General features: G+C 47.6%; 3 protein-coding genes across 9 annotated transcripts; 1 reads left to right on the top strand and 2 right to left on the bottom strand.

The window, feature by feature from the left end:
* Positions 1-45,841: 45,841 nt before the first annotated feature.
* On the bottom strand, positions 45,842-63,011 carry LOC101045331 (signal-regulatory protein beta-1). Of its 3 annotated transcripts, XM_039479812.2 has the most exons (6): positions 62,860-63,011; positions 61,211-61,564; positions 56,073-56,390; positions 55,154-55,486; positions 50,184-50,298; positions 45,842-49,552 (listed from the first exon to the last, which is right to left on the bottom strand). In XM_039479812.2, exons 1-5 carry the CDS (start codon positions 62,930-62,932, stop codon positions 50,186-50,188), a joined length of 1,191 nt encoding a protein of 396 aa, XP_039335746.2. In that variant the 5' UTR covers positions 62,933-63,011; the 3' UTR covers positions 45,842-49,552; positions 50,184-50,185. The 3 variants fall into 3 exon arrangements, with proteins under 3 accessions (XP_039335746.2, XP_074262441.1, XP_074262442.1); XM_074406340.1 differs by lacking the exon at positions 45,842-49,552 and having other exon boundaries at positions 49,595-50,298; XM_074406341.1 differs by lacking the exon at positions 45,842-49,552 and having other exon boundaries at positions 50,217-53,957; positions 62,860-63,010.
* Positions 63,012-97,152: 34,141 nt separating this feature from the next.
* On the bottom strand, positions 97,153-198,695 carry LOC101045654 (tyrosine-protein phosphatase non-receptor type substrate 1-like). Its single transcript, XM_074406339.1, has 8 exons — positions 197,787-198,695; positions 134,380-135,738; positions 110,243-110,566; positions 109,124-109,444; positions 103,750-104,064; positions 99,472-99,798; positions 98,312-98,421; positions 97,153-97,687 (listed from the first exon to the last, which is right to left on the bottom strand). The coding sequence occupies exons 2-7, from the start codon at positions 134,627-134,629 to the stop codon at positions 98,324-98,326; spliced, it is 1,635 nt and encodes a 544-aa protein (XP_074262440.1). The 5' UTR covers positions 134,630-135,738; positions 197,787-198,695; the 3' UTR covers positions 97,153-97,687; positions 98,312-98,323.
* An 18,322-nt stretch (positions 198,696-217,017) lies between these two features.
* LOC101046281 (tyrosine-protein phosphatase non-receptor type substrate 1) lies at positions 217,018-261,010 on the top strand. 5 transcript variants are annotated; one of them, XM_039479410.2, is made up of 9 exons: positions 217,018-217,099; positions 218,085-218,172; positions 237,801-238,154; positions 244,030-244,347; positions 244,951-245,283; positions 247,214-247,327; positions 250,346-250,370; positions 255,882-255,933; positions 258,477-261,010. In XM_039479410.2, the coding sequence occupies exons 2-9, from the start codon at positions 218,094-218,096 to the stop codon at positions 258,729-258,731; spliced, it is 1,530 nt and encodes a 509-aa protein (XP_039335344.1). In that variant the 5' UTR covers positions 217,018-217,099; positions 218,085-218,093; the 3' UTR covers positions 258,732-261,010. The 5 variants fall into 5 exon arrangements, with proteins under 5 accessions (XP_039335344.1, XP_039335345.1, XP_039335346.1 ...); XM_039479411.2 differs by lacking the exon at positions 217,018-217,099 and adding an exon at positions 217,524-217,583; XM_039479412.2 differs by lacking the exon at positions 217,018-217,099 and adding an exon at positions 217,596-217,679.
* Positions 261,011-267,493: the final 6,483 nt, after the last annotated feature.

The following is a 267,493-nucleotide window of genomic DNA, read 5'->3' as shown; positions in this document are numbered from 1 at the left end:
CCTCAGATAAGTTTTGGTGAGATTATAAGAAATAATATGTGCAAGGGCACAGAACGGTGTAAATGCTAAACGTGTTAACTATCATTATTCATGATGTGTAGAACATAGAGGAAGTAACATTCCTTCAGAAGAAGGATTTATCATAAAGCAAGCCCCATGGGGGCCTCCTTCTGGCACTGCATGGAGGGCACAAGACTAATTCCTAAAGGTATAATCATGGGCAGCTCTCTCAGCCTCCCTTTCCTGGGGTCCACGTGAAACATACTCAGATTGTGCAAACGTTTGTGTCTGTGGCATCTTTGTTTCCCGTAACTGATCTGAACTTCCTCAGGAGCCTCCTGGTGCTGCCTATCAAGAAGGAAAAGATTAACCTTGCCGATTAATGCAATCCAGGCAGTCTCTTCAGCCACACTGTTTGGGTTCAAAACTTGGCTTCACTCAGTATGGCTGTGTGACCTTAGGTCAATCATGTGAGCAATTTGTGCCTCAGTTTCCTGATCTGTGAAACAGGAATATGGTACCGTGTATGGGGTGGAGTCAGCACTCTATAGGTTTTCACTATTGTCTTTTAGCTTAACTCAGTCTTTTCCAGGCAAAAGTACAGGAACAACTCAGCCTTTTGGTGTTTCACTTCCTCCCTCATGGTTCAGAAGGTCATGGGTGCAGAGGAAGCTGAAGATTCTCCCTGCAGTAGGGTGGCAGGCCTTGGATCTGAGTGTGTCCCCTGGGTCCCAGGAACCTAGTGTCTACCATGAGGGGGGTTAGTCTGGCCTGGTCCCCAAGGACATTGCACTGGGTCTGTGACTGGTCTTTTCAAGCCTTGCACTGATACCCCTGCTCAATTCCGTTACTCCCTCTACTTGTTCTCTCGTCAATTAGACCCATACATTGAAGGTTCTTTGAAAGGGCCACAAGCCTAGATGACTCCACCAGACCCTCAGTACCTCCCTGTCATTCTTACCTGGGAACTTCTGCATCATCTGCTCAGTTATGCAGATTTCTTTCTCAGCTACTTGCTTTTATTTCCTAAAGTTTTATTTACAAATAATTTTATTTATTTTAATAGGCAAGGCATTGTATTGGTTAGCTATTGCTGCATAACAAACCACCCCAAAATCTAGAAGCTTAAAAACTAACCATTGAGTTAATTCATGATTCTGTGGCTTGACAATTCAGTCTAAGCTCAGTTTGGTGGTTGGTTCCTCTCATCGCAGCTGATATTGGCTGGGAGTGTTCATGCACGTGAGGTCAGCTGCAGGTTGTCTAGGTGGCTTTGTTACTGGAGTTGGCTGATTGTTAACCCAGGTACCTCAGGTCTCTTCTATGTGGTCTCTCTTCCTCCAGGACACAAGCTTAGGCTTGTTCACATGAAAGGAGAAGTTTTGAGAGACAGTGCAAGGTACAAGGTAACTTCTGCCATATTCTTTTGGCCAGAGCAAGTTACAAGACCAGACAAGATTCAAGGAATGGAGAATAGACTTTGCCTCTTGTTAGGAGGAGCTGCAAAGTCTTATTGTAAAAGGTGTGGATACAAAGAAGGGGTATAGAATCGTGGATATTTTTGTCAATTATCTGCCATGGGCATCCACAGAGTACAACATTCAGAGGATTCAGTGTCTCCTTTATAGGCATTACTTTCCTTAGGGTTAACCACAATCACCAGTTTTTGAAGACATTCAATTCCTCTACTGTTTCTGATCTAGTGCTCAGGAGCCGGGTTGGACATGGTTTCTTTGTGATGCTGTGACCTGTGAACACCCTGGGAAGCCAGGCTAAGGTCCCTTATGCTGCAGGAATCCCTAAATTCCATTCTCACCCCACCCCAGCATTTGAACCTCGGGAGTGTGGGGTTGGCAGGACTCTAGCATCTCAACCGCTGCCTTCTCCTTCTTTTTCTTACTACCTCACCTAGTCACAAGGGGAGGGGTTCCCCTTCTTTTCCTTCTGGTCGGGACTTTCCTAACTGCAGTCCTCTTCCTAACAGCTGCTTGTCTTTGCTTTAGCTGGAGTCCCTCCTGCTCCTTCCTCAAGACAACAAGTCTCACAATCCAGCTTTAGAATTGGAAAAAGAGCTTCCACAGAAGGAATTAAACTGCTGTGGGGTGACAAATACCAAAGGAAATACTTAAAAACATTATATCTGTCACATCATCTATAAAACTAATGAAATGTGATTGCGCATGAAGCACTGGCTCACGGTAATTGCTCGGTAACTAGAAACAATGATATTCCCTGTGGTCAGTGTGCTTGGGTATCACACGAACTGTAGTGTCTATTGCTGGCCTGAGTTCAGTTATCCTCAACAAGGGCACCCGAGGTATATATATATAGAACAGAAGTCTACACGTAAAGCTTTTTTCCTTCCACTACAAAAATGGAACTTTGCTAAAACAACAGCTTTTTCATTGTTTACCATAAAATGGAAAACATACTAAGCAAGCACTGGGAAAATGTTCAGCCTTAGCAGCAATCAAGTAAATACCAATTCTAAAAAGAGCAACGAGTGCCTTTGTAATCAGCTATCTTTCCCCACTTCTTTCTCTGCTCTCTTCTTTCTTGGAGGTCCTAAAAGCCTGGGAACATTTTCTGTAACTCCTTGACATTGTTATTCTAGAGTAAGTTCTATCAAGGAGAGGTGCTTGCTTAGATTTGGAAGGTAAAAGTAGAAGCATGCTTGCCTCTCTAGCCATGAAGAGGAGGCAGATACATGTGCATTGGTGGATTTAATTTATTCAAATGGAAGGTTTTGCAGTGCTCCCTGTCTTCTATAAATCACCTCTAAAGCACAGGCAGCTGGGATCATTAGTAGCAGTGTCTGTGAGTCTCTCAGGCTCCTGATTTTCTAAGAACTACCAGCAAACTTGGGAGATAAAGCAGTGAGAATTTCCAATGGTCTGTAAGCACCAAATGCCACAAGTCCTATGAGAACAAAGCATGGCTTTTTATGACTGAACCTTGGAAGTCATCCAGCCTCATTTCTTCCCTTCTTTTCATTTAGGAGGAAGTGTTTGGTGTCTCAATACTGAAGCCTCTAAGGTCGTTGAACTTGATTTTCTGTTATCGGCCATTTGTCTTGCCTTGCGGCTTAGTTTGCCTTTCTTGCTCCCTTTTCCTATTTCATGTCAAATCCCATGACGTGCTTTTTGGAGTTTTTGTTTTAAATTTTTACTGAGGTCTGACTTACGCTCAGAAAAAGGCACAAAATCTACCTTTACCTGGTAGATTTATACTTTTGGATGGCTTTGTGTTGCTGTTCATCATCTTTTCACTTCAACTTGAAGGACTCCTTTCAGCATTTCTTTCAGGGCAGGTCTAATGGTGATGAATGCCCTCAGCTTTGTTTATCTGAGAAAGCCTTCATTTCTTCTTCATTTTGAAGACAGTTTAGGTCTATATAGTGTTCTTTATTGGTAGTTTTTTTCTCCTCATTTCCCACTCCTTCAAGCCTACAAGGGTACTTTAGCCGATGATTTAATAGGAGCTCCTTTGCATGTGACAAGCTGCTTTTCTCTTGGTGCTTTCAAGATTCTCTCTGTCACTTTTTTTTTTGAAACAAAGTTTCCCTCTGTTACCCAGGCTGGAGTGCAGTGGTGTGATCACACCTTGCTGTAACCACAAATTCCTGGGCTCAAGTGATCCTCCCACTTCAGCCTCTTTTTCATTTTTGACAGTTTAATTGTGTCTTGGTGTAAATGCTTTTAGATTTATCCTAGCTGGAGTTTGTTGAGCTTTTTGAATTTATATGTCTATTTTTCCCCCCCCAGATTTGGAAAGTTTCCAACTGTTATATTTTTGAATCGGCTCTGTGGTGCCTTGCCATTTTCTCATCTTTCTTAGATTCCGATAGTGTGTTTGTTGTTCCATAATGTTCCACATAGTGTCCCTAAGTTTCTTATGCTCTGTTTACTTTTCTTAGTCCCTTTTTTTTCTTCTCTGTCTCAGTAATGTCATAAGTCTTGCCTTTGAATTTGTTATTCTTTCTTCTTCTTGGTAACGTCGGTTGTTCAGTCCCTCTAGTGGATTTTCAATTTACTTATTGTAGTCTTCAGTTCCAGAATTTCTGTGTGGTTCTTCTTCATAGTTTCTATCTCTTTTTGGATGTTTTCCTTTTGTTCATTCAGTGTTTTCCTGATTTTATTTAGTTGTCTGTCTGTACTCTCTTTTAATTCATTGGACATTCTTTTGACCATTCTTTTGCATTTTTTTTTTTTTTTTTTTTTTTTTTTTTGCCAGATAATTCATATATTTCTTTGGGGGCAGTTTCTAGAGTTGTGATGTGTTTCTTTGAATAGGCCATGCTTTCCTGTTCCTTTATATGTCCTCTTATCTCCTCTTGGTACTTTGGCATTTGAAAACTCAGCTACCCCTCCCAGTCTTTGTGGTCTGGTTTTCTACAGGGAGGACTTTCTCCAATCAGCCAGGCTAGAGAATCTGGAGACCTGGCAGGCCTTTTCTGGGAATGTACCCTTTAGGTGTGTACTCAGCTGACTTTTTTTCTATCCAGGAGCTCCCTCTAGTGTCTGCCTCTGATGCCGCGGGCTGGCTGGTGCTGCGGTAAGCCACGGTGCTGAAGTTCCACCTAGTTTGTCTGTGATGCTGCAGACTGGTGCTAGACCAAACCAATAGCGCCACCTAGTGTTCATCTGTAATACTGCATATTCTGGTGCTGGACCAAGCCATGCTGATTATCTTCGTTTTCAGTGGCTCAAACCCGGCCCTCATTCCCGTCAGCATTTAGATTCAGGCCAGATGGAAACCAGTCCTTGGGCAGCACCCCACAAAGTCAAAACATTGGATCCATGTTCCACTCCTTTTTCTTCCCAAGGAGAAGTCAGGAGTTGGGGTTTCTTCCCAATCTGCATGATTATTATTGATATTGAACACCTTATAATATTTACCATAGTATTTTTTCCCCGACAACATAGTGCACTTTCTCAGGGCTATGCTGGGTACTTTTATTAAATGAATACTTCACTTCTTACCTCACTACTCAACGTGGCTGAGCAGTTCCCAGCTGCTCAGCACAGTGACACAGATTTCCCTTGTCAGGACTAGGAATGGGAGCTAGATCCCTCTGTCTTGCTCCATGGACCTGTCTCCCACCCCAAGTCTTACATAGCCTGGCTCCTCTGGGAGTTAGACTTTTTTCAGTCACCCTGGTTGTATCCCTTGGTCAAGGTTGGCCTTAGTCTTAGGTCTCTTATCAGTAAGGAAGCAAGTCCTCTTCTGTCCAATTTTCCACGTGACGTTATTGACTTGAGCTGTGTTGTTTCATGGGCATTGATCTGGTAGTCTCCCATCATCCCGGGAAGCAACACTTCTCCAAAGCGCCCTGAACACCTGGATTCCAACTACTTCTTTTTTGTCTGTTATAGAGCTCGGCTAGCCAGAGGAAATATTTTTAGCCTTCCCTTTGACATGCCCGTGTATGCAATGCTTTTGTTCTCGCCAAATATTCAGGCATCATTATTTTGGCAGCAGAATATCTAGCTAGGAAGGACCTAAATACCCACCCACCCTGTGTGTGTGTGTGTGTGTGTGTGTGTGTGTGTGTGTGTGCGTGTGTGCGAGAGAGAGAGAGAGAGAGAGAGAGAGAGAGAGAGAGAGAGAGAGAAGTGTGTTATGGTGAGAGGGCAAAAGTGATAAGCGTGTTATAGCTGTGGTGGAGCAGAAAGACCTCTGCTTCTGGTCAGGTGGATCTGGGCTTAAATCCTGTCCTTGGCCTCATGAGGTAGCAAGAATGTGGGCAAGTCATCAGTTACCCCAGGCTGAGTCCTTAGTTTCCCCTTTCCTCTGCTCCAGAGGTGGCAGTGAGAGAAGGGGAGAATGGGAGAGCAAGGTGGAAAATGGCCAAGAAGCCCACCATCACTTACATTGAATGAGAGATTGCAATTTTTATTACCTGAATAATAGGTACCCTTACTGCCTCTTAGGAAAAATAACTCAACAGATTTGAAAGGGCAGTGTTGAAGAATGAAGCAGCTTTCTTCTGCCTGAACCCTAGGGGTCCAGCATGTTCAGTAAACTGGCTACAGACACAGGAACACACACGGAGACTGTTCCATAGGATTGGGTAAATTTGTCTAGAAACTGGGGGAGATTGTACTCTTTTGTGTAGGCTTTTCCTTTCTCCCTCTTGTCGTGGTCTGCCGTGTTAGTGGCCTTTGGGTTGAGCCTCCCAGCACCTAATTCTGTGTGCTTTAGCCTACACACAGGAGGGTTCCAAGAGTAAGATCGGCAGTGGAGGCGGCCAGGGGCCACTGAGGTGGGTGGACTGGATGTGGCCAGTCGTGGTGTCTGGGGCTCTAATAACTGGATTTATCCTAAGACTCTAATAACTGGATTTATCCTAAGAAGGGAGGGGCAGGGCAGGAGAGTGCTTGGAGCCAGAGAGAAGACAGAGAATTTCAACCCTATTCCTCAGAACAGGTGAAGCAAAGGGCTACTCTTTCTTCACGTTCCCTCCCTGAAACCTGGTGATGGCATGTGACAACGCCCCACATCAGAGAATGCATCTTTCAGGAGTTAGGGAAATGACAAACATTGATTAGCCCTGGGTTTGAGGTCAGAACAATCACACAACTCCTCCTTACTATCCAGTATCCATCGCTAACTTCCCAAAGAATGATTTTCATAAATACTGTCATAACTTCTAGCCACAGATCATGGGAGCAGCCATTAGAGCTGGCAGGACTAAGGAGTTTTCCCTGCAGCCCTCGACCTAGGGGCTCTCTCTTCTTCCTTCCCCTCTGTCTCCTGCTCTCCATTCATCCTTCTCTTCATTTCCTCTCTCACCCCAATATGAGAGATTGTAGGGTGTAGTCATTCATTCATTCAACAAATATTGAGCACGCACTATGTACCAGAACTGTTCTTGGTGCTTAGGATACAACAGTGAATAAGACAGACAAAACTCACTGTCCTTGTTCACTGAAGTATACATGCCAGTGGGGGAGGCAGGTAATACACAATAATAAATAAAGCAAATGGGTAAATGATATAGTATCTTAGAAAGCGATAAGGCCTATGGAAAAAAAACATAGAGCAGGGAAAGAGGGTTGGGGTAAAAAGGTGGTGAGGAGCTGTGGGGGCCAAGGTAGAGACTCTGGCTTTTATTCTCAGTGAGATGAGCAGCTAGAGCGAGGTTTTTAGAAGAGGAGGCATACGATTTGGACTTTGTTTGAAAGGATTCCTCTGCTGGCTATAGGGAGACCAGTGAGGGGCTAACTGCAGCAATCCAGGAGCGAGAGGACTCGGGGTGAATTTTGGCAATGGGGATGGTGAAAAGTAGTCAGATTTTGAATATATATTTAAAGCTAACATTATTTCCTGACATAAAGGGTGTGGGATGAGAGAAGAGAGGAATCAAGGATGCCTCCTAGGTTTTCAGCTTTATCAGCTGGAGAGATGGAATTCCTATGAACCGAAATGGGGGAGTCTGTGGGCGAAGCAGATTTTTGGGGCACAAGCAGAAGGCCAGATTTTGGGATATAACCTTTGAGATATTATTGGGCAGACAAATGGAGCTATTGAGTAGACAGATGGACATGAAATTTATGAGGGAGGTCCCAGGTGGAGAAATAATTTAGGTCCTTGAGCTATATTTCAATGGTATATAAGGCTATTGAACTGGGCAAAATCAGAAGAGAGTGTGTGGTAGTTAGGAACAAGGGAGTTTGAACTAGACTGCCTGGGTTCAAACCCCAGCCAAGCACTTGGGAGCTGTGCAACCTTGGACAAGTCAACAAAATTTTGTGTCTCATTTTTCTCATTTGCAAAATTAAGGTAATTATAGGTTATACCTCCTCTGGTTGTTATGAAAGTAAAGCAGTTTATAACATGGCAAGTACTCAGAACAGTCTGGCACATAGCAAGCTTTCAGTGTGTGTTAGCTGTCTATCTGCTTTGCAACAGATATGAATTGCTCCATAATACCTGAATATTACTTAATTAAAATTTTTTGAAACAATCTCCATGTTATAGAAAAGTTACAAGTGTGGGATAAAAAACTTCTTTTCAGAAACATCTGTGAATAAATTGCTGACATATTGTTTTATTGTCCCTTGTTATGGCTTGGATGTTGGTATCTCCCCAAATCCATCTGTTAGCACCTAATATCCAATGTGATGGTATTAAGAGGTAGGGCCTTTGGGAAGTGATACGTCATGAGGACCCCACCTCATGAATGGGATTAGTACCCTTATAAAAGAGGCTCAAGAGAGCTCCTTGGCCATCTTTGGCCATGCAAGGACATAGCGTTTATCTCCTCTGCCATGTGAGGAAACAGAGCAAGGTGGTATCTTAGAAGAGAGAGCAAACCCTCACCAGACAGCGAACCTGCTGGTGCCTTGATCTCAGACTTCCCTGCCTCCAGAAATGTGAGAATGTGCTTTTGTTATTTATAAATTACCCAGCCAATGGCATTTTGTTATCATAGCCCAAAAGGACTAAGACACCCCTGAATATCTCAGTGCATGTTTTCTACAAATAAGGACATTTTCCTGCATGACCACCAGACCATCAAAATCAGAAACTTACATAGATACAATATTATCATCTTATCTTCAGATTCCCTACAAGTTTTGCTACTTGTCTCAATAACGTGCTTCTATAGAGAAAGGATCCAGTTCCATTTATCTGTCATATCTCTCTCGTTTTCTTTCATATAGAAAAAAAAATCTCCTTTATTTTATGACTCTAACACTTTTAAAAAGTATAGGCCAGTTATTCTGCAAAATGTCCTCATTTTGAATTTTTCTGACACTTCCTCATGATGAGAGTCAGGTTTTGGCAACTTCGGCAGGAATATCTCTGCAAGTGATGCTGTGTTCTCATTGCTTCCAATCAGGAGGTACACAATCGGTCCCATTACTAATCATGTTCACTTTGATTACCTAGTGATGCCTTCCAGGCATTTCCAATGTATTCTTTTTTCCTTTGTAATAAGTATGTAATGTTAAAATTTTTGCTTTTTTTCTTTCTTTCTTTCTTTCTTTTTTTTGAGATTGAGATTCACTCTCTCCTCCAGGCTGGTGTACAGTGGCACTATCTCCACTCACTGCAACCTCTGCCTCCCGGGTTCAAGCTATTCTGCCTCAGCCTCCTGAGTAACTGGGACTACAGGTACACACCACTATGCCCGGCTAATTTTTGTATTTTCAGTAGAGATGGAGTTTCACTATGTTGGTCAAGATGGTCTTGAACTCCCGACCTCAGGCGATCCACCTGTCTTGGCTTCCCAAAGTGCTGCGATTACAGATATGAGCCACCATGCCTGGCCAAGATTTTTTTCTTAATCTTATTAAATCCAATTTGAGCATGTGCCCCTACCACGGTTAGAGAGAAAGTGAATGGTAGCTATTTTCCATAGCTCCCCAGTCCACTCTTGGGTTGATCAGGGCACCGGGGCTGTTGCCTTTCAAGATAAATGGGATGACTTCTGGTTCTCAGTGTTTATGGGTCACTATGGCCATTGCTCTTTGTCCAGCCCTAACTGGGCCATTTGACGTTGGCCGGTTCTGCTGCCTGCTCTGGTCTCTCTATGACAAGCTCTTTCTTGGGAATATTTGATGAGGCTCCCAAAGCTCTGGTTCCTGAAGCCAAAACTTCTCTGGCATGAATTCAGCACCTTGCAAGCCTGGAAATGTCTAGGGCTTTGCATCCTAGCAGGTTAGAATTTTCCATAGCTCACTGAATTCACCACCCACTGTGGAAGATACCCTTGTCTGGGCCTCTGCACAGCCAAATGCACCTCCTGCCTTGCTAACGGAATAGCCATTCTACCCAGCAACGGTTTCAGGGAAACCTAGGCCCACCCTTAGCGCCAGGAGATGAATCTTCATTGGTCCAAGCCAGTTATGGCAACCAGTACCCTGGCCAGTGATTGGTTGCGGCTGTGACACATCTTGAGATTCTGGGCAATCAGATGTGTAGGGAATTTGGCAGGAGGCTTCTGGAGAAAAAAAAATCCGCTAGCTCACACTCTGTGCACAGAGAATGAATGTGGTAAAACAAACAAAAATAAACAAAAAACCCTTGTATATGGATGAGTCCAATACTACCTTTAATAAAGCATCATAGAAACTACAAGCTGAGATTTTGAGCTTGAGGTTCTGAGAATCAGGTAAGTAAATAATAAATAAGTCTGAACTTTGCCTCTGTATGACATTTTTTGGTTTTTCTTGCCAAGTCTGAGAGCAATTCCATCACGGACTCTGGGAAAAAAATGAGGGTTCCAAATGGTTTTCATGAAACTCATTCTTTTATCTCATCCTACATTTTACTAATGGAAGAGTATTAGAAATTTATAGGGATAAGTCACACAGGGAATTGGTGTGTTTTGTGTGGTTAATGCAAACGTCTTTTTTCTTTTCTAAGTTTGTTAAGTATAACTCATGTATATAAAATGTGTAGTTTGAAGACTTAAGTATATCCACAGGGTTGAGAGTCACTCGATTTTAGTGTGCAGAGGCTTCTGATGCATCGCTGTAAAACATGCCTGCTGGTGTCACTGCAGAGCTCTGCCAGTGCAGTTTTCACCAATGCCTTTCCTTCAGTGTTGTATGTTTTACAGTGACCAAATTAGGCAGCAGAAAAATGTGACGCATCTGCCTCATGGGAGGCTGTCACTGCAGGAACAGAGAGCAAATGCACCTTGAAGTTTCAAAAGCTGAGATCCAGATGAAAGATGCAAACGTTTGGAAAAAGATGAGCTCTGCACAGCCAGCCCCTTCCTCACCACTTAGCCCTGACCCAAGCTCCATCTTGGTTACTTGAGGGGACATTGACCAGTTTGGGGAAGAGGGGAGGAGTGCTTGAGAGAACCAATACCAGTGGACCCCTGACAAGAGTCCTACAACTTGCTCCCCCAAACCCCAGGTCAAATTTGGAGGAACTGGCAAGTTAGGAGGACTTGCACCTTCCTTCCTGATGACACGGTTTCTGGAGTTCCTGCCCCAACCTGGCCTGGCAGCTGAAGAACAGAATGGGCTCCTTGCTCAGCTTAGGGGGAGAGGACCTGAGGCCATCCTGCAGAATTTTCTGAGGATGCCAGTATAGCCAGATTTTCCAGTGTCCTTAAGAAGATTATGGGTGGAACCGAAATCCAGCGGTGTGGAGAAGCTCTGGGATCAGAAAGAAGTTATTGTTAGAAGTGCCTATGTGGATCTAGTGCCAAGAGCTTCACAGGGGGACGGAGAGCTTAGCAGATACCTGCGTGGACTGATGTCACCAAGGCACCTTAGATACCACTGGGGATGCGGAGGCTAGGGGACCCCGTTTTGATAGAGGAGATCCTAAATTGACCAGGATTAAGCTCATGGGTAGGGCGCTTAAAATAGAAATTATGTTAGATTATGGAGAAATTTAAAGGAGTAATACTTTTGCACACCTGGTCTTGTGGCCTGAGAGTTGTGTTGTTTTATTTTGATCATTTCACCTAATACCTTTAGGACACAACTTCCCCATTTGTGAACTAGGATGGGGGAGAAGAGGTTGTACAAAGTGGTACCACAGCTTTACTAGCTCAGATTGACTATGGTGCGAAAGGTGCAGCGACTCCCAATTTCCGTTAAAGCTACTGAAGATCACTAAGATAGACTAGGGTGACAGGGACAGGGGGGCATTCCCAGCCCCTGCAGATATCAGATCCTTTTTACCACTAGTTCAGACCATATTATTATTATTATTATTATTATTATTATTATTATTATTATCGAGTTGGAATCTTATTCTGTTGCCCAGGCTAGATAGAGTACAGCAGCGCGATCTTGGCTCACTGCAACCTCTGCCTCCCAGGTTCAAGCGCTTCTCCTTCTTCAGCCTCCAGAGTTGCTGGGATTACAGGTGCCCTGCATCACGCCTGGCTAATTTTTGTATTTTTAGTAGAGATGGAGTTGGCCGTATTGGCTAGGCAGGTCTCAAACTCCTGATCATGTGATCTGCCCGCCTTGGTCTCCCAAAGTGCTGGGATTTCAGGTGTGAGAGACCGTGCCCAGCCTATTTTATTATTTTTAAAGTGATTTGTTGAAGAAATATGTCAACAACTCTCAATAGATATGAACACAGAAAGGAAAAATATACCTATAATCATGCAATCTTGACAAATAAAAGCCTTTTGTCTTTCTCTTTCCCCTACCAATCCATGCCTGCGTAAGTATTCATACTTGTTTTGCACCAGAGCATGAAGACTGCATTGTATTGAAGGGCTTTTTGGAGGCTAGAAGCATGGAAATGGAAAATCTAGATATTTTAGCTCTGCTGATTGGCTGCCCTGGCAACAGACCAAATGACTCCGAAAATATCTCCCCAGCTCCGACCCCTCTCCTGAACTTCAGATGCATCTGTCCTGTGCCTACTTAACAGCTCCACTTTGATGACGAACCAACATTATATTTAACATGTTTAAAATGGAACTGTTAATTCAGTTCTATTCCACCACCACTCATGCCTCCACCTGTCTTCCTCATCTCACCCGTTGCTCAACCTTGTCATGAAGCCATCCGCAGTCCTCCCTCTCCGTTGCTGTTCACATTCAGTCCCCAGGCAAGTCCTGTGACTTCCAATTTTAGGCTCACCTCCCATTAGTCAATTTCTCTCCATCTCTGCTGGCACCACCTAGCTCAGATCACCCTATTGCCTCTGGATTTACTGCAGTAACTTCACATCTGAAGTTTCTGATTTTTTTTTACTTTCTCCTTATCTACTTGCTCCACAGAAGTCATGGTGATTTCTAAAAATGTAAATCTTGCAATTTGCTTGGTATAACTTGCAAGGTGGAGAGTGAGACATCTGAGAGTCTCTACCGCTGCAACGTCATCCCATTGTTTAAATAAAATCCAAAAGTCTCCACTGTGACCGGTATCCCTGTGTAATCTGGCTCCTGCTCATCCCTGCAGCATTGTTCTATGTCCTTCCAAGATCCTTCATACCTTGAAGTCTGACATGATAGGTTCCCTCTAACAAGAAGGTATTTCCCAGGCTCTTTGAAACTTCCAGATATCAGCTCCAATGTTCCGTTTTCATGCTAGCTTACCATTCTGACTGGCTAGCAGCACTTAATTCTTGACTCCTGTGAAGATCTCCATCATTGCAATCCCCATTACTTTGTGCACACTTTTATTTTCTTCAGAGCACTCATCACATTTGAAATTATTTCTTTCTCCCTCCCTCCATCTTTCCCTCCCTCCCTCCCTCCCCTGTATCTCTCCTACCCTTCTTTCCTTTCCATCTGTCCTCATCAGACTATAAGCCCCACAAGGGTTGGGACCACTTTTACTGCTGACGAATGTTTGCTCAGTGTCCACACAGTGCTTGAAATATAGTGTGTGCTCAGGAATATGTGTGGAATAAGCAAAGGCATAGCCTTCATTGCAGTGAACAAATATTCATCTGGCAACTTGGGCCTGGGCTTGTCAAGAACATGGGTGGTTTTCTTAAAGGAATAAGCAATCTTTATGTTCAAGCTGGGACTTTTCTGGCAGCTTCATTTTTCCTCTGACTTCAAGGTACCACCTGGGACATCCTCTATGTCCTTCTTGAAGCATGATTTGGGGAATTAGAAACTAGCTAAAGTTTTTGAGAAAATGTTATATATACATTATACACACACACACACACACACACACACATTTTTGAGACAGGGTCTTGCTCTGTCACCTAGGCTGGAGTGCAATGGTGCCATTACAGCTCACTGTAACCTCTTTCTCCTGGGCTCAAGTGATCCTCACATTTCAGCCTCCTAAGTAGTTAACAGGCATGTGTTACCACACCCAGCAAATTTTGAATTTTTTTGTAGAGACCCAAAGTCTCATTACGTTGCCCAGGCTGATCTTGAATTCTTGTTCTCAAGTGGTCTTTCTGCCTTGGTCCCCCCAAATGTTGGGGTTACATGTGTGAGCCGCTGGACTCCCAAGAAAATGTTTTAAAAGGCCATTTTAATGTAATAGATGGATGTAAGGCTCCAGAGCAAGACAAGGGAGGAGGCTGATCCAGGTAAGTACTGACAAGGGTCTGGCTGACCATGCAGATAAACAAGTTAGCCTTCTGTAAAAGGCTTTTCTGGACTACACCGTCTTTCCAGGTCTTCACAGCACCACTTTGGTGCTGGACCCTAGATCTACTCCAGGACCATGTTTCAAACCTGGGAAAGGCGACACATGTGTTCTTCCCTTCCCCTCTCCACCCATAGGCATCAAGTGGGCTTTACTGTAGGACAGTTGGCCTGAGAGCCCAGGAAGCAATAGATTGAGGATGGGTGAAGATCACCTCATCTTCGTCTAGAATGCTGGGCAATGTGGCTCCTTGGAAAGTAGTGACAAGAGTTGGGTTTAAATCTGGATTTCTTGGTTCTACCACTTGCTATCTAAGTGACATTGGACAGGTCCCCTCACATGCAAAATGGAGCATGGAACTCACTTTGTAACACTGGTATGAGGATGAAATGAGATCCAATTGCACATGGAGTCCCAGGCCCATAGCAGCACCCAGGAACTCTTTTTCTTCCTTGTATGGAACAGTAGAATGTCACAATAGGAAGGGAACTTGGGGTTCTCCAGATAATGTCCCTCTGTTTATTTTTTTCCTTTGAATCTTAAGTACACAGAATTGTATCTATCATCATTCATGCTCATGATACTCTCATTACTGACCATGCATGATCCTTTTTGTTAATCTGTTTACCTACCCCTTCATCTATATAGCTGTCCATTGGTCATTTGTCTATCCATCTGTCTGCCCATCCACCTATCCCATCCATCTCTCATCCATCCATCCATCCATCCATCCATCCATCCATCCATCCTCCTTGATTCCCTCTCTCCCTTCCAATCAACCATGCATCTATCTACTCACATACCTATATCAATTTTATGCTGTTAATCTGTCCATTTAAAAAAATCTTAAGAGAGAGATCCAAGATGGCTGATCACTAGCAGCTCGGGATTGTAGCTCCCAGTGAAAGTGCAGAGAACGAGAAGACGCCAGCTGGAGTCCCACCCCTGGGAGCCTGATCCCATCTCAGGTCCCCCCTTACCTGAAAGAAGGGCTTCTCCTAAATACATAGATTGTAGAAAGTTCTAGCCAAGGAGCAGGAGGGAGTTGCACACAGGGGTACCTGGAGATAGAACAATGTGGGGATTATAACACGCACTTCAGAATGTTTTTGTATCAAATCAGGGCACCCAAGCAAAGTGCCTAATAGGTGCTCAGTAATTATTGAATCTGAATGGCTTTTGGAGGATGGGTGGGAATTGGGAAAAGATATTTCATATTAGCTTAGTTATTAAAAGGAGTATCTGGTAAAATGAGTGGGTGGTCAAGATCCAGCTGGTGAAATCAGCACTTACTGCAATTTGGTACTGAAGACATAACGCTCTGAGGAGGTTGCCATAATAGCTGTCCCATTTCACAGCTGACACTGAAAGAAGTGAAGGGACTTTTCCAAGGTCACACATGGTGAGCACAGCAAAGCCTGCATTTGAATCTGGCCTGTCTGTCCCTAGATCTGGGCCTTTACCTGCTTGGTTATTCCGCTCCTACCCACCCAGGCTCACTTGCTCTTCTTCGAGCTGCTCAGCTGCCTGCTGCCCTGGACCAGAGCCTATTCTGCCACACTTGGCAGATGAACTGCTTTTTACCCTCCCACTCTGAAGTGTTGACCAGGATATGATTGGCTGAATATGCCATCTGGGATCTTGGTGGGCCTCACAGTTCATAAACGCTGGTATGGCTTCTACCTAACTCTTTCTTTCCTCGGACACACCCTTAAGACACAGCCACCAAGCTATAACTAGCCTGTATGGAAATGTTAGGGAAGCAGGAGTCTAGATGAGCCAGACTGATGCTACTTTAAGTTCAACTCTGTCTTGGGACTAACAAGGCACATTCCTTGCTGGTCACAACCCACAATTATAAGATATTTACAACTGAGGAAAAAGCCTAAAGATTCCTACAAAGACACATTTCTACAACAGTGGAAAGTCCAGATGTCACAATACCCATAACAATGTATGTTTTCAAGAACATTGTAGTTATTCTTTGATGTACTTACATTCTAGAATGTCGAGGATAGTTTTCTATATTCTCACAATTTCTTTGTTCTAAATATACTTTGATGTAACAGAGGCATTCCATATTTAACAAAATTATGGTTAATGTTGCATATATTTTACTGTCCTTTTTTAAAAAATCTATTTGTGCCTTTATTTTTGAAGACGATTTTCTGCAGGCAGCAAATAGTGGGTCCTACTTTAAAAAAATCTAACACCGAAAATTACTTTAATTAGGGTGCTTAAACCATTTACATTTAATATGATTATTTATATGACTAGATCTAAATCTATAATCTTGCTACTAGCCTCATATCTTCTTTGTTCCAGTGTACCTCATTTTCTGTCTTATTTTGGATTGGTTTTTAAGTTTCTGATTTATCTCTTTTGCCAGTTTGTTAACTATTACTCTTTGTTGTGTGATTTTACTGGCTGTTTTAGGATTTATGGCTCACATTATTAACTCATCATTGTTCAACATGAGTGATAATATATCACTTTACATATAGCATAAAATTCTTACAGTAATATGTTTCTATTTCTCTCTTACTGATATTTGTGCTATCTTTCTCACACATTTTACTTCCGTGTAGGTTATAATCTGCCAAATATATGATTATTGTATTTGCTTTGAACAGTTGACTATGTTTTAAGTACATTTAAGTATGTTTTAAAAAATATTTTCTCACGTGGTTACTATTTCTCTTGCTCTTAATTTCTTTGTGTAAATTCAGGTGTCATTTTACTACTGCCAGAAGGACTTCTTTTTAACATTTCTTGTAGTGCAGATCTGTTGATGCTGAATTCTTTTGGCTTTTGTATGACTGATAAAGTCTTTATTTTAACTTCATTTTTAAAATGTTGGTAAAGTACACATAAGATCTACCATCTTAACCATGTTTTAGTGTACAGTTCAGTGACATTGAGCACATCCACGCTATTGTGCAGCCATCACTACACTGCATCTCTAGAATGCTTTCCATCTAGCCAAACTGAGAAAACATATGGAATGCATCACAAATTTGCATTCCATCCGTGTACATAGGCCATATTCATCTTTGTATCATTTCGCTCCTAGTATTTGTGTCGCCAAAGTGAGTGCTTAACTCCAGCCTGGCTGACAAAGCAAGATTGGCTCAAAAATAGATAAATAAATAAAATATTTTATTACAAGATATTTTTGCTGGGCAAAAATTCTAGGATAACCTTTTAATTATTATTATTATTATTATTATTTAATGCTTTAAGTGGCCTGGCATGGTGGCTCACATGTGTGATCCCAGCAATTGGGAGGCTGAGGTAGGTACATCACTTGAGATCAGGAGATCAAGACCAGCCTGGCCAACATGGTGAAACCCCGTCTCTCCTGAACAAACAAACAAACAAACAAACAAAAAAACAAAAAAAGTCTGGGTGTGGTGGCTCACTTCTGTAATCCCAGCACTTTGGGAGGCTGAGGCAGGCAGATCACCTGAGGTCAGGAGTTCAAGAGCAGCCTGGCCCAAATGGTGAAACCCCGTCTCTACTAAAAATACAAAAAAATTAGCTGGGTGTGGTGGCAGGTGCCTGTAATTACAGCTACTCGGGAGTCTGAGGCATGAGAATCACTTGACCCCAGGAGGCGGAGGTTGCAGTGAGCCGAGATCACACCACTGTACTCCAGCCTGGGCGACAAGAGTGAAATTCCGTCTCAAAAAACAAAAAAACAAAAAACAAAAAAATTAGCTAGGAACGATGGCACATGCCTCTTATCCCAGCTACTCAGGAGGCTGAGGCACGAGAATCACATAATCACATGAACCTGGGAGGCAGAGGTTGCAATGAGCTGGGATTATGCCACTGCACTCCAGCCTGGGCAACAGAGAGAGAGAGATCTTGTCTAAAATAAATAAATAAAAATCAATTAAAAAAATAAGAATTAAGGTCACATAGCATGTAAATGGCAGAACAAGAAGTTGATCCCAGGCCATCTGGCTCTGTAGTCTACTTTTACCCAATGGGCTTTGTAGGCCTTTGGAAGCCGTAAGATTCTGAAGAGTTAGGAGTCTATTGGTAGATGGCTTTGAGGGTACATTTCTCTCTGCTCCTTCACTGTGACCTCTCAACATCCTCATCTTCTATTCTTAATCTTGGCACAAGAGCCAACAAAGGGGAGCCTCGGGCTAGGCTCCCAGGGACTGTAATTTGTTTTAGAACAATGGCTGGATTTCTAGGGAGCTGTACTCACCATGCACAAACATCTGGATGCCTGGTCCAGACTTAATCTCCATGTCAGGGCTCCCTTTCTGGAATTTCACACAGTAGTAGTAGGTGCCGGCATCTGCTGGCGTTATGCTGCTGATGCAGATGGAATAGTTCATGTTGTTTCTCTTTGTGCGGTCTGAAACAGTTCTTATCCAGGGGAAGTGACCTCCTTTTCAACTGTAGATTAATTCTGGGCCTGGTCCAGCTCCTCTGAGCCACTGGATGGGCCCCACGGGGATCAGGAAGGTCACAGTGCCATACAGAGTGGCCGTCTCTCCTGCTGTCTCCTGACACAGACTCCTCAGGCTGAATCACCTGCAGCTCCTCCTCACCTGCCACTCCTGGAGGAGGGCAAATCAGCTCCAAGCTCCAGCTGGGGCTGAGGCTGTGGTCCAGGTGCCTGGGTTCAGATCGCATTTGAATCCCCATTAATTCTTTCTTTCCGTAACATGTATTAGCTTTTCGAATAGGCAAATTGCTTAACTGGGTATCAACAGAGACATCGAGACAAGACAGACAGACAGCCCTTGCAAAGGACAGTCAGGAAGTCACAAGAGAAGAAACACATTTAGAAAAGATGTTGAACAACCCAGTAATTCAGTGAAATGCATAGTTAAACCAGAAACAAATTGCTAACATCCATGACAGACTAGCTGGAAAATTAAAAAAAAAAATGTACACGGGTTTCAGCATATGAAAGAGCACATTTTCGGGCTGCCATTAATAATAGAGGCAGGTTGGTACCAAGGCAAGCAGAGAGGTCAATAAAACAGAAGAGAAAGCCTAGAATTGGAAGCAAAGAAATAGATAGATTTATTGTATGATCAAATTGGCATTTTATGTTAGTGGAAGAAAGCTCTCTTGAAGAAGGCAAACAAAAAACAGTAGCTGTCTCCAGGGAGCCAGCTGAGTATATGGACTTTTGTCATGTACTTGTACATTTCTTCCCTGTTTGAATTATTTTGACAGCAAACCTGAAGTATAATAAAAATAAAATAAAATAAACATTTCTTCTTCCTACAAGCTAAGAGCAGACACAATTTTTAGAGTATTAGCTTAGCAAATGTGAAAAAGTTGCCAATTTTCTGCACTGCTAAGGGTGTGGTGAGGCAGGCACTCCCAATACTGCTGATGGGAATAAAAATTGACACAGCCTTTCTAAACGGCAATACGGCAGTATAGTCATGATCTTGTGATCTGTGTACACGTGACAAACACATATTTAAACAAGTAAAGAGGAAATACTTTAACCAAATCTGTTTTGGTCACAAAAGTTCAAAATACCCACCCCGCCCAACAACCGCCCCGTTCATTGCTGCTGCTTCAGTGCTGTGTGTGGTGAGATAACGTATTACTCATACTGAGACACTCACGTTTTATTGGGAAGTTGCTTCTGAAACCAAAAAACACTTTTGAAATGCAATTTCCCAGTAAATTCCTTTGACTTAGTAATTCCTCTTCTAGGGTCTTATTCAAAAGAAACAATCAGACAAGGGTGAATATGCTTTTTAAAGGAAAGGCATTTTCTGTATTTACAATATAGAAAAGTTTGATGTGAGGCCATGTCCAAGAACACGAGTGAGTTAGATAGATGATGGTGCAACCACAAAATGGAAAACTGTGTAGCTATTGAGATGATAATGTTGGTGTATATATTAGGGAATGTATTGATGACATTGCAGACACATCTACGTTTACATAGAAAATGGTTCCCAATTTATCATTGAGTAAAAGAGCAAATAAATCATATTTTGTGTAATCCTATTTTTGTGAAAAGTTCAATGGATATAGAAGCAGCGCAGTGAAGAGGTCAAAGTTAAGAGCTAGTGGAATCCCATTGACTCAGGTTTCAATGCCTCCTCTATTGCTTACTTGATTGCCACAGTTTAAATGTTTGTTCACCCTAAAATTCATGTTGGAATTCAATCCTTAATGTGCAGTATTTAGAGGTAGGGTCTTTAAGGGGTGATTGGGTCATAAAGACTCTGCATTAGTTCATAAATTAATGGATTAGTGGGTTATTATGGGAGGGGAACTGTTAGCTTTATAAGAAGAGGGAGAGACCCAAGCATAGTACGCTAGCATGCTCAGTCCTCACCATGTGATACCCTGTGCGGTCTCAGCACTCTTTAGAGAGTCCTTACCAGCAAGAAGTCTCTCACCCAGTGTGGCCCCTTGACCTTGAACATCTCAGCCTTTATAAGTATAAGAAACAAATTCTTTTCCTTTATAAACTATCCAGTTGCATGTATTCTATTCTAAGCAACAGAAAATGGACTGACATTTATGTTTTACCTTGAGAAAATAACCTCCCTGAGCCTCTGTTTTCTTATCTACGTAATCTATACCATGTGGAAAGTAAAACTTCTCTGGCAATTTTGCTGTGAGACTGAAACCTGAAACACTCAGGACTGTGCTCCTAGAAGGACTTCTGCAAAATGGGCTTTTAACCACAAGTGCAGTAGGCCAGGCTCCAACCCTGACAACCTGGTGATTCTAGGAAGCGCACATCTTTCCTTGGCTTTCAGTTCTTTTTTTCTAATAGTTCTACATTGCATGTGTATTACTTGTTGTTATCTATCTGTCATCTGTCTATCTACCTAGCTGTCTATTGAATCTATTAATTACCTACCCATCTATCTGTATTCATCTTAATGACAGCATCCTTGCCTCCCTCCTGGGGACCAAGGAGCCAAATACTGCACCTCTGCTTCTTCCCTCAGGATGGCATCAGGTCCTGCAGGTCAGGCCTAGGGGGCTGTGGAAACTTCACAGGAAATCAGGGGTGTGGAAAGTGAGAGGGACTGGGTACCCCTGTCACGGGGAAATGCTTGGATAGGAGAGAAAGCAACCCCTCCAAGCAATAAGAATTCTGGAGGGATTTTGTTTGGGAGACACTAGTTATAAATCAAACTGTTTAGGAACGTGTCTTAAAGACGAAAGGGCAGCAAAGAAATAGGCCCTAGAACAACAGAGATTCATCCACCCCACTGCAGATGGTGAAATGGTACTGCTGTCAAACTCAGGAGAGCATCCCTGCACCTGAGGGTGGGGGCATTCACTTGTGAGTCGCAGCAGCCAGAGGCAGCAGCAGGGATGATGGGGCAGGCAGGACTGAGAGGCAGGGATGGGCATCATGGTGGGCCCTGGAAGCTGCTCTGTCTGAAGGTCTGTTCTGGGGAGGTCCTGGACTCTGCTATGCTGAGAGAGGCAAAACTGTATCTCCCATGAAATAAGAGGAAATGACCATGATGGGAGGAAAGGGATGTGGGATTATGGCAGTTCCAGTTTCTAGACTATGAAATAGAAATCAGACACAAGTAAGAACTTACTGATATAAGGGTCCCAAGGTGCTTGGAGGGGTCCTGGCAGACACCCTTAGTGCCTAGGCTCTGCCCTTTGGGCCCCTTATTTTGTGTCAGGTGTGACCCTTCCTCATCCAGGAACCCAGGAACAGGGTCTGCCATAGAGAAGGGTATGTCCAGCCTCCAGGGATAGTCCAAAACCTGGGCTCAGATAAGCTGTGCAGCCAGTCAGGAGGAGGGCTCCTGGGGATGGGGCTTCGCAGGTGTGGGTCCCTGTTTTCCCCATTCCAGAGATGTCAGTTGTAAAAATGAGCCTGAAGCCACATCTGATGGGAGGCCTTGGCTCTTCAAAATACACTTACAGAGGAAGTGGCTTTGAGTGAGTAAGGAGTTAGATCCTGGGAGGAGAAGGATAGTTTCTGTTTTAGAGGAAAGGGGAAGAAACCTGCGTGTGTTGAGGGGCAGAGTGCAGGGCCTTAGGGTGCTCATCCTGCAGGAACAGTGACATGCGCAAACACAGCTGGGGGGAGGAGGGGTGTCTCTTTTGTCTGTCCCCAGTCTGGGGCTACCTCTTGGGAGAAGGGAGTAGAGGAGCTGGAGAAATGCTCACACCAGGAATGCACCTCCTTTCTTCCTTCTTAGCAGCAGCCACCTGCACATAAAATCACACCCAGAGGCACTAGCCATGAGCTCATCGCTTCTGTGGGCCCACTGCCTTCCATGATTCAGTTTCCCTGCTGCTCCCAACCCCTGCCTCCTTACCAGTGGCTGACTGGATGTTGGTGATGAGAAGGGGCAGAATAAAAGGGGCCAATCAGCGATGGGATTTGATCGCCCTGTAGCATGACAAGTGTTCCTCTTGATACCTTATTCTAGCTTGTTAAACATTTTTTCCAAGAGGGAATTCCTTGACAAGGAACTGGCCAGTGTTCCCTTTAGCACTCACTGTTCTAACTCTAATCCCTCTCTTCACTGATGACAGATTCTATTTTCCAGAGCCGATTGCAACAAGGTCCTTCTTTTCTCATGCTCTTCGACCCTCCTTCCGTGGAGTCGTAGGCATACGGTCCCTCCCCTGAGTTTGGGCAGGCCTGTAACTGCAACAGAAGCGATATGATGTGACTTCTGAGACTAGACTATAATAATTTCCTGTACTTCTACCTGGCTGTCTTGGGATGCTCATTTTTGGAACCTTGCCACCATGCTATGAGGAAGCCCAACTAGCATGCATGAAGAAATCACATCGCAGGGACACATGTAAGGGTTCTAGCTGACATCCCAGCTAAGATGCAACCAATATCCAGTATCAATCATCAGACATGTAAAAGAAGCAGCTTTCAGATGACCCAGGAGTTAAGTCATCCCCAGGTGAGTTTGAGACCCCAGGCAACATAGAACAGAGAAAGTCATTCTTGTGTCCTCGCTGAATTTCTTACCCATAGTGTCACTGATCATAATAAAATGGTTGTTTTTCATCCTTATGTTTTGGGGTGTTTTGCTATGCAGCAATAGTAATTAGACAGCACCCCCTTGGCAATATTTTCCCTACCCCCACTGGTTAGATTCTGCCTCCTTCCCTGGATTTGCTGTTCCTCATTGGCAAGAATCACTGAATATAGAGATTAAAAAGCAGGCTTCGGGGATAGAAGAAAGAATGGGTCAGATTCTTGGACTTAGGTGGTACTTGCCGGGCAGTGGGCAAACTGTCCACATGCCTATGCCCTGTTGCCTGTTAAGCATCTACAGAGCATGCTCATCACTCACCTCCCATCAGCTCTTTTTTTCTGTGTCTTCGTCTTAGTGTATGATACCCCCATCCTCCCAGTTAGTTAAGCTAGAAAACCTTGGTGTCACGTTTGATTTTGATAACTCCTCCCATCCCCCCATATCCTTTCATCTGAATACGTTTTTGTCTGTTGGACTGCTATAACTAGAATACCATAGACTGGGTGGCCTATAAGCAACAGAAATTTATGTCTCACGTTATCTGAAGCCTGGCAAGTCTAAGATCCAGAAGCTGCAGATTTGGTGTTCGGTGAGGGCCCACTTCCGGTTCATAGACAGCTTCTCACTGTGTTCTCACATGGTGGATGGGGCAGGAGTGCTCTCTGGGGCCTCTTTTATAAGGACACTAATCCTATTCATGACTCTACCCTGATGACCGAATCACCTCCCAATAGCCTTCCTCCTAATGGCCACACATGAATTTGGAGGGGACAAAAACCTTCCATGCGTAGTGATCTTAAATCATCCCGCATCTCTCTCTCCACTGTCATCTCTGGCTTGGACAGGCTACCAATTTGCCCCCTTACTCTTTCTCTATTTCAGTCTTTTCCTTACACTGTAGCCAGAGTGTACTTTTAGAAATTTAGAGAAATATGACCATGTTCTCTCTGGTAGTGCTTCCCACTGTTCTGAGGGAAAATAAAAGATTTTTCTCTTGTTCCTGACTGATCCAGCCTCAGCTGCCAGCCCTGTCACTTCCAAGATGCTGCTCTATTTTCCCCTGAACTGCAGATAAACACTCCCTTCTCCTCCTTGTTGTAGATAAACTGAGAGTGCCCTTAGTACCTTGTTAGAATTCGTAATCAGATGTTTATGTTGGTTGTCTGCCTTACTTGCTAGAGCACACACCTCAATGAGAACAGAAGTTGGCTCAGCTCTGTATCCCACTGAGAATGCTCAACAGGTATTTTGCACCCAAGAGGAAATGGGCAGTGGGTTCATGGCAAGTGCTCCCAGTGACCCCAGGTGTTTGGCCTCTGATCTAGCTCTCCCCAGAAGCATTAATGCCACAGGATCCCTGCTCTTCTGGGATCCCACAGTTGCCCTTTCTTTTTTCCCCTTTTTGGGGCTCCCCCATCCCTGGAAACCCTAGGAGCCTGACACTGATTAAGCCGCAGTAGTAGGCTCACAGCTACCTCATCCTTGATCCCCATTTGGTCAGAACTGGCTTCTACCCTTAATGCTGGATGCTCCCTTGGATGGATGTTGCTGGGGGACAAAGAGGTGATATCCAGCCCTGTGAGATGAGAGTTGCCTCCTCCTCCCTGGGTCCTCTAATCCCTTCTCTTTTGCTGAAGACCTCTTTTGCAAACACTTGATCAAGCCCCTCTTCCCCCATGACCACATCCAAGATGGAGCCTCTCAGTGTATTCCAGGAAATTCCTGGGGAAGTAAGAGTGATATGCCCCTATCTTGCCTCCAGATGAACCTAGGCACCATGTGTCCTTGTGGGCCCTTCGTGGAATTGCTTCTTTCCTAACCTTAGCCTGCTCCCAGACCAGGCTGTGGCCACCAGGCAGGCTTGTCCTGCCTCCTTGAACTTCCCCTCAATTTACAGTTAGGCTGTCTTCCTACAGAATGGAGGATGGAGACTCTATCACCAAAAACATCTTGTGGCCTAGGAGGAGGGTCACAAAAGGAAGGGTGGGCAACAAGTGTCATCAGAGGGCATAAGGGAATCCATCCTCCAGGGCCTTCACTTTCCCATCTGAGGCTCCCAGGGCCCGTCTTAGACAATGGTTCCCATTGCACTGTGCCTTGCCGGCACAGATACCTGAGGCAGGAGCCCTGATGAGCACATTGCATCTCACACTGCTGGGCTGGGCCTTATCTGGGAAAAAGGAGGCAGCTCCAACCATTTAACCACCTTGTATTACCTTGTTAGCTCTCAACAGAGTCCTATGAAATGGGTATTATTATTTTTATGTTGCCGAGAAAATCAAGGCTCAGAGATTTTAGGAACTTTCCAGGGTCACAAGGTAGTGACAAGAAAGGGCAGGAGATCCAGACACCCGGGACGCCCAGAGCCTGGAGACTAGGACAACACCACCACTTCAGGGCACAGAGGGATGTGTCTCTACTGGGAGTAGGTGGAATGCAGATGTGTTCCTATTGGGAGAGTTTCAAGGCTGTTCTGCTCAGCACCAGGAAGGATCTGGGTTCCATCAGGAAATAAAGAAAACACTAAAAAATCTCTTGGCAAGAAACCATTAAGGTAATTCACAGAAGCATAGACTTGGCTTGGCAGGAGTTTCAGATGTTATCTAGTCCGCCTATGACCTTATACCTTAAAATTCTAGTGCCTGGAATCCTGTTTGTAAATAGATGAGACCTTAAAAGAAAGTGCAGCACCTCATATATGCTAACTTTCTAGGAAACTGCAGTGGACGTACTTGATTCCTAATAGATATTTAGGAATTTGGGATTTTTGTGTGTGTGTGTGCATGTACTTGTGTGTATGAGAGAGAAGGAGACAGTGAGAGTGTGTGAATCAGCAAAAGAATGAGAAAGAACGTGGACTTTGCTTTCATAATTTAAACCTTTATAAATCTAACAAAGAACGTTTTATGGAAAGATGAAGGAGCCCCCTTAGGTCATGAAGGCCTTGCTATTGGCTACATCTGAGAACTATTCAGGTGAGCAGAGCCCCAAGATGTCATTTCTGCAGTGATCTTCTGCCATCCATCTTGTTCCACCTGGCAGGTGAGGATAGTGTCCCCCTTACGGTCAGTGTTTTTCATCAGGATGGAGCTCTGCATGCTGTACAGTCCGTCTTTGCCCTTGGTGGGAGTCAGGGTCTCATTTCGCTGGGAGACACTTCCATCCTTCAGCCAGGTCAGTTCCATGTCCTGGGGATAGAACTTCTCTGCCTGGCAGGTGACATTCATCTTGTTATTTGAGGCAGGGTGTTGAAGAATGGACACCTTGGGTGGAACTGAGATAGCACAGAACACATGCTCAGACTTCATGAAACAATCAGATCCATCTGCTTATTGCTTTGTGGCCATGTACTTAGCACCTACCTAGCATGTGGCTGTCCCTAGCACACAGTAGATATTCAGTAGCTGAAATGACTTGTTATTATTTAAGCCTATTCCCTGGAGCAAATTTGGGAAGAACTATGCTCCAAATCATGTGAAAGCCTGGCACATGCGGTGTTACCTACCTATTATGGTCTCAGACAAATCAGCCTTCCCACGAAGAGGGTAATGCAAACTTCGGTGGTACACACTGCATGTAATATGAGAGTTTAGGTCGTCTAGAGCTAGGACTACCTCCATGGTACTGACAATTTTGTAGGCATTGCTGTTCATTAACCGAATCACATGGGTCTGGAGAGGTGAGAGTTTCTTCTCATTTTTGAACCACTTCAGGGTGATATTTTTGGGATAGAAGCCGTAGGATATGCAGCTAAAGTTCACAGTCTGTCCAATCAAGGCCCTTTCCAAGGGGCCTATTATCAGAGGGAGAGAGGGTGGAGCTGCAAGAAGGAAGAACAAATAATTAGTGTTGGTAAGCCATACAGTATTCCATGTGCTTTATATAATTTTAATTCTGACAATTCCGTGATTAGGTATGATAATGTCCATTTTATAGATAAAGAAATTGAAGCTGGTAGAGATAAAATAAAAAATACTAGCAATTTGCAGAGCCTGGACTGGGACACAGGTTTCTCTGATCACACAGCCTGTGATCTTGACTCAATCCCTGTATCTTTCTCACTCTGGGTATTGATTACTCCTACTTACCCATTTTCACTTAATAAGGGTTAGACAAGGAATAGAAGGAAATGTTCTTAGCCTGATGCCTATCTACCAAAAATCCTGTAACAAAATATTTTTAGTGTAACTTTACAAGAATGTCCTTTAGAATCAGCAACAACAGGATACCTACTTTCATTGTATCTATTCAATGATGTACTGGAGATTATGGCCTAAGTAATGAAATAAAAAGTCATGAATAAATAATAATTGAGAAGAAAAAAATATAATGAAAACTTACAGAGAAAACTTAAGTGAATCTGCTCACCAAAAAACTGATGGATTGGAAAACCCACATATGCATGGGAATTTGGAGATCAGTGAAAAAAGTGAGCTAGTCAACTAGAGACAACTGTATTTTTTATGAATAAACATTTTAAAATTATTATATTTGACTGAACACAGAAATAAATTCCAAACAGACCATTCTTAAATCTAAAATTTAATGAAACTATAAGAAGAAAAAAATAAGGGAATATCTATGTGTCTTTGAAGTGGGCAAGGACTTCAAGGCAAAATCCTAAAACCACAACTTCTTGAGATTTGTAAAGTTGACTTTAAGGATTTATAAAGGTAACTACAATGAGGATAAAATTATATATGATGAGAAACATAAACAAAATGTAAAAGCAAGCAGTAAACAGGAGAGGAAAGAAAATAATACATATAAGATAACATAAATGAAACAAAAAGCAAGCATAAAATATAGAGGATCAACAAAACAAAAATGGTTTCTTTGAAAATATATAATCCTCTGGTGAAAATGAAAAGAGAGGAAATAAAATAATAAGAGAGAGAAATAGAGAGAGAGGTACAATCACAGGTGTGCAAAAGGGACATTACCATAAATCTTGCAGACATTAAAATGATAAAAATTGGATATCCTGAACAGCTTTTGCCAATATAAAATATAAAGTTTAGAAAAAGTAAAAAACTGTCTGGAAAAATGTAACTTATTAAAAGTGAATAAGAAGAAATAAGAAACCTGAGCACTATCAAAATTATTAAAGAAACTGAATCAGTAATTTAAAAAATGTTCTTATAACAAAAATTCTAGATCTAAATGACTTCACTGGAAAGATCTAACAAACTTTTATGTAATAAATAAATTTTATCTTATGTAATCTTTTCTAAAAAATTGAAAAAGAGGATACATTTCCCAACTCATTTTTTTGAAGCTAGCATAACTTTAACAACAAAATTCCAACAAGGATAATATAAAGAAAAAACATCATAGATTATTATCTTCTGAATAAATGTTCAAAAATTCCAGACAAACTCTAGCAAATTGAATAATACACTATCACCAGAATGGTTTCATTTCAGGAATAAAAAGTTGAGTTAATATTAGAAAATTAGCCTGGGCAACATGGCAAAACCACATCTCTACAAAAAATTCAAAAATTAGCCAGGTGTGGTGGCATGGGCCTGTAGTTCAGCTATTGGGGAGACCAAGGTGAGAGGATCACTTGATCTCCAGAGGTGAAGGCTGCAGTGAGCTGAGATTGTACCACCACACTTAGGCCTGGGTGAAAAAGCAAGACACCATCTCAAAAAATAAAAAAGAAAAAAGAATATCAAATAATGTGAAAGGCAAAACCATGAAGCTTAACTATAAGTTATGTAAGGGTATGTCTTCAGGATTCAAGGGGTTAAGGATAGATTTCTTAAGCACTGAAAGCTATAACCATGAAGGAAAAGGTTGAAATTTTGACCACACTAAAACTAAAACCTTTGTAATTCTTCTATTTAATTATTGTAATGGATGCTTCTATTACTGGGCTTCAATCATTTTTATTTTCCTAATACAGAGATTTAAGGCTATAAATTCCAAGTACAGCAGTAACTACATGCCTCAAATTTAATGTACAGTTTATTATTTAGTTCAAAGTATTTTCTAGTATGTTGTAATTGCTTTTTTGATAAATAGGTTATTTAGATTATTTCCCAAATTCATAACATATGGGGATTTTCTAATTATCTTTTGGTAAATATTTATAGTTTAATTCCATTATGATCAGAAAACATACTTATATAAATTTCAATATTTCAAAATTTGTTGAGGCTTGCTTCTTGACCGAGAACATGATTAATTTTAGTTAACATTTCACATAGGCTTGAAAAGGATATGTGTTTTTCAGTTGCTGGGTGCAGTGCTCTATATATGCCAATTACATCAACTTTGTTAATCACATTGATCAAATCTTTTGTATCCTTGCTGACATTTTGTCTGCTTGTCCTCCTAGTTACTGAGAGAGGTGCTGTGGTAGGTAGCCTTTAAGATGATCTCCACCTCCTGGCATTCATACCACTATGTAATCCCCTCCCCTGGATTTAGTGACTCACTTCTAATAAAAAAGTAAAAGTAACAGGATGTCACTTCTGAAATGAGCTTATAAAGAGACTGTGTCTTGTATCTTCTTCTTCCCCTCTCTCCTGCTTCTTGAGGAGAAGCAGCTGCCATGTTGTGAGCTGTACTATGGAGAAGCCAATGTCAAAGATAGCTGATGTCTTCAGCCAGTTGCCAGTAAGGATCTGAGGCCTGCCAATAGCCATGGGAGTGAGCTTGAAGTGGATTCTTCTCCAGTTGAGACTTTGGATTATCGCATTCTTGGCAGACACCTTGATTGCAGCCCTGTAAAAGACCTTAAACCAAGCTTCACCAACCTGAGCCTTGTCTAGAATTCTGACCCACAGACACTGTGAGACAATAAGTGTTTGTTGTTTGAAATCACTAAGTTTTAGATAATTTGTTATGCAGCATCAATGACTAATACAGGTTTGTTAAGAAGCTGGTAGCATAACTATGAATTTCTCTATTTTTTTATTTGTGTCATTTCGCATATTTTGAGGATTTATTAGTAAATGGATGCACATTAGGATTGTTATAACTTCCTGATGAGTTAAACCTCTTATTCTTATGAAATGCTGCATTTTAAATTTGTATAATAATTTTTGCCTTAATGTCTATGTTTTCTGGTGTCAATATAACAACCTGAGCTTTCTTTTGCATGTTGTACCTTTTCTGGTTTATTATATTATACTGTTTTCTGAAGGTACTTGAAGTATGCATAAATTATGTTTTATTTTGTCTAGTCTGACAATCTTTATATTTTAATGAGAGCGTGTTTCCACTTGCATTTACTAGAAGTACAAAGATATTTAGGCTTAACATTATTTTGCTTGTATTTGATTTCTATTTACAATGGCCATTCTTTATCCCTCTTTCTCTCCTTTCTTGCCCTCTGCCAAAGTTTTAAAATTACTAAAGTTCTTATTTTTTTTTATTTCAATAGGTTTTGAGGGAACAGGTGGTGTTTGGTTACATGAAGAAGTTCTTTAGTGATGATTTCTGAGATATGAGTATACCCATCACCTGAGCAGTTACACTGTACCCAATGTGTGCAGTCTTTTATCCCCGCCACCCCCCATCCTTTCCCCCAAGTTCCCAAGGGCCAGTGTATCATTTTTATGCCTTTGCATCCTCATAGCTAAGCTCCCACATAAGCTCACTCTCACATGAGTGAGAACATATGATGTCTGGTTTTCCATTCTTGAGTTATTTCACTTAGAATAATAGTCTCCAATTCCATCCAGGTTGCTGTGAATGCCATTATTTCATTCCTTTTTGTGACTGAGTAATATATATATGCATACACACACACACACACACACACACACACACACACACACACACGCACACACCCATAAAAGCCTGATCTCTTGCTTCTCTGTCCACTTATTTGTTTTGTAATTTTCCTTTGTGAGATTATTAGAACCTACCTATGATCACTGGAGCTTATTTAACAGCAGATATCCCACCGGTGGAGAAAGGCAAGGGAATGTCTCTCCGTGAGGGAACTGGGATGTAAAGGTAGGCAGGCAATTATTTCTTATAAAGTTACCTGGAGATAACCTCTTCATGTCTCCTTTTCCTGTACTGTTTGTGTTTTAAGGGCAGAAAAACTCTGCCACCCACTTGGCTCCTTCTGCACTTTTGGGAATAAGGAATCATGTGGTCCTTTTCCCATGGGTCTACATTTTACCAAAAGCTAAGTTCCCTTACTTACCTATATGCCACATTTCAGGGTAGCCACCTTAATTTGATATTGTTTACAATTTCCCCCTAAACCATGGGGAAGAAAGTCCAATAGGAGATCTTCATGCTGGGAACCCCAAGATAATCTTTTCACTTTAACTCATTTGCATTTAGGTCCCAGCAGCTATTGTGTTCATGAGAGGCCAATATCTCAAGAGTATCAATTTAGAAGGATAGAAGCCCTTACTTAGATTTTTTTTTTCTTATCGTTAGGCTATAAATGGCCCCACATACCCAAAGATGAAAGATCGCATTCTTGGAATCTGTGAATGTCACAAGGCAGTTTTTGCAGATGTGATTAAAGAGCTGGAAATGGTGAGGTTGTTCTGGATTATCAGGGTGGGCCCTAAGTGCAATCACATATATTCTTATAAGAGAGACATTTCACACACAGAGGTGATAAGGCAATGTGAATATGGAACACAAAGAGATTTAAAGATGCTCGCCTTGAAGATTTAAGCAATGCTGCTGGCCAGGGGTGCTGGCAGCAACCAGAAGCCAAAAGAGAAAGGGAATGTGCTTTTTCCTAGAACCTCCAGAAGGAGCAGTTCTGCTGATGCTTCAATTTGAGTCAAGAGATACTAATTTCAGACTTCCGGCCTCTAGAACTGTGAGAGAATAAATTTGGTTTTTAAACAACTTTATTGAGATATAATTCACATACCATACAATTCACACATTTAAAATGTATAATTCAATATTTGCAGATATTTATTTGTAGATATGTGCAACCACCACCACAATCATTTTGAACATTTTCATCATCTCAAAAAAAAAAAAAAAACAAAACACTCCATGCCATTCATCTAATAACCTCCATTTTCCCCATCTTCCTCCATTCCCCAAATCATAAGAAAGGTTCTGTCTCTAATCTACTTTCTGTCTCTATAGATTTGCCTATTCCGGGTATGTCATATAAATGGAATTTTTTTAAAAAGCAATTTTTAAAAATTATACTTTAAGTTTTGGGATACATGTGCAGAATGTGCAAGTTTGCTACATACTTACATATGTTTTATGGTGGCTTGGTGCACCCATCAACTCATCATCTACATTAGGTATTTCTCCTAATGCTGTCCCTCCCTTAGCCCCCCATCTCTTGACAGGCCCCAGTATTGATGTTTCCCTCCCTGTGTCCAACTATTCTCATTTTTCAACTCCCACTTATGAGTGAGAACACGCGGTGTTTGGTTTTCTGTTCCTGTGTTAGTTTGCGGAGAATGATGGTTTCCAGCTTCATCCATGTCCCTGCAAAGGACATGAACTCATTCTTTTTTATGGTTGTATGGTATTCCATGGTGTGATATGTGCCACATTTTCTTTATCCAGTCTATCATTGATGGGCATTTGGGTTGGTTCCAAATCTTTGCTATTGTGAATAGTGTTGTAATAAACAACATGTGTGCATGTGTCTTTATAGTAGAATGATTTATAATCCTTTGGGTATATACCCAGTAATGGGATTGCTAAGTCAAATGGTATTTCTGGTTCTAGATCCTTAAGGAATTGCCACACCATCTTCCACAATGATTGAACTAATTTACTCTCCCACGAACAGTGTAAAAGCGTTCCTATTTCTCCACATCCTCTCCAGCATCTGTTGTTTCCAGACTTTTTAATGATTGCTATTCTGACTGGCATGAGATGGTATCTCACTGTGGTTTTGATTTGCATTTCTCTGATAACCAGTGATGATGAACTTTTTTCATATGCTTGTTGGCTGCATAAACGTCTTCTTTTGAGAAGTGTCTGTTCATATCTTTTGCCCACTTTTTGATGGGCAAATAATATTAATAATACATGTATGTAGTATGCTTAATGATCTACATTTCTCTGAGGTTCTGTTCATTTTTTAAATGTTATTGTCATTTTATTTTTCTCTGTTCTTCAGATTGTCTAATTTATATTATTCTATTTTTAAATTTGCCAAATCTTCTTCAAAATCTTCTGTTAATCTCTGTAGGACAATTTTTCTTTCAATTGTTATACTTATGAGTGAAAAAATTTCCATTTGGTTCTTTTAAATCATTTATATCTCTTTATTGATATGCTCTATTTGATGCAACATTATCATCTTACTTTCATGTACTTATTTGATGGTGGTTTAATTATGTTTCTTTGAACATATTTGTGATGGTTACATCAAAGGCATTGCCTATTAAGTTTGACATCTGGTGATCATAACAGGTAGTTTCTGATACCTTTTTGTTTGGGTTTGTTTTTGGTATATGTTTCTTACTTTTCTGTTCTATTGCATGTCTCACTTTTTTTTGAAACTGGACATTGTAGATAATATATTGTAGAAACTCTGGATATTGGTCTCCCTCACAACCACCAAGGCTTGTTATTGTCATCTTCTTGCTCAGTTGTTGAGTGACTGGATGGATTATTTTGGTGCAGTTGATTCCTCTTCTTTGCCATGGGGTATAGCCTTGGACAGGGAAAAGGGGTGGTTTGGTTCAAATATCAGACTTTTACTTTTCCCCCCAGTTTTAGTAGTTTAAAAATTAGTTTTTCATTTATGATATGCCCTTACTACTCTTTGCAGATAGTCTAAATATTTTTTAAAATAATTTTCACCAGTTTCCATGGAGTGGACCCTTGGAACTCCTTGTACTGTTAGGTCACCCATAATGGTCTCTTTCTGTTGTTTCAAGCCAGAAAATTTGTGTCCATTAGTTACACAAACTACGAGAAACTAATATATAGTTCAGTATTTAAAAAATTTATGTATCTATTTTTGTTTATTTGGAAACGGCACAAATTTGGTACATCTCTGGCTCAGAACATTTGAATGTTAATAAGAATATTGAACTCCTCTGCAGTATTCTCTCTCTAAAGAGCTGTCATGCATTCCTACACCTCCGCTCTAACTAGAGACTTCTTATTAAGAAAGAGGCAAAACCATAAACCCAAAGAATTCTGAGAAGAGTCTCTCTGAGTTCCAGTATCCATAACCTGGAAGACAAGCCCATTAACCTCTCAGAGGCTCAGCCTCCTCATCTGATAAGGTAGGGTGTGGACCATGTGGTAGATGAACATATTTTGTTTTCAACCTGCTTAGCATTTGTTCCATTGGGTTGATTGCTATCTCCTATAGCACCTCCTCTTCCTAGCAATAATGAATAAAATGTTGAAAACATGGAATAGGAAAGGCTAATGTGGCTAGTTCCCTAGAATTCATTTGTGAAAATTGGTAGGAAGAAGCTCTGTTTCAATCTTGGTTGCTAAGATGGGGAATGAATATCAACACTTTCTGCATTTGTCTTCCCTACCATATAGTGAAGGTCTATATGCAGCAGGAAAGAACAAAGCCATGAAAAGTTGAGAGAATTTCAGTGAGTGACAGTCTTGGTAACACTAAGCCCTAATCCAATTCTTTAATCTCTGGTTCCTAAAGTTCTGTCTTGAATACTGTGAGGAATCCAGAATCCTCTGTAGCTACAGAATCAATCAACTCATATTTTTGGTTTAAATTAATTCATTTGATCTTGTCTCTTGTGAGTAAATGTTCTTCACTAATATAAAGCATACTGGACTGTGCCTAGACAAGCCTTACCCCTCTATTCCGTGCTATGTAGATTTCCAACTCCTGAATCTCCCTGAGCTAGTTTCCTCATCTGTACAGTGAGTACAAGCATCCAGCAATTCAAATGCTGCTGTGTAGATAGTATAGATAAAATGTTTGGAATATAGTAGATGCCCGATAAATGTTAGCCTTATTGTATCACAAATTTAATAATTTCTCAGGCTGGACATTGCTCAAAGTTCTTAGGGCACCACAAGAAGCAGAACACCAAGAAAAAGGCTTTGGATGCAGAAAACATTGATTTGTACTTGCAATTCAACACATCGTTTAATGTGTGACCTTTATCATTCTGGTAGCTCTTAGGACATTGTTGACTTAAGGAAATTGGCTTAGCAAGGAGACGTTTTCTTTCACATTACTGGAAGTCCAGAGGTGAGACTACAAAGAGGAGCAGTATGGTTGTGCATATTGTCAACCCACACTTGTTACATATCTGCACTCATGTGGACTTTTTCTAGTCTTGGTTCCACTCATAGTCGTAAGATGTTTGCCTAAAGCACCTGAAGATTCACAATTGCCTATCGTTTTCAGCCAAGAAGAGGAAGAATTACTTTAGACACCCAGATTTCTCTGCAAGCCTGTCTTTTTCTCTTATAGACCCAAACTGGCCAAGTTCAGCCCATATTTGACTAAACTTCTAGCAGGAGACATGGAATTATCCTAGTTGGCTTAGGTTAGTCATTGAGGGTGTATTAAATATTGAGAAATCAACCAACATAGTTTCATCACTCAACCCTTTTGAGATTTTTCTGCCTGTAAAATATCTAATGCATAGCTTGCTGAGAGAATTAAAAAGATCAAATGTATGTTGTACCTTCGATAATATTTGGCATATAGCAATTATTGAATGAAAAGAAGACATAACTGCTGAGATGATTTCATACACCAGGGGGCATGGGGTATAGGAGACATACTCACCAGTAACGAACACCTGAGTGCCCTGACCTGATTGGTACTCCTTGATAGGTTTCCCTTTTATGAACTTCACGCAGTAATAGATGCCAGCATCTGCAAGAGAGATTTCATGGATGCGGATGGAAAAGTCTGTGTTGCCAGGCCTGGTGGTGTCTCCAATCTCGTTTACTCTGGGAAAGTGACCTTGTTTGAAATTGTAGATTAATTTCCGGTCTGGCCCTGTTCCCTTGAACCACAAGACAGGTCCATCTGGTAAGGTTTCTGGTACACTGCAACTCAAGGTGATTGACTCCCCAGTTAATGCAGTCTGTGATATCTCAGCTTGTTGCACATGGAACACACGTGTGGCTCCTGGAAAGAAATGAAAATCATTTCTGATTTCCCCTGCTGTGGCTTAGGCATGGGTACAGGTCATGGTTGGGGTTCATTCATTAATTCTTTTAATGGCATGTACAAACGCCCATTCACTGAGTAAAGAGAGGCCTTTGCATATGGAGGCAGCTTCTCCCCAGAGTGCTGAAAGAGGGGAGTCAGTCCAGAAGACCAGATGTATTCCTTCTCAGTTCCATTTCTCAGCCCTCAACCATGGTAAGAGGACAGGGAAGGAGAAGGTGGGAATTATCAATGGGTAATGTTCATGGAGAAAGACTAGTCCCCCATCCGTCTAATTGCCTGGAGTCACTTGATACATTTGGAACTGGGTTCCAGTCCTCTCCTCCCACCCTACATCTGAGTTTGGGATTGGCCTTCCTCTCTCCTCTGAAGGGTGATCACCCTGTGATTTTGTGGAGAAATTCATGCTGAGGGATGTGGAGAAGTAGAAGAGATAAAACAATTAAAGAATGAGGTGGTCATGGCAACAGCATATGGTTCCACTGCTTATCTCTTCAAGAGGAGAGAGAGAAGGGAGAGTTTCCTCTCCTCAACAAAAAGAGATTAGAACTTCAAGGACCCTCTACAATTTTGGAGAGCCTCACTGAACCCCCTTTACTCTCCTACACAGTCATCATTCCCACCCTACAATGTGTCAGGTCCTGGTAATAATCTTTCCTGTTAAGCTTGGTCGTCAAAACCACAGACTGCCTAAAGAGCAGGTTAGAGAGAAGGGGAACTCCTGGCTGGCAAGGCCAGAAGGTAGTGGTAGGAAGGCAGCTTGCACTGACATTATGTAACTTAAGGGAAACCTGTGGATTTCCCATAGCCATTTGGGCACTATGGAATGTGTCTGGATTCAAAGGAAACATTACTGGGAAGGTCAGTTCTCTGGGAAGAACAGGAGGGACACCTAATATCACTGTATTTCATGAAGTTAATTCAGAGCATGGTGAGGAGAATAAAACACTGGTTGTCCTGGGAACAAAAATACTGGGAATAAAAGAACAGTGGGGCTGGGTGTGGAAGTCTCAGGGCAGACCTGGGAAAGCTCAAGTGCCAGGGAATGACTCCACCCCCCTGGGAAGGCTTTCTGCAAACAAGGATTTGGAGAGAGTGATACATAAGATCCCTCCTTGTGGTCTCAGAATTTCCCAACAGCAGTGCCAGGCCATGGTAGGAAATCACATCCACTCACTGATTCGTGTGGGGAATGGGAATGTGATCTCAGACTGTACTGTGGTGACCACTTAGGTACTTGCTATCAGGCCCCAATCACATTCCAGTTGGTAATGGGAGGGTGAGGGGGATCATGGAGGCATGTAGAGATTCTGCCTGCCTGAGGAGCCCTTTGATTTGGCCCAGGAGCTACTGGGCATTCAGGGGCAAACATCACCTATGTTGAGATTCTGTCAGAAGCTAAGATGTGGCTGCAAGCATCTGTGACTGGAAGGTTAGGGTCATGAAATAAGTCATGATATACACAATGCTTGTACCTGGGCCCGGGTTTCTTCCTAAAAATTTAGAAGTCAGTCGTCAGCCTTCTAGGGCCGTTTTCTTACCATTTGGACCATACAGTGCACACATGTAGTTGCACCTTGCATACTCAGTATCTTTTTATTTGTGTCTCCTATGTCATTGGGTTCTGGTGGGGTTGGCATCAGAGAAGGATGTGGCTTGTCAACATAGCTTGATTGAATATTTGGCACAGGTTTTAAAGATTCATCTTCACAAACCCAGGGAATAAAGTGCGTCTGGTTGTGCTTACCATTCACATACACGATGGTGCCTGGGCCAGAGAAAAACTCCATGTCAGGGTGTCCTATCCTTAACTTCACACAGTAGTAGGTGCCAGCATCCTCCGGCAACACGTCACTGATGCGAATGGAATAGTCAGTTTGATCCACTGTTGTGTTTTCCACTGGCGTTACTCTGGGGAATTGGCTTCCATTGAAACTATAGATTAATTGTTGTTCTGGCCCAGTGCTCTTGAACCACAAGACAGGCCCTGATGGGGACAGAGCAGACATGTTGCAGGCCAGAGTTAGGACATCTCCAGGGTTGACTGACACTAAAGTCTGAGGCTGGTTCACCTGGAACTCTTCATCTGAAGTTCCTGGAAAGAAACTTGGAATCATCTCTCATGTTCTCCGTCTGACTCAAGATGCTCTCAGGGTCTGGTTGTAGGTTAAGGTGGGATCTCAGTATGATAGCTTAATTTCAGCATCATGTGATGGCACCAGTCATATAAAAATTACAGTGCTGGGTGCCATGTGAGATGAAGGGAAAGGGACCAGAGCACAAATAGAGAATGGCACTTTCCTTCTGTATCGGGATATGAGGATGGCCTGCAATATATGAGGCACTATATAAACATATTTTAAATGAATCTATGAATATATTTTTATTAATTGAGAAAATGCAAAATAGAACTTAAGTCATCTTTTTTTAATTGTCTCAGTATCAGGGATACAACCCCAAGTGAAGGACAGTGTGTTGATAACCAACATACTAAGTTCAGAGAGTGACTTGCATATGGAGGCAGGCAGCCCCCTCCCATACCAGGCCTTCTATTGTGTGAAAGGCCACTCATTCAACTCTCCAGAGTAAACACTGAGGCCTGCATGCTCAATGAAGTGGCTATTTTCCGTAAAAGGTGACAATTGCTTTTTGGAGTGTAGGGATATCTTAGCTATTACAATGGTTTGTTTGTCAATGATCAATCCTTTCCAACAAAATCTTATTCCTTAGTACTTAATTGCTCTTGTCATGTGTCCTTGGGTATCACACAAACTGCACTGACATTGAGTTCATGGCAGATACACAAACTGTCTACAAGATAAGTTCTCCAAAATTGCAGTGTATTCATGATAGCCAAAATAGAGAAACGACAGAAGTGTCCATCAATGTATAAATTAACAAAACTGTGATTACACACACACACACACACACACACACACACACACACACACACACGAATACTACTTAGCCTTTAAAAAGCAGAAAATTCTGTCATTTATGATGCCCTGAATATTATGGTGTGAAATAAGCCAGGCACAGAAAGACAAATACTGCAAATTATATGTGGAATCCAAAACAGTTGAACTCCAGGAAGTAAGGAATAGAATGTGGTTACAAGGGTCTGGGGTGGTGTGGAGTTGGACAAGGAAATGGGAGATGCTGGTCAAAGCCTATAACGTTGTAGCTAGACACAAGGGATAGGTTCTGGTGATCTATTACACAGAATGGTGACTATAGTTCATGTACAGTTCAAAATTGCTAAAAGAGTAGATTTTAAATGTTCTTACCACAAATGGGATAAGTATGTGAGATGATAGATATATTAATTAGCCTGATTAAAAAACAAGTGAAAAGTATGTGAGGTGATGGATATATTAATTAGCCTGATCATTTCACTGTATATACATGTATAAGGATATCACATTATACCACATAAATACATACAATTATTATTTGTCAATTAAAACTAAAATAAAATGTGAAAAAAACATCAAGTTGTGCACCTTATAAACAATTAAGTTCTACAAAACAATGGAGGACTTTATTTTGAATGGTTTTGCAATCTTACTCAGTGTATTCATTTTCTATCACTGAATAACAAATCACCACAAACTTGGTGGCTGAAAACAACACATATTAATTATTTCACAGTTTCTGTCAATCTGTACTTCAGATATAGCTTAGCTGAGTTCTCTGCTTCAGGGTCTCACCAAGCTCCACTCAAGGTGCCAGCTAGACTGTGTTCTTATCTGGGGGTTTGGCTGGAGAAGTGTTTATTCTAAGTTCACTCAGGTTGTTGGCAGAATTCAGGTCTTTGTGGTTGTAGGACTAAGGTCCTCAACTTCTAGGGGCTTCCCTCAGTTCCTTGCCATGTGGACCTTCTCACAGGCAGTGTGCAACATGGCTCCTTGCTTCTTTAAGGACAGAAGCAAGAAAGACTCTAGCATGATGGATCTTATACAACTTAACACACTTGAGGTGATAACTGCGCATCACTTTGGCCATATTCTATCAGACAGAAGCATGTCACACACAGCTGAGTTACATAGGGTGGGCTAGTTGGGAGTCATCTTACTGTCTGTATACCACACCCAATAAGTACAGTTAAAAATCCAAGTGATTTTGACTAGCTTTAAGTGTCTTAAGTTAGCTTTTACCTAAGTGTTTTTATTTAGTCATCCTTAACTCTGCACTGAATAAAAAGAACAAGTTTTATACATACCCTTCCTATGTATAAAGTGCAGACAGATATAAATGCAGTACATAAACCAGCATAGAATGTATCTAAGTTATTAACAATTTCATGTAGAGGCTATCATGAGTTGAATTCTGTCTCCGAAATATATGTTGAAGTCTTAACCCCAAGTAGCTCAGAATGTGACCTGATTTGGAAATAGAGTTGCTACCGACAAAATCAACTTAAAATGAGGTCACTGAGGTGGGTGCTAATCCAATATGATGTTTGTTTTTATAGGGAGCGGAAATTTGAACACAGAGACAGACATACACAGGGATAAGATGATGTGAGGATACAGGGAGGATGCCACCTGCCATCCGACAAATGTTTGAGGCGACCACTGCCAGAAGCTCAGAGAGAGACATGGAACAGACTCAGCCTCATGGTCCTCAGAAGGAACTAACCCTGCCCACACCTTGATTTTGAATGTCTAGTCTCCAGACCTGTGAGAAAATTAACTTCTGTCATTTGAACCACCCGCTTTGCAGTACTTTTTAAGAATAGCCACAGGAATCTACACAGAGGAAACAGAGAAATAAGAAATTGAGTTTCATAGAAAGTGTAAAAACTGCCAGGGGCCAGGCACAGTGGCTCGTGCCTATAATCCCAGCACTTTGGAGGCTAAGGCAGGTAGAACTCTTGAGCTTAGGGGTTTGAGACTAGCCTGGGCAGCATAGTGAAACCCACCTCTACAACAAAGACAAAAATTAGCCAGGCATGGTGGCGTATGCCTGTAGTCCCAGGTGTTTGGGAGGCAGAGGCACGAGAATCACTTGAGCCCAGGAGGCGGAGGTTGCAGTGAGCCAAGATTGCGCCACTATACTCCAGTCTGGGTGACAGAGTGAGACTCTATCTGAAAAAAAATATGTAAATAAAAACAAAGTAAAACAAATGACAGATCCTTTGATTCCAGATGCTGGAGGGTGAGAGCCGTGATGGGCGTCGTGCCCAGCGCTGTGACAATGAACAAAGAGATGTGCAACAGACGTGGCCACTAGGAGATTTTTTCAGAATTGGGGGACATCCCAGTGTAGTCTTCTGAATTCTGCCTGCTCTGGGATAAGATGCAGAAAACTCTCCCAAAAGAAATTCTATGGGAACAGGTGAGGGAGAGCTACACTAAGCAGGTAGAGAGGAGACCCGACTATACACACACCTCTGAGTTACTGCTGGAACTCACCACTCCCACTCACCTGCCAGTTTGAGCAGCAGGGACAGCAGTAAGGAAGGCAGAGGGGAGTGGAGTAGGGAGGAAGGGATGGGCATTACGGAGAAACCTGGAGCTTGCTCTGCCTGAATTTGTCCTGGAGAGGCCCTGGACTCAGTACTCTGTGCAGAGAGGACAGTTCTTGCCTCTGTGATGTCAGAGGAAGGGGATTGTGATGAGAAGAAGGGCCAGGGGACTGGGACACTTTTTCCTTTGTGATTATAAGATTGAACAGACAAGCTTGCTTCAAGCTAAGAAGTTACTGCTGGAAATGTTTAGCACTTCTGGGGTTGGGGGGCTTGACACCCACAGGCTTGTACTCCTTCCTGAGTTTCATCCCATCTCACAGGTTCTCTCCAACTTAAAGAACTTTGCCTATCTAGGAGCCTTAGACACCTGCATAGGCTGGACCAAGCCCACAACCTCATGACCAGCAGATGTGGGTCTAGCTCCTGCACGAGCTCAATGTCTGGGCCTCTCTGAGCTGCACAGCTTAACAAAGAGGCAAGAGGTCTCTAGCCTCACCCTCTTGATGATGAGAGTCGGACTTTACAATGGACGCCCTTTCTTCCACTCCAGAGTTGTTAGAGGTAAAAAGCAAGCCCCGATGCAATATCGGCTGTCTGTGCTGAGCTTTTCTGTGGGTCCCTCCATACAATACTAGGAACGGCTTCCTTTTTCCTTTCTGCAGAGGAATCAGGTGTGGCTGAAGAAAATATTCGAATTGTGGAGGTGGTGCTGATTTGTGCTTTAGAGGATGGAGGGGGCCTGCAGGAAAGGCAGAGCTGTGAGGAACACTTTCCAGGAGGGAGAGTAACATGCCTACGGACACCTGGGAAGGTGAGGGCTGCCTCTCCTGCTTGGGCTGGACCTGGGACCAGCTCTCGGGGATGGGATTGAAGGGGCAGAAGAAATGCTCCCAGAAAGAGGGAGGAAGCAACATGTTGGTATCATTCTCTCTCAGCTCTGGAATGGGTTCTCCCTAAGCACAGAGGTTATGTTTAGAGACTCTCAGCCCACACTCAGCTGGTGACCCTTTAATGTCCGAGCGTCCATAGGCAGGCACTGGCTACCATGGTTATTTCTCCAGTTCCTCCTCATGACTTGTGCCTTCTCCACAGGGAACGCCTAGACGTCAGAGCCAGGAGAGGTGTTAGACCCCCTAGGAAAAGAAAGCAGAACCAGGCTGGCACATTCTCTCTGAGATGTCAAGACTCCCTGTCTTCTTGTGATGTCATTATCCTATGCCATTGTTCTGAAATGATGAATTCCACAAAGGAATTCCCATCCATAGCCCTGCTTGGAACTAGACAGGAACATTCCTCCAGCTTCCATCATCCTCCCCATCCCCTACTTTGGGGAATCTTTTTACTTTTCATTAGACTGTAAGTTCCTTGGAGAGTCTTGTACTCATGGGTCAATGCCCAAGAGTGCCAGCTTTGACACCAGATATAATCTAGGTTAAAATCCTGAATCCACCTCTTAGGAGCTGAGTAATCCTGGGCTCACGAGGCAGATCTGTATATCCTGCAATCATCTTGACATCTTCATTTGTATACTTTTTAAATTTTCTTTTTTGAGATGGAGTTTTGCTCTTGTTGCCCAGGCTGGAGTGCAATGGCATGACCTCAGCTCACTGCAACCTCTGCCTCTGGAGTCAAGCAATTCTCCTGCCTTAGCCTCCTGAGTAGCTGGGACTACAGGTGTCCACCACCATGCCAAGCTAATTTTTGCATTTTTAGTAGAGACAGGGTTTCACCATGTTGATAAGATTGGTCTCAGACTCCTGACCTTAGGTGATCCACTCACCTCCCAAAGTGTTGAGATTACAGGTGTGAGCCCCTGTGCCCGGCCCATTAGTGTACCTTAAATATTAAAGTTTGAATTACAGATCTGCACTCATAAACCTTATCTTCTCCCACACCATGCCTGGGATGATGGTTATTTGGTACCATCGTCTTCGCATTTGTCAAACCAGGAAGGGACTCATATTCTTTACCCTCACTTAATCACTTGTTACTGAGTAAAAGGGGCTCGCTGCCTGATGTGCTAGGAGCCAACACTGTGACACCAGGCATTTGAGAAAAGAAAAGCTTTTTTATTGCAAGTTGACTAACAGCAAGACAGGAGTCCAGCTCAAATCTAGCTGGCTTCAAGGGGGCAGTTTTATTAGAAAATGTTTAGGGTGTGGATTCTGGGATTAGCACGTTATTGGTGGAGGGAAAGAGGAGGCCTAGAAAGTCCCTGGGCATTTACAGCTATCTCTCCATGTCTCTTCATGGCTCCCATGTGCACAACTCTGGGATGTTCTTATGAAATTTGTGCTAGAAAGTCGGGCTGTGACCTCGGCAAGCTGAGTCTGAACAATCTCCAGTTGGCCATATTGGTTCCAATGGATTTTAGTCAGTTTGGTCATCTTACAAGTGGAAGAAGTTTCAGCATTTTAGCAAGGTGTTTTTTTTTTTTTTTTTCTTATGTGCTATCCTGTAAACTCAAAAATTTCTGTTAGTAACTGGTTTCTTTAACTATTTGGGGACATAGTTTCACACTCATATCTTGCCCTAGCAGCCCCTATTGGATTTACCTCCTAAATCCCTTCTGAATTAATCTCTTTCTTCTTCTCTATCATCATCTCTTGCCTGAATAAAAACAATTGCCTTCTTACTAGGCTACCCTCATTTTATTTGCCCCCTGTAGTCTCTTTTCCCTTCTTCAGCCAGACTGGGCTTTTTACAACATTGATTTAATTATATCCCTCTCCTGAATAAACATTTTTGTGGATTCTCATTAATCTGGAAGTAATATAAACAAGGCCTTCTTCCATGACTGACTTGCTCCTTTAGAGACAAAGGGATCCCCACCTTTCCGATATGTAGCACAGCCTCGTTGTCCCAGGTTGGGTTCCCTGGGAGACAGACTCTGGGGTGAAGATGAACCAGCAGGTTATTTTTCAGGGAGCACTTTTAGGATCAACACTTGTAGAAGGGAGGAGAGAGAAGCAGGATTGGGTAGAAGAAGAAGTTGGGCTGCAATGAAGTCCCGGTGAAGACCTCAGCTGACCTTGCATGGAGCCTTGTACTAGGATGTTTCTCTAGAGTTGCTCTAAGTTAGGATGAGAGAGCTGGGCCTTTATACCATCAGGTTGATGAGTCCAGTGAGATGTGGTCTGTTTCCAGACATGACCTAAGCAAGGGCATTCCCTTCAGCTGAGACAATCCCAAATAGGGCTGATGCTGAGGACCATCTTCACAACCAAGTGCCTCTCGGCATCCATTACCCTCCTCCTGGGAACAGCTTGTTCCTGTAAAGCCTTGGGCTCAGGATATTATTCACTCACTCATAGTCAGATCCTGAAAGCTAGCCCAGCTCACCCACATAACCCAAAGCTCTCTGATTCCACAGTTTTAGATTTACAGAAAAATTGAAGACAATACAGAAAGGATGGATATATTTGTACACTGATTCCCCTATCACTGGCATCTTACATCAGTTTAATACATTATTATAATCAATGAACCAATATTGATACATTATGATTAACCAAAGTTCATAGTTTATTTATATCTTTTCTTTTTACCTAATGTCCTTTTTCTGTTCCAGCATCCTGTCCAGCATACCTGTTACATTTACTTGTCATATCTCCTCAGGCCTCTCTTGGCTGTGACAGGTTTTTAGACTTTTCTTGATTTTGATGACCTTGACAATTTTGAGGAGTACTGGGCCCGATATTGCAGGACGCCTCTTCATGGAAATTTGATGTTTTTCTCATGATTAGATTGGGGTTGGTTGTGAGTTTTTGGGGGAAGGTAGCAGAGGAAAAGTGTCATTCTCATCACATCGTATTAAAGGTACATATCAGTGACATGATTTATTTTACTGATGTTGATTTACAATTGTTGATGAACCCTTTTTTTTGTTTTGTTTTGTTTTGTTTTGTTTTGAGGAGGAGTTTCGCTCTTGTTGCCCAGGCTGGAGTGCAATGGCGCGATCTCGGCTCACTGCAACCTCCGCCTCCTGGGTTCAGGCAATTCTCCTGCCTCAGCCTCCTGCGTAGCTGGGATTACAGGCACGCACCACCACGCCCAGCTAATTTTTTGTATTTTTAGTAGAGACGGGGTTTCACCATGTTGACCAGGATGGTCTCGATCTCTTGACCTCATGATCCACCCGCCTCGGCCTCCCAAAGTGCTGGGATTACAGGCGTGAGCCACCGCGCCCGGCCCGTTGATGAACTCTTGATCCCTGGTTGACGTGGTATTTGTCAGGTTTTTCCGCTGTGAAGTTATTTTTTCTCCTTTTTTCCCTGCTGCACTCTTTGAAAAGAAGTCGCTCTGCACAGCCCACACTTCAGGAGTGGAATTTAGGTTCCACCTCCTTTAGGATGGGGTGTATAAATAAATTATCTGGGACTCTTCTGCACTGGGGAGTCTTCTCTTCTCTCCCACTAATTTATTCAATTATTTATTCATATCAGTATGGACTCAGATATTTATTTTATACTTTGGATTATAACTCATTACTACTTTACTTATTTTTTTTTTGCTGAAATTGTTCCAGCATTAGCCTTTGGGAGCTCTTTTAGTTGGTTCCTGCACTCCTTTGATGGACTTCAGTCACTGTGGGTTTTGGTTTTGGGGTTGACTTTTTTTTTTCTTTTTAGCATTTTCTTACTTTCTAGAGGATGTTGAATCTTTGATGGAATGTTTTAAACAGAAAGGAGAGAGAGTAGTTTTTAAAGAAAGAGCTTGAGAATACAGCACACAAGCCAAGAGATCAAATGAAGAAAGTTTTCTTTTGAAATCTAACACCTAGTAGAAACCAATGGCCTCAATGATGTATTCACTCATTTAAAAACATTGACAGCCTATCATATGGCAAACACGGATTTGGCAACTGAGGATACAGATAATCTCCCTGACCCCCTGATAGAACTGACATTCTATTTGAGTAAGACAGACAAATACAGGCAGTTCTCACTTTGGTGCTGACATGCATGCATTTAACTTACCACAGTTTAGTTGAGTAATATCAGTCGCACAACACAAATCTCAAAATTTAGGTGCCATAGTAAATTTACTGTAATTTGCATAGAGTACAAACTTCTGGGCGAGCTCTTCAGTCCACAAATCACCATGGAAATAACAAAAGCTCATCATCATCAGTAACCAGTCATGTTGCTTCTTTCAAAGTCTGTTGTTGATTGGTTCCTATGAATCTCCTACTCAAACAGCAAAGCCGTAGTTGGGTTGCCTTCTTGTCTCCCAGTGACATGAGCCCACGTGACATTTTACAGTAATTAATAATTGAAAGAGGAATTTGACAACCAAGATGAAGGTGCCGTGAGGAAATGAGAAGTGCAAATGCTGCCTGTGAAGTTCAAATTAAATGTGAGTGGAATTCTAGAAGTACAAATAGTTGACCACGGCAATGTAGATCACGACACAGGAACTTCCAAGAGGCAGCCAGAGGGATGTAGTAAAGGCAAACTGCCACAAATGGGAGAGGGGTGGGAATAAAAGGGCTGAAGATGTCCGAAAGGTTGAAACACCAGCAAAAAACTTCACATGAGAGGGTCTTCTGGAGTGATTTCGTAACATTAAAAGTGCAAGAGATAAGATGTTGGAAGCTAGTTCAAACTTAGAAAGATGGCAGAACACCAAAGTATAACAGAAATGGTGCTTGATGGCTGGACGCGGTGGCTCACACCTGCAATTCCAGCACTTTGGGAGGCTGAGGCAGGCAGATCACTTGAGGGTGGGAGTTCGAGACCAGCCTGACCAACATGGTGAAACCTCGTTGCTACTAAAAATACAAAATTAGCTGTGCATGGTGGTGCATGCCTGTAATCCCAGCTACTCGGGAGGTGGAGGCAGGAGAATCACTTGAACCTGGGAGGTGGAGTTTGCAGGGAGACAAGATTGTGACATTGCACTCCAGCCTGGGCAACAAGAGCAAAACCCTATCTAAAAAAAAAAAAAAAAAAAAAAAAAAAAAAAAGGAAATGATGCTTGCTTCACGTATTAGCCCATTCTCACATTGCTATGAAGAACTACCTGAGACTGCATAATTTATGAAGAGAAGAGGTTTAATTGACTCACAGTTCCACAGGCTTAACAGGAAACATGACTGGGAGGCCTCAGGAAACTGACAATTATGATGGAAGGAGAAAAGGAAACAGGGACTTTTTTCACATTGTGGTAGGAGAGAGAGAAAGAGAGAGAGAATGAAGGGGGAAATGCCACACGCTTTCAAAAAACCAGATCTCGTGAGAACTCACTATCACAAGAACAGCAAGGGGGAAGTCCATCCCCATGATTCAATCACCTCCTACCAGGCCCCTTCCCCCAACATGTGCAGATTACAATTTGAGATGAGCTTTGGGTGGGGACACAGAGCCAAACCATATCATTCCATATCAGAAATACACAAAAAGAAGGCAAGCACTCTTTCAACTACTCTTGATACATTTTTACTAAGAAACAACGCTCGAACTCTCAGTGTTTCTAATAGTTTGAATTACAGTGCACAAATAAATATTTATTTCTTTATATTTTCATTGCCCTCTACATTTGTAACTGAGAGTGTAAGATTTTCTAATATTTTGACAAAAAAAGTTAAAGGTCTCAGAATGATCACTTTTTTGATTGAATATGAAGATTGCTTTCCTGGGTTTCAGGTTGCACAGTTGTTTTTGCAATACTGCACTGCCATGAAAAGCGAGGGCTGCCCGTATTCGGTTAATACTTATGGAAATAAGGGCGAAAGAAAAATTAACTAGGATAAGAGAAATTAGAATGCTGGGATAGAGAAAAGAAATAATATTTTATACAGGGTAGTTTACAGAAGGTGCCTTTAATAAAGTGACATTGAGCAGAGACCTGAAGGAGGGAGAGAGGGAGCCGTGCAGCTGCGTTGGGGAAGAAGCAAAGAAGTGATATGATTTGACTTTTCCAAAGAATTGCTATGGCTGAAAAATGAAAGCCAGAGGAGTGGTCCCAAAAGAGATGATGCTGGCTGAGACAGGGAGGGGTGGCGGAAGTGAGAAGTGGCAGATTATGGCTGTAACTCAGGAGGTCCTGCAGCAGGCTTGGACTGGCCCCGGAAAACCATTGTTGAATTACAGGAATTCTGCAATCTGGTTGTTTGACGTTTGGTAGCTTGAAACTGGCCATGTTGGGAGTTATTACACTACAGAGATTGGCAAGCATGACAAAACAGCTTTTGATTTTTCCCTTTCAGAAAGTCTACTGTTAAACATTTACCATCTCACATAGGTGGATATAAACATTTTGGAGGCAGAATTGAATACGGGATGTAAAGGGAAGTCAAGGAGGACTCCAGGATGTTGGACTGTGGCAGCATTTCTACCATGAGCAGCAGGGCTTGGAAGGCTGCAGGATGCTAGGAGAACTAGTGTCCCCATCACAGAGAGGGAAGGGAGAGCTGCTTTCTTTTTGCGTGTGAGGGGTAGGACACTTGGACAAAGAGGAAGGAGAATCATTTTTTCTTAAAATTGTTACAGGGGTTCATGTGTATGCAGGAGGCAACAGAGAACCTCAACAAGGCTGGGGAGTTGGGGTAGGCAGTAATCCAGAAGACAACGTAACTCTTGAGAGCCTGGAGAGAGTCTGTGGTATAAAGTCAGTCCCAAGGCGATGGATGGGAGGAGTCCTGATGTGTTCAGATTTGGCGTGTTTCTCACATTCTAGGGAGGTGCCATGAGTCAGTGCCTCCAGCCCAATCCCATGTCCCCTGCTCAGGACCAAGAACAAAGACCCTGCTCTGGAGCATCAAGGCCTTGTGAAGGAGCGACAGGAGTCTGTGGGCAGGCAGATGTCCTGGGAAGGGAGGCATTTGGAGCTCAGTCTGAGGAGTCTTCTCACCAGCTCCTTCTCTCAGGCTGAGCCTCTAGAGGAAGGAGGGAGGCAGCAGAGACCGAGGATCTCACACGGCAGGGAAGGAGTGAAGGAACTGTGGGAAAACACGTCCACATTTAGTCATCTGCCCATCATTCAAGAAATGTTTCCTGAGAGCCTGATATGTCCCTGGTGCTAGTCTCCTCTTGGGATGCCTGTTCCTCAGGCAGGCCTGAGATAGGACTCTGCCAGCGCAGCCCTCCTCCCAAGTCCTGATGCCCCTGCCTCCCTCCCTTCCACTCAGGCACACAAGGGGTCAGAATAGGAACAGCCCTCAGAGCAGCCCAACTGGGGATTCTCAACATTACTCTACAGTGGGGATTCCTTTGACCCCATGGAGTCCCAGCAGCGGCCTGCAGGGGACCACCCACTCAGTTGTCGCTCATTTCGCCCCCTCTGTCCACCTCTTCCATGGGACTCCTAGGGCACTGGGGATACCTTTGAACCTCCTTGAAGCATCCCACCTCCTGTAACACCCTTGAGGCACCTCACCTTCTGCACACTTCCTGGGGGTTGAGAGTCTCAGGGTCTCAGGGTTCCCTGAGACTCCTGAATATCCCGAGGGAGCCCTGTCACCTTCTGTAAACTCCACTGACCCTGAAGCTGCACGGCATGTGAGCTGGGCCCTCCTGCTGGCCTTGTCCGTCTGGGGCAGCCTTGGTCAGTTCTCCCTCTCCCACACTTACAGTCAGGCCTTCTGTTTCCAGCAGATGTAGATGGCAAAGACACCAACCACCAGTAGTACCTTGGGGACCAGGAGGAGAGCTACAAGGAGTGGAGCAGTAGGAGCCAGTGCTGGGCCTGGAAATCAGGGAAGAAGAGGAGCCATGGGAGGGGCCACCTGGGGCCTCCGCTTACCCCATCTGAGGCTGCCTGCGCACATCAGTGCTCCGAAGCTTTTGAGCTTGCATCCTGCCCTGGCTTCCCTGACTCCAGCCAAAAGCAAAGGCTAGGGAAAGCGGCTCCTCATTGTCACTCATCCTGTCCCAGGCTGCCAGCTTATCCTCCTGGAGGGAAAAGGTGGGGAAGGCGTGTACTCAGGTATTCATATGTGTGGCAACTGGGTTCCTCACTTGATCCACACAAGCCTGTGGGGCAGGGATTATTATTCCATTCTGATGGGGAAACTGAGGCCAGAGAGTTTAGGGAGCATCAGGTGATTAGTAAGATCCAAACCTAGGGAAGCCCATCACTATGTCCCCAAGGGTGACTCCTGAGTCCAAGACAAGTCCAACCCCCCTGGGTCATAGGAATGATTAGGAAGGGTAGGCAGGTGGTGTGAGAATGGATTCAGAGAGACAGAATCGCATGCTGATCATGAGAATGCAATATTCTTCACCCCATAGTCTCATGATCTCAGGGAGCCCTCCAGCGATAAGACCTACTGAAACTTGTACCTTGGTGAGTCAGGGAATGGGCCTCATGGCCAGAAAGGCCTCAGGCATCATCTATCACACCTCAACCCCAGTGCAGATGTCATCTGAATTCCTTCTGTTGGATGCAGGGAGTCAGATCTACAGAAGCACATGTTTGGACTCTGCATTTTTTAAATAAGGGGTTTGGGATATTAAAAGTAACAAAAGTATTAATTTTTTAAAATAAATAAAATGGTGTTGGTGGGTTCTTAAGGAAGGAATGGAGACCTCAGCATCTGTGGCTACTGGTGTGTGGGAGGCCAGCAGTTCTCAGCCGGGTGGCTTTCTGGGGCTTTCTCTCCCTTGAGGAGAGCTGCGCTGCCCAAGCTTACTCCTTCTAGGGGGCAGCCCACGTGAAAGATTGAGTGCATTGGGAGTATGAAAGGCCAGCCCCTCCCCTTAATTTAAAACAACTCTGCAGGACCCTACAGCCCTTGGCCTCTCTGCAGGAGCAGCAGGTGTTTGTGCTGCCTGCACTGTGGCTCAGCACCTCCCTCCTTCTACAGTCCTGCCTCCTCATTTGCTGAGGCCTGTTGACCCTGATGGCATTCTAGGATGCTTCCTGCATTCCTGTATCCATCCCCAGTTGGCCTCCCAGAGAAACTGACCTTGAAAAGTGGTCTGGAAAGCAAACTCTAAAATATGAGTTTGGGATTTGATTCCTCATCAGCTGGCAATGAGGCCCCCAGGGTGGTGGTGAGTGAAGCTGGACAAGCCCTGACTTGCTGTTGTGGTGCAACTGGTAAAACTTTCACTGGCAGTAAACTGGGATAGTGTAACCACAGGAAGAAAATTCCTTGGCATCAGGCTTTTGAAAACGGGTTGGGAAACGGTGGTCATAAGAACTAAGGTTTTAGCAGTTGCTGGGCATCAACCCTTGGGAGAAAGACAATGAGAAGCTAAGAATGATGGATCATGAGTTAAGGTTCAGTGAGAAGCTAAGAGTGGTTGAGGATGAGTTAAGGTTCAGTGTGGAAGCCAGAGGACTTCTTGGCAGCACTGTAGATTCTTCTTTCTTGGAGCCACAAGGCAGAAAGAATAGAGGATTGGTTCCTAGGCATCATAGAAGAGTAGCAGAATCACAGAGGAGAATGAATCTGAGTTTCAGTGGCTGCTACGCTGGGATACGACCCTGACGGGGAAGCTGTGGGACCCTGAGATGTGGGAGAAGACACTTGGGTCAAAGCACTCAAAGATTGTCAGTTGACTTTGGAATTGCTGGGGACAATTGCAGTAGCACAGCTACTTGTCTCTATAAATATCCTCCCCAAACCAAAAGAAGGAACAAAAGAGGAAAAGTAAATTCTATACAATCCAGGCTCTAAAACTCCTTGAAGAGAGAATGCCAAACTGCAAAATGACTATGAGTCGAAAAGGAACGCTCACCTAACCCTAGTGCTCAGTCTCTCCCTAGGCTCCCACACCACTGATGCAACACATCACAGAAGACGACCTACAACGCATTTCCAGACTTAGCACGTGAGCCAGGATGCGACGTCAGGCACACTGAAAGCACCCCAAAATGGCAGCCCTGGTCTGAGCCCCAGTGGGTGGATGGAAGTCTAAAAAGCAAATGCAACTTCAGACAGATGGTACAGATTCATCTCTTCCCGCTCCTCCTTGAGAAATACAACTAAGAACTCTAGAAATATCGCGAGAAGCAGGCATAGGAGGACTTCCAAGGTGAAAAAGGAAGGCAGACTGACCAGAGACCTGAGGACTCAGGAACAGCCCTGAGGCCAGGCACCTGGGATCCCACCCCCACCCCCAATATGAGCTCCCAGCCATAGAATGTGACAAAAAAAATAAAAAAGATACAGAAAAAAGAAAAAGTCTGAATTCAATAATATAAACCCCCACTGACAGGAATTTTAAAAAAAGAGAAGAGAGTAGAAATAAATAACATTAAAACATAAAAAAACCACAAAAAGCATTTGAAACAGTTGTTCCTTTGAAAGGAACAATAAAATGGAAAAAAATTATAGCAAGTCTGATGAAGAAGAAAGCAGAAATGGCACATTTTAAATATCAGGATGAAACAAGGGCTATCACTACAGACCCTGCAGACACCAAAAGGGTTAGAAGGGATATCATGAACAACTCCACACACAGAAATACGACAACATAGATAAATGAACCAAAACCTCTTTGAAAAGCACAGGTTACCAGAAATCACCTAATATGAAATGAATAATGTGAATAGCCCTAAACTGTTGAGGAAAATAAATTCATAATTTTTTTTTTTTTTTTTTTTTGAGATAGAGTCTCACTCTGTTGCCCAGGCTGGAGTGCAACGGCACGATCTTGGCTTATTGCAACCTCCGCCTTCCAGGTTCAAGCAATTCTACGTCAGCCTCCCTAGTACCTGGGATTACAGGTGCCCACAAATGTGCCTGGCTAATTTTTCTATTTTTAGTAGAGATGGGGTTTCACCATGCTGGCCAGGCTGGTCTCGAACTCCTGACTTCATGATCCAGCCGGCTTGGCCTCCCAAAGTGCTGAGATTACAGGCGTGAGCTACCATACCTGGCTGTCAATTCATAATTTTAATACACCCCAAAATATTCTTGAAGTATAGATGTTTCATAGGAAAATACTACCAAACATTTAGAGATAAATTAAAACCAAATTTGGTGCACAGAATAACGGTTACAAAAGGAATTTGAGGAAATTGGAAGGTATGCTCTGTTTTAGATGATGTAAAATATAAAAATATAAAATATAAAAATTTTAGATGTTATTAAGTTTATAATGATATTGGTTTTATAAAAAATGTCCTCAATTATCAGATCACCCCACTGTGGACTCCTCTTGCAACTGCATGTGCAGGCATGACTGAGTGAGCAATGGACGGGACCATGCACCTTCTGTTCATCTCTGATGACAGGGGACCTTATTTGTCTTCCACTTCCTGTCTTCCCTCTTCAGCAGGCAGAGACATGGACAAATCATGATCCAGCATGGACCCAGCAGATAAAGCCTATGCCACAGGGCATGTGGGAAGGAACCGGGGCCTTCTAAAAGTCTTCTGGAATAGAGAATCCCCTGGTGTTACATGAGAGAAAAATAAGATATATTTTGCTCCTATTGGGGGGAACCCTGGTCAAATTCACGTCCTCAGTACAATGCCCAGCAGAAAGAGAACATTTCCCAGATTAGCATGAATTCGCGATATAGACTGGTAGTGACCCTGTCCTCAGGACCTCAGACTTACCTTGATTAGATTAGACCAGCCATCTGGTCTAATGCCTTCACCTAATTGTCTTCAACAATATCCCCCATTGCTTCCCATGTCCTGGTTTCCCCTTCTGCAAAACTCCAGACACACTGGGGGGTTGAAGCAGGAAAGGAGATCATAGAAGAACAGAAATTTGCACAAAATAGACCTGCAGAGAGCCGTTGTGATTGTTATTGGTCAAAGATCACCATCAGGACTCAAAGGAGGCCCATGCTTTGACCACTCATGGTCACCTGGGGGCCTGGTCTAGGCTTAAACTCCACTTGTCTTTCTGGAATTCATACAGTAGCTGCCAGAATCTGCTGGGGGCAGGTCACAGATATTAATGGAAAAGTTTAGGAAGGAACAGATAAGGCAGAGGTCAGAAGGAGTAGGGAGGAGGCAGGGTGGGCTGATGAGAAATGGGGGTGTAACAACTGTCAGAGGAAAAAAGCCAGAAGCAGGATGCGATGAACAGATGATACCCTTGCCTCCTTCCTTCCTCATTTGATATATATTTATGTCAAATAATCTGTCAGATTGTACCTCAAACTCTTGCTAGTGATGATTCTTGGAGTGTGAGATTTGGGAGAATGATGCTGACTTTAAAATTTTACTTTATGGCCGGGCGCGGTGGCTCAAGCCTGTAATCCCAGCACTTTGGGAGGCCGAGGCGGGTGGATCACGAGATCAAGAGATCGAGACCATCCTGGTCAACATGGTGAAACCCCGTCTCTACTAAAAATACAAAAAATTAGCTGGGCATGGTGGCGCCTGCCTGTAATCCCAGCTACTCAGGAGGCTGAGGCAGAAGAATTGCCTGAACCCAGGAGGCGGAGGTTGCGGTGAGCCGAGATCGCGCCATTGCACTCCAGCCTGGGTAACAAGAGCGAAACTCCATCTCAAAAAAAAAAAAAAAAATTACTTTATATTTATAGAGTTCTAGCTTAATTTATGATAAGCATGAATATTGCTTTTAACATCAAAGAAAAAGATAAAATTTAAAAATGGTAAGTAACCACACCATGGGTGACATCTGAGCCCTGCTCCTTCCTGCGGGCTGAGGCCTCCAGGCGAAGGCTTCTGCTGACCGCCGGCTGCCCGTCATGCTCCACCTGGCAGGTGAGCACCACACCATCCCTGTGGGCAGATGAGTTCACCAGGAGCCAGCTTGCCCAGCTGTAGGTGCCATCCTTGTTCTCTATGAGAGTTGAGGCTGTTTCTGTCCGGGACACGTTTCCGTTCTCCAGCCAGGTCAGCTGTAGGCTCTGGGGGTAGAACTTCTTCACCTGGCAGGTGACGTTCACCTGGTTCTCTGCCCTCATGGGCTGATGAGTAACCTCCAAGGTGGGTGGAACTGAAACAGCACAGGGCAGAAACTCTGACCTTGTGGCACAGGCAGGTCACAGGGAGGGCTCCATAACTTAGCTCCCAGCACCACGGTGAGGGCGTCCCCAGGACAGTGCTAGGCAGGCAGCAGGTGCTCAGGCATTGAGAGTGCTCTCTGCATATGAGTGAAATTACTAAGCACAATGCCTCGTACACAGCAGGTGCCCAAGGACTGATAGCTCCTACTAGACTAAGAATGAGTGAAATTTACAAGCACAACCCCTGGCATACAGTTAGAATGTAAGAACTGTAGCAAAATCAGTGAAATTACCAAGCACATAGGGATTTGGCTTCTAGGAGGTGCTCACTAACTGTAGTTGCTCTTGGTGAAATAAATGAAACTCTAGCACAGAGCTTAGCACACGGTTGCTGGTCCCCGGACAGCTGCCATTAAAATGATGATAAGTGACCGGCACACCTAGGTGCATGGGACGGGGGCAGCACAGTTAGGGATTAGATTCTAGGTGATTCAAGCTCTGGAGCAATGGCCTGGGGAGTGGGCAGTGGGCTTGGCAGCCCGGTGTGGGCCTGGGCTGGGAGTGAGGGTCCTCTACCTCGGATGGCCTCAGACAAGTTGGCAGTCCCACGAAGATGGTCCCCCTGCAAGGTGACGTGGGCCACCTCGCAGATGACCTGAGAGCGAACGTCCCCACGGGTCAGTCCCACCCTGGCTGTGCTGCGGATGCTGTAGGACACGCTCTCTCCTGCGGGGTCCACGGTGGTCTGGAGGGCTGGGAGCTCATTCATGTTTTTGAACCATTTCAGGGTGACGTCTCTGGGGGAGAAGCCGTGGGACTCGCAGGTGAAGCTCACTGTGTCCTCAGGTGTGACCCTCGTCGCAGGGCCTGACACCACGGGGGCGGAGGGTTTGGCTACAAAAAGGAGCATCAATAAACAGCGACATGACCGAGATGACCACCACTGACGATGCGTGTGTGACACGCTAAGAACCTTCATGGACATTACTTTTAATCCTTCTAATAATGTGGAGAGGATGGCGTTCTTTGATTCTCATTTTACAGAGCAGGATGCAAAGGTTGGAAGAGGACCAGCCCCAGGTCAGACCGTGAGTAGGGGCAGGCCCAGAGGGAAGCCCAGGCCTGAGTTCAAAGTCATCTCCACACAGGGTGATTTCCACCAATTTGGGCATAGGAACAAAATTAATGATTAGTGTCCCTCCGTGTTATTAACTGGCTCTAGCTGGCCTTCGCCAAAATCTCAGCAACCTCAGAGAGGGCGTTTCTAGAAGCCAATGCGGAGAATAATAGCAAAGTGGTATTACCTCGAGAGCTGTAACCAGGCTGCTCAGCCCAGGAGAGGCGTGGCCTGGCATACCCAGCTCCTCACCTGTAAAACAGGAGGACAGCGTTTCTACTTGCTGGGATGTCGCCAGGATTAAGTGTGGGCAATGGAAGCAGTTTGCTCTGGATCAAACACTAGAACATGCTTCTCAAAAATAAACACAGATCTATCTTTAACCCAGCCTTTACAAATACAGAGGTCTCTCTTTGGTTATTACAAGAATGTGAATTATTCCTTATTTTTATTCTTTTCACAAATATTTCAGTCTGTCAAAAAGGCATTAACTAAGGCTAAAGCTCTAACACGGAGCCAAGCGTTTGTAAGAGCATAGCACTCACAGCTGCTAGAGGTCAAGCCACAGGATGCTGCTCTAGACCTGGATAACAAGTGAAGCCAAGGTCTGCGGGTGTTGACCTCTCTCTCATCCTGGAGTACTTTAATTAAATAACCAATGAGAACGGGTTTACAGATTAGGTTTTTTGACCAGCCAATGAACTGTTTCCAAAAACAACCTCTGTGAAAGTCCCCTGTAAGAAACCTTTCCTGCATCGCCACATGGGACACTATTCAGGGTTTCACCGACTCAGTGCTTCCAAATTGCAACTCTTTATTTTTCAAATAAATGCTATTTCCTTTGGCCTTTCTAACAATCGTGTTTTTAGTTAGCAGGCCTAATCTCCTGCAAGGCCTAATTTGAAAAGAGGACTTTTTTTTTTGGAATCTGGATCTTCAGTTAGGTCAAGACTGGGTCAAAACCAACCATCACGGAGTACTAAGAAAGCCATAGGTGGTTAATTTTTTCATCGTTAATTCATGACAAGAGACAAAGACCCAGGCCACCTCAACAGGCAGAAACATATTCTGGGTCCTGAAAGCAAACAAATTGGAGAATCAGAGCACTGAGGGTGGTTTCTCCCTGTAGATGAGCTTTAAGGATGTCTGCAAACTGCTAACTGCTACCTTGAACCTTCTGCTGTCGTTCCAGAAAGCACGTATTACACGTTTACCTTTGCAAATATTAACTTGCTTTCTAACATGGGTGAAATATTTTGAGGGCACAGTAAGGAGGGTGTCACTTGAGATGTCAAGTCTTTGAGACACCAGCAGCATGGGTGTCCCTAGAGGGCCGAGATGCTGTTTTCAGTTCCGATTTATTGAGGGCTTCTTGGCAGCCAGACACCGGCTGCTCTCTCTGTACCTCTCAGCTCTTTAATCCTCCTTCTAATTCTTAGAGGGGGTCCTCGTGTGAGCCCTTTTGTAGGGTGACACTCTGAAAGGATGCTTGCTGGCCAAGGTCCAAAAGTAGATCAAAACCCCACCCTGGTAAGACGAGTGAGGGTAAGTTCAAGTGCATAGCCTGGCATGTAGTAGGTGCTTAATAAATAACCCCTGCAACGGTAATGATGAGGTTTGGTCATCGCTGCTTCTGAAGCTTCATAGCTATTCTTTAGGCAACAGAACAAAGAGGAGCAGAAACACCAAGGAAGGGCTCCAACCCTGCTCACTGAAACCAGAAAAAAACCCCAAATGATAAAAGGAGCAGCAACCACCACCTTTGGTGATTTGGCTTTCGAATAAGATCACAAGTGAAGCTGGAAGCATTTTGGAAGACGGAGGGAAAAGATATGTCAGTGACATCTGGGAGTGCTGAGGCAGGGAGGCTTCTGGGACTGAGGAGTGAGGATTTGCTGGGACTCCAGCACACGATTAGATACAAACATTTTCAAGACAGAAGGTTCCCCAGCACTGAGGCTGGATCTGAGCGAAGCTTTGTCCAAGTCTCCTGTCTTGGGTCCCGAGGCCAGTAGCACGGGAAGGGTCCTGTCCAGGCTTGTGGGGCCTCCTGATATGTTCCCAGCATGTCTGTTTTGAAGGACCCATGCCCCCAAAAGCTATTCTCAAAGCCCCCAAGCCTGGGGCTCCACTTTTGCTAGGTGGCTCTGTATGAGTATCTTCTGGAGTCATTAAGAACTTTAGATGCCCAGGCCCATGTTAGACCAATTAAACTGGCATTTTAGGGGGGAATCCTGGGTCCAGGTTTGTAAACTTTTTGTTTTGCAAGTTTCCCCAGTGATTCTAATGAGCAGCTAAGGTTGAAGGCCACTGGACCCCCAACCCTAACCCCATTTATACCCGGGGCCTAGAGATGCACAGACCTATCTGAGGTCACATGGCTTCACCCTAACACAGCTCACATTTACTGAGCATTTACTGGGTGCTAGGTGATGCCCTAAGTATTTTACATGATTTAACTCCTTCAGACTCTGCCCACTCTGTGAGGTCAGTGTTACCATCAACAGGTGAGGACATCGAGGCCTATGGTGGTGAAGTACCTTGTCCCAGGTCACAGAGCCAGGAAGTGGCAGAGCCCAGAAGTGGCCAGGCAGCTGGTATCCTGCCCGTGCTCTCCTAACCACCATTCTGCAGAAGCTCAGTCATGAGCCGAAAAACCACAGCTGAGTGTTGCAGGGACAAGGGCTGTGAGTCAGGCAGGGGTTCAAGCCTTGGCTCTGACCTGCTCCCAAATCAGGTCTCCTCTCTGAGTCTGTGTCCTCATCTTTAAAGGAGGTAGCGAACGGCTCCTCCCTCATAGCACAGGATATAAGGAGACTCTGGCACAGCTGCTGCTCCCCACCTACCTCTTTTCTCACCTGGCTCATCATTTAGGCTGAGAGCATGGCAAAGAGGAGTGAGCACTTTACTAGGAGTCAGCAGATCTGAGTCACACCTGAGCCACCACTGGCTGTGACTGCCTGGGCCGGGGAGGCACATTCCGGAAACTTCAGTGTTTTTGCCTGTATGATCTGCACAGTCAGGGTAAAGCCACCCTCCCTCCCTGTCTAAGTTCAAGTGTTGTGGGGAGCCCTCATTGCCACATCATCTAGGATGCAAATTAGGCAACATTCTCAAATATTAAAACACACTATGCTCTGACCTAGTAATGCCAGTTCCAGTGGGCATCTCCCACCAGAGTAGGCTCACACAGGTACAACGTCATCCACTGCAGGATTGTTTTAGTAACTCAAGGTTGGGAGTAACTTACATATCCATCAACAGAAGGCTGTGAAATAAATTTTGATATTTCCATCAATGGGAGGTTTTTTCAGCTGTTAAAAAAAAAAAATGGAGCAGCTCTCTATGTCCTGATGTGGAATCGTGATACAGAATGACAGGACTTCCATGTGGGAGAAGTTTTTCAATCACCAGCGGGCTTTCGTGTCTGAATGTGAGGAGCATTCCAAACCTTTGAGAAACTGATGAAAAAGAGACATGCTGGCTCTCTGACCCGTGGTTCTGTTTGGGGAGCTTTGATTTAGCACCTACGATGCACCAGGCCCTTCTATGGTGATGGTGTCTAACAAACACTAGAGAAGGAAGGAGACTGCCTAGATTCAGATACGGACGCTGGTTCCAATTCTGCCAATAACTGTCCCTGTGACCATGGACAAGGACCCTGTCATCTCTTTGCTTCAGTCTCCCATGTGTGAAGATGGTTGGGCTGGATGGTCTGAAGGTCCTTCCTGTGCCGACGTTCCAGGATTCAGGAGTTAGGACGAGGCTCTTGGGCCTCTGGCAGGAAACCCCAAATAAACATCATTGCTGCCTTATATGGGGAACCTCTAAGTCACCCACATGTGGAACGTCTTTCCTGAGGGGAGGGACATTCTGAGATGACACAGCTCTGCTCAGAGCCCATGGGGACTGTGTGACTCAGTCCCCGAATCACACAAGGGTTTCCCAAGTGGACCCACAGCAAATGCCAAACTTATGGGCATCTATTCCCACCAGCCCATCAGATTAAACAGTGAATGTTCCCGTGTGATGTTTCTGAAGATTAAATAAAGAAAACATGATTTACCCTCTCCATGCCCCGGATGGATTTCCCCTCTTTACAAGAGAAGAGGATGTAAGCTTGGTGGGGGAAGAGCTATTGGCGGTTTCATTCACTGCTGAGTGCACAGCACCCAGGCAGATCCTGCTCACAGTGGGTCCGCAGTGAGTGCCTGGTGCATAAAGAGGGGACTTGGCCACCTTGAGGGGCAAGCACTCCCCGGAGGCAGAGGGCAAGGTCCAGCCTGTGCCTGGGCAAGTCACTCAGCTTGTCAGTTCCCTCATCTGTGGAACCAAAGGGCGGGGCCAGGTTTGGAAAGACAAAGAGCTGTAGAGTCACAGACTAGGGACACAGTCATTCCCATCATTTACAAGACAGGGAGCCTCAAGCGACTACCATGACATCTCCAAGCCTCAACTCATGTGGTCTGTAGATGGGACTGACATCAGATCATAAAAATGAGCACCCACCACCTGATTGTTGTTCTAAGAATGGATAATGTAATTATTGACTTATTGTCACACACCAGAGGACAAAAGAGGCCCACACTGTACTCACCCCGCACAGACAGCTCAGTGCCTGGTCCAGACTTCAACTCCGTATTAGGGCTCCCTTTCCGGAACTTCACACAGTAGTAGGTGCCGGCATCTGCTGGGGTGATGTTACTGATGCGGATGGAATGGTCCAAGCTGTTTCCCTTTGTATGGTCTGCAACAGTTGTTACCCGGGGGAAGTGGCCTTCTTTTTGATTGTAGATTAATTCCCGGCCGGGTCCAGTTCCTCTGAACCACTGGATGGGCCCCACAGGGACCAGGGAGGTCACAGTGCAGTGCAGAGTGGCCGTCTCTCCAGCTGCGACGGACACGGACTTCTGAGGCTGCATCACCTGCACATTCTCCTCACCTGCCACTCCTGAAAGGAGCACAAAGCAGTCGTGTATTTATCCTGACTTGATCTTGTATGTTTCCCCATGTTTATCAAAGGCTTTAATTGACTGGGTGCACATAAGGAGCAGTCTTGAGCTCAGCACACTACATGTATTATCTAATTTAATTCTCCCAACCTGGCCTGTAACATAAGATTGTATTTTTTTAAAATTATACTTTAATTTCTGGGGTACATGGGTAGATCATGCAGGTTTGTTTCATAGGTATACACATGCCATGATGGTTTGCTGCATCCATCCCCCTGTCATCTACATTAGGTATTTCTCCTAATGTTATCCCTCCCCAGTCTCCACACCCCCTGCTATCCCTCCCCTACCCCTGCCAACAGGCCCCAGTGTGTGATATTCCCCTCCCTGTGTCCATGTGTTCTCACTGTTCAACATCCACTTATGAGTGAGAACACGGGGTGTTTGGTTTTCTGTTCTTGTGTCAGTTTGCTGAGAATGATGGTTTCCCGCTTCATCTATGGCCCTGCAAAGGACATGAACTCATCCTTTTTTATGGCTGTGTAGTATTCCGTGGTGTAAATGTGCCACATTTTCTTTATCCAGTCTATTATCGATGGGCATTTGGCTTGAGTCCAAGTCTTTGCTATTGTTAACAGTGCTGTAGCTTTCACCTCCCAGCCTGCAACACTGTTATGGAAGCCCTCAGAAAGGAATATGGACCCAGTAGGCAGCAAATGCGGCACTGCTTAAAGAGGAGGAGGCCACAGAGAAATGGGTGGTAAGAATCAGGTACAGGGGAGAGAGGAGGACCAAGGGATACAGGACAAAGTAAGGAGCACCCTTAAGGAGGACAGTGGCTAAACATCCCCAGGAAACACTGCACCCCTGCCCTACTCAGGCAGGCACCATTTCAGACTTCACTTCCTCTGGGTGGTGGTTACAGAAGGCTGGGCCTGGAGCCACACAGCTCTCAGCCTGTCTCTGAGCTCACTCTGTCCTTGGGTAGGTTGTTTGGCCCCAGAGTCTCAAGACTGGTAAAGATTTAAGTAATGATTGTCCTGTGTTTGTCAAATGAAATATTATCAAAACGTAAGTAATTGTGGTGGTGATTCAATCATCCTGTGATCCATGCCTCTGGTAGCCGGCTGCTGACCCACAGAGAAAGTGCTCAGCTCCCTGGTTTCCTGCTCTTAGGCCCCATCTTGGGTCTTCCTTGGCAGCACTTGTGGTTGTTTGGAATTCCCGGAAGTCCAGGGGCAGGGCATGGCCCTGCAGGCCAAGGGAAAGGGTTCTAGCTCAAGGCAATGCTCACCTGTGAGTCCCAGCAGTAAAGTCAGCAGCAGGAGGGGACCAGGAGGGTGGGGCCAGGAGGCCGGGTTAGGCATCCTGGAGACCTCAGGAGCCTGCTCTGTTCAACGTCTGTGCTGGGGAGATGCCAGGCTCCGCTCTGAAGAGAGAAGACAAGACCTTCCTCCTTGATTCAAGAGGAAGTGGCTATGATGGTGGGGGATGTCACAGTCTTGCTTCTAGATTGTGACATACAAATCGGGCACAGCAGGCAGCTACAAAACACGGTTACTCATGCTCCATTTGCAGGAGACTTAGCTTATCTGAAATAATGCTTCCTCCTCAGCTGAGGCCTGAGTTATCTCCACAGGGTCTTCTTGGTGATTTGCCAGTCGGGGGTCTTGTGCCAAGAAGATCTGTGTTTGTGAGCTGTGCCCTAAACACTCCATCTCAAGACCCTAGGATGTGGTTGGCTTGTGGCTTTGTTCTATGCCAGCCTCAACCAAGTGCTACTCAGCAGGGGGCAGGAGGGGGGATCACAGGACCCTCTTGATGTTGAAGAGGAAACGAGCCTGCTCTTGAAATGAGTCCTTATTCTAACCTTTTATTGATATGACTGGTGAAACGTAGCCCAAATTCAGTCTAATCTGGACTTCGGCACTTTCATGTGCCAGCATCCGGCAGACGGAATCATTTCCCGAATTCTTCCAGGAGAGGGAGTAGTTTTAGTTTAGTGAGCATGCATTTCGTGGGGTGAATGGAGTGAAGTGAGGAATGTGGTTTTTAAAAACAGGGTAGGTCTATGATTCGGGAGAATACGGCGGACAGGTTTCTGAGGCCATCATATCAACTTTAATACTCTTTGTTCTGCACGGAGGACGTACTTCATTCACTGTGTTCAGACGGGAAACGGGGGGAGAGGAAGTATAAATGCCCTGACCAAGAGGGTGTGCTGAGGAGTTGGGGAAGTCACTGGAGCCATGTGTGCTCAGTGTTCTCTAAACTGGGGATTATAATTGTTTCATTGCACTGTTATCGTGGAGATTAGATACAATAATGACTGTACCACGCCTGAAACCCAGTGGGTCATTACTGAAACTCATGGTGCCAGGTGAAGACGGGAAACTCAAAGCCTGGCATGGCTTTCTCCCAGCAACCCAGGCCCCCTGAGACCCAGATTATATGGTGTACTTGGACTACCCCTGCCACACGGAGATCAATTGCTTTCACTTGGATTCTCTGCATCCTGCTCCATATAATCCATAGATTAATTTGTTCTCTCACAATTTACAGCTGTGTGACTTTCAAGAAGACACTTGACTTCTCTGAGTTTTATTTTGATTGAGTGTAAATAGAGGTTATAACATGCACCAACATACACCTTGTAGAGATGTGGTGGAAACAATGTAAACCTTAATGAATGCTTGACTCATAATTAATTCTAACCAAAAAATGTGACAATCTTTTTTTTATTTTTATTTTTTATGGGAAGCGTTCCCTGCTTTCCTGCCACAGTTGTGCTTTAGAACAGCCACCTTGTTAGGAGAAATGGTCTCTCTTGCATCATCTATGACTAAGAAAGACCTGTCTGGAAGCCTCTCTGTCACATGCTGGGTTTTAGATCCTTCATCTGATATGAGTAATTGTCAAATGAAATTGTAAAGGTTATCATATTTTCATTCAAAGTTCTGTTCAATGTGGCAAATGTGCACAGGGTGAAATCTTCCCCTCCTACTTCACACCCACAAAAATGAAAATGGAAAAGTATAAAATTATGTTAATCCATGTCGAAGTACACTTAAAACAAGACAATAGTCTCCATGTGACATGAAGGAATAGTAGCACCTATCATTTATTGGAGATAAATGTGCCCCAGATATGGTGTCAAGCGTTTTATGTCAGTTATCTCATTAACTCATCACTCTCACTCCAGCTGGTAAGCACTGCCACTAACCTACCTCCTTTTACAGGTAAGAGAACCTGAGTGTCACAGAGAGCAATGGATTTGCTCGAGATCACTCAGCTTTTAGAACTAGAGCAGAGGTTGCCACACTCCACAGACTTTACTTTCAATGTTTGCACTATGAAATTTCTCACAGGAAAAAAGAGACATCCCTTAGGAAGAAGCAGAAAAGAAGCCATAGCCTCAATTAGGAAGAGACCCCACAGTGAAGCTGTGGCAGGTGCCATGCTCCGTGAAGTCCTGACAACACATGATCGCGTGGGGTGGGGCATTATTCCTGGCAAGACGGCAGTGCAAACAGGAATAGCTAAAGATCTGGGGAACAGCAGATCCATGAGACATATCTAACCAATCCAAGAACAACAATATGTCAAAAAACAGCAATCAAAAAAACTTCACAACTGACGACATGTGACAAAATAAAATACAAAAAGGTCTTTAAAATTAGTATATGTAGTAACTTTGTAAAGATAGCAAAAGGGAAGTAAATCCATAAAAATACGTCAGGGATGTATGAAACAGCTGTGGGTACCATCCATATTTAATCATCTGCTCATCATTTAAGAAACATTTCCTGGGAGCCTGGTATATTCGCAGTGGTGGTCTCCTCCTGGGATGCCTGTTGCAAGCGGACAGGCAGCTCTGAGATAGGACTCTGCCAGCTCAGCCCTCCTTCTGAGTCCCGATGCCCCTTCCCTCATTGTTTCCACTCAGGCACACAGAGGATCAGAATGGGTACAGCCCTAGGAGCTGCCCATCTGTGGTTTCTCAACATGACTCTATAGTGGGGATTCCTTTGGGTCCATGGAGCTCAGCATCAAATAATCTAGAGATGGCCTTCAAGGGACCACCCACTCAGTTGTCCACGATTCAGGCCCCTCGTCCTGCCTCCTCATGGAACCCCTGGGGTGCTGTAAAAACCTGTGAACACCCTTGCTATAGCTCACCTCCTTAAGCACTCACACACTTCCTGGGGGTTGGGTCCTTCTTAGAGGATTCTCTGAGACTCCTGAGGATGCCGAGGGAGCTCTGTCACCTTCTCTAAACCCCACTGACCCTGATGCTGCATAGGTTGGCTGGGTTCTTCTTTTGGTCTTGCCCTTCCAGGACAGCCCTTGCTCAGGCCTGCACCCCCCGTCCCCGACCACTTACAGTCAGGCCTTCTGCTTCCAGTGGGCATAGATGACAGAGAACAAACCACCAACAGCACCTTGGGGCCCAGAAGGAGCACTATGAGGAGTGGAGCAGGAGGAGCCAGTGCCAGGCCTGGAAATCAGGAGACAGGAAAAGTTACAAGGGGGCTACCCAGGACGCCATTTCATAGAATCCCACTTACCCCATCTGAGGCTACCTGGGACTGTCAATGCTCTAAAGCTTTTGTAACTGCATCCTGCCCGGGTTGCCCTAGCTCCCACCCAAGACAGAAGCCAGGGAAAGAGGTTCCTCCTTCCCTTACCCTGTCCCAGGCTGCCAGGCTGTCCTCCTGGAGGGAAGAGATGGAGAGAATATGTACTCAGGTATTTATACGGGTGGCACCTGTGTTCCTCCCTTAATCCTCACACGGCAGTGGGGCAGGGATTATTATTCCATTCTGAAGGGGAAATTGAGGCTCAGAGAATTTAGGGAGGGTCACAAGCTTACTAGTATCCAAACCTAGGGAAGCCCATCATTATGTCCGTTAGGATGATTCCTGAGACTGTATCCTTTTGAACAAGACAAGTCCATCCTCCCAGGGTCATAGGAACAATTATGGCAGGGCAAGCAGGTGGCGAGACAGTAACTGAGCACCCCCAGCTTGCTGAGAGGCAGGTGATTTTCTCTTTTCTTTCTTTCTCCTTCCCCTCTGCTCCTGGTTTCCTACTTAGCCCTTCAGAAATGCAAATACAACTTTCACCTTTCCCTCACCAGACATTCCCTGCAGGGCAACTTTTTCTGTGTGCTCCGAGACAGACCTCTCCTGGAGGGGTGACACACTGGAAATGTCACCTCTGCCGGTATCCTCCAGACTCTGATCCACCAGGAGGGCATATGGAAAGCATGACCGCTTGGCCACTTTTACAACTTACTTCTGCACAGGATGGTGCCAACTCAGCAGTCTGGTAGCTAAGTCACCCGGCTAGCAGAGGGCCGCCTTCCCTTGCCCCCGTCCCCAGCACCTTATAAAAGCATCTGCTCTCTGCTTCAAAGGGGACGTGGCACATTTAAAGGCAGGATACTTTGTGCCCCTTCCCCAGGCAGGCTTCGGAATAAATTCACTTTCTTTGTATCAGACCTGGTTCCCAATGATTGGATTCTACATGCAGCAAGCAGCTAACATTATTTTCAGTTACTTGAGGATAGCTTCAGAACAGTTGCAGGCCACCCTGCTTAACCCCAGGGCTGGGGGATAACCCCATGTTCTCAAGACCTGGGGAAGCCCTAGAGGGGCGGGACCTAACGAACTGTGCTGGCTAGAACACCCTGGCATGACTCTCATGCTTGGGAGGGCCTCAGACATCAAGCTCACCTCAACCCCAGAGCACGTGCCATCTGAAATCTCTCTGTTGAACAGACAGTCCGATCTGAGGAAGCACACATTTGGATTCTCTGCATTTTTACTATGAGAAATTTTTTTTTTCTGTTTAAAGCAAACAAATGAAGATATGTTTACTTTTGTTTTCCTATATGTTTTCTGGGAAATAAAATGGTGCTGGTGGGTCCTTAAGGAAGGTATGGAGATCTCAGCATCTGTGGCTGGAATGGTGGAGGCCAGCAGTTCCCAGCTGGGTGGCTCTCTGGGACTTGGTCTCCCTTCAGGAGAGTTGCATTCTCCAAGTTCACTCCTCCTTCTAGGGGGCAGACCATAAGAAAGACTGGCTGAATTGAAAATAGAAAGGCCATGCGTCTCTCCTCAATTAAAAAAAAAAAACTCTAAAGGAGCCTCTTAGCCCTTGGCTTCCGTGGAGAAGCAGCTGGGTCTTTGTCTTGTCTGCACTGTGGCTCAGCACATCTGTCGTCCTGCGTTTGTGCCTCCCTCTCTCAGGCATGTCGACCCTGACACCACTCTGGGGTGCTCCCTGCATTTCTGTATCCACCTCCAGTTGTCCTCCTAGCAAAACTGACAATGGAAATGGTCGGAAAAGCAGACTCTAAAATGCAAGTTTGGAACATGACCACTCACTTATCAGCTGACAATGAAGACCCCAGGGCTGGTAGTGAGTGGAGCTGGGGAGGCCCTGAGTTGCAGCTATGGTGCCACTAGGAAAACGTTCACTAGCAATGAAATGGGAAGGAAATTCTTCAGCATCAGGCATTTGAAACTGAATTGGGAAACAGTTGTTATGAGGACTGAGGTGTTTGATGGTTGTTGCTGGGCATTGGTTCTTTGGGGAAAGACAACGAGAAGCTAAGAGTAAGTGATCATGAGTTAAGGCTCACTGTGAAAACCAGAGGACTTCTTGGCAGCAGTATAGATTGTCACCTCAAGGAGCCAGAGGGCAGAAGAATAGAAGACTGGGCTAGGGATCAGTCTAAGAGAAGCAGAAACACAGAGGTGGATGAATCTCAGCTTCAAAGGACTGCCATGCTAGGCTAGGTCCCTGATGGGGAAGTTGTGGGACCCTGAGATGTGGGAGGGAACGTTTGGGTCAAAGCAGTTACAAATCATCAGCCATATTCTGGGTTTCTGGGGACAGCTGCAGCAGCATAGCTGATTATCTCTATAACTAACCTCCCAAACCAAAAGACAAAGTAAAAAAGAGAAAGTAAATTTTGCACAAACTTGGCCAAATGACTGTGGGTCAAATGACAAAAATCACCACACCCTGGTGCGTAGTCTCACTAGGCTGCCACGCTGCTGCTGCAGCACATCACATAAGGCGTCTTGCACGTTGCCTACCAGCCTAGACAACCTAAATTGCATCTCCAGCCATAGCACATGAGCAAGTATGTTACGTCCAGCACACTGGAAGCACCCAAAAATGGCAGCCCTGGTTGGAGCTCCAGTGGGTGGATGAAAGTCTAAAAAGCAAATGCAACTTCAGACAGATGGTGCAGATTCATCTCTTCCTGTTCCTCCTTGAGAAATACAACTAGGAACTCTAGAAATATCATGAGAAGCAGGCATAGGAGGACTTCCAAGGTGAAAAAGGAGGGCAGACTGACTAGGGACCTGAGGACTCAGGAACAGCCCTGAGGCCAGGCACCTGGGACACCCACCCCCTAATATGAGCTCCCAGCCATAGAATGTGACCCAAAAAAATGACACAGAAAAGAGAAAAGTCTCAAATCAATAATAAAAATGCTCACTTCAAGAAACTACAAGAAGTAGAGCAAAATAAACCTGAAGCAAGCTGGAGATCAGAATTAGTAAAAAAGAGAAGACAGCGGAGAATAAATGAAATTAAAACATAAAAACAATAGAACGGAAACAGTTGATCCTTTGAAAGGAAAGAAAGTGGGAAAAATTATAGCAGGACTGATGAAGAAGAAAAAAGAAATGGCACATTTTTAAATATCAGGATGAAACAAAGGCAATCACTATAGACCCTGCAGACACCAAGAGGGTTGTAAGAGATATTGTGAACAACTCCACACGTGACAACACAGAGAAAATGGACCAAAAACTCTTTGAAAAGCACAAGTTACCAGAACTCACCCAATATGAAAAGAATAAAGTGAATATCCCTAAACTATTTGAGGACAGTGAATTCATAATTTTAAAACACCCAAAAGTTTTCTCGAGGTACAGATGTGTCTTAGAAAAATATTATCAAACATTTAGAGATAAATTAAAACCAAATTTGGTACACAGAAAAACGGTTTTAGAGGAATTTGGGGGAATTCGAATGTACGCTCCATTTTAGATGATGTGAGAGAATTATTTTAACAGTTTTATGAAATCTAATGGTATAAAAATTTTAAATTTCATTAAGTTTATGATGATACTGGTTTTGTAAAAAATGTCTTCAATTATCAGATCACCCAACTGTGGACTCCTCTTGCAACTGCATGCGCAGTCATGACTGAGTGGGCAGTGGACGGGACCATGCACCTTCTGTTCATCTCTGATGACAGGGGACCTTGTTTGTCCTCAGGGCCATCCCAGGGAGAGGCTGCTGCCTAGAGGTCACATCGTCTTCCTTCTTTTCCTCTTATCAACAAGAGAAGAAACTGAAGACATAGATAGCTCCCAGAGGCAATATCCCAAAATAGGGAAAAAAAGGAAGAAAGGAGAGATGTGCTGATTTAGGCACCCACAAAGCTCAGATGGAAATGAAAAGGTACGTTAACACTTATGTACTGAGCAGGTGTTAGGTTTAGAGACCATAGTGCTATCCTTAGATTACAGCAGGAAAAACCAACAGGTAATTAAATAAATTCTGGGTACATATGTATTGTAATATAAATTGCACAAAAACCTTTTTAATCTGAGGAATGCGATGCTCCTTTCAATGACCAGGCCCAGAGAGCCACTGGCATGAGAAAGCAGTCATGTCGCCCTTCCCTCCTTCAGTGAAGTAATCATCTCTTGAGGCTGCTTGCCATGTGGACTCTGGACAGATTGATGCCCCAAGTAGCAACAAATTAATGTAACAATGCCATATGTGGACACCATAAGTCATACGCTATAGCTAAATAATATATAAAGGTTACTCAACAATGTTATTTTTGTAAAGCAATGAGAATTCCTGACAAAAACTTTTGTAGTCATCCCCTGCCCTGGTTTGTCCTTTTTCCTTAAAAGCTGAAGTACGCTCTTTATTCTCTAAAGTGACTTGGAGGTGTTTCCTAGGTTACAGTCTTCAAATTTGGCCCAAATAGACCCTATACTTATATTAATTTTACCTAGGTTTCTTCTTTTAGGTAGACATATGTTACAGTCAGCAGGATTCAGAGAGGCCTCCCAACCCTGAACACGCTGCCTTCCCTCTTGGGCTCAGCATGAATGCACTGTGTTCCTCAGACTCCAGAGGTTTCACAGGGTTCAAAAGGGTGAGTCCTGAATTCAGCTCTCCCTTTCCTTTTTGCCTTTATTTGGGCTGTTCTCTCCAACCATCTGTTTTTAGAATGGAGATATGCCTAACCTACTGAATGGAGATTTTGATTCTGGTTTCAAGAATAAAACAAAAGGTAACTGTCTCTAACTGTGACCACCTATTTCACAGCAGGTGGTCCAGGTCACAGCATTGGCAGTCTTGCATAAGTAGTTTCTTCTTCTTCTTCTTTTTTTTTTTTTGCATAAAATTACATAACATGCTGTTAAAATTGCAGCTGCTTCCCACTGCATGTAATTCAGACTTGTACTTTCATTTGTGACCAACTCCTGTTTGCTCAGTACCAAAAAGAACATGAGAATGAGTTCAATCCTGCCAAAGAAAATTGCATGAACAGTTGTTACATGCAAGAGAGGGATTCACGACTCACTGATGACACTTTGTGGATTGATGCTCACAAAGCAACACATTTTGATCTGAAATTCTAAAATTTGGGAAACTGCTGGACAAAACTGAGCTTTCCTTTAAGGGGCAACTATCCTTAGAAAGACCAGCTAATTATGTATAATATATATTGTATTAGTCTGTTCTCATACTGCTATAAAAAAATACCTGAGACTGGAAAATTTACAAAAAAAAAAAAAAAAAGAGGTTTAGTCAGCCGGGGGTGGTGGCTCACATCTGTGATCCCAGCACTTTGGGAGGCTGAGGCAGGTGGATCACCTGAGATCAGGAGTTCCAGACCAGCCTGACCAACATGGTGAAACCTTGTCTCTACTAAAAATACAAAATTAGCTGGGTGTGCTGTGGTGGCAAGCGCCTGCAATCCCAGGTACGTGGGAGGCTGAGGCAGGAGAATTTCTTGAACCTGAGAGGTGGAGGTTGCAGTGAGCTAAGATTGTGCCATTGCACTCCAGCCTGGGTGAAAAGAGCAAAGTTAAAAAAGAAGAAGAAAGAGAAAAAGAAAGAAAGGAAGACAGAAAGAAAGAAAAAGAAGAAAGGAAAGAAAGGAAGAAAGGAAGAAGGAAAAGGAAGAAATATTTGAAATAATAACGAGTAATAAAATAATAATGGATAAGAAGTTTTCCCCAAGTTATTGTCAGACACCAAACCACAGATCCAGGAAGCTCAGAGAACACAAAGCAGGATAAATACCAAACACACACACACACACACACACACACACACACGCACACACACATTGTGGCCGGGCACGGTGGCTCACGCCTGTAATCCCAGCACTTTGGGAGGCCGAGGAGGGCGGATCACGAGGTCAAGAGATCAAGACCATCCTGACCAACATGGTGAAACCCCTTCTCTACCAAAAACACAAAAATTACCAGGGCTTGGTGACACACACCTGTGGTCCCAGCTACTCGGTAGGCTGAGGTGGAAGAATCGCTTGAACCCAGGAGGCAGAGGTTGCAGTGAGCCAAGATTGCCCCACAGCACTCCAGCGACAGAGCAAGACTTCGTCTCAAAAAAAAAAAAAAAAGTGCATTGTAGTCAAACTTCAGAAAATTTAAGCTAAAGAAAAAAAAATCTTCAAAGGTAAGAATTTCATATCATATCTTCTCAGAAACCATGCAAACAAAAAGAGAATGATGTGAAATGGTGTGAAAGAAAAAAGCCATTGGCCTCAAGTTCTGTATCTCAGAAAATTATCCTTAAAAAGTGAAGGAGAAATAAAGACTTTCTCAGAAAATGAGGGAATTGTCAGTAAACCTGCCTTGCAAGAAATGTTTAAAGAAGTTCTTGGGGGAGAGAGATCCAAGATGGCTGATCACTAGCAGCTCGGGATTGTAGCTCCCAGTGAAAGCGCAAAGAAGGAGAGGACGCCACACCTTCACATGAATTCTTGTTGCTCACGCACCAGGAGATTCCCAGCGGAGGAGCCCCACGGGTCGCCAGCGCGACTCTTGTGACCGGCGAGGCGGTTTTGCCGGCGCCTCGGAGCGTCGGTTCTCGGTGCAGAGTCGGAAAAGCACCCTCAATCTTAACGCCGCTGATTTAGTCGGTGCAGTGGGTTGCTCAGATTTCGGCGCTGAGAATCAGTAAGTTGGACGTCCACTCAGAAACCCAATTACAAAGACGGTAATTATAAAGACCACAGATGGATAAATCTACAACGAAGGGAAGAAAACGGTCAAAAAAGGCTGAGAATACCCAAGATCAGAACGCCTCTTCCTCAGCAGGGGATCACAGTTCCTCATCAGCAATGAAACAAGGCTTGATGGAGAACGAGTGTGTTCCAATTACAGAAGCAGGCTTCAAAACGTGGATAATAAGAAACTTCTGTGAATTAAAAGAACTTGTTATAACACAATCTAAAGAAACTAAGAACTTTGAAAAAAGGTTTGACGAAATGTCAACAAGAATACAAAATTTAGAGAGGAAAATAAGTGAATTGATGGAGCTGAAAAACACAATACGAGAACTACGTGAAGTATGCACAAGTTTTAACAGCCGAATTGATCAAGCAGAAGAAAGGATATCAGAGGTCGAAGATCAACTCAATGAAATAAAACAAGAAGACAAGACGAGAGAAAAAAGGATAAAAAGGAACGAGCAAAGTCTCCAAGAAATATGGGACTATGTGAAAAGACCTAATCTACGCTTGATAGGTGTACCTGAATGTGACGAAGAGAATGAATCCAAGCTGGAAAATACGCTTCAGGACATTATTCAGGAAAATTTTCCCAGCCTAGTAAGTCAGGATAATATTCAACTCCAGGTAATACAGAGAACACCACAGAGATATTCCTCAAGAAGAGCAACTCCAAGGCACATAATCGTCAGATTCACCAGGGTTGAAATGAGGGAGAAAATACTAAGGGCAGCCAGAGAGAAAGGTCAGGTTACCCACAAAGGGAAGCCTATCAGACTTACAGCAGATCTCTCAGCAGAAACCCTACAAGCCAGAAGAGAGTGGGGGCCAATATTCAACATCCTTAAAGAAAAGAACTTTCAACCCAGAATTTCACATCCAGCCAAGCTAAGCTTCACATGTGAAGGAAAAATAAAGTTTTTTGTGAATAAGCAAGCACTCAGAGATTTCATCACCACCAGGCCTGCTTTGCAAGAGCTTCTGAAAGAACCACTACACATATGAAAGGAACAAACAGTATCAGCCTTTCTAAAAAAATTATCAAAAAGAGCATCAATATAATGAAGAATTTACATCAACTAATGGACAAAATAGCCAGCTAATGACAGTATTAAACTCACATATATTATTATTAATTCTAAATTTAAATTGACTAAATCCCCCAATCCAAAGACAGGCAATTTGAATGAATAAAAAACTAAAACCCATCAGTATGCTGCATCCAGATCCATCTTACATTCAAGGATACACAAAGACTCTAAACAAGGGATGAAGAAAGATTTACCAACCAAACAGAGAGCTAAAATAAATAAATAAAAAGCAGAAGTTACAATTAAGCAACAAAGATCAAAAGAAGCAAAGAAGGACATTATATAATGATAAAAGGATCAATGCAACAACAAGAAGAGCTAAAGATCCTAAATATATACGCACCCAATACAGGAATACCTAGACATACAGGACTTATAAAGAGACTTAGACTCCCACATAATAATAGTGGGAGACTTCAATATTAATATTAGACAGATCAATGAGACAGAAAATTAACAACGATATTCAGGTCTTGAACTCAGATCTGGAACAAGTACATGTAATTAACATTTATAGAACTCTCCACTTTAAATATACAAAATATACACTCTTATCAGTACCACATCATATCAATTTAGAAGTTTAAATGAAATCTTGGTTGGCTCCTTGTTTGTTGTTCTCTTCCCTCATTTTCTTTCATGTCTCCATTATTAAGGACAATTATAGGCATACCCATATTTAGACTGCATTCTAGCCTGGGCAATAAAGCAATACCCCCATCCTCTCTCCCTCTTCCTCTTTCTCTTTCTTCCTCTTCTTTAAAAAAAAAAAAAAAAAAAAAAAAAAAAAAAAAAGATCATGAGTGAAGATTCTGCCATCATGAATGGATTAATACCTTTATCAGGGGAGTGGATTCCTGATAGAAGGATGAGTTTACCTTATGCCTTGTGTGCATTCTCTTGCCCTTCTGCCTTCTGCCATGGCAGGGACATACCAATAGGCCTTTGCCAGATGCTACTGCCATGCTTTTGGACTTCCTGGACTCCAGAATTGTGATAAATAAACTTAACTCCTTTTCTGGCTAAAAAATAAAAAAAAAAAAAAAAAAAAAAAGAAGTTCTTTAGTCTGGGGATGGTACTCATGCTGGTAATCCCAGTGCTTTGGAAGGTCAAGGTAGTAGAATTGCTTGAGGTTGGAGGCCAGGAATTTATACCAACCTGGGCAATATAGCAAGACTCCATTCTCTACAAAAATAAAGTAAAAAATAAAATAGCTGTGGTGGTGGCAGATGCCTGTAGTAGCTACTCAATAGGCTGAGGAGGGAGCTTGAGCCCAGGAGTTTGAAGTTATAGTGAGCTATGATCTGCACTCCAGCCTGCATGACAGAGTGAGACTTTGTCTCTAAGGAATGCAAGTTAAGAAAAGAAGAAGTCTCATTTTCCAGCAGATTTTCTGAAGAAGCAGACTGATAATGCTAAAAATAAAATAAAATAATAAAATAAAATAAAAGAGGAAGTACGGGATTTGGACATCCTCTCGCGAGATTTGGTTCTTAGTTCCTAAGTCGGTGCTCACCAAGGAGAAAGCCATGTTCAGTTCGAGCTCCAGGATCGTGAAGCCCAGTGGCAAGAAGCCAGGCGATTTCGAGTCCGGCATCTCCCAGGCTCTTCTGGAGCTGGAGATGAATTCGGACCTCAAGGCCCAGCTCAGGAAGCTGAATATTAAGGCAGCCAAGGAAATTGAAGTTGGTGGTGGCCGGAAAGCTATCATAATCTTTGTTCCTGTTCCTCAACTAAAAGCTTTCCAGAAAATCCAAGTCTGGCTAGTACACGAATTGGAAAAAAAGTTCAGTGCGAAGCATGTTGTCTTTATCACTCAGAGGAGAATTCTGCCTAAGCCAACTTGAAAAAGCGTCCCAGGAGCCGTGCACTGACAGCTGTGCATCTATAGAGTCAGCACAATCCCAGTCCAAATTCAAGGAGGTTATTTTGTGGATATCACTATGTGATTTCAACGTATAGGTGAACAGGCAAAAGGCACAGAATGGTCAACTCGATAATGAAGGAGAAGAAAAAGGATTGACACTACCAACTTCAAGACTTACTGTAAAACAACAGTAATTAAGACAGTGTGGTATTAGTGAAGAAATAGACAAATAGATCAAGGGAACAGAATGGATAGCCCAGAAATAGACCCACATAAATATAGTCAGCTGATCTTTGACAGGGAAGCAAAGGCAATACATGGGAGAAAAGGCTGACTTTTCAAAAATGATGATGGGGTCACTGAATATTCACATGCAAAAAAAAATGAATTTAGATACAGATACTTCACTAAAGTGGATCATATTCCTAACTATAACACACGAAACTATAAAATTCCTAGAAGATAGCATTCACGAAAACCTAGATGACCCTAAGTGTGGCAATGACTTTTTAGATACAATACCAAAGGCACAATCCATGAAAGTAAAACTTAATAAGATAAATTTATTACAATTAAAGACTGTACTGCAAAAGATAATGTCAAGATAATGAAAAGATAAGCCACAGACTGGGAGGAAATATTTGCAAAAGACATATATAATTTAAAAAACTGTTTTTCTAAAATATACAAAAATCTCTTTAAAAAAAAAAACCTCTAAAAATATATGAAAACCAACAACCTGATTGAAAAATGGGCAAAAGATCTGAAGAGACACCTTACCAGAGAAGAAAGTATGCAGGATGGCAAGTAAGCACATAAAAAGATGTTCAATATCGTAAGTCACTGGGGAACTGCAAGTTAAAACAACGGTAAGATACCACTACACATCTATCAGAATGGCCGAAGTTCAAAACGTTGACAACAGCAAATGCTGGTGAGGATGTGGAGCACTAGGAATTCTCATTCATTGCTCATGGGAATGCAAAATGGAACATCCACTTTGAAAGGTAGTTTGGCAGTTTCTTACAAAACCAAACACACTGTAACCGTACAGTCCAGCAGTTGTGTTCCTTGCTATTTATCCAGATGAGTTGTAGGCTTATTTCTACATAAAAACCTTCACATGGATGTTTATAGCAGCTTTACTCATCATTTCCAAAACTTGGAAGCAATCAAGATGTCCTCCAGTAGATGAGTGGATAAACGTGCTTCATCCAGACAACGGAATGTTATACAGCACTAAAAAATGAGCTATCCAGACATGGAAAGACATAGAGGAAGCTTAAATGCATGTTACTGAATTAAAGAAGCCTATCTGAAAAGGCTAAATACTGTATGATTTCAACTATATGACATTCTAGGAAAGGCACACATATGGAGACAGGAAAAAGGTGAATTGTTGCCAAGGGTTGGAAGAAAAGAGGCTGGACTAGGTGGAGCACGGGGATTTTTAGGACGGTGAAACTATTCTGTCCAATACTGCAGTGATGGATGCATGTCATTATACATCCGTAGAGTATACAACACCAGGGGATATATGGGAACTCCCTGTACTTTCTGTTCAATTTTATTGTGAACCTAAAACTTCTCTAAAAAGCACTTTAGTAGTTTTGTTTCTTTTTTTAAGTCCTTCTAGTAACCAGGCATGATGGCATGCACCTGTAGTCCCAGCTACCAGGGAGGCTGAGGTGGGAGGATCACTTGAGCTCAGGAGTTCAAGGACAGCATGGGCAATACAGCGAGACATTTGAAAAAACAAAATCTCAGCACTTCCAGAGCCCGCTGTCGCCCGCCACAAGAGGTGAGTGTTGGGTGGGGAGACTTCTGTTTGGCGTCCTGGTCCCACGATGTCGCCCACTCGGGAGGAGGTGGCTTCTTGGTTTCTCAAGTCCCCTGGGAGTCCGAGCCTGGGCCGGAGGCTGGCAGCGGCATGGGGATCCGGAGGGCAGGGGTGGTCTTCGGGGCAGTCCTGGTACTCCCTGCCTCCCTCGCTGTGGCTGCTCTGGGATGTGGGAACCAGGGATGTGGGCCGCTCTTGGGAGATGTGGCCCTGTGTGGTCCATCTGACCATAGAAGAAAGGCTAGACCCAGGCTGTTACCCTATTGAGCACCTATTACATGCAATGCTATTCTGGGTTCCTGGGATGCCACTGAGTGAGACAGACGCACAAACTCTCATCCCAGGGGGGAGAAGTCAATATTAATCAGGTCTGATCCTTCCTCTGCCAGGCGTCTAATAACCTCATTGTTTCCAGATGAAAGATCAACAACGTTCTTCCCATGCAGGAGGCCTGGCATGGCCTGGCACCTTGCAGCACACTCCCCTCGGCCCTGCTACAGCCTCTTTGGCTTTTACTTCTCCAATGTGTGGCTTCTTGGGTAAAGATGCCCTCTTTGGCCTGGTTAATTCCTCTCCTTATGATTTATTCGATTAGGGCAATCCTTGCTGGTTTCCGTGGTACGATTTACCTCTCCATGGGTTTTTTGGACTACCACATACTCGCTCCTAGCACTTAGCATGGGTGTAACCTTACAGCTATTTGAATGCAAATTACATGAGAATGAAGACTTTCCCCTCAATTTCTAGTACCAACCACACTGGTTGGCATAGAGTATGGTTCCATAAACATTTGCTGGCTGAGAGGCAAATGTGTCTGTAATTATCATGTGAGATACCTGATGGAAGAAAAGGGAATAGCTACCTGGCAGATGTGACTTAATTTGCATCCTCCAGGCTGTGGCTTTTAAGATGTCAGTCTTCAGGGTGAGTAGAGCAGAAGGATCCCTTGAAGCCAGGAGCTCAAGCCAGGTCTAGGCAAAAGAGTGAGACTCGGTTTCTCCAAAAACATAGAAAGTTTAGCAGGGCGTGCTGGCATGCACCTGTAGTCCCAGCTACTTGGGAGGCTGAGATGGGAGGATCCTTGAGCCTACGAATGTGAGGCTTTAGTGAGCTATGATCGTGCCACTGCATTCCAGCCTGGAAGACAGAATGAGACCTGATCATATATGTGTACATATATGATTTTTATGCAATTGGAGACTGAAATATAATCTGTAATTAGTTTTTCATTTACTGCATTTGAATATTTGCCTTTGTTGCAAAATATTCCACAATATAGTTCTTAATGTTTAGCTTATTTTTTTCCAATGTATACCAAATGTTGGATATAAAGTTTGCATCTTTTTGATATTAGAAATAACTCTGTAGTGAATGTTTATGAGCTGAAATCTCAGATACACTCAAGTTGAGACTTTTAAAAATTGGTTTTAAAATTTGGATACTTAAACAGTATATATGTACATGATAAGAAAAAGAATTACCTAAAATTGTATGGTTAAAAAAAAAAAATCTCCCTTGGCTGGGTGCAGTGGCTCACGCCTGTAGTCCTAACACTTTGGGAGGTCGAGGCAGTCAGGAGTTTGAGACAAGCCTGGCCAATATGGTGAAACCCCGTCTCTACTAAAAATGCAAAAATTAGCTGGGCATGGTGGCACAGACTTGTAATCCCAGCTTCTCGAGAGGCTGAGGCAGGAGAATTGCTTGAACCCGGGAGGTGGAGTCTGCAGTGAGCCAAGATCACATCACTACACTGCAGCCTGGGCAACAGTGAGACTTCATCTCAAAAAAATAAAATAAAGAAAATCTTTCTCTCTACTTAGACCCTCAGCCCCAGTCTCCAGAGGTGACCACTGGTAAGTTTTCCAAGTGAGAGCAAATCATATGTGCTATTCTGAACCTGGCATCTGATACTTAATAGTACAGATAGAAACATTCTTGGTCAGGTATTTTCCTGAAGGAAAAGTTGCAGCAGTTGACACTCCCACCAGCAGGTGATGGGAATCTGGTTCCCTGTACTTCTCCTGCTTGAGGAATGATCACTTTTTAAGTTCTCAATTTGATGGGTAGAAAATTAGATTTTATTGTTTTAATTTGCCATTATTTACTAGAGCCTAAGAAGCTTTTTATATGCTTATTGGTTCTTGATGGGCGAATTGATTACTTGCTATGGTTTGGTGTCCACTACAAACCTCATGTTGAAATTTGATCCGTGATATGGTTTGGCTGTGTCCCCACCCAAATCTCACCTCGAATTGTAATAACCCCCACATGTCGAGGGTGGGGCCAGGTGAAGATAATTGAATCATAAGGCCAGTTTTCACGTACTGTTCTTGTGGTAGTGAAGAAGTCTCATGAGATCTGATTGTTTTATAAATGAGAGTTCCCCATGCACAGCTCTTGCCTGCCGCCCTGTAAGGCATGATTTTGTGCCTCCTTTGCCTTCTGCCATCATTGTGAGGCCTCTCCACTCATGAGGAACTGTGAGTCCATTAAACCTCCTTTCCTTTATAAATTTCCCAGTCTCGGGTATGTCTGTATTAGCACTGTGAGAACAGACTAATACAATCCCCAATATTGGAGATAGAGCCTAACAGAAGGTGTTTGGATCATGAAGGCAGAACCCTCATGAATAGATTAATACTGGGTGGACATAGTGAGTGATTTCTTATTCTTTCAGCTCCTAAGAGAGCTGGTGGTTAAAAATAGCCTGGCATCTCCCCTGTTCTCTCTCTTGCTTCCTCTCTTGCCATGTGATCTCTGCACACACCAGCTCCCCTTCACCTCCAGCCATGAGTGGAAGCAGCCTGGGGCCCTCACCAGATGCGGATGCCTAGCCTTGAACTTTCCAGCCATCAGTCATGAGCAAAATAAGCATTTTATTCTTTTTAAGTTGAAAAAAAAAAAAGAAAAAACAAAGCATCTCTAGTGATATAAAGTGACAAAACATAAAATTGAATCAAATGCAAAGTGTGTTGTGGACCCCTGATGTTTTTGCCAGTAGAGGAAATGGGTTTAGTTAAACAAGGATGTGGTTTTGAAGGGGTCATTTGGAAAAGGAGGAGAAATGATGGGAGGAGAAAACGATGATCAGATCTCTGTAGGAGGGACAGTCACACAGATTTTAACGCCTTTAACATGGGAGGTCGCCATTCCCATCTACTCCTGATGTAGGTAGAGAAGTGGGGAGAGGCAGAGGAGAGATGCCCGGAACAGGAGGGAGTGGCCAGGAGTTGCGCAAGTCAGTTGGCCCCTCCTGGGCTCAGTTCTATCCCCTGTAAACCAGAAGTAGCAATATTAAATAAGATAAAGTGTTTGTCATGCAGTGATACTGAATAAATAGTACTAATTGTCATACCTGATGCTTGGCAAACAACGGGAAATTGCTAAGTGCTGAATGAATCTCACTTTATGTTGTCAGTCGCTGACCTCTCTCTGGCTTTTCCACGTGCTGTGGACCTACTGACACTTTTTCTTTTCTGGTTTTGTAGAACTTCTCTTGCCTCTCCAAGGCCAACCCCTCCCTCTGGGATTCCTCTGGTCCCTCCCACTTGTCAGTCCACAGAGCTGGCATCCTTATCATCAGCTATGGATAAGCCTACGCCTTGGTTTCACTGGTACAGTCTCAGGTTGTACCTGTTGTCCTCACGTTTTGTTTGTTTGGGTATTTGTCCTTTGTGTTGTTGTTTTAACAAAGCGTTATTGTCAGTAGCTGCGTTAAACCAAGCTGGCATGGATGTGATGAACCTCCGCTTGGTCCCTGCGGCTCCTGTCGTGTTCTCACCTTACAGGTTGTCAGATGTATACGTAGTGAGCAAAGTACTTCGTTTAGCACTTGATCACAGTGTAACTAACCCCTCCTTTTCGAGAACAGCATGAGGAGCACTCAGTGATAAAGCGCAGTCTCATGCCGGCAGCCTAGAAAAAGCTTGATTAGATGGAAATCAGAAGACACAGATTGCCAATCACAAGAAGCATCAGCATCTACTTCAAAAGTTAATAGCTACATTAGGAAGATGGTGCTAAAAGATAATTATTAAAATGAGGGCTACAAAAGGTGAGCCTACATATTACTCTATGAAGCATGACTTCATTTAGATCAAAAGACTGTTCTTCTAAGTTAATTATACTCATTACTTTCTCCAAGTTTTTTTAATGCACACACGAAAAGTGAAACAATGATTGGTAATGTGTTGGCTGCATTACGAGAAGTCAACAGTTAAATGATGCCATCACAAAATTCAAATAGAAAATCATGATTTAATTTTTTCCATTTAATTCATGAAATCGAAAGTCTTTTGGAAATTCACTCATTTGTAGTTGAAGCATTTGACATTATTGTGATTAATATTGAATTCAGTTGACAAGGGCAACGCTGAAGGTAAAGTTACTTATGTCGGTAAAAATAATGTTCTTACTAAATTAAGAAATCTGTGACTAGAAACACACTTGGTCATGGTTGTTGTGTGTGCCTAATTCGTAACTGCATCCACATAAGATACACCACTCCACCATTTGAAATAGTGCAGTTGTCATAACTTACAAAGATTTTATACGGATAGATTAACCGACCTGAAAAAGTTTATGACAAAGCGGAACACAAAAGGATATTTCCTAAAGACAAACATGTTCTTTGTCCCCTTTTCCAATTACAAAACAACTTCACATTTTATGTTGCAAAATATAGTCATTTGCTGAAAATGTTAAGCCTAAGGTATTTTGATACAAACTCTGAACAAAACGTCACCCTGCTACTTCCCTGCACAATGATTATATTTAATGAACAGCTTATCATCCTGTACACAAGGTTTTTATTCATGAGAACTGATGCTGCTTAAAAACACTGATTACTTCCAAATTCCCCAGAAGAGGTCTTACATATAGGCAATGTATAGGATACTTATTAAATTGGTGAAGTATACACTTAAAATTACATCCAAGAAAAGTTTGAGAAAGAGAAATTAAAATGCGCTTGCGCGTTTTTTTTTCTTGCAACTAGTGTTAAATTCATCTTTCTTTACCGATAGAATGCAAAACAAGACACCCAAGAAGAACCCCACTGCTGTTAAGTTACAAATTGCTGCATGTAAGAAACCATTTCTCTGAAGGAAAATGCACTTAGTTTTAACTTAGTGTCACACCGTGTATAACCTAAAGTTAGACACGTCACTTATGTAAAGGCACAATTCTGTTCAGAAATATATACATGTAGAAATCAAAATCATATACCAGATCTCACCTGGCAAGAAAAAATGAGTTCACTGGTCTATGCTGTGGTTCCAGAGCCTCTGTCACAGTCACAGCCAGGCCTCCATGAGCAGTGTCCAGTTCTACGGGACAGAATGTTCTATTTCTGTCTTTCCTCTTGCTTTCTCTTTCTCTCTTCTTTCTTTGTCTTTCTCTTTCCTTTTCTTCTCTCTTTCCTTCTTTCTTTTTCCCTCCCTCCCTTCCTTCCTTTTTCTTTCTTTCTTTTTCTTCCCTCCCTCCCTTCCTTCCTTCCTTCCTCTCTCCCTCCCTCCCTTTCTTTTTCTTCCTTTCTTTTCTTTCTTTTTCTTTTTCTTTCCCTTCTTTTCTTCCTACCTTCTTTCTCTCCTACCTTCCTTCCTTCCTTCCCTTCTTCCTTCCTTTCTTTCCTCCCTTTCTCCCTCCCTCCCTTCCTTTCTTCCTTCCCTCCTGTTATATTCACCGTGGGAAAACATTCTGCAGCCTCCTCAGGGCTTTCTTCATTTTATCTGAAAGGGCAGATGAGTTCCCTTTCTAGAGTAGCATCAGCACCCACTCTTTTGTGGTAGGAGAAACAGGATTCGAAGACCCAGCAGAAGGCAGAAGTCAGCTGCTACAGACGGCCTTGACATAGCTTAAGCTAAAGGCTTTGAACAAGAATGAAACAAAACCCATAAGCCCTCCAACATGTCAGAAGGAGATAGATTTCTAAAAAAAAAAAAAATAAGGGCAACTTTCCTTTCATCTGCTTAAGGAAAAAAAAAAAAAAAAGAGTATGTGGGGGCAGTGACTGGCTTCCTCAAGCCAGTAAAAGACAAGGAAGGTACATAAAATACTCCATGGTATTACTTTACTTCAAAATCGTAGTTTTCCTCGGGCCACTGAAAAATGTTTGATAGTAATCTATAAATTTATACATTTTTTTAAAAGTCTAGGTTTAAGATAATTACTAATCTCTGAGTGTGTGCCTATAAAGAGAAACAATTATTATGACAAAAGAAGATGCTAGAGAAGGAAACTGGAAAAATTCTTTGAGTGGAAATGTACACGCAACTGCTCCCCATTCTGGTCTCATGCTTCTAAGCAGCCTTTTCCCTGAAAGCCTTCCAGATTAGTTTTGCTTGGGCTAGAGATATGTCTCCTAAATTTTTTTTTCTTTTATCAATCATCAAGAACATAATGTTGAGTTGAAATGATAATCCAACCTGGAATCTGATTCTCTTTTATTCCATTCTTACTTGCAAAAATCATGAACTAAGCTTTATTTTCCTCTTCACTGGGATATTTGTAACGACATGGATCGGACTCCTTGAAGTGACTGGGATGTAGCCAGACTTCATAGAAAGTTGTGTTGGCTGATGGAGACTGTCCGTATTTATAGGAAGGTCGTGTGCAATGAGATAGAGCTACAAATGAATTGTCTCACCACTGGAAGAAGTGCGGCCACCCCCAGTGCAGCCCTGCCTCTTTCTTTGCTCTGCTGCCTTTAGCCATCGGAGCTACAGCTTTGAGTACAAGCCCTTCTGCCCTCCCAAATGCTTGGCATAAGTGTCAAGATCTCTGAAGTGTTGTCTGAACGTTCTCTTGCTTGGCCTCAGGTGCTTCCCCCTCACTCCTGACCCTGAGGATGGGGGTGGGGTGAATTGCTACAGCCCCTCACGACTCCTTCCAAAGATCTTTCCCTTCCCTGCTTCTCTGTACTTTTCAACTACTTATGCAGGTTGGAGGTGAGTGGTTGCTAACACAGGCATGACTTGGTTTTGCAGCCTCTTCCCGTGTTCTGCTTAGGTGGTCTAGGGTCCTGGAGGTAATTGCCATGGGCTCTACTGTCCTTGACCTTCTCAACGTGTGGAGATGATAGAAATACTTTCATCTAACAACATTTCATTATTCACATAGAAATTTACCTTCTTGGGCCGGGCGCGGTGGCTCAAGCCTGTAATCCCAGCACTTTGGGAGGCCGAGGCGGGTGGATCACAAGGTTGAGAGATCGAGACCATCCTGGTCGACAGGGTGAAACCCCGTCTCTACTAAAAATACAAAAAATTAGCTGGGCATGGTGGCACGTGCCTGTAATCTCAGCTACTCAGGAGGCTGAGGCAGGAGAATTGCCTGAACCCAGGAGGCGGAGGTTGCGGTGAGCCGAGATCGCGCCATTGCTCTCCAGCCTGGGTAACAAGAGCGAAACTCCGTCTCAAAAAAAAAAAAAAAAAAGAAAGAAATTTACCTTCTTGAGGAAATATTCAAGAAACCAGACTCCTGTCCTTAGAAATATGTGTGCCACCTTCATGTATGCGTGTCTGAAGGTCCTCAGTATTCTTACCTCTTGAGATGGGGAAGACCTTTATTGTTCATTCACAATCCTGTGGGAAGTGCAGGGAGCCCTTCCTTTAGAAAATATGCTGTTTATCTAAAGGTGGAGGTTTGAAGAACAGAGATTTTTAAGCATCACACTCAGAAATGTAAGTGTTATGAGAGACAACAGAGTTTCCAATTACAGCCCTAAAACTCAACATATTCAAAATTAAACTTCTGATCTCCCCATCCACAGGTGCTCCATGTGCTGATTTTTCTAACACACTTGATGGCAACGTATTATTCCAGTCTCTTAGGCCCCAAATCTTGAAGACATCCATGACTTTCTCTCTCTCTCTCTCTCTCTCTCTCTCTCTCTCTCCAGATTAGCAAATCCTATGAGCTCTATATTAAAAATATATCTGGGGAAATTCAGCTTCTGCTTAGGATGATAAAATTCAGAAAGAGTGTCATCTTCACTCTGACTACAAAAATGGATATACAAGAATATACACGGAACTCAAACAAATTAACAACCAAAAACAAATAACCCAGTTTTAAAGTGGGCAAATGGTCCAATTAGACATTTCTCAAAAGAAGATATACAAATAAATGGCCAACAAATATATGGAAAAACATTCAACATCACTAATCAAAATACAGTGAGACATCTCATCCCAGTTGAGATTGGCTATTATCAAAAAGACAAAAAAAAAAAAAAAATTCTGGCAAGGATGTGAAGAAAGGGAAATTCTTATACAGTGTTAGTGGGAATGTAAACTAGTACAGCCATTATTTAAAGCAGTATAAAGATTTCTCTAAAAACTAAAAAGAGAACTACCATACAATTCTACTACCAGCAATTCTACTACTGGGTATTTATCTGAAGGAAAAGAAATCACAATCTTCAAAGGGACGCTTATGTTTATTGCAGCACTATTCACTATTGTAAAGGTATGGAATCAGCATAAATATTCATCAACAGGTGAATGAATAAAGAAAATATGGTATATATGCACAATAGAATACTACTCAGCCATTTAAAAAAAAATAATGAATTCCTGTCATTTTCAGCAACATGGATGAGACTGAAGGACATTGTTAAGTAAAATAAGTCAGGCACAGAAAGACAAATACGACATGTTCTTATTTATAGTGGGAACCATAAAAAAAAATGTAGCCCATAGAAGTAGAGAGTTATACGGTTATCATAGGCTGGGAAGGGTAGCGGGTAGGAAGGATACCGAGAAGTTGGTGAACGGATACAAATTTCAGCTAGATATGAGAAATGAGTTCTGATGTTTCACAGCACTGTAGGGTGCATATGGTAAACTATAAGTTACTGCATTTTTTAAAAAGCTAGAGGAAAGAATTTTGAATGTTCGCAGCGCAAGGAAATGATAAATGTTTGAAGTGCTGGATATCCTAATTACCCTGATTTGATCATTATACTTTGCATGCATGTTTCAAAATATCACTCTGTGCACCATAAATATGTATAATTATTATGTGTCAACTAAAAACAACAAAAAAGAACATCTACAAAAACCGAATACTACAGCTAACATTCTTAATGGTGAAAGATTCAAGTCTTTCTCTCATGATAGGGATAGAGACAAGAATGTTTCTTCTCACCACTCTTTTTTAAAAAGCAGGAATAAACAAAAAGTTGATGGTTGTTTAAAGGATAATACTTAACTATTCAGAAAGTTAAAATTAAAAATATCTTGACTAGGGTTTTCTACGTAGTATATCACCATGATGACTCTGATTTTCCCTTTCCTCGAGCAGTTGCTCAGAAGGAAGTTTGAACAACTGATAACAGGCTCTGGAGCTTGCCTTCCCTTCTCAGGCCAGTAGTCCCCTGGCAGATCAAAGCACTGAAATGAAGCAGCAGCATCCTCTCCTCAGCCCTCTCTCTTGCCCTTTTTCTTTTTACTTTGAGTATTCCTGAATAATAAATGCAAAATTAGGTTTGAATATATACCAAGAGCCAGATGACCACCCCAATTCAAGACTGCATTTCATTCAAGGAGACTTAGCACAGAAAGGATTACCCTTCATCTCAGGGATACAGTGATAGAAGTCACAGATCACACATAAATGTCATTTGCAGTCTCTGAGCAAAGACAAAGCTAGTATAAATTCATCTGTAAAATGAGGAGATTTGGACCAGGTGGTCCCACCTAGCCAGGCAAGCCAGAGCGAAAGCTCAGATCTTTCACCCTAAAAGGACTTGCTCTCTCTGCTAACGTGGATGCAGAAAGGAAAGACCATCATACTGCGGCACTAACCTTCTAATATAAAGAAAGAATTGTGTTGGGGTTAAACTATATCAACAGAGTACAAATTTTTATCATACTTACAGGATAAATTAATTCTTGATATTTTAAAATTTATGTACGTTGCAAAACTGTGGCAAACTACAAGTCTTAAACATGGACACCAAAGACTTTCCAGGGAGTATATAAAATCTGAGTAAGCCAAGTGAATTACTTTAAATCCTGAGAGTCCATACATAATCTTCTCTATCGATTATACCTCTCTATTATGCATTCTCTTCCAGGTCCCTTCAACAAGGGTGTTTCGTATCTCAGAGGTTCTAAAATGTCTTTAAAAAAAAAAAAAAGCTTCCAGAAATTATGATTCAAGGATTTGAAGCCCTAATGTTACAGGCAAAATCTCATTTTTATAAAATGTAAAGTGCTGTGTTTCTTTCATTCCTAATAGCTCATCAACAGAAGTCACTACTAAATGGCATTTCTACGGCCTTTCCAGGTAGTGGGATACTGCGTATTTGAGCTCCATCCAACACCCACCAGGAGTGAGGAGTTTCATGTCTTGCAATTCTGCCACTCCATTTATTCCAGGGTTGGAGCGATCTCCAATTTGACACCAGGATGATCATTCTGTTATGCCTTCATTATTTGGAGCGTTGCTGTAACCTGTTCCTCTGCTTGCTTGCTTGTTTTTGGAGAAACACAAGATCTTCCAGATTCCATCTTCTTGGCCAGCTCTTCTGCTGATGTCATATCAGTCTTAGCAACTAAAAAGCCAGAGGTAATTCCTCCCATGGTTTTGTTTGGGTCTTGCAAAAATTAGAAACAACTTCCCGCAGCATGGCCCTTTCACAGAGCCCAATGGCATCGCAGGTACCTTTGCTCGCTAACAACTTTGCTTTGTAGAACCAGACTTTAGCAGTTCTTCAGCCTCAGGAATACTGGGCAATACGGCAGGTATTTCATTAAAAGCCACACCCCTTTCAATGAGCCGCAGCCATTCTGTCGGAGTGTTATTGGTTTGCCTGAGCAGTTGAAGCTGTCCTTTCTTTTCTTCCTCTTCTTTTTCAACGCTCTTCCAGAATATTTATTTTCTCTATTATTTTTCTTTTGTTTTGTGTGTCATAGGAGGCCACTTACAGATTTTCCCCTTAGGTTTCTGCCATTCTCCCAGTTATTTCCTTTGATCCTCTGCTATTGTCTTCTTTTCCATGTTTGTATTCATTGCGTTCCTTTTGAGACTCCTTTTCCATTCATGATTGTGTCACCAGCTTGAGTTTTGGGAGCTATCTTGTTGAGAAACTGGAAGAGCCTTTTTCAACTTGGAGTCCAATGCCTGTGCTTTGTGTTGTAAGCGGTTGTGGCATTTGTCCCCATTAGTTCCATTTGCTCTTATGCCAGGGATGCTGGGAACAACTGAATTTAAGCTGCCAACTGTCAAACTAGGCGTCTGGCTTACGGCTTTTGATTTTTGCAGGGCACACGACCACGGCCCGAAACAAGGTTGCATGGACTGCTGATCCTGCTTAATGTTTAGATGTCTGCTATTATATCCTCCCTGAAACAAAGTGGAGTATGTCCTGGTTTTGGTATGTTTACTTTCTGTTCACTAACTTATACATGCTCTTTAGCAATTAACCTTATTAACTGTTACACCCTCGACCACTAATTTTTATTTGTTGCTTGAGTCCCACTAAGGGTCTGAACAAAGAGAGAGAGAGGGACTGTCTTGGGGGCTTTTCTCCCGGTCTTGCAAGATCCCCTTGAGAGAGTTGCTATGACTTGACTGATAGACGCTTGACTGTGTTTCTCTAACAAATTGTTTATTAACTCTGTCTTTCAGGGCAGCATTAGTCACTGAATATCTGCCCAAGGCTTATTTAGGAACCAAATTGCTCTTAGTTCAATTATGAGAGTTATTCTTTAACTTCTTTATGGTACATTATTGAGAATCCGGCTTTCTTTCAGGATCTGACAAGGTTTGAGGCAAATTCTCTTCATTAATCTGTTTTAGAAAGCTAACCAAAGATTAATTTTCAACACGAGTATTTCCTACGGAGTCTGTACACTTAGCTTCCTTGATGTGTTTGTTAACTGCTGCTTTGTAGTCTTCAAATCCTGTGCATTAAGTGACCCCCTGGGTTTTCTTGACAGTTCTCCCATGGTAAATGATCCAGCTTTATGCTCCTGTCAGCTACAGCTGGAGGCTTACAGTTTGGGTTAGAAAAACACTTCCTGAAATCAGCTTTTGTCCAGTTTTGGTAACTTCAACTTTGGCTTCGAGGACCAAATCTGGTCTGGCCTGGAGTTTAATGCTGCTGGGCTTTATGCCTTTATCAGGCAAAACAGCATGATTGATAACATTCTGTTGGGTAGATCCGGGCAATTATTTTTGGCTTTTAGATAAGGCTCAGTGTTTGGCACTTGAGGTTCCTTTTGACTTCTAGGCGCTCCTGGAACTTTTTCCTCTGTTGTTCTGTGGCAGCCGTGGGAGTGACAGGTCCTGGCCTCACCGTGACTTCTCAGTGACCGTGTTTCTTCCTCTCTCACCATTTCTCTTCACGATAGTGCTGGAAGTCCTAACCAGGGCAATAAGGCTAGGAAAGGAAATAAAAGGCATACATCTCAGAAAGAAAGAAAGAAAACTGTCTCTCTTTGTAGATGACATAATAGTCTTTGTGGGAAGTTCTACAGAATCTACAGAAGAGACTCTTAGAACTGACATGTGAGTTCAGAATGGTGACTGCATGATCACCGTGCAAAAAGTTATCTTTAATTCTGTAGATTAGCAATAAAGTCATGAAAACCAAAATTTAAAATATAATATTATTTAAGTTGCTCAGAAATCAAGTAGGTATAATTTAACAAAACATATATAAGACGGGTATGCTGAAAATTGCAAACACTGATGAAAGAAATCAAAGAAGATTCAAATAAAGAGGAGACTATTAACATCTCCAGAGAAACAGAACCAACAGGATATGTATATATCAATAGAAGGATGAGATGAAATTTACTATGGAAATTGACTCGTGATCATGGAGGCTGAGAAGTCCCATGATATGCTGTCTGTAAGCTGGAGAACCAGAGAAGCTGGTGGAGTGGCTCAGTCCACATTTGAAGGCCTGAGAACCAGCAGGGGCTGCTGGCATATCTGTCAGTCAGAGGCTAAAGGCCTAAGACCCTGGAGAGGTAGAGTTGGGGACTAGGGAATCTCATAGCATCGGTATAAGTCTTGGAGTCCAGTGGCCAGATAACCTGGAGTTCTGATATCCAAGGGTGGGAGAAACTGGTGTCCCAACTCCAGAAGAAAGAGCGAATGCACTTTTCCTCTGCCTTTTTGTTCTGTCCCGGCTAACTGATTGAATGGTGCTCATCCTCATTAGATGAGGACAGATCATCCTACTCAGTCCACCAATTCAAATGCCTATCTCTTCCAGAAACACTCTCAGAAACACACCCAGATATAATGTTTTGCCAGCTATCTGGCTATCCCTTAACCCAGTCAAGTTGACACCTAAAATTAACCATCACAGGGAGACATGCTGTATCCATGGACTGGGAACCTCAGCATAATAAAAATGTCAATTCTATCCAAACTGATGTGGAGGTTTAACACAACTTCAATCAGAATTCTAGACATATTTTTGTAAATATACATAAGACCATTTTAAAATTTATATAGACAAAGGAAAAAAGAGAACTAAAAGAGTCAAAACAATAAAGTGGAAGGAGCCAATAGGCCTGATTTTAAGATACGATAAAGATGCAGTAATCAAAGCTTTGTGACATTGGCAGAGGAATGTAGACACGTAGATCAATGGTACAAAATAGAAAAACTGGAAACAGCCCCATACAAGTACAGACAGTTGATTTTTCAAAGTGGCAAAAGCGATTCAATAAAGGAAGGATTGATTCCTTAAATGAAAATATCTTTTCAACAAAAGTTGCTGGATATCCATAAACAAAAGTGAACTTAAACCTCAAGCCATACCTTTACAAAAATTATCTCAAAATAGATTATAGGTTCACAGATAAAATATAAAACTATAAAACGTTTAGGAGAAAATCTTCAGGCTCTAGGGCTTGATGACGGATTCTTAGACCTTACATCAAAAATGATCAATTTTAAAAATTGATAAATTAGATTTCATTAAAATTTAAAACTTTTGCTCTTCAAAATACCATGTTAAGGATTGAAAACAAAGCTACTGACTGGAAGGAAATATTTGCAAACCACACATCTGACAAATGGTTCGAAACTAGAACATCTCTCTCAAAATGCAACAGTTAGAAACAACAAAACAAGATGAAAAATTCCATTACAAGTGGGTAAATGTGGGAAAACTCAAACTGTTTTTCCTCTGCACTCATAACAGCAATAATCAACACAGAAGACTTCTGTGACAAAATGTTGGAGATTTCTTCCCATCAACAAGCAAGCAATCAATTCTGCAGCAGACACTCAGCTGGGTATCCTCAAGTCAATTCTAATCTGATGCTGTCTATTCTGAAGGTAACAGATACCACAGGAGTGAGCACTGAGTCCCATGAGACTTCTCCCCACTTCCAATGCCAATTGCAAGGAATATGTTTCTGACTGACTGACTATAAATCACAGATCTCATGGCTTCCTCCTTGGGTTTAATTAATCTGCTAGAGCAGTCCACAGAACTCTGGGAAACACTTGCTACGTTTACCAGTTTATTATAAAGGATATAGATGAAGAGATGCATAGGGAGAGGCATGGGGAAGGGACCCTGAGCTTCCATGACCTCCGCAGGTGCAGCACTTTTCAGGAACTTCCATGAGTTCAGCTACCCAGAAGCTCTCTGAACCCAGTTATTTTGGATTTTTACAGAAGCGTCATTATGTAGGTATGATTGATTAAATCATTCAATCAACTTAATCTTCAGGTCCCCTGATTGTCTTGGTCTTTCTGGTGACCAGTCCCTATCCCAAAGCTACGTAGGGGTTCCCAACCATCAGTCAATTCATTAGGATACAAAAAGACATCTCTTTGGAGAGTCTAAGGACTTTAGGAGTTGTTTGGCAGGAAACAGAGTTGAAGACCAAATATATATACACAATATCATAATGGGTAAAAGACATAAAGAGACATTTTACCAACAAGGATATATAAGTAGCAAATAAACACATGAAATGATGCTTTCCATCAGGAAAATGCAAATTAAGATCCCAGATATTGTTACTATGTACCTAACAGAACAGTTAGAGTAAAACATAATGACAATACCAAATGCTGGCCAGGATGTGGAGAAACTGCATATCTAATACATTGCAAATGGGAATGTAAAATAATAGAGCCACTCTACAGAATAGGTTGGCAACTTCTTTAAAAGAACTAAGTATACGCTTACTATACTACATGATCCAGCAATTGCACTTCCATGCATTTGTCCCAGAGAAATGAAAACTTATGTACACACAAACACCTGTGCACAAATATTTATAGCGATTTATTTGTAACAGCAAAACACTGGAAACAACCGATGTAAGACAAACTTGTCTTACAAGTGAATGGTTAAACAAACCATGTGCATTTACACAAGGAACTACCACTCAGTGATGAAATAAATTTTTTATATATGCAACGACTTGTAAGGTTCTCAAAGGCATTATGTTGAGTGAAAAAGTCAAACCCAAATGTTACATACTGTATGATTCTATTTATATAACATTGTCAAAATTACGGCGATATAGAAGAGATGAGCATTTGACAGAGACTTAGTACGGTGAGGGTGTGTGTCAGTATAAAGAGGTAGCACTAGGGAGACGTTTATGATTATGGAATTGTCTGTATTTTGACTTATAGTGGTGATTACACAAACATACACAGGAGAGGCTCAACAAGGCAAAAGCTGGGAATATCACCAGACTCCAATGGAAATAATGTTCAGCCGGAAACAGTGGTTCATGTCTGTAATCCTAGCACTTTGGGAGGCAGAAGTGGGTGGATCACTTGAGGTCAGGAGTTTGAGACCAAACTGGCCAACATGGTGAAACCCCATCTCTACTAAAAACACAAAAATTAACCAGGCATGGTGGCGCACACCTGTAATCCCAGCTACTCGGGAGGCTGAGGCAGGAGAATTGCTTGAATTCAGGGGGTGGAGGTTGCAGTGAGCCAAGATCATGCCATTGCACTCCAGCCTGTGCGACAGAGTGAGGCTCCATCTCAAAAAAAAAAAAAAAAAAAAAAGAAAGAAAAGAAAGAAATGATATTCAAACACTCATTACAATATAGACATTCATTCTTAATTTGTCCCAAATTATAATATAATCATATTGAGGTGATGGGGAATAAAAAGTGTTCATGTGTGGCATTAAGTCAGCAATGACAGAGCGTTATATTCCCATCTGCAATCGTGGGAAGTCAAAAATAATGCCTAATACCGAAAAAGGAAGAAGTGGCGATATAAAGCATGTTATATGAGATATGGCAGTAAGATCTAAGATCATCCATTAAAAGTTGAAAATAGTTGCTTCTGGGAGGTAGAATATGGTTGGATGTTAGGGAGACTCCAGTTTTCATATGTAGAACTTATTTAACCATTTGACTTAAATAATGTGTACATGTAACTTTGATAAACACTAATTTAGATCATTAGATGAATATTATAAGAGTTACACATAAAGGCCAGGTTCAGTGGCTCACATCTGTAATCCCAGCACTTTGGGAGGCCGAGGAGGGTGGATCACTGAAGGTCAGGAGTTTGAGACTGTCAAACATGGTGGAACTCTGTCTCTACAAAAAATACAGAAATTAGCCGGCCCTGGTGGCATGCACCTGTAATCCCAGCTACTCAGAGGCTGAGACAGGAGAATCGCTTGAACTCTGGAGGCAGGAGTTGCAGTGAGCTGAGATCATGCCACTGCACTCCAGCCTGGGTGACAGAGCAAGACTCTGCCTCAAAAAAAAAAAAAAAAAAAAAAAAAAGAGTTATACATAAAAGGAATATCCATACTGTTAGCACTAGTAAAAGAATTTCATAAGCTTTCCAGCTGTAAGATTGATGTTCAAAATTCAATCGCAATCCTATTCAGTAGTCAAAAACCACTGAAAAAAATAATAAATTTTTAAGATTCCATAAACTAGAAAACATTAAGGGCAGCTCTAACTGACGATGCATCCAACCATTATGGAGAAAAAAAACCCTGCAAAATTGTAAGCTGAACTTCATAAAATAAAACCTAAATAAATAGAGGTATACTACATCCATAAATGGAAGACTCAATACTGAAAAAAAGTCAATTTCTCCAAAATAATATATGAATTCCATGGAATCAAATAATAAATCTAAAAGTATTTTTCATGAAACTTGACAAAGTGAGTCTAACATTCATTTGGGTCAAGAATTGTTAACAACAATTTTGGATAAGGAACGGTGAGATGATTTGCCCGAAAGATGTCAAAACATACGGCACAGCTATGCTAAGACAGGTACCAGCATACCTCGGTGGTATTGCAGGGCAATGTGGTGGCTAGCCTGATCATCTATTGAGAGCTCTGCTCCATATCAGCAATAAGACTGTGTTGCTTTCTTACCATTCATGTGCTCACTGGAGTAGTATTTTTAATTTCCTTCAAAAACTTTTCCTTTGCATTCACAACTGGCTGAGTGTTTGGTGCAAGAGGGCTAGCTTTCAGCCTGTCTCAGCTTTGGGCAAATCTTTTTTTACCAAGCTTCATGTTCTAGATGTGATTTAAAGTGAGAAATTTGCAACTTTCGCTTTCACTTGAGCACTAAGAGGCCATTGCAGGGTTATTAACTGGCCTAATTTCAGGCCAATGTGTCTTCCTGTCTGTCTCAGGGAAAATATGGGGGCCTGAGGAGAGGGCGCAATATGGGCGAACGGCCAGTAGGTGGGGCAGTCAGAACACGCAAGACGTTTTTCCAAGTGTGCTGTTTCATGTGGGCATGGTTCATGGATCCCCAAAACCAATACAATAATATCATCAGAGTTCACTAATCACGGATCACCGTAACAGATATAGAATTTGAAATATTGCAAGAATTATCAAAATGTGACAGATACACGGAGTGGGCATAGCTATTGGGAACGGGGCACCAACAGACTTGCTTCACGCAGGGTTGCCACAAACCGTCAATTTGTGAAAAACGCAGTATCTGTGAGGTGCAGCAAAGGGAAGCACAGTTTAATTTGCCTGTATTGACAGAGAGCTAGACAAGCAGATCAGCGGAACAAAGAGCTCATCAAAGCAACCACAGATTTATAGACACTCGCTATACGGCAAAGGTGGCGTGCACATCAGGGAGTGCTGGATAATTGACCCTTCCAGAAAAAAGATAAGATTCCCCCCACCTATTTAAAGAAAGAAAACATAAGATTCCTACCATCTATAATGCATACACACACGTGCGCACACACACCACCAGGAAAATATAGTGAGATGTGGTGGTGAGCACCTGTCATCCCAGCTCCTTGCGAGACGAGGGAGGAGAATTGCTGGAACCCAGGAGGCGGAGGTTGCAGTGCGCCAAGATCGCATCACTGCACTCTAGCCTGCGCGATGGAGTGAGACTCTGCCTTGGAAGAGCTTTTTCCAAGTTTTCTTCTTTTTATAGTTCCAAATCTTACATTTAAGTCTTAAAAAGATAAATTTGATAAAAATGCACAAGGTTTATAAAGCTGTTTGTAAATGACATAAAAGACAACATGAAAAAAATATAAAAGTATACAGCGATCCTGAAAAAGCCAACGTGTGAACACTCCGGTAGCGTACATCCAATTCCCTCTCCCAACCTTGGTGCCGTTGTTCCACGTATTGTATGATATTGATGCATTATTATCATAACACCCACATTGCATTATTATTTTTAGCTTTAAACATTCACTTACCATTTACAGCGTTTCGTTTAAACGTCTTTTAAATTTATGCATCTATTTACTTTTTCTGTTCTTTATTCTTTTGTATGGATCCAGATTTACACCTGGTGTCACTTTCTTTGTGCCTGAAGGGTGTCTGCTAATATTTCTTATCATTCAAGTCTGCTGGTGATGCTTTTTATTTTGTTTGATTTTAAAATATGTTAATATTGGAATAGAAGGAAGGAAAACTCCTTAACTCTCTAACTTACTAAAAGGTAACGATTTAAAAAATGCAATAAACATTCAAAAAATTATATATAGAGATAGATAGTGAGATGAAAGGCATAAATGGAAAAAGTTAAACTTGAGCAATAATTAGAAACTTGTTCTTACATAACAAAAGCTTCCAAATCGTACCAGTACTGTGGCTTTGTGCGCCAAGCTAGAGGAACAAGATGAAGTCTCCCACACACGCCCAAGGAAACAAATATAAGAATGTTTGTGCAAAGTTGTACGAGCAAAACACTGAATGAAGCTTCAACATCGTGAGAAGAATCGATAAACTGTAGCATAGGCTTACAATAGAAGACCACAGAACAGTGGGAAATTAATAAAATGTGACTTCATATATCAACAGGAATAAACCTCGCAAACTATGTTAAGCATAAAAAATAAAGTTCTAGAATGCTGTGTACAGTATCATAGCATTTATATAATGTTAAAAATATGAAAACTAATCCTATACATTGCTTAAGGATTTACACATATGTTTTAAAGGTATAAAATCATGCTTGAGAATGATAAACACCAAATTCAGAACAGTGTTGTTTTTTTTTTTAAAGAAAAGAACTGAAGAACATGATGGCAAAATGTTAATATTTTAGAAAGTAGGTCCATGCGTATTGTTTGTATTCTTTTGTACATTTCAGAAGAGAAAAATGCTTATGCAACTTACCAGTGATTTCAAAATACATGTGTGTTCAAATGAAATCATACTTTCAAAAGCCCTGCTCAAAAGTAAAAACTGCTCTGAAAATTAAGGATTGTTCATGACCAGGGGCAGAATGGAAACTTCTTTTCTTTATCAGTTTGATTCTCTTGGGTAGAAGCAGGGCCAATCTGAAGCTCAGTACATCAGAATCAAGACATCCCTGGAGTCCTCATGATGAAAATCTGTCCCTGACTCAGCTCCAAAGGTCTGAGGAAAGGAACACCGGGAGGGTGTACAGAAGGGAGCGTGTCCATGAGGGGGTGGCAGGGATGAACTGAAGCGTCTTTAGTCACCTGTAAGTCCCTGCAGCTTCTCCCCACTTGAAGCCCTTGGAGAGGGCTGGAGGTTAATGTTTCTGCATGCAGGAGCTGTAGAGAAAAATAATCGTTCATTCACATTTGTTTATTCATGTATTAATTTCATAAATATTTATTGAGCACCTACTATATGGCAGGTATTCTGCTTGGTCTGGATTCTTGGCACAGATCAGAAATAAAGCCCCTACTCATTACACCCCAACACCACTTTTTGGGTTCTAAACTCTCTCCCATAACCACATTCATCTTTGCCACTAGTCAGAACCTCCAAGTCCCGTGAATAGGTTCTATTAATTGATTTTAGCAATACTTTCCTTATGCGTCCCCAAAATATATCCTATGAAAAAGGAAACATGTAACAGTGTATTAGGGGACTCTGGAATTTGGGTCTCAACAGTCATACCACTCCTACACCTTGGATTCCCCTGCCTCCATCTCCAGGGCCCCAGAAAATGGAATTTGAAACCCTTCCACCTCCAGGGTACTACACAATGCACAGAGTTGAAAGACTCTGGGAATTCCACAAAACATTTGGAGAAAACAAAAGGTGTCCCCAACCTTCCCTTGAAGCTTGAGGGCACCCTTGAGGGCACCTGTGACTTTGTGGGCTTGCCCTATAGGCCTCTTGCCAACCTGTCACCCAGTCCCAAAGATTAAGGCCCATCCTGTGTTCACCTGTCACAGATTCTACCTCCTGCAGATGTAGGTCACTGTGAAACTCATCACCAGCAGCACCTTGGGGCCCAGGAGGAAAACCGCAAAGATCAGGGCAGGCATCTCTGTACCTAAATGCCAAGGGGTAGAAGGAGCGATCACATGGGGGCTCTGTGAGTTTAAATGCCCTCTCTGAGGTCATGTAGCCAAGAAGTTCCAGAGCCTTCAGGTTGCATTTGATTCTGATTCGAAATCCCTGTCTTTTATCTACATTTAGTTCTGTCTTGGAAATAAGAGATGACCTTGATCTGAAAGGCTCACCTTGAATTTGGCTCAACAAATGCTGATTTGAATATCTGACACATACTAGCCACTGTACAAAGCTTTAGAGGTACAAACCCAAGTATCATATAATCACCTCCATGTCCCAAAGGCCTGTGGTCATTCAACATAACTTTGCCGCAATCTTCAGAGTTTGGTATCATTAGCACCATTTTCTAGATGAGTAAACTGAGGTTATGGGAAGATAATTAACTCAGCTGCCTAAGTTTACAAAGCCATAACTACTGGAAACTAAATTTTACAATAATCTTACCTGAATTCAAATAGTAGTATCAATAGTTGACATTTATTATAGACCATATGTAAAGTTTACATGTGTTAATTCATTTAATCTTCATAAAGACTATGAATTAGGAAACTTTATTAGATGCTGTCCACAGATGAACAGACTGAAGCACACAGAGGTGCACTGTTTGTGCAAGAATCAAGTGGAAGAGCCTATTCTATCGCTGGAACAGACATCATGCAAGTAAGTTTTGTGTACAGGCAAGCTCACCTCCATATAACTGAAACAAATATTTTAAACAAGAGAGCCTTGCTGACAGCCATCTCAGAAGCACCAGTAGTAAGTGAGTGCACTAAGCTGAACTCTCTCTTGGGAATTTTGAAGGAGATTGAGCCAGGCAATCACTCTTTCCATAGAAATTAAAGCAAGTTTAGGATGGGCAGATTTAAAGGAATCCACTGGCCAGAAACCATTCTGGTTATTTAAGGAATCGCAGACTCTCAGGGGGGATAAGATCTCATTGATTATCAAGCTCCCCCTCCTTCCAGTACCTTCTGAAATCCACTCAGGATACAGAAGTGACCCCAGGAACTCTCAGAAGAGGTGAACTTACCTGTGCTCCCAATGAGCTTATATGTGGTGTGGGCTGCCGTGGACAGGATGAGGTTGGCCCGTTTGGGAAGCTGTCCGTCGTGTTCCACCATGCAGGTGATCACCCGCTCAAGCCCCTGCACTGATGCATTCACCAGCAGCACGTTTTCCAGGGTGTAGGACCCATCATCATTCTTCTTGGATGTGGGCTGATCAGTGCCTTTGCGTGTACGGCAGTCCTCTAGCCAGGTGAGGTGCACGTTTTGTGGATAGAATCTCTGCACGAGGCAAGTAACAGCCACCAAGCTGGAGGAGGTGGAAGACTGGGACACTGTCACTGCAGGGGGAACTGAAAGCCCAGAGAAAGCAAACGATTATTGTGGGAAGCCCTCTGTAAGTGCCTGGGAGCTCCTTCATGATGGAGTCATCTGCCTCGGGCATAACCAGAGCCTGCCACAGAGGAATACTAAGGTATTAGTTAACAAATGCACACATAAAGAAATGCATGATTGAATGACAGTGCAAATTCATGAGCGAATGCATGCTTGGATGGATGGATGGATGGGGTTGATGAAAGCCACCTAATCTTTTTCTTTTTCACTTTGGCCATTAAAGATGGAAAGATGAGGTATGAATGCCAGTGAAGAAGCGACAAATCATTTAACTCACTCTATGACTAGATAATTTCAAGATCTGAAGATTCATAGACTCTAAGTCTTAGAATCCAAGATACTAAGATTTTTCATAGGAAGGAACTTCAGATTAGAGAGGTCAAGTAACTTGCCCAAGGTCATAAGTAGCAAAGTTGGGATTACAGCAGAGACAGTAGGCTTTACCTTTATGCTATTCTAAGACCCAAACTATAAGGCTATAAGCATTTATGATTCTAGGCTTCCAAAATTATGATCTAATGACTTCTAGAATATTTTTCAGCCAGATATTAAGCTATGCAATAGAATGTATTCACAATAAGGAAAATTGGACAAATTTGAAATCCTACAAAACACTAAATTATTTAGTAGACTTCTTATGAACACACAACATGGTGCAGCTCTAACACTAAACCGAGGGCTGGGAGATCTGGATTCTGGTCCTTGCTCTGATACCACAGCCAACTGCAAGATCTGATGCTAGTCACTTTCCCTCTGTTTCTAAGACTCTAAAACTATGAAAGTCTCTGAGGTCAGATCAGCTCTCATGGGTCTAGTTAAGAGAGATTTCAGCTCTTGGTCTAGGGTAGAGGAAGCAACTCTTTCAGTAGCGCAATGTGAAGGAGTTACAAGAATCCAATTCCCACATAATCTTTTCTCACCCTCAACCTGCCCAGACTTATAAAATTCCATCAATGATGTTGCTAATGGCAGCTGAGGCTGACACCCTCCATGAGCTTATTGCCTCACTTAGTCTTTCTTCGTCAGCACACAGGGAGAGCACAGGGATCTCACCATGCAAAGAGCAAGGCCTGGTGTTGAAGACTCCAGGTGTTGAAGGCCTGGCAGCTGGGGGGTGCCCATGGAGAACAAGGCAGGGTAAGGGGCCCCCAAGCAATTGTCATGGGTTCTAGGTGGCAAGGACAAGAAATAACAAATAAAAAGGATAAGAGGCTGAGATGGCCCATTTCAACCCCCAGTGAGTTTTCCTGGCTATGCGGCATCAGGGCCAGTGCTGGGAGGACAAAGGTCTGAGCACAGCTACTGACAACTGCTCCCATCCACCGAATGTCAATGTTTGAGGCGGTGTGCATGCGTTTTCTCATTTAATTCCCACAAAACAAAATAAGGTGAATGCTGAAGCTTCTTGGTATCAAAAAAAAAAAAAAAAAAAAAAAAAAGTACCGCTTAGAAGGAGCCCATACAAAATCAGCCCTCAATTTCATAGAGATTGTAAAAATGAATTGGTTGGAACTTCATCTTGAAAAGCATTTATATTTAAAAAATAATGTTACTTAATTTATATTTGTATATAAATATAGAATATAATTGCAGAGAGGCACCAACTCTTAGAAGAGTAAGTTTTGGGAGGGGACGGAAGCTGGCATCATTTTTTCCTGAGAATTTATGCTATCATACCAACAAATTCTTCATTTCAAATCTCACATTTACAGCACATTCATTAAAACATAATTTTGAAAAATTATTTGAAATTATTTGAGTGTTCTATCAATTTTCATAGGGGCCTCTTTTAACCAATGTGCTCTCTTTTGAAGTGCCCACAGTATTATTATCATCATGAATTTTTTCTTATTATTATGATTCCATTTTTAACACTCAAAGGCTTTGCCTGTGATCCCTGCAGCTCCCCAATATCAGTGGGCTCAACTTCCTGTAATATAACTTTTTGCAAGATCTCAGATTGTACTTTGCAATGGATGTGGATGCTATTTGCACAAGATGGTGTGAGGTTGGCCACACTTCAACCAAGGCAAGACCAACCTCCTATAGCAGAGGGTCTCTGGGCTCCACCCCTCCTTGCCCAGCTGCCTGACCTCAGGGCAGTGGTGCAAGACAGTACCACTCACACCGAATCCCACTTTGGGCTTCCAAAACCCTTTCCTCTTCTCCGCCTCAGATTTCTCTATAAACATGGAATGCTACCTGCCCACTGCAGGCATATCCCCACCTCTCCTCCTTCATGAGACAATTCTCAGACTTAGTCTACCCAGTCCTTCAGAGAGTCTCCAGTGATATTGGGTGCCAGTTGTCCACAGGGACACCCAGCTCCGTAACTCACTCTCTCGGTTGCCCTCCTGCAGGGCTAGTGTCTTTCTCCCTCTTCCCCATCCCAGCCTCTCAGCATCACCCCCAAACCACCTGCCTCCAAGTCCTGGATTCAGGCTCTGCTTTCAGGGAAACCCAAATAAAGACACTCACAACGATGTTTCCATGAGAGGAGGCACAGTCCTGACATGCACGCAGTGTTGAGTAGGGAGGGGCTTGGAGTGGGAGCTAATTTTACATGTAATCAATCTGTTTTTGAAAAATTGTATCTCCTATGACTTTTTCTTCTCAACACAGTGGTCCTACCTCCAGAGAATGACGTAATAAATACTCAGAGAAGGAAGATTCCCTGCGCTATCATTTCCCTATTTTACAGACAAAGATACTGAGGACAGGAGAACATAAAGATACTGTTGCAGGAGACCCCACAACTGGTAAATAGAGCAGGGTCAGGAGCTGGAATTCATGCCAAAGTTTCCTGCTCGCCCACTTTACAGTCTTAAGCAGCCTTCACTTCTTGGAGCCTCAGCTTCCTACTGTAAGCCACAGACAGAACAAACAGTATAGGGCAGTTCTACACATCCAAGTCCATTCATGTGAGAGTGCTGTACCGTCTGTGTGCTGTAAATGTTCAAAACATTACTACCAATAGTTTCCTCCATGTAACATGATGTGTTTACTTCCGTGATAATAGCACACTTCTCTCTCTATTTTGTGGATGAGAAAATGAAGAGAGACATATTCCGTAGATTCTAAAGTCTAAAATACATTCAAGGAATTAATGTTACTGCTGTGCAACCTTGGACCACTCACTTGCCTTCTCTGGCTTTTACTGCTGTCAGAACAATGGGATGGTCAGTAAGATTCCTTCTCGGCATGACATGATTTCTTCTAGGCATGACCTCATGGAACTCACAGATCTGCCAAGCACTGGTTCAACCCATCTAAAGACATCATAGGCCCTAGAATTTAGTTTCCCAAGCCCTTCAATCTTCTCAATATATAATAATAATAAAATTGAATTCCCAGAAGATATCCTGTCTCCAGAGATATATGCGCGTGTATGTATCTTTGTAATAGAATGATTTCTATTTCTTTGGGTATACACCCAGTAATGGGATTGCTGAATCAAATGGTATTTCTGGTTCTAGATTCTTGAAGAATGGCAACACTGTCTTCCACAAGGGTTGAACTAATTTACACTCCCACCAACAGTGTAAAAGCGTTCCTATTTCTGCACAGGATCACTAGCATCTGTCATCAATCTGGAAGATGTCCAGATTCCAGGAAGGTATCTGTCACCGGTCTACAGATGAAAGAAGTGAGTTCTGAGAAGTGTTGTGAATAATAATAATAATAATTAACAACAGTGGCCACTTCTGAGCAGTTAGTATGAGCAAGGCACTGTGTTAAGTAAGCACTTCACAGGTGTTATTTCACTACATTCTTGCCTAAGTCGAATGAGGGATGTGCTTGCTTATCATTGGGGGTTCTTCCTCATTTCTCATTGAGGAAACTGAGGCTCAGTGAAGTCCCCACCCCAACTCTGTACTACCTCAGCTTAGCAGAGAGAAAGATCTTACCCCGGAGGTACTGGTCCAGGCCAATGGTTTTCTGGAAAAACGGCATCAACTTGTGCTCGACATAGCAAACGACATGGGAGAGCACATCATCATCTGTCAGCAGGACGAGCACACTGCTGGTCACATTGTAGGTGTGTCCACTGCGGCGGACGCTGGTCTGGGGCTTCGGGAGCTCGTGTTTGTTTTTAAGCCAGGTCACAGTAACCTGGTTTGTCGAGAAGCCAGAGGATGTGTAGGTCAATCGGATCCTGGTGCCAGGTTCAGATCGCTGAAGGGGGCCTTGCAACTTGTGAGGCTGAGGCTGGGCACTCCTGCCTGCAAGGATAGACCCCTCCCATGAGAGAGCACAGAGGTGCCTGAATCCCAGCATAAACAAATCCACAGCATCTGCCAAGAAGCCTATTGCTTCCTCTTTTATAAGATTGAAAGGTTTTGTTCTGATAGGAACCAGTTTCTGAATCTGATATCAGAGGCCAGACAATGACCCTGTAGCAATGGGCAACAGCAGTTTCGACTCCTATGGACACTGCATAGTGAACACCCACATGGCACTCACCCTGCCTACAGACTCTTCCCTAATTCACGGAGTTCTCACAGCAGCCCTCAGAAGTGGGAGCTGTTACTATCCCCATTTCACAGATGAGGAAACAGAGGCCCAGGCAGGACAAATAATTTGTCGAAGATCCACTAGTCAGTGGCAGAGCTAGGGATCTTACAGGCAGTCAGTCTCCACGGTCTGTGCCCCTGACTGTCACCTAGCCCTACCCTCAGTGTTTGAAAATGGAAGAGAACCTCCCTTCTCAGAGGCCGGGCCATGGAGAAGAGGTTAGAACCATAGAGAAGAGATTAGGAGCATAGACTTTGGGATCTCACTCAACCCAAGTTTACATTTCCAACTCTCCACTGGAGCTCAAGCAACTTAACTCTCTAAGCCTCAGTTTCCTCATCTGTAAAATGGGAATGATTTTTTTAAATAGAAAAATGGTTTAAATTGTATAATTGTTCATCCCATTTTTATATCTGGAGCATTATTAAATTCAGACTTCCCTTTTTTATTTAGCCATTAGGTTTGATGAAGTACATTTTTCTTTTCTTTTTTACTTTAAGTTCTGGGATACGCTCGCAGAATGTGCAGGTTTGTGGCATAGGTAAACGTGTGCCATACTGGTTTGCTGCACCTGTCAGACCGTCACCTAGGTAGTAAGCCCCGCATGCATTCCTATTGGTCCCGATGCTCTCGTTCCCCTCGCACACTGCAACAGGCCTTGGTGTGTGTTGTCCTCCTCCCTGCGTCCCTGTGTCCTTCCTGTGCGGCTCCCACTGATGAGTGAGAACAGGTTTCATTTTCTCTTCCTGCATTAGCTGCTGAGGATAATGGCTTCCAGCTTTATCCATGTCCCTGCAAAGCACACCACCTCATTCCTTTTTATGGCTGCATAGTATTCCACGGTGTATATGTACCACATTTTATTTATCCAGTATATTCATGATGGGCATTTGTGTTGATTCCGTGTCAAGGAATTAATTTTACTGCTTTGCTATTGAGAGTAGTGCTGCAATGAACATACCCATGTCTGTATCTTTGTAATAGAATGATTTACATTCCTTTGGGTATGTATCAAGTAATGGGATTGCTGGGTCAAATGATAGTTTTGGTTCCAGCTCCTTGAGGAACTGCCACGCTGTTTTCCACAATGGTTGAACGAATTTACATTCCCACCAGCAATGTAAAAGCATTCCTGTTTCTCCACAGCCTTGCCAGCCTCTTTAATTTCTTGACTTTTTAATACTCGCCATTCTGACTGGTGTGAGGTGGTATCTCACTGTGGTTTTGATTTGCATTTCTTTCAGAGTTAATTAATAAATTAAGGGATGTCACTAGTGTAGATATGTGGTACACAGTAATCACCATCTAAATGGTAACTATCAGCCTCACAGGCTCACAGTGACCTTCCAGGGAATTATTCTTAATCATATTTTAAATATTAACAGATTTTTTTTAAAAAGGCTCAGAGAGGGTTACTGACTCATCCAAGGGCCTCACAGTGAACAGAACTGACATCGTGACCCAGGGGTTCCGACTCCAAGTCAAGGCCTTTTTCTGTCACATCACAGCTGTCTCTCCTTCGGCACAGTCGGCTCTATATTCATCAATGACCTTCAATATTGTCCTACTTGCAGCTCAGCTCTGACTAGACACTATGGCGACTGCATGCAGTCACTGCACAGAACTTGCACTGTCCAGATGCCAGGCAGGAGCCCAGGAAAGGAATCCTAAGCAGGGCTCTTTGAGGTGAGTGTAACAATCGTCATTGCACCGATGGGGAAGTTGACCCAGAAAAAGAGTTGCAGTTGGGCACAGTGGCTCATGTCTGTAATCCCAGCACTATGGGAAGCTGAGGCAAGTGGATCACCTGAAGTCAGGAGTTAGAGACCAGACAGACCAACATGGTGAAAACCCGTCTCTACTAAAAATACAAAATTAGCCGGGAGTGGTGGTACACGCCTGTAATCCCAGCTACTTGGGAGGTTGAGGCAGGAGAATCACTTGAACCTGGGCGGCAGAGATTGCAGTGGGCTGAAATCACACCACTGCACTCCAGCCTGGGCAACAAGAGCAAAACTCCATCTCAAAAAAAGAAAAGGAGTTGTTTTGTCTTAGGTCACAGGGCTGGGGACACTGATCTGTTTGACTCCAAAGTTTGGCCACCTTGAAACATAAGAGCCAGTCCCTGCTTCAAGGATGTGAGTGTCTAATTGTGGAAGACTGCTGTAAACAGAATAAAACCCCAGGTCGGAGGATTCTCAGAATGCCCTTGTGGTTTAAGTACCAGTTGTGAGAACTAAATGGTATGGCCAGATAAGACTATGCAATCCAGGAAGAAATAAATATCAAGAATAGAGCATTTAAAATTGAGATTTGAGCAGAGACTTGAGATAACACTAAGCTTTGCATTCTCAGGCAGGAGAGGAAAGAAAAATGCAGAAAAACACATGGAATTTTTGAACAGACGTGCCTGCATTTTAACCCCAGCTCTGCTGTTTGGGACCTCTGAGAGCGGGCTCCCTGTGCTAGCTCTGGGCTCTGTTGTAGGATCAGATAACATATTGGAGGATGCCTAGTGTGCAGTATATGCTCAGTGGGTGTCAGCCGGTAGGAACGGAGACGTAGCGTGGGGAGAACATAAGAGCTGGAGTTGCTGATGAAGGCTTTTACGGGCCAGGTTAGGGAAGGACAGCTGAACCGCTTCGTTAACACCAAACAGAAAGGAGCCTAAATGCCAGAAAAGGAAGGGGCTGCCCTTCCCCCTGCAGATAGGGGAGCTGTATAATCAAAGGGATGCTCCCAGGGGGTTAACCTTGCAGCAGTGGGCCAGATATACAGCATGCAGGCAAAAGAGGACAGTAAGAGAAGGTGGCTCACGCCTGTAATCCCAGCACTTTGGGAGGTCGAGGCGGGTGGATCACGAGGTCAAGAGATCGAGACCATCCTGGTCAACATGGTGAAACCCCGACTCTGCTAAAAATACAAAAAAGTAGCTGGGCATGGTGGCACGTGCCTGTAATCCCAGCTACTCAGGAGGCTGAGGCAGGAGAATTGCCTGAACCCAGGAGGCAGAGGTTGCAGTGAGCCAAGATCGCGCCATTGCACTCCAGCCTGGGTAACAAGAGCGAAACTCCGTCTCAAAAAAAAAAAAAAAGAAAAAAGAAAATCTCAGCACGAGTCAATAAAGAAATACTGTAACTTGTTTCTGATCAGAAAGGACCACTTTGGAGGTTTTCAACTGAACGTGTACATCCTGCTAGGTGAGTGTTTTTCTTATTTCTACTGGATAACAAAAATACAAAAAAAAAAAAAAAAAAAAAAAGCATGGAGAAATTGAAAGTTGAGTGGGATCATTCCCCTTGGGAATGAGAATTCTTACAGCAGCCAGATAGAGGCCAGTTGTGTCAGGGAGAGAGAGAACAGGGGCTGGAGCACCCTGATGTGACTGCAGATGGGTATTGTTGGGGGTCCGGCACCTGTGTACCTTGCACCCTTGCTCTGGCAGGGGCCTGCGTGTAACACTCCTGCACAAAGGCATACACCCTCAGTGCCCGCACGGGACTGTCCTTCCCCGCTTCACGTGGATCTGGAGAGCTGTGAGTCTATATGCTGACTTACTCCTAGCTTGCCAGGCCTGGCCAATTCTAGGTACCCCCACCCACCCTCTCGGACCCTGTCCGTCCCCACCACCCGGCCGGCCCCCTCTGGGCCAGTAACTCATTCTCCCAAGCTGATCCAAGTTGGACCAAAGGAAAGCAGACCACGCTCTTTGGGGCTGAACTGCCGGTAGACAGACAGCTCCCTCTTGTGGAGAAAATCCTGTGAGGACACACACACACACACACACACACACACACACACACACACAGACAGAGAGAGAGAGAGAGAGAGAGAGAGAGAGAGAGAGAGAGATTCCAGAAGGCAAGGCCAGCCAAAGACACTCTCAGCAAAGCCAACCCACAGACAACCCACGAAATGGGAGAAAATCTTCGCAAACTATGCATCCGACAAAGGGCTAAGATCCAGAATCTGTAAGGAACTTGAATAAATTAACAAGCAAAAAAACCAAACAACACCATAAATGAGTACCCTCCCACACCAGCCAGAACAGCCATTGTTAAAAAGTCAAAAAATAACAGAGGTGGCACACCAAACTCCCCCAAAACACAATTAGCCCGTATGGAAATGTGCACATGGACCCCCGAACCTAAATCAAGTCATAAAAAAGATAATATAAAAACACTCAAAAAGGGGAGAAAGTGAAGAGGACGAGGAAAAGGAAGAGGAGGGAAGGAGAAGAAAAGCAAGGAGGAAAAGGAAGGGCGGAGGAGGAGAAGGAGCTGCCTTGACTCCATGGAAGAGCCTGCATTGACCCTAGGGAAGAGCCTCTCTGACCCCTTGTAAGCGCCTGTCCAGACCTCACGGAAGGCCTGGCATGGACTCTTTTCCAGCTGAGTCCAGAATTCTGGCCTCTCTTTAAAGCCGCCATCCAGAAACTTCCAACTGCACCAGTCTTGATTAATAGCCCTTCTAGAAGGGACTTTGGTGCTCAACAGTCCTTAATCTTTGCCGTTTCTTGCAGTCAAGTGTTAAGGTGGAGAACCTTCAACATCAAAATGCAGGGAATTAGGGAAGGGGAGAGCCACCCCTTCTTTTTGGGAAGGGTGTGGAGGAAGGAGTGAGGAGTGGAGTTTGGAGACAAATGGATGAGAGTTTTGTCACCAGTGAAGGTATCCTTTCTTCCCTCACCTTCATTCAATGCCACCCTGAGTCTCTGACCCTCCCCAGCCGTGCTGCCCTCAGGGGATGCCCAGAGGCTGCACCCACCTTTCCCCTGCCTGTGCTCCTGGGCTTGCAGGGTAATGTTGGTCTTGAGCGGGGGCTGCTCATCGTGGACCACCCAGCAAGCAAACTCATGCTCATCCGGCGTGACCTCTGCCTGCCACGTGTGCTCCAGAGAGTATGTCCCATCTGGATTTCTGGTGGCCTGAGGGGACACCAGGGTCTGGATCATGCGCCTGTTCTGCATCCAGGTGAGTTGCAGGTGGTGGGGATAGAAGTGACGGACGTGGCAGGTGAGATTCACTCTGTCTTGTGCGCGTACACTGGTCCCAGAGTGTTCGGTGGTGATCTCCAGGGTGGGGACAACTAGACAGAGGAACAGGAAGTGGGTCTGGTGAGGTCGGCCCCTTCCTTCTCCCAGGGACCAGCCTCAAGGTCCCTTGCCTTCTTTTAAAGAAATAATTTTTTCTTGTATGTGTGATCTAAAGCAAAAAGGGCTAAATGTTAATATTCATTAAATATGGGTAAGGGTCCATGGGTGTCTGCTATATTCTGTATTTGTGAAATATTTCATATCATAAAATATAATTTTGAGAATTAGTAAAAGGCGTGCCCATGAGGACAGGGACTTTATTTTGCTCATTGCTGTATCCCCAGCACTGAGCACCGTGTCTGGCATGCAGTGGATATTCATTATTATTAAATGAGTAATAAACATTTTAAATTAAAAAAAACCATAACAATGACATTAATAGAACAAAGATGTTTAGAAAGAGAGTCTGGGACCAGATAATAACAAGATCACACATTCGTAAGTAAGTTACTGCATGCCAGACACTGATATGCATGTTTTACAAGGAATAACTCATTTAATCTTCACAGGACACCTATGAAATAGGTCTTCATTTTATTCCCATTATATAAAGAAACTGGCACCAAATAGTCAAGCAACTTGCAAGATCCCACAAGTTGTAAAGTGGCGCAGCTAGGATTAAGCCCAGACCATCAGTGAGTCCCCAGAACCTGCATTTATAACCACTATACACATGATCAGAAATCAGTGAGGAATTTTATTTCCCCATTCATGAGATGGGACTTTGGGCAAAACCCCTGAAAGCTGATGCTCCCAAGGCGAATGTCCACCCCACCCGACTGCCCGTTCACCTCGGAGTACTTGGGAGAGCTTCATGGTTTTTTGCAGGGGCTCTGCCAGGGCCCTGTGGGTGACTTTGCAGGTGATCTCCGATGAGACATCCTGTCGGGCCAGTGTCACCCATGCCTTGCTGGTGATTAAGTCATTGCCTTCACTGTCAGGCACCAGGCGCTGGGCTGAGGCTGGATGTTCATCACTGTCCTTCAACCAGGTAACATTGAAGTCCCAGGAGAAGTGCTGGGAGTCGAAGGGACCAGCAGTACAGTTGAAAGGCACCAAGTCTCCAGGGGTTGCCCTCTGAGATGGACCAGTCAGAGAGATGACGGGCTGGCCAGCTAAGGAAAGAGAGCGACTGTGACTGCACACTGAGGGTGGGACACACGCGGCACCAGAGGTGTGTCAGACCCTGGGGACCTACTATGTGCCATGTCTGGGTCTGTCCTCAGGCAGCATATAGGCATGTGATCACAAAACAACAAGCAAATGCAAATGTGATTTCCGCTGGGTCCAATGCCCTCACCTGAGGAGTGCACAGATGAAGACTATGGAGAGGACTTATTCTAGAAGGGCAGCTGGGGAAAAATTCCTTGAGGGGGTGATCACTGAGCTGAAACAGGAATGAATAGAAGCTGGCCGTGGGAAGGGACAGAGGAAGCACATTCCAGACAACAGGGACAGCAGGAGAGAAGGCCCTCGAGCAGGAAGAGCTGAGTGGGCTTGAGAACCCGAGAAGTCTGTAGTACCCTCGTGTCATGGCAAAAAGGTCCAGACTGAGAAGAGCCTGTGGGCCATGGTGATGATCTTGATTCTATTCTAAGAGTGACGGAAAGCCGGTAGGGACTTTAACAGAGCGGCAAAGTGGTCTGATGTCCATTTTTTTAGAGAATAACTGGGTCGCTGTGTGAAGAATGAGAAGGAGGGTGGCAGGAATGGAGGCAGGGAGACCAGAGGGGAAGCTGGTCCGAGGCTGCAGGCCGAGGTGATGGTGGCCTGGACTAGGGTGACTCGAGACACATTTGGAAGCTACAGCCCCCATGACTCAGTGATGGACAGGATCAGGGGTGAGGCGCAGAATGAATTACAGATCAACAATTCCCAGGTTTTCTCTAGAGCAGCGGTGTGGGTGGTAGCTCTACTTTCTGAGACGCGAAGAACTGGAGGAAGACTGAGGTGGGACAGGAAGGGAAAGGTGATGAATCAGGATTTCCTCTGTGGATGTCAGTTTATCAGGACTTGAGTGTGAAGTTAAGAAGCACCCCAGCAGGGCTGGCTGCCCCATCTGCTCAGGACCCTCCCATCAACAGCTCGCTAGACACCCGGCATCTGCTTGCTTACCTCCAGTGACAGGGAGCTCTCTCCACACGAAGCTAGGACTATGACAAAATATTTCCTGCTTCTGGGATATAACCTGAGATCTAGCTCCCAGAATTTTCCCGGGAAAACTGCAGGATGAGACTCACCCCTTCTCCTAAGGACAGCCCTGCAGAGATCTGGAGCAGGAACCTCTCCAAGTCTTCACAGCATTCCCTGAGCCCCTGCCCTGCACCAGGTCAAGAGTTGGGTGCTGAGGCCACAGAGATAGGTCAGACAGGACTCCTACCCTCGAGAAGCATCTGGCCAGGTCGCGGGGGAAGAAGGCAAATAACCAAGCAATGACAAGCAGGATGGCAGGTGGTGGCGGGCAGCGCAGAGGCCACGGGACCTTGTTCTCTTAGCACACAGCCTTCGTCACCCACCGCACACAGCACTGTGTGGCCCCAAAACGGTGTGTGCTCCTTTCCCTCCACATCCCAACCATGGCAGGCTGGTATTTTGGTCCTCACTTTCCAGAAGAGGAAACAGAGACTCAGAAAGGTCTTGTGACTTGTTCAAGGTCACACAGCCTATAAGTGGCTAAGGAGGGAGGGTGAGGAGACCTTCCGACTTTGGGTCTAGAACTCTTTCATGCCTCTAATGCTGGAGGCTCTATCACTCAGGCAACTTCTCTCTCTCTCTTTTTTCTTCTCTCCCTCTCTCTCTCTCGTCTTTCTCACCTTACACCCTCTCTAACCTAGAACAGGTAGACACCCAGACTAGAGTTGATGTCAGGAACACTGGGAGGTGGGCTCCTCTTTTACTGCCTGACCTCCCCTGAGCCCCTCACCCTGAGGTTACTTCCTCCTCTGGTCCTCAAGCTCCCACCAAATCCCTTTGCCCCCAAGATCTACATTGAAGAAAAGATGAAAACCAGCTCCTGTCTGGCAGGAAAACGGCTCGGTCACATCCTCTGAGCCTCAGTCTCCCTTCAGGAAGACACAGTGGCTGGATATGGTCATTCCTGGGGATCTCCATGCCGGCCCCGAGGGTCTCTCTGGGCAGGAATCAGGACTCACCTGTGAATCCCAGCAGAAGGGCAGGCAGGAGGGAGCCCAGGGCCCACCCACGTGTGGTAGCCATGGTGAGAGATTCACTCACAGTGCTCCTGGTCCGTTCCTGGTGACAACCACTGGATATGGCCCTGAAAGAGCCCAGGAGCCACTGACTGGCATCTGGAGCAGGCCTTATACTTCCCAGCTGGCCAGCCCACCCCGTTCCCCGCCGTGTCTGGAACAGGGGTTTGAGCCACAGTGAGAGAAGTGGTCACTGTGGTCAAGGGCTCCTTTCAAGGCCCAAACCTTCAGGCCTGAGTTCTCCAGCCAGAGAGGCATGTGGGGCTTTTGACTGAGTTCTGACTATCTCTGGTTCCCCACGAGCAAGACTGGGAAGTGGCTGAGCTCTGCCTGAAGCCTCAAGCCACAGAGCTGGCCTGGGATATGCTGAGGCTTGATGTCCCTTCGCCTGGAGGCTCCTCCATGCTGAACAAGCAGCATCAAGAGCCTGCAGTGTCTTTGGTCACTAGTGTAACCAAGTCTTCAGTCACCAGACACGGCTTCTGGGAATGCAGAACGGATCAGACATGGGCCCAGAGGCTTGAGAAGTGAGCCTTGACATACGCAACTACGTGCAACCAGCAAAGAGCCTAGACTTTGAAACCGAACCCTTGCCTTAACTAGGCTTGCACGATGTCAGCGTGGATTTCCCATGGCCCGGAATCGTCTGCTAGGCTCCATGTTGGGGAAAGGTGAATTTGAAACGCAGCCACTGGTTTCCCTGACCTCCCTGTGAAAACAGCCTCTCCCTTTGGTCTCTCTCCAGCTCCTCACCCTGCTTTACTTGGCTTTCCAATGGTTAGCCCTGATGAATACTTATCTGTTTTTATCCGTTTCTCTCATGAAAACGGTTTCCCCTGAAGACTACTGCCGTTTCTTCATGGCTGTCAGCAGTAGCCACACAGCGCTGGGCACAGAAGAGACACTCGATAATAACAAATGGACCTTTGGGGTCAGGTACTTCTCAAGACTGATTACAAGGCAGCCAAGCCCAGCCTGCTCCCCAGCCGTACCATCTCTTTGGGGTCTATACGCTCCACTGACGTGGAGGGAGAGGATCGAGAGGAGTTGTCAGCCTCGGGGAGACTGTTATGGAAACTCCCCCTGACCTCACAACCCCCCACCGCCACCCAGCCAAGCAAGGCACTGCAAAGTGACTCCTAGAGACCGAGTGCCTGCAGGAGGAGGCTGGCTCCTTTTCCAGTGTCTGCTGAAGCAACAGTGGATTTGCCAATCCACTTTGATGGTGCTCTGAGCCAGAGGAAAAGGAGCTGAAAAGAGAGGGCAGGGCGGAGTCACGGGGTGGCAGGGCTCAAGCTTCCTTCATCCAGAGTGCAAGGGGGTGAGGTGCATGGGGAGACCCCCACTGAAGGGGAGAGCCAAGCTTAGAGCATCCCACTCAAGAGAGATGACGATTGGTGAGAGGGCCTAGGAGGAAGAGCCGGCAGCATGGACTCCGGGGGGAAGCTATGAACCTGGATCAGACTGTGCATGAGAGAGACCATGCAGCGGACTGTGTATCCCTACCGCATGCACACACATGGACACGCACACATTGCACACACACACACGCACACACACACACACATGCAGGCACACAGGATCCTCCTAGGAACCCACACCTGTGCCCTGCGAGGAAGCTGGCTTCCAGATTCCAGCCATAGGGAACAGAGGATTGCTGGGTAAAAGAGGCCCCTCTTTTTCCATCTCCCCTCCTAGGCCCTAACACATCAGATGATACACAGACCCAATTCAGGGAAAGCAGGAGGAACAAAAAAATGCCTCACCTCCATCCCTTCCCGATCCCTCAGCAGAGACTCGGGGGCAGCACCCGGCTGGGGTCAGGAGAGGCGGGGGATGCCGAACTAGACACAACGTTGGTATTTTCAACCAGATTAGTTTGGACCTAGCCCTAACAGGGCCTGACATAGAATAGTTATTCTATAAAGTTTGATACAATTATTTATCTAGCCTCAGTTCCTTGGTGACACTAGCCACATTTCAGGTGCTCAATTGTCACATGCAGCTACTAGCTGCCATAGTGGACAGTGAGGTCTTAGGTGAAACATTCCTTCATCAAGGAAGTCTTTCCTACCATAATGTCTCCTCATGGGTTCAAATACTTCTCTTGCAGAGTATTTATCACAGTTATAATTAAATTGTTAACTGTTAACTTGAAACTGTTGTATAATAAGTCTTTCCTTTATTAGACTGTAAGCTCTGGAGGACAGGGACCATGTCCTTGGTCACCAGTGTAAATAAGTGCTGGCTGAATGTTGGATGGATGAATGGATGGATGGATGGATGGATGGATGGATGGATCCATGGGTAAACAAACTAAGAAGAGGGTACGTGCTACAGGGTAAGGGAAGAAGGAAACACTCCCACTGAGAAAGCAGAGAAGGCTTCCTGGAGGAAGTGGGCTTCCTTCAGGGCTCCAGCATCTGCCCTTCAGCTTTGATCATACAATCTACACAGAAGGAGAAGACTAGTGACACCAGGCCTGAGCTGCAGTGGGAGGGCAGCCATGGGATTAGCCTGCCTGCCTTGTGAGGCTGGAAGGCTAAAGGGGAAGTGGGGAAGATGGGGTTTTATTGGCGAGACCAACTCCCAATACATCAACATGGGTTTAAGATCTCTCAAAGTGATTGAGTGGTTGGTGAAAAAGAAAGAGAGACAAAAAGTTTTCCTTAAAGCTTGGCCCGGGGAGATACCACATAACACTGCTCCATGGATGTCTGACGTTCCTCTGAAAACCTCAGTTTTTCATTATGCTCTTTCAATAGCGGAGGGGGAGTGAAGTTACCCAAAGTTTCAGTGATAATTATACAAAAAGAATACATTTGCAAAAACTAGTGCACAAAAATCACAACGTGGTATTATAAAAGCAGAACAATGTAAAGATAACTTTTGGTGTGTCAGCATAGAAATCATACACCTTAGTAAGATTGAAGGTTAAACAGAAACTTATGATCATCAACAAAAACATATTGGGCTCACAGCTGCAAGGGGAGCAGGATCTGACACAGGATAATCAGCCTGACCACAAAGTCTGCAAGAGGAGGGGCCTCTACGCAGGCCTGGAGGAGCGGTGGGAGAAGGACTCTTACATCCTTATCTCAACCACAGAGACAGGCGCCCCTCATGCTCCGTTCATAGGCTCTCCATAAGGGTCTCGTTCCCTTTCCAGGGCCCTCATCAATATGCCTTTCCTGGGAAAGGAATCTGGGTAATGAGCCTCTCCATTACACGGCCATTTATAGGCTCTTTGCATTGAGAAGCCCATTATGTACTGTCATCTCTCGCCGGTAGTCAGGTTATGAGGTTGGTCCCTTTCACAGAGTTCCTGTTTCTACCAGAACAGTTCAGCAGAGCCAAAGTTACAAGTCGCAGCTTAGCATTTCATATTCTCCTTCATTTTCTCAAATATAATCGATACGATAAGTAACAAGCATCACAAAGCAAATAACTCATTTGGGGGAAACCAAATTCTAAGAGAATTCATAGGTTAAATATCAACAACAATTTCTTCTTGTCATTTCAGATAGCTTGGGTTTTTGCCAATCCTTCCAGAATCTTAGGGTTGCTCAGTCACCACAAAGAGGTCCAGAGTATTGCCAGCAGGGTTTTCCAAGGGGTGGCCTGAGGAATGCCAAGGTACCCACAGGGCTCGCCCAGGTGGGGCCGTGAATCAACTGGGTAAGGCTCGACTTCCTCTGAGTAGAGTCACGTCAGTCTTCCTTATTCTACACCAGCAAGAACTGGCTCTCACCTACTCTGTAAGTACAACCTTTTATGGGAGCTGGGGCCCCAAGAGACCTCATCATGAGTATGGGCCCCTGTGCTGGCCTAACAGGCTGAGGGACCAGAGAAGACACAGAGCTGCTAGCCCTTCACAACAGGGACACTGATGCCCCCTAAGATCCAATCCCTTGCTGCAAGGACCCATGGATCTTTTACCCTCGCCCCATCTTCTTAGACTCAGCCTCAGCAAGCTGCATATGTCACTCTGAGCCTCCCGCAAACGCAGGTCCAGGACCTCCCAAGACAACGATCAGCCTCCTTGAGGACAGGAACCCTTCATTGTCCACTTGCTCCGTGTCTGAGACCTCAGTGCCTCGCACAGTCCCTGACACTGACTAGCCCCTGAACATGCATGTGTTAAATAAATTTGTTTCATCGTTGACTTACTCATTCCTACAACAATTCTTTGTAGAGTGCCAATTATGTAGCAGGCATCATTCGGGGCACAGAGCAAGTGAGCAGTGAGCAAGATAGTAAATAGAAAGGAATAAATATGCAGTATAATTCCAGGGAGGTTAACTGGTATGAAGAAAAATAAGGCAGGGGATAGAGAGTGGCGGGGTGTACTTTGGACCGTGTGCACAGGAAGCCTTCTCTGGGGAGGGGCCTGTGAGCTGAAACCTGAATGAAGGAAGTGGAAGTCACAGGGAGTTCGAGGAGAAGAATGTTCCAGAGAGAGGAATGCACATACAGGGCAGGCATGAGCTGGGCACATGTGAGCCACAGCAAGGTCACTGTGGTGGCGGCAGAGAACAGATGGTCATGACAGAAACTGCAGAGCCCGATCTTGGAGGCCGTGCTGGTGAGGCTGGAGTGTAATCTGTGTGCAATGCCTTGGGCTGAGAGCAGTACTGGAGCAGGATTCGGGTCGCAGATTGGAAACTCACACCCTGGTGGCTGTGTGCATGTGTGTGCTGGAGGAGGAACAGGCTGGATGGGGGTGAGGGAGGAAGCAGAGGAGAAGAGGAAGCAAGAGGCCACTGCAGTTGGGAATGGCCGGACACAGGGCTCTGGAGCTGGGGGAGAGATAGGTGACGGAGATGGGGGCTAGACATTTGCAAGCTGTCAGCATGTAGATGGTGTTTATGTGGACATTGCATAGGATGAGACCACCTCAGGAAAGAAGAGATAGGGGAGAGGGAGAGGGGGAAGGAGGGCCCCAGGGCTGGGACTCTGATCTGGCTCTGCCACCAATTTGCTGGCTGAGCTTGGGCCTTCTCTCTGGGCTTCGGATTCTACAACTGGACATGGAGGGAACTGAGCCAGGTGATCTCTAAGGATCCTTCTTCCCCGAGTATTCACAGGCCTGGTTTCATTTCCTGTACCTTGGAGTTTCAGCCTGGGCCAGGGCTCCACTCACCCCACTGCTGAGCCTGCTGACTGTCTGACCTCTGCATTGCACAGGGCCCCACTCTCAGAGGGAGCCACACTTGATTAACTGCTTTGCTGTTACTGTTCTGAAACATTTAACTATTCTGGGACATGTTCTGCTGATTATGTGGCCAGTGCTGCCACGTGCCCTTGATCTTCTGCTGTGAGGTGAGGCAGCAGGAGCACGACGTGGCTGGTGGGAGGTCCCTCAGGTTGCTGGGTGCCAGGACCGAGGGCCCTTGCTGGGACCCTCTGAGAACTCCCAGTCCCTGCCATCACCAACATGACCCTCCCAATGCCTCCCCAGACTCTGCAATCCCAGAAAGACAACATTGGCACTCCGGAACTTCCTTTTCCTCTTTCTTTCAGAAGCTGAACAAATAGTCAAGGGTAAATGCCAAAACCATGGAATTCTGATATAGACCAGGATTTCCAAAGATATGAGCCATGGACTGACATGAAGATCACAGCCCACCCTAGATGTAGAATCCTACAAAGGTCCTAAAATCCGCAGTTAAACAAACTAAACTAAACAGCATTCTGACTAAGTTAAAACTTGAGAACTACTGATTTAAGCTAGGGACCCAGGTGAGTTCAGGAAGATGACTTGTGAGAGCATCAGTGCTGCCTGGATTGGGGGTTGAGGAGAAGGAGGCAAGCCAGGGAGAGATTAACTACTCAGCCATAGGCTCCTTGTCCTTCAGATCTCAGCTCAAATGTCTGCCCCCAGGAAGCCTTCCCTGAGTCCAGCACATAATGAGCTGAGACCCTGCTCCAAGCTCCCTCAACTCCTGACCTTAGCAGAGCATCTATCACACCTTTTTATCATTGGTGATTGTCATTACTCTAGACTGCATGTACCGTGGAAGCCAGGAATGGGGACTCTCTCGGTCTCCATGATATCTGCAACCCCTAGCACAAGAAGTAGCACAGAGAAGATGCTCAACAAATATTTGTTCAATGAATGAATGAAGAAAGAGAGAGTTTGGATATATAGAGCCAAGGGAATCTTTCGGTCCTAAGAATCTGACACTTAACCTTGGAGCGAAGGCTGGTTACTGCCTCTTGCCTGAGGAGACCCTAGAGAGGGTTAGCACTAGAATTCCCCTCCCTTGGCTGATCTTACAGTGATGGAAAAAAGACTGGCAGGGGAAAACTTAGACTAAGGTGTTAAAGGCTAACATACTCTTTCACCCTTCAATAGTGGTTGTGATTTCCAAAATGCTATTTGCTAACCCCAACTGCTTGAGAAGACCCAAGCAGTTGAGGAAAGGAAATGAGCAAAAGAGATTTAAGGGCTAAAGAAATCCTCTTTGATATTCCACATAGTCCCAACAAACTTCTCTGCTGCAGCAGCTGAAGACTTCAGCCACTACAGGTAAACCAAGCCCAGTGACCCCTGGCTCCATGAGAGCAAACAGATATAACACTGGGAGATGAGAGGAAAAGATCAATGTCTGAACCCTGAAGAATGGCTTTAATGGTGGACTTTCAGGATCTCAGCATTAAAAGTGGGTCACATCTGTGGGAAGAGCAGAAGAAAGGGAAACCCAATGATACGAGGTGACTTTCTTGGCAACTTACAGACAGAGACCAGCAAGACAGACAGGAACAACTAGGACCAACAGGGAAGTTACAAGAGGCTCATTTCTGCTTAAGAGAAGGAAGGACTTTCTAACAATAAATGCTGTCCAGCATTGAAACCGTGTCTCTTTGCGGGCGGGGGAACTTCCTTCCATCAGGGGAGTGTAAGAACTCCTGTTAGAGATGCTAGAGAAGGGGTCTAGTTGGACTAGATAAATGATTTTCAAACCATAGGTCACAACACCTTCAGGGGGCATTAAATCAATTTAGTGGACCTAAACCAGCATTTTGTAAATGGAAAAGATAGGGCCAGTCACGGTGGTTCACACCTGGAATCCCAGCACTTTGGGAGGCCAAGGCAGGCAGATCACATGATCAGGAGTTGGAGACCATCCTGGCTAACACAGTGAAACCCTGTCTCTCCTAAAAATAGAAAATTAGCCAGACATGGTGGCACATGCCTGTATTCCCAACTACTTAAGAGGCTGAGGCAGGAGAATTGCTTGAACCTGGGAAGTGGGGGTTGCAGTGAGCCAAGATTGTGCCACTCCACCCCAGCCTAGGTGACAGAATGAGACTGTCTGAAAAAAAAAAATAATAAATAAATAAATAAATAAATAAAAGATAGGAGAGGAAAGAAAAGAAAGAAAGGAGGAGAAGGAAAAAGAAGATAGAAGAGGAGGTGAGGGAAGGAAAGAGAAGAGGAATTATGTGGGTTTCTCCCTCATAAGAAGGACAAAAACTGTTTATTGAAACTTTCAGTGTGTGTGTGTATGTGTGTGTGCATGCACACGTGTGTGCACACACACTGGGAGACAATATAAAGTATATTACTAACTGTAGGTGATAGCCAAAAAGATTGAATGCCTCAGGAAGTCGATCTCTAAGATCATTCAAACTTTGCAGTTACATGACGTGAGGTCCTCAGGTTTTAGGTATCAAATTATGAGAATAGGATTCTAAGATTCATTCATTTCTTTTTTTATTCCTTTACTCCGCATTTATTTCATACTTATTCTAAGCCATGCTGGGTGCTAGGGCCAAAGAGATACATCAGAATCAATTCCTGCCCTCAACTTAAGAGATGGAGATGAACATTTACACAGATCATTGTCATACAGTGTAGTATATGCTTCAGCAAGCATTTGGCTAAGATTTATGCACCTGTCACCCAGCCCCCTGTGCAAGCTGATTTTCTTACCTCCATTTTACAGATGGGAAAAATCAAAGCTCAAATGGTCACGCAAAGGGTGAATCAAGGTCCACCCAGAAGAACCAGGATTTGAATCTAAGACCACCAGGAGAGCCTGTATTTTTAGCTGCTTGGCTCCACTGGGGTGTGAAGGGCAGGTGGGTGGGATATGGAGGCTCAGAGAAGGAAGGCTGACTGAGGCCACTAGGGGTAAGGTGGGGAAGAGGCCACGGAAGGCTTTATAGCCAAGAGATCCTTGGGCTATATCTTGAAGGAAGAAGAGTTGGATGCTTGACAAGGGGACAAAGGTGTCCCCTTCCAGACAGCCAGCAGAAGCCACACAGAGAGTAGCAGAGTGTGGGATGCAGAACAGGCAGACCTGGTGTGAATTTTAGTTCCAGCTTTTGTTACCTGTGTGACCCTGGATAAGTTGCCTAACCCCTGTAAACCTCCATTTCTTCATGCATTACACGGGGGTTACTAAGAAATGAGAGATTATGAACCTGATGCATCTAACATTATCATAGAGGCAAATAATAGAAGCCTCATGCTAGTTATAGCCTATTTATGACAGTTTGCTGCTCACCAGCTGAGTAATCTTGCTAACCTCTCTGTGCCTCACTTCCCTCATCTTTAAAATGGGAATCATAATAGCACCTACCACATAAGGTTACGAAAATAAAATTAATACACGTGACATGCTCAGAAGAGTATGAGGCCAAAAAAAAGCTTATGAGGTGGATGATAGAGGTAGGTCACTGTTAATACTTCTGTGTGCCACACACCATGCAGAGACTTTATCATTTTATTTACCAATTAGGTTAACCAATGATTGTTGAGGCTTTGCTATGTTCTAGGCAATATTCAAGGTGCAGCAGAGAATATGAAGTAGGCTAGGACAAGACTGGAGCCCTGGGCAGAATTTGTTTGGTGGGGAGTGGGAGGGAGAACAGGATTCGGGTGGGAGGTAAGATAAGTGGTGAGAAATGAGGCTGGAGAGACGGAAAGGGTCAGATCATAAAGATCGTTTTATGTCATGTCATCCTATTCACAGTGGTGAGTCCATGGAGATTTTCAATCTGGGGGATTTTTATTCTTAGAATTTATGATTCTCCAGTTGGAAAACTCTATGACTCTACGTGCCAAAGTCTTTATGATTCCATGATTATAGTCCTACGATTTTGTGACTCTTAATATTTCTTACCTGCTGTAGTAGATTGATATGAAAAAAGTGGCCACAGTGGGGACTTTTGGTTTCAACTCTAACATGTAAAGAACTTGGAAGTCGGGCCGGGCATGGTGGCTCACGCCTGTAATCCCAGCACTTTGGGAGGCCGAGGCGGGTGAATTACAAGGTCAGTTTTGAGACCAGCCTGGCCAAAATGGTCAAACCTCATCTCTACTAAAAATACAAAAATCAGCCAGGCATAGTGGTGGGCACCTGTAGTCCCAGCTACTTGGGAGGCTGAGGCAGGAGAATCACTTAAACCTGGAAGGAGGAGGCTGCAGTGAGCCAAGGTTGTGCCACTGTACTCCAGCCTGGGCAACAGAGCAAGACTCCATCTCAAAAAAAACGAACTTGGAAGTCATTACTCCTGACCTTACAATGAGAAAAGGACATGCTGAAAATCAGTGACTTTCCTTGAACCCATTAGAAAACTGAGGTCACAGAGCAAACTACCATCTAAAAATCTGGAGAGTCAGATCTGTCCGGAAAGATTTGATTCCCAGGTTCTGCTTCCCTGGAGCAATGCCTAAGTTGGTCCATGGGAATGCTTACATAGTAATTCTGATGAATTGTCAAGGCTCCGTGTAGACTAGCACGAGAGGGAGAAGCATGAGAGGGAAGACCTCACACTCTGGCAGGTTTTTCCTCCAGGAAGCTCCCCAAGTTCCAATGAGAAAGCTCCCCATGTGGTTCCGGCAGGGAGAGGCAAAGCAAGCTATGGTGAAGCCCTCCCAGGCCCTCTTCCCTCATCTCCGGAGGGAAGGATGTTAGTAGAGGGCACTTCGGAAACTCTACCCCAGCTAGGCTAAAGGAGCTCTGCATCACACCAGGCCTCTCCAGACTTCCTGTATCACCTCGGGAGGAAAAACGTGGTGGCAGGGGAGGGACCTCTACCCCTGCAGGAAGGAGAGCAACACTTCTAAAGTCCACGCTCCTGAAGCAAGAGGCTCACCAAAGATTGAGAATTAATTAGAGGATTAGGGAATGCCTTCCCTCCCCCACACTCCAGCGCACACCAGTAAGGCTCTAGTGGAGTTTAGTGACTTACAGCTGCAAGACATAGGCTCTCTGAGGAGCTATACTAAGGAAAGCTCCAGCGCCAAGAGAGGAGGAGAAAACAAGGATATTAAAGGAACTGGAAGTCCCTGGTGCCTATAGCTACAACAAGCATTAAATGTGGCCCAGCTCCTAGCCAGATTAACATCAATCCTCACACTAATGGTCTATTTACCTCAGTGTTTATTTTCTTATTCAACATCTCCAGTTTTCAGCAAAAATTTACAAAGCAAGCTGCAGAGGCTGAGCATCCCTAATCTGAAAATCTGAAATTCAAAATGTTCCAAAATCTGAAACTTTTTGGGGGCCAACATGACAATACAAGTGGGAAATTCTACATCTGACCTCACAGAATGGGCTGCAGGCAAAACACAGTCAAAACTTTGTTTCATGTACAAAATTTTTAAAATATTGTACAGCTGCTCACATTGGCATGCACCTGTAGTCCCAGCTACTTAGGAGGCTGGGGCGGGAGGATTGCTTGGATGAACATGAAAACATTAACTAAGTGAAAAAAGCCAGACACAATATAGAATCACATTGTATGATTCCATTTATATGACATGTCCAGAACAAGAAAATTCATAGAGACAGAAAGTAGATTGGTAGTTGCCAGGGTCTCTGGGAAGGGGGAACGCAAAGTAATTACTAATGGGTATGGGTTTCTTTGTGGGGTAATTATAAGTTTCGGGAATTAGTGTTGATAATTTCACATCTTTTTTTTTTTTTCTTTTTTGAGATGGAGTCTTGCTCTGCTGCCCAGGCTGGGGTGCAGTGGCATGATCTCAGCTCACTGCAATCTCTGCCTTCCAGGTTCAAGCAATTGATTCTCTTGCCTCAGCCTCCCGAGTAGCTGGAATTAAGTGCCCACCACCACACCTGGCTAATTTTTGTATTTTCAGTAGAGACAGGGTTTCACCATGTTGATCAGGCTGATCTCAAACTCCTAACTTCAAGTGATCCGTCCACTTTGGCCTCCCAAAGTGCTGGGATTACAGAACTGAGCCACCGTGCCCAGCGATAATTTCACATCTTTGTGAATATACTAATAAGCACAGAACTGTACACTTGGAAAGGATGAATTTTATTATATGTGAACCATAGCTCAATTTTTTAAGTAAGCAAATAGAGGAAGATGCACTATACTCACATTAATCAAAAGGATACTGGAGTAGCTATTAATATATTCATCTTAGACAAAGCAGACTTTAGAATAAAAAAGGGTATCAGAGCTAACGAGGGACATTCTATAATTATAAAGGAGTTAGTTCTCCAAGAATTCATCATCATCTTAAGCTCCTAAAAATAAAGTGTCAAAATTCATGACATAAAACAGACAGAACTGAAAAGAGAAATAGACAAATCCACAATTGCAGTTGGAGACTTCAAGACCCCTCTTTCAGTAGATCAAACAGGCAGAAAATCAGTAAGGATATAGATGACCTGTACAGCACTATTAATTAACTTGATCTAATTTACAATTATAGAACATTTCATCGAATAACAGCAGAATGCACATTCTCCTCAAACACTTGTGGGATGTTCACCAGCACAGACCACATTCAGAATCATCACATACACTTTCACAAATTGAAAAGAATAAAAATCACAGAAATTGTGTTCTCAGATCACAAAGGAATTAAACTAGAAATCAAAAACAGAAAGACAGCTGACTATAGTTGGAAATTAATCAGTGCACTTTTAAATAAACCATGGGTCAAAAAAAGGAAGTCTCAAGAGAAATTAGAAAATACTTTGAACTAAATGAAAATAAAAATTATAAAACTTGGTGTTTTTTAGTTAATTTAGTGCATAGAAGAAAATTTATAGCATTAATATGTGGAAGAAGATTTATAGCATCAACATGTGTTAGAAAAGAAGAAATTCCAAAATCAATAGCCTAAACTTCTAGCTTAGTAAACTAAAGAACAAAAAGTTAAATTTAAGACAATAGGAAAAAGAAAATAATAAAAATTAGAGCAGAAATCAGTGAAATTAGAAACAGAAAAACAATAGAAAAAAATCAATAAAAGCCAAAAGCTAGTTCTTTGAAACGACGAATAAAATTGATAAGCCCCTAACCAAGCTAACCAAGGAAAAGCAAGGGAAAAGACACAAATTACTAACTTTGAGGGAAAAAAAGAGGGACCATTACCATTGATCCCACAGAAACTGAAAAGATGATGAGGGAATACTGTGGACAACTCTATTCCCATAAATTTGATAATTTAGATCAAAGGAAACAACTTCTTGAAAGACACAAACTACCAAAACTTTCTTAAGGAGAACCAGATAGCTTAGATTGTTCTATGCCTATTAAACCAATTTATTTAATAGTTAAAATCCATCTGTAAAAGGAAATGCCAGATCAATATGGTTTCATTGATAAAATCTGCCAAACATTTAAGGAAGATGGAATACCAATTTCATGTAATGTCTTCCAGAAAATAAAAGAGAAAAGAACACTTCCCAACTCATTTTATGAGTTAGAATTACTCTAATGCCAAAATCAGATAAAGACATTAGAAGAAAAAAGAGCTATAAATATCTCTCATAAACATAACTGTAAAAATCCTTAATAAAATATCAGCAAATTGAATCCAGCAATATTTAAAAGGATAACAATATATCATCTTTAAATGGGGTTCATTCCAGGAAGAGAAGCCTGGCTCAATATTTATAAATCAATCAACATAATACATCATATCAATAAACTGAATAAGAAAAGCATACGATCGCATCTGTATATACAGAAAAAGCATTTGACAAAGTGCATTGCTCACTCGAGATTTTAAAACTCTAAAAATATTAAGAATATAAAGAAAACTTCTTAACCTAATAAGGATATATACAAGAAATCAATATGTAGCATCATAATGTAAAAGAATGAATATTTTTTCAATAAAATTGGGGAAAAGATAAGAATGTCCTTCCACATCATTCCTCTTCACTATCATACTGGAAATGTCCTAAATATGGCAAAGAAATGTAATAAAAAGTCTACAGTTTGAAAGGAAGGAACAAAACTGTCTTTATTCATGTATGATATGGATGTCTACATACAGAAAATCTCAAAAGATCTACCAAACAAACAAAAGAAAAGCTTCTGGAACACATAAGTGAATTTAACGAGGTCATAGGACACAAGATTAATATACAAAAGTTAATTACCTTCTTATACACCAGCAATAAACAAATAGAATTGTAAAATTAATAAACTAAATACCTTTTGAAATAGCATCCCCCCAAGATGAAGTACTGGGGTATAAATCAAACAAAATATATAGAGCATCTGTATGCAGAGAACTAAAAAACATAGACAAAAGAAATCAACGATCTAAATCACGAAGAGAATGAAGACACAACTATGGAATGGAAGAAAAACCTGCATTTATAAACCATATATCTCATAAAGGGTTAATAATCAAAACTATAAGAAACTTAAACAACTAAATAGCCTTGCCAACATGGCAAAACCCCATCTCTATGAAAAATACCCAAACATTTGCCAGGCATGGTGGCATACGCCTGTAATCCCAGCTACTTGGGAAGCTGACCCATGAGAATCGTTTGAAGCCTGGAGGCGGAGGTTGAAGTGGGCAGAGATCGTGCCGCTACACTCCAGTCTGGGCAACAGAGAGAGACTCTATCTCAAAACAAAAAAACAAAACAACAAAAAAATTTTTTGGAGAGAGATCCAAGATGGCGGATCACTAGCAGCTCGGGATTGCAGCTCCCACTGAAAACGCAAAGAACGAGAGGACGCCACACCTTCACATGAATTCTTGTTGCTCACGCACCGGGAGATTTCCAGCGGAGGAGCCCCACGGGTCGCCAGCGCGACTCTTGTGACCGGCGAGGCGGTTTTGCCGGCGCCTCGGAGCGTCGGTTCTTGGTGCAGAGTCAGAAAAGCACCATCAATCTTAACGCCGCTGATTTGGTCGGGGCAGTGGGTTGCTCAGATTTCGGCGCTGAGAATCAATAAGTTGGACGTCCACTCAGAAACCCAAGTACAAAGACGGTAATTATAAAGACCACAGATGGATAAATCTACAACGAAGGGAAGAAAACAGCCAAAAAAAGGCTGAGAATACCCAAGATCAGAACGCCTCTCCCTCAGCAGGGGATCCCAGTTCCTTATCAGCAACGAAACAAGGCTTGATGGAGAACGAGTGGGTTCCAATTACAGAAGCAGGCTTCAAAACGTGGATAATAAGAAACTTCTGTGAATTAAAAGAACTTGTTCAAACACAATCTAAAGAAACTAAGAACTTTGAAAAAAGGTTTGACGAAATGTCAACAAGAATACAAAATTTAGAGAGGAAAATAAGTGAATTGATGGAACTGAAAAACACAATACGAGAACTACGTGAAGTATGCACAAGTTTTAACAGCCGAATTGATCAAGCAGAAGAAAGGATATCAGAGGTCGAAGACCAACTCAATGAAATAAAACAAGAAGACAAGATTAGAGAAAAAAGGATAAAAAGGAATGAGCAAAGTCTCCAAGAAATATGGGACTATGTGAAAAGACCTAATCTACGCTTGATAGGTGTACCTGAATGTGACGAAGAGAATGAATCCAAGCTGGAAAATATGCTTCAGAATATTATTCAGGAAAATTTTCCCAACTTAGTAAGGCAGGATAATATTCAACTCCAGGTAATACAGAGAACACCACAAAGATATTCCTCAAGAAGAGCAACTCCAAGGCACATAATCGTCAGATTCACCAGGGTTGAAATGAAGGAGAAAATACTAAGGGCAGCCAGAGAGAAAGGTCAGGTTACCCACAAAGGGAAGCCTATTAGACTCACAGCAGATCTCTCAGCAGAAACCCTACAAGCCAGAAGAGAGTGGGGACCAATATTCAACATTCTTAAAGAAAAGAACTTTCAACCAAGAATTTCACAGCCAGCCAAACTAAGCTTCATAAGTGAAGGTAAAATAAAGTTTTTTGCGAACAAGCAAGCACTCAGAGAATTCATCATCACCAGGCCTGCTTTACAAGAGCTTCTGAAAGAACCACTACACATAGAAAGGAACAAACAGTATCAGCCTTTCTAAAAAATACCAAAAAGTAAAGAACATCAATACAATGAAGAATTTACATCAACTAAGGGGCAAAATAGCCAGCTAATATTAAATGACAGTATTAAACTCACATATATCATTATTAATTCTAAATTTAAATTGACTAAATTCCTCAATTCAAAGACAGGCAATTTGGACAAAAAACTAAAACTGTATGCTGAATCCAGACCCATCTCACATTCAAGGATACACAAAGACTCAAAACAAAGGATAGAGAGAGACTTACCAACCAACCAGAGAGCAAAAATAAATAAATAAAAAGCAGAAGTTACAAATTTTGCCTCTGATAAAATAGTATTTAAAGCAACAAAGATCAAAAGAAGCAAAGGAAGGACATTATATAATGATAAAAGAATCAATGCAACAACAAGAAGAGCTAAAGGTCCTAAATATACATGCACCCAATACAGGAATACCCAGACATACAAGACTTATAAAGAGACTTAGACTCCCACACAATAATAGTGTGAGACTTCAACATTAATATTAGACAGATCAATGAGACAGAAAATTAACAACGATATCCAGGACTTGAACTCAGATCTGGAACAAGTAAACGTAATTAACATTTATAGAACTCTCCACTTTACACAAAATATACATTCTTATCAGTACATCATATCAACTTAGAAGTTTAAACGAAATGTTGGTTGGCTCCTTGTTTGTTACTCTCTTCCCTCATTTTCTTTCATGTCTCCATTATTAAGGACAATTATAGGCATACCCATATTTAGACTGCATTCTAGCCCGGGCAGCAAAGCAATACCCCCATTCTCTCTCCCTCTTCCTCTTTCTCTTTCTTCCTCTTCTTTATTCTTTTTCTCAAAAAAAAATTTTTTTTTTACATGGGATGGCAAAGTACGGAACGGCCAACAATATTCTGAAAAACAACCAAGCTGGAGGACTCACACTGCCCAATGTTAAGACTTACTATAAAACTACAGTAATCAAAGACAGCGTGGTCAAAAAAACAGACACATAGATCAGTGGAACAGAATAGAAAGCCCAGAAAGATATCCACACAAATGCAGTCAACTGATTTTTTACAAAGATGCTGGAACAGTTAGATGTTTATAGGCAAAAGAAAGAAAGAAAGAAAGAAAGAAAAGTCCTTGATATAGGCCTTATACTTTACCTGAAAATTAATATGAAGTCAAAATATATCATAGACTTAGTATAAAACACAACACAATAAAACTCCTAGAAGAAAGCATAAGAGAAATCTACTTGACTTTGGGTCTGGTGACATGTTTTTAGATACAATACCAAAAATATAATTTAAAAAAATGGGTAGTTGGACCTTATTAAACTTTTGCTCTATAAAAGGTACTGTTGGCCACATGTGATGGCTCAGGCCCATACTCCCAGCACTTTGGGAGGCTGGCGCATGCACATGATCACTTGAGGTCAAGCGATCGAGACCAGCCTGGCCAACATGATGAAACCCCAACTCTACTAAAAAAATACAAAAATTAGCCAGGTGTGGTAGCACATGCCTGCAGACCCAGCTACTCAGGAGGCCGAGGCAGGAGAATCACTTGCACCCAGGAAATGGAGGCTGCAGTAAGCCAAGATCATACCATTGCACTCCAGCCTGGGTTACAGAGTGAGACTCCATCTTAAGAAAAAAAAGGCACTGTTAAGAGGATGAAAAGAGCCGCCAGGCATTGGCATGTTGCCTCATGCCTATAATCCCAATGCTTTTGGAGGCTGAGGTGGAAGCAATCTTTCTACCTCAGGTGTTCAAGACCAGCCTGGGCAACATAGCAAGACCCCATCTCTACTAAGAAAAAAAAAAATTAGCTGGGCATTGTAGAATGCCTGTCATCCCAGCTACTCGGGAGGCTGTGGTAGGAGAGTTGCTCAAGCCGAGTTTGAGGCTACAGTGAGCTATGGTTACGCCACTGCATTCCAGCCGGGTGACAGAATGAGACCCTGTCGCTAAAAAGAAAAAAAAAAAAAAGAGGATGAAAAGATAAGACACAGGATGGGAGTTAATATTTGCAAATCACCTAGCTGATGAAAGGTTGTATTAGTCAAGGTTTCCCAGAGAATCCGAACGTTTAATTCCAGAGGTCAGGGGTCTGAGGGGAGGGTACCAGCTATTACAGGACCCAGAGTTTGAAGAGCCAAGAACCAGGAGAACTGTGATGTCGAAGAAAAAATGGATGCTCCAGCTCAAGGAGAGAAAATCTGTACTCTCTCTGCCTTTCTGATCTATTCAGACCCTCAGTGGATTAGATAATGTCCATCTACATTCTGAGGGCAACGTTCTTTACTTAGTGTACCGATTCAAATGCCAATCTCATCTAGAAACAACCTCACAGACACACCAAGAAATAGTTTTACCAGATATCTGGGCATGCCTTGTGATAGCCCAGAGATGCTGATATATAAAATGAACCATCCCAAAGTTCATATCCAGAAAATATGCCAATAATGTCTAAAATTCATCAATAAGAAAACAGAAATCTGAATTTTAAAAATGGGCAAAAGATATGAACAGACATCTCACCAAAGAAGGTATACAAATGGCAAATAAGCATATGGAAAAATCATCACCATTTGTCATTACAGAAATGCAAGTTAAAACAACCACTACATACCTACTAAAATAGCGAAATTGCAACCAACTGGTAATACCAGTGCTGATGTGCAGAGACACAGAAACTGTCACTCATTGCTAGTGGGAATGAAAAATGGTGCTTCGGAAGTATAGTCTGGAAGTTTGGCAGTTTCTTATAAAGTTAAACACAGATTTACCATACAACCTAGAAATTATGCCCCTACGTATTTACTCAACCGATTAGAAATCTTATGTCTACATAAAAACCTGCACACAATGTTTATAGCAGCTTTATTCATAATAAAGCTGGATGCAACTAAGATGTCCTTTAACAGGTGGATGGGTAAACAAACAGTGGAACAGTCATACTATGGAACATTATTCGGAGATAAAAGGAACAAATTAGTAATTCACACAATATGGATGAATCTTGAGTACATATTGCTAAATGAAAGAAGCCAGTTTCAAATGTTATATATATATATATGATATATATATATAAATGTTACATATATATAATGTTATATATATAAACGTTTTATATATATATATATATATGAGATGATGATTCCATTTATATGATTTCTTTAAAAAGGCAAATGATAGAGGTGGGAAATAGACCAGTGGTTGCCAGAGAACTGAGAAGAAGGAGACAGGTGGCTAAGTGAAGCATAGTGGATGTTTTAGAGCCATGATACTATTCTGTATGATACTGTAGTGATTGATATATCTGCTAAGGGCTTGATATCCAGAACATACAAAGAGCTCCTACACTATCCATTTGTCACTATGCATTTGTGAATTTTGCAGCACAAAAAGTAAACCTTCCGGTACGCCAATTTTTAAAAATCTACTAGGAGGATGAGTAATCGCAGGATAAAATGCAGAAGATGACAAAAGAATCTAATTGCACTACAAATGTGTGAGAGATCTCACTGAAGGGCATGGAGACTAGAGGTGCTGACCTAAACAAGTTGGGAAGTGACAGGAAACAAGAAGGCTGAAGACCAGACGAGCTGTCCATAAGCACGGCCCTCCAGTTGGTAGAGCTGTTTCTCACAGGGGTATGGGTTGACAATTCTGAAACCCAAGTACATGTACGCTAACATTCAACAATTAAGTAAATGGATGGCAGATGGAAGAAGCCAGGTTTTTCACTGCTGAAGTGGGAGGTTACAGAGAAGCAAAGGAAGAAGGATGGAATGAACTGTATGAATGTGTTAGAGTCAGAGACGGTAGCATGAACTCGCATGAATTCATGTTTAACTTAATATAGATACCGATGATATGCTGATGATAGATACGGAATCATTACAGTTATGTGTATACCCAAGCTGGGGTACAAACATGTATTTCCTAGCTCTGGCCCCTAGTGGGTCCCCAGTAGCAATATGCAAACCCACTACTCAGATCTGTTTCTGATAGCATTCTCCAGCGAAAGGAACTGGGCTCCTTGGAGAAATGGCTGATTCTAGGGCTGAGCAGAAAATATGCAAGATGAGTCTGGAGTAGCTGTAGTTCCAGAAAGTAAGGAAGGGCTCAAAAACAAAACAAAAAAGTATGTCAAAGAGACACAGGAGCCAATAGAAAGATCTCCCAGGTGCCAACACTGGAACAATTTAAGCAACAATATAAATAACATAGTATTGGATTATAATGAAAAGCGCAAAATAAAGATCCATGAGTGCACATGGATATAATAAATGACTGAATAAACAATAGCAGAAGAATTCCAAATAGCTTATTACATACTGCCCCCTCAAGGAAGTGAAGCGCAACTCCCCAACCCTTAAGTGGAGGCTGTTGAGGAAAACCATAGACGTGTCCTTTTCAACAAGTTATATCAAGAGAATATGCTATCAATATCAATATCAATATCATTTCATGTTAACCCTAATCACCTGGTTAATTATTTGATCAGTCTTCTGTTGATAAGCCTTGAGGCTCTGGTAATGTCTGTGAAGTAAGGGCAAAGGTAACGTTTATCAGGTTTCTTCACCATAATGCTAACTATAACATTATAGATATATTTTTAAATGGCCACAATAGCTCAGGGCCCTTGCAACATACTCTGCAAAGTGACTTTGCTGCTCCTTCCTGGGAGAAGTGATTTCTATTTCCCCACCTCTTGAATCTGGGCTGGCTTGCAACATGCCTGGGCCAATAGAATGTCATGGATGTAAATTCACACGAGTTATAGAGTCTCAGGAGGCAACTGCATGTTACTAGATGTGGAGGGACACATGGCCTGAACGTCCCTCTAACCCTAGCTGATAGCCAGCCCACTACCAGACATGTGAGTTAGACCAGCCTAAATAAACCCGCCCCAGCAGACTCTCCTCTCTGACCCCAGACACAAGGAGCCAATGCAAAGCTAGCTGAGCTTGGCCCAGATGGGCAGGGCTACCCAGCTGACCCACACGGGCAATACCAAAAGCTTTCTGTTTAAAGCCACTGAATTTTGGAATGGATTGTTATACTGCAATAGCTGTGCTCCACTGGCACCGAGGCGTAACAATGCGTGTAGGAGGTTATTTGTTGTAACACACTGTGATTACAAAAGATTAGGAGCAGCCTCAAGGCTCATCAATAGAACACTCATCAAATAATTACAGGAGAGCCAAACAATGGAATATTATGCAGCTGTTCAAAAGAATGAGGCAGCCCTATTGTGAATCAACACGGAACAAATTCCATGATGCATTTTTAAGCGAAGCAGCAAGAGTCAGAAGAGTATATAGAGCAAGCTTCTACTGATCCTTTAAAAATATTTGTATTTGCATAGACTGTCTCCGGGAGGGTACACAGAAACACATAACAATGGCTGCCTCTAGGAAGGAGAACTGGGTGCCTGGGGAACGAGAGTGGAAGCGAGACTTCCTTTTCACGCTATCCTCTTTATCTTTCGAATCGTGTAAATGTGTTATCTATTCAAAAATAAATAAAAGCAGACTGTAAACACTCCTGCGCCTTTCAAATTCAAAGAGTCTTATTATTCTCTTTCCAAGACTCCCAAGATCCACCGGGACCACAAAACAGCAGTGAGGGAACCAGTCTGATGTTCTCTGCTCTCTCCGACAGCCCCCGCCCGCGCAGGGTGAAGCTGGTTTCTCTGTTGAACCCTCGTGAGCTTCGCCCGGGCGACACTACCTGGCCGGCCACTGGAGGGCAGAGCGAGGCTTCCTTCCCAGGGAGGAACTGCAGAGGCACCGTGGTCGGCCCCGAAGGCTGGCTGGCTCCTACATGAAAGGCTCTGGCGGCCGGGCGCGGTGGCTCAAGCCTGTAATCCCAGCACTTTGGGAGGCCGAGGTGGGTGGATCACGAGGTCGAGAGATCAAGACCATCCTGGTCAACATGGTGAAACCCCGTCTCTACTAAAAATACAAAAAACTTGCTGGGCGTGGTGGTGCGTGCCTGTAATCCCAGCTACTCAGGAGGCTGAGGCAGGAGAATTGCCTGAACCCAGGAGGCGGAGGTTGCGGTGAGCCGAGATCGCGCCATTGCACTCCAGCCTGGGTAACAAGAGCGAAACTCCGTCTCAAAAAAAAAAAAAAAAAAAAAAGGCTCTGGCTTTCCGTTTTTGTTTGCATGTTTGTTTTCTTTCTTCTTCTATTTCTTTTGTCTTAAAAAAAAAAAAAAAAAGAAAAGAAAGAAGGAAAGAGAGAGAGAAAGAAAAGAAAAAGAAAAAAGGTCTCGACCCAAGATGCCCTCTCCCCCCCAAAAAAGGTCTCGATCCAAGAACCCCATTCCAGGCAGTAGGTTCGCCAGCCATTGCCCTCCCAGTCCGGGGCCTGTGCGCCTTCGCGGAGAGAGGGGGACATGCCCCGGCTCTCCTCGCCGCTTACCTCCATCTACCCGGCTGGATACAACCGCGTGGGGAACTTGCCCTTCAGGCTGCTGAAGACTTGCTGCTTCACAAATCTTAGGATCCGGGAGACCCAGAGGGTCTGCCTTTGACCCCGCCTGTGACCTTAAGAAACCCCCTTTCCACCTGCGCCTGTCCCACAGCTGTAAGTGACAACTGTAAGAATGAATTAAGCATTTGATTTGTGACACTGTGGAACTAAGCACTTTCTGGACTGTGTTATGCCCCATTTTACAGATGAGGAAGCTGAGCGCTCCGGGGCCGGAGTAACTTGCTAGTGGTTATACAGCTAGTCAGTGGCTGGCAGGATTTGAATCCAGGGTTCCCCGGTTCCTGAACCTCTGCTTTTATCACTTATCCCGCCTCCGAGGGCTACTGGGGAAGAGGGGGGTTTCAGAGAAGCTGCTAAGGAAAAGGTCTGGAAAGGGCCATCGGAGACGATATTCACTGCGCTGCTCTGCGCGCCGCGCGGCGGCAGGCCTCTGGGAAGTCGGCTTCCCCCAACAGAGAGATGTCGTGACATTCTTGCGCCCGGGTGGAACCGGCGAAGAGACCGAGGCCCAGAGTGGCGCAGGGCGAGCCCCGAGGCTGCGCCCCAGACGTGGAGCAGCCACAGTCGTCGCTCCTTCCGCTCCACCGCGGTCCGCACGCAGGCGCCGGCTCCCCGAGGTCCCGGACGCCCTGGCTGCACGCCTGGGTAAAGGTCTTGATGAGTCTGCAGAAGCGCGCCCACGCCCGAGACGGCCGTTTCGGCCGGCTTGGGAAGGGGGTCTCAGGGCCGCAGCGTTCCGGTCGCCGCCCGCCGAGCCGGGTTTAGGGCCACTCCCCGCACCCCGCTTCTTCCCCGCCTGGAGAGGGGGGCGCAGCTGTGGGGCACTGGAGCGCACGACGCACCCCGTCAACGGGTCCTTTCGGCAAACGGAGTTCCTGTTTTCATGCAAATGTCTTTGTTAGCGCACCGGGAACCAGAAGGACTGAACCGCAGCTGACGCGGGCTGCGCGCCGCTTTTCCGCCTTCGCTTGATTCAGCCTGAACGACTTTAACGCACTGGGAACAAAAACGCCGGCGCCGCGGAAACCCGCAGGAGCAGCAGGAGGAGCGTGGCTCGGTTGGAGTCGGCGAAAGGCTGTGCACGCTGCGGCGCACGTGGCGGGGCTGGTGCCTTCTGGCCTTCACACCGCATCACCAAGGGCAAGGAACCTCCAACTCTGCCTCAGTTTCTCCACCTGCACTGGAAGTCCTATATAAGGGATCCGCCCAGAGCCCGCTCCTTGCTGTAATTATTTTGTCTAAACACTGCAGGAGGCACCGTTGAGGAGGCTGCTGCGGGGAGTTTGCCTGTCAGAGAGAAGGGGGAGATAAGAAACATACAGAAAAAATAATTTCACATAGCAACAAGTGTTAATATCATAGCAAACACCAATGCAACGCTTGTGCCAGGCTATGCTCTATGCTATATGCCCATTAGCTCATGTAATCCTCACTCCCTTGAACAGATAGGAAAATGCAGGTTGAATCATCTATTCAAGGGAAATAGGAGGTTAAACAATATGTGGGGAAACAGGTTGAACAATAGTCTCAAGTGCCCAGTAGGTAGGCTGGGTTTCGACCCAACCAGTCCAGCCCCAAGTGGAAGCTTTTGCACACTCCATTACACCACTTCTGGCTGTAGTAGGAAGGATGTAAAATGGTGACATGCTCCAGAGAGTTGGGACTAGACAGAACCTGATCCTAAAAGGATGTCAGTGGACATCTCTATGCAAGGGAGTGTCTAAGCTGAGACCTGCACAATGAGAGGAACTAGCCGGGCAGAGAACTGAGCGTGTCCAGCAGAGAGAACCTGAGCAAGGGCAGAGGCCTTGAGGTGGGAGAGTAGATTCAGGGTTTCATGAACGTAAGGGTGGAACTTAGTGAGCAACAGTAAGGAGGAGACTGGAGATGGTCAGGAGCTGGGGGCAGCAGGCTTTGCAGGTCTCCGCAAGGAGCTGGACTTTTACCTAGGTGTGATGGGAAGTTGTATTGTGATGCCCACTGAAGGAATTGCGTGGATGGAGTTGGACTAGATGGTGGATGCCCTTCCTGCCCTGCCAGCCCAGGATTCAAAGAGGAAGATGTTTGCTCAGGCCTTAAGCATGCCCCTCCTCATCTGACCTCCTGGCTTCTAGGAGATTCCTGAGGACATTCACCGAGACTCAACATTCACCCTTGGTCACCAACACAGACTTGGAGGTGTCAGATCGGGTAAGCCCTCATCTTACACATAGGGCTGAGACTGAGGCCCCAACTTCAGAGATGTGTCTTCACCTTTGAGTAGGAGGAGCAGGGGTGGTATCTGCGTCATTTACTCATGTACCTGCAGCACCTAGCACAGGCTGACCTGCCCATCCTGGGACCCAGGCAAGTGGGGCTCTGCCCTGGGCAGCCTCCAGCTGCGTACATCCCCATAGGGTAGAGTCTGCAGTGCCAAGAGGATATACCCATCCAACTCTTTGCTACAGATTCCTAGGATCCCTGAGCTCCCTGCCTAAAGGTCCCAAGCCCGCTGCCAGGCCTCTTCCTGGTCTATTGTCTGGAGGCAGAATGCTAAACCCAGGGTGTAGCTGAGGCGCACTGTGGAGCATGGGGCCTGGATAGAGCTTGGACCTGCCGCCTGGGACGTCTACACACATACATGTGAGGTGTGCACGAAACAGGATGGAACTGCGGATGAGAAGGGAAGGTGGCAGTTTGTGGGCTGGGAGGTGAGTGGCCAGGGGATGGGGCTGGCTCTCCCCAGCACCACCACATTTCAGTATAAGTATCTAAGAAATCTGTTTCCAAATTGCTCCTGGCCTTTCGGGCTTCTGTGAAGTTATACTTACTGAGGAGAAGGATAGAACATTTAAGAGAAGTTATTGATTTGATTTATAGCTTTTAAATATTTAGCTTTAAGGCTGAGTGGACACCAGCCTCTACCAGTATCAGGAGTGGGTTTGACCTAGACCATAGGAGATATTCAATATTTATCAAATAGAAGGATTAATCTCATTTAATTTAATCCTCACACAGACTCAATGGAGGGAAATCACATCGTCTGTATTTTATTGATGAGGAAACTAAGGCTCGGAGAGATTTAATGACTGGCCCAATTTGTCAAGTTAGAAATTTGTCTAGCAGAGCTGAGAGCCTCAAGCCCTAACGTGTCTGATTCCAAAATCTGTTGCAATTGGTTCATGACAAGTTCACACCCATTATGACCACATTAAATATATTATAACTGTTTGAGGATGTCACTCACTGACCTTTGGGGAGGTAAGCACTGTTTATATTACTTGAAAAAGGCCTTCTCTTTTTCATTCTTACTCTACGCTCTCAGCCACCTTTGGGAAGTCGTAAGACAGGAGTTAATGCTCCATTGAACAAATGGAAAACTGAGGACTGAGCAATAATAGCCCAAGGTGTCAACAAGGCTTAAACAAATAGGGATTTTTTTTTTCATGTAGCAAGAAATCTGGAGGTAGCTAGGCAAGGACTGGTATAATTGCTGCATCATTTCCAGCAAACAACTTCTACCTCTTGGTCTGTTCTGGCTATTTATTTTTGCAGCATAGCAAACTGTCCCCAAACAACAACCATTGCATTTTCTACGGTTTTGTGAGTCAGAAATCTGGGCAGGGCTCAGCTGGGTGATCCTTCAGTGGATCCATGGAGCACGGACTGGAGTCACTCAGTGATACTCAGCTGCCGACTGGGCTAGCCTGGAGAATCAAGATGGTTTCACTTAGCTGTCTGGTGCTTTCACGGGGATGGCTGGAACACTGAACTCAGCTAGGTCCCTGTCCCTCTCTATAGAATCCCAGGGCTTCTCCAGGTGGTCTCTCCAGCTGGGTAGTTTGACCTTTTTCCTGGCAGCTCATGGCTCCCAGAGGCCATAGCAGAAACTGCCAGTCCTCCTAGAGGTTAGACCTGGAATTGGCATGGCATCATTTCCATCATACTCTGTTGGTCAAAGAAGTCACAGGTCAGCCCAGATTTAAGTACAGGGAAAACTGACTCCTTCCCTCCAAGGGAGGGTCAAAGAATCCACAGCCATCTGTAACTCATCACATGGTCCAAGCTACTTGAGATGTAGTCATTGTGTCTCAAATTCCAGAAAGTGTGGAGGAAGGTGTTTACCCTCCCTTTTAAGACATTTTTCTAGAACATTTCCCATTGGCCAGAACTTATGTGGCCACACCTAGGATATGGAAGGGAAGCTGGAAAGTGTAATGTGTATTGCAGGAGGCATGCCATGTACTCCGATGAGAATTAGGGATTTTGTTGCCTAAGGAAGAAGGGGAGCGTGGGTATTGAGGACCAACGAAAATCTGTCCCACAGTTAGATTTTTTTGTGGTGGTTGTTGTTGTTGTTGTCTTTGCTGCCAACAGCCGAACCCTGGTCCTAGCAGAGATGTTTCAATAGCAATCTTCTCCTTTCTAATACATCCTTCACTCTGTCCTCAGAATAATCTTTCCTTTTTTTTTTTTTTTAACTTTTTATATTCCTATACAGTATATCTTTTAATCATTCCTATGCCAACAGCAGGTGTCCAAATTGTTTTGTGTTGTGTGGAACAGTAATGGCGTCCACCACACACCAGGCACCGTGCCAAGCACTGAACGATCATCTCTCACTTGATCTCCGCAGTATCCCACGGAGGGAGGACTGCAGATGAGGAAGCAGAAACCCAGGGAGGTTAAATGACTTGCTCCGGGCCACACAGTGAGTGGGTGCAGGGCTCCCTCTCTGACTTGCACAGGTCTGCAGAGAGGCCTTCTCTGCCTACCTCATTAAAAATGGCCACCCACTCAGCAGTCCCTCCCCAGCCTCCTTCCCTGCTTTCACTTTCCCTGTAGCACTTTGTAGCACTCTGTAATACCATCTATTGACATGCAGTAGATTTTCCTAACTGTTTCTTGTCGTCTCCCACACGGGGATGTAAGTTACACCCGGAGAAGTATCTTCTTCCGTCAGGTGAATCCTCCTTACCTAGAACACAACATCTGGCGCATAGTAGGTGCTCAGCAAAACCTTGTCAAATGAACAAAGAAGCACACATAAGAGGACTTCCTGGAGCCACTCCTACCCAGTTCTCACGCCCCCGGCGGTCACCTCTGGGTGTTCCAGGCCCTCAGCTGGTCCCCTCACTTCTTTGATCCTATTCAGGGAAATCAGCCTCAGGCCCTGTCTGAAAACAGGAGAACCAAGGAGAAGCTAGTCGTGGAGGAATTAGTCCAAATAGGTGGGGATTTCTTTTTAATTAGAACTTTTTTCCCTGCCTTAATACAAAAGGACTTGTGTCCCAGCTGCTGGCTCTCCTGTCAAAGCTTGTCCCCGGCTGAAAGCTGGGGCTCTGTGTTCCCACCAAGATTCTACCGTCAGAATCACTGGGGAGTGGCGTGGGCTCCACGGAAGGAAGGTTCTGGGGCAGTGGGGGCACATGGCCTCCCTGGGACAGGCACACACCTGGAAACCTCACCAATGGGAAGGACTCCACGTGGGTGACGGTGAAGCTGGTGACAGGCATGTGGGGTCACTGGACTGTTCTCTCCACTTTCTGTAATTTGAGAATTTTCTTGAGAGAGAGAGAGAGAAAAGGAGTGTTTTTCCCTGAAGCTCTCTTTTCCCGACAAGCCCAGAGGATTTCCTGTAGCCCTCCCTCCCCACCATATCCCACCCACAACTTCTCTCTTCTCCTCCCCCTGATTTCAGGAGAGAGCAGTTCTCCTCTGCTTGCTAGCTGCCTGTTTGCATCTGGGACACTCACAAAGATTTGATGCCTGATTGTTCCCCCACTTGCCAAGATTTGGGTCCAAATGGCCTGGTGAGGGGCTGCAGGGCACTGATGGGTGCTAAATGCTCCCTGGGTGATCCTGGCACTTGCTAGAGTTGAGCAACTCCCTTGTTACCCCAGACCCAGCCCTGACCCTTTGCTCCACTCAGGGGTCTCCTGTTAATAGGGTCCAGTCTCCTTAGAAGACAGTTTAGCAACATATTTTGTTACCTGAGCCCATCCCTGGGGGCCACCACAGCTGCCTAAGTGGCTTGAGGAGCTATTTCTTCCCAACCCAGATAAAGAGCCTGATTCACCACCAGCACTCCTGGTGGATGGCATCCTCCTGTTACCTTATGCACCGCAGGTTCACTGTGACCATTTGGAAAGTACAGGGCAGCACACAGGAGCTGGCCACAGCCCACTTCAAGCCCAGGAATTTGTGAACAGAAAGGAGCCATTGTCTCCAGTCACTTGAAGGGAACAGCTCAAAAACACATTCAAAGGACCCTGATGATAATGAATATGCTAATATGATTTCCATTGGGCGCCTGTGCTGCCTCCAAAAAACCCTTTCTGACCTTCCTCATGGATTCAAAGCTTTCATTGAAGTCGACAGGGGATTTGGGTTAAACTAACATGAAAGTTTTCACTTAAAGGGACAAAGCTGGGAGTTGTGAATTAAGCGTGAGTTTCACATTGGTCCTGACACCCCCAACCTTGAAGGGGAAACGCAGAGATTGTGAGTGGACCTTCTGGACCTTCTAGCTATTGCCTTTCGCGGGAGAGAGCTAGCAAGCATCAAAGGTCCCTTTTGCAAGACACGTGAGCTCTGGAGGCCTGGGTTTAAATCCCAGCTGTGACACTTACTAGCCGGGTGACCTTGAGAAAGGCAAATCATTTCTCTGCTTGAGCCTCAGTTTCCCCATCTGTAAAATGGTTTGGATAATATTTCCCTTGCAACATTGCTTCCAAGATTAAATAAGAAGTCTGTATGTGGGAGGGGTCAGGGAAGTGGAAAACATCTTGGAGTTCCCCACTGTCTCGCCCAGTCGGAGACCCAGCAAGGGTGTGAACACCTCCAGCCTCCCGTATCCCAGACCTTCTCTCCTTCATTCAGTGTACACTTATGAAGCATTTCCTGAGTGCCAGGTACTGTTTTGGGGCTGGGGATTCAGCTGTGAACGAAACAGATGAACTCTGCCCTCGGTGGAGCTGCCATTGTAGTGGGAAGGACAGACATGAAACTCATGAACAGATAAATAATGTGAAAGTGGGCCGGGTGTGGTAGCTCATGCCTGTAAGCCCAGCACTTTGGAAGGCCGAAGAGGGGTGGATTACCTGAGGTTAGGAGTTCTAGACCAGCCTAACCAACATGGTGAAACCCCGTCTTTACTAAAAATATAGGGGTGTGGTGGCGCATGCCTGTAATCTCACTATTATAAAAGTTCTTGAAGGCTTTGTTTATGGATGTCTCTTTTATTCCCTTTCCTTCTCTTGTTTTTCTGAATAAAAACCAGCAAGTCCAACCCCCAAGCCCACCTACCAGCTCGCCTCTGCACCTCTGGTCCGAATCCAGCAGGCGTGTTTGACATGTGGTGGTGCTGGAGGGAGGGGTGTGTAATTAATGATGGTTATTAAATAATAATGGCAGCACCTTGAAGTTCTTTCCTCTCCAAAGCCTCACAAATTAGACGCCTTGGAAATGCTGTGCCCGTCGCCAAGATGCACCTCCATCTGGGGTGGAAGCAACATCTGCTAAACAGCTGCATCTTGTTTAAAAGCTGGTACTTAATTCAATTATTCAGCTCTGGTAGGGACAGGCAGAAGCGAGCAGGAAGGGGCAGGCCCAGTCATGGGCATAGGCCGCTCTGTGTCTTCCCGAGTTGACCCAAACTCCTCTCCCACAGCGTCCCTCCTCATACCTGTTGATTCAACCAAACTAGACATCTCTACATTTCCGGAACGGGCCATGCTCACTCACGCTGCCTCCTTGCTCACTCAAGCTGTGCCCCTGCCAGGAACACTCTTCTGCTGCCTGTCCAACTCCTGTGTCCCTCAAAAGGCCCAACTTTTCAGGAGGACAGAGCATAGGGAATCACCTCCCATGAGCCTCTCAGTGCTTCATGCCTTGCTCAGCTGGAGCATTCATAACATTACATTGCAATTTTGTGTACCCTGCTGTTTTGTAAGCCCCTTAGGCTGGGAGCCATGTTTATTTCATTCGTGTTATCTCAGCATTGTACCTGATTCCCCATAGACACGGTGTGTTCAGTGGATGGATGGATGGATGGATGGATGGACGGATGGATGGATCAATGGATGAAGAGATTTAAGGATGGAAGAAAGGAGGGAAGAACGAAGAGGTAGATGAACAGATGGACTCACTGCCGCCATCTAAATCCAAGCCACCGTCATTTCTCACCGAACTGTTGGGGCCTCTCACTGGTCTTTCAGTTTCTACTCTTGCCCCCAACAGTCTCTTCTACTCAAAGTAGTTAGGAATCTTTTGAATATGGAATTACATCATGTCGTTCCCCTGTTAAAAACCTTCCAGTGGCTTCCACATTCCTAACCCTGACCTCCAAACCCCTGGAGGACACAGCCCCTGCTTTGCCTTCTGATATCACCTCATCTCTGTCCTATGCTCTGAATACTTGGGGAACCTGCCAAGCTCCCTCTCACCTCAGGACTTTTAAATCTGCTCTTCCCCTTTGCCTGGGACTCACTTCCTTGGATTTCTGTCAACCTAGTATCTTCTTAAGTCTCCCAGTCTGCTCAAATGCCACATCCTCAAAGAGACCCTTCTGTACTTTGCTAGTTAAAATAGCCACCAGTGTGATCCTTAAAGGCAAAGGGGCCTGATCCAAACACCAGCGCTTTGGCTGCTGAAACCCAACGGACTCCCCAGAGCGTCATCCTCAGCTGGGGTGGTGGTGCAGACCTCCACCCAGTGCGTACCCACAAGCCATCCCTTCCCCTGGGTGCTCACTCCTCCTCTCCATCAACTAAAGATCCTTCATGAATGGGCCTGTCTGGAACTGCCGCAATTAAACTATCAGAGCAACATTGGACCATTTGTTTACTATGGCACTTAGAGCTGGAATGGCTTGTTGTTTTGACTGTTTCTATTTTCGGCTCCATTTCCTAGGGGTAGTGGGGAGAGGGTAGGCAATGAATCCTGGTCTATTCAAGCAAAAAGATGTATCAGTGAAGCCTAGAATTTCAGAGTCACGGAATTCTAGCATCATTGTCATGGAATACGAGAGCAGTGAACATCTATAATTTTGGTTATAGGTTCCTAGATTCATGGGATTCTAGAATCTTACTCAACGAAATTAGAATCTTAGAGTCAGACAAATTTAGACCCAAAGTCTTAGAGCGATGGGCTCGGAGGAGACTCTCGCTGTGTCCGCTCCACATCTCCTTTTCAGAAGATCTTCTCTGGGTACCTTATCCACGATGTCCCCCCCCCCGATCCACCCACCCGCAGCCTATCACTCTCTACTGTTTTAATTTTTCTTTATGACACTGATCACCCCCTGACATTTGATCTATTTCTCTGCTTATTTGCTTATTGCCCGTCTCCCCCACATGTGAGATTGAGGTCAGGAACTTTGCTTTGTTCACCATTGAGAATGGTCCTCAGAACAATGCCTGGCGTGAAGTGAGGGCTAAATAAAGAAGTGCCCATTCATCCACCAAATGTTCATTGCATCCCCACTTCATGTTGGTGCCTCAGAGCTGATCTTCTCTCAGGACGGGAGGCAGGTCTCATCTTGCATGCCAAATGCAATTGGCAGTAGATACCCAGAGCACGGTGTTGAAAAGACTTCTTGGGGCTCATCCAAGCTCCGTGGGGAATGGCGATTGATGAGCAATGTCTGGCATGGACCCAGCCATGGGGAAAAGCGGCCATCTCTGCTCTGGCCTCAACCCTGCACTGAAAAGGCTGAGGTCCAGAAGGAGATGTACCAGGCATGCATGGGGTGCACAGCCAGGGTTAGAACCCCATCTTCAGTCTCCCCTCAGTGTTGGTTCCTGAGCCCAAGCTTCTCGCCAGCACCTGTGTGTGCCCTCCCGTCCCCATCAGCCCTTAGGCTCTCCCTCCCCGCAGGCCTTCCTGGGATGCAGGGGCTGCTGGAGTCCCTGGCCCTGAACCCCAGCCTGGGAACCCAATTCTGGAGCACTGCCTGAATGCACAAGCCAGTTATTTTTAAAAATCCAAAAAGCAAAGGAAGAAAGAGAAAGCTCACTGCTTCGGTCTCTGTACCAGCCCTGGCGGAGAGAATAGAGACTTGAAAGGAACAAAGGGTTTCCTCAAACACGGCAGATCAAGGGCTTGGCTTATGTGGTAACCGGTAACCGACCACCGCGCTTTGTGACAAATCCTTCAGAAGGCGACGGCCTCTGTTCCCTCCGCAGCCTTGGCAGGAGGAGGTGGGGGAGCAGGGGACACCCTTCCCCGTCGCCCCCCAGCCCCGATCGGGCTGCTTACAATCATGGGCTTTGAGAACCCGTTAGGCCCTCAAAGGCCCTTGCAGAGCATGGAGTCCAACCCGCTCTGGGTCAGCCAGGCAGGCAGATGCCCTGGACAGGCTCAAGGTCACACGTTCTTCCTCCCTGGGTTGCACCCAAGCCTCCCTGTCCTCACAGCTGCCTGAGATGCCCTCTCGGAACTCTCCCAGCCACCAAGACTTCCTACTTCTTTTCCTCCTGCGCATTTCTTCCTCCATGGTGCCTCTGGGGTGTGGTGTGACCCCTGGGCCTCCAGGGAGTCACACCATACTCCTGGAAGGGTACACAGCAGGGGTCTGCTGGTGGACTAGGAGATCACGGAAGGACAGCAGCCCACATGACACTCCAGGGTGGACAAAAGCAGCTGACTCGGGTGCTGTGCCCAGCCCTTTACGGCGATGCCTCCTGTAGGCACCGTGGCGACCCCACCACATAGGTAGGCATTATTATCCCCATTTTCCAGATGAGAAAGCCAAGGCCCCAGAAGCCTGAGCGAGGTGCCCAAGGGGGTTGGCAGGGTTGGCAGAGCTGACGCTTGAACTCGGGGTTGCCTGTCCTCTAAACCACACTCCTGTTAACTGGTCTGCTGTGCCCCGCTCTCTGTGTGTCAAAGGCAGGCAATGCTTTACCCCACTTGGGCACTGAGGAAGGCAGCGGAGGGGCCGGACTGGGAACAAGGGGCTTCCCTCCATCAGAGGCCAGCATGCTCACAAGCCACACGCTCGCACCTGCACGCAGGCTGCAGAGCCCGCCAGGTCTCCTCATCCACCTCCCCGTGTCAGCCTCTCTTCTCTGCCTCCTCCCTGACTTGTGCTTTCTCTGGCTCTTCTCTGCCCCATCTGTCAATCTGCGTCGTCTCCATTCTGTGGGCCTCTCTCTCTCTCTCTCTCATTTTCTGCCTCTAGCTCTGTCTCTTCCCCAGCCCTCCCCATTTCTCTATTCCTATGTCTTCCCTTTTTGTCTCTCTGCATCTGTGTGCTACTTTCTCTGTCCTCGGCGTGCGTGTTCTCTCATTCTCTCTCTCCCCCCCACCCCCATATTCTAGCTGTCCTTTAATCCTCAGCATCCAGGGTTTCACTGTCTCCACGTCTCTTCCCCAGCCCATCTCTCCCTGTCTATGCTGACGCATCTCTCCCTCTCTCCCCAGCATTCTCTCCCTCTCCCTCTCCCTCTGTCTCTGCTCTGTCCTCCCATGCTTTCCCTCCTGCCTCTCTTTCTGGGTGTGTGTGGGTGTAAATGTGCCTCGTGTCTCTCTCTCTTTCTCTCTCTCTCCGCCTGCCTCTCCCCGTCCCTCTGTCCCTCTATCTCTCTCTCTCTTTGTCCTTGTCTCTGTCTCTTTCTCTCTGTCTCTTTCCGTCTTCCTCTCTGTGTTTTTCTCTCTCTCTGTCCCTCTGTCTCTGTCTCTCTCTGCATCTCTCTGCCTCTGTCTCTGTCTGTGTCTCCCCGTCACCCCTGCCCCTGCTTCTCCGCGTCTCTCCCTGCCTCTCTCCCTCCAGCCTTCCTCACCGTCCCCTCGCCACCCTTCCTGGAGTGGCTCCTCTGTCACACCCCCACACTGACACACAATATTCCAGCAAATCCCAGCTTAGCTGGAGGGGGGGATAAGGAGGGATTGGTCAGGGGTATTCCAAAAAGTGGATTTCAGAAGGGGGGCGGGGGTGTCATGTTAAAGGAAACTGCGCCAGTCTCGTCTTTTTCTTCCTCAGAAATGACTGGTTGCTTTCCTGGGAAGCAGAAGAGAAAGTCCCTGAATAGAGATTTAAAGCAGTAAGCTCAGATTCCTTCTTTTTAATATTTATAAAGAGAGAAAGGGGATAATTTCAGGAAGATCATTTCAAGGCGAAAACCCACATATTTTCAATAGAATTATTCCAAAAGCCCCTTTCCGGCTCATTGGAGTGTATAATTTTCTAAGTTAAAGACACCAGGCCTGGTTTCCAAGTTCCCTAAAATGACGCAGCTAAGAGCGAGCCAGAAGGAAGTAAGATGAGAAGTGGGGGAGGGTAGCCGAGGAGAAGGACAAGCCTGTCCCAGGGCTGGGGCCAAAGGGAGAGCAGCCGCCGGCATGCCGGCCCCGCCTCCTCCCTTCCACCTGTCTCCTCAACAGGCCAGCGGAACTCAGGGCTGTCAACGTCAACAAATACCTGACCCCAATCCGGAGACCCCTCTCCAAATCCAGGCCTGTACAGTCAAGTGCTGGTCTAGGAGGCCCACGGGCTCTTCAGGCAAGGTGTGTTCAGAGCTGCCCCACCCCTGACATCTTCCTCCCCAACCCACCTCCATCCTCGGCCACTATTCAACTACCCCATTGCCCAATCTGGCATCTAGGAGTCAGGCTTGGGTCCCCCCTCACTCCTGCCCCTTCTGGGTAGCTGCCAAGTCTTGTTGAATCTACCCTCTTCATACCTGTGGAATCTCCCTCCATCGGCATTTTCACTGCCCAGAGTGGGCCCCCACACCCCTGGTCTACACCGCAGGGAGGCTCCGGCAGGTCTCTGGGCCTCTTGCCTATATTCAAGGTGATGGAGTGACCTTCTCGTAGCCCAGCTCTGAGGAGGGCCCTCTCTTTCTCAGAAACACTCATAGCCCCCTCCCGCCTCGTCACCTCTAAGGTGAAGACCGAGTTCCCCCACCCTGGCATTCATGATAACCACAGTCTGACTTCCTCGCACCCACCATCCCATCACAAGTTCTTCACTGTGGCCAAAATGAGTCACTCTCTTCTGCCTACCCAAAAGGAGTAAGAAACATTTTTCTTTCTTTCCTTTTTTTTTTTTTTTTTAGATAAAGTCTCGCTCTGTCACCCAGGCTGGAGTACAATGGCGCGATCTCAGCTCACCGCAACCTCCGCCTCCTGGGTTCAAGCGATTCTCCTGCCTCAGCCTCCTGAATAGCTGGGACAATAGGCACCCGACACCACGCCCGGCTGATTTTTTGTATTTTTAGTAGAGACAGGATTTCACCATGTAAGCCAGGATGGTCTCCATCTCCTGACCTTGTGATCCGCCCGCCCTGACCTCCCAAAGCACTGGGATTACAGGTGTGAGGCACCTTGCCCAGCCTGAAATATTTTTCTACCTCCACGCCCCGGCTGTGGCTCCTCTCGTCTCCTGGAATGGCATCCTGCTGTCTTGGACTGTGTTGCCCACACCCAACCTTTAGGTCTAGCTCAAAGGGTCCTCATGGTCCTGCTGGGCACAGGTCATCTTTCCTTCTCTTTGACCCATGGCACTTCACTTAAGACATGAGATAGGCTGTGTGGCCTGAGAACAGGTGAGCTCTGTGGCTAAACAGAGAACAGGAAGTAGGGACCACTCTCACGTTCTCCCAAACCAAACCAAGTGAGGAGATTCTGTGGTTCTGCTGGGTCCCTAAAATTGTGAGGAGGGTCCCCTGATAATACTGTTATCACGGTAAGTAGCAATCTCATTGCGGAAATCAACGTTTGAGTACTCACTGCGAGCCAGGCGCTGTGCTAAGCGCTCGTCACGTGTTATCTCACTCAGTTCACAGTAACCGGTGTGATGAGGACTCTCATCGCCCCAGGGGTACCGATGAGGAAACGGAGGCTCAGAGAGGGGGAAGGACCATCACCGCATCACTCTGTGAGCCCGAGAAGTCAGCTCTGGCTGGGCCAGCCGGAGCTGGAAATCCTCGAGTTTAACCTCTAACACACTGAAAATGCGGACACCTGAGTACTAGCAGGAGCTGAGTGATGCGGTCCCTCACCTTCCCCACTAAAGGAGGACCAGGTGCTGTGAGGCCGTGGCCACGGCCCTCCTTTGGGCCCAGCTTCCCCAGCTTCTCAATGGTCCAGTTCCTGTTTGAGCTTGTTGTGTGACCTCCAGCTGGTTCTCTGCCCTTTCTGAGCCTCAGGGTCCTCAGATCAAAGACTACTGAGCGCCCACCACCTGCTGTTTCTCTAAGTTGCCTTGGTAACTCCCCATAGCATACAGTTTCTCTCAGTTATCCCTTCCCCCTCCATTTTCCCTTTCATTTTTCCTTTTCTTCATGATATTTTTTTGTTCTCCAGCCCTATACCACAGCAGGCCTCTCATGGCCTTTCCTAGATTTATGAGAGATCATCTCATTTGACCCCACAGTGACCCCGTGAAAGAAGCCCCATTTTCCAGATGAGGTAAGTGAAGCCTTGAGATAGAAAGAGGTCAGCCAGTGACGCCACGTGGGCCTAGAACCCTGCCCATCCTCTTTACTCCAGCTTTCAAGGCCTTGTCTGCCCTCAAAAGTATCAAGAGATTTATTTAAGCAAAAAAAACACCATGCCCACTATAAGCTTCTTAAGAAAACCTTCTTCCAAGACAACCACCAAGACCCCTGGCGGTCTTTCTCCTGTGGATCTCCCCTTTCATCTCAGGATGTCCACGAGGTATGAATGTTAGCCTCCGAGCTGTAGCATGGAGGAAGGCTGGGGTCCAGACCCCCGTTGGAGGCATTAGGGTGGGTGTGGGTGTCCCCAGTTCTGGATAACTTCAACCTCAACAGGCTCAGTGCATGTGCCACTTGGTAAGTACTGAGCTGCAGGCTTTGCAGGCGTTATCTAAGTTTATGTCCATCATGCTAAATGAGGTCAAAACCCTTATTTTATTTTGCAGTGAAGGACAGAGGTTCAGAAGGCGAAGTGGGTCGCGCAAGAGCACTGATGGTCATTAGCGGGTCTGCTGGGCCCTGCTCTTAACCCCTTCCTTGTCTTGGATCACACACACAGGGTCTACGGGTGGTGGTGCATGCAAGCCCTGAAGATGTACCGAAGGGTCAGAGCTTGTGTAAATATGTGGATTTTTCCAGGTTGCCTTGGCCTTACTTGTTTTGTTTTGTTTTCCAGGGAGTGAGGGGCAGGGAGAATTGAGGTGGAAGGTCCAGGATGTTTTTGCTGAAACCTTCTGAAGTGCCCTCATCCACACGGGGAAGCAGGAAAACCGAGAGATGGTCGAGGATCCAGCCAAAGTCTGGGGGCAAAGACAAGGGGCTCAGAACTCAGCAGCTGGGCCCATCAGTCAGAGGTAGCAGCCTAGGACTGTGGTCAGCCACCGGGTCTGGAGAAGGCTGGGTGGGATCGATGGAGGAGTGTTTCGAGAAGGAAGGAAGAGACTCTGGTTCACCCCCTCATTTGCAGGAGGGAGCCACTGTGCCTTTAGGGAAGAGTGAGCAGCTGGCTGGAGTTTCTCTCACCCTGGTCACTTGATCCTCTTACTTTTCCTGTCAGTGAGGAAGCTGTTTACTCCCAGAAAGTCATTCATTCCCTGATAAGATCAATCTCATTGTTAAGCAGAATTTTCACTTCCTGTCCGGGAGGAGGCCTAGGGCAAATGTCCGGCATTCAGAGCCCCATAAACAGTCAACATGAGAGAGGCCCTAGAGGCCACACTGCCCAACAGCTCCCGATGTAAAAATGGGGAAATTGAGGTCCAGAGAGAGGAAGAGCAGGTGAAGGAGTCAGTGTCAGAGCTGAGCCCGAATCCAGGCCCCCGCCACCCCTGCTCCACCATTGCCGGGTCAGGTGGTGTTCTGCGTGCCATCAAAGCACCCCACAATTTCATGAGCTCCCATTTGATTTTCAGATTCAACATGCCATTGAAGAAAAGTTGCTACCAAAACATTTCAGCACAATATAATATTTGAACGTAACACTAATATACTATTATAACATGGCACTCAAATAGAATGTTCTAACACAGATTAATATTCTAATTCAACATTTCAGCACAACTCTAACCACCATTCTAATCCCACACTCTGAAGCAACATGCCATTCAGACACATAACATTACATAATGTCCTAATGCAATATTATAAGACATTGTACCACAACATTCCAATCTAGGCTGCTAACGCCATATGACATTTCTGTATTATTTGAACACAATTCTAATACAACACTCTAAAATAACTTTCTAAGTTATTACTCTAATATTAAAGAGTCTGGAAATTTAAGCCTCTGGAATGTCCATTAGACAAGGTGATGTCATGCCGCTTTGCCACTGGTGAAGCCAGAGCCCTTCCTCATTCCCAGGGCCCCCAGGACCCAGGTCAGGCAGATCCAGCTGTCTGGCCTCGTAGAGGGAGGGCGGGTCTTTCCCAAGGCATAGGGCAGGGAATCCTTGACCTCTGGGGACTACCTGTCTCCTCCAAGCCACATGCTTCTGTGGGCTCTGGGGTTGGGGTAAGGGAGAAGGAGGAAGAGGCCACCCATTCTGGGCTCACTTTGAGGATGCTGGGACAGGCAAGAACAATCCTGAAATTCAGACCAGGTGCTTCTTGCCAGTTTCTATTTGGGTTACTAGGGCTAAGAATAAGAGAAAGGTAGTTTCCTGAGGCAGCGCTGACTCCTTCAGGCCTGGGGGAACCAGAGGACGCCTCTCAGTCTCGTCTCCTGTTCCCTCCCTCCGCACACACCTGCAGCCTTCCAGCCACTCCAGCCGCCTTGCTGGCCGTCACATTCTTTCTCCATTTCCCATCCCCGGGCCTTCACGCTCGCTGTTTCCTGTGCCTGGACTGCTCGCCCCAGGTTGCCCGCGATCCGTCTCCTCACTTCCTTTGCTCCACTTCCTGCTGCAGTATTGCCCCCAGCCCAAGGCGCCCCGTATGGCCAGGCCATCTTAAACAGCAAGCCTACCATGCTGGCCCCTCTTCTGGGTGTAGATTTCCTTCACCATATGCACGTATCACGGTCTGTGCCTTTTGGTGGTTTGGTCATTTGTCTCCTTCCCTCAAAACCATGGTTCTCCATGCTGTTGGGCTCTGGGATCACCTGAGTGGCGATTTAAAATGCCAATGCCCCATGACAGAGCTGGCTGCAGCAATGGCTCACTCTTGTAATACCAGAATTTTGGGAGGCTGAAGCAGATGGGTCACTTGAGTCCAAGAGTTCGAAACCATCCTGGACAACATGGCGAAACCCTGTCTCTACAAAAAATAACAAAAATTAGCCAGGCGTGGTGGCATGCCCCTGTCATCCCAGCTGCCTGGGAGGCTGAGGTGGGAGGATTGCCTGAGCCTGGGAGGTCGAGGCTGCAGTGAACCAAGATAGTGCCAATGCATTCACTCCAGCCTGAGCAACAAAGGGAGACCCTGTCACAAGGGAAAAAAAAAAAAAAAAAAAGAAGACGACAGAAAAGAACAAAATAATGCCCAATTGCAGACCAATTGAGTCAAGATCGCTGGGGTGAGGCCCAGGCATCAATCATTTTTAAAGCTCCCCAAGTGATTCCGATGTGACAAAGTCTGAGAGCCCCTGAGCTAGAATGTCGGCTCCCTGAGGCCAGGACCTCTTCTACCCTCCTTAACAGCATCTGGCATCGGTGTCTGATGAAGCGTAGGTGCTCAGTAAGTGTCTGCTGAATGAAGAAATCATTCAACAAAATATTTCCGTTTAAAAATGTTTCCACATAGCAAAAATTTTAAACAGAAGATTTCCAACGAAAAGTGAATTTCCTCCTTTCCTAGGCTAAGTTGTCTTCAAAATCCGAGCAGCATTAACCTGGGCGGGCAGGGAGGGGAGGAAAAGGGCGTTCCCTGCAGCAGGCACAGCCAGTGCAAACACAGGCCCGGGGGTACAACCCTACCTCCGTCTCCAACCCTCTCAAGTATTTAGGCCTCGGAGATCCTCTTTCCCATCACCTTCCTCAGGATCTCTCAGCCTGGGCCACGCATAACCTTACTGGGTGCCCTTCCAGAATGCCCACATCCCCAGAAATTCAGACTCTCTACATTTCCTCCAAGCCTCAGTTGCTTCTTCAGTCCGTGGGGATGGTTATCCGGCCTCCAGGGGTAGGGGTAGTTTTCTGAGCATCTGATAAGATAGTGGATACGAAGTGGGAAACTGTAAAGAGCTGTGTCCCCTCTCTGTGCCAGGCAGGCGCCTTGTTCCTTAGAGATGCCATTTCACTGAACCCATACCACACCTGGAGGTGAACTATTATTGTACTGTTTTGCAGATTGGGAAACAGAGGCTCAGATAAGTGGGGTGACTTGCCCAAGGTCACCCAACCTGGAACCAGAGCCAAGTTTTTTTTCATCTCCGAAGGCCACAGACACAGCAGATGTAAGGCCTCTCAGACCCCAAGAACCAGGTGTGTTGGGTTTGAGGTTTCCCAGCCCCAAGGGCACCGCTGGCCCGGACAGGGAAGACAGTCTGGTTTCAGAATTTATTTCACCCCCACCCAATTGTTTACCAAAGGGAGAGGTGGGGCGGCTGGTGGCGGGGAGCCTGGGCCGCCCAGTCACAGAGTGGACTTGTCTGCCTGCCAGCCAATCCAGGCTGCCGGAGCTGGCGTTGGGAAGGCCCTGGCCCCATCTTGCCGGGACACTCTATCTTTGTCCCTGGACACAAAAGGGGCCTTGTCTTGGCCCAGCAGTGCTGACTCCACATGCTCCCAACTGCCCCAGCCCCTCTGCCACGAGAAAGGCCCACTTTGTCGAGTCAAAAGACTAACTTGTTTCTTTTTCATCAAAACGTGTTGACTGACCTGGTTGATTTATCTTGGGAAAGTGGTGAATGAGGGAGGGGAGAGAGGTGACATAGACAGGCACAGTCCAGAAGGCCATGTATCCTGGCCTGACTTGGAGGTGGGCACCCAGCCCTTACCTGGGACAGAGGGATAGCCACATAGTAAATGTAATTTCAGGGAATTAGGACAGTCCTCCAACCTCTCTAGTAGCAGAGATTCCACCATTAGATATTCATTTCTTTGGCTTTACCCTTTGAAGGCAGCTAAAAATAAAAACTCCCTTTGAATGGGAATGCCCTGTTACACACGAGTGTAAATTAGTTTTCCTGAGAAGAGAGGTGAGTCAGTAGAAAGCAAGCAGCTGGGGGCGGGGGGGCGGGCGGTGGGCACCAGGAACCAGAAGGGGAGCTAGGAGAATGAGGAGGGACTACTCAAAGAGAAAGTGAGATTACAAGAGGGAGGAAACAAAAGCAGACTTTTCTTTGGTCATTTTTCCTCAAGATCAGGCCTTCTCCCTCCGCATCCACCAGCACCATTGCTTAGTCTCCTTCCTTCCCTCCTTCCTTCCCTCCTTCCTTCCTTCCTCCCTCCTTCCCCCTCTCTCCTTCCTTCCTTCCTTCCCCCTCCCTCCCTCCTTCCCCCTCCCTCCTTCCTTCCCCCTCCCTCCTTCCTTCCCCCTCCCTCCTTCCTTCCCCCTCCCTCCTTCCTTCCCCCTCCCTCCTTCGCTCCCTTCTTCCTTTCTCCCCCTCTCCCTTTTTCCCTCCATCTCTCTTTCCTCCCTCTCTTCCTCCCTCCCTTTCTCCTTTCCTTCCTTCCTTTCTTCCTTCTTTCTTCTTTACTCCATTCAAGAAATATTTATGGCAGGCACAGTGATTCATGCCTGTAATCTCAGCACTTTGGGAGGCCAAGGTAGGAGGATCACTTGAGCCCAGGAGTTCTAGACCAGCCTAAGCAACATTGTGAGACTGTCCCAACAACAACAACAAAATTTTTTAAAAGCTGGGGGCAGTGGCCCGCACCTGCAGTCCCAGCTACTCAGGAAGTTGAGGCAGAAGGATCCTTTGAGCCCAGGAGTTCAAGGCTGTAGTGAGCTATGATTGCCCCACTGCACTCCAGGCTGGCCGACGGTGCAAGACCTTCTCTCATATAAAATAAAATAAAAAGTAATAAAATAAAATACATTTGTGATATAATAATAAAGAGAGAAAATATTATGATCCACATCCTACACTGTTGAGAGAGAGAGAGAGAGAGAGAGAGAGAAATATTTATTGAGCACCTGCTGTCTCCCAGGGACTCTTTTAGGCACTGAGGCCATAATGGAATCTCAGACCCCCGTCTTCAGGAAGCGTCCACTCTTCCTGGAGCTCTAGGTAACAGACAGTTAAGTGCACGACTGAAGATCGTTCTGGCAGAGGTGTGTGCTGTAAGGGGAAGGGGCAGGGTGGTGGGCAGAGCAGCTGGGGTACGGTGGAAGGGCTGGGTTTGCTGGACTCCCTGAGGAGAGATCGTGCTGAAACATGAGGGGTGGAAGGGACCAGCCATGGGGACAAGTGTTCCAGGCAGAGGGAACAACATATACGAGTGCTCTAGGGCAGCGGCTGCGCGGAGCCTTCCAGGTACACTGAGGCCAACAGGATTGGCTTCCACCAAGTGCGTGGAGCGGGGACAGCAAGAGGAAGGGTTCAGAGTGGCAGGGGCCGGACCCATAGGGCCTGGTGGTTCCCCATCGTATCCTCAGGTTTTTATTCTGAATGAGATGGGAAACTACAGGAGTGTGTGAGAAGGTGATATGATCTAACTTTTGTTTTTTCAACGCCCTCCCCCCACCCCGGCTGCTGTGTGGATGGGGGAGGCTACTGTAGCCATCCAGGTGAGAGCTGTCAGCCACAGGTGTGACAGCAGAGCAGGGGAGAGTGGGCAGAGCTGAGGTCTGTTGTTTAGAGCTAGGACCCAGAATGAATGAATGAATGAATGAACCCCTGAAGTGGGAGCTGGGAAATTTAGGCTCTAGTTCCTGTTCTGCCGCTGAGTTTCAGTGTGGCCCTGAGCAGATCCCGTCTCCTCTCTGGGCCTCAGTTTCCCCATCGTAATGCAAGGCACCAGGAGCCTGGGACAGCTGACGCTAAGGTCTCCTGCAGCATTCCTGAGGCTCTGACGCTTGCAGGGGCGGAGGCCGTGATCCAGTTACTAATCCAGTCAGGCCTGGCTCATGCAAGGGCAGCTGCAGAAACCTGGGGGTGCTGCATTGACTCACGCGTGGTCCCTCTGCTGTCAGCAGAAACTGGGACAGCCAGGGGCCTGAGACTCACCCGCAGGCTGGGAAAGGCTGGCAGGATGCCTCCACGCAGCTGGAGGAAGGGAGCAGGCTGCCAGCACTGGGCTTCCTGAGCCCCTCTGGGGACTGATGTGACAGCCACTGCAGCCACCATACCTTCCCAGTCGGCCCAAGCTTGGCATGGGGCTGTGCTCACCCTCTGTGGGCTACCAGGAGGCACTGGCAGGAGCACAGCACCCGCTGTGTGCCCACTCCATCTTCTCTCTGCCAGGCACTTGATGAAATAGACATTCCTACTCCTATCTTATTGATGGGGAAACTGAGGCACAGAAAGTTGTAGGTGGCCGAGCCAGGAGTGTCCTACTAAGTTTGACTCATTCTTTCCATTGTTCCACTCTGCCTCCCAAGTATGAAGCAGACGGGTGTGAAAGAGAAAGGAAGGGAAGCTAAATATGTTTTTAATAAATATAGAAACTCACACCCTCGTGTTTTACCAGGGCTGAGGACTTTCAAACAAAAGCTCTTTCTTCTTGCAGCCTTTTTACAGTGGCTAAGCCACTTGGCCATTGTTCACAACTCTTTTACTGCTCATTTATTCATTGGCAATTGCAGCAAATATTTATCAAGAGCCTTCTACATGCCAGAGACGATGTGAGGAGGGAGACACGACAGTCAGCAAAAAGTGACTTCTTGTCTACAGTCGCCGGCCTGTGTTGTATCCAGGGGGAGAGAGATATTAACAAAAAATTTGGAAACTCTACAGTCATTTTTATCTCTGCTTTGAGTAAGTTCCTTCCTTCTCTGAGCGTCAGTTTCCTCATTATAAAACAGGATGGTTAGAGTTCCTTTCTCGTGAGGTTGCAGGAGAGTCTGGTCAGGAAATAAAGGTAAAGGTAACGCGCTATGGCCTGGCCCACAATATGTGCTCATTCAATACTAGTTGTTGCTGTTATCAATTGCGGTGGATAACCTGACTTCAGTAGCCCAGCAGGTAATAACTGTGTCAGTGAGGTCCGCTGAAAAGCACATGTCAAGACTGAATTCGACAGACAAGAGAGGGACTGAGAGGGGCAGCAGGATAAGGCAGGCCTGGCACCTGGGGAAGGAGAGGGAGAAGGAAGGCAGACTGCACAGGGAGAGGCTTGAACTGCAGCACAATTCAGCAAAGGTTCAACCACGCCAGTGGGGGTGCTGGAGCCAAAGTCACTTACTGGAAGGGTTCTGCATCTCTCCAGAGTGGGCCTGCCTCAGTATTCCTGCCATGCTCGGTGGTGGGCCGAGAGCAGCCCACAGGAAATGTAGGCTCAGCCTAGACGTGGCAGCACATCCCGAGGGACAGCAGCTGGAGCCGTCAGTCAATCACGCTCCCCACGGCAGGAGATCTGAGCACTGCACGCTCACAGCTGCCACAGTAACCAGACTTGGCCCTGGGGCCACGGAGTTCCCAAACGCTGCACAGCCCATCAAAATGAGTTCATGCAGCACCCTGTGCCCTCAGTGTGAGAAATTAACCAGCCGGGGCATCTACGGGGAGAGTACTTGGCCAGCACCGAAAGGTGCATACCTTGGTCAAGTTTTAGATTGCGGTGGAATCCAGACCAGTGGGTGCCCACTTGGACCCGGCACTGCCGATGCCAGGAAGGGAGGAGTTGGAACTATGGTTCTAACAGTAATCCAGAAATCTTCCCGGGAGATAGCTGCCAAGAGCCTGTGCCATTCAGGGGCGATGAACTTTCCCCTGAAGAAAGGAGAAAGGGGCTCCAGCACTATGTGAGGAATGGTGCCGGGCCGCGAGACCCCCAATCCCCACTGGAAGGTTTTGGGGTTTCTGTAGAATCTGCTCCTCTCAGTGTGGGAAGGGGACTTCTCACTCATTTAGTCCAACCCTCTTATTTTGCAGATGGGGAAACCGAGACCCGAATGGGAACAGGAGCTGCACAAAGTCCCCTAAGAGTCACTGGCTGAAGTGAGGCTCCAGCCAGGATTCCCAGCTCCCGGGCCAGGGCTGGGTCCTCTGCGGGCAACCCCGCCAGCATCTGTCAAGGGTCTACCACGGGAAAGTGGGAGGAAGGCCAAGAAAAGACTGATTTCCAGAGAGGGAGGGGGGCTCAGAGGGGAGAGAGGGAGCTCCGAAAACGATGGGGAGACTCCCAAAGGAGGCTGAGGCCTGAGAGGGCATGAGAGCTTGGAGAGCAGACAGGAGCCCCGGCAGAGGGACGGGGGGGTCAGAAGTATACGTTCAAGGGTTGGGATCAAGCTCTGAGGGCCACAGTGCCCCAGGCAGCCTGGCAGCCCTGGAAGGCAGCAGCTTCCGCTTCCCTTGGCAGGCCCCCACTTCACACCCCTCCACGGCCACGCGCAGGGGGAGGGACTGACACTCTCAGGCATTAGTCAGCTCGTGGCAGTTAAAAAAAGAAGGCTCGATGGCACTTGGGAGGGAGGAACGTCTCTTCCAGCTTCGAGCACCAATGGGCTGCCACCTCCTCCTCCCTTCGCACCACTGGGCAAGGACGGGGGAATCGGGCACAGGGCGGAGGGCCCAGAGGCTGGGACCCCTACCCCCACGAGGGCTTCCTCCCACCTCCCACCTCGTGATGGTGATGATAACAGGTCAGCAGTATCGTTAGGGTTGCGTTTGTGATATAGCGTAGTAGCAGTGCGGGCACATGCTTGCCACTGGCCCAGGCACGTGGGGAGGGTTCTGACCTGGGTCCATTCACATCCAGATGCCCCATCTGGGGCCATGCAGAGGGCATCCCTGTAACAGCCTGCTCAGAAAGTGACCCATGTGTGGGCGCAAGCTACAAGGAAGCTCAGAGAGCCCCCACTTCAGCCGCCACCTGCCACTTCACAGATAGGAACACGGGGGCTCTTGGAGGGCAGTAATCGTCCAATGTCATGTGGCAAGTGGCCCAGATTTCTTGTCCCCAGGCCAGGGCTCATTCCAATAAGCCAACTGGTCAGGCACCCAGGTTCAAATGTGGGCTTTGCACTCCTTGCTGTGTGACTTTGGGCAAGTGTCACTGCCTCTCTGTGCTTCATCTAAAAATAGGGATAAAAACACCTACCTCAAGTGAGGATTAGAACATAAGGCAGGCATCTGGAATCTCTTTTTGACTGCTGTATGCATGGTCAAAAGAGCTTAAAGAGCTTAACAAGCCTGACCTCCAGCAAGAGTGTGGCCAGTGATGGTTAACATGAGTGAGTGCTGGTCCTGCCAGGCACATGTGAAGTTTCGTGTCATCCTCAGCAATCCCACAAAGTAGGTATTTCTGAATCCCATCTTCCACATAAAGAAATGTAACGAGGTACCCGAGGCCACAGAGCTGGACACTGGTAGCACCGGAAGCTGAATTCGGGCAGGCAAGCGCCATGCTAAGTACGCTACACAAACGCAATGTTCACTCGCTCATTCGTGTGACAGGCACGAAGCACCTACCATACACCAGGCACCGCTTCAGATACCATGCATACAGCAGTCAAAACAAAGTCAGGATGCCTGCCTTACGTTCTGTTTCTCAACTGAGGTAGGTATTCGTATGTCTGTTTTTAGATGAAGCACAGAGAGGCAGTGCCACTTACCCGAGGTCACACAGCAAGGAGTGCAAAGCTCACATTTGAACCTGAGCCTAGCTGATGCCTCATTTTCTGCCCTGAGGGACCCCTTTTGAGCAATATCCCCAGAAAGGACTGAACCAGAGGTAGCTGCACTGAGGTCTGTCCAGGGTTCAAGCCCTTTCAGAGCCCCGGAACACTCCATCCCACACAGCCTCTGCCTTATTTCCCCAGGGGCAAATGGCACTCAGGCTCCACCCTCTCCAAGCTGTCCTGAGGATTCCTTCCTTCTTTCCTAACACTAATTGAGATGCCTCCTGACATTGTACAGATACTACAGTTTAGGAAACCCCTCCGCTCCTGGAGGTAGTTTTGCCTCACTGGAGAAGAGAAATCCCGTGGGTCTCAGAGGTGAAATGATTCAACTAAGGCAGTGTGACTCAGTCAGAATTCCAGCCCGGACATGTGTGCCTCAAAGCTGTAGCCAGTCAGGGTCTCAGCAGGAGCAGATAGCACCCTCCAGGTGGGTCATTTGATTGGATTTTTTTTTTTTTTTTTTTTTTTTGAGACAGAGTTTTGCTCTCGTCACCCAGGCTGGAGTGCAGTGGCATGATCTCGGCTCACTGCAACCTCCACCTCCCAGTTTCAAGCGATTCTCCCGCCTCAGCCTCCCTAGTAGCTGGGATTACAGGCATGTGCCACCACACCCGGGTAATTTTGTATTTTTAGTAGACATGGGGTTTTTCCATGTTGGTCAGGCTGGTTTCGAACGCCTGACCTCAAATGATCCACCTGCCTCGGCCTCCCAAAATGCTGGGATTACAGGCATGAGCCACCAGGCTCGGCTTGATTTGATTTTAATAAAGGGATCACTTAGGAGGGGTGAGGAGAGTATAGCAAACCACAAAGGGTGAGGTAGCACCCCACACAGAGCTGGTGCAAGTCGAACTGTTACAGGCCCAAAGGGTGAAAGGAGGGAGAAGGGAGAAGTCGCTGTCACCAGGAGACAAAGAGAGAGCCCCCAGTAGGTGATGTGGCCCTCCGCTGGAGGACACAGGCAGCTTGAGGGGATCTTGAAGGCAGAGAACTGGGGAATAAATACCCCAGCCTCACAATCCTCTCTCTTCCCAGATCCTACCAGTGCTCCCAATGGGCCAGACCCAGTGGAAAGCCAGACAACAAGGGTTCCCTTGACGGACACAGTCCCTGCAGGCCAACCACTCAGGACCAAGAGCAAGGAGGCGGGTGTGAAGAGGATCTGCGACGAAAACCACAAGATCTCCAGCCAAAGTCAAATCCTGCCTGTGTTTGCATCGGCACAGTAGGTTCCATTGTCTGTGCCAGCAAGGTCACTGTGGAAGGTACAGTCGTCACTACGGCTAGTTCATGCTACAGGAACAAACAACCCCCAAGTCTCAAAACTTCAAACCGGTTGGCAAACTATAGCCCGCAAGCTGGCCACTCATCTTGTAACTAAAGTTTCATCCAGACGCAGCCATAGCCGCCCAGTTACGTACTGTCCGTGCCTGTTTTCTTGCTCCAACAGCAGGGCTGAGTAGCTGCGACAAGCCTAAAATATTCATTCCCTGGCCAAGAACATTGCCAACCCTTGGCTTACAAAACAGGTTTGCGTCTTACTCCGGTTCCGTGTCCACCTCCAGCTGGCAGGGCCTCTCCTCCGTAACATCCACAGTCAGGGGCCCAGGCTGGCAAGGCCACCCCCGAAGGACCCACCAGTCTCCCTGGCAGGGGATGCAGGTGGCAAACTGCCCACCAGCCCTTGAGGTTCCCACCAGGAAGAGGCACACCTCACTTCCACTCACAGATCTCGGCGGAGATCACGTGCCAAGGCTGGGCCTAACTTCAAGAGGGCTGGGAAGTGCAGCCCCTCCATGCACGCCACACGAGGAGACCCAGAAATAGACCCAAATGGCGGACCGCACTCCCGACAAGTGCGGCATGTGGACACGGCAAATGGTTGTAAAACAAAGGCATGGGGACGCTGCTGGGTCTTGCAGCAAGCTTCTCCAGAATCCCTCCCGTGCACAGGGCTCGGGGAAGCCAGTCAGGATTTCACCCGCAGGTAGAGAAACTGGAGAGAATGCACATCACACACTGGCTGGGCCGCTACCCTTTTTATTGGCTTCTGTGGAAACAGAGGCAGAAACCAGAGGATCCCTAGGAGCTCCAGCCACAGCCCCCTCCTAATCCTCTGTGGACAGACTTCTGAGGGCTCGCTTCGCTCTCCATCAGGGTCCAGAAGTTCTCCAAGCACCGAAGAGGCTTTGGCTCAATTTCTGGCTCTATAACCAGTCACCTCCCAGCTGTGAGCCTCCACCTCCCCAGCTGCAACAATCTGTGGGTCTCAAGGTGAGGTCCCGGAACGGGCAGCATCAGCATCACCTGGAAGCTGATGAGAAATGCACATTCTCAGGCCCCACCCCAGATCTACTGAATGGGAAACTCTGGGGGAGGATCCCCGAAATCTGGGCTTTAACAAATGTCTCAGGTGATTCTGATGCTTGAGAAATACGACCAGGCCCAAATGAACTGAGATGTGCAAAGCCCGGGCGCACACCGCTTTTCCAGCCGCCTTCCCTACCTGCATAAATGACAACTCCATTCTGGTTTGAGCCAAAAACCTGGAGCCATCCTAGCGGGTTCTCAGACCCTAATCCTGTGCCTTAGCCTTTAGAATATGTTCAAATCTGGGCCTCCCACTCCACCTCCTCCACTCTGCCTGGCCCTAGCCTCTGCCATCTGACACCCACATACTACCGTGCTTTCTAACAACCCCCCCTTCCTTTGAGCCCTGTAGTACATCCCTCACGCCAGCAGCCAGAGGATGCTCTTAAAAACTAAATCAGATGATTCCACGCCTCTGCTCAGAACCTCCATGGCTTCCATCTCACTCGGAAGAAAAGCCGGCAGAGCCGTCCTTGGTCCGATTCCCAGTGACCCCTTCACCTCCCAACACCCTCCCGCCTGCTCGCTGTCTCCAGCCGCACTGACCTGTTCTCTGTTCCTCCAACATGCCAGGCACACTCCCACCTCGGGGCCTTTGCTCCCGCTGTTTCCTCTGCCAGAAACCCTTCTCTAGCGATCCCCGCACGGACCAAGCCCTCACCTCCTTCAGATCACCGTTCAAATGTCACCTCCTCAGAGAAGCCTTTTCCGACCCCGCCACCGTGCCCTGCCCTTCCTCCGGCTCTGTTTTTCTCCATAGCCCTCACCACCACCTGACACACGTCTTTGTTGTTTCTCTGTTTATACTCTGCCTCTCCCCACGAGGGTATGAGGGCCACAAAGCCAGGCGCCACCTGCTTTGTTCACTGCCATGCACCTCCCAATGCCTGAATACGCCTGGCGTGGAGAAAGCCCTGGGTAAATATTTGTTGAGTGTACAAATGGATAGGTAGGCAGGTAGGTCGCTAGATGGATGGACAGACAGAGAATTACGTGTTCCTGGGCCTTGCTGTGATCAGCATAAGGAAGCCCCCATGGTCACTCCCAAAAGTTATACCATAGAAAGACCCCAGGGTTGAAGGCCTTGTATGCTGCTTTGGAATCAGCAGTCTGGGTTCAAGTCTCTCGGATGGGATTCAAGTCTCTTGAATTGACCTGGACAAAATCACATAACCTCTTTGATCCTCAATTTTCTTATCTCTAAAATGGGGATGATGTGATAATGTGTGTCATGTGCCTTAACCCTACAGGACTGCAGCGAGGACTACACAAGGCGCGCATGCAGGGTGCGCGGTGCCCAGCACCACAAGTGCTCAGTCCACGATAGACCGGAATCACTGCTGCCATATTGTTTTGCTTCCTTCAGTTTTGCCAGTGGCCCGGGGTCCTTGGGAAGCCATAGGGCTTATTGAGAGCCTAACTGGCTCCAAAGAATTGGGTTTGAATCCTTGTAGCTACCATCTTGCTCTGTGACTCTGTGCAAGCCACTAGCCCTCTCTGGGCCTCAGTTTCTCCCTCTGGGCAATAGGAGAGGGGTACTGCAGAAGGTTGTGTTGTGATCCCTGCCGATGGATCCCCAGGTCCTTCTGGAGGACCAAGCCCACACTCTCCAGGCCCTCTCCTCTTTGTGGTTGTTCCGGGGAGGTGGCTGCGACTCACGCTGACTCTGCAGGGAGGGAAGAGAGAGGCAATCCTGGCTGTGGCTGAAAGCTCCCCAACTGCAGGTCTAAACCAGAGTTCTCCCTCTGGTTTCTCTGATTCGGGTGAGTCACTTGACCTCTTGTGCCTTAGCATCCTCATCTGTAAAATGGGAATAATGATCACTTGTGAGGATAAAATAAACTGCTACGTGTAAAGTGTTGAGACCGGTGCCTGGCACAGAGTTATCACTATTATTATAATAGCTGCTATTATTTCTAACAAGCACAGCTGGTCTCCGGACCAGGCACCATCGTAAGTTTTTATAAACTTTGATTTAATTTTTACAAATGCTCTATGCCATTTTTGTCTCCATTTGAGAGGTGAACGAGTTTGGCTCAGAGACTGAAACCATTTGTCCAGGGTCACACAGCTTGCACGTGGAGCTGGGTTTGAACCCAGTGTTCTCTCGAGCCTGGTTCTTTCCACTCACGGCGCTGTTTTCCCTTAGCTCTCTAATTTGCTGAGAGGGAGTCAAAGGGTTACAGAGCTCACTCCCAGGCCTCAGTCCTGCTGGGTCCTTTCACGCAAAGCATTTCTGGATCCATGCAACATCGTACCTAGAGGCAGAACTAGGGGACCCTGACTACTCCCATTCACAAAGAGGCTGCCCCATGTGAGGGGCAGAGCAGAACCCAGCCCGGATGCCAGCAGGTGCATGGCCAGGTCTCCAAGGGAAGTGGCCCCAGCAGCCCCCGGGCAGCCAGCCCCTCCCTCAGCCGGGCAGCCCCCGCTCCTCCTCCCATCCCCCTACTTTATGACCTGTTTTATGAGCGGGAGGCCTGGCAGCTTCCACGTTGCCATGGGAACCAGCTCAGTGCGGGCTCCTGGCAGCTCGATCAGGGATTGGCAATTTTAAGTCAGGAGCCAATCCCGGGGCTAACAAGGGTTTCCACGGGTTGGGGTCTGTGGGCCCCAGGGGTGCACAGTGCCTGCCTGCCTCTCTCCTCTGCTCCAGCTCCCCAGGTGCCTAAAGAACCCAAGGACCCTGCAGCTGAAAGATGACAGGCCGTGAGAGCCCTGGAGGAGCCTGGGGCAGCAGGAAATGAGGCAGACCACCAAGTGGGGGCTGGGAGAGCTGACAGAGCTGGACTGTGGACACACACGCCCAGGGACACACAGAGGCACTAGGACAGCTGACATGAAGGGCCTCACAATGGTATGCACAGATTCACACAGAGAAACAAAGATATGTACACCGCAGCCACATATGCATAGCAAGGAAAGGTACCTGCAAACACACAGAGACACACAAATCCATAGGAATGCCTGCGTGCCCAGAGACTCACAGACACAGACATCCAAAGGCACACCAGAGGACACTTGAGCACCCAGAGATACATGCACACACACACACAGATACCCAGAGGATGCACAGACACATACTGCTCACCCACTCTGTGGCCCAGGCAGCTTGCCAAACCTCCCTGAGACTCAATCTCATCATCTGTCAAAAGGGCATCACAATCCTAGCTTGTGAGAACAGGGAGGAATAATGAGGAAGATGACTGTGCGTGCTCAGACACCTTCATTCACCCAGCCAGACAATATTATTGAGTACATACTATGTGCCAGGTGCCTTCGCCGAGCTGAGAAAAGTGAACTAACAAGTACCTACTCTTGGGAAGCTCACAGTCACCTTCAGGAGACAATATATATGGAACGAGGCAAGTTTTTTTTTTTTTTTTTGAGACGGAGTCTCTCACTTTGTCACCCAGGCTGGAGTGCAGTGGTGTAATCTCGGCTCCCTGCAAACTCAGTCTCCCAGGTTCAGGGGATTCTCCTGCCTCAGCCTCCTGAGTAGCTGGAATTACAAGCATGCGCCACGATGCCTGACTAATTTCTGTATTTTTAGTAGAGACAGCATTTCACCATGTTGGTCAGGCTGGTCTTGAACTCTTGACCTCATGATCTGCCCACCTCGGCATCCTAAAGTGCTGGGATTACAGGCATGAGCCACTGCACCCGGCCAGCAAGTTTGAATAATGAGACTTACTGTGTAGACAATAAAACAGATAAGAGTGACTCCGTGGAGAAACAGGTTAGGGTAGTGAGGGAACACTTCTCTGAGGAGGTGACATTTACCTGAAACAAAAGGAATGTGATGGAACTGGCCAGAAAGTTTAGAAAGACAAGTGTCCCAGCTAGCAAAAGCAGGAGGTACAAAGGCACTGGGGTCAGAGCAGGGCTCCACATGGCCAAGAAGCCCCAAGGAGATCAGTGTGACCGCAACGGAGGGAGAAGACAGGCAGTGAGTCTGAGAGTAACTGGAGGCCGGAGCAGGCAGGGCCCTGAAGGCTGAGTGATGGACTGTGGGTTTCACTCTCCATAAAATGGGACCCACGAAAGGGCTTCTATCCAGGATGATCTGGTCAGAATCACATTTTATGTAGCTCACTTTGGCTGCTGGGAGGAAACTGCCTGGATAAGACAAAACTGGACATGGGAAGCCCAGGGTGGGGGGCTGTTGCAGCATCCAGGGGAGGGGTGACTGCAGGCTGGACCAGGGTAATGGCAATGGCCGTGGATGGTCCGCGAAACTGTGAATTCGGCACATCTTTACTGAGCTCCTATTCTGTGCCAAGCATCGGGGATGCAGAAGCCAACAAAACAGAAATTCCTGCCTTCGCAGGGCATGCAATCCAGAGGAAAGAGAATGGTAACTGAATATAATCGATGCCAGCTGTAAGTGATGACAAGTGCTGTGGGAAATATCAAAGCAGGGAAGGGTGTGGGGATCAGCCAGGGAGGGGTGGGGCGATTTGTACCTTTAAACAGGAGAGTCAGGAAAAGTCTCATTGCAAAGGCTACATTTGAGTAAAGATATAAAGGCGGCATGAGAATCAAATCTGGGACCGAGAGCGTCAGGCAGAGAAAACAGCAGGTGCAAAGGCCCAGAGGCAGGCCCACGCCTGGCTTGTTTGAAGAAATCGGGGAGGTCCCTGAGGCTGAGCTGAGTAAGCCGGTGGGGGCGGGACAGATCATGCAGGGAAGGGAGGGAGGGAGGAAGGGGCTGAGTGGGCAGAAGAGACTCGGACCTGGATGCCTGTAGGAGGGAGGGAAACTGGTGCCTTCTCCATCCTGCCCCTGACCCGAGGAAGCAGCATATCCCATTCCTCCTTTCATCCCACAAACCTTCATCAGCCAAAAAGTGAAAATTAAAAAAGGGAGGAACTGATCTCAGGAGAGGAAGGGCCTTAAGATTTGCCTGCCCCCAGGTCAGACCCCAGCCTGCGTCGGGTGTGACTTCTGGTGGTTCCGCAGGAACTCTCAGTGCCCTCCTCAGGATGCATTCCTGGGCCTGAGGCTCAGAAAGAGGACACACAGCCAATAGCAGCCCGTTTCAGCGCTCCTAACCCTGCCGGGAGGCACCCCCACCCTTAGGCAGGGCTGCTGGGATGGGCTCCCTAAGCTGCAGGTGAAAAGAATGGTGGCTAATTAGGGTGCTGCCTCCCCCTCACTCTCCAGGTCCCAGGGATACCCTGAGTTGGATTTCAGGTTCATTAACGTCTTGGCACAGATGCTCTGGCTGTGAGCTCTCTCCAGCTGCCCAGCCTTGGCTGGCAGGAGTAGGGAATAGAAGGGAGGCTCACAGTGCAGTCGCTTACCCCCAGAGTCAGACCCAAGGCAGGCCCAGGGTTCAAGGATGTCCTAGAGGCTCCACCAGCATCACGGCCCAGTGACCTTGGCTGAGACACTCTCCCTCCCTGAGCCCCGTTGTCCCTGTCTCTCCAGGGGATCATAGGCGTTTTCCCACCTGACTTTCAGAGCTGGGATGAGCCCGAATAAAGGCTGAAAGTGAAAGTGCCCTGAATCATTAAAGAGACAGGCAGAACTCCCTGTGCCACCCTGGAGAGATCTGCAGGGTGGGTTGTTACGTAAGACAAGGCACCTTGCAACCACTGCTGCCTGGCCGGCCTCCCAGCTTCTGCCCTTCCGAGGTGGCTGTTCTGCCCTGGTAGCCCCTGTATTCTGTTACATAAAATACCAGGTCAGAGAATTCCCGTGGGACCCGGCAATTCCACTTGTGGCCCTACAGCCAAAAGAACTGAGAGCACGTCTCCAGTAAGTATCTGCACCCCCATCTTCATGGCAGCATCATTCACAATAGCCGAAAGGAGGAAGCCACCCAAGGGTCCACCGGCAGATGAATGAGCGGGTAAACAAAACATGGTATATACACGTAATGGAATATTATTCCGCCTTAAAAAGGAAAGAAAGAATGTCCTTTAGTTTCATCCATGTTGTCCCATGGATGAAACTCAAGGACATTATGCTAAGTGAAATAAGCCAGACATGAAAAGATAAATACTGCATGATTCCACTTATATGAGGTATAGAGAGTAGTCAGATCCATAGCAACAGAGAGGAGAATGGGGCTGGGGGATGGGGGAATTCGTGTTGAATGGGTGCAGAGTTTCGGTTTTGAAAGATGAGACAGTTCTGTTATGCATGGTGGTAACGACTGCACACTGAGGAAAACGCGCTGAGTGCCACCAAACTGCACACTTAAAAACAGCTAAAATGGCCAATTTTATGCTGTGTATATTTTACCAGAATAAAAATATTTACACCCCAAAACACCCCAATGAAACCAAGCCAGCTCAGTCCTCTCCTCTGCTCCATCTTCCTGAGGCTCTGGTTGTACGCCCCTCACCCTGCATTCCTCCGCCACCCCATGAGTTCTGCACCCCACTTTCCTGACCCATCTCCTGCCCCTCCCCTCGATCGCTTAGCGGCAGCCCCGCTGGCCTGTTGACTCTTTTTCTAACCCACTAATTTCATGCCATGCTTGGGGCCTTGGCACCCACTGTCCTCTCTACCAAGAATCTGCCCAGATATCCGCAGGGCCTGTTCCTCCCCGTCCTCCAGGTCTCAAGTCAAACGTCTTCTCTCCAGAGGTGCTTCCCTGGTGCCCTGGACTGAAGGCACCCCCACAACCCACTCCTTTCCTTATCTATCCCTTTATCCAAATGCATGTCTTTCAGAGCATCCGTTCATATCACCACCTGGAAGAATCCTTCAGCTTTGTCTGCTGGCTACTCTTAGAGTGTCAGCTCTAGAGGATAGTAGGCACTCAGCGAATAGTTATCAAATAAATAGAGGATGGTCTTATTGATGTATGATGCATACTTATGACACATGTGTTATGTAAATATAAGGGAAAGGCCTGGAAACATGGCCACCAGCAGACAGTGGTGAACCGCGGAGGAGAGTGGGCAGAGGATGGGGAAGTGGCTGTCAAGGGGCCCTTATTCTCAGCTACTCAGGAGGCTGAGGCAGAAGAGTCACTTGAACTCGGGAGGTAGAGGTTGCCGTGAGCTGAGGTTGGGTCACTGCATTCCAGCCTGGGTGACAGAATGAGATACCATACCATCTCCAAAAAAAAAAAAAAAAAAAACAAGTAGAAAGAAGAGGAAGAGGAGGAGGAGGAAAAGGAGGAGAAGGAGGAGGAGGAAGAAGAAGGAGGAGGAGGAAGGAAGGAAGGAAAGAGAAAGAAAGAAATAAAAAGAAAGAAAGAAAGAAAGAAAAAGAAAAAGAAAAGCAAGCAGGTTTCTAATAAAAGGATGAGTATGATTCCCTCTCTCTCTTTCCCCAGCCCCTTTGCCCCTCCCTTCTGCCATGGGGTGATACAGCAGGAAGGCCCTTACCAGATGCAGTCCCTGGATCTTGGACTTTTCAGCCTCCACCTCATGAGCCAAAGAAATTTCCATTCTTTATAAATTACCCATTCTGTGGGGTACTGCTATAGCAACATAAAACGGACTTAGCTAGGGATTTATCCAGGCAAAGGTAAGTGCGGAGGGCCTGAGGTGGGCATATCCCTGGTGTACAGGAGCAACGGCCACCATGGCTAGGACATGTTCTAGGGGGAGAGTGGTGAGCTTAGAATGGGGAAATCCCTTGCCTCACAAGTAGGAGGGCAGCTGAAAGCAGCATCTTGAGCCTGTCTGACTATAAAGTCAAGCTTTTAACTGCAAAGGGCCTGACACTCTTTCTAGTAAGGAGAGCCAGAAAGGGTGAGCGTATGTTATTACCAGGCATTACGCCAAGCACTTTGGGGAATCACATGGGGGAAGCCCCCACCCTTCTGGGGCTGCTGCTGCTGCAGAGAGAGGAAGGGAAACTGAGAAGTCAGCTAAGAGCCGGAGCAGATACTATAAGAATCCATCATGATTGCTGTTTTCCGCTTCTCTGTGTGTGTTGGTTGTAGGGGGAGTCTAAGCATGTGTACACACAGCGTGTGAGTTTCCACCTCTGAGTGTGTGTCTGCCTGAGGGCTTATGGCTGCGTAGGGGTCTGGAGTCTGCTGGCCACAAGTTAACAGTGGCTTACTTAGCCCTCCCCATTTGTGTGAATGCCAGTGAGGATGGGCATCTTCGTCTTGTCTTGGTGTTTATGCATCCCTGGGAAGGTATCCATCTTCATCAGGGGGCATGTATCCATCCATGTCTGCATGTCCAAACTGAGTGCGTGTCATTGCGCTTGCGTTTCACAGATCTGCACAGCCGCTAGGAGTTCTGTCTCTGTAGACTGACTCCCTGGGTTGGACTCTAGGTCTGCCACTTACTTGGTATGACCTTGGGCAAATTACTCAACCCCCCTTTCTGCTTCGCTTTCTTTATCAGTAAAATGGGCATATTAATAAAACGCACCTTATCAGGTTGTTGAGAGGATCAAATAAATGACTCTATGTAAAATGCTTGGATTGATGCCTGGCACATACTAAGAGCCACGTGTGAGCTGTTGTTATGTCAAGGCTCTGTCTGCATGCATGCGTCTGTCTGTGTCTGTCTGTCTGAGCACACTCGTCCCAGTTGATATGCCTCATAGCATGCAAGTTGTCATGTCTAAGTACACGCCTTACCCATGTCTCTGTGTGCACAACCTCAGTCTTAACCCTTCATGTGCAGTGCCCGGTCTCCCCTCTGCCAGACAAGAGCAAATGTGGCTGGCTGGGGTGGGGACTGGAGGAAGATGCCAGCAGGAGGGAGCTCCTGCCATGGCCTGGCCAGCTGGACTTTTCACAGCCCAGTGACTTTGTCCCTCTGATCGGCCAAGCGACTAGACAGGCAGGCGAAGGAAGTGCTCCTCTTCCAGGCTGTCCCCGGCCTGTGCCATCTCTATCTCTGATCACAGGGATTGGGTTTACATGCCTGATGCCCCTCAGGATTGGGAGATCCAAGAGAGCAAGTTCAGACCTGAGCCACCTCTGGGTGCCCACATCATAGCTGTCACTGTTAATGATAACTAACACTTACTAAGGACTGGCTGAGAGGCAGGCACTGTATTGGTTCTGTATTGATACATGGTCTAACTCAAATCAGCTCCCTGATAGGTCCTCCCATGGTCCCCACTTTATGGGTTTGGAAACTGAGGCAAAGAGAAGTGAATTGTTTATTTAAGTCACACAGATGGTAAGTGGAGAGACCAGAATTTATGCTGATTAAATACCTATTAAGTGACCGAATCATTGAATGAGACACAGAAGAGCAATGTTTGGGTGCAGTGAAGAGATGAACAAGGTAGAGAGTGGTTCTGGCAGAGGAAGGGGCCAGCTTGGCTCCCTGCAGTGAAACCCTGGGGATGAGAAGGAAAAAGTAGATGGGGCCAGATGGTAGGGGTCTGGAAGGCCAAGTAGGGAAGCTTGCATCTGAGCTGGCTCTGCTCTTCAGAGACCTGGCCACAGTGAGGTGCCATGGGGACCGGCCACCTGGATCCTTCATTGTGAATACATTGGTGAACTGAGCCCAGGTCTCTGGAAGAGCTGGTAGCTAAAGGCAGACTAACAGAGTTGGTTAGAACAAAAGCTCTGCTGTCAGTCGGAGGTTGGAATCCCAGTGCCCCCACCCCCTGGTCACCTCCTACTATTAAACCTCCACTTTCTCATCCAATTCAACTTGTTAAAAACATTAAAGTCATTCATTATCCCGATGTCTTACACATAGTACTCAACAAATGATCATCCACTGGCAAACAGGGACTTTCAAATAATGGTAATATATAAATCAAAGAGTCTAGCAGAAAAGGTGGACAACATGCATAAACAGATGGGAAGTTTAGGAAGAGAAAAGAAAACTATGAAAAAGAAAAGAGAGAGAGCTGACTGGAAATGCTGGAACTACACTAGAAAAACATAGTATCAGAGAGGAAGAATTCTCTTGATGAGAATAGCAGCAGCCTAGACACAAGGAAAGAAAGTGAAACTAGGTGATGGGTCAACAGAAATTATTCAGACTGCAGAGAGAGGAGGAGAATGAAAATTCACAATGTAGCTTTCCTAGATTTGTTAAGAAGGTTGAAGGCCAGTGTCAGACACATTGTGCTAAGCGGTACCATTCCTTGAATCATTTAATGGAAGTGCATTGAGCTCCTATTATGCACCAGGGTTCACAGTGCTGGAGTCTCAATGGTGATCAAAAGGACAAGGTCCCTGCCCTCAGGGAGCATACAACCTAAGGGGAGGAGAGGGTCAGACTCCTAAACAAGTACAATACATACGTAAGTGTGTTAGATGGTGTACTAGTCTGTTCCCGTGCTGTTAATAAAGACATCCCTGAGACTGGGTCATTTATAAAGAAAAGAGGTTTAATTGGCTCACACTTCCACATGGTACTGGGGAGGCCTCACGAACATGGCAGAAGGTGACTGTGGAGCAAAGTCACATCTTACATGGCGGCAGGCAAGGCCTCTTACACAGGGGAGCTCCCCTACATAAGACAAGCAACATCGAAGCTGCTCCCCCGGCCGCTCCTGCCAGCAGAATCCTGTTGCCCTTGTTGGGTGGCTGGTGGACAAGGTCCACGTCCCGGAGCCCAGCCCTGCAGGCTCCTCACCCAGCGGGCAGCCCACAGCAGCTGCAGGCTTGGAGTTGCTCTGAGCAGCCCCCAGCTCCACAGCTAAAAGGCTCTAGTTGTTGGTTTACTCAGAGGCAGCAGATCCATCTGGAGAAGCCGGTCCGGGCAGCCCCAGGTGCCCTCAACCCACTCCCTAAACACTCACGGAGAGGGGAGGCAGGCAACCTCCTCAAGACACCTCAACTCATGCCTGATTCCTGCACCCTCCCCAGTTCGCCACAGCACTGCCCCATCTGGCCCCTGCCTTCCACCTGACGGCCATCACGGTCACCTGCTGGCACACCTGCATCCATTCCCCCCCAGTAAGAGCAGGAGGGGGCCTTTCTGAAGAGTGTGACACTGTCACTCAGTGAGTGCTTAAAACTCCACCATAGCTCCCCTTCCCTGCCCAGGGATAACATCTAGAAGGTTAATAGTGGCCTTCAAGGCCCTGTGTGATCTGGTCCCACCCTTCATGGCCTTCTTGTCATGAAGGCCCCGCCCCCCCAGCACCTGCCCTCTGTAAGCTGTGCCTGAAGCCCCCTGCAGAGCTTGGCACACCTGTTCCTCCAGGTTGCTCGAGCATGGAATCCCCTTCCTGCCCTTCTCTAGTCGGCAAACTCCCACTCATCTGTCACCTCCAGGGTCAACGCCCTCTTCTCCAGGTGGCTGGAACTCACCCCAGTCTGGACTCCCTGGTGGCTCCCACAGCTCCCTGTGCTGCCCTTCCTTATTCAGCTGCACTACATTACAAGGATAAGGCCAACACATTGGCAGGTATGCCCCGTCCCCAGTGTCCATGGCAGACATCACTGAACAATCAGAGCATTCTTCCCCACTGAGCCTGGATATGGCTCGTTGAGCATTCTAGAGCTCTAGAATCTGAGTATTCTAGAGATCATGATAATCAGAAAGAGGTCAGGTGCGGTGACTCACACCTGTAATCCCACCACTTGCGAGGCCAAGGTTGATGGATCACCTGAGGTCAGGAGTTTGAGACCAGCCTAGCAAATGTGGCAAAACCCCATCTCTACTAAAAAATAAAAACAAAAAGTTAGCCAGGCGTGGTGGTGGGCACCTGTAATCCCAGCTACTCAGGAGGTTGAGGCAGGAGAATTGCTTGAACCTGGAAGGCAGAGTTACAGTGAGCAGAGATCACGCCGCTGCAAGACTCTGTCTCAAACTAAATAAATAAACAAACAAACAAAAATAATAAAATAATCAGAAAGAGGTGGAAAGACCAGTCAAAACTGATTTTTTCATCCCCAATTGCCTATCAATTACATGCAACTCTCTCTCTCTCTCTCTCTCTCTCTCTCTCTCTCTCTCTCTCTCTCTCTCTCTCTCTCCTTGCCTTTAGTCCATGGCTTCCGGATGGCAGAGTTCAATGTGTTATTCATTTCTTTCTCCAGGACAACACAGAGGGCCTGGAACTGAGTAGGTGCTTATAAATCCAGCCCTGACACCTGGGAGACATCTGGGAAAAATGTCACTGACAACTTGGCCCTATTGCCACATGTCACAGATGCGAAAACTGAGGTCCCAAGAGAAGGCATCTGCCCAAGCCAGATGCAGAGCCATTCAGGACCAGAACCTGATAACCAACCCCACCATCTTCCCCTGCCTCCCTACCTCCTGCCCCTGCCACCCCCCTCCCCATCCCACTGTCCCCACCCCTTGCCCCTTCCCCCATCCAGCTAATGCTCTCTGGGTTACTTGGAACTTCTTGCAATTTCCTTTGTGGCCAATTGTAATTAGCATTCTTTCCTGATCTATTCGATGCAATGTGTCCCTCAGGAGGAAATGCAGAGACCACTGGGTAGATGTTCCAGGAACCGAAACCTTTGCCTTCCTTCTAGATTCACCTCCTAACTCTGTCTACATTAACAGTATGTCTAATCTCAAGTCAAAAATTTAAGGTTTATAGGGTAGGGGCTAGGCTTGTCAGCATTTCCCAATGATGTCTCTTGTCCCACGATAAAAGGACTCTGCGGACCTGGAAATGCTACATGAGATTTCCCCCTCTTAAAGTTTCACATTACATATTTGCATATAAAATAATCTAAAGGAAGCAAAAAGAGTTGGTCAAACTTTGCTTAATCCAGTTCTCCAAACTTATTTAACTACATAACCCTTTTTCTCAAAGTTCCTGTTTGCCTCTCTGTCAGTTATCATTCTTTTAGTTGCGTCAGAAACCTCAGTCAAGCTGGTTTATGCAACTGGAAGAGTATGTTAGCTTTTGTGACTGAAAGTCTAGAAAACACAGGGTCTCAGGTAGAGTTTGATCAAGGCCTTGGCACCATGTCTGGGGAATTCCCTTGTGTCTCTATTCCCCCTTCTGTATACTTGTAAGCTTCATCCTCAGCTTGGCTTACCCCATAAGAACAAAATGCCTGTAGCAGTTCCGGGCATCATATGCAAGTACCCCACAAGCACACACAAAAAGGAGGCTTCTCTTTGCACAATGGGATGTCCTGGCTCTATTTAGACCATGTGCTCATCCCCAAGCCAATCACGGGGCAAGAGAAATGGGCACCAGCCAATGAGAGCTTACCCCTGGGATGAAATCTTAACGTCTTCCACAAAGCCTATGGCCTCTTTCTAGTGACACACATCCCAGTCATCTCCGCTATCCTATCCCATTCTTTGCTAAGGAAACTGATTTGTGCCCACGGCACTGGTGAGCCACTGATCTCAAAGACAGCAGGCCCCTAATGTGAGCTCTGGGGGTGAATCTTGATTGGTCCAAAGGCCATGGTAACCTTATTTCTCTTCACCAGTGATTGGTTCAGGGATGGCCATAGGACTTGGTTCTAGCTGATGAGATGTAAGCATCTCCTGGGTGGGGCTTCTAGGAAAGCTTTTGCCTTCCTGGTGCAAAAAAATAGACTTAAATGGCATGTTCCTTTGCTCCTTTACCTTACCTGCTTCCTCATACCTGGAATGAGGATTTGATACCTGGAGGTATGGCAGCCATCTTAGGACCATGAGGCAAAAACTTCAAGAATAAATGCCACAGTCCCAGAGATTGCAGAACAGAAAGATGGAGCCTAAAGGCTAGACAACATGGTTGGGCAACTGTGCATAGCTGGGACTGCTATCTCTTGACATCTTATTATGAAAAAGTGGATTGGAAATGCATATTTCTTTGAGCCAAAGACATTCCTAACTGACACAAAGCCAAGTCATTTTTTTGTAAACCGGGACTTTGTGAGAGCCTTGACACACAGCCTTGAAGACACAGCTTGAGTTGCTTTGAATTTCCGATACTTTCATAAACAAGTTCTACCCGGGGATGTTACAAGAAAGCAGAATGTTCAAGCCTTTGCATCCACCCCAGCAAAGAGTTGAGTGTTCCCTCTGTGAGAGGGGCACCAGGAGTCATGGGGTGGCAAGCTGGGAACCACTGCCCCATCAGATCCCATGGCAGAGTGTCCAGGTTGCTCTGAAGTTTATAGAGGAAGCTAGGACAGCGCCGACTCAAGAGCACATTCTTGAATTCAGACACTGATTGAAGTGCAGCAGAATCTATCCAGAGCCTTAAACTTGTCTCACTCTTCTTATATCCCACTAATCTTACTTCTGAGCTCTCTTCTGAGAAAATGACCAAAAATAAATGGAGAAAAAGCCAGGAACATGATTTTCATTACAGCTACACCAAAAAAACTGGACAAATCTCAATGTCCTATTACAGAGGAAGGATTTTAAAACTATGTTCGATAGAATATTACATGATCATGAAAAATGATGTTTGCAAATTTATAATATAGCACAGGGGAAAAGCCAGCCGTAGCATTTTATATATAATATATATAATATTGATTATATAAAAATTGCATGGGGGAAAAATAAACCATGAAATAAAGACACTAACATGGTAATAGTGATTATACTTGGTTATAGTTATTATGGGTCATTTGTTGGGGAATTTTTCCTGCTGTTTTATGTTTTCCATTTTACCTATATGTTCCACGTTTGTAAGCATAAAAAAATAAAATTGGCTCTTCTTTTTAAAGCTTCCAGGACCCTCCAATTCATGAGATCATCTCTGCTGTCTCTCCTCCAATAAGCTGGTAACCGAGGGCTGCCCGGAGCTGGTGACCCCATCCTGCCCCAGGCCAAAATGAAAACAGCTTCCAACTCCAGCAGATTTGATTAACAGCTTGAAATTCTTTCAAGAGGCAAAATGAATGGTAGGGAGAGGGGAAGATCAACACCCTATTTTTAAATGGTGACGTGAGCTTGCAGGAACTAAAGGCAAAAAGAGGTACATACCGTTCCGGGCCTTATGCAACGCTATGCAAATGGAACAAACCCTCTGGCTGAGCAGGAATTCCAGGTCTGAGCTCCCACCTGGATCCTGGGTCTCACTGAGAGGGAAAGGAAGCAGGGAGAGGGGGACATAGTGATGACCATCATTCATTGAGCACCTACTAAGTGTCCCACTTGCAAAGCATTCTCATGGCCTGGAGCTCTTCTGCCACTCAGCACCACTTGCAATGAAGGTAGTATTTCGTCCACTGTTGGCAGGCAAGTCAAGCGGAGCTCCGAGAGAGAAGTGAAGTGGCCTATGCATTGTCACCGTGGGACTGGCTGACTCCAATGCCAGTGGTTCCTGGTGACTAGGTTATGCAGCCCTGGGGTACAAATGCATGGTGCCTCTAGTGAGGTCTAGGGTCAGTCTTCAGTGTGGAGGAGACAGGAGATATATAGGCTACCGAGACCACAAAGCACAAAGGTCTGGAACTCCTGGATGCAATGCTGGGCATGCAGGTGGAATGCTTACAATCCCGCACAGACTTTGGTCCCCACCTAGCCTTTACACTCACTGGGCTTGCAACACGCCCCCTGCAGACACCTACTGGCTCACTGTAACTCCCCGGTCAGCTCTCTGTGAAAAGGCTACCTTATCAGAGGCCCCAGCTGACTACTCTACCTAAAAGGGCATCACCTGCTCACCTCTGCCAGCTCCAGCATCTCCATCCCCATCCTGCTTGGTTTTTTTTTGCGTCATCGTGCCTGACACCTCTCGACTTATTACATATGTATTTGCTTATTGGCAAGAAAGCCCGCTCCGTGAAGGTAGGCAGTTAACTTTTGGGTTCAGCTCTGTGTTTCCGACACCTGGTACATACTTGGTTGTTCAAGACATATGTGTCAAATGAATTAATGAATAAATAAATGAATTTCAACTTCCCCAGAGCCTAGTCACACGATCTTGGACAATGACCCAGCAACAATAACGATAACACAGTTATTAATGACACATCATTCTTTATAACTAACATTCCTTTTTTTGATACAGGGTCTCGCTCTGTTGCCCAGGCTGGAGTACAGTGGCATGATCATGGCTCAATGCAGTCTTTATCTTGGGCTTAAGTGATTCTCCCACCTCAGCTTCCAAGTAGCTGGGACAACAGGCACACACCACCATGTCCAGCTATTTTTTTTATATTTTATTCTTTTTAGAGATGGGGTCTCACCATTTTGCCCAGGCTGGTCCTGAATTCTCCTTCCTCTGATAGCCAACATGCTGAGATTACAGGCGTGAGCGAGGCACCCAGCCCTGAGCACGTATTTGTACATTCCTTTCCTCATTTGATCTTCACATCAATCATCTGAAGCAGAGAACGTAATTATCCCCATTAGACAGCTGCAGGGACGGAGGCACTGGGAAGGCAGGTGCTGCCCAGATCAGATAGCGTCACCAGCAGAGTCAGGACTTGAATCAAGCATGTCTGATTCTAAAACCTACTTGCCTACCCATCCTGTGATGTCCAGGTCAGTCCCACCCTATACGAGGGCAGGCGCTACATCTGCTTTATTCATTGCCATATTCCCGGTGCCTGGCGCCAGGTGAATTGCCCTTGGAAAAGGATGAGAGAAATCAGTGGTTCTGGAAGTGTAGCCCCAGGACCAGCAGCAGCAGCACTTGGGAACTTGTTAGAAATGCTGATTCTTGGTTCCCATTGCAGACCTACTGAATCACACCGATGCATGCTACAAATGGGCAAATGTCCCCAAGCCTGATGCCCCATCCCTAAAGCAAGGCTGACAGCGCCCAAGGGATCAGAGGGCAAAGTGAGAACCTCAGCCAGCGCCAGATCTTCCAGGGGTTCGAGCCCTCCTGATTCCTTCCCACGAGCAATTGGAGGACAAATTTTCAGCTCTAATTTCAGGCCTTTGATTTCGGCCTCATCTGGGCAGGAAGATGCCAGCTTGTCAGAGAGAGCGGGAAGCCGGGAGTGATGGAGCTGGAGCAGGAGGATCTATTATTAATTACCATGTAACATTGATTAAGAGCCCACAGGGCACCACAGCTGCGAGGAGCTCGGGAGAGCCTCTGCTCCTGCCTGGAGGGGAAAATGATTAGCAACATTATGAAAGGAAATATTCATCCTGTAGCGGCCCTGAGCAAACACCTCCAGGGAGGGAGAATTTTCCTCTCCCAGCGATCTTTCCTCCTGGAGCGGGGAACAGCTGCCTCCATGGCCCAGGATAGACTTGTTGAGTCAGGAAGGTGAAGAAGCTCACCTCTAACCCATCTGCAGGGGTCGAGTGGATTGACAAGTCAGAGTGCAGCTCTAGGGGGCCAGAGACACCCAACCTGGGCTCTTGACAAAGCAGTTCGAGGTGGCAGGATCTTTCTGATTGTTCAAAAGAAAGAGGCGATCTGGATTTGGATATGAATTCTCCTAATTTTTAAATACGGTTAAGACAGATTCTGGGTTGGCAACCTCCGTAGCTAGTCAGCTGCCCTTAGCACATTTAATCTTCCAACAACTCCGTCTTTATCTTCTAGATGAAGATACTGAGGCTCCAAGTGGACACTCACACAGCAAGTCAGTGGAGCAGCTGGGATTCAAGCCTACATGTGCTTCCTGAACCTCTGCTTTCTCTACTGACTCACCCCGGTATATTGACGTGTCCTGCTCCTGCCGTTCCGAAGCCATCCAAACCAATTCCAAAAGGTGTATGGCTGTTGCCCAGTCCAAGAGGATCACACCCAGATGTAACGTAAAAACTCCTCGTTGGGCAACATGGATGGATGTGTGAATGTGAGTACCTGACCACCCTACTATCCATGCTGTGCTCCTCCCAGAAGCTTCGGTGTCAAGGAGCTGGCCCCAGACTCCCAGTGGTCCTGCTTCTGACCTCCTTTGACCCTCATATTTATTTCCAAGAGGATCTAGTGGAATTAACCAGCCAGTCAACTCTCCCTTTGCTCCATGAAACTCTATTTTTTTCTGCCACTGACTAGCTGGCTTGCCTTAAGCAAGTCTCCAGTCTTCTCTCAGACTCAGTTTCTCCATATGCCAAAGAGGACTGTCTGGACCCAGGGATCAAGCTGTGGGCCTTATTCGTTCTATGGTCAAGCCACTGACCAAGTCATTCCTCCACTCCAGAGTGAGAACGGGGACTTCATAGGTGATAACGATGATAAAAATGATAGCAAGATACTAGTTCACAATTTTTCCTGCTACCTAAGTGCCGGGCGTGGCATGCGGATGATCTCATTCAGTCCTCACACCAACCCGATGAAGAAGGTGGTCTTCCTAAGTGCCATCTCACAGAAGATGAGACTGAGGCTCAGGCAGAAAAATGACTCCAGTGCGTACACACAGAGCCTCCACTCCCATGTCCACCCTGCGCCCTCCCTCATGTCCATGATATGTGAGGTTTGTTGGCTCCTTCTAGATTTCTCCATCTGGAATCCAGACCACAACAGGTCCCTGGGGGCTGAACAAGCTGCTCTGTTTCCCTGGAAACCATTTGGAGCCTTGAGGACCTATTAAGGAATTCACAAACTTGGGGGAGAGTTTTAAAACAGGTACAGCTGGCCACAGATCCCCAGGGAGGTAGCAAGCTCCCCATCCCTGCAGGTGTGCAAGATGAGACCAGGCAGTACATGTGGTGGAATGCTGTAGCAGGGATTCCAATGCCAGATGGGAGGGAAAAGGATGAGCTCCATCAGTGGCTTTTTGGGAACAAAACAAAACAAAAAACAAATACTCAGTGAGAGCCAGACTGCCTGGCTTCGAGTCCCTCTTACCTTTCTGAGTGATTTTGGGCAAGACACTAAGCTTCTCTTTGTTCAATGTCCTTACCTTGAAAACAGAACTAATAATAGTACCTACCTGATTGCATTACTGTGAGATTACCTGAAGTAATATGAGGAGAACATTTAGAAGAATGCCTGGCACATGTTAAGTCCATAAAGTGTTAACTATCAAACGTTTTATATTAACTTTGGAATCCTGTCTTCCATTCAAAACTTCAGTGGATACTGACGTTACAACAAATAAAACAAAGACAAGCTGCCTGACCTAAAGAAGTCAGGGGCTGGGAGCACTGGAGCCCCATGAATTCTGACCCCCTCCTGCAATATCCTCAACACTACATCAAGGGTCCGTGGGGCCAGGTGACAGCCACGGCCCAATGCCACTACAGGCCCTTCCACCTCCGTGGCTGCGTCCTCACTGTCAAAATCCAGTCTGCTCGGGCCTCTCAAAACTATGGCATTCAGCTGCCACGTTTCACAGATGGGGAGCGGGGCCTAGAGAGGACTGCTAAGGTTATCAACCAGTTAAGAGCCAAGTTCCCTCTGGAGGTTTCTCTGCTGCCTTCCCAGAAAAGTAAACCACAACCACAACAAGGCCACAGTCCCAGTGCAAATGCCACTGCCCCTCTCGACATTACCACAGAAGGACCCGGGGAGCCTCCATAATGCCCCACCCTGGTGCAGGACGTCCCACTGCAGGAAGCTGGTTCAGAGGAAAGTCTCTATCTGCTGAGAAATCAGCAAGAGGAAGGAACGAATACTTAGAGAAAGGGTAGAAGTGTAGCCTAGCAGGAGGGAAGCAGGATGAGGCTGGAGGTGGGGGACGGGGAGGGGGGATCCCAGCCCTCTCAGAGACACAGAGAAGCTTGATCAGCCCTGGCCCAGCTCCAGACACCAAAGCTGGGATCAGCAATCCTGGGAGAGCCCCCAAACTTGCCAAAATTTCCCCTGCTCCAGGACTCTGCTGCTCCGTTGATAAGATCCATTTTTCCAGGAACATATGATCGCAGACCGCCCTACCTGTGAGCGTCTGACAGGAGGATTCCATCTGAGTCCTCTCCGGAGAGGCCTGTAAGACCCACCCATTGCGGTCCAGACTCTCCTCGTATGGAAGGGCACTGACCCAGACTGGAGCTTGTCTGAAGTTACACAGCAGGTTGGGACAGAGCTGGGACCACCCCCAGGCATTTAAGGCCTTACTGTTTTCACCGATGTCAAAGTCTTATCTTAGTAACCATAGTCATGATCATACTAACCACAATCATGATATATATATATATATGTATATATATGTGGTTTTGATAGAAAAAGAATTTCCCGATTTTTTTTTTTTTGACTTTCAGGTTCAGGGGTACATGTGCAGCTTCGTTAATACAGGCAAACATGTATTATGGGGGTTTGAGGTACAGACCATTTTGTCACTCAGGTACTAAGCATAGTATCTGATAGTTCATTTTGCTGCTCCTTTCCCTCCTCCCACTCTCCGCCCTCAAGTAGGCCCCAGTGTCTGTTGTTCCCCTCTCTCTCTGTCCCGAAGTTCTCATTATTTACCTCCCACTTATAAGTGAGAACATGCAATGTTTGGTTTTCTGTCTCTGCATTCGTTTGCTAAGGATAATGGTCTCCAGTTCCCTCTGTGTTCCCGCGAATGACACAATCTTGATCTTTTTCATGGCTGCATTGCATTCCACAGTCTACATGTACATTTTCTTTCTACAGCATGCCGCTGGCGGGCATTGAGCTTGTTAAGAGCTATATATTTTTTGAATGCCTACAATAAGACGGGCACCATTCTAGGTCCTTCCCATGACTGAACATTTTCCACCCTCATAATACAACTCCTTGGGGAAGGCTCAGCATCTCCATTTTACAGATAAGGAAACGGAGACATAACTGAAGTTACAGAACGTGCCTGGGACCACAGAGCTGGTACTCAGTAGAGTGGGGATTCAGACCCAGCAGCCTGGCTTCACAACCCATCTGGATCACTACGCTGACAGCAGGCAGAGGACCTTCTTTCCGGAAGTTCCAGCATCAGTCAGTGAGCATGAGTAAAGGGGGTTTCAGGTTTGGGGAAATCATGGGGCTGTGGAAATTGTGTGAGCAGCTTCCTCCCACACAGCTAATAGTTCCTCTTATGCTAGCTGCAAGAAAGCCGGAACACTAACTTTCCCAGCTTCCCTTTTAACTAGGAGTGGCATGTGGCACTCACTGACCTCATCAATGAGATGTAGGTAGAAGTCTCAGAAACAGTACTCCTCCACAGTTAAAAAGCCCTTCCCTTTGTGTTGAGCCCTTTCCCTTCTTCCTACATGGAACAGGGATGCAATGCCCATGACCTGGCAGTCATCTTGCAACCATGAGGCACTAGGAATAAGGATAAATGGCTGCAGACAAAGACGAATGGCAAGCAGAGCCCAGGTCTCCAGTGGCATCAGTGAGAGCCACACTGGTCCCGGGTGGCCTGCCCAGGACTTACAAGACAATAAACACCAATTGGATTATGCCTCTGTAAAAGGGTTGCTATTATTTGTAGCTGAGTTCATCCCTAACTTTCCCAAGAGTGGGGGTTAAGATAGGACCCGGGGACTGCCTGACACCAAGCCTTGTTCCCTCTATGGAGTCACGCTGCCTCCCAGGAGATGTACCTTCTCCTTTTCCAGCTCTTCCAAAATGCACCAGCATTAGGTGTTTGCCTGGCTCAGGCCTCAGTAAAGGGTCCTAAGCAGTTGCTCCTCAGGCCACGCAGCCACTAGCCCTACCCATGTGAATCCACGAGGAGTGGGGGTGGGGGTCTTGCCCTGAACCCACCTACCATGAAAATGCCAGGGTCCGAAGTATCCAACAGATTGGACTTCCAGGAAACATATTTGATTTGGCCTGTAATAATAACCAAATGCATGCATTCATTTGACTATTGAACAAATGTTTATTGAGGGGATGCTCAATTCCAGGTGCTCACAGATGAACAAAGCCACAAAGTTCCCTGTCATCAGAACTCTCATCCTAGCGGGGCAAGCAAACCATAAGCAAGTCAGCAGAGAGGTCCTGCACCTTTACAAGGTGCTTTACAGTTACTTTTAAGAATCTAGTGCCGCATTCCTAGTGCCTCATGTTTGCAAGATGACTATGCCAGGTCATAGGCGTCACATCCCTGTTCCATGCAGGAAGAAGGGAAAGGGATAAACATAAAGAGAAGGGCTTTTTAAGGAGACCTAACTTCATCTCCTCAATAACTCCTCATTTTTCCATTTTACCAAAAAAACAAAGGCACAAAATGGAAACCAGGAAGAGGCTTTTCCAAGATCCCCCAGCCATGTTCAGGAGGAACAAGGATTTGAACCTGGAGCAGCCTGGCTGTAATTCCCTTCCCCAGGACACATCCTCTGTCCACTAGAGCAAACAAATAGGTCCCTCTGCCGTGGAGATCTGCTGCTCCGAGCGCCGCTGAGACAGCCAGCAGAAACAACAGTCTCTACCCAAAATCAGAGTCAGGCTGGGATGCTGCGCTGTCAGCTACACAAAACCCCCTCGTCAAGCTGCTGGCACCTGATGATTGCTTAATTATTCATCCCCGCTGAACATGCAGCCCAGGGCTTCAGCCATGCTTTTTGGAGCTCACCCATGGGGGAGCCTGGATGATGAGCCCAGACCTGTTAAGAAGTTTGGAATGTATGTGTCTGTCCACAAAACGTTCCCTGGTCCTCCCACACCAGCCTTGTCAGGCGTAGTGAAAGATGCCAGTGAGCCGGGAGGCTCCGGAGACACCAGTGCCCAGGCTGTGTCAGCGGGGTTGGTGGCAGAAACCTCTGGCCTGATTTCCATTCCAACTAGCCCAAGATCTTTTTGACTTCGAGCCAAGCAGAGCTGTAGGCATGTTGTAAGGGTCAGTGAGGGATGGGGGTGGGGAGTCATTTCTCCAGGAGAGTGGTGGTCAGCCGTGGCTCAAGCCAACGTACAGAGAGATCCCCTTTCCCACGATGAACAGAGCCAGACGGACCTGGCTTCAACGGGCTCTGTCGCTTTCCAGCTGTGTGTCCTTAGACAAGTCACTTGCCCTTTCTGATCAAAGGCCTTGAATAGAAAATGAAGATTCATTCATTGCATAAACATGTATTGGGCCCCTGCTATGTCCCACGCATTGCAGATATGGCGGTGAAAGAGCCACCAAGCCCATCCTCACGGGGCCTTTTGTAAAGAGTTAATATATCTTAAGCACTGTGTCCCACACATAATAAATACTCAATTCATGGCCATTATTATGACTTTTGTTATTGTCAGAGGGTTTAGGTTTTATACACACAATTATTTTCTGTTATGCACCTATATGATTACTATTACCGTGGCAGAAAAGGCCCCCTCCGCCCACCACACATACATACACACATACGCAACTCACACCTCAGCCATTATGAGAGAATTTATTTCCTCCTCTAAAGTTGCCTTTGGCATTCATTTTTCCTAGTCTGGGAGTTTTTAATCTCATTCATTTCCCCTTAGTCCTAACCCATCCTAGCTTGTCTTAACCTAATCCCGTATAAAGCAGAGACCAATAAATGTTTCCTTCCTTCCTTCCTTCCTTCCTTCCTTCCTTCATTCATTCATTTACTTGACAAACATTTATTACTTTCTCCACAGGCCAGGCCCTGCTCTGGGAGCTGGGGAAGCAGCTGCGACCCAAACAGACCATGTCAGGCAATGTCTCTGCTCTCATGGGGTCGACATTCCAGAAAGGAAGGCAGACAGACAGATAACGGACAGACAGAAAATACACTACACTCACAGGCAGTGTGGGTGCTGGAAGAGAAAAGCAGAAGCTTCGGGGTGGGGGAGGGAGGGTGAGGCCATTCCGTTCCAGATCGGCTGGGCAGAGAGTCCCTGCTGAGGAGGTGACGTGTAAGACTGGGTGGGATAGAGAAGGGAGTCCTGTGAACATCTCGGGGAAGAAAGCTCCGGGTGGAAAACACCAAGTGGAAAGGTACAAGGCAGGAAGAAGCTTGGCAGGGAAAAGAAATCCACAGGACAGCCTGTCCTGGGTTCCCAACTTGTCACCTTGGGCAGTCAGGCGGAAGCACAAAAATAGGCTCCATTGATGCCCGGCACCTCCTTAGACTCAGTTAGATTCCTACAGTAGGGATCCAATGGGTTACTGCGGACTCCAACCCGTCTCTGAAGAACGGAGAGAACAGGAGCCAGAGAGGAAGGGTGATTTCCCCAGGTCACACAGCCAGCAGCAGCTGGGCTGGAATCAGATCCCACAGCTCTTCACTCCGGCCAGTGGTGCCTCCCTAAACCACCGTTGTTGCCTTTCTGGATGGCAGAATGAGGGGTCCAGAAAGACCCCCAGAGACACTCAGAGACGCACATGTTGGGAGACAGACTGGCGAGATAAGAACACGAAGCCTGCCCCACTCCCAGCCATGCTTGTCCTCACACTCAAAGAACCACAGGAACCAGACAGCAGCCTCCATCCTGGCTCTGCATCTGGGAACCATGGTTACGGCTGCTGCTTGATTGGCAGGGGGTCCAGACACATTCAAGCTACCCCCTGATTCCTAGAGGTTGTGTGAGAAGCATGAGCAAGGGCCAGGAGAGAAGCTGGGGGTCACCAGCAGGCCCCAGAGACACCCTCTAACCTTTCCCTCCCAAGCCTATCAACCGGGCACCTCGCACTGCCACGAAATCCTTTTTAGAGCTCTGAATTAAAAATAAATTTGCAAGCACATAACCAGATGTTACATGGGGAAAAGATAAATAACTCAGCCTGTCAAGGAACTGCCTCATCTCAGTCAACCCTCTCTCTTTCACAAGGTTTTAATTTTTAATTTCACAGCGGTAACTATAGCAACCTGCAAAAATAATATATTCCAAAGCAAAACAACTTTCTTGGCTCTGGCTTGGCATCTCCATGTTCCCTCCTTCCCTCCTCTCCACCAACTTCACGCAGGTCTGTGCCCAGAGTTGATGAGCGCTCTCAGCTTTGAATGCCCCCATTCATTAAGTAATTAATTCATTCATACACAAGTATCTCTTGCCATCCAAATCCATAGTACTCCCAAATTCGGGTAGCAGGATATCGGACAATGGACTCAGAATCATAAGGGACATCACGTTGTCCTAACCTATTTTTTCTTTCTAGGTTTTGGGTATATAGGAGAGTTTGGATAGCAAGGGACACTTGTATTCCTTCAGGACCTAATTCGTCCCAGAGTCAATGCCAGGCAGGCCCTGGGGTGAGAGAAAAAAAGGTCTGATCCGCCTTCAAGGAACTCACAGTCCTGTTGGAGAGACAGAATACAAACACATAATTACAATAAAGTAAAATGAGTCTTGGATACAAGGAAAAAATATTATACAAATTGGGCACAAAAGAAGGGAGAGGTTGTCAATATCTAGAGTGGTCTAGGTAGGCTTCACAGAGAAGGTAACTTCCGAGATGGGTCTTGCTGGATGAGTAGAAGTTTTCTGAATGACCAAGATAGGGAAGGGCACACCAGGCAGGTGGAAGAGCATGTGCAAAGGCAGAGACAGACGAGATAGGTCAGTACGGCCCCAGCATAGGATGAGAGTCATACTTCAAACAGATTCCGGAGAGGTTGGCAAGGGAGAAGCATACCGAGCCCTGAATGCTGGGCTGACTTCAGCTTGGAGGCCAGGGGAAACCAGCTACGTAGGGAGGGGCCAAAACATAAAATGTGATTCTGAGGACAAATGTGGCAAATGGATTAGAGCCGGGACGGTGCAGGCAGAGCCTGTGGGGAATTCAGGTGGGTGGTGGCCGCAGGGAAGAAAAGAGTAAAAAAGTCTTGGTTTGGGTTCCCTCAGAAGCCAATTCTGAGCCAAGGATCCAATTTTATTTGAGAGGTAACCCCAGGAAGCACTGATGTGGGAGGAGGGAGAGGGAAGAGAGACAGGGAAGGGAAGACAGTTGATTAGCACCGTGGGCCACGGGAGCTGCATCCTGCTGGGAGTTCTGCAAGACGGCACTGAGCACACCTCAGAGTTGCCCCCTTCCAGGCTAGGAGGCTGGAGGATCTCCATGCCAATTCCTAGAGTAATCGGCTGGAAGCCGCTCCCAGGAGGCATCACTTCCTGGTAGGCTTGGGAGCAGAGCAGGCTCCCGTGGCCAGATGAACCCTCAAGCAGAGACTTGTGTGCCAGCAGGTGGACACAGGGTCCGTGTGTCCTGAAACAGAGAGAAAGGCCAAGGGGATTCAGGTGGGGCATTAAGAGCATCTGCCTCTGTGGAATTCCAAAAGATAGGCAGTGGGCATGCCGGGAGACCCCGACATCCAGCGGAGAGGCAGATGCGCTAACACACACAGCTGAGACAGGCAGGGCATGGGCAACAGCGCCCAAGTGAGGACAGACCCATCACCATCCTGTGCCCAGGCTGCTTAAGGATCCCAGTGGGACACCATGGCTCATGCCTGTAAAGAGGCTGAGGGAGGAGGATCACTCAAGGTTAGGAGTTAAAGGCTGTAGTAAGCTACGATCCCCCACTGCACTCCAGCCTGGATGACAGAGCAAAACCTTGTCTCAAGAAAAAAAAAAAAAGAATCCCAGTGGGGCTCAAAGGCTGGTGACAGTCATCAGCATATCCCCCCTCCTGGAATGAGATATGCCTTCTTTCCAAACACAGTCCTGTCTCAAGCAGACAGAGCATCCCTCTATCCCTGATTAAAAGTGGAATGTGGCCTGACGAAAATGTGTCAAGTAGGAAAATGCACACGCAGGACGTGTTCATGCAGAGATGTGACATGGACAGGTGGCCTTGTGTGAGCGACTTCACCTCCCCTGGCCTCAGTTTCCTCTTCTACAAGATGTGATTCAGAGAGATGCCTATTGCATTATCTTGTGAGAATGTAATTCAGGATGCATGGTGCTGCCTAGAAGTCCCCTAATCAATATTACCTGTGAATATCCCTCTTTTCCGCAATATTTTTTTTAGCATGGTGCACATGGTAGGCCCCGGGGACAGTCCAATCATCAAGCAGACTTGGTTCCTGCCCTCTTGCTGCCTCCAGCCTCTTGGACATGCTGAAATGCTTTGTATAGAATGTTAAAGAGAGCTGGATAAAAATTATGCACAGAGCATGATTCTAATTTTGTTTAAACACACGCACTCACAAAGGCCCGAGGGATATACACCAACATGTAACGATAGTTAACACTAGATGATGGAATTGAAGGTGGCTTGCATTTTTACAATTCTTTCCTGGTTTTCTTTTCCTTTTAAAATTTTCACAGTGGATTGTATTATTCGAATAGTCATATTTGAAAAAAAAAATAAAGGAAAACAAGAATGCTTCTTTCTCTGACTCTCTGCCCATCAAAAATTCCCATCTGTTTCCTCAGGAACCAGGAGCTCCCTGGCAGGAGGGGCTATTTGCTTATATTTTCCAGGGTCTACCCACAAGACAGCCAGGTCTCTCAGGTCCTGGCCTCATCCCCTACTGTGGTACACATTTGAAAAGGGGCTGGGGGTGGGGGTCACCTCCATCAGAGCGACAAACCTAGACTGAATGATTGGTGAGCATGAAGAGGTGAGCCCTCTCTCAACCTGGGGTCAGCTACCTGTGAAGATATGCTGTGCCCCAGGAGTGAGACAGGAGAGATCGGTGCTTATCCATCTACCTGTGACTGCAAAGGTAAGGCTGCCCAATGCTGAGGATCAGTGCTGGCACTTCCATTTGCCTGCATTTCCAAGCCGCGTTCTCTAAACAGCTTTATCTGTAAGAAGCTGACATTTTGTTCTTCACCTCTTGACTCCTGGGTCTCCTGCTGCTTCTGAACTTAAGTGAGGGAGAAAGCAAAGTTATGTGCTGATGCCATAAAAATCACGTGGTCCACACCTGGCTCTAGAAACTGGCTATAAACAAAGAGATGAGTCACCTATTTTTCTCCAGCTTCCTATCCCTTTTGCCATCTAGGACTGTGTGTCAGGCACAATGTTCTTGGAAAGATCTAGAAACGTCTCCTGTAGTAAACTTGCTGATATTGTCTCTCTGAGTCCCTTTTTGGTAAAATGGTCCCTCCTCCATACTGTGTGAACTTGGGGTTTCCATCAAGATCACCAAAACAAGAGTGGTCATGGGTCCCATTGAGGACCAAAGTGATTTCTGGGATGAGTATTTGGGATATTTATGGATATATAATATGTAGGCATATGACATATATATGATATATATGACATGGATATATGGTGTGGATATAGGATATATGACATACATGTGATATGCAGGATCTACAACAGATGACATATATGATCTATACATGGATATATGATATATAGAGAGGATATGTGATACATGACATGCATACGATCTACGTACCTAGATAAGTGATATATATGCTCCCTCCCTCCTGCCGGGCTCGCTGGGCTTGTTGCGAACATGGTTGGGAGCACTGCTGGTGGCTAGCTTCCCTACCACATGTTCAGAGGCTGCCTGGAGGCTAAAGCCAACAAGAAAAGAGGACCCTGTGGAGTTCCTGTATCCAGCTATTCCTGAAACCACCTTCCTTGACCAGAACCAATACATTCCCTCTTTTCCTTGAGTAGTTTGAGTTGGGTTTTTGTCAGCTGAAGCTGAAAGAATCCTGACTAGCATCCTGCGGTGAATATATACCAGTTAGAAGGCTGAGGCCAACCAGAATCCATACCCACTTCCTGATCAACTCTCACTGTTTAGGAAAATCACCTCTCCTCCATTGAATTCACCTGGGGACAGTGCTGGGCATGACACGGCTCCTTCCTTCACTCCTAGGTCGCTGCCTGCATCCCCACACAAGACCAGGTGAGTTGGCCATAAGTCCCCTCCAGGCCTGCCCGTGAAACCTCCCCCCAGTCCTCCACACTATGTCTTTTCTTCTCTTCTGCTGCGGGAGGCAGAAGATCACAAAAGAAACCAAGATCTCCTTTCCTGGATGGAAAAGCCTGGGTCTCCGAGTGACCATGAGGAGTTGACCTACACCAGACTGTGACCCGAGTGACAAACAGATTGTAAGTCATTGAGATTTGGGGGATGTCTGTAACAGCAGGTATCCTGCCCTAACTAACATGATAGGCTGGCACGTTGGAGAGCCACCTGAGAGCCATTATCCTGAGAGCTTTCCATTCAACCGCAAATCTTTACCGAGCCCCTGTTCTGCGCTTGCAAAGACCCCTGTGCTTCCCGTTATCCTGCACTGCTCACGGTTGCCTCTCTCCTCGTCTGGCTGGCTTCTCTCTTTAGATGGTAAGTTCCCCAAGAGATGGGTCCTTATCTGTCTTCATCCTCTGTACTGTGTCCCTGGTATCTAGTTTAGTGTCAGGAACATAGCGAGCGCTCAGGAAGTATTGATTGATTGACTAGGTCTGCAAAATGACCGGCTGCACAAAGTTGTCGTGAGTCTTAAGCAAGATTCTGATTGTGAAGCATCATGGACACAGGAGGTCCTCAGCAAATACAGTAAAAACCAGCTAAAGCAAGGTGCATGTGGGCTGGGCAAGGCTTTCAGAGGGAGGGCAGATTTTAGCCAGGACTTATCCTTCCCCAGACCCTACAGAGAGCTAAGTTATCTCTGGTCCCCGGCTGGTCCCAGGCTCTACACAGGAGGAAAGATGGGGACCAGCTGCTTCTGGAGGGAGCCCCAGTCACCGAGGCTTTGGGCTGCAGTAGGGGTGAGGCAACACTTCAGGAAATAACATTTCAAAGGCTCTGGTTGTGAGAGCAGACTTCTCACCCCTGCCTTGTGTGGAGGTGGGTGTGGGATGCCTGGTGTGCCTCTGGGGTAACGCATCCCTTTCACAGTCTGAAATCTCATCTCAGGAAAGCTTAACTCCTTGCACCCCATTCTACTGGCTATAGACAGGCTCCAAGGATTTAGCCCAAGACTCCTAGGGTAATGTCCAAACTCCAGACCTGGGGTGGGAATGGGGGCGAGTGCAATTATGTCCAAACAGCTTAATGTAGCAGTTAACAGCTTGGGCTCTGGAGGCAGAAGGCCTGGGTTCAAATCCTGGCTTTGTTCACACAGTAGCTGTGAGACTTTGGATGACTTAGCTTATCTGGGCCTCAGTTTTCTCATCTGTAAAATGGGATTATAATAGTAACACACTGGAAGACTGTTAGGACGATGACCTCGCTTTGACAACTATGAATTATGTTTCTTCCTTTCTTTTTTTTTTTTTTTTTTTTTGAGACAGGGTCTCGCTCTGTGCCCAGGCTGAAGTGTTGTGGTGTGATAGCTCGCTGCAACCTCTACTACCAGATTCAAGCAATTCTCCTGCCTCCGCCTCCCAAGTAGCTGGGATTGCACACCACCACAACCAGCTAGTTTTTGTATTTTTTTAGTAGAGATGGGGTTTCACCACGTTGGCCCGGCAGGTCAGAACAGCTGAACTGTGTCAACTTGGGCAAGTCACTGCCCCTCTCTGAGCCTTTTCCTCATCTGCAGGATGGAGTAATTATTAGATTTACTAAGCAGATCTTGTAAGGACTGGATGGGCTAATGCACTGGATTAATTTGCTAGTGCCACCATAACAAAGTGTCACACATGGCCAGCCGCGGTGGCTCACGCCCGTAATCCCAGCACTTTAGGAGGCTGAGGCGGGCGGGTCACCTGAGATCAGGAATTTGAGACTAGCCTGGCCAACATAGTGAAACCCTGTCTCTACTAAAAATACAAAAGTTAGCAGGGTGTGCTAGTGGGTACCTGTAATCTCAGATACTCAGGAGACTGAGGCAGGAGAGTCACTTGAACCCAGGAGGCAGAGGTTGCAGTGAGCCAAGATTATGCCATTGCACTCCAGCCTGGGAAACAGAATGAGACTCCATCTCAAACTAAAACTAAAAATAAAACAAAGTGTCACAGTCGGCTGCGGTACTGGTTCTTCAGAGGAAATCAGCCCTGCTGATACCTTGATCATGGACTTCTAGCCCCCAGAAATGTGAGACAATACATTTCTGTTGTTTTGTGCCATGACACTTCACAATTAGAACCTCACTTAAGCCTCACAGTGACTTTGTGCATCCGGTGATTTTGCAAATCCAATCAATCAATACTTATTGAGCACTTGCACGACACTAGATACCGGAGACACAGTATAGCAGACAGATAAGGACCCGTCTCTTGGGGAACTTTAGGTCCAGAGAGAGAGATCAGGCCGGGCCTCACCGGCCACTCCAAGGACTTCCGCTTTTCCTCTGCACACACGCGGAGCCACAGGATATTCTGGTGCTTCAACAGCAGAAGTTTATTGTCTCACAATTCTGGGGGCTAGAAGTTCAAGATCAAGGTGTCGGCAGGGCTGGTTTCCTCTGAGGCCTCTCTCCTTGGCTGTTTCTTTCTGTGTCTTTACCTGGTTGTCCCTGGGTGTGTGTCTGCGTCCTAATCTCCTCTTCTTGTAAGGACACCGGTCATATTGGATTAAGATCCACCCTCAATGACCTCATTTAACTTAATTACCTCTTTAAAGACCCTGTCTTCAAATACAGTCACACGCTAAGGTGTTGGGGGCTGGGGCTTCGACACACGAATTTGATGCGGGTGTGAGGAGACATAATTCATCTTATGTGGAATCTAAAACATTCTGCCTAGGGCTGTCAGCTCTAACCGAGCCGTGCTTCTCTCTCCTCTGCCACCAAAGCCTAGGACTATGGTCAGTGGCTTGGGCTGGGCCTTTAGACCCTGCATGGATCCGTCATCAAATATGAGCTGCCCGGGGAGGGGACATGACCTCAGGCAAGGCTGCTCTCCTTGACTGGGCAGTCTCCAACAGGGACTTTGTCTGCTGCACCACCAACAGCTGGGCAGTGAGTCCTTCTTTCCTGAGGGGGGCTGGACACCCACCCTTCCCCTCTGCTGGCTACGTGACCGTGGATAAGCTCCTTGCCTTCTCTGAGCCTCAATTTCCAAAATTGGAAAAAAGTACAGGGGGATGATGATGAAACGGGGTCATTGTTGGTATTTTTATTTATGCAACCATTTATTTTATTGAGCACCTACTATGTGTCAGGCATTATTCTAAGCTCTGGAGATACAGCAGTGAATAAAGTGGACAAAACATCAGTTAAAAGTGACATCATCATAGGGACTGCCAGACACTAAACAAATAAGCGAGTAAAATACATAGCATGTCACATGGCGCTAAGTGCTGTGAAAAAGTAGCAATTAAACCAAGAAAGGAGAACGGAGAGTGTGAGAGGCAGGGGTGTGGAAAGGGGGATGGTGTCACCATTTTAAATAAGATGGTCAGGGAAGGCCTGTCTATGAAAAGACTTGGCAAGGTGAGGGGCCCTCTGGATATCTCCGAGGACAGCCTTGCTGGCAGAAGGGCCATGAGCATGCCCGAGTGCCTCACGAATGCATGGCCTGAGCTCAGCGTGCCAGGGGGATCTAGACTGGCCATGAGGTCAGAGGAGTAGCCGGGGTCAGCCAGGGCAGGGCCTTGCAGGCCATTGTCAGGGCTTGGCTTTTCCTCCACACGCAATGTGGAGCCACAGGAGTCTTCTGAGTGCAGGAGGGGGCGTGACCTCACTTAGATTTTACTCACAGAGGGCCCTGCCCCCACCCTCCATCCCTGCTGGGCCCCACCCACTAAGTCCCGCCCAGGCTGCCACCCCTCCCCCACACTCCTCCCTCCGTGCCCACCTGCTCATTCTTCAAGTCTCAGTCTAGCCCTCACCTCCTCCTTCAGGAGCCCAGAGCCCCTGACCTGCCTCACCCCTCCCTTCCCAGGGAACAGAGAGGCGGTTAGGGGACAGGCGCTGGCATTCAGGTGCCCGGTTCAAATGTTCCCGACTTAGAATCTCTGAATCTCAGTTTTCTTCATCTGCAAAAAGGAGGTAATAACAGATCACTAAAACCAACCCCCTCAGGTAGTAGGTGAAATCTGAAGGTTAGTTGTGTAAACCGCAGCACAGTACCATCCCAAGAGCAAAGACACAAAGCTCACGCTGCCTCTCACCACCAAAGAAAGGCTCAGGGGTCATGAGGCTTGTTTCCCAACCTCCTCCCCGTCCACCCAAGACCACCCACGTTTGAGAACAGGGGCTGGATCAAGGCTGGCTGCTCGTCACCACCCAAGCTATGCTCGACATGTGACCACGGGGCTGTGGTGTGGGGTGATGGGGCCATACATGGAACTTCCTTGGGTATGTGCCTGGCACGTTGCATAAATGTCAGCTGTCGCTGCAGCACCCATCATAGCATATAGGAGGACCTTCTTCCTCTTATGCTGCCCCCAGCCTGTGAGAGGATGTAGATAATGACTGTGTTCACAAATATCACAAATGCCCAGTATACACCAGGGGCTCAATAAATGCTTGTTGGAGGCAACCAGAGCACAGCCAGAGGGGTGTGTGTGTGTGTGTGTGTGTGTGTGTGTGCTGATTGTGCCATTTTCGAGATGTGTGTCTCACGGTCCATCACTTTACCTCTTTGAGCCTCTGTGACCTTATTTGTAAAATGGAAGGACTCATTCCTCCCTGGAAGGGTAAGTGGGGCATCCCCAGGGCTCCTGCGCCTCAGTCACAGGGTGAAGGGATGGTACCAACGCACCCAGAGGCTATCTGGCAGGTGCATAGTGGACATAATGGTCCACAGAATAGTGCCCACCAGAGCCACCGTAGCATCTGGCAGAGCAGACTCAGGAGTGAGCTCTTGTGAGTCACAGGTTGGGGCTTCCTGATATACTCTGGTGAGGCTCACAGGAGCCCAGTGGCTTAGAGTGGCAGACGGGGCCATGAGTCGGGTCATTGACTCTGTGTCATCAATGATTCTGGGTTTGGTAGGTTTGCTCTAGACTCAGAGGAGAGTAAGACCCACTGGAAGCCTCTTCCCCTCTGCTAAGATTTGAATGTGTCCCCCAAAGTTTACATATTGGACGTGCAATCCCCAGTGCAAGAGTGGTGAGATGTAATACCTTTAAGGGATGAGTAAGACCATTGTCACAGGAGCGGCTTGGTCATCACGGGATGCACTCAGCCGCCTTCCCTCTTGCTCTCTGGTACAATCTCTTATCCTTTCGCCTTCCACCATGGGCGATACAACACAAGGGCCCTCTCCAGATGCCAGCCCCACGCTCTTGGCCTTCCCACTCTCTAGAATCATGAGGCAAATACCTTTCCATTCATTAGAAATTACTCTGTCTGCGGTATTCTGTTATAGCAGCACAACATGGACTAAAACACCATCCTTTGCCCCAGTTCAGGGCAAAGAGGTCCCAGGAAACCCACCGTTTGTGAGGACCTTTTACATGTTTCCTGGACTTTCTAGGTACTTACTGACAGCTACCATTACACTTCCAGCACTAGGTACTGCTCTATGCTCTTGGACCATCTCAGACAAGACCCCACAGGAACTCTTTGAGACAGGGATTGTTATCCCAATTTTGGAGGTGAGGAAACTGAGGCACAGAAAGGTCCTCAGAGTCACACAGGTAGGGCGATGGAGACAAAATTGGAGTCTAAGTCTGAGTCCCTGAGCTTTCTACTTAGGAAGCAGCCTAGCCTGGTGGTTAAAGCTGTGATCCTTTCCAAAGCCAGGCCACCAGGGGGCAAAGCGGGCTCTTCCCCTTCTTTCTCCTTGCCTCAGTTTCCTCCTCCAGAAAATGGGAGCAATAGGACCTACCTCATCAGACTGTTGTGAGGATTAAGTGAGGGCTGCGTTTAGTGACAGGCAATCCCAACAGAAGCGTATGCCAGTCCTACCAGATTCCTCCTTCTCAGCTGCGAGGACTTCTCCTCACGTGTCTCTTTCTGTCTTCTCTCTCTCTCTCTTGCTCTCTGCCGTCTCTTCTGAGGCATATCTGTCTTGCTTCGAGAAGCTTCTCTTTGTCACTCTCTCTATCTTGTTCCCTTCTGGGTCCTAAATCCTGGCTCTGAGTTTATGTGCTGCATGACCGTGAGCAGAGCACAGGGCAACTCTCCCAACAGCGGATGCCCTCAAACTTTGTAGAAAATTCTCCCGGGGAACTGGCTAAATGCAGAGTCCTGGTTCCACTGCAGAGAATCTGATTCTGCAGGCCCAGGATGGGGTGAGAGAATGTGCGTTCGAACCACTGTCCTCTCCTCCACAACCTTTCACCCTGTGACCTCCCGGGCTGGCTTTCGAACTATGCTTTGAGAAACACTACATGTGCCCTCAGTTTCCTCACCTGTCAAATGGGAGTAAACAGAATCTACCTCCCAAGGTCATAAAGACGAAATGACATAATTTGTCTGGAAAGCAAACATCTTGTTTCTGTCTTGGCTTTCATAACAGTTATTTGGTCTCCGACCTTCCCATTCTGTGTTTCCGGTGCTTTTCCTGTTTCATTCTCTCTCCTGCCTCTCCCTACCATCTACCTGGAAGTAGAACCAACTCCAGAGCCGAAATGGAAGACGTTGAACAAGTGTCGCCCTTCTGTAAAGCCCCAAGACCATCCAGATGGCCTGTCCAGCTCCTTCCTATGCGCACCCCAGCAGTCCCCAAGACCAAGCATCCCCACGCCTGCAGCCCCCCACAGCAGCAAAGCCGGGGAAAGATGGGGATCCATTGTGCAGGAATGGCCCTGCTGCTATGGAAACCAGCACTCAGGAAATGCTCCGAGATGATCCATTCTGGGGAGCGGCCTGGCCGTGGGGGAGGAGGAAAGGCCAAACTCTGCACCTTGGACTTTGCCCTCCCATTACCCGCCATGTGATGCTGGGCAAGTCACTTAACCTCTCTGAGCCCTCCTCTCCCTCATCGGCCGGAGCAGCAGCGGCCTCCATTATCAGTGGGTGATAACGGCGGCTGATGACTGAACGCTGCCCTGTGGCTTTCAAGCCTGAAGACACGCCAAATTGCCATTTGCTTTCATTACCGCGAGCTCGAAATATTCTAGTGCCGGCTTGCTGCATGACCCCCATGCCTCCGAGGGCCATCAAACGATTTCCATGATAGAATTCCCTCTCGCAGAGGTGCAGGGTCCGCTCTGAGACACTCTACTGCGCGCGCGCACACACACCACACACACCACACATGCACACACACGCCGCACACACACGCACTAGCTACTGAGCTAAGTTGCCCATATGCCCGCCTCACCCCGGTTGCGCTGCGATTCCTCTTCTAGGAAGGGAAGAAGTGAGCACAATGTCTCCTGATTACTCCATCAGTAGCGCCCAATGCTCTGCAGCTGCAGAACTTATCTGATGGTGCGATTCCCTTCCTCAATGTCTCCCAGGACACCGCCCCTCCAAGTTCCCTCCCACGGCTCCCCGTGCCTCCAGGCCTAAGTCTAAGCCCCACAGCCGGACCTTCGAGGCCCCCAGGGCCAACTGTGCCCTTGCTCCTAACGTCACCTTCTATATTTGCAACAACGGTCCCTGTGAAGGCAAGGATTCTGTTTGCCATTGGAGCTGCTGGAACCCCAGTGCCTGGATCAGAGCCTGGCACATCCTGAGACCAGGGAAGCAGAGGATGGGTTGCTTGAGGGGTTGGCTACTACGTGCCACCCGCCCCAGGGACATCAAGTAAGATCCTTACCCTCCTTGTGCTTTAGCTTCTGACACACTCTTCGCAACACACAGTAACACATCACACACATACACACTCTCAAACTCACACACACAAAGCAATATAAACCCACATCCCGCCCTCCCCCCTGCACAGAGAAGCACACCATGGTGTACAAAGAGCATCGGACCCCCTGGCCCTCTGGCTGTGCCCTGAACCAGCTGTGCGCTTTCCTGCCTCCTTACCTTTGCTCATGCAGTTTCTTCTTCCAAGAATCACTTCCAACAAGTTCTTCCAGAGCTCCCAGGGATCCTCTGCACCTGACTCCTCCTCAGTAATCAATATAATTTTTCAGAGAACACAGTGACTTGCCCAAGGTCACACAAGAAGTGTGTGGCCGCAGAGCCTGTGTCAGAACCCGGCCCTCGGGGGGACACTGGGTCCAGCTGCTCCAAAGAGCATCCGTGTGTTTATTCAGCCGGCCAGGCGTCTGTCTGTTTTCCCAGCACACACTTATTATGCCCCAGGCAGGCTGCTCAGTGCTGGGGACCCAGCCATGAACGAGGCCAGCGCACGCAGCCCAGAGAAGCAGACAGATGCTAAACAAGTAATTACAAGTGTGATGGATGCCACAAAGGAAAAGCAGCGAGGGCCCTGGCAGGGGACAGTGGGGATGCCAACATCTCCCATTTGTATGAGGTTTGCAGAAACCCTGCCGCAGTGGTGGGCCCCAGCCCCTCGAGTCGGAATCCCCAGTTTAAAGGCCCCAGGCATGCAGACCCAGCACTTCTGGGGAGGGCTGTTTCTTCCCAGGAAGGACACTGTGAGGTTTGAGAACCACAGCTTTAGAGGCCTGGGTAAGGGGGTCTGAAGACAGCAGACGTTTTCTAATGATCCCGAGCTCATTCACTTCCTGCCAGGCCACTGAGGTAGGCAGCATTAGCCCCGTTTTACAGAGAAGTGAACCAAGGCCTAGAAAAGCCCCGTGATGACTGAGTGCAGAAGGGGGATTCGAACCCAGGCCTGTCAGACTCCAGATCTCAGGAAGGTCAGGAAAGATGGCCCGCCTCCTGGGTGCCCAGCACACAGCGCTGCCAAGTGGGCTTAAGTTAAAAGGGAAACAACTGGCACTCAGTGACCCCAGGGGACCGAGGACAAGGTGCCACTCGTGCTCTACAATAGAGCACGTTAGTCACATGGTGTTAAGTGGCTCTGATATTACAGTGGGTGCCCGGCCAGGTAGCTCCACTGAGCAGGTGCATGGCCTCAGGCAAGCTGCCTAACCCCTCTGGGCTCAGTTTCCTGTCTGTGAAATGGGGACAATTTCTCTGCTTAGGCCTCCTTGCCTCTCCTCTCCCTCGCCCTCCCTCTGCTCCAGCCGCACTAGCCTCCCATCCTTCTTTCTCAAACACGCCAGGCCCTGTCCCTGCTCAGCAGCTTTGCACATGCTGTTCCTTCTGCCTGAACACTCTTCCTCCACATAGCTGCATGTCTCAGCTCATATGTCACCTTTTCAGAGAGCCCCTCCCTGACTCTCGGAAGAAATCACCCCTGCGCCGCCACCCTGTGTCCATCCCCCACCTCCCACTTGATTTTTCTCCCCTGAGCTGTCACAGCTTTGACTCCCACCTCCCCACATGAGAATGTAAGTTGCAGGAGGGTAGAGGCTTTGTTCCGTTGTTTCACCAGCCAAGGCACTTGACTAGGGCCACCCAGAGTTAACACGCACACAGGGCTCAAGCCAGCCAGGCCTTCTGCAATGCCATGGCCTATGAGGCCCCTGGCAGCCCACTGGAAGGGTCTCTAAGGCTGGTTCTAAGCATCCCGCCCCTAGTCTGGTAGACAGCGGGCATCATCAGAGCATGTCTGTGGCTGTGCCGACCTGCTGTCTGAAAGTGGACACTGCCCAGGCTTCCTGGACCCCAGCAAAGATGCTGAAGGGAGGGGCAATGAAGTCCCCTGGGCCCCCTCCCCGAATGGCCCTGAAATTGGCAGGCAGTGGGAAACCGGCTGCAGGCTTGGCAGGGGCCTGGCAGAGGCTTAGTGCTGAGGGCCAAGGGCCTGCCAACCTCACTCCCCCACACAGTGACCAATTGTCCTAGTGGCGCCCAATTTCCCTGAAGACCTCCCGGCGGCCACTCTCTCCCAGGGACACCCACTCTCAAAGGGGCCAGCAGTCTGACTGCTTCTGGCCACGACCACAACCAAGGGGGCTGGACCAGCATGGTGGTCCCAGCTTCACAGGAGGACCCGGGACTTCCGAGCCCTGCTGGGAACTCGCAGCTGGGTGCCTGGCGAGGAGCAGGCGAGGACAGATCCCGGGGGCGGGCCAGCCCTCTTGGCATTTGTATGCAGGTGCAGACCCACGAACATGAGCCAGAATCTATCAACAGAAAATAAAACCCTCAGGGACGAAGCCTCAGAAGACGAACTGCCGCAGGGTGAAGGTGGTAGCCAGCCCTGCTCTCGGGGTGTGCACCGTGTCTCAGGTCCACTCGGGGTAAGCATTCGTCCAACTCTCAGACAGGGAGAAGGGAACTGTGGACCACCACATCTCAGAAAAGGAAACGAGGGGAAGCCATTTGCCCAGAAGAGGGAAGCCAGGATTTGAACCCAGGTCTCCTGGCAAGGCCTTGACTACTGTGCTACCTCCTAACCCTCCCTTGATAGGGATGAGGAGGAGCTGGTCACCAGGAGTCTCGCTCCCATGACAAAGTCTCATCGGTGATCCCCAGAGCAGTGGGTCTGAGTCCTGCTGTAAACTACCTGTGTCACAATGGGATGCAGGGAGCTTTCTGGAAAGCCCATTCCCAGGCCCGTTCAGACCTGTGGTGACTGGCTAACCTGGATTTTTCACATGACACTACCGGGTTCTGAAGCACACAGCAGTTTGAGAACCGCTGGCTGAGGGACGAGTCTGACCTAGACAGAACTAGCGTCGTATCTGTCAGGAGAATAGACCTTGAGAAGAGCCACCTCTGTGGGACCCGGAGGTGACAATAAAAATAGCTGTTGGTTGGTCATTTACTGTGTGCTGGGTCCCCTTTTAAGTGCTTCATTCCCATTTCATCCTCAGCACAACTCTATAGAAGTAACAGTATTATCCTCCCCATTTTAGAGAGGAGAAAACTGAGGCACAGGGAGCCTAAGTTCCCTTGCACAAGAGTGCATCGCTTAAAAATGGCAGAGCTAGGATTAGAATTCAGGTGGAGGCTCCAGAGCATGCTATCCGACTGCTTCCAACCAACTCCATCCTGGAGCCCAATCTAGTGTGAAAGGAAGAAGCAAACACAGGTTATAAAATTCATAGGCATGTGCCCCAAGGAAGGGGCCTGCATGTGCTTGGGAAGCACAGGAAAGGGACTTTTAACCCCAAAAAAGGAAGTTGGTTAGAAAAGCCTTCTTAGAGGGGGAGCCCTTGAGAGTTGGGCTTTGACAGATGAGTAGGAGTTTGCTGGGCATGTGTTAAGAATGCTGCTCTTGGCAGAGGGAAGTGGGTACGCAAAGTTATAGAGCTGTGTTCAGAGAAACGCCGTGTGACAGCCACATTGGGGTGGGGGAGAACGTCACATCCTCAGCAGGTGGGCAGGGAGGGGCTGTCTGTCCTGCTATTCTCTGAGATTCATGCAATGGTTTAGGGGAGGTCCGCCTTCCATCTGGGTGACCCAAGCACCTGCTAGGTGCCCAGCACATGCCCTGTACATGCCTGCTGGGTGCCCTGTACACACCTGCGGCACTAAATGTGAACTAGGCCAGGAATGTTTTGGTGCTGGGGGTGGGGTGGGTCTCAGGACGGAGCTTCCCAGGGGGCAAGCTTTGGGAGCTCTCCTGTCCCAGCCACATCCCCACACTCACACATCCACCTTTCTGGGCATAGAGTCCCACTTACCATCGTGTGGCTGAGCAAACTGCCGCCCCCTTCATCTTCTTTGTCTATAAATAGAACTCCTACTATAGAGCAATTAGAGAAATGGGGTCTAAATGGGACCACTCAGACAAAGTTCTTGGGAAGTGGTTGAGAGCGGGGTCAAGTCAGGGGTGTGGGTATGAAACCTGCCTGGATCCACCACCTAGAAGGCTACACAGACTTGGATGTGCCTTTCAGCTGCACATCTGCCCACCGAGGATCAGAATTGTACATCGTCATGTGAAGGTGAAATATGCAAACTGCCTGTGCACAATGGGCCTCAATATACGGTCACCGGTGAAACGTGCTAAGATTGGTGCCACGACCCCGTCTTCGCTCAGCAGAATACCGCTAACCCCTCCCTCCAGGGCTCGGGCTAGGGGGTTGTATGTGCCTGGCTGGTGCCCAGGCCTCCTCAGCTGGAGCCTGGAGCGGGAGGCCTTTGGGCTGGGTTACAGGAAGATCTGAGCTGCAGAGCTGGTGTTGGCGAGGCAAGGTATTTGCATCAGATAATGGGTAAAGTGTCTTGTTATTCCATTAACTTGTGTAGCAACGACTGCAGCAGAGGGAGGGAGCGCTGGAAACCAGCAGGGTGGGCAGGGGATGAGCTCACTGACCCACAGCTAAGCCAGGGGCTTCCGGTGGGCTCAGGAGCCTCAACAGGAGCTGCGGGGGTGGCCTTTGGGCAGAGGGGTGAGGGCAAGGCTGGGCCTCACTCTAGACCTTAAGGTGGGATCCCAGATGGGGGCAAAATCAAGAAGCGCATGCCGGACACCGCGAGCGCCAGTGCCTCCCCGTTCCTCACCCCTAATTGAACTCTGAGTTCCTGGGACTCAGAGGCTCTGACCATGACCACAGTATTCAGCCCCCTGAATAAAAGCACAGGTGTTGGAGCCCCCTACAGCCGTGGGTTTGAATCCCCACTCCACCCTTTACAAGTCTGGTAAGTCGCACAGGCACCTAGTATCACTGGGCTTTCTATTAAATGAGATACTACTACTACCTCTCATCCCTCAAGGCCACGTCATCCCTCCTCTGACAAATCCCACAGAGCCCCTGCCACGTGTCAGGAGCCTTCTAGGCACTGGGGGCCAGCAGGGCACAGCAGGCACTAAGTCTGGTTCTGATGAAGTCTGCATTCCAGGTGGGGGAGGGTGTGCATAAATAAATAAGAGAACTATCAGAAAGTGACAAGTGCTATAAAATTTGAAAATAGGATAACAAGGGGCCAGGTATAAGGAGGAGGGGGTCTTTTAGAGACTGAGGGAAGGATACTCTAGAGGTGGCATTTGAACTAAAGCGCAGGTGACATCGATAGCCTTGAAGGGCCAAGATTGGACTCGAGGGGCACGTCCGAGGAGAGCAAGGCCAGTGTGGCTGAAGCAGAGTGGGCAGCAAAGACGAGACAACCCCAGGATGGAGAAGAGGGAGGTACTGGCCGTGTAGAGCCGCGCCGCTGTAGAGTTCAGTTTGACTGGAAGCGCCATGGCAGCCCCTGGATGTTCGGAGCAGGGGAGGGACGTGATCCGATTTCAATGGTTCAAAGGCCTCCTTCCTGGCTGCTGTCAGGGGATGGACTGCAGGGGCCGAGGTGGTGCAGGGGAGCTGAAAAGAGGCTGGTAGACGGTGATCTAAGGGAGTAGTGCAGGGGAAGGTGGGATGAGACTGTGGACCAGGGCTGGGCTGGGTTTTAAAGGTACTGTCACAGGACATGAGGGTGATGAGCAGGAGAGGGAAGGGCAGAGGACCGGGATGGCTCAGATGACTGAGAATGAGTATGTCGCAGCGGGTGTACTGAGCACGGCCCCTTGCACACAGTAAGTGCTGGGAAAGCATCGTGTTCTATACCAAGCACCACCTTCTAAAGGGACCAGCCCTGCAGACCAAGGGAGCAGCATTTCTGGTCTCAGATTCCTGGGCTGGCCAAATGAGCTCTGAGGGGGAGAACAGAGGACTCCAAGCAGGAAGGGGCAGGCCGTCATGCTGCCCAACACGTGTGGTGACAGTATAATCCAGATGACTTGCCCAAGGTCACTGGGCTTGTTAGGGGCAGAGTGGGACCCGGAAAGCCAGTCTCTTGACCCTGTAAACTGCCCTCTGGGATCCAAAGTCTGAGATTCCAGGTGGGAGCCCTTCTCTGGACCTCAGGGCTTCGGTAGCAGAGTCCAGCCTCCGAGCCGCTGTGCTTGCTGTTACCTTCCTGAAGCCTCCCGTGACCTTCGCACACCACTTGGCCTCTCTCCACCCTCTCACCCCAGCAGTTCTGCAGAGGACACGCCTCCCTGGGCCTGCAGGGTTTCCCAGGGTTGGCCATCCCTAGGGTCAGGTCATCACCATTGCCTCATCTCCTTCCATAGCCAACTTGGAAAGACTCCCCAGCCTTGTGCCAGGAGAGGCTAGCACAGCTGCCAGAGCCCAACTCCGTGGCGCCACAGGCCCACACAGGGACTGCCCTGGCTCCTGGTGGCCAAGCCACACAGGATAGAACCACCTTTCCTGCTGGGACACAGCCCAGGCGGAATCCCCCTTTCTTCCTCCTGGACCAGTCGGATGTGAGTCAGGGACCTTCTCGTGAACGATTTTCCTCTCTTCCTCCTCCCCTGCTATGAGGCCAGGAGCGGCCTTAGACCTACATGGCAGGGGAGGCAAGGTGGAGCCAGTTGGAGCAAATGCCCAACCAGCCTCTTGCCTGGTAAGGTCACCCAGGAGCCTCAAGCCAGCAGGCATTCCTTCCTCCATCCCCAGGGGTCTGGCCTTATGCTAGCCCCCGGACTCGGGACACAGACTTTACACTTAACCTCAAAGCAGTCCCTGCCTCACTTGGGGCCAAGTTCAGACAAGAGGCAATCAGGGACTTAAGTGGCTGCCAGAGAAGGCCAGCCGCCTGGTTATTAAATATTAAGTGGCAAGAGCCTGAGAACGTGTAATTGCAAATGGGACTGTGAGGCAGATGTTGCCAACAGCTTGGACCGGCGCGTGCAGTTGGGACCGACAGGGGATTTCAAGTCACCAAGTCAGGCTGCTGGCAAGGGCCCCACATTTGCTGCACCCCACGCTGCTGGGTGCCAGGGCCTGAACTGGATGCTACAGGTGAAAGGACTAATCAGACCCGGTTCCAGCTTAGAGATTCCCCGTCTGGTGAAGAAGACAAAGTAAGCAAGCACTCACAACCAAAGGTACTCCCCGGGCGCGCGGTGTGCGCCCCAGGGAAGTATCTAGGAGGGGCTGGAGAATTGAGGCTTCAGAGTGGGCATGAGCTGACTTTGAAGCATACATTCAGTCAGTTAGTCAGTCAGCAAACGTTGGTTCAATACCTAACGTGTGCCAAATGTTGCAGACTGGGGGAAATAAAGTATTAAACCAGCTCAACCTTTTCTCTCACGGTGCTTACAATTGAGTGAGAGCTTGCAGTCCATGGATGAACAAGAGTTTGCACCAGGAAGAAGAGATAGAGGAAAGAGAGCCCATGCACACATTCAGAGGCATGAAGTCAAGTAGATTCGAAGTGAGTAGGGAGTTCACTGCGGCTGGACCTGTGTGAAAGGAAGGGGTGGGGAGGGGATGGCTAATAGCCAGTGCCTGAAAAGTGGCCACATTAAGGAGTGTGGGTGAGTCCTGGAGGGTTTCAAAGTACAGTGCAATGCCCTCCCTCAGGGACAGTCCACGGCTCCCAGGATTCCTGAGATAGGACATAGTCTGGTCTTTGAAGCAGTTAGAGGAAGCAGACATCCCACGGAACATCCTGGAGAATGCCTGTGGCTGCCTGGTCAGCCGCCCACCCCCACCCCAGGCTGGGAGGAGCTCAGAGAAGCCAAGCCCCACCCCTTTACTCCCCACCCCTGCAGCCTGTGCCAGCTCCTGAACTGCTGAGAACAGATCCTGGGAACACAGGTGCCTTTGTCTTTGCCAGGAACTCAGTCCCTGCGGAAGGTGGCGGTGGGGAGAGTAATATGAGACCCCAGACCCTTCAGGCAAGTCCTCGTCCAGCAAGGGAGCCAGGAAAGATTCCAGTGCAACACTCCCAGGAATGTCCCCACTGGCCGGACCTCTGTCTCCACGCCCTGCCCAGAACCAGCGTGGGGTGGACTGGGTGAGCTCTCAGGTCGTTCCCTGGCCAGGATTCTATACAAAGAGAAGGGGCCGAGAAGAGCTGCATGTGCACGTCCAGATGCCGAAATCCCAGGAGGATTAGGGTCCTTGAAGAGGTTCTAAGAGTCTAGAGTTGTATTCGGCTGAGATTCTAGAATTCTACAGGTCTAAAATTCCAAGATCTTAGAATCCTGTGATTCTAAGACTCTCACTTGATTAGGGGAGGGAAGACATCATAGTCATCATATCCTCTTAACAAAATTCACGCCTCTGGAAAGAACCCCACACCCATAACTCCAAAGCCAAGCAGGCTTGTTTTCCCCCTTTCTGCCTTTAAATTGTCTTTTCGCTCTTCGGTGTCTGCTCATCTGCACTCCCCCCTCCACAGTCCCTCCTCCAAGCCTGGCAGCCACACATTTGCCATCTGCATATAACCCAGTGATTAGCACAGCAGAGTAGGAGAGGAGGGTGTGGAACCCATGCTGCCTGCCAGTCAGACGGCCTTAAGTTGACCAGGCTGCAGCGAGTCACCCCAGCTCCCTGCAAGGGCTGAGCAGGGAAGGGAAATACATTCCTGCAGATTCAGACACACAGACAGCAAGACACATGAAGGAGGGCCCCAGGCACACAGACACACAAAGACACAGAGAGAGACGTGCACACACACACAAACAGTGCAAACAGCACACGCCCACACATGTGCAGCACTCACGCCCATTCAAACAAACCAGACAGACACACAGCCTCACAGTGACATACACCTGGACACACAGGCATGCAGAAACAGAGAAAGACAGGCACTGCACACATGCATACCTGCAATGCAACATAGACATACATACCCAGTCAGACACACGCTTGGAGATACAGCCACACAGCAAAACACACGATGCATACATACAAACACATATGTACAAACACATGCAAATAAATCTACACAAACAGATACACACTCAACACAGGCCAACACACTCCCAGGGAAGCACACCCTCCAAAGGAGAGTTGTCAGAATCACCCTTCTCCTCCCCAGCTCCCACTCCCTCTCATTCATGGGACAGTATTTACGGCCCGCTCTGCACGTGACCTGGCACTGGGCCCCGGGGAGATCCCAGGGTTCTGACACAGTGTAGAAAGGGGAGGAGCAGTTCAGTCAGTCCCTGGAAACTCAGAGGCAGCTGGAATACAGATAGGCACTGGGTTCAGGAAATCATCGCCAGAATTGTGCAAAATGGATTGCCTGGAAAGGTAGTGAGCTCCCCACCACAGGAGGCAACCTAGTGCAACCAAGGGTTTTGGGCATCAGATAGGAGAGCGGGTACCAGGAGAATTAAAAACCTTTAAAATCTATTTGAGCCCTGAGAGTCTCTATTTCTCTCAATTCCACTGAGCTTCAAAACAGTGGTCTTCACATTTTTTTTTGTATCATATTCCCTATTAGTGAAAACATTTTAAACATGTATTCCTCAATGTCTGTACATTTGATATTTTTTACAAATTTTATTTATTTCTTTGTTATGTACTACTTCACAGAACACACACAAAAACAGAAAAATTTGAAATAATGAGATAAAGGTACATAGATCACTACTTTAAAGGACAGGAGGAACTGAAGGGAAAGTGATATAACATTTATTAAGTTCCCCATGTGCTAGACTTTTGATAAATATTATTCCTTTGAATCTTCAAAATAGCTCTGTAAAAAAGCTGTCATGATTTTGCCATTTTGCAGATGAGAAACTAAGTGACAAGACAAACAAAAAATCCTTTCCCCCAGTCTTGCCACCTGTAGCTGCCAGGGCTGGAATCTGGACCCAAGTAAGCAGCTCTGGAGCCCACTGCCCACACTGACCACTTCCACGTCATGCAGCAAGATGGAGCTGGGGAAAGATCCATTTGGTTTTTGTAGGCAACAGGCTGAGTGGAGGACAGTTTGTCAAGAGCCCTGAATGATGGCCTCAAGCCAGACAGCAGGTATGATTCTCAAACCACACGCACAGCTGGGCCAGATGTGGCCATTTCTTTCCTTTAAATCTTGGCTGCTCAAAGTGCAGTCCAGGGACCAGCAGCTTCAGCCTCCCCTGGAAGTTTGCCAGAAATGCAGAATCTTGGCCCCACTCCAAACCTACTAAGTCAGAATCTGCATTTAACAAGAATAAAGTTTGAGAAGGCCTGAATTACTTAAATTCACCTGGTCTATGAATGTATCCCATGGGGATGATGTCAAGGAAGCTCAATCTTGGTCATTCTTGGGGCTCCCTCCTCTCCGGAGCCTGCCCAGTTCCAAGGGTCTTAGAGAGTCTCTGGGCATTTGAAGTGGCTTCCAGGAATCTGTCCACACTGCTTGTCTGCGGCTCCCATCTGGCTCTGAGTAAAAGCTGAAGGCCTCACCTTGGCCCGCACGGCGCAGCACACTGGGCCTGCTTCCTCTCTAACCTCATCTCCCACCTCACTCCTGGCTAGTTCCCTGGGCGCCCGGCTGCCTAGCTGCCCTTGAACTTGCCATTCCAGGGCCTTTGCACTGGCTGTTCCGTTCACCTAGTGTTCCTATGGCTCTCCTTCAGGCTTTCCTTAGGAAACGCCACTTCCTGAGTTGGAGTTCAGTCGGGGTGGGGGGGAATATTGTAAAATGGACGCAAACCTTGGAAGGCCGGAAGGTTTTGCCTCGGGAAGAAGTTTATGGCTGAAGGCAGCCATGCTCTTATCTCAGGGCTAGGGAGCAGGGCAAGTTACAAGGGAGTGCAAAAGAATGTATCTAGAATAGTTTGACCTAGATTAGCTTATTTACCTGTTTCCCTGAAACCAACCTTTGACTATCCGCAGGCAAAAGTGTTTTCTACTTGGCGGGGGCGAGGGGGTTGGCAAAGATAATTACCCACAAATGGTGTTTGCTTTAGGCCTTTGTCATTAAATCTGTCTAAATAAAGGCCCATGGGGCTGGCTTGTGGGGACCGCCATTGCTGACTTTACAGAACCCTCCTCGGTGTCTGTGAGTGGCCCGGACCCCTAGCCCACTCTTTCACTGGCTCTCTGTGTCTGAGTACATTTGTTTATTTGTCACTGGGTCAGGGTCTTTGGGTTGGACCTGATACTGAGTGAGACCTCTAATACATAGAATAGCATCCCCTCCCCGCAACTCATGCATTTATCTTTCCATCCCCCCACTAGAATGTCAATGCTGAATGCAAGAACTGTGACCATCTCATTTTCAGAATCCAGCCGAGCCCCTGGCCATAGTAGGTGCTCAATAAACATCTCTTGACTGATGGAGGCTGTGCCCAATTGTCCCACCCTAGTGGACCCCCATCTCAGCCACCCTGTGGGGCTGTGGGGTCTTCCGTGAGGGCAGAAGCCTTAAGACCCAGGTATGGCTTTCTGGAGGCACCATGAGGCCTTGTCCCCACCCACCCCCCAGTTCTGCTGGGATGGGGGGCGGCACCCCCTGACAGCCTGACCCCTTCTAGCTCCTCCAATGTGCTTGCCCCCAACCTCTCCCAGTCCTTCCAGGGAATCTCTTTGGCTTTAGACTTTACTAAAGACTAAGGGGCCTTCATTTTTCTGCCTCAATCCCTGCAACACCTGCTTACTAAGCCCAACTATTTGCTTGAAGCTGAGGAGGAGAAACATAAAGAGGACAAACAGACTAATATTTCCTAACTTGGCTTGTCATGCCTACAGGCCGGGAGCCCTCCAGCCACACATTTCCCCCTCTGTGCCTCAGTCTCCCCACCTATCCATGGGGATAGTTACCACCTTTTTTGCTGAAGAGGGAATGAGACTCAGTGAGAAAGCAAGCTGTAACAGTGGAATTTCAGGCATGAACCAGCCCAGGGTGGCAGGCACTGGGGCAGCAGGGTGTGACTTGGGAGTGAGGAGGGGGACTAAGGGATTTGCTATCAAAAGAATATGGGTTTATGGCCTTGCTGTGCCACTAACCCAGTATATTGATCAGGTAGAGCCGCTGTTTACTCATCTCTACAATGGGTACGGCACGGCTATGAGGCTCCCGTCAGGTACAGGCCAAAGGGCTCTGGGAGACTTCCCAACCCACTTTCCTCCTTGCTCCAGAGGCAGCATGAAGGCTGGTGTGGCCACCCGCTACGCAGAGGCCATGATCCCAATCAGAAGCTGGAGCAGCAGAGCCAGTGGTATATGTGTCGTTTAGGCTTTCCCCGAGAGCCAAGCCAGTTCCTGCCCAAGGACAGACACTTCCTCTCTCTGGTACAGGAATGAGGCCAACCAGAGTCTTGGCTTCCCTGCCTGGGAAGGCAGCTGGGAGTTCAACGAGGACAACTGTTCCTCCAGGAAACCCAGGCCAAGCCAGGCCCTCGGGGTGGCGGAGCCTGAGCCCCTGGGTCCAGCCGCCAGTGTCCTCATGGACAGAGCTGCATCCTGCGTCCGGTGTCCTGCTTTCTGCTCCTTCTTTCACTCTATCAGCAGTTTTTACCTGAGGCCCTACTCTGTGTGGGCTCAGCTCCAGGTGCTGAGGAACAAAGGCAAAGACCTCGCACGGATCTCACAGATGAGTGGGAGACAGCCACGCAACCATCAGTGTAGAACATTGATACGCTGTCAAGAAATGCAAACGCTATCAAACGATAAGCGGAGTAGGAAATAGGAAGTAACGGGACAGTTTTAGCTGAGTGGTCAGGACGTGCTTTTCTGCAGAGGTGACATCTGAGCACAGACCCTAAGGAAGGGTCAGCTAGCTGGGAAAGAGCATTCTAGGCACAGGGAACAGCCCGTGCAAAGGCCCTGAGGAAGGCACCTGCTGGCATGTTAAGGGATACTGAGACGGTGAATTGACTGGAGTGGAGCGAGCAAGCGGGAGTGTGTGGGGAGACCAGGGCAGTGCAAGGGCGACCACGTGGGGCTTTTTAAGCGGCATTGAGAACTTCAGGTTTTACTCCAAGAGAAGGAATGGAAGGCTATTGGGGGGCTTTGACTGAAGAAGCAACAAGGTGGGGAGTCCAGGGAGGAAGCTGGGGGCCAGTGAGGAGGTGGCTGCACTGATCCAGGTGAGAAATGGAAGTGCTGAGGCCAGAGTCTGATGCAGGTGGGGCAGAGTGGTTGGATTCTGGGTTTATTTTGAAGGTAGAGCCAAGAGGATTGGCTAGCAGGGAAGGAAGAGAAAAAGGTGAGCGAAGGAGGGCACCAAGGTGCCTGAGAAACTGCATGAACAGAATGAGATGGAGCAGGCAGCAAACATCATTCTCAGCTGCCGTGCGTTGGTGCGTATTTTCTCTGTCTCTGTCTCTCACTCTCCTCTTTATGCATTAATCCTGCCCGCATCTATTTTCAGAGGAGAAAACTGAGGCTGAGACTCCCTCGAGATCACACAGATAGTGAAGGGGAGAGCCTGGAATTGCATGCGTATCTCTTAGCCGCTGAGCTATATATTGTCCCATGAGAACTGGAGTTAGGGTCCTCTGTTCATTCCTTATTTCATCCACCAGATCCTCGTGTGTCTAAGGCCTGTCAGCAGGCCCGGCACTGGGCACCACAGAAGGACCTGGAAATCATCAAGCCAGCACCTCAGTGGTGATGGAGACCCAGAGAGGTCACTGTGGGGCATCGCAAGCTCATCCTAAGCAAGCAGAGTCATGTGCAGCAGTCGGGAGCAGGGGCTAGGGAATGAGAGCTCCTGGATTCAAAGCCTGGCTCTGGAGCTCTCAAGGTGTGTGTGCTCTTGGACAAGCGCTTAAGCTCTCTGTGCCTCAATTTTCTCATCTGTGAAATGTGGGTAAGAACTGTGTCCACGTAAGAGAATCGCAGGGAGGCATCATGAGAGAACGTGCTGAAACCCTTCAGGCCTGAGGCTTAGTATGTGCTCCTATGTTTAGCTGTGATTAGTACCACTGGGGAGAGTCAGCACTCAAACCTAGCTCTCTCAGTGAGGCTGAGGCAATCAGCTTTCTGCCCCTCCAACACCACTGGTACAGAGGTGCTGGGGAGGGCTCCTCTCAGCTCAGCACAGCTGGGCTCGGCTCTGGGTGGAGCCACATGCCCAGAGCCTGAGAACAGTGTTTAGGGCCTGACAGTGTGGTCCCACCCCTGATGGGCTCCGGTGAGCTGCCTGCCTGCCTGCCGAGTTGCTCAACGGCTGACTTCCCCAGGAAAGCACTAATTCCAGCAAGGCTCCCTTGGGCCCTGGCTCGGTGATCTGTCACAGCCCCTCGGCTTCAGAGCACTGGCTGCAATCTCTGAGCTCATGGCTGTCCTGCCCTCTGTCTTTCCCGTAAGGGTTGGACAGAAACCAGAGGGATGGACAGATCCCCAACCAACAGGAAAACTGGGGCTGGGCTTGCAGAGGAGTCTCATCTTGGCTTGAATGGCAGTCAAAGTGTGATCCCCGAATCAGCAGCGTCAACAGCACCCGGGACCCTGTTAGAAATGCAAATTCTCAGACCTTACCTAAGACCAACTAAATAGGATACTCCGTGGCCAGGGCCGTAGAATCCGTGTTTTCACAGTCCCTCCGGGGCTGTTGCTGTCAGCTCAAGTTGTAGAACCAAAGCTCGGATTCCTGTGCAGTTGTAGTTAGAGGGAGGCCTGTGGAGAGGCGATTTTGAAGAGGGATGGATAGAAGCACAGGCTCATAGAGACCCACCTTCAAATCCAGGCTGTGCCAACTCCTTATCCTGCGATCAGATCGTGGGCAGAGCACTTCATTTACTTACTTATTATTTTAATTTATTATTATTATTTTAGAGACAGGGTCTTGCTCTGTTGCCCAGGCTGGAGTGAAGTGGAGCAATCATAGGTGACTGCAGCCTGGAACTCCTGGGCTCAAGCAATCCTCCCATCTCTGCCTCCCAAAGTGCTGGGATTACAAGTGTGAGCCGCCACGCCCGGCCCACTTTTAAAATTTAATACGTTTTTATTGACAACCTGTTTACTGTTGAAGACCCTGGGGCTGCAGGTCTACGACAAAACAATGGCAGTGGCCAACACTGAACCTATGAGAACTCATCTAACCCTCAGAAGAAACCTCTCAGGTAGGTTCCTATCATTAGCCCAAAGGAAACGCAGACCATCAAAATAACTTGCCCCAGGTGGCTAGTCTGAGAGACCACTGGAGTGCAAGTCGCTAGGATAAACTGACCTGGAGCTAGTCAGGGAGACAAACAAAATGCAATGAGACACACAATATGAGCAGGTTGTGACGCAGGCTATGGAGATAAAGTTGGGAAGAGGTAGGGCATATTGGGCAGGGGTGGGGGTGCCTAACAGGGTGGTCTGGCAAGGCCTCTCAAGGAGTTGGCGTGTGAGCAGAGGCCTCCTGAAGTCTCAGCTGCCTCATCTGTAAAATGAGGGAATTACTAGCTCCCCCTCCCAGGTGTGGTATGAATGTCACAAGTCTGTAAAGCATAGTAGATGCCGAACAGATGGGAATTGTTATCGTTTGGAAAACTGAGTTCAGGCTGGGCACAGCGGCTCAAGCCTGTAATCCCAGCACTTTGTGAGGCCGAGGGAGGCGGATCACAAAGTCAGGAGATCGAGACCATGCTGGCTAACACGGTGAAACCCGTCTTTACTAAAAATACAACACATTAGCAGGGTGGGGTGGTGGTTGCTTGTAGTCCCAGCTACTCAGGAGGCTGAGGCAGGAGAATTGCTCAAACCCGGGAGGCAGAGGTTGCAGTGAGCCGAAATCACATCACTGCACTCCAGCCTGGGCAACGAAGCAAGACTCCATCTCAAAAAATAAAATAAAATAAAATAAAATAAAATAAAATAAAAAGAAACCACAACTGAGATTACCCTTACTGGACGTAGCAGGGGCTCAGTAAGGCCACTCCCATCTTCCGTCCCAGAAGCCCCGCCTGCTCTCCAGCCTGGTCAGCAGCTCCGCTTGAGCCAGTTGGTTCCCTGGTCCAGGCTGCCCAGGAGTCCGTGCTGTTTTTTTATTGTTCTGGCTCCACAGCTGAGACCTCTAACTCCAAATGGCTCTTCTTGCCCAAAAAAATAGGTCGTTGGCAACTCCAGCCTCCTGACCGGCCCCACACAAAGGCAGTCTGGCAGGCCTGCCTGCTGACGCCAGCCCAGGGTTATGGGAAGTGGGGAGAAGAGCGCGGGCAGGGCTGCAACCAGGTGGAGCTGGGCTGTGCAGGTGCCAGCATGCCCCACAGGGTGTTATCTCTGGGCGTGTTTCCTCACCTCTGGGAACCCCCCGGAGTTGCTAAGGCTTCAGTAAGATAGCGTATCTCAAAGGGCCTAGAACACATGAGGGTGCCAAAGGCAAAGGCTAAACTCCAGAGAGGCCCCATCATGACATCATGGATGCCTTCCCACCCTTGTCACTATTGACCCCTCATAGCAGAGTTTGTTATTCCTATTTCACAGATGAAAAGATTGAGGCTCAAATTTTTTTTTTTTTTGCGTAACTCAAATTGGCAAAATCTTGGCTTCCGAGCTCCCGATCCTCTCCTACTCGTGCTCATTTGTCTTCTTCCTCTGTCGACAGGGAAGGAATGTGATCTGACTTCTGTGCAAGGATTCCGCGGGCTGCTGAGTGAGGAATAGACAGAAGGCACCAGGTGGAAATAGGGCACCCAGGTGAGAGTGGTGGAGGCTCAGACGAGGGCGAGGGCGGGAGCAGCAGAGGTGCTGAGAAGTGCTTTGGCTCTGGATGTGATGGGAAGGCCCAGCAGGCAGGATTGGCTGACAGATTGTGCCCTCTAGGAGTGAGAGGAAGAGTCAAGCAGCAAAGGCAGGGACGCCGCCACCCCTGGCTTCCCATCTCACCTCCTCGGTGAGACATTCCTTGATCCGTTTTCAAAATTGCGCTCTAGCTCTCTCATCAGCACACCTGGGCCCCTTCCCTGGCTAATTCCCCCCACCCCGTAGCACCTATCCCATTTCATGTACTTATTGGTTCCTTTCCTCCCAGTAGAACGTCAGTTCCTTGAGGGCAGGGATTTTTTATCTGTTTTCCAACTGTTGCATTCCCAGTGGCTGGCACCCAGCAGATGCTTAATAAATATTGTTGAGTGCATGATGAATATGTATGAAGGTAGTTAGATTTTAACACAGGGCAGCCCAGACCTCCTGCTGTGGGGGTGGCTGATTCACATCAATCATCTGCCATAATCTCTGGCCTCGACAAGTTGCGTTTCGCCTCAGTTTACCCATGGCCCGGGGGTCTCAAAGGCTTCTCAGGCTTGAGGTTGGCCAAGGATGATTTTTATGTGGACACAGAACAAGGGTCAGGGCCACGTGCTGGGGGAGAGGTGTGGATGAAAAGCCCCCGTGTAGGGAAGCCCTGCTGAGCGCCTTTGCCAAAGGTGCTATATATAAATAGCAAGTGGTTCAATTATTATCCTTCCCTAATCCCTAGTTTGCTAATCCCCGGGCAGGTTTGCGAGTGTGTGTGTGTCTTGGGGAACGGTGAACAGCAGAGCCTTCTGGAAGTCCAGGGCAGCAAGCTGCCTCTTCTCTGCTCTCATCAGCGGCCCCCATCTCCACTCCTACCCCAGATGGAGTCTGGTGACAGGTTTTCCCAGGAGCCTCCCTGGTCACTTTCATGGTCTAGACCAGATGCAGCCTGAAGAGTTGGAGACCTTCCCTGCCCCCACCTCAGATACCAGGATAACCCAGAACAATCTCCTTTCTCATTGGTGCCCAATTCCACGCTCCCCTCTCTCCAGTCCTATGTTTGCAGCGTGGCCTTTTAGACACATAAATCAGACATGGCCTCCCCTGCTGAAATCCTCTAGGGGTCTCCCAACTGCAGAATAAACGAAGGCTCTTCACGCAAGCCTTGGACACCATCCCACCCTGCCCCGTCCTCCACATTGTGCTCTGGGGCCTAGCCACCTGGGGCCTTCCCCTGTCCTGGGCCCTCTTCCTGGAACACCTTTCTCCCCAGATCTTCGCCTTGCTGACCCTTGTTGTGATTCAGCAACTGAGTCTCAGGGAGGTCTTACTGGCTCTCTTATCCAAATACGCTCACCCCTCTCCCTCTCTAAGTTCAATCTTCTGCTGTTCATTAATTATTTCTACCTGTCCACTTATCTGTCTCCTCTACTAGAATATAAATTCCTCATGGACAGGGACCTTGTGTGGGTCACTATCGTGCCCTCCCACACCCAAAGAAATGAAAATCCCCTTGCATTTCAAATGCTGCCCCAATCCCTGTGGGTTCTCAAGGACTGTTCTCAAACACTTCACTTATTTATCAAATGCTTATGTTGCACTTGGTATGCGCCAGGCTCTTTTTAACATGTCTTACAAATATTAACTCATCTAATCCTCACAATTGATACTCATGCTGGCCTCGTTTCAGATGAAGCTGAGGCACAGAAGAGGTAAGGTATTTTCCAAGTCCACACAGCTCGTAACAGTAGCCACGGGATTCGAGCCCAGGGAGTTCAGTCCATGGTCTCAAGTGTGGCACTCTCCCTGCCCCCCTGTCTTAGCACAACATCAGGACCAGCCATTTAACCAAAAGACTTGGGGCAGGAGGGGAGGTGCTGGTGTTACTTTGCACAGGTCTTTAGCCTGGGAATCAGAAATTCAAATCTTGTTTCCAGCCCAGGCCTTGCAGTGTGGCCTTAAGCAAACCTACTCCCTCTCCCGGCCTCCACTTTCTGTCTATTTACAGGGCCGAGCCTTCTCCCACCTTGCATCATTCCTATCCTCTTAACTGCCACTGTGGGCCGCAGAATTCCCTCCCATCCGCAGCGGGTCTTGAACTTGTGCTCCTCCCACAGTGCGGAGCCTTCTCCTGCCAGGTGACCACGATCCTGGCACTCCCTGGCACTGACCTGGCTGCTACGGGCCCAGTGTTCCCTCCAGGAAAACCGAGGGTCTGTCTTCTCCAACTCCAGGCCACTGGCCTCCGCTCCGCTTCCCCTCCTCTTCCTCAGGGCCTGTCCTTCTCCTGGAACCCAGGCCTTCGGGGCCGCTCTCCCGCACACGCCCCGGCCTGGGCCTCCCCACTCCCTCAATCTGCCCTCCATCACCGGGACGCCCGGCCAGGGCGCTCCCACCTCCCCGGGAAGGCCCCCGGCCCTTCCACTCCGGTTCCCCGCCACAGCCCCCTTCTCGCTCCCTCTCCTCCCCGCGCCTCTTTTCCAGGCGGCACCGAAGTCCTTCCTACACACACGCTATTTTTGGACCATCGCTCTCTTCTTCCTCTCCCCTTCCCCCTGCGTTCACTTACTTTCTCCTTTTCCTTCACCTCGGCCGGGCTCTGAAAGGATCGGGGCCCCTTCGGCCCGCACCCACCCCCAAGAGGGGCGTCCAGCTTTGGGCGCAGGGGCACGGCCTCTTGGGGAGGGGCAAAGGCAGGCACCCCCCACCCCCGCGCCTCCACTGCCCGACTCCTTCGCCGCCTCCAGCCTCTCGCCAGCGGGCAGCGGGGACCAGCCGCGCGCGGCCGGAGTCCGGAGGCGAGGGGAGGTCGGCCGCAACTTCCCCAGTCCACCTTAAGAAGACGATGTAGCCAGCTCGCGGCGCAGACCTCAGAAAAACAAGTTTGCGCAAAGTGGAGCGGGGACCCGGCCTCTGGGCAGCCCCGGCGGCGCTCCCAGTGCCTTCCAGCCCTCGCGGGCGGCGCAGGTCCGAGCCTGGCAGGGACGGGGAGGGGGGCAGAGCGGGACGGGTCGGGGCTGGGGACGAGCCGCGCGGGCTCCTGAACTGGCACGTTGTCAGAGCCGGAGGCTCGTCTCGTCCCGAGCCCGAGCGGCCTGCGGCGGCTCGCGGGGCCGCCTCCCCGGGCAGCAGTCGGGGGCCCGCGCGGGGGTTCCGGGGCCCGGGCGCCGGCGCGGGGGGCGACGCTGCCCTCCCCGGCCCGGCGCGCAGCGCGCAGCCCTCGCTCCCTCCCCTGGGGCGCGCTGCTGGCGGACGCGCAGGCGGGCGCTCGCTCGCGGAGAAGGTGCCGGCGGGGCCGGAGCCCCCAAGCCTCCCCGGGCGGCGAGAAGGGAGGAGGGGGGAAGGGAAGGAGGGAGGGGGCCGGGCTGCCAGGAGGGCGGGGGCAGCGGCCGCGACTGCGGGCCGGGAGCGAGCCCAGCCGCCCGCGCCGCGAGGATCCCGGGCGGGGCAGGTGGGCAGCGGCGGGGGCGGCTCCGCGCGGCCGGGTTCAGCCGTGCTGCCCCTCGCCCCTGCCCGCGCGGTCCTCTCTCCCGCGCTGTCTGTCTCGGTCTGCGCGCCGCCTCGCTCACTCCTCGCTCGCTCGCTCGCTCGCTCTCCCTCCCCCTCTTTCTCCCCCTCTCGCCTCTCTGTGTCTCTGGCTCTCTGCCTGGCTCCCTTGGGTCTGTTTCTCTCTCCTGCCGCCTCTTTCTGGCCACCCCTGGCTTTATTTCTCGCGCGCTTGGGGTCTCCTCCCGTCTCCGTCTCTCGATTTCTCCTGGGGGGCGGGGGGGTGTTCTCCAAAAATCGCAGCGGTGACGGTGGCTCCTAAGCCGCTCCAGGCGCCCGTTCCGGAGTCGGGTGGGGGGAGGCCTAGCCGGGAGGGGGGAAGAAGGGGAGCCTTAGTCATTTCCCCGCTCCAGCCTGCTCCCGCCCGAACGCGCACTCACGGCCGCTCTCCCTCCTCGCTCCGCAGCCGCGGCCCATGGAGCCCGCCGGCCCGGCCCCCGGCCGCCTCGGGCCGCTGCTCTGCCTGCTGCTCGCCTCGTCCTGCGCCTGGTCAGGTAAGCACCCCCGCTCCCCACCGCTGCCCTCACCAAACTGCGGGCTCGGGCCTCTCAGACTGGCACTGGGACCCATTCAGCTAATGCCGAGCAGTAATAGGAGAGACGCCTGGAACCAGGGTTATAGATGCAGAAAGTGAGGCCCAGAGAGGGCCAGCGACATGCCCAAGGTCACACAGCCAAGGGTAGAACCCAGGTCTCTTCTAGGAGAGTTTGTCTCGGTGGACTCCGACTGTGTGCACAGTGCTGGGCACTGAGACAAAAGAGCTGAGTTGCTTCACTCAGCCCCTGCCCAGTCCAATGGGGAAGGCTGACTGACAGTGGCTTTCAGAGCAGGGCTGTCCGGCTTCCCCAGAATCTCTCCCCCTGGACGTCTGCTTTCCACATGTTTGACTTCAGGGTGTTAGGGGAGGAGGTGAGGGCAGAGGTCCTCCCAGCGCTGCCCGGAATGGAACAGAGACAAGCTGTTGCAATTAGGAAAGAGTGAGCCCTCCCTCTGGTGCGCAGAGTAAACCAGTATTAGTGTGTGCCCGGGAGAGGGGGAACAGGGAGGCCGCGGTAACCCCAGAGCGAGCTGCTGCGAGCAACAGATCCTTATGTAAAAACACGGAGGATTGTCCCTGTGGTTGCCAAAGCCTCTCCTTGGTGGTCTTGCTCCTTGAGGCGCTCCCCGCTCCCACTTCCTCCTGCCTTCCCCGAGCTTGCAGGCAGCTCCCTGCAGTTCAGGTGCTCCGCGGGGATGTTACCTGTGGCTCTGAGCATGTCTTTCTCTTGCCCTACATCAAACACCTGGCTGTCGCCGGCAGGCGGGCTCTGAAGGCTACTGTGTATGTGCACCAAGGAGTGAGGTCACCATTCAGGTGTCCTGCTTCTTAAACGGGTTTTGCAAAACCACGGGTCTCCTGGGAGGGCACTGGGTGGGGGTAGGGATGGGGGCGGAGGAGAGCAGAGAAATGGCGTTAAGGGAGTTGGGAGGGATAGAAGAATGGGGATCTTGTTTTTTGTCCTCTTGAAGCTGTGTTGTAGGCACAGGGGTCTCTGTACCTCCCACCCTGGAGGAGGGAGAGAGGGATGAGCTCAGTGTCCAACACCCCCTTGTGCGTTTGCCTAGAGATGGTAACCATCTGATAGCAGGGAGAAAAGGGAGAACTAGCAAAGAGTGGGTGGAAGGAGAAGCGGGGCGGGGGGGTGGTGGACAGCTGCTTCTCTCTGCCCTGCAGTTTCCCCTGAAACCCAGGAATTCACATAGGCACCCCCCACCCCCAGTTCTTTTCAGTTACAGTTGGGTCCTCCTTGCTGGGCGGAAGGAAGCACTGATACAGTTCATGTCTCTCCAACGAGTGGCATCTCTGACTGCTCCTTCCTGCCTGAGCCAGCCGTTTGTACCCTGCAAAAGTCCGAGTTTCTGCCCTGCCGTCCTTCCTGGCCTGGAAATGCACAAGCGTCACTCACAAGTGCTTAATTTTCTTGAAGCAGGGAATTGGGCCTGAGTTAATTTCTAAATGTCTATTCTAGACCCTTCTCCGACCAGGAGCCTGTGGTTCAGTCCCTGGCAAATGAGCAGTGACGCTGATTAACAAGTGTTCAGATGGGCAGCCTGCCTTTCCTGGGGCACTGGCTGGGAACACCAACACCTTTCTCGTGAGCACATCTCCCCCTTTTGCCTATAAAAACAATCTATAAAATGGTAAAGATTGGGCCATAAAACTTCCGTTCCAATCCATTCAGCATCAATAGCCTGAAAAAGTGGGAGCAGCAGAGGGGCCAAGATTAGCTTTGAAATAAATAAATCTTGGGAGGTAAGAATGAATATCTCGGTGGAGGGTGGTGGGGAAGGGACGGGGTACGACCACCATAACTCAAGCCTCCCAGCATCCTTCACTCTGTGTTCTTCAGGGTCCTGCTCACACCATGGGCCTGGGCAGGCAAGTCACCTGGTTCGGCTGAAGGATGGGGCCTCAGGCCCCTCCCTCGATTGCTCCAGACGTGGAATTTACAACAAAGCAGTAGAGAGACAGGATATGAGGGTAGGAAGGTACAAGGAGGCAGTTGTCCAATTTTCTAAGAAAATGGATTTGTTCGAGTGAGAAACTCAAATGTCAGGTTTAGGAAGGCAGCTTTGGATTGAATGACTACTAGTGTCTCAGGCAGAACTGTCAGCCTGGGAGGTGTCACATGATGGCTGTGTCTTCACATGATCACTGTTTGTGGGGGGAAGGGGCCAATCATGTGAATTATCTGGGGTGGGGGAGGCAAGGGAAGAAGTTTCTAAAGATTGCTTTCAGCACAAATGCTGCCAAAGGGAAATTCTAAAAAGATACCAGTGAAGTCACCAACCTGTGTTTTGGACCCAATGTGAGGCCTGTTTCCTAAAACAACTGCACTGAGGGAGATTCTGAGGCTGGTAGAAGGACAAGGAACTGCGGCCTGGGGACATCTGGCACCTGATTTTGTGTCAGCAGGGCCTGACGCCGTACCTGCAGGATGCCTGCTCAGCCCCAGCCAGGCCCTGAGACCTCTGAGTCACCCCCTCAGGAAGACCTCACATGAACTCCCATTCATTTCTTCTCTCCGGCCTGGAGGAGACCAAGCCAAGTTGTAGTTCAGGCTCTGGGGAGCAGGGGTGTCCCCCTGTGAACCTCTGATCCTTTGGTAAAGGGTAGCACTCTGGGGCTCCTCTGTACTTTCCTAAGCGGTAAAGCTAATCTCACTTCCTCTTTCATAAGAAGAGAAAACGGAGCGAGGCTGCTTTGGCACGACAAGCTCAGGCTGTTGGAAGGTCCTTTAAAGGCACGGTGTTTTCGGAGTACTTTCTGGCCATTAATTATTCCTTTACCAGCCCCTCGGAGACTCACGGTGATTCACATCTGTGCTTGCAGTCACGCAGCACCTGTGAAGTGCAGTGTGAACCGTGTGTTGAGAGAAGAAGGGAGAACCAACGTTCATTAAATAGTTAACGGCATTCCAGGCTGGGTGCTGCACCTGCATCATCTCATCCGCAAGGCACGAGTTGGCACTTATCCCCATTTTGCAGATGTGGAAAATCGAGTCCCAAACTGGGGAAGTAACTTATAAGTGAGAGTGGAGCCAGGATTTTGGATGCTGGCCTTCCTGCTGGGTGGCTTCTGAGGGAAGAAATTCAGTGTCTTAATCAGGATGATTTAGTCCAAGCTGGGAAGGGAGTGAGAGGCCCCTCTCTGGGCTTGGGTGGAGGACTGTGGAAGAGTTCTTTCTCTGGGCAGAAGGTTTTGACCAAGTCACAGGCATTTCTCAGAAAGCCTGCTGAGGGTGGAAGCATGGACAGCCCCTTGGTCCTCACAGATGATAATGCTTGAGGGGTGATGTGGTTCCCGTAAGAGCCCCCCATCTGGGCTGCTGAGCTCTGGAGCCCCCAGAGCTGGAATATTCCTCCCTGCATCTTCCTGGTGCCCTTTGCGACAGATGGAGAGGGGGTGTGGGAGAGGAAGGGAGTCTAAAAGTGTTGTACGGATCCCACACGCGCTCGCTTGCTGCTTCCAATGGCTCCGTGCGACAGGTTATTTTCTTATTTGTAGTCTTGGACTGACGGAAGGCTCCCCCCCAGCCCCCAGCTCTTTTGAAATGTGCTCAGATTTCTGGCCTGTCAACACAACTCAGATCATGTCACTCCCTGGCTCAAAACTGTTGAGTGGGTCCAAGTTTTCTTTAAAAAAATCACAAAGCTGCCGCGAGGCCTGGGCTTCCTCCCTGCCAGGCCTGATTTCCAGCCACATGTTTTCCAACGAGCTGACCTGTTGAGATGCTGCAGGATAACCAGGCTTCCTTCCTGCAGACCAGAGCTTTGCTGGCTACTCAGCCACGCGAGCACCTCAAAGACCCTGAGGAGTCCTGCATTGTAGAATCCGGAGCTGGGTCACATTTACTCCAGTGTTCCCTGAACATATGAACAAGAGGCGTTTGATTTGTAGAATACCCATTAGCATTCGGCCTCACTCAGTTGGGTAAATGCTTTTGTACGGATCCATGCCCTCAGCTGAACTCTGAGCTCTGTGCCTCGGCCTGTGCCGTTCCTGCCATCAGAAAGGCCCTTCCCGTACCTCCTTGTCTTCCTATGTCCGAATCCTACTCACCCTTCCAGGTTCAACTTAATGTGCCTCCTGGGGGGAGGTCAGAGGAGCCTCTCCACGCAGAGAGACAACCTAGCCTAGTGCTAAGACAGTGCCAGGACCCCGGGGTGTTGATCCCAGCCCTGCTACTGACTTGGACAGTTTGCAGAAATCTCTGTCTTATTTTGCTCATCAGTAAAAGGGGAATGGTATTAATCACTCTATTGTAAGGATTAAGTTAATGCGTGTATAATGCTGGAAGCCTTGCCTTGTATGTAGTAAGTACTCAATATATATTAACTAGTGTTGTAATTAGCATGGCTTGATTCTGTTTTGATTCTTCATCTATAACATTGGGAGAGATTTTCATAAAGCATCTAGCATAGTTTCTCACACACAGTGGGTACTTAAAAAACAGCAAAGGCTATTCAGTGAACGACGAATGTCCTTCAAATTGATATTTTCCTTGTAGCTTTTTTTTTTTTTTTTTTTTTTTGGAGACAGAGTTTCGCTCTTGCCCAGGCTGGAGTGCAATGGCAGGATCTCAGCTCATGCTATTGAGCTCTCAACCTCCGCTTCCCAGGTTCAAGCAATTCTTCTGCCTCAGACTCCCAAGTAGCTGAGATTACAGACATGCGCCACCACGCCCAGCTAATTTTGTATTTTTAGTAGAGTTGGGGTTTCTCCTTGTTTGTCAGGCTCGTCTCGAACTCCCAACCTCAGGTGATCCGCCTGCCTCAGCCTCCCAAGGTGCTGGGATTACAGGCGTGAACCACCCCGCCTGGCTGTCCTTGTAGCTTTTATGCTGTTGGGGGATGGACAGATTGAGCAGAAACCCAGGCTAGAGTGATTTAATTGCCTGTTACTAGGGACTGAGCGCTGTGGGCACAGCCTGCCTCTAGGTGTCTCTGTCTGGATCCACAGGTCTGCAATTGTGGATTCCCGGACCTGGGAAGCCGTAGGGGGCCTGAGAGAGCCCTCTGTGCTTTCATCCAGTGCCTTATTGTGCAGCCAAAAGAACAGAGAGAAAAAAACCGGCCGGGCCCACGCAGGAGATCCATGGCACGGCTCGGTTGGAACGCCAGGCCTTCTGTGGTCCAGGCCAAGGCTTTTTAAAACTGGGCTATGCTGGAACTTTCCACTGTTTAAGCCAGAAACCTCACAGGATCCCGGATTCCGAGGGAAAACACTAAAGTATACCATCTGGCTCACTGCTTCCTGGGCTCAGCGCTTGGTGTGTGTGACCCCAGTGGTACTCACAGCCACCCTGGTGATATGCATCGTTATCATCTTCAGACCCATTTGATCCGTGAGGAAACTGAGGCTCTAAAAGGTGAAGCAGCTTGCCCAGGGCCACACAGTAAGCCTCAGATTTGGATAACCACTATCAGCCTAATCGCAGGGCCTGTGTGGTTAGCTGCTGTGCCTTTCCTTAGCCGTCACTGAGGCTTGCTTGACAGGTAGGGAAACTGAGACCCGGGTGTGCTGGCATCCTGCTCCCTTAGTGCTTTTCTCGTTCTTTTTATTTTTTTTTTGAGACGGAGTCTTGCTCTGTCACCCAGGCTTGAGTGCAGTGGTGCAATCTCGGCTCACTGCAACCTCTGCCTCCCGGGCTCAAGCAAGGCGTTGTTTTTTTGTTTTTTTTGGGGGGGGGTGGGCGGGGACGGAGTCTCACTCTGTCACCCAGGCTGAAGTGCAGTGGCATGATCTCGGCTCACTGAAACCTCCGCCTCCTGAGTCTAAGCAATTCTCCTGTCTCAGCTTCCCCGGTAGCTAGGACTACAGGAGCACACCACCACGCCCAGCTAATTTTTGTATTTTTAGTAGAAGCAGGGGTTTCACCATATGGGTCAGGCTGGTCTTGAACTCCTGACTTCAGGTGATCCACCCGCCTTAGTCTGTCAAAGTGCTGGGGTTACCTGCGTGAAGCACTGTACCTAGCCTCCTCTCGTATTTCTGTCAGTGCACCTTCCTATGAGGTCAGGGCAGTGTGTCTCCATCCCCATACTGGAGAAGGAAGCCTCTATTTTCACAGCTGAAACTGCTTTCCTGTTAACTTCTGGTGTTCCTGGGGCCGGTGTTCTGATGAAGCCCTCCACGAGATGGATTTTCCCTGCCAGGTGTCTGGCCAGGCCCTCAGTCCAGAGAGATGCAAAACAGCTGAGGTGGAAGTCGGAAACGCTGCAGAATTGGTTCTTTGTGTCTGTAAGATTTCCTGGCACATTCGTTCGGGGGCGCAGGGTGTTAGATGGCTGCAGATTAGCGCCAAGAGCCCAAGGAGATCAGGTGCTCGGATCAGGAGGGAGATTGGAAGCCGGAGTGAGCGATGGGCCTCCCAGCCAGGAGGGACGGCTGGAGCAGGTGGGTGGTGGGACCAGTGCCGTTTCTACCGCTCCATTCTTCAAGCCGACCGTCGGTGTTCTCCAGAAATGGAAGCCCGTGGTGGAAGGAAACTCTCGGTACACGATGTGCTCGGCACAAGCTGAGCCTTGAACATGTGTTAGCTCTTCCTTATCTTTTTATTTTGGAAAATTTCAAACATACGCAGAATGAGAAGGAATGAGGTAATGAGCCCCAGCTTTGACACTGATCAACTCTCTGCCATGCCTGTCCCCTGCCCCTCATTTCTGCTTGGGAGAGGAGAATTGGGGAATACCGTAAAGCTAGACATCGGGTATCGTTTCACCCACCGATACTCTCTCCACATCCCTTCATGTGTGCGGTTGTCTGATCCTCACCACGAGCCAAATAGCGTGGTCCTTCATCCCTACTTTACAGATAAAGACACGGAGGCTCCCCAATGCCAAGTGGGGCCCATCCTCAGACCACACAGCCAGAGTGGTAAAGCCAGGCTCTACTCCTCACTTGACTCTTAACCACTTTGCAGTCATTACCAGGGCCATTTTAATTGTAAATATTCATTCAACAAATATTTTTGAGCATCTGCTATGTGCCCAGGGATGGCTCTCGGTGCTTAGAGGATACAAATGTGAACAAGACAGACAAAAACACCTGCTCTCGAGCAGCGAACATTCTAGTGAGGAAGAAAAAGCACATCCAAGTAAACAAATGATGCCAGGTAGCTGGGGAGAAAAGCAGGAGCGAAGGGAGAAGGTCGGTCAGGACAGAGGGAGGGCTTCTCTGAGGGGCAGACGCCTGAAGAAAATGGAGAAGTAAGGCTGGGCGCTGTGGTTCACCCTGTAATCCCTGCACTTTGGGAGGCTGAGGCAGGCGGATCACCTGAGGTCAGGAGTTCGAGACCAGCCTGGCCAAAATGGCAAAACTCTGTCTCCACTAAAATACGAAAACTAGCCGGGCATGGTGGCATGTACTTGTAATCCCAGCTACTCTGGAGGCTGAGGCAGGAGAATCGCTTGAACCCAGGAGGCAGAGGTTGCAGTGAGCCAAGATTGTGCCACTGCACTCCAGCCTAGGTGGCAGAGCAAGATGCCATCTCAAAAAAAAAAAAGAAAAAAGAAAACGGAGGAGTAGCCATGGAGACAGCAGGAAAAGACCCCTCCGTGTGGGAGGAATGGCAGGTGCAAAGGCCCTGAGGCAGGAATGAGCTTGTACGTTCTAAGAATCGCAACGAGGCCAGGGGGGCTGGAGTGAAAGGAGAAGAGGTGGGGGAGTGAGCAGAGGTCAGGGCCAGGCAGCAGGATCTGGCTCACTGAGCACCTGACATAGAGCACGTCTGGCCTGCGACAGGATCACTATCCATTCTCTCATTTCCTTCTCACCACGGTTCTGTGAGATGGGAAATCCCATTAACCCAGTGAACAGATGAAGACACTGAGACTCAGAGAGGTAAAGTAACTTGCCCAAGGTCACACAGCTGTTATGTGCAGAGCCAGGATTTAGGCCCCCTAAATGCTGCGGCATCCCCGTTGCTGCTGTCCATGGCCACCCTTGCCCCCTTCAGGTTCTTCACCCACAGCTGCTGCAGTGAATCAAGTCATCTTTGCTCCTGCTGGAAACCTTTTTGGGGGCTCCCACTGCCCTGAGAATAAAATCAAAGGTCCTTACCGCATGGCATTTCTGGACCGTGTCTGTCTCTTCGTCCTCACGTCTTACCACTCTCCTTCCTCCCTGGGCTTTAGCCTTGGCAGCCTCCTTTCTGGCCCTCATCTTCACCAGCTTCTTTCCCACCCCAGGGCCTTTGCACTGCCTGTCTCTTCTGGGCACTGTGGGAGGCCATGGGGATGGCAGGAAGGTTGCTTTCCCAACCACCCCATTCCGAAAGAGGTTCTCGCCTGTGAGTCTCCGTCACTGGGCCAAGTCTGCCTGTTTCCTAGTGTTCCTAGCTATTTCTATATCAATTCGTTTCATTATTTCAGCCCCGTCTCCCCGACTAGGATATAAGCTGCATGAGAGATGGGCTATGGCTCTTACTCACCATTGGGCCTCCCAGGACCTCAGCACAGGGCCTGGCACACAGCAGGTGGGCTAATATATAGTGATTGAATGAAAGAGCAAGGCGGGTACTAAACTGACCTTTTTAAAGAGGAGGCGTGGAGTTTTGAGGTTCTACAAACAAAGCTTATTCCCTAACTACCACACAGCCCTACTCTGTGGCCGGGGCCGGGATCACACCACGATTCCCTGCCCATCAAGCTGTCATAAAGAGCCCTAAAATATCAGGAAGCACAAAGATATCAATGCCAGGTGGGGTAGGAGGAGGCGGCCAAGAAACCCCAGAATTTGTACTTAACATTCTGGCTACACAAACTGCTTGCCCCACTTTAGACACCATGATGAATGACGAGGTGCTGCAGACCATGAAACGTGACGCAGTTAGTGCTGCACTCTTGGCTGGGGATTGGTTTGGAGGGCCCACCTTGAGGGTAGCCTCCCCCGGAGGGTCACTGCATGAGATAGTCCAGTGCATGGTGAGGGTTAGGACGGAGGGAGGTGGAGTCAGACCGCTCGGCAGCCCCGTGACCCTGGCCAAATGGTGGTGCCTCCCAAGCTTCACATCTGGCCCTCTGTGAAATGAGGGTGGTGAGTAAGACAGCCCTGTCTTACTTACTGGGTTCCTGCAGAGGTTCACTGAGCCCTGTCTCGCTCGGGCAGCATCAGTGCCTATTAGCTATTGTTACTGCTATTATGTGATTATCATCATTTTATGGTTTGGGAATTTAAAAGCAGGTCGAGTCCCCATTCCATCTTTTGCCAGCAAGGAGACCTGAAACCCACTTCTCCGCCCCCTCAGCCTCAGTTTCCCCTTCTGTGAAAGGGAAGCTCGGTTCCAGCCCTGATGCTCCAGCCTGCATGTCTGCCTGGCCCTTTGTCCTGATGACTCCACAGACTCCTCTGGCAGGAGAGGCCATGGAGGGGGCGTCTGCTTTGGGGCGCATTCCTGAGCTGGAGTCTAGCGTGTGCCGCTTACTGGCTGTGTGCTCTGGGGCAGGTGTCTTCCCAGCGCTGAGCCTCCGTTTTCCCATCTGCAAAATGGAACCGCTAACACTATTTCCTCCCACATGGGTGACCGTTGAGGGTTAAGGAATTAAGAGCTGTGGAAAGTGCTTTTGCAAGCTGCAAAATGCTCTATAAAAGGAATCAGTGAATAGTGTCAGCTTGGGGAAAAATCCCGTCAGTCCGGAGACTGTCTGCTGCCAGCAGCCGAGTGTGCTGAAACCTTGGCAAATGTCGTTTAATAAATGCGTGTCGCTTTTAAGGGGGCCTTTATCTCGGCTGGGAAAATGTGTGCGCATCCTTGGCAACCTGAGAATCCAGAAGCCTGAACTGGAGAGGACCCATCACAGGGAGAGGCGATCACATAGGGTGGCTCCAGGCTCCAGCGTTGGAATCCCACCTCTGCCACTTACCTGCCTCTCCAGTCTCTGCTTCCTCATCTGTAGGAGGAGCCAGTGACAATAGCACCTGCCACTCTGGGCTGGGATGTCATGTGGGCTTATTGAGGGCTTCTGGTTATCTGGCCTAACCCATACATTGCCCCTGTGACAGTGTGGCTGTATGGCACTAGGGCCTGTCTCAGGGCAATGGTTGGGGCCTGGAGGTTGGGAGGACCTCCCTCTCAGCCTCTCCAGCCCTCACTCCAGGCCTCAGTTTCTTCCTCTGCAAAATGGGGAGAAGGAAAGAAGGTCCTTAGGTTGTCAAGGCACCAAGCCTAGTAGACGTCAGTATCTCCGCCTGCTCTCCCAGCCTCTGCTGGTCTCCCAAAGCCTGTTAAGTCTAAAAGGTGTTTATACTGTACACAGATTTGCAGTTCTTTTCCTGCCACTTTGCAAACAGGGTCACACTGCATCACTTCGTCACCTCCAGGCTCCATCTGAACCCAGCAGTCACTTCTTAGGGCTCGCAGCGCTGTCTCTCCTCCCTGCCTTCTCGCCAGCAGTGTGCTCAGCCTGCTCACAGGCCCACGCCAGACGGGCCTCATGCGCGCATCGAGGCGGAGCCGGTTCAGCTTCAGAGAGGCTCCTGAGCCTCTCAGGCTTAAGGACGTGGTCATCTGTCGTCCCCTTCCTCTTTAGACACCCATCTGTATGGTGACAGCTGCTCTGCATTGAGTACTCACACGGGGCCAGGCATGCTAGCCCGTGTCATCCTCAGAACAACCCTAGTATCGTCATCGTCATCATCATCACCACCATCATCATCAGACCCATTCTACTGATGAGGAGTCAGAGGTCTAGAGGGGTTGGGACATTTTCTGGAGTCTCATGGGTAGCAGAGTTGGAATCCAAACCAAAACATACCTTCAACCAGTGCCAGGCTCTGCCCCAACCCTGGGGAACAGAACTCAGTCCCTGCTCTCAAAGGACTTGAAGTGAGTCTAGGATAAGGAGATGGGCGCTTTAAAAAAATTAACAAGGAAATGCATAGTTTTTTGAGTGGGGAATGATATATAGAAAAATTACGCAGAGCCAGGGACATTGAGTACTTACACTGTGAAAGTTTTTTGAGTTATTGAGGTGGATAGTATTTTAGACAGAACGGCCAAGGAAGGCCTCTCAGATAGGCCTGAAGGAGGTGAGGCAGCCAGACGCGTGGATGTCTAGGGATGAGAGTGCCTGGCAGAGGCAATGGTGAGTGCAAAGGCCGTGTGCTGAGTGGAGAATCTGGCATCATTGGGGAAGAGAAAGGCTGTAGGGCCCCGCGGCCACTACAAGTTCTGGGTTTCACTCCCAGTGCAGTGGGGCTGTGGGAGGGTTTTGCATAAAGGAAGGATATCACCTGAGTTAGGTTTTAGAGGCTCCTCTGGCTGCTGGGGGAGAGTGACTGGTAGGTGAGGCGGAGGCAGGGAGGTCAGCATGGTGGCTCAGCCCGGGTGGTAAGAAGAGGTCAGGGGCTGACCACGGCTTGGAAGTGGAGCCAGCAGGATCTACTGACAGATGGGTTGTGGGACACGGATGAAAAGGAGTCAAGGAAATGTCTCATTCTCGGTCCAGCCCTTCTAACCACAGAGCATCTGAGCTGGGGAGGGAGAGGGCTGCATTTCCTGCCTACACGTGAGGAAACAGGCTTAGAGAAAAACGACTTTGCTGAGTCACCCCGCTAGAGACAAGACATACAGGTCATCTGGCCCCAGAGCCCGAGCCTCAGACTGTCTCGGCACTTCAGAAGTTTACCTTCTGCATGGAAAGGGCCGCCAGGGTCTGCCCCTTTTCTGCAGAGATGTGACACAGCACTGCATTCTCCGAGCTACCCAGAGTGAGGGTGACAGCGTGGGGCCCTGAGTCCCTGGGCCAGGCCTCAGCTTACTTACCGGGCCACACGCACCCCCACTTTTGGTGGCTTCAGGGCAGGTAGTAGTTTCTACCGCAGCACCTGGTTTGTCCTTGCCCAATGAGCATATCCAGTGGTGCCAGCAGAATGCTGCCAGTGCTGGCCTGCTCTTCAGATGCGCAACTGAAACCATCCTTCAGGGCACTGTGTTAGCACAGCCCCAGGCCTCATCTCAGCTTCCTTACAGCCAGTGAGCATGTTCCAAGGACGCTACCCTGTCACCTCTGCACCTTCCTTCACCCCAGCCACTGTCAGCCTTTAAGACCTAGCTCAGGGGCCACCAGCTCCAGGAAGTCTTCCTGGGTCTCACCCTCTTGCAGGACCCCATCCCCAAACCACCTCTTGCAACATCGACCACCACGTGCACGGTCATCGCTCGTGTCCTGGATGGCCCCACATGCTAAGATATTCTCAAGGGCAGGGGCCTGGCTTACTCAGCTGTTTTCTGTGGTATCTAGGCCGGGGCCTGGCAGCAGAGTGAGGTCTGAGAGGGCATGAATGAATCATTCTGACTCCAGAGGAAATCGCTGTGTGGTCATGGCTATTGGAGCCCCAGGCTCTCTTCTTAGGAACTGCGGCCTCCATGCAGCCACCCACTGGCACAGCCCCAGCCACGAATGCAGCCCCAGCTGCCTTTTGCCTCCCTGCATGGGATCATGGCTCCAGCAGATGGTTCTGGGCTGGCCTGTCCACTGCTGTGCCCTGTGGCCAGCACTTAGTAAGTAGATGCTCTAGAAAGATTAGCACCTCCTATCAAGGGCAGGACCCTAGACAGATGCCACTTCGGGTGTTGACCACCAGGAGCCCATGGTAGACTTGAAGAGAGTGTGTCTCCCCACGTCCGCCATCACCCTTGTGCTTGTGGAAACCTACACAGTAAGCTCATCTATGCCAGGCACATTCCCAGCTGGACACACTCCCAAACACGGGCTCACGGACACATGGGGTGCACACAGATAGTGGCGCGTGCACGCCTCCCTGCTTGTCAGTGCACACACCCTCACAGTCACATTTACGCATACGCCACTCTGTCACACACGTGCCATCCCGCACACACCCTCCACACACATCCGCGCCACACTCACGTGCGTGCCACTCCTGCAGCCACCTTCCTACACACTCACACCCTCCCACACATGCCCCAGCCGCCATGATTCACACTTTCCTGCACACAACTCACATGCCCACGCCCATGATCCCTAGCCCCCCATTCAGACACACTCCTGTGCTGCGCGCACATATTCCAGCACACAGGCACCGTCTCTTTCACACTCCTGATGCCCACCCGTGTATACATGTGTACAGGTGCTCGTGCTCTGTACACTCATGTGCATACTGTTAGGCACACCCAGCACACTCATGTTCACGTGCTCTATTGCACAGCCCTGTACTACCTCCTGTGTGCATCAGCTTCAATGCACGTTCATGTTCACATGTTTATTGCAAGGTCCAGTACTGCACCCTGTGAACACCCTCTTTAATGCACACTCACATGCATGTGTCCTCTTGCACACACCTGCACTGCATACTCTTGCACACAGCATTAAATCACACCCAGAAGATAGAGGCAGCCCCTGATAAGGAGCTGCGGTATGCGTAGGGTGGAAATCACAGCCTTTGGAGGATGGTGAATAACAGTAACGGTGAGGGAAGAAGGGAGCTGGGTATCACTGCAGCCACTTTAGAATGATGAGCGCTGTGCACTGCCGGAGCTCTGGCCATAGCCTCCCAGCCCCGGGGCTCCTTGAGTAGAAACAAAGAATCTACAAGGAATCCAAACAGGCGGCCTCCAACCTGTCCCTGTGGCTCCTGCTGTGGTGGCCCACCGCTTCCAGGGGATGGGCAAGTTTCCATGCAATGACAGTGAGTACCCGCCTGGGCAAGGCTGGCTCTTGGGAAATGTGCTTGTTAGCTACATTCTCCCCACCCCCATGAGGCAGGCTTCTGGAGGACTCACACCCAGGGGCAAGGCAGTCCTCCCCACCCCCACCTCAAGCTTCGGTTCTAAGTTGATTTTTTTCCATTAGGAAAAGCATCCATGCAGGCTGGGCATGGTGGTTCACTCCTGTAATCCAGCACTTTGGCCAACTGAGGCAGGTAGATCGCCTGAGGTTGGGAGTTTGAGACCAGCCTGGCCGAAATGGTGAAACCCTGTCTCTACTAAAAATACAAAAATTAGCCAGGCATGGTGACAGGTGCCTATAATCCATCTACTTGGGAGACTGAGGCAGGAGAATCGTTTGAACCCGGGAAGCAAAAATTGGAGCGAGCCAAGATCGTGCCATTGCACTCCAGCCTGGGCAACAAGAGTGAAACTTCATCTCAAACAAAAAAAAAGAAGAAAAGAAAAAAGAGAATAGAAAGCATCCATGGTTATTTTTTTTCATTCTTTATGAAAATTATTTTCACCGTTTAATCTCAAGCCACACAGGAACATTGTTTTTTAAGCAATCAAATATGTCTTCTAAGCCCCAGTGGTCGGTTCTCAGCCCCCCTCTTACTGCGTCTCTCAGTGGTATTCGAGGCAGGTGGTCGCAGCCTCCTTGGCCAATTCAAAGAAGAGAAAGGAGATGTGGCTGGAGAAACAGGTCACAGGAAGGGGCCAGGTGATGGATTCTAAGATGCCAGCAGGGGGTTAGGTACGTTCCAGATGTAATCATTGGAGTGATTTCTTTGAAGTCTATCTTTGTCTCTGGGTGGAAGCTCCATGAGGCCAGGGACACAGCCATTTCACAGCCCCTTAGCTCAGAGCCTGGCACAGGGAAGGATCCAGAATGCAGCACTCACCACCTTGTGCTGAGTTCCTCTTACAGCAAACACATGGTTACCACCCACTGTGCTGACTTCTTCCCGTAGGAAATGTCTTCATGGGTTTTGTCTCGTTACTTTTTTTGTAAAAGCAATAAATGTTCGCTGCAAAAAATACAATATATTATATATTATAAAGTAATAAGGAAACATGCCCACCCCCTCCCACCTCAGTCCCAGTTCCCAGATGTAGCACACCACAACAGTGCCGTGTTTAACTTACTGTCCTTGCAAACCTTTTTCTCTAGACATGCGATTGACCAATCAGTAAATATTTACTGAGCATCTACACTTGCCAACCACAGTAGCAGGACTGGGAAAACAGCAGTGAACCAAACAGACTAAATCCCTGGAGGGGAGGTTCATTCAAACAATACACATACAGTAACATGCATAATTACATGTAGAGATTTTTTTTAAAAAAACAAAATAAGATACTATAAATATTCTTTCATGTTCATCCAATTTAGAGAATCTGAAAATTGCCCAAAGTAGAAGGGGAAGAAACAAGAAAAACCTCATGAGGGCTAGATTCATGATCCAAAGAGAGTTACATTTTATAGCTTTGTATAGTACCCTCCAGTTGTTTATATATAGTTTTATTTTACAAAGTTACGATCATACTGAGGATAGAGTTTTTTCTTCATCTTTTTTTTCTTACAAAAGTAACGCAAACAGAAAACATAAATGAGCAAAATCTGATGTAAATCTACCACTCAAAATCAATTCTGGCTAATCCTTAATATCATTTTTCCCCCCAAAACTGAGAGGTTGGGATCACACTGAATCCACCACTTGGTAAAAGACTCTGATCTTGTAACACATTTCCATTGCAATTCTTTTTTTGTTGTTGTTTTGTTTTGTTTTTTTGAGACAGAGTCTCGCTCTGCCACCAGGCTGGAGTGTAGTGGTGTGATCTCAGCTCACTGCAACCTCCGCCTCCCGGGTTCAAGCGATTCTTCTGCCTCAGCCTCCTGAGTAGCTGGGAATACAGGCATGTGCCACCACACCCAGCTAATTTTTGTATTTTTAGTAGAGATAGGGTTTCGCCGTGTTGGCCAGGATGGTCTCAATCTCTTGACTTTGTGATCCGTTCACGTTGACCTCCCCAAGTGCTGGGATTACTGGGGTGAGCCACTGCGCCTGGCCTCCATTGTAATTCTATACCATCATTTTCATGGCTATAGACTTAGCCCATAGCTTTGAAAGTGGATTCACTGTAATGGGATCAGTCAGTCTCCTTTCCTTGGATATTAGGATACTATCAATTTTTTATTTTCACACAAACACTTAAGTGAATGAAGCAAAATGTCTGCATGTATTCTTAGGTGCCTAAAGGTATGATGTTAGATTGTTTTTCTTCACTCGTGTTTTCACTACATGAAAATGTTGATTGCAGTTATCTTTGATGGTATTCTGTGAGATCATTACTTTGTTTTTATACTTCTTTATTTTCTCTAAACGCCTTGCAATGAACAGGTTTTATTTGCATAAACACAATATTATTTAAAATTATGCCATGAAAATTTCTATATGGCCGCCGTTTTCATGGTAATGGCTCGTTACGGCTGCCTATAATTTCACATAGGGGATAGGCCGTAATTCACTTAACCATCCCCTATCATTGGGTGTCTGGGTTTTTGCCAACACCTTTAAGATCGTTAAACAGGAAACCTACTCCTTATCTGGGGTTACGTCCTCATGGGGCAGCCCGGCAAAGGCTGCTGAACAGATTTCACACCTTTGGTTCATCCTGCCACACTGCTTTCCCGAGAGGATGTTCCAGTTTCCACTCCCACCAGCAGTGCGTGAGAATGCCTGCCCAGCCGCCCTCCTCTCCCTGAGATGGTTCAGGCCCCTGGACGGCCACATCCTCTGCCAGGAGGGCAAGAGAGAGCAGGAAACGATTTGGCCAGTGAGTGACCCCAGACCCAGAACCAGGAGTGATTTTTAACAAGCCTGCTTCCTAGAACAGAACCTGCAGAGAAAAAGAAAGCAAGCAAGGGGGAAAAGAAAAGAAAAAAAAAAAAAACCTCTCTACTGGAAAAAACACACACATACACAGATTAAAATAATATTTGGCACTTACGTCGCACTTTTAAAATTCTTCAAACGCTTTATAAACACTAGCTAATTAATTAAGCCGCCTAAATCTGGCTGCAGTTGGTGGAGAGAGCTTGAGAGGAGCTAAAAAAAAAATGGGGGAGCCAGCCCTACACCACTCCAGATTTTATTGTCGCCTGCCTGGGGTGTGATTACAGGCCTCCGGCTGCACCACAAGAATAGCCCTGCTCCAACATGCGGCATGCCTGACTCCACAGCCTCTCCTGCGCCTCCTGCTCCCTCACCAACTGCTGACTCACAGCCCCGTGTGGTGTTATTGATAAGGATAATAATAACTGCAAGCCAGGCTCAGTCCCGGGCTCCAGGCCTGCACCCTCTCCTGGATATGCCAGTATCAACGCTGTTTAACAGATGAAGAGGAGATCTGCCCAGGGTCGTGGAGCCAGCGAAATCCTTCCTTCATTCACTCATTACCGCATTCATTCTGCGTATTTTTACTGATGATACTGTTATAGGCAGGAGGTTGGAAACAGTCCCTTGTGGATCCTGCATCTACTATCGGGAATACGACAATCCAGAGAAAATCAAATAGATGGATCATATAGTCATGTGATAACAACGGGAATAGGAATGAACACTTACCAGCACCTATGCAGCAGGCATACCACCGTGTCAGGGTCCGCACGACTGTGCTGGGTGGATGCCGGACCCCACTTTGTGGATGATGGAATGGGAGTCCAGGGAAGGTGGGTGCAGAGGGGGCTAGGAGGGGAGCCGTGCCGTCGCCCAGGCCTGCTGGCCCCAGCAACTGTGCTTCCTCGAGGCAGCCTTTCCAGTTGGTCCAGTCTCGAGGCTGAAACGCAGACCTATTGGGAAAGTTCCTAGCTCAGTGCTGGCAGCTGCTGGTGCTGCCTCTGATGTCCCCACCCGTATGGGCCTCCTGGGCCTCCCACACATCTGGCCACCAGCCCCACTCCTCTCAGGCTATCTGATGCTGGCTGAGCCTCTGTCCACTGTGGGTTCTGTTTTTTTTTCTCCTGCGCCATGAGGGTCTTGCCATGCTCAACTTGGCACTCTGAGCCTCCACTCACCTGCCGTGAGAACCGGGCCCCAAGGGTGATCCCTTGCCAGAGTAGATTCTGGGAATGGGGGAAAGGCAGGACGATGGCCACGGAGCCCTGGGCTTGCTGCGGTGAGGGCAGACGGGGGTCTGTGAGCCTTTCCTGGACTGCCCTGCCCCTGCCAGAGGGGCGGTGCCAGGCCATGGGTTGGTGGGTAAATTTGCAGGGTCTCTCAGAGCCAGAGGGGCTGCTTAGGACAACTTCTGCAACCTTGTCTGATGTACAAGGCAAAGGTGGCCCAGGTCAGGGCAGGACAAGGTCACGTGAAGGGTCAGTGGACCCTCCGACTGGGGCCCTAGGTCACCTGTCACCTGCATACCAGGCAGCTGCCTCCTCTGTTTACCTCATTCTCTCCCTCTCCCCCGTTCTCGCCCGCCCTCTCACTCTGCCTCTGTCTGTCTTTTATGCATGTGTTTCTCTGAGGTCTCTAGGATCATGATCTGTTTTTGCTTCTTGTATCTCACCTTGTTCAGTCGAGGCCCTGGCTGTGCCTTGCTCTGAACTGTTCTCACTCGGCCCGTGAGCATCTTCACATCTCTCGACAGCCTCATCCTGCCCTCCTCGTCCTGTCTGGACTGTCCCCTCTGCACCCCAATCTCGCCACCCAAGGTCCGTGTCTTATGTGCCCCAGTGTCTCTGATTGGAGCCCAGGCCCCTGCAGCCGACCTCGGCAACTCCTTCCAGCCACCCATTTGGGAGCCCTTGAGGCCTGGACTGGGTCCAACTCCAGTGTGTCCCCATCACATTGAGGCCTGGATCACAGGGCATCAGCAAGTGTTGGTGAGAGTGAAGTCTGAACAACAGCCGCCTCCTTGTTTCTTCAGTGTGTAGTAACAACAGCTTCCCCGGTGCCCAGCTCAGGGCTAAATGACTTCTATGTGTGATCTCATGTTCTTTTCAAACAAAGCAGAGGCCTGGGGGGTGTTCTACCCATCTTGTAGATAAGAAAACTGAGACTCAAAACCGATGGATAAACTAGGGTCCCATACGAACAAGGGGCGAGCCAGGTTCCAAACCAGGACCGATGACTGTAAAGACCACATGCTGAATTCTGACACTGTCCCCAGCCTTGGCTTGTTTTGTCCTCCTAGAGATCCGTTGAGGTGGGGTCATAGGAACTGTTTTATAGATGAAGCAACCAAGGCTGAGAGCAGTAAGGGCAAACTAAGGGCATCTCTTGCATTTGTGTGGCACTTTGCAAGCCGGGCTCGGCCCCGGGCTCCAGGCCGGGACTCGCACACACTGGCATGAGTCTACACTGGATCTTATTGGTCACCTGAGTGGTGGCCCAAGGACACAGGTGTAGACCAGTGATCCAGAGCTCCAATCACGTTCTCCTCCTGCCCAGGCCGCTGAGGACAGCCTCCCGTCTCGGGGCCTGCATCCTGGGCCAGGCCAGAAACAGAACCTAACGCCTTGTAGAGCCCCACACATGCCAGGCTCCTGCCTCTGAGTCCTGGCCCAGGCTGTTCCCTCTGTCTAAACACCAGGCCCCCTTCTGGTTAATTCAGATTGGAATTATAGAGTCCAGCTGAGATGTGACTCTTCCAGAGAGGGTCCAGGCATTGGAAGCCACTCTCTGCCATGTCACTGAGCTTTCTGTGCCTCAGTGTCCCCACTTAGAATACAGGCTCATGTTGCAGGTTTCTTGTGAGGGTTAAATGAGATAATATACACAGTGTGCCGAGTTCAAGGCCTGCTCCTGGTGTGCACCCAGTTAATGAAAGTCATTGATAAACACTTGAGGAAACACAGAGAATCATGTAAGGATGAAAGAATCACTGCTTTGTGCTCCTTTCAGGAGTGGCAGGTGAGGAGAATGTGCAGGTGATTCAGCCTGAGAAGTCCGTGTCCGTCGCAGCTGGAGAGACGGCCACTCTGCACTGCACTGTGACCTCCCTGGTCCCTGTGGGGCCCATCCAGTGGTTCAGAGGAACTGGACCCGGCCGGGAATTAATCTACAATCAAAAAGAAGGCCACTTTCCCCGGGTAACAACTGTTGCAGACCATACAAAGGGAAACAGCTTGGACCATTCCATCCGCATCAGTAACATCACCCCAGCAGATGCCGGCACCTACTACTGTGTGAAGTTCCGGAAAGGGAGCCCTGATACGGAGTTGAAGTCTGGACCAGGCACTGAGGTGTCTGTGCGGGGTGAGTACAGTGTGGGCCTCCTTCATCCCCTGGTGTGTGACCACCAGGGGATAAGCCAATAATAACGCCCTCCATTCTTTGAGCCATGATCAGGTGTGGTGGTGGGTTCTCCTTTTCATAAATTGATGTCTCCCCCTTTTACAGATAAGGGAAGTTGAGGCCTGGAGACGTCATGCTATTTGCTCAAGGCTCCATGGCTGGTAAAGAGTGGGAAAGTCAGCATCCTCCCTCCGTCTGCCTGGCTCTGTAGCCCTTGCCAATTCTAATCTGCCCAGCCCTTTGGGTCCACAGATGAGGGATCTGACAGAGTGACTTGTCCAGGTACAGGGCCAGACCTCACCTGCCGCCTCCAGAGAGCACTTCCCTCTCGGGGTGGTCAAGTCTCCTCTAAGTGACAGGCACTCACTGAGAACCTACTGTGTGCCAGGCTCCACCAAGCTTGTGTTCTCATCCTTTACAATGAGAAATCCACCCAGGGCAGCGAGCAGGGAGGGTGTGCTTTTCTTTATTTCATCACCAAACATCGACTGAGAAGATTCCTAAAAGGCACAGATTTACTGTTTAGTCTGATGGCCCTGGTGAGAGGAGAAGCCAGAGGTTCCGGCATTTTCTATGGGTCTTTTAGAAAAACCCTCCTGCAATTTAGGGACTGATTTTTGCAGTCACCAAAGGCTCTGAACAAAGCTGGGTCATCATAGAAGGTCTCCCATTCGAGGAAAGAGGTCTTCCTTCTGGGTGACTTCAGGTTCCTCAGTTAAGGCAGCAAAGATGCTCACTTGTGTTTGTTGCCAGGGCCCCAGGATCCTTGTTCCAGCTCCTGATCCTGGGACATTAGTGCAGGAAGGACCCTCAGAGCATCCAGCCCAACCCCCAGTTACAGGTGGCAACTTGAAGTCAGGAGATGACAGGGGCCTTGCCCATAGTCACAGGGCCAGTTAGTGACAGGATCTGGACCAGAGCCCACATCTGATTCCAGGGAGGCTCCTTCCTGCCTCAGTGTTAGACATTGTTTCCATAGAAGAGCCTGGAGCATCACAGCTGCTCAATTAAAGCTCCTTGAACAGAACCCCTAAGCAGGGAGCCAGCACTTCTCCTTTTCATCAGTTTCCCAAAGGTTCAGAAGACTCACGTTCAGACCCCATTGGTGACTAGGAAACCTCTCCCAAATGTAAACCATATTATTCGATATTGAGATTTCGTGTCAGAACATAGAGACCTGCTCTGTTGTGTAATAGTTACAGAGTACTCCAGCTTATGGAAATGTCAGATTTATTTTACATTCTTCCATTGATGGCTATGTAAGTTGTCCCCAACCTTGAGTTATTAAAACAGTCCTGCAGTGGATGACCTTTATATGTGTGTCACCCTCAGGTGGGAGATGCCCGCTGGAGGTGCCATTGCTAGATCAGAGGGGGTGTGTGTTTTAATTTGTGTGGATATGGCCTCATTTCCCTCCTAGACATAATGAGTCCCCCCACAACCGCTGGACATGGGCAGGGAGGGTGGCTTTATTCTGATTGTGCAGATATTACAGGAAAAGACATTGAAGTTCCCAGATGAGGCATCCCATGCCTAGAGAGTCGCAGCAAGTGAGTGGCTCAGGTGTGACTCGGTTCTGCCGCCTCCTAGTAGAGTGCTCGCTCCTCTTTGCCATGCTATCAGCCTAAATGATGTCCTGGATGAGAAAGGAGGGAGGCAGGAGGGGGCCAGGGAGCAGCAGCTGGGCCAGATCCTGAGCCTGGCACTTTCTCCGTTGATAACAAGTACTAGAAGGAAGAGCCATGTGTTTGCCCCTTTTACAGATAAGGACTCTTGAGGCCCAGAGAGGAGACCTAAGTGGTGAGCAGGTTGGGGAGCCTTGACCCACAGTCCCTGTGTCTGTAACACGCAGCTGTGCTTATCAGTGTGGAGAAATGCTCCACCTTCTCATTCCACTCTGGCAGTTCTATAGCAATACACATAGGCTGAGGCGGGAGAATCGCTTGAACCCAGAAGGCGGAGATTGCAGTCAGCCGAGATCATGCCACTGCACTCCAGCCTGGGTGACAAAGCAAGACTCAGTTTCAAAATAAAAAAGGAAAACAAAGCAGAGAGTCCTATGGAAGTAGGAGGGGCCGGCCCCCGTCAGAAAGGTCCTGCAGGTGTCTCATGATATAGGAACCTGTTCCTATAGGACAGGTCTCAGCACATCACCGAGCAGCATCCATGGAGCAGAATCGGGCCTCCTGCAGCCAGCAGACCACGCGCCCACCTATTCCTCGTGCCGAGGACTAAGGATGCGGAGATGAGGGGTTTCCTGGTGGGTTCTTTGGGCCCATAGGAGCAAGAGTTTATATTCTCCCCTCGGGCTCTCAGGAGCCCACCAACTTCAATTTATGGCAATAGGGTAACCAGGTCTGGGTACCCTGGAGGGAGGCTTCTCCCTGGAATTGCATGAAGTCAAGAATCTCAAAGTGAAAAAGGGAAGATGGTCAGTGTCAGGGTTCATGAAGTTTAGGTACTTGCTCAACTGATAGACATGAAAGCTTGGGGAACACTGGAAATGCCCATTGGACACATGGGGGATGAGGGAACGGTGCCTTTGTTTCCCTCAGCCTCAGTTTCCTCCTCTGTAAAATGGGGATTATCAGGGATGCCTTTGGCAGAGTTCCTGGATTTGAGTTCCTATATATAAATCAGCCAGTGCAGAGTAGACAACCCCAAATCAAGGTGTTACTTTATTTATTTATTTACTTTTGAGATGGAGTTTCACTCTTGTTGCCTAGGCTGGTGTGCAATGGCATGATCTCAGCTCACTGGCAACCTCACCTCCTGGGTTCAAGCGATTCTCCTGCTTCAGCCTCCTGAGTAGCTGGGATTACAGGTGTCTGCCACCACACCCAGCTAATTTTTTTTTTTTAATATACTTTTAGTAGAGACAGAGTTTCATCTTGTTGATCTCAGGTGATCCACCCACCTCAGCCTCCCAAAGTGCTGGGATTACAGGTGTTACCCTCCACACCTGGCTATCAAGGTGTTATTTTAAGATGTGTAACCTTGGGCAACCCAATTCCCCTTGGTGAGCCTCAGTTTCCCCATGTGTAGTATGTCGAGAATTGTCCCAACCTTTCCAGGATGTTATGAAGATGCAGTGAGCCTGGGGAAACAACAGACCTTAGTAAGCAATGGGCTTTTCCCAAGATCGTGTGATCCTGGGCAAATCCTGGCTTCCCTTGAGTCCTCATTTTCCCTGTCTGTGAAATGATGATGATAATTTCAACCCTCAGGGGTTCTGTGAGGATTGGAGAGGATGTACACAGAGCCTCAAATGGTGGTGGTGTTCGGGTTATCCCTGAGCTCCTGCAGAACTGTGGTTAGGAGAGCGTGGCCAGAGCCCGGCTTCCTGGGGCCATATCCCAGCCCTGCCACCTCCTGGATCTGTGACTTGGGACAAGGCACTACGCCACCATGGGCCTCAGTGTCCCCACTTGTCAGTGATAACACCAGCCTCACAGACCAGGAGTAGGGACCGAATGAGTTAAAAATCCTGTGAAACTTGGGGCAGCGCCTGGTCTGCAGTCAGTGTTGAGCAGATGTGAGCTGTGCGACGCTGAAGCCCTGCAACCTCAGGTGGGTCAGCGCTCCTCCAGGTCTCAAGTATAAATGGTGCTTAGCGTGTGCTCAGGTCGCTTTCAATCTTGGCTGCTCTTTAGAATCATCTGGGAAACTTTGAAATAAATTCCAGGCTCCACCACAGAAATGCCTCTTTAATTGGTGTGACATGGGTGTAGGCATCTGAAGTTTTTAGATAATCCAGAAGATTCTAATACAGAGCCAGGACTGAGAACCCCTGGGATAGATACCCGGAGGTCACAGAGGACAAGTTGGAAAAGATGGTCCTCTGTGGTGCCAGATGGGAGAACAGATTTTCAGGGTGTGGATCCTTCTGAACAACATGAGCCCGGGACAGCTCTTCCGAGGCCCCAGTGGCCTGGCCAGACTCCCTCTCATGATACAGGCCTCAGGGGCCAAGGTAGGGCCCCAAAGCCCTGCTCAGATCCTGCCCCAGTGCGGGGGAAACTTCTATCCTGAAAACGTCTGTCTAAATACCAGAATCACAGCATATCCTTGCAATTCAGCCCCAGAACCCTCCCTGTCTTGACACACCAATATGTCACAGAGAAATCTGCTCCCTCCTCCTTTAAAATGCTTCCAGCTTCTGTAAATAGCTCCTCTGGAGGGAGGTGCCTGTGATCTTGTTTGTGTTTTGAAAGCCAATTCTCGCCAAACTTGTTTCCTGAGGGGATTGTTCAGAAAAGGGGGAGAGAATCCTCACTCGGTGGTTTCTGCTCCTTTTATCATTTGGGTTTGTCATGAGCTGCAGGGAGCAGGGTTGTGCCTTTTCTTGGTGTTTCCACTCTGCTTCGTTCTGCTGCCTAAAGGATAAATGTATAGATTCAGAAGCAGTAATGGCCAAACCACCTGATAACAGTCACAGGGGCCATTTATTAAGCACCTACTACATGCCGGGCTCTGTGCTTACCTCCAGCCTCCCTCATCTTACCAGGGTGGGGCTTGTGTCCACTTTTGGCCCTGGGCCTCTCTGAGCTTCTTCCTAAAAGGTACTCACAGCAGAGATGCAGTGAGGGTTCAAGAGCTGAGGGGCATAGAGGGGCAGCCAGTGTCCAGCTGCAGAGAAGCCCCGGGTAAATGGGAACTGACTACATCCCCTCAGCCCTATGGGGACATCCAGGCTGCTGGTATCGATGACTTGACTTCTTTAAGTGACACCCTCCTTACTGTGCCCTCAAAATGTTTGATGGGTGTTAGGGAGCAAGTTAATATTTACAAATGCAAGTATGTGTGATATGTGCTTCCTGGTGACTGCGATGGTAGGTGCGGGGTAATGATTAGCAATTTGGAGACATGTTTAGGGCCTGTCTACAGGGAGAAACAGCCCGTGTTCTGATTCAACCATTTGTGTGCCTTCAGGACCCCGGAATTGCTTCTGCCTGCTTGGGCGGGTGCCCTGTGTCTGTGTAATTACTTGATGGTTAGGAAATTATCCAGTTTGGCTTTCTCCATACTTGGCGATCTTTAATATCTGTCTAAAACTGACCCAAAGAAGGCCCCAGATTCAGAAAAGTGCCCCTTCCTTTCAAATTTAGCACTTGGCACAGATTAGACCCTGCTGGAATGTTTGTGGAGAAAATGAAAACTATGAAGAAAATTCATAAATACCTGAAGGGAGAGCTTTGGATAGGAATAAATTCTGGGTTAAAGTTAGATCTGTTTTTGCTTATTTTTGTGAAGCATCTTCTGTGTTTACCCAAAGCAAAACTGCTTCCATTGCCTCATTTAAGCCTCACTGCATCCCAGGGAGGAGAAATGCTGCCGTCCCATTTTACAGACAGGGAGCAGGGTGTGCCAGGCCGCCCCCTCTCGTGGGCTGAGCAGCCTGGTTCCAGCTCTTGTCATGGTGCCACTTTGCTACTTAGTCCCTGCATTGACCCCTACAAACGCTCTCTCTGAGGCTGCCACTGTTTCCCAGGGAGGCGGGGCAGGAACAGTGAATACCAGGGATGAGACCGGTGGTGAATTTTGATCCTGTGCCCACACTGGCGGAAGTCCCCTGTGTGGAGAAGACTTTGAACTCAGGCCTGGGCTTCCCTCTGGGCCCTGCCCTACACTGTCTGACCTCAGGCGGGTCCTCACGTCTCCCAACCTTTGCATCCTGCTCTGTAAAATGAGAATAAGGACACTGCCCTCGTTAATCCTTCCGCATTACTGGAAGGATAAAAAAATAATGTCCATGAAGGTTCTTAGCGTGTCACACACTCATCGTCAGTGGTGGTCATCTCAGTCATGTCGCTGTTTATCGATGCTCCTTTTGTAGCCAAACCCTCCGCCCCCATGGTGTCAGGCCCTGCGACGAGGGTCACACCTGAGGACACAGTGAGCTTCACCTGCGAGTCCCACGGCTTCTCCCCCAGAGACATCACCCTGAAATGGTTCAAAAACGCGAATGAGCTCCCAGCCCTCCAGACCACCGTGGACCCCGCAGGAGAGAGCGTGTCCTACAGCATCCGCAGCACAGCCAGGGTGGGACTGACCCGTGGGGACGTTCGCTCTCAGGTCATCTGCGAGGTGGCCCACGTCACCTTGCAGGGGGACCGTCTTCGTGGGACTGCCAACTTGTCTGAGGCCATCCGAGGTAGAGGACCCTCACTCCCAGCCCAGGCCCACACCGGGCTGCCAAGCCCACTGCCCACTCCCCTCTGCCCGTCCAGCTCCCCTTCTCCTCCAGGGCTTGAAAGGCCTGGAACCTAAATTCCTAACTGTGCTGCCCACCTCCCAGGCCCCTTGATGTGCCAGTCACTTACTCACATTTTAATGGCAGTAGCTAGGCGACCACCCACCAGGCGCCAAGGACTGTGCTGGCTGTTTCATTTATTTTCCCATTAGCAACTACAATTAATGAGCACCTACTATGAGCTAAGCCCCTATGTGCTTGGTGATTTTCTTTATTTTGCTGCATTAATAACATTCTAACTGCATGCCTGGGGTTATGCTTGTAGATTTCACTCATTCTTAGCCTAGTAGGAGCTACCAGTCTTTGAGCACCTACTAGGTGCTGGGTGTTATGCTTAGTAATTTCACTGATATGCAAAGAGTGCCCTCAATGCCTGAGCACCTGCTGCCTGCCTAGCACTGTCCTGGGGACGCCCTCACCGTGGTGCTGGGAGCTAAGTTATGGAGCCCTCCCTGTGACCTGCCTGTGCCACAAGGTCAGAGTTTCTGCCCTGTGCTGTTTCAGTTCCACCCACCTTGGAGGTTACTCATCAGCCCATGAGGGCAGAGAACCAGGTGAACGTCACCTGCCAGGTGAAGAAGTTCTACCCCCAGAGCCTACAGCTGACCTGGCTGGAGAACGGAAACGTGTCCCGGACAGAAACAGCCTCAACTCTCATAGAGAACAAGGATGGCACCTACAGCTGGGCAAGCTGGCTCCTGGTGAACTCATCTGCCCACAGGGATGGTGTGGTGCTCACCTGCCAGGTGGAGCATGACGGGCAGCCGGCGGTCAGTAGAAGCCTTCGCCTGGAGGCCTCAGCCCACAGGAAGGAGCAGGGCTCAGATACTGCTGCTGGTGAGGCCTCTATTTCAGCTGCCCAGCTCTTTGAAATTTTTATCTTAGTTTTGTGATTTTTTTAAATGTTAAAAGTAGTAATTTGTGCTTATTCTAGAAGAATCTAGAAGTGTATAAATGTAAAGTAGAATTTTAATGTCAGCTCCATTTCCCCAGATCCCACACTCCAAGAGTCACCAGTGGTAAGAGTTTGATGCACATCTTGGTAGATCTTTTGACCTAGATTTATATCACAGGAGGAAAGAGGGAGAGAGGGCCCCATCTGTTCATGGCGTCCTGCATCTCGCCTTCTTCACCTGACAGTTACCACGCTCCCCGTTCCTCACTGGCCCACCCCACCTCCCTACTCTTGCCAGCTGCGGCTTCGTCTCCCTGGCTGCCATCGGAAGCCTGCCCCACTGAAGCCGGGTGGAGTCGTGCAGGATGGCTGCAGCTTGTCACGTAGTCAGGGCTTCAGTGAAGATCCCTGTACATGTTCTGTCCCACGTGGGACTATTTCTGTGTTCTTGCCCAAGGAACATTTCAGGCCAAAGGGCGAACTCGTGTTGTAAGGAGGAGATAGTGCTGTCACTCTGCTGAGAGAGCGTCAGGGTGTCAGGGTAGCATCTTCTCAGCCCCTGCAACGTGGTGTTGGTGGACGTCGCTTCTGTTTTCAAATGGCAGCGCCTGGTTGGCATTTCAACGCTGCCAGGGACTATTTCGTCACGTGTTGTCAACGTGGCTGATGCCTTGTCCATAGTACAACCTTGCATGGATTAGAGTAGAAGCTATTTCTGTCCTTCCTACACCCTTCGGGGGAGCTCTAAAAGACAGCCTTGGGGCTGTGGCAAAGTGACCCTTTGATTTCACCAGGGCCGGGTTTTCACAGGCTGTGTAGGGCGTCGGGAGACAGGGCGTGTGGCTGGCCACGCCAGCTCTGTCACAGACTTGCTGTGTGACCTTGGGTGAGTCGGTGCCTCGCTCTGGGCCTCCACTTGCTCATGGCTGTGGTGAAGGAGATGAGCTTCACCATCCCTCAGCTCTTGAGTCTCAGCTGGTAGGCGCCATGACTGTTGTTAGGCATTGTATCTTCAGGGTCCGGCTACAGTAGGGACTCAATAAATGCCTTCTGAGTGAAAGAGGATGAAAGAGTTAGTTGGTTAGTTCGTTGGTTGGTTGGTTGGTTGGTTGGTTGGTTGGTTCATTGGTTGGTTACATAATCCCTAGTTAGCCAATGAGGTAGAGATGACTGTTAGCCCCAGCAACAGAAGGGGAAGCCAGGGTTTGGAGGAAGGTTTAATTGACTTGCCCAGGGTCACACAGCTACTTATTGGCATTGATTTGAAAGCACATTTTTGTGGTTTAGACCCCTGCTTCTGATGAACCACTGTGCTCTGGTCTATGACCGTCTTATCTATGCCCCGAGCAGCCAAGCCTCCATTGTCATCTCCAGAGTCCAGGTTCAGAGCTCCTATGCTAACTTCTGAGCCCAGTGTTCACGGCCCAGGTGCCGGGCACAGATCAGAGGTCGGCCCCTGAGCGGGGCAGAGCCTGGTAGCCACACTGCCCCTTCTTCCCAGCTGCCGATTCAGAGTTTCCAGTGGATTTGGGCTGCCCTCGTGATCGCTCTGTGGTTCACTCCAGATAAGAGGGAACGTTTCTGAGTGAGGTCTCTGCCTGCCTCCTGCAGCCAGAGTTCCTCTGTAGCTCTCAGTGGCAAATATATTCCCCCCAGGCACCTCAGCACGGTTTCTGTGCTGTTCATGGATGAGCCTCATGGGCAAGCGTGTGCAGACCCGTGAGGGTGCCCATGTGGCTCGAGACATCTGAGAAGGCTCAGCCAGATGTTCCCAGTTAATGATGCCTGCTTGGTGGGGAAAAGCGGTGGTGGGGTTGGTTTTCTCTGTTTTTAATCTGCATACGTGAAGCCTCTATTCCGTGTGGTCCCTAGAGAAGACCGGAACTAATGAACGGAACATCTATATTGTGGTGGGCGTGGTGTGCACCTTGCTGGCGGCCCTACTGTTGGCGGCCCTCTACCTCGTCCGAGTCAGGCAGAAGAAAGGTAGGTGCAGTCCCCTCTTCCTCCCTAAGGGTTTGTCCCTGGACTGTCCTCAGAGGGAGACGCCATTTGGTGCTTTGGGTTAAGGGCATCAGCTTTTGCCAGTAGCAAGAAGTCCAGAGGTAGCGGTGCTGGGGCTGGGGCAGTGGCCTCACCACGTTGGAGTCTGGGTGGGTCACTCCGTGGCTTCTCCCTCGTGTTTGCAAGATGCTCATCACTGCCCCAGGCCCCGTGTCCTCATGGGGCCACCACTGAGCAAGGTAGCCGCCAGCCCGGGAAGAGGGGAGGCGGGGACTCTTCTTAGCTGCCTCAGGGAGGACACTGTCTTTCCTAGGAGCCTCCCAGCAGACTCCTGCTTTCCTGGTACAAGTCAAGGTTACATGACAAGCCCCTGGACAGGAGGCCAGAGGGAATGCAGATAATAGTGCCACCCATCTGATTGGGAAGACTGAACAAGTGATTGCGTGGGTTGTTAGGGAAGTAACCCGGCACGTAAGTGCTCAGTAAATGTCAGCCCTGAGTATTACCCGTATTGTATGTGAGCCCAGAAATACGAACCACCTCCCAAAAAGCCTCCTAACAGGGCAAGGGGTATAGCCTTTGACTGCACAGCAGGAGGGCACAGGGTCAGATCCAGGACACGGCTTCCCCTTGCTCATGTGTATATGTTGCGTGTGTGTGTGTGTGTGTGTGTGTGTGTGTGTGTGTGTGTGGTTGGGAGGGTTGGTTGTTGCTGTGGCAGGGCCTCTGACTTTGAAGTCAGAGAAACCAGGGTTCCAGACCCTGGTTGTATACTCTAAACAATCAGTTTGTCCTCTACAAGCCTCAGATTCCCCATCTGTAAAATGGGTTTAGCAATGCCTGTCTTGGAGAAATTATGAAATCCAAATAAGCCCATGTGAAATAATGGGTCTGACACATTCTAGGATCGCCATAAATACACGCTCTCTTTCCCACTCTTGGAGAAGACAATTTTAAGCTGGTATTTCTGCAACCTTTTTTTATTACAAGAGATAGAAATACATTTCACATCTCAACTCAACACATACACACACCCTTTATATATAAAATTAAAACTGATATTTTCTTTTTTGTCATATTCTTTTTTCTGTTTAAAATGCTGGTTGTGACCCACCGTGAGCCATGGCCTCCAAAGGGACAACTTCTGTCCTGAGCTGCCTTTCTGTTGCCTGGCACAGCTGAGCTTGGAGGGGCACATTGTACACTAGCCACACACCCCTTCACCTCTGCCCCGAAAGCTTCCCTCCCTCCTGGGCTGGCTCTGAGATGCTCGCCGAGCCTCATGCTCCCGTCTGGGAAGGCTGGAGTCAGGCCCTGCTTCTCCAGAATCTGTAAGATGGCCCACCAGGACATCTACCCAGTGGGTGCCCTATAGTTCCTGGAGAGCCCCAAACAGGAAGGAATCCTCCGAGACCAAGGGTGACAACCCATCCCATGGGACGAAGCATTCATGGTGGCCGTTAGTGAAATCCTGGCCATCCTTTCTAAGTCTCAGCCCCGGGCACCCTGCCAGGCTCCCAGCACGTGTGAGCTCGTTACTGTGGGCTTAGGTGTTGCAGAGGAGGAATGGAGTTTGCAGAGCTGTGGCTCCAGTAAAGGCCACGCAGCTCAAGTAGGTCTGTGTGCAGAGCCCAGCTCTCACAGGCTCCAGTGACAGGGCCAGCTAGCATCCCCCAGCAGTTCCAAAGTGCCAGGCACTGCTCACGGAACTTTACCTGTAGTAACACAGTCAGTCCTCACCGCAGACCTCATGGGTTACATTACCAACCCCACTTTACAGATGAGGAGACTGAGGCATGAGAAAGTTATAAAACTTGTTCAAGGCCTCACAGCCAAGAGGTCGTGGGGCCAGAATTGAAGCCCAAGGAGCATGTCTGGGACCACCCTGCACACGACCTCCCTCCATCATAACTAGACACCCTTCTCCCTCATTAGGCCCTGGAGGGGTCTGCACAGCCTCTCAGTGCTCACAGTGAAATGTCCTGATTTCAAATCAACCACTGCCGAGCTGTGTGACCCAAAGGAGTCACCTGGTCTCTCTGGTGTAAAAGGGTCTCTCTGGTGTCACTGGTGTCCTGGTCACAGTCCCCTGGTCTCTCTGGTGTCCTGTCACTGGATTCTAGAGATGACTTGTGTCCAGCACTTTGCAGCCTGTCAGCCTCCACTCCCACGTTCAGTGCTGAGCACAGCTTCCAAGCGGTACTGCTCACCTGAAGATCCAGGGCCTGTCCGGGCACCAAGCGTTCACCCTGCAGCAAGAAGTCTTGCACCGTGGCAGCCTCCAGCCTATTAAAGTGCAGTGCAGAGTGCATCTGGGTGTGCATGTTGCTTTTTAATTACAATTTTACAGCAAAATGGGAGTCAAATGACTGCTGAACCCTGGAGGCTTCTCTGCGGGTTACCCCATATCACAGGTTTAAAACCTCGGAACCAGACGGACTCTTTCCTTCCTTCCAAGATCCTTTATTTGGAAAGTGGTGGCATGTAAATAAATGGATGCCCAGCCCAACCCTGCAAGTTACAGCAGCTCAGAGAGAGGAAGTGACCCACCCAGGGTCACAGTGAATGGATAGCAGACCCGGGGTTCACACCTGATCCCCCGTTTGCACCCCTGCTAGAATCTGTTTTCCAGCTGCACAGGGCACTGATTTGACCCAGGCTTGTTAGAGGGTCTCTGCCGAGCTTTGCGGTTGAACAGAGGCGAGGCCCAGACAGGTAGGGTGGTTGGCCCCCTCCCAGGCTGAAGCCTACTTTTGGACCCCTGGAAATTTCCAGAAATGGAAAAGCGGGACCATCTAGCTTACTCCCTTGTAAGGAGTGGGCTTCCTTGATGGAAGAGGATGCCCACGGGGTGGGTATGGGGCTCTCCTGTGGTTCTGAGGATGTGATTACAGTATTTCCTCTCTGTGTCCCTGGAGGCAAACCTTTGCCCCAAAAATAGTTACGTAAGAAAAGTGTGTGTCTAGTTAAATAACTGGCTTTGTTTCTTTTGTCTTGCAGCCCAGGGCTCCACTTCTTCTACAAGGTGAGTGCATCATTGGTCCAGACCCTCTTGCAGTTATTATATGGTGGTTTGACAGCCCCCAAATGACAAGGTATAATCCATGGCCACTGACCTCACCAAAGTGCCGGTCAGCACGTCTCTTTCTTTCCTCTGTCACCTCCTCACACTGGGTCATGCTATCTTTAATTATTGTCCCAAATGAGGGTCTTTTGGTGTACAGAGGTGCTGATTTCTTGCCTGCCGTCCCCAGACAATGAGACCCTTATCTAATCCCACGTGGACCGGGGCAGAGACCTCCTGGGCTTTCTGTCCTCACGCACATCCTACACACGCCACCGGATGCATCCTCCCCAGATCTGAGTTTGTATACTTTCCTCCTTCCTTTGTTTAGTAAATATTTATTGAGTACCTTGGCTTGCTGTGGCCCTGGAACGCCAGGACTAGTGGGATGGAATCCGTGCCCTCTGCACGCTCACAGCCTGGTCAGAGGCTCAGGCGGTGACGTTACATCACTGACGGCACTTTAGCTTGTTGATTCACATTTTTAGTGACTTGAGTCCCTACTCTGTCCCAGCCCTGCTCAGGGTCAGCTGCTGATACAGCAGTCAACAAGAATCAGCCCAGGTTTTCTTGGGGCTCATATACCAGTGAGAGAAACGGCATAAACGCAGAAATAAAGTGATACATAGTGTCATACCAGGTGGTGACAACTCCTACCCCGCAAGGGGAGAGAGGTGAATGGCCTGTCTTAGGCAGAGGAAGGGACTGCCTCTCAAAAGGGGATGCAAGCAGGTGCCTGAAACTAGTGAGCAATGATGGAGAGAAGCGCACTGGGCCAGAGAGGGGGCCTGAGCCAGAGGCAAGGAGAGGACAGGGACAAGCTCAGGCAGACACAGGTCCTCGGCATCTCGGTATCCTTCGCAGGTACCCCTGCAGCCAGAGGTGTTACGAACCATTTTGTGAAAAGCCTTTTTCAGCTTTTAGGAAGGCCTCTGATCTTCATCCCCAGCAGAGCAGAGGCAGCACACCGTGATCTGCCATGTGAACGTATCTGCATAGAACCATGTGGGCATCCATGCTAAGGGTGATAAATGAAACTATAAATAGCTTCGTGTTGGTTCAGATCAGCCACCAACTGCATTATGCCAATCTTCCGGTTGTTTAGAGCTTTGTGAGTTTCGGGAATTGCAGAATAGGAAATGATGATCTGGAGTGGGACCTGTGGCGGTTAGAAGGACTTGCTTGGGATTTTATTCCCAGTGAGATGAGGAACCACAAGATGGGCATGATCTGACTTTTGTTTTAAAAGTGTCACCTGGCTGTATCTGGAGCCCAGGCTACAGGAGGTGGGTGGGGGGGGGGAGGAGGTGACTGTAGTGGTCCCAGTCCAAGCAAGAAAAGATGCTGACCTGGACCAAAGTGATGGGATGGGCTGAGAAATGCTCAGATTCTGGGCATATTTTGAAGGCAGAACGAAGAGGACTTGCTGATGGACTAGCTGTGGGATTAAAGAGCACCTCAAGGTTGGGGCGACGGGGGACGGCATCCTGAGTTGGGGGTGCAGTGATGGCGGAGCGATGGGGCAAGTATCAGGCAAAGCAGCTGCATATCGCAAGAGCAGCCCTCTGCCAGAGAAGGCTCTGGGAAGCATCGGGTGCCCTGCTCCTGCCCAGCAATGTGAGTCCAAGGGACTCTTGGGAAAAAGCCTTGCTTCTTGCTGTGATCCCCACAGGGGCCTCCTGGTCTGAGCCCTGCCCAACCCCCTGGCCTTCTCCTCCCGCAACAAGCAGAGCCGCCTCTCCAGCAAAACTAGGCTCTTCACTGCCTTCCGGGGACGTGGGTTTTCCTATTGTGATGCTTGTGCCTGTCACATTCCCACACCTAGGACGCTCTTTTCCAAGGGCAAGACTTATTTCTATCCTTTGCCAAAAAACCTTCAGTGGCTCTTCCTATCCCTCAAGATAAAGTCCACATGTCTCCCCAAGGCTTCTGGGCCCCTGTGGTCCAGTCACCTTGAACAGTTTTACTTCCAGCCACCCTCTGTCTTCACATTTCATGGCTTAACCCGGCTGTGCTCCCTTCCCCTCCTCCCACAGGCTGGGCCCTCACTCCCCTCCTCCCCCTTGCACACTGGCCTCTCTGCTGGGGTATGCTCCCTGGCCCTGCTCACACACTACCCAGGGTCCCCCGCTTCAGGGGCAGCAGGCACAGGGGGGTCTGAAGGGCACCCCTGGAGTTGTGCAGTATGTTAGCTAGAGTGGGACCCCTCCTGTCACCTGGTCACCTCTTGCTCCTCCTGAGCTCCCAGCAAGGGCATAACATCCTCCAGGGTTGGGGGGCTTCCTGTGAGCCTTCCTGGTGCCCCAGCATGAACATCCCGGTGTGTTCCAAGTATCTCTGCACCTGTCCCATTTCATAACCCACCCCTCTGAGGGCAGGGCCCTTGTCCCTCAGATTCACTGCAAATAGCTGCTAAACTTGGCACCATGCCTGGAATGGAATAGGTGCTTAGTAAAGGTTTATTGAATGAATGAATGAATGAATGAATGCCATCCTGAACCACTGTAGCACTTCCCACTCCTCTTCCTCTGAATCCCTAAAATGCTGCTTCCCAGTGGCTACACAGCCCCAAGAAGGATCTCTCTTGTTGTTTTCGTCATTTTTTACTTGTCTTACCTCCCCAGTTAGACAATGAGTTTTTGAAAGAAAAGGGCATTGTCAATAACAACAGCAGCAATAGCAGCCACCATTTATTGAGTGCTTACTGTGTTTCTGGCACTGTTTATGCCTTTATGTATATTAGCCCACTTGTGATTTTAACTCTTGAAGAAGCCCTATGATTTATCACTACCCCTATTTTATAAAACAATGATTTTCAAACTTGAGTATGTTACAGAATCCCCAAAGGACTTGTTAAAACACACATTACCCGGCCCCACCCCCAAAGTCCCTGATTGAGAATTTCTATTGCCATGAGTTCCCAGGTGGTGGTGACGGTGTTGTTCCCAAGCCACACTTTGAGAACCTCTGTCCTAGAAGATACTTACTGTTCCCTATCCTATGGTCGAGGAAACTGAGGCTCAGAGAAGTCATGTGACATTCCCAAGGTCCTGCGGCTAGAAGTGCCGGAATGATGACTTCAGCCTCGACATCTCTTGCGCTAAAGCTGGTGCCTTCATCACTGTTCCCATGCTTCTTGCTATTTCTTCTTCCCCAGAGAAACCAACCGTTTTCTGCCTGTTTTTTATTTTTCCAGCGTGAGCCTACCAAGGGAGCCATGAGATCACTTGCTCCCTTTCATCTCTCTAAACCAAAGCAATAGCTAGTGAGTGCTAATGGTGGTTTCCCATGCAGCAGCCGGCTTCGGCTCTGGCTTGCTGGGATCAGACACTTTGCAGAGGAGGTTGGTATGAGTTACAGCTGAGCACCTCAGGGAGACTGCAAGCCAGGAGGCCACCACTTTGAGCTCAAAGCGTTCTTCAGGTTGCAGGACTGGTAGAGGGATTGGCTCTCTCTAACTCCCTGGGTTAGGAATGTACAGACGGAACACTGTCTGTAATCTTCCTCAGCTCAGACGAGAGAAAAACGTGTCTCTGCTTCCTTAATTGGGCACTGGGGTTCATTCGATCAGCCATTTGTTCACTCATCAGACATTCACTGCGTTTATTCTTGGAATATTTAGGGCTTCCCTGAGTCTTTCATTTATTCATCTGGACTGAGCCCAACTCAATGCCAAGCCTTGAGCTGGTTGCAAAGGGTAGCAGAAAAGGCCCAACCCTGGTCTCATGGCACTTAAGAGCCAGTGAGAAAGTTCATTCATTCATTCAACAAATACATGTGAACTGTTGACAACATGCCAGCCCAGTTCTCGGTGCTGGAGCTTCAGCAGTGAATGAGACTGGCCTAGTCCCTCCCAATGTGAAGCTCATGGTCCAGGAGGCGACAGGTTACCAGACAGGCTGGAAAGTTAATCAGGAATGTGGTGCAGCTGCCGACTCAATAAAATGAAGCCAGGTATGGGATAGAGCAGAGCAAGGAGGTGGGGTCTGGGACGAGCAGCCAGCCCAGCACTGTCAGCAAGGCCATCACAAGGTGTCACCATAGTTGAGTCATGACAGAGACACAAAAGTTAACCAAGAGGAAAAATGATCAAGGGAGTCCTTTAAGGCTGCTATTGAAGCATGAAATATATAACATCAAATACTACTCCCCCCCACCAAAATATCTGATGGATAGATAAGTGGGTACATGAGTGGGCACATGAGTGCAGGGCAGTGAATTAGCCTGGAGGCAGCATGCCAGACCACACGGGACTCTGAGCAGGGTGATGAGTTGGACTTGAACCAGCCAGCCAGTGGGGAGCTCCAGGAGGGCTGGAGGCCAGCAGGGTGGCGAGAGACCTGCATGGTCTTCCCCAGCAGATGTGCCCCTGCTCCTGGAGGGTTGTTTCTGTGGCCACGTGGGACCAGAACTGCTTTTGCTGCCAGGCACTCATGCCAAATCCATTAATAAACCTGCTGCCAAGCCCCACTGCTCATTTCTGACATTATCCATGCTAACATCCCCGGAGTTGCCGGCTTGAGAATTGACACAACTTCTGCTGAGCCACTGGCCACCGTTTGCTCGTCACCTTGACCGTGACCCTCCAATGAGTCAAGCCTCGGCCTCCAATTACAGAAGCAAGCACACGAACAACTTCTTTGATTAACTTGGACATCTCGGTCTTTTTCTTTTCTTCCTTTAATGATGATACATAGATGTTTATAATTCAGAACATTTGGAGAATATGGGAAACTGAAAAGGAGAAAAAAATACCACGCAAAGACCACTGCAGTTTGCATTTTGCTATGTCTCCTTTCAGTGTTATCCACACATTTTTCATAATTGAGATAATCCCGCAGAGAATTTTCACTTATCATTTTAATGTAAGCATTTGTAATTTAAAAGGAAAAAAAAAAAAAAAAACCTCCTCATAAACCTTTTAAATCTTTATCTGTGGATTTATCCTAATTTCCCTAACCAGTCCCAACTGGCAAAGCCCTAAGATACAAACCTCCTCCCGCATCCCGCCCTCGACAAATGCCTTTGTGTTGAAAGCTTTTTCTATATTTTGAATTCCCCCAAAAAGAGTGCAATTATGAGTCAAAGGATGAGGACATCTTCCAAGCTCTTGATTTTGCCAGCTGCTTCCCAAAAGGATTGTACTGGTTCGCCTCTCCCACCAGCAATGAATGAAAGCTCCAGTTAATTTCACCATAGCTTTCCCAGCACCAAGTACTATACTTTTTAAAGATCCTTGCCCATAGAGTATGTTAAAAAAAAAAAAAAGATAGTGCTTTGTTTAGAATTCCTTTGTAGTGAGATTGACCCGTTTGCCCAAACATTTGATATGCAGTTGTATTTCTGTTATGAGTCCTTCATCCATGTCCTCAAACCATATAGGAAGTGGAGCCTAAATGTTATTCTTCTCAATTTGCATGAGCACTTGAGATAGTGAAGGTATTTTTATCTGTGTGTCTCTTTCCTTTTTAGGTTGCATGAGCCTGAGAAGAATGCCAGAGAAATAACCCAGGTACAATCCTTGGTGAGATGCCCTTCCTGGGAAACTCCATGGTGTGGTTGCTTCACATCTACCAGCATTGCAGATCTGGTTCTAAATTAAGACTCCTTGTGGGGCGGAGGGTGGAGCATCTTACATTCCTAGTGTCCCCATGTCCTGCGCATATTCCTTCTCTCTACTGCAGCCAAGAGCAGCTGTTGCAGCCTCCTGACTCAGTGCTGCCCACTGCACAGCTCCCCAGGGGTACTGTCCACAATCCGCCCTGTGAAAATGGTGCCTTGGAGTCGGGCTGCAGCTCCCTTAGTATGGATCGTGCCCTTCCCACCTCTTTGCCTTTGCCCAGGCCAGTCCCTCTACCAGGAGTGCCACCCCCAGCTCACTGCGCGCTCTTCCTTGCAGCTGGGCTGTCTATGCTCTAACTGCACAGCCCAGCCTGCCAGGGCCTCTCCCGCCTTTGCTGATGGAAAGACCTCATGTCATTAATTACCTCACGCGAGGGCACGCTTGCTCAAGCTGCAGGCTTCTGGTCAACATTGCTGAGACAATTTTGCAGGCAACATGGTTTCTGAGAAACCTAGCCCCGCTTATCACCGGCTGATGCTGTCAGACCTTGAAGGCAGAGGGCTCCTCAGCGTCTTGTAACAAGACAGGCCCTGCTCTGAACCCGGAACGAGAGCGCGCCAGCTGTCCTTGACATTTCTAAGGCAGTTGTCATCGTTTTAGATGTAATCTGTTGAAGGAGTCGGGCTGGTGAAAGGCGCAGCATTTGTAGACCAAAATGCTTTGGCCCTGCCCTTGTGACCCCTGGGGTCCCCCGCAGCCCTGAACATGTGCTTGGGTTGCCATTAGGAAAAACAAAACAATTTCCAGTCATGAGAGAGAGAGAGAGAGAGACCTTCTCCCCAGTGACTTGACTTCTGGACTTCCTCCTGGAATATTCTGGGGGAAAAGATGATGGTGAGAAGGGGTCATGGAGACATGTAGGAAATTCACATCAGCAGAGACTTACTGGGCACCCACTGTGTGCCACGCCCTGGACAGTGAGCCAGACAGTCACAGCCCAGTTGGCAGAGTGCCTCCGATTGCAGTGCCAGGTGCCAGCTCTGGCCAGGGCGGGAGCTGCACCCTGTCAACGTGGGTTTCCCAGAGAGAAGCGAGTGAGAGCAGGCAGGGCTCAGGACAGAGGAGCTGTGTGCTAAGAGCACAGTAGAGTCCAATGCACTTCGGTTCTTCGCCAGCCGGACAACTTTGTCCACTTTATTTAACCTCCCTCCGTTCCAGTGTCTTCAGCTGAGACACTATTCACTAAAGTGGAACAGATGGTCCTTCCCAAGCAGGGTTGTAATGAGCGTGGATGGGGTGATCTGTGCGGATGTGTGGTGCTGGGAAGACCCGAGAACTGAAATCGGCCATTAGTTAGTACCGTGCACCAAGTGGGAGTTGTGCTGGTTGGTGGTAGCTCTAGTCTGTTCCGTCACACAGTTGCCAATCACAGAGGAAGCGAAGTTTATCATTCATGGTGGGTGATTATGAGGCGGCAGCGGCAGGTGGATAGGATTAGCACGTGGGAGGTATCCAAGTTTGCTAAGTGGTTAATGATTACAAACATGTATTGAAGACAGATGCTCAATAGGTACCAGGCTCTGTTCGAAATGCTTTACCTGGATACTCTCATTCCATTCTCACAGCAACCCTGGCAGTAGACACTGTTGTCATCCCCCCTTGATGCATGGGGAAACTGAGGCCCAGAGAGGTTAAGTGAATGGCCCAAGGTCCCTGGGCTAGAACCAGGAACCAAACCCAGGCTTTCTGACTCAGAACCTTTCTGCTTCACTAACTGGTGATCTCCTTCTTACATTGTCCCTGTTCTCTGTCTCCCTGTCCCCAGCTTTGCCTTGGGTGAAGCTAAAATTTTTGCCATCCGCTCATTTATTCATTTATTTAGTATGGATCAGACTTCTGTGCCAGCCTTGGTTTCTGAATCATAACAAATGCCCAGTGAATATTTGTGGAATAAATGAATGAAACTCACCACCCACACCACCATCAGCACCTACTCAGGCCTCCAAACAGACATGGTCCTGGGCGGTAGGTGCTGTGATGGAAAACAAACACGGGGACCCTGCCAGGAGAGGGGAGGGCCAGGAAGGGTCTTGGGATGAGCCATGCTTCATCTGAAGTTTACAGGGTGGATTGGGATTTGCTACAAGGAGAAGCAGGACAGACACCCTAGGCTGAGGGACAAACGTGGGAAATGGGCGGAGGCTGCAGGTGATTCAGGCTGGGAGGAGGCGGGAGCAGGAGGAGGGGACACTGAGGCAGGGCTGTGAGGGGACCGCACTGTGAGGGTCAGAAGGACTCTTCAGGTGGGGTGAGGGGGAGGGTGGATGGGAAGGCGCGAGGCTGGAGGCAAGTAACGATGGCAAGAGACGAGGGAAACATGACTCCCGGCTGAGCCAGCGTGGGCCAAGCGGACCCAGAAGCATCCAGACCTGGTATTCAGTTTGGGTGAGCAGGCCGGGGGCTCTAGAATGACCTTCTCATGACTTTCTCTTTGGGTCTTTTAGATCCAGGACACAAACGATATCACATATGCTGACCTAAACCTGCCCAAGGGGAAGAAGCCTGCTCCCCTGGCCGCGGAGCCCAACAACCACACGGAGTACGCCAGCATTCAGACCAGCCCGCAGCCCGCGTCGGAGGACACCCTCACCTACGCTGACCTGGACATGGTCCACCTCAACCGGACCCCCAAGCAGCCGGCCCCCAAGCCCGAGCCGTCCTTCTCGGAGTACGCCAGCGTCCAGGTCCCGAGGAAGTGAATGGGACCATGGTCGGCTCTAGCACCCATCTCCATGCGCTTTCTTGTCCCACAGGGAGCCGCCGTGATGAGGACAGCCAACCCAGTTCCCGGAGGGCTGGGGTGGTACAGGCTCTGGGACCCGGGGGCCAGGGTGGCTCTTCTCTCCCCACCCCCCTTGGCTCTACAGCACTTCCAGGGCAGCCACGGCCCTCTCCACACACATTGCCACACACCTCCAGGCTGACATTGCCAAACCAGCCAGGGAACCGACCTGGGAAGTGGCCAGAGCTGCCTGGGGTCCAAGAACTCTTGTGCCTCCATCCATCACCACGTGGGTCTTGAAGACCCTTGACTGCCTCCCCGATGCTCCGAAGCCTGATCTTCCAGGGTGGGGAGGAGAAAATCCCACCTCCCCCGACCTCCACCACCGCCACCACCATCCAACTGGGGCTTGTGGGGGAAGATTTCCCCTTTAGATCAAACTGCCCCTTCCATGGAGAAGCTTGGAAAAAAACTCTGGAACCCATATCCAGACTTGGTGAGGTTACTGCCAACAGTCCTGGCCTCCCCCATCCCTAGGCTAAAGAGCCGTGAGTCCTGGAGGAGGAGGGGACCCCCCACCCAAAGGACTAGAGGCAAAACCCTTCACTTCCTCGGGTCCCTCCAAGACTCCCTGGGGCCCAGCTGTGTCGCTCCACCCGGACCCACCTCTCCCTTCTAGACCTGAGCTTGCCCCTCCAGCTAGCACTAAGCAACATCTCGCTGTGGACGCCTGTAAATTACTGAGAAATGTGAAACGTGCAATCTTGAAACTGAGGTGTTAGAAAACTTGATCTGTGGTGTTTTGTTTTGTTTTTTTTTTTTTCTTAAAACAACAGCAACGTGATCTTGGCTCCCTGTCATGTGTTGAAGTCCATGGTTGGGTCTTGTGAAGTCTGAGGTTTAACAGTTTGTTGTCCTGGAGGGATTTTTCTTACAGCAAAGACTGAGTTCCTCCAAGTCCCAGAGCCCCTGAGAAAGGGCAAGAAGGATCAGGTCGGCTGCTCCCTGGAGACACAGCCTTCTGGCTGGGACTGACTTGGCCACGTTCTTAGCCGAGCCACACAGCTGGTACTGCAGCCTTCTGTAACCCCACTGTGGTAAGTCCAGCCTGCCCAGGGCTGCTGAGGGCTGCCTCTCGACGGTGCAGTCTTGTCGAAACCTAATGCCTCAGTCTGCTCATCCGTAAAGTGGGGATAGTGAAGATGACACCCCTCCCCACCACCTCTCACAAGCACTTTAGGGACATGTAGAGGGTAGGGATAGTGGCCCTGGCCGTCTATCCTACCCCTTTGGTGACTGCCCCCATGCTGGCTTTCTGAGCTGATCCTTGAAGGAGAAATCTTCCATTTCTGCTCTCCAACCCTACTGGAATCAAACTGGAATAAATTGAAGACACCCAGGGTGGTGGTACAGCTATGACGCTTGGGCCAATTCCACCTCTGTCCCAGAAGGTTGGTCAGAGGGTGTGACCCAGTTACCCTTTAACCCTCAACCTTCGGATCGGGTGTGAGGGCCTGGCCAGGCCCAGGGCGAGCAGAGGTCGCAAGCCCTGTTTATTTAGTCTTCACCGTAACTCTAATGTTCACGATTCCTGGCCTTGGGATGCCCAAGGGATTTCTGGCTCAGGCTGTAAAAGCGAGAAGCTGAGCCCTCCTGCCAATTCCTGGAGGTCCTACAGGTGGAACTGCAGGACCTCAGCACACCCAGCTCTCTGGGGGATGGTCACTTGGTAATTTCAAGGATGGCATCCAGAAAATAGCTGAGCCAACAAACCATGTGGGCAGCTTTGGCCGGAGCTCCTATGGGGCATCTGGGAGCCACAGTGGCCCAGCCACCTGGCTCGGGCTATTTCCAAATTCCAAAAGATTGGCTTGTAAACCTTCGCCTCCCTCTCTTCTACCCAGAGACAGCACATACACGTGTGCACACACACCTTCAGTATATTAAAAGAATGTTTTCTTGGTGCCATTTTCCTTTTCTTGTATTTTAATTCTTGGTGGGGGAAATAAGGGAACAAGGTCCAGGAAGATGTATAGCTTTAGCTTTAGCCTGGCGACCTGGAGAGATTCCATACACCTTGTGTATCGAACCCCAGGAAAAGGAAGAGGTCGAACCAAGCCTGCGGAAGGAGCATGGTTTCAGGAATTTATTTTAAGACTGCTGGGAAGGAAACAGGCCCCATTTTGTATATAGTTGCAACTTAAACTTTTTGGCTTGCAAAATATTTTTGTAATAAAGATTTCTGGGTAATAATGAGTCCTTCCGGTGTTCAGTATTCTTGTCTTTGTGAGTGTGTCCCTGGGCCTCCTCAGGGCTGCCCGCCTTCCCGCCAAAGCCTGGAAGAGGATTGAATGGACCCCAGGGCTTGGAAACAACCTACAGCATTTGAGCCTCCACTTAGGTCTTAGAGACATATCATGTTTCCCCTGGCTCGGAAGGAGTCGGCGTAAGGTTGAGACAAAATTCCAGACAGACAACTGAGTTTGGATCCTGGCTCTGCTGCTTTGTAGCTGTGAGAATTCAAACAGCACCTCTTTGAGACTTGGACCCTGCTTCTGCGCAGTGGGGCAGGAGTGACCCCTGCCAGGGTGACTGTGGGATTCAAGGAGGTTGGGAGCACTGAGCCCATGCCTGGCACCGGGCAGGTCCTCAATGAGGCTTGTGTCTTTCCTTCCTGCCCTGACCCTGCATAGCTGAGGCTTGTGCCTCTCCCCACTGATGGGATCTCGGACACCTGGCTCTCCCTCCTGGGGCCTCACTTTCCTCCCCCACCAAATGCAGAAATCTAATGCTTGTCCTGTAATACCCTTGCCAGATGACTTATGTCAAGTGCTGGTTTATAATGGGTGCTCAATAAATGTTAGTTCTTTCTCTCCCTCCATTAGATCATTAATGATATTAGTGCTAATTATGTAATAAAGTTAAGGCATTAATATGTTAATAGTGGTTACTATGTGTCAACACTTTGATGACCTCTTTTAAGCCTTGTGACTCAAGGGCAATCATGTTATTGACTCCATTTTATAGATGGCACAGAGAGCGGGTGCCACTTAGACAAGGTCACACAGCGAATGAGCGATGTTACTGAGCCTCGAACTCCAACTGTATGACTGCAGTGCCTGATGCTTAGCCACTAGGTTAGTAATCAATACATCACGTATTGACCTCTGACTGCAAAACTAACCACCGTGATAGCTAGTAACAGCTTTGACAAGCGTGGCACCAGGTGCTTCACAGTTACAACTCATTTCATTCTCTCAACCACCACGTGAGGGAGGAACTCTTGTTCTCTGTGTTTTACAGATGAGGAAGCTGAGACATGGAGAAGTCATTTCTCCGATGTCCCATGGCAGAGCAGTTTGAAGCCAGGGAATCCTACTCTTCCTCCCCTCGCTGTACTTACTGCCTCATTTAATTCTCGTGATGATCGGATCGCTGTAGTTGTGCCCATTTTGCAAAGAAGGAAAGATAAGGTTCTGGAAGTACATGTGGCACGGCCAGTCTCACACAGTGAGTCTTTAGTCGAGCTGAGACTCAGACTCACATCCACAAGTCCCCTGGGGATCATCCCTACACCCTAGGCCTGGTCCATGTGATCAGGGACCACCTCGGTCAGGGAGCCCCCTGCGGGACTCAGAGAGGTCACCTTCCCCTCAGGCCAAGACCTTGGCTGTAACAGACAGCTCAGCAAGTTCCTGGCCTGTGGCCTCAGTTCAGCTGTTCGCCTCCCTCCGAGAGCAACCCGTGAAATATGTGCACCGCTTGCAGGAATGGGGCGTTCAAGGCATGAACCCAGACCGAGTGGGTGGGGAAATGCCTTCTATTCTCTGGGAAGGTGGGGGGTGATGGACTGCGTGTCCAGGCAAGGAGACTTGAGGGATGTATTTTATGTAGCACCTGGGCCTCGCTTCTCCACGGCCCAAGTCTCCAGGGCTGGAGGTTGGCAGGCGAAATTGAAGTTGATGGGAGCTAAGTGGACCTTTTCCAGCCCCCCAGGAAATCAGTCAAGCATTTGGCATTTATTGGGCACCTCCTTGGGGTTCCTCCTGGTGCAAAGGAGAATGCTAAGACTCCTTTCCTCCATGAGGACCAGGCTGGGGGCTACTGCCTTCCACTTGAAGCCTCTGCCTATTTTACATGATAATCAGGAAAATCTCCACCAGCCTCCAACCCCAAGAGTCGAATGCCCTACTGTAAAAGCTCATGTGCCTTCTAGCACATTTCCAACAGCCAAGTTTTGATGAGGTTTATTTAATTTTGGCACAAGCACATACTACATATTAAACACTCTTCTAAGCTCCAGACAAGTATTTATTTATTTAGTTAGTTATTTTTGAGACGGAGTTTCGCTCTTGTTACCCAGGCTGGAGTGCAATGGCACGATCTCGGCTCACCGCAACCTCCGCCTCCTGGGTTCAGGCAATTCTCCCGCCTCAGCCTCCTGAGTAGCTGGGATTACAGGCACGCGCCACCATGCCCAGCTAGTGTTTTGTATTTTTAGTAGAGACGGGGTTTCATCATGTTGACCAGGATGGTCTCGATCTCTTGACCTCGTGATCCACCCGCCTCGGCCTCCCAAAGTGCTGGGATGACAGGCGTGAGCCACCACGCCCGGCTAGAACAAGTACTTATTACAATCAATTCACTTTATTCTCTTAACACACCTGAGTTAGGTACTATGATTATCCCCCATTTAACAAAGAAATGGAAACACAGAGAGATTAAGCATTTTGCTCCAAGGTCGCCATCCGGGAAGTGCCACCACTGTGGGTGTGGTCAAGTCTAGCACTGAATGGGCATGATAGGGGTTGGGGGCCACTGGAGAGAAAGTTGGGGGGCACAGATAATGTTCAGGATACACTGGGCACTGTCAGTAGCCGGGAAACACCACATCGCCTCACCACCAAAGCTTCAGAACATCAGCGTGGTATGGCTGCCCGCCTGCTCACCAGCCAGCCAAGGCACCCTTGAGCCTGCCACTGCTGGGATCCTCAACACCACTCCCCCTCACCACCCTCTTCACTGTGCCTGACCAGGCTCTTGGTTTCTTTTCTGAATACAAGATTACGACACTGAAGATGCTTTTTAAGAAGACGTGCTCCCAGGCCGGATGCGGTGGCTCACGCCTATAATTCCAGCACTTTGGGAGGCCGAGACGGGTGGATCATGAGGTCAAGAGATCGAGACCATCCTGGTCAACATGGTGAAACCTCGTCTCTACTAAAAATACAAAAATTAGCTGGGCGTGGTGGCGCGTGCCTGTAGTCCCAGCTACACGGGAGGCTGAGGCAGGAGAATTGCTCGAACCCAGGAGGTGAAGGTTGAGGCAGGCCAAGATTGTGCCATTGCACTCCAGCCTGGGTAACAAGAGCGAAACTCCGTCTCAAAAAAAAAAAAAAAAGAAGAAGAAGAAGACATGCTCCCGATGTTCAAAAACAGCCAAAACCTTGGCAACAGAGATCAGAAGAGTGGCCGCCCTTGGAGGGAGGACCAGGAGAAGCCCGGGGTGGCACATGTCCTGTGGTCTTCCCAAGTCGTCGTTATCTGCGGGGTCGCATTTGTAAAAACTCTTCCAGCTGCACAATGAAGATGTGTACATTTCCCTGTATATAAGTTATACCTCCACTTTTTTAAAAGATGGATGTCCCGCCCTGCCCCCCTCGACCTTTGGTGCCTGCCCCAATCTGTTTTTTAAAGATAATGTCAACACCTTATCTTTGGTCCCTGAACCCAACCCAGGGGCTAGCCCCAGTGAGGGTCCCAAGGAGCGGCACTGAGTTCATTTGAAAGATAAACAGCCCCGTGAATAAAATAGCACACAGAACAAGTGAAAGCAAAGACGCCAAACAGCACAAGGTTATCATCCCCTGAGATTTCCTCCGTCACTCTTCCTCCTCCTCCACCACAGCCATCAGATACAACTGCACCCCGGCGTCCTTGCCCTGTGACCTTGGGCAAACAGTTTCACCACTGAGCCTCTGCTTTGTCACCTATGAAACAGGGATAGTAGCAGCGGTTCTGGCGAGGGTTCGATGAGAAAGTAGATTTAAGACTCTTTGCAGCAGTGTGGTGCAGACAGCAGTCGACATATGCACACAAACACACACACACATTCACAAACACACGTTGACACCCACACACTCACACGTCGGGCCAGGTCATCAGAGCAGCTCTGATGGTAGGTCTTCTCTTCTGACAAATAACTTTATCAAGTCCCTCTCTTCCTCATTAGCCTGAGATAGGTCCCTCTTACCAATCTTTGGGGGATGGTGTCCAACCCCCCAGCTTGGTTTTCAGAGTCCTCTTCCTTCCGCCACTACCTGACCTGTTTAAGGACATTTCCTGCTCCTCCCCAGCCCCTACGGGACTCCCTGGCCAGGCTGATCTTCCCCTCCAATGAAATACTAGAGAGCACCTCCTGTGACTTCACTAACCCCACCGTGAGTCATCCTCCCGGGACTTGGTGTCCTCCCAACCAGACATGAGCTCCCAAACCAGAACTTCACATTCTACCTTTGGGATCCAAACCATAGGATAACGGAGACTCAAGCCCACCATGTACCGGACTGGACCCTGGACACCTGAATTCTTTATTTCATGGAACCTTCACGTTCTTTACAGATGGGTGTCATAATGTCAATTTCACAGAGAAGAAAATTGAAGCTCAGAGAGGTGAAGAGTTAAGTTCAAGATCATTCAACCAGTAATTATTTCTCAATCTCCTACCAGAACATGGCCCTGTGCAAAATTCTGAGGACGCAATGTTGACAAAAAATGGACCACACCCAGATGAGGTCATATACGAGGGAGCCAGAGCCACCGGCAATCCCAGTGCCGGGATGAGTGCTGCTGAGAAGGGCGTGGCAAACATGACAGGCATGTGCAGAATTAACACGCTAATGAGTGAGCCAGCGGGGTTGGGAAGGGGGGAAGCTGGCTCCAAGAGTAAATGGGCATTCCAAGGCTTTGAAAAAGGAGGGTGAGAATAACATCTTCAGGTTGGAGATCAATCTGGTTAATGTTCTGCAAGGCAATAAAGTCATATCTTTGGAGTTATTTTTTCTGCCAGACAGAAGCCATTTGTACCTCTACCAGACAAAAATCTACAGATTAGCCCTCATCTGGGCCTTAATCAAATAAGAAAGACAAACTCAGGTATAGTCTTCTATAGAACTAACTAATCCTTCAGTAGGGCTTTTAAGCCATGCCTTAGTATGGCAACGAAATAAAGCATCACCTTCTTTTGCCTTATTTGCAAATTTTGGATACTTTGTCTTATTAAAGGAAAGTATGCTGGCTTCATTCAGCCTGCACAGGGCAGAAAATGCTTCTTGAAGAGGAAATCCCTGAACTGAGATCTAAAAAATAAGTAAGAAGAAGCCAGATAAGTCCAAAGGAGCCAGTGCAAAGGAGTTCAAAGGAGCCAGCGCCTGGCAGAGGCCAGCCTTCCCTGTATGCGCTGGCCCCTGCTGAGCTCTGCAGCCCGACTCACAGTGCTCTCTCCATCACTCCCTGCATGGGCAACACCGGCCTCCTGACAGCTTCTAAACTGAACCACGGGACCCTTGCCTGGGCTACTCCTTCTGCCTGGAACAGTCCCTGGATCTTTCTGGCTTATTCTCTAATCCAGAGACTGGGCTAAGTTCCCTTGTCAAACACTTCCAGAGTAAGTGTGTCCAGCCCTTCTCTGGAGCCCTCCTCACAATTTGTCATTATACATTGGCCTTGTGATTAATTGATTAACATCCCTCTCCTCTACTGCCCCAGGTGCTGCCTCAGGGCAAGTGGGGTGTGGATTCACTGATCAGTGGAACGCCTGTGCTAAATAGGAGGCACCCCACAAATATTAGGTGGATGGGAGGATAGACGGAGTGATGAGAAGGAGGATGAGAGGATGGATGGATGGGAAGGGGGGGAGGTGAATGGATGGCGATTGATGTAGGAGAGCATGGATCAGTGGATGGGTGGGAAGGAAGAAAGGGGGAGAGGGAAGGAGGGAGGGAAGAGAGCAAAGGGGAAGAAAAAGGGCTTAAAAGTTGGAGTTTGGTTGACATTTCAGGAGGACTGAGAGTCTCCGGCTGGCAGGTTTGGAACTAGATGCAAACCTCAGTACATCTGACTTTGCCCACTGAAGTTTCTCTGCCTTTCATCATGATCTTGGGTTCAGGGCAATCACCTTTTTAAAAAAAAATGACGCATGATCCCCAACAGGCAAGGAGCCAGTGACCCTCGTCTAAGCCTTTGGTTCCTCTTCTAGAGAAACTGGGGCTATACTTAGAAAACAGGATAAAAGATTGCAAAAATCTGTCTCTATCCTCAAATTGCACAACCCTAGCACGGCTGGTCAATGGCTCAACTTTGGGAGCTGGCAGGGCTCAGCCTCTCAACAGACTTGTCCTCCCGGCTCTGCTTCAAAGACAACAGGCCACGCCCTCGTGGTAAAAGGTGCCGTTCCCAGCAACACCGGCCTTCTGCCCGCGCGGGCCCTCTCTGGGCAAGGTCAGCTGGTGCGGCAGTCGGTCGCATGGATCTGGGCCACAGACCTGTCTCCAGAACGAGGCCGGGTGAGAGTTTAATGGTGGGAAGGCTGCAGCCTGACAAAGGCTGTCGGCTGGATTCTGCCGTGGCTCCCCCTATGCCAGTAAATGGACTCTGTGCACATGCAGATTAACGCATTATCGCTAATGTTTTGTGCCAGATGCAAAGGCACTTGGGCAGCCAGGCTGAGAGTTGCCATTA

The sequence above is a fragment of the Saimiri boliviensis genome, chromosome 9 (assembly GCF_048565385.1).
Source record: "Saimiri boliviensis isolate mSaiBol1 chromosome 9, mSaiBol1.pri, whole genome shotgun sequence".
NCBI lineage: Eukaryota > Metazoa > Chordata > Mammalia > Primates > Cebidae > Saimiri > Saimiri boliviensis.
This window is presented reverse-complemented; position numbering and strand designations above follow the sequence as displayed.

Excerpts from the sequence above, each read along its gene's own strand:
- LOC101045331 (XM_039479812.2), bottom strand. The coding sequence starts at position 62,932 with ATGCCTAACCCGGCCTCCTGGCCCCACCCTCCTGGTCCCCTCCTGCTG. Across the intron at positions 56,391-61,210 it reads CACTGAGCTGTCTGTGCGGG|CCAAACCCTCCGCCCCCGTG; the intron begins GTGAGTACAGTG and ends TCCTTTTTGTAG. Across the intron at positions 55,487-56,072 it reads CTTGTCTGAGGCCATCCGAG|TTCCACCCACCTTGGAGGTT; the intron begins GTAGAGGACCCT and ends GTGCTGTTTCAG.
- LOC101045654 (XM_074406339.1), bottom strand. The coding sequence starts at position 134,629 with ATGGGGCATAACACAGTCCAGAAAGTGCTTAGTTCCACAGTGTCACAA. Across the intron at positions 110,567-134,379 it reads ATCCAGCCGGGTAGATGGAG|CTGGCCAGCCCGTCATCTCT; the intron begins GTAAGCGGCGAG and ends CTCTTTCCTTAG. Across the intron at positions 99,799-103,749 it reads CCTGGACCAGTACCTCCGGG|TTCCCCCTGCAGTGACAGTG; the intron begins GTAAGATCTTTC and ends CTGGGCTTTCAG.
- LOC101046281 (XM_039479410.2), top strand. The coding sequence starts at position 218,094 with ATGGAGCCCGCCGGCCCGGCCCCCGGCCGCCTCGGGCCGCTGCTCTGC. Across the intron at positions 245,284-247,213 it reads GGGCTCAGATACTGCTGCTG|AGAAGACCGGAACTAATGAA; the intron begins GTGAGGCCTCTA and ends TGTGGTCCCTAG. Across the intron at positions 250,371-255,881 it reads GGCTCCACTTCTTCTACAAG|GTTGCATGAGCCTGAGAAGA; the intron begins GTGAGTGCATCA and ends TTTCCTTTTTAG.